At 49.9% G+C, this 274,915-nt stretch overlaps 5 protein-coding genes across 7 annotated transcripts; 4 read left to right on the forward strand and 1 right to left on the reverse strand.

Annotated features, from left to right (window-relative positions):
• Nucleotides 1-12,160: 12,160 nt before the first annotated feature.
• Lamc3 (laminin subunit gamma 3) lies at nt 12,161-65,856 on the forward strand. The gene is made up of 28 exons (XM_038337198.2): nt 12,161-12,578; nt 23,410-23,714; nt 25,669-25,799; nt 28,686-28,852; nt 30,754-30,942; nt 31,020-31,137; nt 33,530-33,628; nt 35,987-36,123; nt 37,155-37,265; nt 38,508-38,700; nt 38,852-38,970; nt 40,101-40,325; nt 42,479-42,667; nt 44,685-44,930; nt 45,789-45,942; nt 46,573-46,715; nt 47,197-47,375; nt 48,395-48,536; nt 49,408-49,613; nt 49,996-50,072; nt 50,633-50,767; nt 53,010-53,157; nt 54,596-54,739; nt 56,221-56,323; nt 58,116-58,315; nt 60,034-60,180; nt 60,691-60,790; nt 65,612-65,856. Exons 1-28 carry the CDS (start codon nt 12,161-12,163, stop codon nt 65,854-65,856), a joined length of 4,770 nt encoding a protein of 1,589 aa, XP_038193126.1.
• Nucleotides 65,857-70,593: 4,737 nt separating this feature from the next.
• Aif1l (allograft inflammatory factor 1 like) lies at nt 70,594-93,699 on the forward strand. The gene is made up of 6 exons (XM_038338022.1): nt 70,594-70,624; nt 70,772-70,833; nt 83,342-83,408; nt 86,310-86,351; nt 91,463-91,625; nt 93,612-93,699. The coding sequence occupies exons 1-6, from the start codon at nt 70,594-70,596 to the stop codon at nt 93,697-93,699; spliced, it is 453 nt and encodes a 150-aa protein (XP_038193950.1).
• Nucleotides 93,700-97,944: 4,245 nt separating this feature from the next.
• Nup214 (nucleoporin 214) lies at nt 97,945-181,566 on the forward strand. 3 transcript variants are annotated; one of them, XM_038336347.2, is made up of 36 exons: nt 97,945-98,077; nt 99,745-99,940; nt 100,682-100,833; nt 102,289-102,487; nt 103,019-103,089; nt 105,528-105,591; nt 105,999-106,102; nt 109,004-109,110; nt 109,989-110,055; nt 111,679-111,805; nt 113,185-113,346; nt 116,149-116,602; nt 117,806-117,978; nt 120,037-120,131; nt 125,364-125,450; nt 125,625-125,774; nt 126,903-127,061; nt 129,618-129,721; nt 131,730-131,912; nt 132,546-132,619; nt 132,715-132,798; nt 136,895-137,158; nt 137,476-137,637; nt 139,151-139,250; nt 146,964-147,039; nt 148,014-148,092; nt 151,277-151,367; nt 153,105-153,166; nt 156,201-157,973; nt 161,108-161,178; nt 167,547-167,703; nt 172,256-172,408; nt 176,652-176,823; nt 180,194-180,333; nt 180,944-180,968; nt 181,300-181,566. In XM_038336347.2, exons 1-36 carry the CDS (start codon nt 98,033-98,035, stop codon nt 181,331-181,333), a joined length of 6,216 nt encoding a protein of 2,071 aa, XP_038192275.1. In that variant the 5' UTR covers nt 97,945-98,032; the 3' UTR covers nt 181,334-181,566. The 3 variants fall into 3 exon arrangements, with proteins under 3 accessions (XP_038192275.1, XP_038192276.1, XP_038192277.1); XM_038336348.2 differs by having other exon boundaries at nt 167,550-167,703; XM_038336349.2 differs by lacking the exons at nt 97,945-98,077; nt 99,745-99,940; nt 100,682-100,833; nt 102,289-102,487; nt 103,019-103,089 and having other exon boundaries at nt 105,536-105,591; nt 105,982-106,102.
• Nucleotides 181,567-198,301: 16,735 nt separating this feature from the next.
• On the reverse strand, nt 198,302-212,260 carry Fam78a (family with sequence similarity 78 member A). Its single transcript, XM_038337723.1, has 2 exons — nt 211,251-212,260; nt 198,302-198,992 (listed from the first exon to the last, which is right to left on the reverse strand). The coding sequence occupies exons 1-2, from the start codon at nt 211,571-211,573 to the stop codon at nt 198,464-198,466; spliced, it is 852 nt and encodes a 283-aa protein (XP_038193651.1). The 5' UTR covers nt 211,574-212,260; the 3' UTR covers nt 198,302-198,463.
• A 12,346-nt stretch (nt 212,261-224,606) lies between these two features.
• Plpp7 (phospholipid phosphatase 7 (inactive)) lies at nt 224,607-239,053 on the forward strand. Its single transcript, XM_038337081.1, has 2 exons — nt 224,607-225,314; nt 237,879-239,053. Exons 1-2 carry the CDS (start codon nt 224,864-224,866, stop codon nt 238,241-238,243), a joined length of 816 nt encoding a protein of 271 aa, XP_038193009.1. The 5' UTR covers nt 224,607-224,863; the 3' UTR covers nt 238,244-239,053.
• The last annotated feature ends 35,862 nt before the right edge of the window (nt 239,054-274,915 follow it).

The following is a 274,915-nucleotide window of genomic DNA, read 5'->3' on the forward strand; positions in this document are numbered from 1 at the left end:
TGGGCACCCAGCATGGGTGGGAACCCTGTCAGCCAACCTGCTCTCACGGGTGGCTCGTTTCACTTTAGTGTGGGGGGGGGGCGTGTGTGGCGCAGGGTACAGGCACCCACGTATGTGGGTGAGTGCACGTGGGGAGGCCGAGATCACCATCCATGCACTTTTCCAGGCACTGTCTTCCTTATTTCTTTTCTTTTTTACTACTGTTTCTCGAGACAGGGTTTCTCTGTAGCTTTGGAGCCTGTCCTGGAACTAGCTCTGTAGACCAGGCTGGCCTCGAACTCACAGAGATCCACCAAGTGCTGGAATTAAAGGTGTGCACCACCACTGCCCAGCTTCTTCTTTTCTTTTTTAAAGATGTACTTTTTGTTATGGTGCTTCTCTCTTGTGTATTTCTCTCTCTCTCTCTCTCTCTCTCTCTCTCTCTGTGTGTGTGTGTGTGTGTGTGTGTGTGTACCACCTGTGTGTCTGGTGCCTGTAGAGGCCAGAAAAGGACACCAGATCCCTTAGAACTGGAGTTACAGACAGCTGTGAGCTGCCGTATGGGTGCTGGGAATTGAACACAGATCCTCCGGTCGAAGAGCAGCCATCTCCCCAGCCCCTGCCCCTGCCCCTGGTTTCTTGAGACACAGTCTCTCTGTCCATAAGAGGGTTCATCAGGTAGAGGCACTTGCCACCAGCCCTGAAATCCTGCTTTTGCTGCCCAGGATCCACTGGGTAGAAGAGAAAACTTCTACAAGTGGTTCTCTGACCATCAGATGTAAACTGTGTATTTGCAAGGCCACGCCCACAAATTTGCATAGCCACACCCATGAATAAATATATTGAAACAATTTTAAACACTTTTAGTTGGGCTGACTGGCCAGGGAGTCCCTCCTGTCTGTCTCTCCAGGGCTGGATCCTGGCTTTTTGTTTTTATGTGGGTTCTAGGAATCAAAGGCAGGTTCTTGTGCTTTTGTGACAGGCACTTTGTGAACCAGCGTATCTCTCCAGCCCTGGTGGCAATTCTGATGTCACCTGTAATGCTGTAGGAAGACTTGCAGAGTTACAAGCCTAGGATTGGAAGGGAGGGGAGACTCAGAGTGGTTCATGTCTAGAGATGCCCCCTACTATCCCAGCACTCAGGAGGCACAGGGCTGCATGATCTCCATAAACCTAAAGCCACTCTGCAGAGCTGGAGAGATGACTCAGTTAAGAGCACTGACTGCTCTTCCAGAGGACTGGGGTTCAATTCCTAGGATCTACATGGCAACTTTCAGTAACTTCAGTCACAGGGGATCCAACAGCCTTATTCATACATGCAGGCAAACCACCAATGCACATTTAAAAAAGAAATCATTAAAATAAATAAATATAGCCAGCCTGGAGGCCAATCTGAGCCTCAGAATGAGGCCCTGTCTCAAAAAGAAAAAAAAAAAGAGGGCTGGCTCTGTCTCAGGGGTAGAATGCTGGCCTAGTGTGTGCGAGGTTCTGGGGTCACTCTCCCAAGGCATTAAACACAGAGAGAACTAAGATCATATGAGAGGAGACAAAGTCTTGGCAAGATGGCCACCACGGGAAGCAGCCGACAGGGTTGCACAGCTGTGTGCGAGAGAAACGCCCACAGCTGTTCTCTAGAGAATGTCTGGTTTCACATTCTGCAAATTTCGCTTTCACGCGGCGCTAAGGGGGCTCCTATCAGTTGCCTGCCGGGTTTATCTCACTGTTGATTGAGCCTCTGGCAATTGGCAGACCCTGTCACCCTGAGTCTGTGGGGAGGCAGTCTGTTGTGGGAGGAGGAGAGCGTGGTGGGGTGAACCCTGGCCTGCTCATAGCCTCCTCTCTCCTGTGAGCCTGGATGTCACTGTAACTACCAGCAAAGTGACATCACATAGAGACCAGAGAGGCTGAAGTGGTGGGTAGGAAAGAAAGGCAGGCTGAGTCAGGTTGGGATGGGGATGGAGACAGCAAGCAGATGGATGAGGGGAGAAGAGAATCAGGAAGGCATTGTGGGGAGGCCAGAGTCCAGTCCTCAGTCACTGGGGGTGGGAGAGTGGGGAGTGAGGGGTGGAGGGGATAGCAAGGTCCTTCTAGAGGGCTGATGGAACAGGGCAAAGTGTAGGGGACTGTCACAGGGGCAGGGGAAGCAGCCTGAACAGTCAGGATTAGTAGTGATATTGCAAAGCACAGCCACGGATGTCCCCGTGCACAGCAGGCACTGCTGACTGCTGAAGACAGTGGGACGCCTCGAATTCTCACGAGTTGCTGTAGGGGATGAAATGTCACAGTCACTTTGAAGAACAAGGCATCGATGACCAATGATATTCACAAAAGGTCTCACTTAAAGGTTCATAGCTGCTTTCTTCATGATAGCCTCAGATCTGGAATGATGCAGTGTCCACCCAGGACAGCAGATGAACGAAAGTACCTTCCCACGGTGGACTACCGCACAGCAATTATCAATGACACGGGTGTGACACATGCATATTCATGAGGGAAACAAGTCAGCGATACAAGAGCCCAGGCTATGTGATTCCCTTCACCTGAATCTTCTGGCTATCGAGTAAGTTCCCGGCCACATGGACAGGTTATGCTCTACCCCCCATTGCCACACCCACCCTTGCCATGGTGTGCCGCCTATCACAGGCCAAAAGTTACAATGCTGGCCAGGATTACAAAGGTGGGAACCAAAGCAAACCTTTCTTTGTTATAAGGTTGTCATTTCTGTTGTGGCATATTGTTATAGCAATGGCAGGGAACCCAAGGTCCCATACAGAGTGGTTCTGAGGACGTGGTGTTTCATCTCTGGGTCTGTAGCACTGTGAATGGCCACTAGGCGACGGAGTCCCTGGGGATACTCTCTACCAACACCAAGCTTTGTGCATTCGGACCTAGGCAGCCTGTCACAACAGCCACCTCCTGTCCTTTCTCTTGGTGGGGGGAGGAGGGGCAGACAGATGCCTGCCTCAAAGGGGGCAGGTGGTCTGAGCAAATTTTTATGTATTTTGGGGATCCAGCCTGTTTGTCCTATGGGGAGGGGCTGGCAGTGAGCGTCAAGGGGGACCAGATTCTGATTATAACTTTGTAACAGGCGCTGGCTACTCGCGAGGCGCTGATATTTATGGAATAAATACGGTGCAATTTATGGCCGTATCTCCCTCTGATGTCCTATCTGATATGCAATTCAATTTCTTTTATTGTTTTTGGATTTTTGCCACCGAGGAGAACCCATAAATAAATAAATATATGGGCGAATGGCAGCCGGCAGGCCAGGCCAGGGCTGCCAGCCCGGCGTCTCCAGTCCCATATTAGGCCCATCGATCACACGTTATGAAGCCAGAGCCTGTCCCCTGGCTGGGATGAGCTGCAGAAGGGCTGGTCAGTCGGTTATTTAGGGGCCTCAGTTGGCAGCCTGCCCTGCCTGTCCTCTGCCTGGCTACCTCCATTCGAGGCTAAGGAGAGGGTGTCCCTGCTCCCGCGTGGGCAGAAAGCACCTCGGGCAGTTGACATTTGTCACCTCTCGGGCTCTCCTGGATGCATGCCAGGCAGCCTGACAGGAAGCTGTGCTCCAGGGATGACCTGCTTCTGGGAGAGCCCATACCCTAGGCTCACGTCCTCCGAGAAGGGGTGCTAGCCCCTTGGGTTCTCTTTGCAGATGAGAAGAGCCCAGGCACACGAGGCACAAACACATAGGCACTCACAGGACAAAGCACTGATCCCCTTTTGATGGTGACAAAAGCTCCAATAGCTGACCCCAGGACTGTCCCTACTAGAGATAGGATCCTAGAGTGTAATAAGACCAAGCAGGAGCCCTGGGGTGACTTTGGTGCATGGATACATGCACAGCACATGTGTGTCATGTATCCCAGAGCCTCATGCACATGTTCACACACCAGATACACACCGACACATCACAAGCATGTACACCTACATGCCATACCACATGTACATACATGTACATACCATCCATGTTACATTCTATGTGCTTACATACATCACACCCTTCCACAGCATACACAAACATATACAGGCACACATATCATGTTTCTGTACATACATACATGTACATACATACATACCATGCCATACTCCACCCACTTAAATGTTCTTCCAAATACATGTGCACGCACACACCATGCACACCACCTTCAAAACACATCATGCCTGCATACACAGATACAAGATATCCACACAAACACAGATCCCACTTACCATGTGTCCCCAACCTTGTCTCTGCCCCCAGGTCCACTGGAAAGTCCCACAGTCCTTAACTCTCCTTTAAGACAAGTCACCTGGGAAAAGCAGGTTGCAAATAAGGGGGCAATCTAGAAAGGCAGCAACCTCAGCTGAGACCCCACCACGAGGACCGGGGTGGCTTTGGGTGCTATGTGCTCACCATGCCCCAAAGCCCAGCAGCAGCTCCCAATACAGACCCGAGGATGCTGGGCCACGGTGGGTCTCCACCCTTTGGGAAGCAAACAACTCTTTCACAGGGCCACATATCACATTGTCCATCACAGGCCACATATCACATTGTCCATCACAGGCCACATATCACATTGTCCATCACAGGCCACATGTCACATGTCCATCACAGGCCACATGTCACATGTCCATCACAGGCCATATGTCACATGTCCATCACAGGCCACATATCACATGTCCATCACAGGGCCACATGTCACATGGTCCATCACAGGCCACATATCACATGTCCATCACAGGCCACATATCACATGTCCATCACAGGCCACATATCACATGTCCATCACAGGCCACATGTCACATTGTCCATTTATATCATTTACACTACGATTCATAACGGTAGCACAATTACAGTTATGAAGTAGCAATAAAAATTTTATAGTTGAGGTCGCCACAGCATGGGGAATGGTATTAAAGGGTCGCAGCAGTAGGAAGGTTGAGAATGGGAGTCCTGGGAGGGCTGGAGAAAGCCTCGCTTCCTGCCTGGCTTTCTAGGTGACTTACTTGGCCTCTCTGAGCCTCAAGGGATTAAAGTGCTCCCCAACAGCATCCCGAGGGGGAATCCCGTGACCATGAGGGGCAGGGGAGGGACCTCTAACGTCACCACCCCTACCTACCTACCTCTCCTGCTGCCCACCCTCTCTCTCTCTCTCTCTCTCTCTCTCTCTCTCTCTCTCTCTGCTCGCCGCCTGCGGGGTGGGGGGGGGACGACTCAGACCTGGCATCCACACTGTTATTTTCTCCTGTCCCCTGGCCTTAGCTTTCAGCAGGGGCCCCAGCAGGCGGGACATAAATTTCCCACCACACCGAAGAGCCCCATTAGCAAAGCCATGCAAATGCTAAGCGGTTCCCAGAGCAGTCCCAGACGGGGAACTCGCCTTCCTCTGACATTTGTAAAGTTCACGTTTTCAAAATAAAGGCACGTGAAAGCAGAGGAGGTACTGTATCACTTCCGTCAAGGGCTTGCCAACTCCTTCCCTGCCCTTGGCCTTCACTTCCCCTCTGAAGGGCCCAGGGCCTCTGCAGGGAAAATCCACAGTGGGAGGTGAGAGCCACCCTTTCTCCAGGCCTGCTGCCTGCTCCCTCCTGTCTCCTGCTCCCTCCTTCATGTGTTCTTCGTCCCATCAGGTTAATTGGGCACCGAGTGTACACCCTTCCTAGGATGTGTCAAACCCATAGCATTTTCTAGAAGAGCACCAGCCCCAAGGAGGGCCACCGGGTGCCAGAGAAAGTGAGAACAGCCAGGTCCCAGGCGGGGGTGCCTCAGGGTAAAAGGGCAGCCTGGATCCCAGAAGAGGTGTAGAAAGGCCAAGCTGTTCCTAATACAGCCTCAGAGGCTGCCCTTCAGCTTATAGCTAGGAGTTCTGGGGTCCAGAGAGGGAGACAGTCTTGCCCAAGGAAACACAGAGCGGCTTCTAGAGGCTTCTCTCAAATGGTCTTTGGTATTTACACTTTAAAATAGGAGCTGTCTTCTCCAGGCCATATTCCTTGGTCCTAACCGGATCTTCAGTGCCAGGGCCACAGCCTCACCTGGGCAAGCAGTTGGGGGACCCACCCCCACTTCCCTTCCTGCCACAGACACTCTCCCTACTACATGCCTGAGCCACATGGCTCCTTTAGACCCACCTGCCTCTGCTGTGCCACCACTCTCCACTAGGTCCCCATCCCACACCTATGCTTCCATCCCAGCCTGGGGAGGGAGGGTGGGTCGGGGATCATACAAGCCCATTCACACCATTGGTGTGGGCCTTCCACACAGCCTGGCTTCCTGAGCCTTCGGGAAGGCAGATCCTCAGTCCCATGTTCCTTGCTTTCCTTTGGGCATCTACACAGTGCCCACCTTCCCCTTCATTCCCCACCTGCCTCTTGTCAAACTCCCCTTCAATCTTCTCTTTCCTCTGAGCCTCTCACATGCTGTTCCCTTTGCCCAGATGCTCTTTCCCCATCCTCCCACCTTCTCCAGGTCTCAGTGGAGACCTTGCCTCCAGGAAGCCCTCCTTGGCCTCTCCAGACAGGCCAGACACCTCCTCCTCCTCCTCCTCCTCCTCCTCCTCCTCCTCCTCCTCCTCCTCCTCCTCCTCCTCCTCCTCCTCCTCCTCCTCCTCCTCCTCCTCCTCTTCTTCTTCTTCTTCTTCTTCTTCTTCTTCTTCTTCTTCTTCTTCTTCTTCTTCTTCTTCTTCCTTTTTTGAGAGAGGGTTTCTCTGTAGCTTTGGTGCCTGCCCTGGAACTAGCTCTGTAGACCAGGCTGGCCTTGAACTCACAGAGATCCGCCTGCCTCTGCCCCCCAAATGCTGGGAGGTGTGCGCCACCACCGCCCAGCTTAGACACCTCTTTTTTATCCTCACTGATGGAACTAACACACAACTCCTAGTTAAATTACTGTGCTGTTTTCCAGGTCCCCCAGTGCAAGGACAGCTCTAACATCACTCCTCCCTTGGACCCCTACATCCTGCTCCGGCCACTGCACCTCCAGGAGTATTTTCCTCATCTCTCTGGGCCCATAGCTGACTCATCCCACCTTGAGGGTGGGAGGCTATCATGGCTGGGAGCAGCTGAGGAGCTAAGACAGTGCTGGGCTGAGTGGTGACATGCCCCCAGGACAACCCTGTCTCTCTGCCTGTCTGATGGTGTTACCTCCTTGAGATACGATGCTCCCAGAGTTGACAGCTGAAGGACCCTGTCCACTCCAATCTGTCTGACCCCTGCCACTCCATGTTCCCCGGTCCTATGTGACAGGACTCTGCCAGACTGCCACCTCCTCTAGGAAGCCTTCCCAATTGCCCTACACTTGTGCCTCCCCCTGGGAGCTCCTCCAGGCTCCTCAGCAGACACAGAAGCATTGAACTTTTCTGCTTTCATCCTGGATCCCTGATTTTTCAGGGAAGTTGGTGGCATTACTGACAGCCCATGCACCTTGCTCCCCTGTGGCTCCGGTGCTTGGGTGAGCACAGAACAGGCAGCCCTGGAGGAGCGAATGAGTGAGTGGGTGGGCACACTCAGAGCAAAGCAGAAAGACCACAGCATGGGCACCTGTCAGGGTCCCCCACATTCATCCCCACAGCAGACCCCAGTTCTTTCCCCATGCTCTTGGAGCTGGATTTCGAGCAAAATTTCCACTAAACATGGGAAAATTGAGGTGCAGGCATGTGGGTGGATGCATTCATTGTGCAGGTAGGGAAACTGAGGCGTGCTCTGCCCAAGATATCTCAGTGTGTCAGTCAGTGTGTCGGACCCCAGTCCTGGATTCCTTCCAGGCATCCAGGACAGGACCCTGGGCTGGGCTGTGGAGCACTTTTCCCCTCTGGGGTGCTGGACTCTGAGCCCCAACAGGCTGCGCTGCACCGAGCTGTCAGGAGGGATCAGCAGCCCCAGCATCTCCCCAGATTTAATTAACGAGTCTTTCATCTCGGTCCGGGAGGAGTCAGCTATCTTCTGTCTCCTTAATTAACGTTCATTAAGCAAATCAGAACAACGGAGGCTTCGCTCCCTCCTCCTTGCCTGGAAGGTTTTAACCCTTGGTAGGTGGGCTTTGGGAGGGGAGCTGGGACAGCACTGGGCGCTGGGCACCTAAGCGCCCCCGCCCCCCCCACGCCCACAGGTAGGGATGAACCCACCCGCCAGCACCTCCAGCCCTACCCAGCTTCCTTTGGGACAGTATAGGCATGCTGTCACTTCAGAACCGCACACAGCTCCCTGTTGCTGCCCTTGCCTACCTGTCTCAGTCAGTCTCTTCACCGGCCCAGCCTCACCTCCCTTGTTCCCTGCACCTCCACACGGTGTCCCTTCCCACCCCTGCTCTTTAAGGCATGGAAGGAAGCCCTGTCCACACAGTCCCTTTCCCGCCCAGGTTGCTGCTCCCAGAGAGAGACCAGACAAAACTCTCCTGGAGAACAGGGTTCAAAGTTAGCACGCCCTGTGACCGTGAAGCCAGAAACTGGTGCCTGCACGCCCTTGCAGGGGCACGTGGTCTTGGGATGGGGGTTGGGGCTTTCACTCTTCAACAGAACTCAGGGGCTGTCACACAGGGCTTAGAGACTGGGCCTCACAGTTCTAGGCTAGAGGGAGATAAGCCACGTGGCCTGAAACATCTGCAAGTTTAGAATGACACTGGGGGTTTGGGGTCCTGGCTTTGGGGTCAGACCCTGACCCATCCCAGAGGCTCCTCTTGGGGACCCTGGGCCTTGTATATGCTAGGCATGAGCTCTGCTACTGAGCCGCCCTGCAGCCCTTCCAAACCTCATCTTTACAGAATGGCACAGGGGAGACCCCCCTGCCAGAGGAGTGAATGTGTAAGCTGGCACAGAGTAGACTTCCCACCCCCCCACACCAAGGGTTGAGTGTGGGGGTTGGCACAGGGTAGACCCCCACTCCCCAAGGGGTGAACGTGTAGGTTAGCGCAGGGCAGACCACCTTCCAGAGGAGTGAATGTGGGAGTTGGAACAGGGTAGGCCACGTTGCAGAGGAGTGAACATGAGAGTTGGCACAGGGAAGACCCTCAGCCTCCCCAAGGGGTGAACGTGTGAGTGAATCCTGAACACACTGCAATGGTAGCGGCACAGGCTCCTTGATGGACATGTGGCCATGCCCTCTCATGGTCCAGCACTGCACACGGGCCGTCCCTAACTGTCCTGCTTAGCCCTTTCCAGCTGTTACAGGTAAATTCATTGCCATTGTCACCCATATCTTGAGAGTCCTAAGTCTTCAAGGGTGCACAGATCCCCTGTGCTTTGGAGGCACATTGGGCTGTGCCCATCCCAAACCCTCTCCTAAGAAGAGCCAACCACATGGAAGGGAGGAACTTGGCTTCTTACTGTCCTGACATGCCACTTCCCCACGAAAGGCCCCAGTCCTTGCTTGGTATAGCCAGACCCAGGTCTCAGAGATTTTACAGGGATCCCAAGACTCTGGGAGTTGGGTGACAGCCACAAAGCCCTCACATGAGGGAGAAATGGAAGCCATCCGGTGCACCTCCCCTCACCCAGCCTCATCCCCACTGAGCCTGAAATGTGGCACCCACCCATCTGCCTCTGCCTGGACAGAGACTCCCCAAAGTTTGTGGTGAGTGTGGGAGCGTCTGTCCAGGATAGTGGGGTGAATAGGGCTGAAGGCCCACAGGTGGTTGGAGCCCTGGCTCTGCCCCATCCTGCTGTGTGTTCCTGAGAGTCACTCCTGTCTCCGAGGCCCTCTGGAGCCGTTTGCCCAGTTACAGGACGGTCCCAGGCTGTACATAGCTGCCACGTGGGCCCTCTGTGGCAAGGGACAGGTCTGGGGGGCGAATGAGGCAGGCAACCTTCCCTGGACTTCATTCCCTTCTCAGTTCTGATTGGCTTATTACTGGTCAACTCCACACAGCCATGCAACCCTGGGATACCATGTTTTAGGCCTCTAGGGGGCCAGAGAGGCCTGTCCCTGTACTACAGCCAATGTCGCCACCTGGTGGTTCACACTGTACAGCTTGGGGACTCGGGAGAAAGGAAAGTAGGGACTCTTGGGTGCTTCTAAGGATCTCCACTGAGGTCATCAGCCAGGGCAGGGATGCTGGCCCAGTTGGTGATCATCCAGTTGGCCCTGAAAGGGGCCATCACCTCTAGCCCAGGTTCCCAAGCCAGCCTGGAATTTTGTACATTCCTCAAACACGCCTTGGATGCGCCGGGTACAGGCATCCTCTCTGATGGTCTTTCCCTGCTCACACAGTCAGGGTCGGGGCTGGGGGAGGGGGGTACGGCTAACAAGCAACCCAGCCTTCTGGGATGGAGAGCAGGTCTTGGTGATGGGACCAGGCTGAAGCAGGTGCCGTGGTATCAGTCCCATACCATGCCATGAACTTGTCTTTGTCCTATACAGGGACTGCAGGCTGGATGCATTCAAGAGGCACGAGTCAAGTGTGCCTCACCCTGCTGTCTCCAAGGCCTGCACAGTGAAGGTGGACAGAGGGTGGACTGCGCGAGCCCAGTCTAGCCAGCCTTCCAGGGCCATGGAGCTCTCTCTTAGCGACTTGTGTGTAGAGTAGGATCTTGGCTTCACTGTAAGGATCTTTGTCAATGATCTGGGCTCTGAGCTGCACAGATTGCTCCAATGTTTAGGTATTTCTGATGGAGCCTTATTTATGTGCTCAGGGAAAGGTTGGAGGGACCAGAGAGGCTGCCACATAGAACATTGCTCCCAGGGAAGCTGCCGTCGTAACAGTGCAAGCATTTCTGCTGGCTCTGATTGAAACATCCCCCTCCCTGGTGCTGGGCATCTGGAAGCTAGGGCTATGGCTACCACATAGGGGCCTCGATACAGGCTGTAGAGCTGAAACAGATAAGGCAAACCCGCCCTTCTCTGGGACCTCCTGTGTACCAGAACATTCTGTCAGAAGGGCAGAAGACAGCCCCAGGGATGCTGGCTGCAAAGGCAGCTGGGCAGAGAAGATTTGGGGGCAGTCTTAGTGGGGCAGAGGCTGTGGGCTCTGCCACAGCCACATGGGTGGTACAGAAAGGACGCAAATGCCAAGTGGCTAATGGCTTCTGTGTCATGCAGCGTGGATCCCTCGCCTACTCAGTCTCTCAAGCAAATCAGCAAAAGCTCCATAGGTTGAACTGAGAGAGTAACTAATAATCTCACCCAAGTCAAGTCCTTGACTGAGAGTTACTAGGTGTGTGTGTGGGGGGGGGTCCGCTCTGCTCTGCAGCCAGGGGGCAAAGGGCACAGGCCTCCTTAGTGTGCCATTTCTACAACACTGCCCCCAGATCACCCCTTCCTGTGGGTCCAGCCCACACAAGCCATCTGAGTGTTACTCAGAGGGGCAGATCTGGTCCGTCGTCTTCCTATAATTATGTACCGACTCTACATGCTCGTGAACCAGCTTGGCTTTTTCCGTTCCACCAGCTGTTCCCCCTGTGACCTCCATATCCATCTGAGCGAGGAAGGAAGCCCCAGAGGCAGGCAGCACAAGGTCCTTGCCACAGGTTCACACCCATGCCTGACCCCAAGAGAACCACTTCCCTATCCCCGACCCTTACATCCATGCAGGGCTGGAGGCTTGCTGGGTCTCTCCACCCCTAGGCCTGATGCGTCCAGCTCAGGGGGTGTCCCTATCATGGGGTCATTTTGTTTCACTGTCTATAAGGGCCCTTAGCAGCCTTGGTAAGGACATTCGCTTGGTGGAGAGAAGGGGAGCCTCTGTTGATGAGAGGGAGCCTCTTGAAAAGTCCCAGTTGGATAAATAAATATATCAGTTTTGGGAGAAGAGAAGCCAGGTGAGGCAGCCACTTTTGAAGGAGAAATGCGGACATGTTTGGAGGGAAAATCCCAGAGGTCATGCTGCCAGGTGAAGAAGACCTGTGCTTGCCTTGCCCTTCAGCTCAGGAGTGTTCACACGTGCAAGGCTTCCATAGAAAGGTCCCACTAGCAGAATGAAGCCGTGTCTCTGCCAAACCCATTTCGCAGAGAGAACCGCGGGCCAGGCTTACAGTATGGTCAGCAGGTCAGCAGCAGCCAAAACAAGCAGGCACTCCCGGGCACGTCCAGCAGGTGGGGGTGAGCCCGAAGGGACTGAGGTCGGACAGTGGGGTGTCGCCTGCGTGGGCCCCGCCCTCAGATGCCGTCGGGTCCCGCCTGCAAGGGAGGGCTACTGGGCCAGTGGAGCAAAGGGGCCGAGCGTCGCCGAACGCAGCGCAGAGTGGACCGCGGCACAGCCCGGAGCCAGGCGCGGGCCATGGCTGTGTCCGGGGTACTGCCCCGCCTGGCAACGGTGGCGTCGGTGGCGCTGGTGTCCCTGGTGACGCTGGTGATGCTAGAGGCGCATTGGGCAGCGGGTGCGGGCATGGGCTCTTGCTACGACGACGCCGGGCGCGCACAGCGCTGTCTGCCTGAGTTCGAGAATGCGGCTTTCGGCCGACGGGTCGAGGCCTCGCACACGTGCGGACAGCCCCCGGAGAACTTCTGCCCGCACGTTGGAGTGCCAGGAGCGGGACCACAGTGCCAGCGCTGCGATGATGCCGACCCCCAGCTCCGCCACGACGCCTCCTACCTCACAGACTTCCATAGCCCCGATGACAGCACCTGGTGGCAGAGCCCATCCATGGCCTTCGGGGTGCAGTACCCCACCTCAGTTAACCTTACCCTGCGCCTAGGTAAGCATGTGTCCCGTGTCACCTTGTCTCCATTCCATGGAGGCCCAGGCAGAGGAGGAGGGATGTGCAGCCGGGGCAGGCTGCAGGAGAAAAGCCGGAGGGGCGCCCCTAAGGGCAGGAGAAAGCCTCCCTCAGCTTTGGCAGAGCTGTGGAACTGGGTGCAGCAGCAATTCCCAGGAAGAATGGTTAGGGAAGTGGAGGGGGTGACACCTCCATGAATGACCTGGTTCAGGCAGGGACTCCCAATCTGGTCAGCTTCAAAGACCCTGTGAACCTCCAAGGTTGTGAGCACTCTGGGGCAGCTGCCACCACACCCAGGGCAGGACAAACAGTTTCTTCCTGCCACTAGATAGCCATCTGGGGCATTTGGTGTGGCCCCTCTGACTTGCCCATGCTTTGTCCCACCCAGCCTAAGCCAAGGTGTAGTAGCATTAGGCCCCTGGAGGTGCGAACCCAGGGCCCCACTTCCACCCTGAAGCTGGAATATTCTCTGACCACTCCAAGCTCAGAGGAGTCCAATGTCCTTCTTGGGTTCCTTGCTATGTCCTGCACACTGTACAAATCTTCTGAAGTTTTGTTAACTTGGATTTGGTATTTTCATAACTCACCTTGGCACTAAACCTGACCAGAGGCTTTATAGACTTTGTGTATCCCGGTAAGAGCCAATGTTCATACATTTTGCTGCTGAACTCTCATTTGAGTACGGCCAACAGCCCCAGAATGAAGCCCGTTAGAAAAGCGCTTCATCCCTTAGCTATGTGCATCCTCAGAATAATACTTCGGAGAAGTCCTGAATTCCAAAACACACCTGGAGTCGAGTTTGGATACCAGATGGTGAACTGTGTCCCCATGAAAACCTGGAAGCTCAGAAAGGTTAAGTGTTTTGTGCACAGACACACAACTGCTAAGTGACAGTCAGGACACAAATGTTCCTGTGCCACGGAGGTCAGAATATAAACTTGGCATGTGCTGGACCTCTCATGACTAAGCTGGTCCTCCCTAGACATGAGTGGCAAAGCCCTGGCAAGGGCTAAGAAACGGCCTCGTCCTTGGAAAAGAGTGGTGGGAAGGATATTTCACCCCTTCAGCAGCGCAGGCAGGCACATTCCTCTTGTACCCCAATCCCGTTTCCAAGGGGTGACAACATGGTCTCTCTGGTGGAACTTGGATGAGGTGGGGTCTGCCCAGACAGGAAGCAGGAAGTTAGGGAGTTGGTTGATGAGGCTGGCAAGACCCCAAGGCCATGAGAGGAATCTGGGGCAGGGTGGGGGACTGTGAGGGAGACACATTGTTCCCTAACAAAGGCTGTCACATGTGCCCATGAAATCCAGATGCCAAGGAGAGGGCTCAAGCCTCAGACATGGGGGCGGGGGACAGAGTGGGAAATCCTGCGTTTGCCTTAAGGGGCAGCCCCGCTCACAGCGGTGCTTGTGCTATGCCTGATAAATGCTCGTGCAACCTTTAAATGCTTCAGCCAGCAGCCTCCGGGCATCTCAGATCCTGGGCTGTGAAAGCGAGCAAAGATGCCACGTGCTCACACATGGTACAAGGCATGTGAATCTGGTGGGTCCTCCCCTAGGACAGCATTCCTCCCATTCTGCTGGACAGCACCAAGCTCATAGGTGGAAGGCCAAAAGAGTTTGTACCATGAATGAATGAAGGAACAAAAGAATGAATGAATGACAGTATCACACTGCATGCTGGCTCCGAAAGGGGGACAGGGTAATAACCATGCAATGGGACTTTGGAATCAGGCAAAGAACAGCCACTACTGGGAAGCTGGGACTCGGTGTTGTACCTCAGTTTCCCTGCCTGTACTGCGGGGACAAGAGGAGGGCTGGGGTAGTGAATCAGTTGGTGGCGTGTTTGCCTAGCATGTACAGGCCCTGGGTTTGATCCCCAGTACTAAATGATACTGATGGCACTCAGGAGGTAGAGGCAGGAGAATTAAGGAGGAGGCTAGCCTTGCCCTGTCTCAAAAAGAAGTTGCTGCCTCTGAGGCCAGTACTGCAGTGACAGGTGTTCAGGTTGGAGCCCTCACGGCAAGCAGGAAGCCCTGGTGGGGGCTGAGGCCTGTGGGTGTGCTCTGTATCAGGGAATAAGTACTCACCTTGTCCCACAAGACATCCAGACCCAAGGCCTGATTATGATGGCCCAGTTGGAGGCTAGGTGTCTTAATTTTGCTGCAGCTAACTCATGGACTCATGATATCCAGGGATCAAAAGTCCCCTGGCCATTGGCTGAGGTGGGCTGGTGACATGCCATCGGTCTGCTGCCTCTGTCTGATAGGTCTCCTTCCCTTTCATCAAGGCCCCTGGGAGGGGCAAGCAGAAGGCAGCTCTGGTCAGGGTCTCCTGGAGGGGGTGAGGGTGAGGAGTGGGAGAAGAGGAGGCGGAGGTCAGCTAGGGATGGAGGTCACAGTGTTCCCAGCTCCCTGCAGCTCCTGACATCTGGTCCAGATCCTATCCCGCAGTTGCTGCTGAGCCGGGCCTTCCTGCCTGGGATGAAAGGCCACAGTGGGGATGGTGAGGATGGCTGCTTCCCTGAGGCCTGGAGAAGACAGCAAGGCTGGGGTGAGGGGTGGATGGGGAGAGGAGGAAATACAGGGACACGGGGTGACAGACTGTTCAAGGACCAATTGGTGACTATGCCTGCACCAAGGACACTCTGGCCAGCACTTCAGCCGGGCGGAATTTATTCTTCACATATGGGGAAACTGAGGCTCTGAGGATAAGGTCGGCTTTTCAGGGTCACACAGGGCGAAGAATGGCTCCACTCTGAGCTCCGCGGTTTGCCCTAAGACAGAGTGGGAGGGCAGGCTGGCCCTGAGCTTTCTTTGCCTCCATCCCCCCCCCCAAAAAAAAACCCGGTGTAGTGGCTCTTGATGTCCTCTTGTCTTAGATTGAAATGACTCTCCCATAGAAAGATGCAGCTGGGTCCCAAACCCCCAGATGGAGGGGGAAGTAGCCAAATAGGCCACTGACACCCACCTGCCCAGTAATTCCCTTGGCTCTTGGCCATAAGAATACAGCTATACCCATGACTGTGGATCAGCCATAAGACACCGTGGGAAGATTCAGAGCTCTGAGAACACACATGAGGTATAGAAGCCTTGGTTGGGGCAGGGGGTCAGCACCAGCCTTTCAAGACCCGAAGGTGCTAAGGGTTGAGAGAAGCCAGAACACTCCAGATCTGAGGGAGCAGACAGAGGCAGCTCCGTAGATCTGGACTCTCCAAGCCTAGGTGGCCCTAGAGGAGGGGAGAAGAGGGAGGAGATTAAGCAATCACAGTGAAGTGTCTGGCTCAGAATGGGTGCAGGGACCCCCCCAGAAGCCTCAAGACTTCGGAGTCTCCTGAATTTCAGCTCAGTTTGGCCTCCTACGGAGTGGGTGGTATGTTTGCCTTGGCTAGGACTGGAGCCTGGGGACAGAGTCCTCAATCCACCTCCTTAGGGGATTTGACTGGAATGCTAGGCCCCAGGCAGGTCAAGAGTCAAGGCAGTGGTCTTGGATGGCCTCCCTCCACCCACAGAAGTGGCCCTGGGCCCAGCTGGCCTTGCCCTCACTCCTCAGGCCCTCCAACTCCTCAGGCCCCTCCCACTCCTCCGGCCCCTCCCACTCCTCCGGCCCCTCCCACTCCTCAGGCCCTCCCACAACTATTCAGGAGCTGCAAAGGTGGAATATCTTGCGGGGAGAGGGGGTAAGTGGCTTCCGGGTCTCCCAGGATCCCTTTCCACCTTATCTGTTCTGACAATGACCGTGGCTCCCTCCAGGCCACAAAAAGGCCACAAGTCTGCTTTTTCTTCCTGCGGGCCTTGCTGTAAACACCCTCATATCTTTTTAATTTCTGGTAACCAAGACTAGTTCATTAGCCAGTGGACACCCACTAACTAGATGCCAGATCCCAAGCCCTGGGGATGTGGCAGAGAGCCTGTCTGTCCACTCAGTTTAGGGTGCCCTCCTTCAGGAACTTCCTGCAGGGCCTGCACTCACCTGCCTTCCTGCCTTGGCCCTGTTTGCCACCATCCCCAGCTCTGAGCTGCTGCGGAGAGGAGGAGCACCCTTGTTTGAACAGCTTCACCTCATACCCAGCGCCAGGCCCCCTGCTCAGGCCCCCTGGTCAGTGTTAGTCGTGAGTACCCAGGACGCCCCAACAGTGGGTGAAGTTCACTCGCGAGCCTGCTGCTCAAGAGCCTCACAGACTTCCGATTGCTTCGCCCTCAAATTGTTATGCTCATTTTGCAGACAGGGAAACTGAGGCACAACACTGAGGAGTCAGGCATTTGATCGGTGAACCTCCAGTGCCCTGTGTTCTCTGCCGGAGTAGGGGAGGGTGGTAGTGGAGAAATATTGCACGAAGGTCGGCCCTTCTAGAGGCATTGCTAAAGTCTTCCAAAACACGGCCTCCTCCCTGCCTGGCCCTGGCCCTTCTGAGGCCAGCCAGCCCCTACCCAACCTAATGCCTGAATCAAGATCTAGAATCAAGATCACCCTCTGAGATGACCCTCCCTCTCCCAAAGTCAGCACTCACCTTGGTCCAGCTCCCCCACCCCCAAGCCCTAGACTGGATCATTTAAATAGCTTCCTTGGATCTCATGAGTAGGCCCAGGAGCAAAGGCCCCTGCAGCGCTCCCTCCCAATGGTCAGGCTTAGCGCAGCTCAGCTGCATGAGGACCATCTCCACAGTGCAGGATTACACAGCCCAGAAATGAAGCAGAGAGATGTGTGCTTCTACAGGAGCAAACACTGAGGCTATGTGCTAGTCACAGGCGACACATACGTCATGATTCTACTTCTAGAAGGTTCCTGGAGCTGTCGGATTCATAGAGGCAGAAAGTAGAATGGGGCTCTGAGGGGTTGGGGAGGAAAAGGAAAGCACGTGTTTAAGTGGACAGTGTTGGTGACTGAATAGCTGCATGAAACCAGTTAATACTGTGGACTGCACGCTCAGAAACCATGGGCTGCACACGTGGACTGCACGCTCAGAAACCGTGGACTGAACGCTCAGAAACCGTGGACTGCACACTAAGAAACCGTGGACTGTACCCTCGGAAACTGTGGACTGCACACTAAGAAACCGTGGACTGCACACTCAGAAACCATGAACTGTACACTAAGAAACCGTGGACTGCACACTAAGAAATTGCTGGGAGCATATGCTTTGTTTTATGTACTTTTTTAAAAGAAAAGCGCCACCCGCCACTCCCCATGTACTTAGGCAAGTATTTTCAAGTCAACACCCTCGTCAGCCCCAAGACTTACTGTTTCCCAAAGTGTTCAGTCCCTCTGGATTCCTCATTAGCCCTTCTCTCCACCAGTCCCTCTGCCCTTCCTCTGTTTATTGCGTATGTTTATTTATGTCCGGCTGTGGTTTGGATGTCCATCCCCTTCTTGTAAACTTGTATTCTGTAGACGCCAGCGATCACAGCTGGGACCGGACTTCAGAATGTTTCTTGACACAAAGCCTTATGCAATCACCAATTAGAGAAAACCTGTTTCCTCTCCAAGCTAGACAACAGACTTGTCAATCTCGATGTGTGTTAGGTGTGGTGCAGAGGTGGGAGGGCCGGTGTGAGGCCAGGCCTGGTTCAATCTGTGGCCTGTGGATTGTGATCTCAGAGGTACCCCAGTTCCTCACGGAGATCCCAATTGCCCAGGGCTGCTAAAAGCTGGCTTGAGAAATGAAGTACTTGACAGTGGACGTCAGGACCTGCGGCTCAGGCCTGGGATTGCTCTCCCCCTAGAAGTGACTCCCAGTGGTAGGTATCAGCCTGGCCTGCCCATGTGTTTCAGCTCAAATCTTGCTGCCCCCTCTGGCGCCACCCCACTCTCCCTCCCGGATTCCCAGATGGCTGTAATTAAAGTTTGCTTTGCTTCCATCTTCTCAAAATAAGCCTGGCCTACCCACCAGGTCAGTACCGGATGCAGACTAGCTTGGTTTATGGCAGTCCCGTGTCTCGACAGGCTTAATGTCCCAGCTGGTGGGGTAGATGTGCCTTAGCACCTGGTACTTGGCTCAGGTGCTGCCAGCCGCTACATCTTCAGGTGCCAAATCCTGGGAGGCAAATTTCTGCATCTCCATGAGCATCTATATCCCTTTTCTGGAAACCCTGTCTCCTGGGCACCCAGGGAGCCCGGGGGAAGGGTAGCTGGCTCTGCATAGTCTTTTTGAGGACCCAAGGACCAAGAGAGATCTGACTGTTTTCTGTGTGGAGACGGCCCTCTCTCTCTGAGCTGTAGGCTTCTCATTAGTGGAGTGCATACCAGAGTGGGACCGGAGCGTCAGATAGTAGGCAGGTGTGCTTGGCCAGCACATGGTAGGTGCTGAGTACAGTCAGCTGAGCTGGGAAGCTTGAGAGGTTGTTGATTGTAATGAAATAGTCCCACACTAGCTTAGAATGTTAATAGAAATGGGTTAAGTTAAGATGTAAGGGTTAGTTAATAAGAAGCCTAAACTAATAGGCCAAGCAGTGTTTTAATTAATACAGTTTCTGTGTGATTATTTTGGGCCTGGGTTTCTGGGAAAGCAATGAGTGGTCTCCGCCTACAGAAGGTAGTGAGGGACTTGGAGAAAACAACATGTTTTTTTTTTCTTTCTGAGACAGGGTTTCTCTGTAGCTTTGGAGCCTGTCCTGGAGCTAGCTCTTGTAGACCAGGCTGGCCTCGAACTCACAGAGATCCGCCTGCCTCTGCCTCCCGAGTGCTGGGATTAAAGGTGTATGCCACCACCGCCCAGCCAGGAAAACAACATTTGAGTTGGCCTAGAGCTAAGGTGCAAAACCATCACCCTGGAATGACTCTGGGTGGCCGTGGGTTTAATGCCTGTCAACCGTATCTTGGTGCCATTTCCTTTCCCAGCCTTTCAGGCTGCCTTCCTCACAGAGCAGGCTGGAGTTGCTCTTCTAATTAACTCTCCAACAAACCATCCCGTTGGGCCCTCTGATGTTGCCTCAGTACCTCTCACCTCCCTGCTTGGCAAAGAAGGAGCCAAGTTCTCCAGCGCAGACACCACGCTTGCTCGCATGCAATGCCAGTGACCCCTCCCCGCCAGGGCAGCCTTCCTGACAGCCACCTTTAAAGTGTTTTCTGGCCCCCTCCTGGGAAGCGTCTGACTGCTTTTTGTTTACCGGGTCTGCAGCACCTGTGTCCACCCTGGTGGGTGCACATCTGGGCTGGTGTCCCAGATGGAGAGCCAGCCAGGCGCCACCTGACCTTGCCTAGGCCCCTGCCCACCCTCCTATGAAGGGCTCAGAAGCCCGATGCCAACTGCACTGCCACGGAAATTTAGAAAACATCTTAAAACGGAACCTGGCAAGGCGGTTGCTTTTTAAAAAGTTTCGTAAAGCTGGGTTCTCTCCAATTTTAAATTAGAACAAGCTTCAGGAAAGAAAATTGGGGAAAACAGAGGGAAACTGAAGGAGGAACAGTTGTGCTGAGTTCCGAGGACAAACATGCTCGCCAATTAGACGGCTGTCTTTGGGGCCCGTGCCTTTTGTTTGGCTTTTCCGAGACAGTCCCAGGCAGCCCAGCCGGCCTTGAACTCCCTGTATAGCCAAGGACGGCTTTGAACTCACAACTCTCCTGCCTCCACCTCCCAAGTGCTGAGGTGACAGGCACACACCACCGCAACTGACTGGGACCTAGTCTTTTAATTTTTTTTTCAAATTATTTCTGTATGTGGTTTCTGTGTGTGCGCACACAAGGTCCGCTTGGGGTGTTGTTCCTCAGTGGCCGTACAGGAGTTGAGGCTCAAGGATTCAAGTAGGCTGGCTGGCCAGTGAGCCCCAGGATTATCCTGTGCCCACCCCGACATCTGGCTACAGGCATGCATCCCAGCACCCAGTTCTTTATGCTAAGGATTTGAACTCAGGCCCTGGAGCTATCCGTCAGGGTCTCCTTTATGACCGTGCACAGTGCCTTGGGTCTTCTTTACCATTCTGACCCTAACGTTCCTGGTGTCTTCCACCCTGCTGACGATCACTGGCTTTGGTCACAGTGAGAACTGCTGTCCTGGAGGTCCCTTTAGCCATTTCTTCAGATCTTCAGTTTTCCCAAGTCTATAAAATGCCTTGATGATTGGTCTGCACTTTTAAGCCATGACTCCCCCCACCCACCCACGAAGGCCTTTTTTGTCAGTTGCTGGGAATATTCCTGCGGCTCCTCATCCCTGTCACCAAACTACTTCCAAAGGGACAGTATATTCACTCTAAATTTTCCTTTTGTTGTGGGGAAATACGCATAGCTTAGGAGTGGATCCACTTTTAAGTGTGTGCAGTTTGGGGTCACAAACACATTCCCCTTGCTCTGAAGCTGTACCCAGGGCTTTCAACTTAAGAAACAGAGTAAGGGCCCTCCTCCCAGTCTCTGCAACCCCTTTATAAAATGTATATTTTTTTAAAAAAAATATTTGTTTTACTGTTTAATTATGTATATGAGTGCATATGTCTGTGTGTGGATGTACACAGGAGCGAAGGTGCCGAGGAGGCCAGGGAGGGTATCGGGTCCCTTAGCACTAGAGTTACGGGCAGTTATGAGCGGCCCAGTGCTGGGAACTCTAGTACTCTGTGAGAGCCGAATACCAGGCTCTGTGTGTGTGTGTGTGTGTGTGTGTGTGTGTGTTGCGTGTGGGAGGTGTGGTGTGTGGGGTGCGTGTGTGGGGTGTGTGTATGTGGTGTGTATGTGGGTGTGTGGTATGTGGGTGTGTGTGGTGCATGTGTACACATGGAAGTCAGAGCAGGTCAACAAGTGTCTTCCTTTATCATTTTCCTCGTCCTTGCCTTTCAACAGGGCCCCTCCCTGAACCGAAAGCTTGCTGTTAGGCTAGGCTGGCTGGCACTAAGTGCTTGGGGTCTGCCTGTCTTTACCCTCCCCGGCTCCGGTCCACTCCATTCTGGGGTTACAGGTACTTGCAGCCCTGCTTGACTTTACATGGGTGATGAGATTTGAACTTGGGTCTTCACGCTTGATGAGCGGGTGCTGCTATCTACTGAGCCGCCCTCCAGCCCCTCCCAGCACTGTCTCTGTGTGTGCGATGCCAGGCATGTTGGCAGTGTTGATCTGACTTGACATGCTCTTTCCGTCTAGCACCGTACCCTCGGGGCTTGACTGTACTTTAGCCCAGGGGTCAAGTTGTCCCACTTCTCCAAGCTGAACAGCTGTCCCTCTCGTGGCTGGGCCATCTGTGTGACATGTGCTTGGCTGTCCTCAACAGTGGGTGCTGTGAACACAGATGCACATGTGTCTTCCTTGATGCCTGCCTCGGCTTTTTTAGGATATGTCACGCTGAGCTTGCCAGGCTGTCGGGTAAGGCTGGCTTCCGCTTTTCTAGTGACCTGCTCCTGTTAGCCACAGCGGTGGCATTTGTTAAAACTAACCACCATCAGTGCACAGAATGGCCTCTAGGTTGTCACCAACACTTGCTATTACCTGGTGTGAGTGGGGTGTGTGTGTGTGTATGGGGTATTGCGGTGTGTGTGTGGTGTGTGTGTGGTGTGTGTGGTGTGTGTGGTGTGTGTATGTGGTATGTGTGGTATGCGTGTGTGGTGTGTGTGATGTGTGTATGGGGTGTGTGCGGTGTGTGTGTGGTGTGTGCATGTGGTATGTGTGTGTTTGTGTGTATGGTGTATGTGGTGTGGTGTGTGCGTGTGGTGTGTGTGGTATGTGTATGTGGTATGTGTGGTATGCGTGTGTGGTGTGTGTGATGTGTGTGTATGGGGTGTGTGCGGTGTGTGTGTGGTGTGTGCATGTGGTATGTGTGTGTTTGTGTGTATGGTGTATGTGGTGTGGTGTGTGCGTGTGTGGTGTGTGTGGTGTGTGTATGTGGTATGCGTGTGTGGTGTGTGTGATGTGTGTATATGGGGTGTGTGTGGTGTGTGTGGTGTGTGCATGTGGTATGTGTGTGTTTGTGTGTATGGTGTATGTGGTGTGGTGTGTGTGGTGTGTGCGTGTGGTGTGTGTGGTGTGTGTGGTGTGTGTATGTGGTGTGTGTGTGGTGTGTGTGTGGTGTATGTGTGTGGTGTGTGGTGTGTGGTGTGTGTGGTGTTGTGTGTGTGGTGTGTGTGGTGTTTACATGTGCGTGTACAGTGTGTGTGGTATTGTGTGTGGTGTGTGCATGTGCCTGTACCCGTGTGCATGAGAATGCGAAGGGCGCAGCCCAGTGGTACAGAGCTTGCTTGGCTGATGTGAAGTGCTGACTTTGCCTCCCCTCACTTGAAAGGAAAAGCAAACAGGTTCACGTGCCCACCATGTTTCCTTCAGGCCCCACCCCCAAATCCAGCTCCCCTTAGCAATCATTTCACTTATTCACAGTTTCACCCTGACACGCAAACACTGCTAACCTATTTCCTGTCTGCAGCTTGGCTGTTTCTGGATGCTCAGCGTAAGTGAGGTCGGGCATCAGGACCTTCTGTTCTAGAGGCTTCGGCATCACCTCTCCCGTGGCCACTACTGAGTGGCGCATCGAGTCCCTGTTGCCTACTCGCCAGTTATCAGGGCCTTACTTACCACACACCCACCATGGTACTTAGTGCTAGTCTTTAATTACTTCATTAATTAACTAAGTATTTGATTTACTTACTGAGCAAAGCACTCTACACTGCTAGTCAGGGTATAATGGCTCAGATCCTCATACAAAGGGGTGAGTGGAGCTGGATAAAAGATGCACAAGAAGCCTGTGGTGCCGCCCTCCCCATGTTCCGCTGATTGTTGAGCAATCGATGGTGGCGCTCCTGCCCACAGCTCCAGGGAGTGTCTGCTCCCCACCCCGCACCCCCTCATTCCAGGGCTGTGTACCCATTCCCTCTATAAGAGGGTCTGCATCTGCCTGGCTACAGGGAAGGCCTACGAGATCACCTACGTGAGACTGAGGTTTCACACCAGTCGGCCCGAGAGCTTTGCCATCTACAAGCGCACGCGCACCGGTGGACCCTGGGAGCCCTACCAGTACTACAGTGCCTCCTGCCAGAAAACCTATGGCCGTCCTGAGGGTCACTCGCTGTGGCCGGGTGAGGATGAGAGGGTGGCCTTCTGCACCTCTGAGTTCAGCGACATCTCCCCCTTGAACGGGGGCAACATTGCCTTCTCCACCCTGGAGGGCCGTCCCAGTGCCTACAACTTTGAGGAGAGCCCTGTGCTGCAGGTCAGTGGGCAACAGGGCCTGGGGAATCATGGGGAGATGGGCAGGCCTAGGATGGGAGACAGCAGGCCAGCCAGAAGAGCTAGGACCTGAGAAGCCCTTGGGACCTTGTGGCTGTCAGACCTCAAACCCCAAAATCGTTTTGTGGGTGCCTGGTTCTCACTTTCACTTTTTTATTTTTTATTTTGTTTTGTCTTGTTTTTCAAGGCAGGGGTTCTCTATGTAACCATGATTGTCCTGAACTCACTCTGTAGACCAGGCTGGCCTTGAACTCAAGAGATTTGCCTGCCTCTGCCTCCTGAATGCTAGGATGAAAGATGTGAGCCATTACTACCCCCTGCTATTTATTTATTTATTTATTTATTTATTTATTTATTTATTTATTTATTTATTTATTTGTATTTTAATGGAAGAGAGCCAGTGTGGCAACTTATTCTTGGGATCTCGGCACCTGATAGGCTGGAGCAGGAAGATCACGAGTGGCAGGCCCACCTGCAGCCCACCTGTTTCCCCGAGCCGTGTGAGGCTGCCTCAGGGATAACGTGTTCTACTTGGTGGCATAGTCATGGGACTTCCACTGGTGATTCATTTTGTGTCCCCACCCAGGCCTTGGCTCCCTGGTCCTCAGAGGCCTCCACATCTCCCAGGGGTCTTTCTGAGAACACAGAACCCCAGGCTACAGTGTGGCTTGGAGATTGCATGCTTGCCCAGCATACACAGGGCCCTGAATTTGACACCAGTACCATAAACGAGAGGAAATGCAGGGGTCCCAATCTGCACAGCTCAGTGGATAGAGCATTTGCCTAGCACGATGGAAGCCCTGGGGTCCCTCCCCAGCCGCATATAATCTGGGTATGGTGGTGCACACCTGTATAATCCTAGCTCTTGGGAAGTGGAGTTCTGGCCATCTTGGGCTACACGCAAGGCCAGTCTGGGATGAATGCAACCCCAACAGAAGAGGAACAAAAGGGAGAGGGAGGGAGAAGAAGAAAGGATGGAGGGGAGGGAAAGGTGGACTTCAGCCTCGCCCCGACCTCACAGCCAGACCTGCCTTCAACAGACCCCTGAAAGCACAGTGACCTTTGCAAATCCCAGCCGCAGGTGACTTGGAGAGTGACAGGGACCCGCAGCCTCAACGCTGTACAGACGTCTCAGGACTGAGTCCTGCTGGGGTGAGGAGCGACTGTGCCAGGAGCTCATTTTCCATCCTGACGGCCTGATTGCTAAGCCAGGGGCTCCTGGGCTGAATTAAAATGTTGATTAATATTCAGCCGGAGCCGCCTCTGATTATAACAGCAGGCGGATGGAAATGTCACTCTCCACGTGCATCCCCCACTTCCTCACCACGCGCTTCCACGGGGAAGCTGCTCATCCAGCCCGTGATCAGCAAGTATTTATCAAGTGTCTGCTATGTGCCAGGCGGAGCCCAGGGGCTCTGACTTGTGGGACTCATGTTCTGGGGTGTCAGTTGTCTGCATATGAGGAATTACGGGGGGAAGGTAGGCAGCCTGCATACAAGGGTCTCAGATGGACTGCCTTAGCCACTGTCCACACACGCACACACACACACAAGCATGCACGTACACACACACACACATGCATGCACCCACACACGCGCACACACATACACACATGCATACCACTTCTGTGCAGATGCCAGGTCCCACACCACGTGGTTGACATTGCCACTGTCCTCTTTACACCCTCAGGGAGCTTCTAATCTGCTGCATTTTACAGATGGGGACAGAGGCACAAAGGCATTGGGGCTTCTTACCAGAGCCATACAGCCCCAAGACTGACCCAGGCTTCCTGATTCCTGGCCTCCCCTCAGGATTTCTCAGCGGGGCCTGTCCCTGTGCCCCAGGCCCACCTCCACGTCCCGGGGACCAGGGAGCAGGATTTCCCAGTGGAGCAGGCCAGGAGCACTTGCTGATGGTGTCCCTGTCCCTTTCCCCAGGAGTGGGTCACCAGCACTGAGATCCTGATCTCTCTGGACCGACTCAACACATTTGGAGATGACATCTTCAAGGACCCCAGGGTGCTCCAGTCTTACTACTACGCTGTGTCTGACTTCTCTGTGGGCGGCAGGTAAGGCTGCAAGCGGGCCCAGAACCCGGGGGAGGCTGAGGGACCAGGCCCCATCCTTCTGAGAGCCACAGAGTTGGTAAGGTGCCTAGTGTGACCCGGATGAGAAGGGGTGAGCAGCACCCAGCCTCCTGCCTGCATTGGAGGCCTTGCTGCCGGCTCCATTCTGCCTCCACAGACCATCCCAACAGGTCCCCACATCACCTAGCCCTCACTGGGAAATGAGAAGAGACAGTAAGTTCCTACCCCAAGCCTGTGGTGTGGAGGACATGAATCCAGTGGCTCTCAATAAATACATCAGTGTATACCAGAAGAAAAGCCCAGGGTGGCCTCAGCGTCAGCTCTGCAGAACAAATGATGGGGGGACACAAGGCAGTCCAGGCAGAAGCCTCCGTGATGGGAAAGCTGAGCCTGAGGACAGGGAAGACTGTGAGGCTGGCGTGAGGGCAGGGCTGTGGGCAGAGTTCATTTCCATCCCTTCTGTCACTAGGGAGTCATCGAAGGCCTCAGAATGTCAAAACACTCAACCCCCGGTTGTTCGTTGAGTTCCCCCACCGCTGTGACAAAATGCTTGACAAAGACAGCTCAGGGGAGGGGAGACTGACTTTGGCCCACCAGAGCAGTTTGGAGTCCAGTCCATCAGGATGGGATGGCCCAGTAGCAGGAAGTGAAGCAGGGAGGCACGAAGGCTGTCTCAGTTGACTTCCTACCGTTATCCACTCTGGGACCCTAACCCGGGGATGGTGCTGCTCACATTCAGCTGGGTGGTTCCTGCTCAGTTAGCCCCCATCTAGAAACTCTAGAGGCACACCCAGAAGGTGACCTAGGTCCTGTCAAATTGACAATATGAGCCACTGCACCTTGGTAGAGCAGTATAGGAAAGGGTGAGAAGATGAAGGGTGGAGACGGGGTGCTGGGACCAGGCAGGCACGGCCAGGGCCAGGAGCCTGGGATGACAGCTAACTAAGACGAGAAAGTAGCTCCAAGTGTGAGTGAGAGGCTGTGGCTGTGGGGAACAGTGAGGATGGCCCCCAGAAGCTGGGTTACCATGATTCAGGGGTGCTTGGGTGATGTTAAAGACAGGGAAGTCAGGGAAGAGCCTGTGCCTGTGCCCAATGGTTGGCGCTTTGAGATGCCTGCTTCATGGAAGACCAGGTGTGAAGGAACCTGAGTGGACTCTGTTGAGGAACTTCAGATGAATTCTCTGACGTGCGAGTTGGGTCAAACCTCCCAGCAAGACTCCAAAGACGGTGGCCATGACCTCCATCTGCTATGCCTGTTGTCAGGGCCCGCAAGCCAGAACACATCTGGAACCCAGCTGTGGGACCCAGACCACCCTTGGCTCCACGGCTGTCTGTGAAGGCTGCCTTCAGGAAGGAACAGCACCTTCCGTTGGGTCAGAAGGATTCATGGAGGAGTGGGGAGCTTGCAGTACCCTCTCAGGGATGGAGATGTCACTTGCAGTTCCCATGACCTCGATCTTCCAAAATACCTCCTGGTCACAGTGGGATGTTGCTGCATGAACAAACAGTACCATACTCCCGTGTCCCCAAACTAGAGATGGCACAAGGGGCCCTGGAAGTGACCAATCATCCATCACTACCCTCTGAGGACAAGGGAGGGTGGTACTTGTCTTTGGAGAACCAGGATGGGCTATGGATTATAGCTTTGCCCCTTGGGTCTTCCACTGTTGTGTCCTGAGCTGCTTCACCATCTGGGAAGCTGGGGTATAGAGTCCTTCTTACCTCCAAAGACTCGAGCAAAGTATGGAACTGTTTGCTCTGTCTGGGACCATCTCGGTGCAAGCCAGGAGCAGGCCATGGTGAGCTCTGCTCCACTGAGGAAGTTGGCCACAGAAGGTCACTCTCCACTCAGTTCCCCACATTTTGCCCACCCCGCAAAATGCTTCTTGGTTCTTGCTGAATTCACCCATCTTTTGACCTTGTGGGTGTCATGAGAACATAAACCCAGGCCTGCCTACCACAGCTCAGACGCTGGGGACTTCTTGAGAGCTGACCCCGGCACAGGGCACCTCTTTCTTGCCCTTTTAGACACAATTGCAGAATTACCTGTCATAACCTCAGTCCCTAAGAACTGACCCTGTGACCACTTGTCCACCCCCACCAGGGGACTGAATTGGCTTCTCCCTGGGTCCCAAGACCCCTGAGCTGGGACTCCACCCAGGCAGAGACCTTCTGTGACAGCCACTTACTAGTTGGCAGCCACGGATGGACAGACTTCCAGGACCCAGTTTCCCAGTCTGCTCAAAGGAGACAGCAGGAGGTTGGTGACGACAGGTGTGCTCATTGGTTAGTAGTTTGTCAACACAACACAGACTGCAGTCATTTGGGAAGAGGGACCCTCAACTGAGAAAACAGCTCCCTCAGACTGTCCTGTAGAGACATCTCTGAGACATTTTCTTGATTTGATTGATGTGGGGGATCCAGCTACTCTGAGTGGCGCCACCTCTGAGCAGGGGGTCCTGTGCTGTAAGAGAAAGCAGGTTGGGCAAGTCATGGGGAGCAAGTCTGTAGGCAGCCCTCCTTCATGGCCTTCCTTCAGTTCCTGCCCCCAGGTTCCTGCACTGACTTCCCTTTATACTGGACTGTGATGGGGATGTGTAAGGTGAAATAAACCCTCTCCTTCCCAAGCTGCTTTTGGCTGTGGTGTTTATCACAGCAGCAGGAAGCAAACTGGGCAGCAGGGTTCATTCCATGAAGCATTTGGGAACCCCAGTGCTCTCTTTATCATGATCCCCAGGTATGTAGTTGGGGCTTAGGAATCCCCACACTTGCACCGCACTCAAGGGGTGCCTGACAGTGACACCCTCACTTCTCCCAACGTCTGTGGCAACTGTCTCCAGGTCCCCCCTCCTGGTGCTTTCCTCAGGTGCAAATGCAATGGTCACGCCAGTGAGTGCGGCCCCAACGAGGCTGGTCAGCTGGCATGCCACTGCCAGCACAACACCACAGGTGTGGACTGCGAGCGTTGTCTGCCCTTCTACCAGGACCGTCCGTGGGCCCGTGGCACCGCAGAAGACGCCAATGAGTGTCTACGTGAGTGTCCCTCGGGCACAGGCTAGTGGTGCTGGCTGGGAAACAATCCCCCAAAACCTCACAGCGGGGGCCTGCTCCTGGGTGGGCCTGGCAGGCAGTGTGGAGTCCTCAGCTCTGAAGGAGAGCTAAGGGAGGCTGAGGGGAGCACCAATCCTCCCTCACAAGCCGTTCCTCCAGGACAAGTCCACCCAGGGAGGCGCCTGTGGTCGGAGGGCAGGAAGGTCCCCCAACCAGACTTAACCCTTTGTTTTAACTGTTAACCCTGCCAGCTAATGAAATCCAGTCCCACCGCCCCCACCCACAGGGCCCTGACCCGCCTACCCCAGCCTTTCCCACAGTCTCCCACAGTCCCCAGAACTCCTTTGATGTTCCAGCTGTGTGTGGTGTGGCTCTGCCTGCCTAACCTCAAAGAGACACTGGTAAGGGGAGGAAGGGGCCCTGAAACCTTCTACAGGGATGGTGGGAAGGGAGGAGCCTTCCCAGGGGGTGTACCGCTGCATCCCACTTTCCCTTGTCCGGCCTCCTCTCTCTTCACAGTCCTCTGTTCTGCCTCGGGCTTCATGCGTGCAGTGCCTGGAGGCAGACACAGAAGCCCACATATAGCCTCCTGGGCCTGGGCCCTGGTCTGTCTGGGGGCCATGGGAAGAAATCAGCTTTGTCCTCGGGACAGACAGCTTTTCTCTATCTGCAGTAGTTGCCCCAGGGGGCGAATGCAGTGCTAAATTTCTCTTGGCTTGCTGGCCTGCCTCCCCGAGGGAAGCTGCGCTGGCTCTCTACTTGGGCCAACACCATGCCTGTTTCTATGGTGGGGGTGTTACATGCCAGACGGCCCCCCTGCCATGTCTAATTTCTGTTTTCATAGTCACGAGTCTGGATTTTCACGCCTGACCTTTCACCTCTAACTCCTAGCCCAGGCAACCTCTGAGCCCCAAATTCTTTTTCTCTCGCATCTCCTGAATCCATTCCTCCTGTCTCTGGGCATGTCACTCTTCTCATTGCTATCTCTAGCCTCCAGCCTCCTCCACCTTCAGAGAATGGCCTTCAAAGAGTGACCTCCCCTCATTACACCCCGCCCCCTCCCTGAATATCCGGGCTCCCAGCCTCCTGGTACTGCTGTTTCCAAACCTCCTTGGCATCACATGCCACTCGCCTTGCGGTATGCTCGTCCGCTGCCCATCACATGCATGGCCTGCTGTCCACAACCAGCCTCACACACACACACACACCCCGAGCAGACAATGCTTCTCTGATCCAGATGTTCTTCTCCTGGCCAGCATGGGCTTCCTGCTCCATCATCTTCCCCTATTCTAACACATTTCCGACTCCATCTAGGAAGACACCATTTTGGAATATTTATTATAGGGACCACCTAGTTCTTACAGAGTATCCTGTTTGGGAATATTAGATACCTGCGCCCAGTGGACTTGGTCACACTGAGCCTGCAGGCCATCCTGGACTCTGGCCCTTGGAGTTAGCCACTTTCCGTTGCTTTGACAAAATGCCTGACACAATAGGATAAGGAAGGAAAGCCTTGTTTAGGCTACAGACTGAAGGTGCCGACCTCTCGTGATGGTGGCAGGATTGTGAGGCACTGGTCACATCACTTGTGCAGTAAGGAAGCAGAGACTGGTCGATGTTGGTGATCAGCTTGCTTCCAAGCTCCTCTTTTGGTCCAGGACCCCAACCCAGGGCATGGTGTCACCCATATTTAAGTTGGGTTTTGCCATTTCAGCCTAATATAGAAACCGCTGAGAGGTTTGTGTCCTCTGTGATTCCTGGTCTTGTCAGGTTGACAAGATTAACCAAGCACAGCCATCTCTGAGATGCCTGCTCCAGAGAGCAGAGCCCCTACTCCCACGCAGAGCCTGTCACTCATGCACACGACCCTCCATCTCTCACAGCCTGCAACTGCAGTGGACACTCCGAGGAGTGCACGTTTGACAGGGAGCTCTTCCGGAGCACTGGCCACGGTGGGCACTGCCATCACTGTCGTGACCACACAGCCGGGCCACACTGTGAGCGCTGTGAGAGGGACTATTACAGATGGGGCCCGAGGACGCCATGCCAACCCTGTGACTGCCACCCAGCAGGTGAGTGGCCCCAGCATCCCCTTTTCCCATCTCCCATCATCCTCTTGCCTCCACTGCCCTGTGTCCCTCCTCCCCAGGCTCCCTGAGTCTCCATTGTGACGACTTGGGCACCTGCACCTGCAAGCCCACAGTGACAGGTTGGAAGTGTGACCGCTGCCGGCCTGGGTTCCACTCCCTCAGCGAGGGCGGCTGCAGGTGAGGATGTGGGGATGGGTGGCCTGTGTTGACCATGCTGTGTGTTTGTGCTAAATCAGACACAGAAGGAAAGGATGCTAGCTGTTCCCACTCTACACCTTCGCCTCACGTGTTCTCATCCGTAGCTATGGGATCCCAGACTTACAAGAAATAGAGCTGAAGACTTGGGAAGAACTAACCTGCGTCATGAGGGTGGGGGCGGGGCGTGACCTGGGAGACCCAGTGCGGGGAGAGGGACAGAGTCCCAGGTTGAACCTGAGAGTGAGGCCTGGTGAGTGAGGGACACCAAGACACTCCAAGTGGGGAGTACAGCCAAGGCGGAGGCAAGCTTCAGGTCAGGCTCAGGTCTGGAAGAAGAAAGCCTGGTGCAGAGGGGGCTTTGGGGGGCTGAGGGCTGTTGTGAGCAGGGAGCCAAGGCAAGTGGCTGTGCCAGAGGATACCGGAGGCTTCGGCAGGAGTGGGGCTGGCTCAGAAGAGGGGGAGGAAGCAGGCAGTTTCCAGAGTCCCAGTCTGTGGTGACAGAGACGGAGGAGGAGGGAAGGATGGAGGCTGGTCCTTGTGGCAGAGGGCCAGGTGGAAGCTGGGCAGGGAGCCAGGCATTATATACATATTTAGGGTGTATGGTGCCTGGCCATAAGGAGGGAGACCAGCGAGGGACCAGCAATCTGCCACAGGCTGGATCTTAGGAGAGGGGCCAGACGCTCACGGTGGAACCCACAGTGAGCAATACTGCAGACTCAGAAGGACTTTGTGGGTGTAGGCTTACAGAGTATAGGCTGGCCCCGAAACCACTCCAGCCAGCAATGGCCTCCTGTCAGAGTTAGAAATGGACAGCTTTATGTGGTGCTAGGGAGTGAACTCGGGGCTTCGCGCACTCTAGACAAGTACTCTACTGTCCCCGAGAAGCACGTTTAAATGGACTTGCCAGGGCTGAGGAGATGGCTCAGTTGGTAAGGTGCTGCTGCGTATGTATGAGGATGTGAGTTCAATCCCCAGCCCCCAGGTAAACCCACAAAATCTGAGTATAACAGTGCACATCTGTAAGCCCAGTGCCAAAGGCTAGAAGGCCGACAAAGGCAAGCGGATTGCAGGAGGTGGCTGGCCAACCAGTCTTGCCAAACTGGTGAGCCCCAGGTTCAGTGAGAGACCCTGTCTCAAAAAAAAAAAAAAAAATAAGGTGGAACACAAGAAGCCTAACTTCAGCCTACGACCTCCATATATACATGCACACACTTCCATGCTCACGTGTACACACACAGGAAAGAAAAAAACAAAATAAATGAACTTGGCTCTAGTGAATAATGAACACTATCCCCATACTTTTGAAAGACAGCAGAAGTGTGTTGGGTAGACATGGTGAACAGAAATGTCCAATGAAGCCAGGACCAGGTCTCAGTGGTGGAGTAAGTGCCTGCCCAACATGCAGAAGGTTCTGGATTCCATTCCCCAAACAACAAAAAAACAAAAATTCTGGAACTGACTGACCCTGGCTGCTTCTCAGGTCTTGGTCCTGGGACCTTTGCTCATATTAGTCCCCTCCCCTAGAGCATTTCCTTTGCCCAGCCCCGCCTCCTTGGCCTGTGTCACCCACCACTAGCCACTCTCCAGTCCTCAGCTAAGGCACTGCTCCCTGCCCTGCTCCCTCCCACTCTGCAAGGCTGGACCAGACGCACCTCCCTAGTCTGTCTCCTTCACACCACATAGTGCGGGGCAGGGGCTGCCTGTTGGTGTGTTCTCATTGGATCCTGGGGTCCGTGAGAACGGGAACCCTGTCTTAGCAGACGATGTGTGGGTGGGTGAATGATGGAGGTGGAGAGAATGACGGGTGGGAAGCTAAGGGATCGAAGGATGAGTAAACAGGTGGATGGATGGATGCACTAATGGAGGGGCAAGTGGGTAGATGCCAAGAGCATGGGTGATGGGTGGATGGACAGATGGACCAGTGGAGGGGTGAATAGATAGGTGGACAGTGGGCAGATGGTGATAACATGAATGGATGGATGGGTAGGTGGATGGATGGACAGACAGATAGGCAGACGGGCAGGCAGGCGGGAGGGCGGACAGATAGACGGGTAAATGGATGGACGGATGGATGGATGGATGGATGGATGGGTATATGGGTGGATGGATAGGTGGATGGGTGGACAGATGGACGGATGGACGGATGGGTAAGTGGATGCACCAGTGGGAGGGGTAGATAGTGGGTGGGGCATCATTGCATGGGTAAACGAGGCACTTCCTGGTAAAGAAGGAAGGATGACACCAAGCACAGTCTCTTGGTCAGGTCTATCCCTGTTTCTTCCAGAGCAGGGAAGGGCATGGAGAGTTCTGAGGGCGGACAGTCCACTATGGAGTTGCTCAATAGAGTGTGTTTTCTCTGCTTCTTTGGCAGACCCTGTACCTGCAATGTTGCTGGAAGCTTGGGAACCTGTGACCCCCACAGTGGGAGCTGCCCATGCAAAGAGAATGTCGAAGGCAGCCTGTGTGACAGGTGGGGTGCGATCTACAAAGAGCTACCAGAAGTGATTGTGGGGTCTCTGGGGAGGCACCCAAGCTGTGTCACTATCAGAATCCTGGAAACAAACTCTAACAGATAGGAAGAGCGTGCCTAATCCAGACAGCAAATATCTGGTGTCATATTTCAGCTCTTTTGCCTCACATACATGGTAGATGTCACAGCTGTGACAGTCCCCCATCTCACACCAGTGGCAGACATCACTAATGGAGAGCAGTCACAGCCCTCCCATCTCACACCAGTGACAGACATCACTAATGGATAGTGGTCACAGCCCTCCCATCTCACACCAGTAGCAGACATCACTAATAGAGAGCTGTCATAGCCCTCCCATCTCACACCAGTGGCAGACATTACTAATGGAGAGCTGTTGCAGTCCTCCCATCTCACACCAATGCAGACATTATTACTGGAACGCAACAATGTTAACCTTAGATCCTTCTCAATGCCTTGCTCCAAGAAGCCCCTACCAACTAAGCTAAGACAAGAGTCATCCTGAAGTCTCAAAGCAGGAACTATTTGAATAACAAAATTAATAAAGATGCGATTGCATTATAAGCCTAAGAATGGGGCAGATATTTTTAATGCCAGTCCATGATTGGCTAAATAAACAGATGACAGTGGGCAAATCTTCCTTCAGAACTGTAGATGACAGAGAGGGTGGAGTGGGGAATCAGGCTGGAAGTGGCACGCCCCAGTGACTGCCCTGCCAACAGCAGCAATGGATGCTGGCCTTAATGGGAACAGGCATCTGCATAGCCTCAAGATTCAGCTCTGGGAATAGTTACTAATTACAATGGTGGCTTCAAGCCGGTTGCAAGCAAGTTCTTTGATGTTTTCCCTCCTGGAAGGTTTTTTAAAAATTGTTTTGTGCGGTTTTGTGTTTTGTTTTTGAGACAGGTTTTCTCTGAGCAGTCTAGGCTGGCCCCACACTATTAGAGATCTACCTGCCTCTGTCTGCCGCCTGGGTGCTGGGATTAATTGTTGTGCTTCTCTCCACCCTCGATTTTTTTCTTTTTTGAGACAGTGTCTCAGGAGGCCAGGCTAGCCTTGAACTTGCTGTGTAGCTGAAAATGACCTTGAACCCCTCCCTGGTCCTCCCTGCCTTCACCTTCCGAGAGCTGGGGTTACTGGTGTGTACCCCACTTCTAAAGACTAAACTGCAGCAACTGTTTAGACAAGAAACCTGGTGGGCACTCGGTAGCCGGGAGAGGATGATCCGAGGCTGAGACAGGAGGACTGTCAAGAGCACAAGGCCAGACCAGAGTATAAAATAAGACCCTATTTCAAAACCCAAGGGGGCTGGAAGGACGGCTCCGCAGTTAAGAGCACTGGCTGCCTTTTTAGAGCACCTACATGGAAGCTCTCAGCCATCTGAAACTCCAGTTCCAGAGGATTCAACACCCTCTTTCTGGGATCCACAGGCACCAAACATGCACATAGACACAGTACACAGACATGCCTGCAAACAAGACACTCACAGGACAGTTTCAATTAGAATTTTTTTTTCTTTTTGTTTTTCGAGACAGGGTTTCTCTGTAGCTCTGGAGCCTGTCCTGGAACTAGCTCTTGTAGACCAAGCTGGCCTCGAACTCACAGAGATCTGCCTGTCTCTGCCTCCTGAGTGCTGGGATTAAAGGTGTGCACCACCACCGCCTGGTTAAAATTTCTTTTTTGGTTTTTCAAGGCAGGGTTTCCCTGTAGTTTCTAGAGCCTGTCCTGGAACTAGCTCTTGTAGACCAGGCTGGCCTCGAACTCAAAATTTCTTTTAAAAACCAAAACAAACAACAACAACAACAAAACCCAAAGTCTGTTGGCACCTTTAGTGCCAGCCCTCGGGAGGCAGAGGCAGGAGGATCCCTGTGAGTTCAAGGCCTGCCTGGTCTACATAGTGGGTTCCAGGCCAAGCAGGGCTGCAGAGTGAAACCCTGTCTCAAGCAAAGAACAAACACCCCACAGAAACAAAAGTGTCAAGATCACAGGAGAGGAAGAGGAGATGTTAGCAAATCAAAGGCGACGAGGGCATGGCTAAATGCGGTGTCAGATCCTGGAGCAGGGGAGCGCTAGTGAGAAAGAAGAGAAACCCTGACACAGCCTGGAGTTCCTTAAAGTCAGGTGATGCTGATCTCTTGGCTTCGAGGCTGTGTATCAGCAGCAGAGACACTGACCCAGCAGGCACGGGACTGTCTGTCCTGTCCTTGTAATTCTTGTGGTTCTAAAAGGATAATAAAAATTGAAATGTTTTCTTAAATTTCCCCAGGATTCCGAACAGTGTAGTTGGATCCCAGTCCTATCCCAACCTGGCTCAGAGATGTGACCCCGCCTCTCTTACAGATGCCGCCCGGGAACATTTAACCTGCAGCCCCACAACCCGGCAGGCTGCAGTAGCTGCTTCTGCTATGGCCACTCCAAGGTGTGTGCCCCCGCTGCCGGTTTCCAGGCCCACCACATCATCTCAGACTTCCGCCATGGTGAGCAGGTGCACAGGAGCTGCCTTGGGGCGGGGGTGTCCTCCCCTGGCTGGGCATCTCCCTTTGGAAGCTAGGATGGGGACAGCCCTTCCACCAAGGATCCTTTGGAGAGATGTCCTAGACCACAGAGCCTAGGCTGGTAGTGTGAAAGGTGTCTTCCAGGACCTGCCTGCTACCCCTTGGCTCCTTCCCCAACCTCCGCTTTTCCAGCCTCCAGGGCTCTATCCTCAGGGTGGTACTGGAAGATGGCGTGTGTCCGCAGGCACCCTGAGTCCTGTGGACAGCCTCCATTCACCCCCAGGAAAGTTAGTCTCCCTTAGCAAATCTGAGTTCCAGCTTAGAGTCTTGGCCTCCATGTATTAAGCACCTGCTATATGCCAGGCCCTGCTGAGCTCTGCAGTCCAGGGAATCTCAGCATTGCTGTAGGCAGGTGTTCTCAATCCCATTTTACAGACTAGATCCGGGCCTGCCTGAGATTGGTTCTGGCAGCCATGGTTGTGTGTTTGGAGCAAGGGGAATGGAACTCGAAGCCCTGCAATCCATCAGAGCTAGTGTGCCCAGCCATGCTCCTTGGACCATTCCCCTACACCTGAGAGTATAGTCTGGGGACTGGTCCTTGGGCCTCCAGAAACAGGGGCAGTGCGCCCTCTGCTGGACACCATGCAGAAAGCAGGACAGCTCGTGGCAGTGGCTGGCCGGAATCTAGAATAGCGCATAGTCTCTATAGTCTCATAGGGCTTGTCTTCGGAACCCTAAGATATCATGAGAGGACTTGCGATGTGGTTGAGTTGGCGGAGTTCTTGCTGAGCTTATGCAAAGTTCTTTCAGGATGTGGAACCTCTGTCCTACCTCGGGCCCAGCCTAGTCTTCAGAGAGCATCTTCCCCCCACCGTTCCTCTCTGAGATGGGGTCTCATCTAACCCAGACTGGCTTCAAACTCCCTCCCACTTTAGAGCCCTGCGGGACTTGTCACTGGAGACCGGCCTTTGGGGTCTTGCGGTTGGGGCAAATAGTTTGTCTTTGATGTTCAGGAGCTGACGGTTGGCAGGCCAGAAGCACAGGGTCGTCAGAGTGTCCTCTGCAATGGAACCGGAACGGGATCCTCCTGAGCCTGCAAGGAGAGGAGGGACTCTCAGCACCAGGTAGGTAGCAGTCCCTACTGATCTCACCACCCAGGCTCCTGCCAGCTGCTCATAATACAGCCTTAGAGTGGATGAGGTCTAAAAAACAGGTTGACTTCAGCTCACTTCCTGTACGTCTTGTGGCAGGCTTCCTGTAGACAGAATCCTGAGGCAGCACAGGGCACCTTGTTCCTGTTCCTATGAAGTCCCCCATGGGGACCCCACCCCAGCCACTTCGTCTCATCCTAGCCGTCTCCCAGAGACCACTATCCCGACAGTGCGGCCCGACTAAATTTTCACTTCTCAACAGCTTACGAGAGGGGTTCAATTTCGGCGTGTGTTTAGGGGTACCTGCCACAACAGGGGCTGCCAAGTGGCAGTGGTCTCCATGGCTGAGAACACACACGTTTATTCTCTCGGTGTCACAGGCTGTGTTCCTTCAGGCCGCCCAGAGCAGAGACCATGTCTCCCTTGCAGCACTTCCCCGACCTTCAGAGCAGCGGCTTACATTCACAGCTGACCGCCCTCCTGGGGATAATCCTACAGACCTCCCCTATGCCGCTAACACCCCCCCAGCTCCGTTTACAGCCTTAATCCTTTTTGCCTGGCCAAATCCCCTCTGTGCAGACCTATCTCTCAGGGTTTAGGGTTGGGAACACCTTTGGGTACTGTGATTCTTCAATCAGACAACACCATATGTGAACTCACCGAAATACCATGTGTGTGTGCACGCACGTGTGTGTGTGCGTGGGTGTGCACGTGTGTGTGAGGGTGTGTGTGTGTGTGTGTGCATGTGTAGAACGTGTGTGTGCATGTGTGGGGTGTGTGTGTGGGTATGTGTGTGCGTGCGTGTGTATGGCACAGTTGTGTGTACGGGTGCAGGTGCATGAGGAGGCCAGAAGTTGATGTCAGGCACCATCTTCCACCCCTCTTCACCTTGTCCACTGAGGCAGGTGTCTCAATCAAGCCCAGAGCTCGCTGATATGACTAGTCTCAGGCCAGCCAGCTTTGCTCTGGAGATCTCCTATCTCCACTCTCTAAGGCTGGAATTACAGTGGGCCACCATGCTCACGCGACAGTTACATGGGTTCTGGGAATGCAAACTCTGGTCCTCTCACTTTGTGTCTGCGCTGTCTCCAAGCGCTGACCTTGGATTTTTCCACCCACCACGACACACACTGTTTGGATGGTTATCATTGCGGTCGATACAGATGCTAGAATCAAGCATGTGGCGCTATCAAAGCCTTTCCTTCCTGCCTTTAGAGAAGTTCCTGGGAGACCAGAGACTCAGCTATGGACAGCCAGTCATACTGACCCTCCAAGTACCGCCTGGGGGCTCCCCACCCGCTGTGCACTTGAGACTGGAGGGGGCAGGCTTGGCTCTGGCTCTGAGGCCCTCCAGTCCACCCAGGCCTCAGGACTCCAGGCAGCCAGGACAGGTTCAGCTCTGGTTCCTGTAAGTGCCTCCCTGTCCTGAGATGGGAGTGGGATGGGTAGGCAGGGTGATCTCCGAGGGCTAGGCACGCTGGAGGCTCCTGAGGATTCCAGGCTCTTGGCACCAACGGTGCCTACATCAGGCTGTCCCACTGACTTCCTGCCCCTTCCAGCCTGCAGGAGACCTCTGAGGAGGCAGACTTCCCTCTGCCGGCCTTCCACTTCCAGCGGCTACTTGCCAATCTGACTGCCCTGGGCATCTGGACCAGGGGCCAAGGCCTGGGCCATTCTGGTCAGTATGATGATAATTTACCCCTAAGAACTCGGGTCCTGCACTGCTGGTGGAGGTTCTTACAGCATGGATTCTGAGACTGAGACATCAGGACACTTACACAGGCAGAAGTGTGTCTGAGGATAGAGGCTGGACTGTGGGGAACTGGGAGGCAGGGTGGGGGGATTACTCTAAGGAATACAGTCCCTGATGGAATCCAGCGCAGCCCCATCCCGCCATAGCATCTTTTTGTGGGCACTGTCCCCTCTGCTGGGAAATAATGGCATTGCATCTCGGCCACACCATAGGCTAATATGGGTGAGACTAAGCTCACTCGACTGCTTTTAAGACAGGGTCTCACTGGTCTTGAACTCTTCATCTTCCTACTTCTGACTCCCACGTGCCGGGATTGCAGGAGTCTCACTATGGAGCCCTGTCTGGTCTGGAACTTGTTATGTGGATCAGGCTAGCTTTGAAACTCAGAGGATTAAAGTTACCACCATGCCCGACAAATTTTTTTATTTACTTGTATGTATATATATACATACAAGTATATATACTTGTATACATATATATGTATATATATACACATGTATATATATATATATATAAATAATTTATGGGCACACATCCATGTGTGTGCCACACGCGTGAGGGGCAGAGGACGGCTTGTGGGATCCTGCAAATTGAACATGCGTCCTCAGGTTTAGTAACTTGGGTTCTTAACCTGCTGAGTCATCTTGCTGGCCCTAAGCATGCACATCTTGCAGTCTGGTCCCTCTCTGCCCCACCCACCTGGATTAATCAAGATCTAACAATGCTAGCCTTGTGCATTGTGGCACTGAGCTGGCCCAAGCGCCATCATCTGGCGCTGGGTCTAAACTCATCTGCTCCCGTTGCTCCCGATTCTTTTGCCTGTCGTTTTAAAAGCTACACTTAAAACCTGGCATAGTAGCCGTGCCTGCAATCCCAGCACTTTAGAGGGTCAGGCAAGAGATAGCAGTCTGAAGGCGGCTGCACCGCAAGACTGTGTCTCAAAACACAAGCGAAAATAACAGCTGACTCCCAGGCCGCCTTTGTATGCGTGGGCCTGTCTCACAGGTGCCAGGGAGACATGCATGGAGGTCTCCCCTTCTCTTCCCATTCTACAGGAGCAGTGGCCCTGTGTGAAGTCCAGCTCACCTCGGCCCGGGCCCAGCGAGGGCTTGCCCCTCCGGCCTCTTGGGTGGAGTCTTGCTCGTGTCCCCAGGGATACACAGGCCAGTTCTGTGAATTCTGTGCTCTGGGATACAAAAGAGAGATACCTCGTGGGGGTCCCTACACCAGCTGCATCCCCTGCACCTGCAACCAGCATGGCACCTGTGATCCCAGCACAGGTGAGTCCCGGAATCCCACCCAAGGCCCCCTTGGCTGTACATCCAGCACAGTGTGATGAGACCTGGCCTTCACAGGTGGCTCTGGGGGGACATAGGCTCTGGTCTGTCCTTGCCGTGCTACCTGGGCTTCTCCTGAGCGGAACACAAGTGCCAGAGGCTTCGACCATCTGCAAAGGCCTGCCGTCAGCCTCCCTGCAGGGGTCTGTCTACAGCAGTGGGCAGGCCTGGGAGGGGCTCCTCAGGGCCTTACTACTTGGCAGGTGCTATGAGCAATGGTAGAGGGATTATCAGCACAGATGGTGACGAAGGAAGATGTTCAGAGGGTCATGCAGGTGACAGCAACTGTTGGGTGTCAACCCCGAGCCACAAGCCTACCATCCTCCTCGTCGTGGCTGTGGCCTTGGGAAAGTCACTCCCTGGGCACCCCATTGGTACAGTTCAGATGGTGATAGTATGCACACAGCCCAGGCTGTGCACAAAAGGCCACGTGAAGGTCAGTGAGTCAGGAATTGTCCAGACTTCAAAAATCAGCCCTGCTTTGCACCAAAGCTCAGGGGTAGTTGACCAGGTGAGCTGAGGAGTCTTTTCCTGGGAGAGGCAGATATGGGAAGCCATTCCCTTCCTCCCTGGGGTCGGCACTACATCTTTGACTCCTGCAGACATCGGAGTGGTATGTTCTCCATTACTGTCCCATTCTCTAAGACAAGGACCTCATAACTGGTAGGTGGCAGAGACACACTTCCCACCAAACTGAGGTGAGGGTGTCATTCAATAGAGCTATTCCCCACACCTGGAGAGGAGCAGAAGCCTCACCGGGGGTCACGTGACCAGGGGCTCTTAGGGGACAGACACAGGCTTCTCCACCTCTGTACCACAGGCCTTCACCCTGCTGTCTCCACAGAACAGATGGGGTCTCTGTCACTCTTGATACACAGAGCATCATCTACCCATCCTGCGCCGGGCAGACATCACCTATCGAGCCTAGATGAGGCCTCCTAATCCTTTCCCACTTAATGCTCCCTGCAGCTGCTATTGAGGAAACAGAATCTTCTCATGAGATAGAACTGGAACTAATTTTTCACCCCCACTGAGCCCTTGACTCCGCCGCAACTTTCCATTCCATATAAGCAAGCCTTCATTTGTAAAATAGGTGGAGAAGCTGGTTGGAGAAACAAGCCTGAGGGTGTAGGACTGAGGCAGGAGCCCTCCCCTGAGCTACTTATCCAGGGAATGAAGATCCCTTTTTCCTTCCAAACCTGGCCAGACACTGCTGGTTGCCTCCTGTAGGGGGCAGTCTTGCATTCCTTTCTGTCCCCATGGCCCGTTGTCCCCTCTAAGATGCCAGGCACTGAGCAGACACTAGGGGCTGCTGTACTGGAGAAGGGGTCTGTGATGTCCTGTCCAGGCATCTGCAGGCAGAACAGAGTTGTCATACTGACAATCGGTGTGTACTCATGGTCACTGCACAGATGAGCCCTCCCGAGGCTGGAAGCCTGGGCCAGAGCCTCCTTAGGTGGGTCCTTCGGGATGAAGAGGACACAAGAGCAGAGATGATGTCCCTTCCACTGCTCTGAGATACAAACAAGTAATGCGACAGTACCCAAGCTTCCTCCCTGGCTCTAGTACTCCGTCCTTGACTCCTACAGACATACCTGTTGTGTGGCCTTTCCATCCTCTAAGACAGGGATTTGAGGTGCAGGGTGGCCACACGGCCAATAGGTGGCAGAGCTGCACCTTCTACTATGGCTTAGATTGTTTTCCCAGGTCACGCAGGCATGGTGGACACGAACCCAGGCAGTCCGGTTCACCTGGACCCTTCATCCCCAGACCCTGCTGCCTCCGGTTCTTACTAGTCTACCAGGATGTGCCCCATGGCTCCTCCACCAGGATACTCACTGTTGTCCAGGCTAGTGGCTCTCAACGTGTGGGTCACAACCCCTTTGGCAAACCTCTATCTCAAAAAAAAATTTACATTACGTTTCATAACAGTAGCAAAATTACAGTTATGATGTAGCGGCAAAAATAATCTATGGCTGGGGTCAGCACAACGTGAGCAACTGTATTAAAGGGCCGCAGCGTTAGGAAGGTTGAGAACCGCTGCTCTGGGGAGTTCTGGGCCAAGGTGACTGACCGGTATTTGTCTTGCTCTGTAGGGATATGCCTGTGTGGCCACCATACCGAGGGTCCTTCCTGTGAGCGCTGCATGCCAGGTTTCTACGGCAACGCCTTCTCAGGCCATGCTGATGACTGCCAGCCCTGTCCGTGCCCTGGCCAATCAGCCTGCACAGTCATCCCAGAGAGTGGGGAGGTGGTGTGCACACACTGCCCCCCTGGCCAGAGAGGTGAGTGGCCTGTGCTCTATTTCCCAGGGAGATCAAACTGGATGCTCCAATCCTGCCCCAGCTCTAGCTGAGCAGTCTGGGGTTGGGTGTGATGGGGGAGAAAGAGCCTGATCTTAGGTGTGGCAAGCATGACTACTGGGAACAGTGCAGACCTACCTGGGCCTTGGCCGTACAGAACTGACCCTTGAAAGACCCTTATATGGGCCTTAGAGCTTGGCTCATGGCTTAGGATGAAGCCAGGGGACCCGGGATCCTCACTGGGAAGATGGGAAACCTCAAGGCAAACCTCTCATGTGTCAAAGGAAGGCTCAGCTCGAAGGTGCTTGCTGAACAAGAAGGGTGGCCCTACTCAGACTCAGAACCCATGTAGAAAAAGGCCGAGAGCTGCGGCACATGTCTATCCTCTCAGCACTGGGGAAGCAGAGGCAGGCGATCTCTGTGAGTTCGAGGCCAGTCTGGTCCTCAGAGCGAGTTCCAGGATAGGCTCCAGAGCTACACAGAGAAACCCTATCTCAAAAAAGAAAAAAGAAAGATTGATTGAGGGTGATCCCCAACATCTACTTTTGGTCTTCATACACACACACATATGTATACACACACAAACATACAGGCGCATGCATACACACACACATACACACACGGACAAGTGTACACACACATGCACACAGACACATGTATACACACACGCAGGCACCTGTTCACACACACATACAGACAGACACGTGTACACACATACACGGATTTTCAGTGTTAGTTTTTAGGAAAGTCTATGGGTAACATAAGGGAAACAGAGCCTTCCCACACCCAGGCTCCATGCTCCTGCACCCCCGCTCCCTGCTGCAGAGCTGATGCTATCCCCAGAGGTACACTTAATGGCATTTGAAATGTCTACATGCCCCACAAAGTCACCCACTTAAAGTGGACAATTAAATGGCTATTGGTATATTACATCATTAATTTTTATCATAATAAAACCTATATCATAAAACTGTCCTCCTTAGCCATCATTTTAAGCACGTGATTCATTGGCCTCAGGGGCCTTGGCATTGTACGCTGTCCCCTGTCACCGTGCAGTCCCGTGAGCTCTGTGCCTGCTGAACTGTTGTTTGACCCCCCCACCCCACTCCTCTCCACTATTTGACTATGCCTCTGAATTTGACTGTTTAGAGTCTTGTCTAAGCAGAAGCGTGCGTTGTCCTTCTGTGTTACTTGGCATCTGGCTTTGTGTGGGATTGGTGTCTGCCCGAGTGGCCTTGTGGAGTGTTCTGCTCATGGGAGCTTCTTCTGAAAGCAGCTTCCTGTCCTGCAGTCGCCCGAAGGTTGGCTGGATGGACTCTCAGGGAACACCGAGCCTGGCGTGTGTGGGAGAGTCCCACAGTTGGACTCTACCCCACGGGCATCACGCTTGCCCTGCGTCTCTACCCATGTTTGACCCCGGTGTGGCTCCCAGAGCCTTCAGAAGTGAATGAAGCTCTGACGGTGAGGGCAAGAGGCTGGCATGGTGGTCAGGACACTCCTGAGAGGGCACATCAGGGAGCAGCTGCTACCGCCAGAAGGAACCATCCTGGGAGGGCCTAGGGTGACTTACAGATCAGGGACTTCTGCCAGCCTCCAATTCCACATCACCTCCCAGGGCCCTTCCTTGGGAGAGAGTAGCATGCAGCTTGTCCGGTCATCTGAGCTGAGCCTGAGTGACATCCTTGTGACGCTGTGGAAGCTGCTGGTGAAGGGGAAGGATAAGGGTGGACACGTGGGTACCTGCTGCTGCTGAGCGCTTAGCGTCGAGTGCTTTGCACAGGTAACCGTGTCGAAGCCTCTCAGCAGGGCGCCTAGAGAGTTGTCCTCACTAGGCAAGGAGCACTGTGGCTTGCCCGGGGCCACACCACCAGGGGGTGGTACTCTAGGACCTGGCTGCAGGCCAGCTTGAGTCAGAGACTCTGCTCACCTTCCCAGAAAAATGACAGATTTACTGCACCCTTGTGAGCCAGAGCTCCAAACCTGCCCCTTCCACACACAGGACGGCGTTGTGAGAGCTGCGAAGATGGCTTTTTTGGGGATCCTCTGGGACTTTCTGGAGCCCCCCAGCCCTGCCGCCAGTGCCAGTGCAGCGGGAATGTGGATCTCAATGCGGTCGGCAACTGTGATCCTCGTTCCGGCCGCTGCTTGCGCTGCTTGTACAACACCACAGGCGCCCACTGCGAGCGCTGTCAGGACGGTTTCTATGGGAGCGCTTTGGCCACCAGGCCTGAGGACAAGTGTGCACGTGAGTACCCACTTCCCAGACCCGTGGGGTAAGGCACGGGAGCCACTGTCCTCAGCCCTCGTTCAGGACCCACACAAAATGCTGAGAGCGCTACTTAGGCAGGCCTTTTGCCTTCTCTGTTCTCTAGAAAACATCAGGGTTTGTTCTTCCCCAAGGCCTCTTCAGTGCTGGCAACTCATAAGCTCTGATCCTACAGTGTCGTCCCCCCCCTCCACCCACCCCCGTACTGCTCATTCAGCACCATCTTGCATCTGCCCTTAGCACATAAGGCTGATGCAAGAATGGGGAGGCCATGCCTCGTCTCATGTGCCCCCTTCCCTGCCTGGGTTGCCCTCCACCTTATGCGTGTCAGAGGGTCACAGCCTACATTTGAATTGGATTCCTGGAAGTTCTGCATCAGAGCAACTCAGCTTTCCCCCATCCATGTCCTCAGAGCCCTTTCACACAGGGCCGGCCACACCTCACTGTGGCTGTAGGAGTCCCTCCAGGGAACCCCATTCTGGCATCGAGAAGGATGCCGTACTATGGTTCCCGGGAGAGAAGTGTGTGGCTCCAGATGGGGCTGCCAGGCTCTTCCTGCGTTCGGCAACCACATCGCTGGCCCTCTCTCCAGCCTGCAGGCTTGAGACGGACTTGGGGAAGGGCGGTCTACACCCCCTCTTCTGGGCTGGCTCACCAAGGACCTGGCAAAAGAGCTGAGACCCAAGCTTGATAAGGGATCCTCAAGCCTTTTCCAGGAGGGTCTCAGGAACATGGCCTGTGTGACCATCATCTCTGGGGCTCCCTTGGCTTCTTGGCTTCTGCCTGTACCCCTAAAGTTTAAGCAAATGATTCCAACATCCTTTTTTTGAAACCTAGCCTGCAGCTGTGAGCTGAGGGGCTCAGTCAGTGAGGAGATAACCTGCAACCCAGTGACCGGCCAGTGTGCCTGCCTGCCTCATGTCACCGGGAGGGACTGCAGCCGCTGCAGTCCTGGCTTCTACGATCTCAAGTCTGGGAGGGGCTGCCAGAGGTAGGGGTGAGACTGAGAGTGCCCTGGGATGGGGTTGTCAGGGGTAGGGGTGAGGCTGTGAGTACCCTGGGAGGGGCTGCCAGAGGTAGGGGTGAGGCTGTGAGTGCCCTGGGAGGGGCTCTCAGAGGTAGGAGTGAGGCTGTGAGTTTACTGGGTGTTTTGGCTCAGGGAAGAGGGCACCATGGAGCCTCAGAGAAGGGCCTGGTCTGGAATGTGTTGTCCCAGGCCCTTTTTCACATCCACGGTGCCCTCCACCAAAGGGCATGAAAGCTTAGTCTCTGGGTATCAGATTCCTGGCTCTGCCAACCCTAGAGGCAGGTCAAGAACAGCCCAAGGGCTCGGCAGGTGGGCAGGCGGCTGGTTTGGTCTGATTCTCTGTCTCAGTGACAGGGATCACTGGGTGGCCTTTTGACCACAGCTCCTGAGACAATGTGTCAGCCTCAAAAGAAGACTCTGGGGAGGCTGAAGTAGTGGTGACTGTACTTGTGTGGCTCCTTGGCGCCCTTAGTGTGGATTTCAGTGACTTTCCAGACCCGTGCCAGTGACTTGTGCTCCCCTGGACACAGGCAACCGTCAGAGGCTGGGTTAAGGGGTGGCAGCATCAACCTTCATACTTGCTTCTTGTTACAGCTGTAACTGCCACCCACTCGGCTCCTTGGAAAACAAGTGTCACCCCAAGACTGGCCAGTGCCCCTGCCGACCCGGCGTCACAGGCCAATCCTGTGACAGATGCCAGCTGGGTTTCTTTGGCTTCTCCATCAAGGGCTGCCGAGGTGAGCAAGCCGTATCCCGCTGGGCCGTGGGAGGGAGGACTCAGGTCTCCTGCTGGAGATGACCACAAGAAGCAGGGATGGTGGGGGAGATGATGGGTAGCCGCTGGCTGGTTGCCTGAGCCTGGCCCTAAGAACATGGGGCGTATGAGTGCGAGAAAGTCGGTGTTGTAGGTCACATCTGTGACCACCGAACTCTTGTGTGTCATCAGGCACCATGCCACATGTGAGCCACTGTTTCCTCACTGTACAGCTAGTACCTTGGCAGTTCTGGGGCTCTGGGAATATTGCAATAAGTAAGCCTTAAGGCTAGGTTGCCGGCTCTAGCCTTCTAACCTTCTAATCAGTCTGTGGCATGGAGCCCTGGAGTCTGCATTTGAGGACACACGGGGGTTGTGGGAATTTCCAGGTGGGGTTTGAGGATTCGGGGTCGGAGGTAGGAGATGAGTCTGAGCAGTCCCCAGAGCTGGCTTCTGTCCCCCAGACTGTAGGTGTTCCCCGCTGGGTGCTGCTTCACCTCAGTGCCACGAGAACAGCACATGTGTGTGCAGGCCAGGCTTTGTGGGCTACAAGTGTGACCGCTGCCAGGACAATTTCTTCCTCGTGGATGGTGACACAGGGTGCCAGGAGTGTCCCACCTGCTATGGTCTGGTGAAGGAGGAGGTAAATTGCTATGCCTAGACTTCCCCACCTCCAGAGAGCACCAACTCCATGCTGTGGACCAGAAGCTGTCTGCTCATTCACAGACCTAGAGCCTTTTATTCTTGCTGGCCACCTTCTCCTGAGTTCCCCCAGCCTCCTCATTCCAATTCCCCTGACCTTCATCTGGTCCTCCTGTCCTGGATGGGGCTCTGAAAACATGCGGTGCTGCGGGAGAAAGCCGCATGTCCTGAGCTCTAGCTACGAGCGCAGAGAACAAGCAGGCCAGGCCCGTAAGCAAAGCTATTTCCAGTTCTGCAGGACAGTGTGCATACTGCACCGCTGGGTAAATCAAGCTACCACATGGCTTCCTGCTGCCTGGAACAGTTTTTCTTCCAGACGAGGTCACCATCCACTTGTCATTAAGAAAGGCATAGAGGCTAGGTGGTGGTGGCGCAGACCTTTAATCCCAGCACTCAGGAGGCAAGAGGCAGGCGGATCTCTGTGAGTCCGATGCCAGCCTGGTTTACAAAGCGAGTTCCAGGACAGCTGTTATACAGAGAAATCCTGCCTTGAAAAACGAAATCCCAAACCAGAAATACAAAACAAACAAAAAATAGCAAAGAGGGTGGTATCTAAACAGGAACCACTTCCAAGGTTGACCTCTGACCTCCAACACATGCACCTCCCCAGGCAAACATATATGCATATGTGCACATACAAGCACATATACACGCAGGTACTTACACACCAACCTTCCCGAGGCTCCTTTTCTCACCTTCTGTCCCTTCCTCAGTAGCACAGGGGTGTGGCTGTCAGGGTGGCAGCAGGTGCTAGGCTGAGAAGGGAAGTAGTTGGTGAAATTGGTGAAGTTGGGCAGACAAGACAGGCCCTAGGGGCTAGCGAGTCCTTAGCTCCGAGACACACACAGGATTGGAAGGGGAGGAACCATGGAAGGGGTGGACTAGGCAGAGGCCAGGGACAACTCCCAGCACCTAGAGATCCCAGCCTCATTCAGTTTTTCTCCCCATTTGTCCCGGCAGGCAGCCAAGCTGAAGGCCAGGCTGATGCTGATGGAGGGGTGGCTGCAGGGGTCTGACTGTGGCAGCCCCTGGGGACCACCAGACGTTCTTCAGGGAGAAGCACCTCGGGGGGATGTCTACCAAAGTCACCACCTACTTCAAGGTACAGGGAACAGGAGAATGGGAGGTGAGGGTGCTGGTGGGGCCCCGGGCTGGCTGGACGCTTCGGGAGCTCTTAGGACAGTCATGACACCATAGGCCTATCCTCCCATGTTCCTAGCACATCTGGGACGATATTGACATGGGTCTCAGTCCCCTGCCTCATGGGTATGAGTCTTCTGCCCCCTGCCCTGCACTGATTTTAAACTCAAGGCAAACCCGGGCTGGGTTCATTCATTTTAACCATTTAACCACACCTTCGCCTGGGGCGCTGTTCCAGGTGCTGAACCGGTAGAGTCCTGGTGGGGGGCGGGGGTGGCTTTTGGCCTGTTTGCTCCACGGCCGAGTCTCTGGGCTGTGTTTGGAATGTCTCAAAAATGATTAGCAACTAAGAAAAGCAGACCTGTCATTAAACCAGGTGAAATGTGGCCTTGGGGCACAGGAAACTTCCCGAACGTTGAGACTGGGTTGCTCCCTTTGTACAGCTGTGTTTGCAAATAGCTGTGCTTCAGCTGCTGGCTAAAGGTGAGGCAAGTGCCTGTGCACTGTCAAATGAGGGAGCAGTCAATTGTGAACCTCAGTGAAGAGTCACAGCACTGAATTAGTTGGGGGTCCACTGCCAGCCCAGATTCTGGAGCTACTCACTGTGGTTTCACAGAGCCTGCTTCCAAGTCTCTGTATGTGACTGGCTGGCTAGCCTTCCCTGGGCCTCAGCCTTGGCAGCTGTCAAATGGGCAAGTTTCTCCTTTGGAGTACTGGAGGCAGGGGCAGAGTGGCACTGGGGGTCCAGCTGTGCCTCAGACGAAAGCCTAGTGAAGGGTCTTTTGTGTAGAACCTCAACCAGCGATGATCACTGATTCACTCGCTCTCCACAGAGGCCCGGGAAGCCTTCCTGCAGCAGGTGGTGGACCTGGAAGGTGCCATGAAGGCCACGTGGAAGCAGTTGCAGGTGCTGAGAGGAAGCGTCCACTGTGACCAGCCTGGAGCTCAGAAGACCTGCGCCCAGCTGACGGAGCTGGGGGAGGCATTGCGGTCCTCAGAGGAGGGGGTCCTGCGTGCAGCCTCAGCTCTTCCGTTTCTGGTACCGTGGTCTCCCCTGAACCCTGTTTCTGTTTCCCCTGGAGCCTGTATAGGACTCTGCCCTAGTCCTGCCCTTAATCATTTGCCCATGGTGTGGTATATGCCTTAAAGGATGCTTGGTGTCACACTGGGTCTCATCTACTGAGAGAGAAAGGCACTGTTTGCAAAAGTCAAATGTATTTCCAGTAGACAGTGAACGCATAGTGGCAGGCCGTGTCACTGGGCTTTTTGTGCAGCCATGCTGATAACCAAGTGCTGGTGTCATGGTTAGCTTTGTGCATTTTATAAAGTTATTGACACCATCCTATTCTACCCAGTCAGTTAGCCAGCTGTGACCCTTGACCTTCCAGGACGAGCCTCAGTTTCTTCCTCTGTTCTTTAAGGTGAGTCTTCAGGAAGGATCCAGCCCACCCACCAATTGGAGCCATCTGGCGTCAGAGGCCCACATCCTTGCTAGGAGGTGAGCCCTGAGGTTCCAGGATGTGGGGAACTGTGCCCATACTGTTGACATGGGGGCCAGGCCTTCTTGGACAGGCTCCAGAGTCAGAGTTGGTCTCTAGGAGCTAGGACCAGAGGTGCCTAAGAGCCCCTCATTGGGGAGTAAATATTACCAGTATGGGAAGGGGTTTGGTGGTGTGGAGATGGAGGTGCAGACATGATGGGGAAAAGCTTGCTCAGTGGAATGCATCTCAGTGTCTGGTGGCTTTTTAAAAAAAAATCCACAAGTTTATTGAGATGCAGTTCACGTGGGCCTGGGAAGACTGGACTGGCCTTGAACTCAGAGATTTGCCTGCCTCCTGAGTGCTGGGATTAAAGGCGTTCGCCACCATGCCCAGAATATTTTCCTCTTTTTTTTAAAAAAAAAAAAGATTTATTTTGGGGGCCGGAGTGATGGCTCAATGGTTAAGAGCATCCCTGCTGATGCCGCAGTGGCAGGTGGACAGAACAGAGTCTGTCCAGCAGGAATCTGGACACCATCTCTGCGTGTGCTCTTAGTGATTGTCGTGTCAATTCACGCAGCCACCAGGACACAGCCACCAAGATTGAAGCTGCTGCACGGAGGGCCCTGCTCACCGCCAACACCAGCCATGAGCACCTGTGGGATCTGCTGAGAGGGAAGGAGGCCTTGGCGGCTCGGTGGGAACTGGAGGACAGGTAAGGCCTCCACAGCTGTGTGGAGAACCTTGGGCTTAGCTTCCAGGAGCCACAGAACCAGCCAGAGGTCAGTGCCTCCAGAAGCAGCTCCTCTGAGCCTGAGCCCTTTAGGGTGTCTTGGGACTACACTCTTGTAGAAATGAGGCTCTGACAGAAGGGGTGGACAAGGTGGCTAATCTCTGCCCCACAACATGTCCTGAGGGCATCCCGTCAGCTGCAGGGTGGCGTCTGTCCTGACTCTCTTGTTGCTGCTCCCTGCCACAAGCTTCCTTCCCTGCCTCTGGAGGCCAGACATCTGGGCATCTCTGTTCAGCCTTGAGCTAGGCAGCATGGCAGGGTGAAGTTGTGTGACCCACCTCCAGAGCTGGCTGCTATGGAGTGGTCGCTCAGCTAGAGGCCTCACCATTAATCAGTGGAGAGTAACACACAGTATTAATTATACAAAACGATTTAAAGGTGGACAGGTTTATTCTGCTCACAGTTCATGGGAGTTCTTCCTCCATGGTGGGGGAGACATTGTTCCTGGGATTGGGGTTACAGCCTGTGCCCCGACAAGCCAAGTTCAGTCACCCATCCTTGATAAGCCAATTAAGAGGCCTCATTAATAATGAAAAGCAGAAAAAGGAGCTTTATCGATGTGGGTGCATTGGAAGGAGGGGCAAAGATATCCAGGGGAACTCGTTAGAACCCCTTTGGGTCCTGAGGAGAGGTTACTGTCTAAGCTGTCCTGGTCAAGGTGTGGCCCTGTCCACTGAAGACCCATTATTCTTCTGGCTCCTTTTCCTTTGATCTTCTGGGGGAAAAGATCTTTTCCCTCTGCATGGTTCACACTGTAGGCTTTCCTCTCTGCATGGTTCGCACTGTAGTCTTTCCCCTCAGGCTGGTTTCGATTGTATGTTTTCCCCTCTGCATGGTTCAGACTGTAGACTTTCCCCTCTGGATATTTGGCCCGTAGGCTTTCTCCTCTCCAAGCATTGGACTCCCGAGGGAATTCTAACCCTTGGGGTCCACAGTTCCAGTAATCTGTAACAAAGTGAGGGATATGAGGGATTCAGAATACGTTCATCTCTGTTCGACCAGTTACAACACAGCTCCATGTGGGCATGGGGCAGGAACAGGAGGTAGGCTGGTCACATTGCACCTATAGTCAAGAAGCAGAGAATAAACAGGAAGTGGGTCAGGGTATAAAATCTCAAGGCCCTCCCCCGAGTGACCCACTTCCCCTAGCAAGGCTCCATTTATTAGAGGTCCCACAAATTTCCCAATGCCACCAACTGGCGACTAAGTGATCAAACAGATGAGCTTCTAGGGGTTATTTCACATCTAAAGGTCGGCAGCAGGGCACGGGCAATCAAGATCGCAGCGTAGGCCACAGTCCTTCCATCCCAGGTAGATTCCCCTGCAGCCTTCCAAGAGGCTCCAAGGGTCTGCAGAATGTGTCATCCTTGGGTGCACTGGAACCTGGAGCCTGGGCAGTGTGGCATGCTCTGACTGAATAAGGAGGTAATGAGTCTGCTCACTTGAAAGCTTCAGAGATTGGAGAGATAACTCAGCTATGAAGAGAACTTGTAGAGAAGCTAAGTTCAGTGTCCAGCATCCACGTTAGTTTCCTTACAACTACCTGGAACTCCAGCTCCAGGGGATCCAATAATTATCACCTCTCTGGATATCTGCACTCACAGGCAGGCAAACACACACATACACACACACACACACAAAATCACACACACACACAAAATCACAAACACCCACCCACACACCCACATACCCACACCTGAAGATCACAGCTAACTTGTCGGTTCCCTGAACATCTGCACTCACAGGCACGCAAACAAACACACACACAATCACACACACACACACAAAATCACACACACATACAAAATCACAAACACCCACCTACATACCCACACACCCACACCCTGAAAGCGGAAGATCACAGCTAACTTGTCGGTTCTCTGGACATCGGCACTCACAGGCAGACAAACACACACACAATCACACACACACAATCACACACATACACACCATCATAAACACACACACCCTGAAAACTGTAGATCACAGCCATTTTCCCAGGCCAACTGCTGGGTCCTGACTTGCACAGGGTTTATTCTGTCAGGAGGTAGGAGAGGGCTTTACAGGTTAACAGCTCCAGCCAGCGGCTCTGATAGAGATAGAGAGGGGTGTCCTACACCCTGTTCAGTGGCTCATTCCAACATCTTGACCTCTTTCCTCCCAGGTACCAGGAGGTGCAGGCAGCCCAGACTGCCCTGGGCACAGCTGAGGCAGAAGTGCTGCCCAAAGCTGAGAAGGCACTGACCACTGTGAAGCAAGTCATTGGTGATGCTGCCCCACATCTGGGCTTGCTGGTCACCCCTGGAGCAATGGTCAGTTCAGCGTCCCTGGAGATCCTTGTGGGGTGGCAGTGAAGGTTCTAGATCATGGAGAAGCCAGAGGGTCATGCAGAGGTGGTCAGGGATTCTTGTTAACTGGGAAGTGGCCTACTCAGACAGGCAGGGCTCAGCTAGTCTTCCACACCAAGGCTGGAACTGTGACGTGAACAAGGACATCAGAGAGGTGGGGATGATACACTCCCAGTTCCCACACCAGCAGTGACCTTGGCCAAGGATTCCCTTCCCCGAGTCTCAGCCACCAGGGACCCTCTGTCCTGTGGACTCAGGCTCCCTTAGCTTAGTTTTGGAGGTGGGAGCTGGAGGGGGTCCAGTCAGTCCTTCATTCAGCATTCATCACGTCTCTACACCCTGCCAAGCTTGTCTGTCGGGTAATCCTGAGATCTCCAGCCTCAGAAACCCGGCTTTAACAGGGCACTAAGCCGGCTCATTGTGCAGCTCACGGGGAAAATGTGTGCCCGGCATGCTCAAGGACCTGGGTTCCACCCCCAACACCAAGGAAATCAAAACCAGAAAATGATCCAAACACAGTTGGGACACAGGCTACTGCCTCATGGCTTCCCCTGCTCTTCTCACGTGCAGCAACCTGGATGACCCGGACACTGCCGGGGGCTTGGGATCACACACACCTCTGCCTTTCTAACAGCTGGAACACCCTGCACTCTGGAGCACTTGGTCAAGGTTCAGGAGGAGGAAGAACTGCGGGCTTGAGGAGGGAAGTTCACCTTGGGAGGAAGAAAGGCAGTCCTACCCGAGGGTCAGAACAATTAGCTGCAGTGTCCCAGGGCTACATAGCTAGAAATTGGTAGGGCTGGGGTCTGAGCCTCCAGTGACAGGTTCTCCCAGTCTGACTTCTCTGCACACCCCTTTGTTCTGCCACTACCCTGCCCCTGGGGTATCTCAGGTGCCTGGGACAGCAGGAAGTACTCTGGGGCCAGGGTTAAAGCTCCAGTTCTGGACTAGTAGCCACAGGCTGGCCCTCAGCACAGCTGGGCACAGGCTGGCCCTCAGCACAGCAGGACACAAGCTGGCACCTCAGCACAGCAGGGCACAGGCTGGCCCTCAGCACATCTGGGTACAGGCTGGCCCTCAGCACAGCAGGACACAGACTGGACCTCAGCACAGCTGGGCACAGGCTGGCCCTCAGTGCAGCAGGGCACAGGCTGGCCCCTCAACACAGCTGGGCACAGGCTGGCCCTCAGCACATCTGGGCAAGGCTGACCCTCAGTACAGTTGGGTACAGGCTGGCCCTCAGCACAGCAGGGCACAGGATGGCCCTCAGCACAACAGGGCACAGGATGGCCCTCAGCACAACAGGGCACAGGATGGCCCTCAGCACAGCAGGGCACTTTTCCCTGAACAGAAGATCTGGTTCTCAGCCCTACCTGAACCCACAATCTCCCTGCAGCCTCAGAACTCCCAAGCCAGGCGTCTGGACTGGAAAGTGAAGGCCCTGGAACAGAAGCTGGCTCAGAGGGAGCGCCAGGCCGTCCAGGCTGAAGAAGCCCTGCAGGTGGAGGCTGGGGCAGCCCTAAAGAAGATGGAGCCCTTCATGCAGGTCAGTTTTGGATCTGAGGCCTGAAAAAGGGAGGGGATGCCCCCAAGGGAACCTGGGGTGGGGTGGGGTGCAAAAGATGGAAAATAGCACTTGCAAGTCTCTGCTGCCTCCCTCAAAATGCCTGAGCGTTTTAAAGGTGGCCAAACCAAGGGAGGAAGGGCTGCTTGCTGAGGTGGGAGAGGGGATGGACAGACAAACAGGCAGACAGGTGGATGGTAGAAGCCATATCCATGTACCCTCTCAGGGTCAGTCACAACTGGATGGCTCTTGTGTCTCTTCTCCCTTCTACCCTTAGATACCCCATGTTCAGAGGCACCCACTCTGAGCAGCCCATGGGACTCAGTGTTAAGTCACATAGCCTGGTGTTCAGCCCAGAGAGATGGTACTAGATCAGGAGGTTCTAGAATGGTGGTTTAACCAGGACCAGCATGCTAACATATACAAGACTTATTCAAAAATAATTGTGCTAGAGCATTTTTCTTGGAAGATAATTTCAGGCTTATGGGAAGGTTCTAGGGACAGCACCCAAATTTCTCATACCCTTCCCGAAGGGCCATTTGATGTTGGTGTTTTAGCCAGCCACAGGGCAGGTGCCAAACTCAGGAGAGCAGCATGACACCACCCAGGATTCTAGACTACTGGCCTGACTCAGAACCCCCACAATGACAGTCATGGCTTCCCCAGAGGTCCCTCAGCTTCCCTACAAACCCAGGAGACAAGGAAATACCTTTGAGGAGAAAGGATGTACCCGAGGGTTGGACCCAGGGCCTGGCACATACCCGGTCGAGCCTTGCTGTGTTGAGGACCCCACATAGTGTCCTCTGACCTGACCTCCACTCCCATCTAGGGTGAGGAAGCCAGGAAGGGAGGCAGCCTCCACAGCCCTTCTGGGGAGCTGAGTACCATAGCAGGGTCTACACTACTGAAGAAAATGTCTCCTTCCTATATTAATCATTAGCTAAGTGTAAGTCCACAGGGAGCAGCTGAACCCTGTGACACTGCCCCCATAACAGAAAACTGGTATTGAGGGCCCTAACTATATGCAGTCATGGCCACTGTGAGTTCAAAAATTCAAAGTTCATGCCATGCCCTGAAGTCAGCTTCCTGTGACTCTTACATTCTTTGTGTCTTCTCTTGCACAATCGATCCTAAATTCTTTACCAGGTGGTCTCATCTGGTGGCCATGGGGAAGTGATGGCTATTCTGTGAGGAGAAACTGTGTAATAGCTACGGGCTGACATCACATTAGGGACTGGAGTATGTGGTTGTCTTTGGCTCTAGTTTTCCCATCATTCTCCAGGCTTCTGAAGATGGGGTCTTCTTGGGATTGATTTGGGGCTTGGTATCCATCTAATCAGATCAGGGATCCTAGAATCAGGACGATCTCCAGTCAGAGCCATCTGAGGTTTGGGACCTAGCCTGTCCATCTGGGGCCCCTTGACATGTCTCCAGGCAGCCCCTGTTTTTTCTCCTCCTTGCAGCTACGCAACAAGACCACAGCTGCTCTGATGCAGGCTTCCTCAGCTGTCCAAGCTGCCACGCTGACTGTCATAGGAGCCAAGACTCTGCTAGCTGACCTCGAGGGTATGTGTGTCCTGTTGAGTCCTGGGTTCTATACAAGGCCCTGACAGCCAACTTACCTCAGCCAGGGGTGCCTGGCTACAGGGAACAGCAGCATCAGGTGGACCAGTCCCTTCGCCTCTCAGGACTTCCATGCCGTCGTCTCTTCCTGTCACACATGCCACTACTGTATTCTGGCCCCCGTGGCCACCCTAATTAGCTCCCAGCATTATCAGACCAAGCCCAGAGTTACTCAGGATCCAGGGGAAGAGAATCTGTTGTCGCCGGCAGGGGTGTGGCTCAGGAGGAGCGAGCTGTCTAAAGTATGCAAGGTTCCAAGTCCCATCTTCAGTAGAGGTAAAAAGCAAAACCAGGGCCTGAGGGTGTGGCTCAGTTGGTAGGGTGCTTGCTGAACGTGCAGAAGGCCCCAGTGTTAGATTCCCCAGTCCCAAATAAGCCAGTTGGGCTTATTACACCTGTAATACACCTGTAATCTCTGCACTTGAGAGGATCAGGAGTTCAAATTCACTCTCGGCTACATAGTTTCAGATTCATGATACACGAGACCCTGTCCAAAAAAAAAAAAAACCTCCCCCTCCCAAATTGCTGGATGGTGGATCACACCTGTCCTTCCAGCACTCAATAAGCTGAGTGTCTCAAGTGTGAGGGTGGCCGGGGTTTCCATAGTAAGTTCTAAAGCTGTTTAAGCTATTGAATGAAACCCTGTATCAAAATGCCCCAGACAAAGCAAAACTATGTGTTATATAGTGTTTCAGTTTAGAGGGAGCTCTGCTTTGATGGCAGCCCAAACTCTTCTGGAACTTTAAGAAGAAGAAGTTATACCCAGCATGGTGGCACAGGCCTTTAATTCAGAGAGAGAGAGAGAGAGAGAGAGAGAGAGAGAGAGAGAGAGAGAGAGAGAGAGAGAGAGAGAGAGAGAGCCCACGCCCAAGTGGCCTGTAGACAGAGAAAATCAATCGCTCATCCACCCTTGAATCAGAGCTGCGCACTCTATCTCTCTACCTCAAGGCCCACTGTGTGACTGACTCTTCAATACCGGCTTCAAGTCAGAGAGAAGCCTTTGTGACTCTTTGTCCACTCCACCTAGCACCTTCCCTCCAGCCCTGCCCTGTTGCAGACTGGAGATGAACTAGCCCAGTGGTGTGGGGGCCCAGTGGTGTGGGGGCAGGGCATGTTTTCTAGTTTCCTTGGGACCTGGAGTCCTGATCGCTCATTGGGGCCTCCTATGAAAAGGGCACAGCTGTGAGCACGCTTATATAACCAGAGTCACATTTAGGGAAATGTAAATCTGTACTATGAGATGTTGTATGTTCTTGCAGGGGCATCAGAACTATGGAGGGTTGTGAGACGCCATTGTATGTCCCTGCCTCACTGCCCTCAGCCTCCTTCTCTCCACATTGAGGTGCACATGACCTCCCAGGTGTCACCTTCTCCTTGTTAAGAACAGGACTTTGGTTGTGCTGAGTGGAAAATTGTCCCTCTGATTCTGCCCCATAACCCAACAGATTAACTTCCCACCTCAAGCTCAGGCCCTTTTGCCCTCTCCCAGCACAGCCCAGAGGCTGTAACTACTGTGGGATGAGGCTTTAACAGAGAGATCACAATACAAACACCATCATAGCACACGGGTCTTTGCATTTGCTGAGTGCAATGTTATTCTGGTTGGGGAGGCATGAGAAAGGGACATACAGATTTCCTGTGTCTCCAACCTCTGCTCCTGGGGCTGGTCATGAATTGGCAGGCTCTCCAGGATGAGAGTCTGTTCCTCCTGCCTCAGCCTTGGCCGGTTTTGCAGGAGTGAAGCTGAGGTTTCCTCTGCCCAAGGAGCAGGCAGCGCTGAAGAGGAGAGCAGTCAGCATCCAGGCCAGGCTCCTGGAGGAGTCAAAGAGGAAGACCAGGCAGGCAGAGAGGATGCTGGGAAATGCTGCAGCTCTCTCCTCTAGCACCAAGAAGAAAAGCAAAGAAGCAGAACTGATGGCCAAGGAGAACGCCAAGGTCAGGCTCAGGACAGCAGCCTTGTTGACAACAGCTTTCTTGCCCTCCATGTTGACGGCTGTGGGTCCTGGCTCTCAGCTCAGGAGCTCGTGGGGTGACCTTACCCGTGGGCCATGAGAATGTGAGGACTAGGCGGAGCCAATTTCAAGCTTAAGTCATAGGACCAGGACTCACACCTGGTCCAGTGGGATGTTGTTTAGATTTCTAGGTTTTTCTTTGCTGTTGTTACTGTTTTAATTTCATCTTATTTACTTTCTATACAATTTTTAAGATGTTCTATTTTGTGTGTACAATGTTTTACCTGCATATATGTATGTGCACTATGTACAAGCAGAAGCCAGAAGGGTCCCCTAGCTGTGAGCCTCTATGTGGGTGCTAGGACCTGAATCCAGGTCCACCACAAGAGCAACAACTGCTCTTAACTGGGGAGCAATCTCTCCATGCCCTACTTTTTAATTTTTGACAGTCTCATGTTTTTAATCCTAGGCTAGCCCTGAAATCACTGTCTAACTGAGGATGACCTTGAACTTTTAATTCTTCTGCCTCTACTTCTGCCACCACCCCCAGTTTATCCTGTACTAAAGACTGAACTCAGGGCCTTGTGCATTTGAGGCAAACATGTGTCTATTCCTTAGGCTTTCTTTAACTGGGGCCAAATTCTATGTCTCTCTCTCTCTCTCTTTCTCTGTATGTGTGTGTATGTGTGTGTGGTGTGTGTATGTGGGTGGGGGTATATGTGTGTATGTGTGTATATGTGTGTGTGTGTTCCTCAGATCCAGTGCTCACACTCAAGTGAACTCTTTTCTTGGGTACCTAAATTTCTGAAGGACTGGCCTGAAACTAGGAATTCTAGGTGCAGTTTCTTTTCTTTTCTTTTTTTATTATCAAGTCTAATTTATTTCCATGATTCAAGAATGTATTATTACATGCTAATTAATGACCATACAGCAATTGATAAAAATGAAGGAGAAAATATTGGACACGTTCTTCTCTCTAACAATACAGAAAAGCATTTGACAAATTTACCATCAGTTGCTGATAAGATTACTAATAAGTAGGAAAAATACATATCCCAGTGTAGTAAATCCATATATTTCAAGCCCACAGCTAACATACTCTTCAGGGATAAGTGTGGTTTTTCATCTAGGATCAGGAACTAACCCAGGATGCCTTTCCTAGCTACTGAGTTAATACTGGATATTCTTGCCAAATCCAGGTGCAGTTTCTTGGCCCATTGTTCAGACTTTGGGCAGCTCCTCCTCCCCCTCCCTGGACCTCTGTTTCCCCATACATAAAAGACAGGTGGAATTTCTCCACTAGGAGAAATGAGTAGTTTGCAGGAATTTGTATTGAAAACACATCCTGTGTCAAGCACATGCCTATTGATTGTGGGAATAAATGAGTTCTAGGTTATGGGGTAGACTGCTTGGTATCATGTCATAAGAACTCTTGTCCAAGCCAGACCTGGTGGGACAAGCCTCTATCCCAGCTACTCTGCAGGCTGAGGCAGGAGGATCACAAATCCAAGGCTATCCTGGGTAATTTAGTAAACCTCGATTTCAAAATATGAATTGGCCATAGCATGTGGGTTAGTCGTAGAGTGCTTACCTAACTTGTATGAGACTCAGGTTCCAACTTCAATCTGGAAAAAGAAAACCAAAGAACAAAACCCCTCTTCCCCCAGGGGCTTATTCTTCCTTCCTGTTGCTGTCCTATAGCTTGCCAAAGCTTTGCTGAGGGAGGGGAAGCAGAGGCAACGTCGTGCCAGCCGACTGGCCAGCCAGACCCAGGCCACACTCCGCCAGGCCTCTCGGCTAGTACTCACATCAGAAGTGTGCAAGCAGGAGCTGGAGGAGGCTAAGCAGGTGGGTGTGCCCAGCCCTTACACCGCCTCCTCAGCCCAGTGTCTTAGGGTTGCCGTGGAGCACCAAATCATTGCTGTGATGAAATGCCATGACCAAAAGCAACCAGGGAAAGAAAGGATTTATTCCACTTATATTTCCAGATAACAGTCCATCACTGACAGAAGTCAGGGTAGGAACTCAAACAGGGCAGGAACACGGAGGTAGGGGCCAATGCAGAGGCCATGGAGGGGTGCTGCTTACTGGCTTTCTCCTCATGGCTTGCTCAGCCTGCTTTCTTATAGCAACCAAGACCAGCATCCCAGGGGTGTCACCAGCCCACCATGCCCTCCCCCATCAATCACTAATTAAGAATATGGCCTACAGTCTAGCCAACAGCCCTGTCTTATGAAGGCATCATCTCTGTTAAGGTTTCCTCCTCTCAGGTGACTTAAGCTTGTTTTAAGTTGACATGAAACTAGCCAGCCCTCCCAATCACCCCAAGGAGCCACTAAGATGTTCTTTCTGGCCAAGGTGGCCTCTGGGCTGAGCACCGTGGAGCACCAAATCCAAGAATCTCGAGGGTCTTTGGTGAAGGACATCCAGGTCCTGTCAGAGCTGCTCGCCAAGCTGGGTAAGGAGACCCCACAGCAAGTCCCTGGGGTGGGGTGGGCAGTCGTAGGATACATTTCTCCTTGTCCTAAAATCCAGGGCTCCCACTTCTACCATGTCACCTACCGTAGGCTTTGTAGCCATGCAAGCCCTGTATAGGGCAGGGTGGGTGTCTGGAATTGAATTCACTGTGCCTCCAGGGCCTGAGAGAGACATTGGCTTCCTCTACTCTGGTGAGTCTGGTGTGGGCTGGAGGAAACGAAAACCCACTCACTTTGTTAAGGAGTTCTTGGTTCCCAGTGGGTGAGGTAGCAGTTAGAGCCTAGAAAGAATGGCAGAAAAGCAAGGGCCACGTTGGGAATAGAACTTGATTCTGACTCTATCCCTTCCTGGATGGTGGCACTTTGGGTAGATCATCAGCCCCCTGAGCTGGCTTGCCCACCTATGAAGGAGGAGTGAACGTGGACGACTTAGGAAGTGCGTATGTCGGGAGAAGTCAGCTGACACGGGTTCACAAGTGGGAAGGAAAATTCCACGTGAAGCCAGGTGGGATAGCGCAGAGCCATAAGCATAGCCCTTAAGAGGCTGAGGCAGAAGGATGGATCCAAGTTCTAGGCTAGCCTTGGGTACAAGTGAGACCATGCCTCAAAAAAGAAAGAATGTGGGAAGAAGAGGTGGCTCAGCTGTTAAATCCCACCGGCTTCCTACGCTTCTAGAGGACCCAAGTTCAGTCCCAGCACCCAGGTCAGTGGCTCACAGCAACCTGTATCTCCAGCTCCAGGGGATCCAATACCTGATTCTGGCCTCCGTGGGCACCCTCAATAAAGTCAAAAAGGCACACTTCCATAAAAATAAACCTTAAATTAGGAAGAAAAGGAAAAGAAAACTCTGGACAGGTTGTAGCAAAGAGAACTTCTATATGAACGGCCAGGGCCTCCAGATGAAGAGCTGGTAGCCTCAGACTTGGATGTCCAGGCAATGATTAGAGGTTGGGCTGACATGAACAGCATATATTTTTAAAAGCTGTGCTAAGATATACATAACATAAAATGTACTTTGTGAACATGTGTAAGTACACTTTTTTTTCGACATAGGGTTTCTTTGTGTAGCCCTAGCTGTCCTGAACTCACTCTGTAGACCAGGCTGGCCTCGAACTCACAGAGATCCACCTGTCCCTTCCTCCCGCGTGCTCGGATCAAAGGCATGGGCCACCACTGACAGGCTAAGTGCACATTTTGGTGACTGTGTTAGTCAGTTGTTTTGTTAAGCTCCCCGAGACAATCAATTTAAGAGGAGGAAAGATTTGGGGTAGGAATGTGGCCCAGTGGTAGAGTGCCCCTCTAGCAGGCACAAAGTCCTGGGGTCCATCCTTGGCACCACAAGAGAGGGTGCAGGGAGAGGAAGAGGTGAAGGCCTACTTTGGCTCTGGATTTGAGTCCATTGGCCCTGTTGCTTTGAGACTTTGGCTGCGAAGTGTTCCTAATAGCGCACTGTGGGAGGCCTGGTCATGTGACACAGAGGTGGCCTGGTCACATGACCAGCAGTCAGGATGGAGCAGAAGTGCTAATATCCCAGTCAGGGCACATTCCTGGTGACCAAACTTCCTTCCACCAAGCCACCTCCTCCTCATGCCACAGGCTTTCTGTCATGTGGAGACACATACATCTCCAGAACTTTCATGGCTGTCCAAAGAGAAACAGCCTTTTAAACACTGGCTCCCCTCACCTTCCCTGCACCTGCCACCCTTCTATGGCCTTGAGTTCTCTAGGGGGCTCAACTAAGTGGACTCACACCACATTTCCCCTTTAAAAGTTTTAGGAAGTATTTATCTGTGTATGGGGGTGGAGCTTGTGTACTTGAGTGTGGAGACCCGAGTTGACTTCGGATATCTTCTCTATCACTCTCCACATTATGTATTTATTTTTATTTTTTGAGACAGGGTTTCATTATGTAACTCTGTCTGTCCTGGAACTCACTCTGTAGACAAAGCTATCCTGGAATTCACAGAGATCTGCCTGCCTCTGCTGGGATTAAAGGCGTGTGTCACTGTGTTAGGCTATTTATTTATTTTTAAAGTTTTTATTTTAGTTTGAGACAAGGGCTCAAAACTCACCATGCAGATTAGGCTGGCCTCCAGTTCACAGAGATCAGCCTATCTCTAGATCTCAGGTACTAGATTCAAAGCATGGATCACTGAGCCTAGCTTATATTTATTTCTTATTTATTTTGTAATTTGTATATGTGTTTGCCACAGAATGCAGATAGAGGTAAGGGGATAATTTATAAGAGTCATTTCCTACCTTTCACCATGTGGGGTTGAACTCAATGCATTAGCCTTGGTGGCAAGCATCCTTTCTCCCTGAATGACCCTCTGCTTCATATTTTGAGATGGGGTCTCACTGAACCCGGAACTCATGATTTGGCTAGGCTAGACTGACTGACCTGGAGAGAGAGAGTGAGAGAGAGAGAGAGAGAGAGAGAAAGAGAGAGAGAGAGAGAGAGAGAGAGAGAGAATAAATATAATTTTTTAAAAAATTAAAGGATGCAGTCCCTAAGGGCTGCCACCTCAGGAAGTTAGGATTTATCAGTGGTTAAATCCACCGATAAGGGTTTACATGTTCCAATCTCCTCTTGATGATGGGATCCATCAACTGGGGACCAACTTTTCAACCCACGAACATTTTAGGAGGTGCTTTGTATCCATATAACAGCCCACCTCTGCCTCTTTTTGCCCTCTGAGCCAGTGTTCCTTGCCTGGGACGTTCAGAAGGACCTGGAAGGATTAGAAACCACTTGAGGCTGGTGGTACATGCCCTTAATCCCAGCACTCGAGAGGCAGAAGCAGGCAGATCTCTGTAAATTCAAGGTCAGCCTGGTCTACAGACTGAGTTCCAGGACAGCCAACGCTACACAGAGAAACATTGTCTCAAAAAGCCAAAAACCAAGAAAGAAAGAAAAAACAAAACAAAACTTCGGGCTGGCTTCTACCCTGTCACCCTCCCACCCAGTTGAGCTCCATTTTTCTGATGAACATCACACTTGACAAGGTGACAAGGTTGCTGCCACCACACTGCATTCCTGTGTGCGCACCTGGTTCCACTCTTTGTCTCTTGGAGAAGCTCAATCCTACTAAGTGGAAGGAATTCATGAGGGGCCAGGGTGAGAAACCCACTGCCTGCCCCTGGGCCTACAGCCCTTCCTGCCTCATGGCACCCTGGGGCCTGTCTGAACACCTGGACACCCGCAGTTTACTCCGTGAACCTACCCGACCAGCTCATGGTGGTCCCTGCCGCATCCATCCTGGGACCGCCCTCCCACAGTTTTGTAAATGAGGATGCTGGTTTCATTGAGGCTTTTATTATTTTATTTTATTTTATTTTATTTTATTTTATTTTATTTTTTTAACTGGGCTGGGAAGTGGCTCAATGGGTGAAGACACCTATTGCCAAGCCTGAGTGGCTGAGCTCCAGCCCAGGCCCCATTATGGAGGGGAAAACAGACTTCCACTCAAGCCCCCAACAAGAAATAAGTAAATATAAGTAATTATTAAAAATAAAAAAACCCCACCAAGGGTGGTGATGCATGGCTTTAATTCCAGCACTTGAAGGCAGAGGCAGATTAAACTCTTTATAAAATAGAGGCCAGCCTGGTGTACAGAGTGAGTTCCAGGACAGCCAAGGTTACACAGAGAAACCCTGTCTTGAAACACCTCCCCCCCCAAAAAATAATTAAAAAATAAAAAAACCGACCAGGTGTGGTGGCACATGCCTTTAATCCCAGCATTCAGGGGGCAGAGGCAGGAAGACCTCTGTGAGTTTGAAGTCAGCCTGGTTACAAGAGAATTAAAAAATTAAATCCCTGAGACCTTGTTTAAGGGGTTTTTGTTTTACTTTACTGGGGAGCGTTTTGCCTGTGTGTGAGTGCACCATGTCCATGCAGTGCCCACAGAGGCCAGAAGAGGGTGTGAGATGCCCCAGCACTAGAATTATAGAGGGTTGTAAGCTACCATGTGGGTACTGGGAACGGAACCTGGGTCCTCTGCAAGGGTAACGCCTACTCTTAACTGATGAGCCATCTTTCCAGCCCCAGTTCTTTTTATTCCCATGATATTTATTGAGCTCTATATTTTTCTCTGCTCCCCTCCCTGCCTTTCCCCTCTCCCTTCAATCCTCCCCCAAGGTCCCCATGCTCCCAATTTACTCAGGCGATCTTGTCTTTTTATACTTTCTACTTTCCATGTAGATTAGATCTATGTAAGTCTCTTTTAGTGTCTGCATTGTTGTCTAAGTCCTTTGGGATTGTGGTTTGTAGGCTGGCTTTCTTTGCTTTATGTTTAAAAACCACCTATGAGTGAGTACATGTGATAATTGTCTTTCTGGGTCTGGGTTACCTCACTCAAAATAATGTTTTCTAGCTCCATCCATTTTCCTGCAAAATTCAAGCTGTCATTATTTTTTTCTGCTGTGTAGGACTCCATTGTGTAAATGTACCATATTTTTTTAACCCATTCTTCGATCAAGGGGCATTCAGGTTGTTTCCAGGTTCTGGCTATGACAAACAAAGCTGCTATGAACATAGTTGAGCACATGTCCTTGTGGCACGATTGAGCATCCTTTGGATATACACCCAGAAGTGGTATTATTGCCAGCCCCAGTTCTTAACTCTGCATGTGAGCTCCATGGGGCGCACACCCAGGCCTTTACCCCCTTCCTGCAGTCCTTCTCAGTCTGTTTTACCCAGGAGGTGGTAGACAGACCAGGTTCTGGGTGTCTGACCTGGGTCATGGGTTCCCAAGGCCTGCAAGCAGCTGGCCTCCCCTGACGCTGCCTGTGCTCCTTTACAGGGTCCCTGGATGCCCACCGAGCTCCTGCTCAGACCCTGAATGAGACCCAGAGGGCACTGGAAAGCTTGAGGCTGCAGCTGGGCTCACAGGGAGCCCTGCATCGCAAGCTGAGACAGCTGGAGCAAGAGTCTGCTCGGCAGGAGATGCAGATCGAGAGCTTTGAGAGTGACCTTGCTGAGATCCGCGCTGACAAGCACAACTTGGAGACCATTCTGAGCAGCCTACCAGAGCATTGCGCCAGCTAAACCCTGGCACCCCCTCCCCACCTTACTGTTTCCTGTCCACTCCCCATAGGTGTCCCAGGTCTGCCTGCTGTGTGTGCATGTGAATGACCACACTCCCTTGCTGGTATGTCCAGATCCTCTTCAGTGTGAGTGGAGGGAGTGAGTACATGCTCATGACTCCACAGGTGGCCCTGTGTGCAGCCCTCAGTGTGTGCTCCCTGCACACACATCATCACACTCCTAGTATCAGTAAGAGGCATGTCTGCATTCGTTCATGTGTGTGTGATGCACTTGTGTGTTCAGAACCATCTGTGCATAAACACACATGACAGTCTGGAGCTGTCAAGAGGCAGCTATGAACTTGGATGCATCCTGGGTGAGTTGTTATGAGAAATTCTATGACATATCTGCAGCCCTCCATCCAGAGAGTAGAACTCAAACAGCAGTGGCACCTCCAAGGCTGAGAAGTTATCCACAGAGACCCATACCCATGGTCCCAGAGCTGGCCCTGGGCCTACTGTGCTCCAATATTGCCCGCTGGTCACGGTCACCAGCAACTCTGAGAACTGAGGTGCCAGGCAGATCAAGAAAGGCCAGGATTCTAACAGGATCCTCAGAAATGTCATCCAAAGCCATGGTGTGGCTTAGGAGGCCTACAGGGCAAGGCACAGATGTTATTGTCTGTTGTGGACTCGTTCCCCCAGGGATCTGGATCTGCAGCAGTCTAATTGAGGGAAGTGCCAACCCGGACCCATCCTCCTCAGTCCCCTGATCTACCTGAAAAACCAGGTTCTTCAGGGTCTGGGTCATGAGGCCTAAATAGGCACTAGGAATGGCCCTTGGTGCCCTGTTGACCTGGTTAGCCTTTGATTGACTCTTTTCAAACCAGTCTTGTGGCCCCACCTGCCATGAAGGATGCTACAGGGGTGTGGAAGCCTGGTTATCATTCTAGGCCTGTTGCCCATGGCTGCCTCTACCCAGGAATCCCTGGCATTTCTTCCTGATGTTCCCCGTCTTTTTCTGGGCCCTCTCTTAGTACACAGCAGGGCCTAGGCAGTGGGATAATATGCCAGCTCTGCCCCTTCCCCAGGTCCCAGAGGGACTGACGGTGATGTGAACCAACTCTGATTATGAGAAAATAAAGGATCCTTTTCTGAGCCGGGTGTTGTGTCTGATCCTCCAGTGCTGGTGGGCAGCCAGGGCCTCCTGTGGGTATGTGACTGGTGCTGCAAGTAGGTAGAGCCTACACTTGTAATCTCCAGATGTGGGAAGGAAGTTGGCAGAACTGGGCCCATGCCATGCCAAGGTTTGTCATGGCAGGATTTGCAGGGGCCATATGATGGCCCCATTTCCTCTCATATTCGGGGGCTTTCAAACAAAGGCTAGAGGCAAAGAGGTCTTCAACTGATTTCTGACTCAGGATGAGATGCTGAGGCAGGAACCTGAACTTAAAACTGTCCAGTAGCACTGCAAGGAGCAAGGAAGAATACCATCATGTGGGAGGAAGGCTTGGGTCTGGGCCTAGAAGGGTGGAGGACAAAGGAGAGAATATCCCAGATAAGAGGATGAGCAGCAGCCAGGGCTGCAGGGCAGAGGCCTGGCCAGCCTAGGTCACTGTAAACCTAGGTTAAGGTTAAGGCAGGTTGTAAAGCACACTCTAGTCTACCAAGGCTTTTAGCCACAAAGCCAAACCAATTCCCAAATTAGCTTCAACAGAAAAGTGGAGGTCATCAGAAGGGTGATTTGGAATCTTGACTAGGAAAAGCTGCCAGGCTACAGAGAAGCCTGGAGATCCGAGCTCGGGGCTGCTGTGGTGGGCAGTTTCTTCCTTCTGCCTCCTTTCTTGGTCCCAGCTCTGCTCCCTCTGCTTGCTTAGGTCTTGCTTCTGCAAACCAGCTTTCCTTTCTTTTCCTTTAGTTTTTTTCTTTTTTTCTTTTTTTTCTTTCTTCTTTCCTTCCTTCCTTTCTTTTTTCCTTTCATTTTCTTTTTGTTTTTTGAGACAGGGTTTCTCTGTGTAGTCTGTCCAGGAACTCCCTCTGTAGACAAGGCTGGTCTCAAACTCAGAGATCCTCCTGCCTCTGCCTCCCGAGTGCTGGGATTAAAGGTGTGCGCCACCACTGCAGGTACGCAACAGTCTTTCTTGAACCTGATGGATGATGATAATGTACATCCCCTCGCCAAAGCCCTGGGCTTGCCTATCATCAGGTTATTATTTTTATTTTGATATTTTATTAATTATTTTATATGTATTGTGTTTTGCCTGCAAACGTGTCTGGGAACCATATTATGTTCTTAAGATCCTCTAGAACTGAAGTTATAGACTGCCATGCAATTATTGGGACCCAAACCCAAGTAGACAAATAGACAATTCTTTTAACTGCTGAGCCATTACTCCAGCCCTAGGTCAAATGTTTGAGCAGTCAGGTCCCCAGCATGGTCAAAACAACAGGGACCCCTGGTCCAAGGCTTTGTGATGGGGCATGACCTACACCTCCCTCCTGGAGTTATGGGGGAGGTGGGGCCAGTGTTCAAAGGAGAGGCACATTCCTCCAGCGAGAACATTAAAATCAGGGTTAAGGTGAGGTTGGGTGGTAGGTGTTTTAAGCTGAGTGGGACTGACTTGGTGGGTTTGCCAGGATCAGGGTAGAAAGGCTGAAGATGGGTACATAGTTCTGGTGCATGTGGTGCCAAGGAAATGGGGGACTCAAACAAACCCCAGGACAGGATCTGACCTTCCTAACTCCATTTCTCCACTGATAGATATTCAACCCCTATCCACTTGAGCCATGATGCACAGCAGTACCCAGTCCCAGCATCCCCAGTGGGCAGAGACTTCCTCTCCATTCCTGAGTGACAACTCTCAGGCCTGACATGTGACTCATGCAGCATGGTCATGCCTGGTGTATGCAGAGCCACTCGAAAGCCCAGAGGTGGGGCTGCTCATAACTGGGTGGAATGTAGCAGCAGTTGAACATCTGGCTAACACGCAACCAGACGAGCGGAGAACTCGGGGTGGCCGCTGGCCTATTCCACGGCACAGCCAGGAACAGCTGGTGTACATGTACGTCTCCTCTGAGGTTAAGGCATCCCATTCTGCCGGGGAGCTCCAAAAGCAAGGAACTAAACAACCGAAAACAATAGCTTCAAGAACTCCCTGAAACTGACCAGACTCGCTAGGCCCCTTTCTGCCAGGGTAAGCAGACCCCACTGCAAAGAAGATTCTCAAACAAAAAGAGTTGCCTGGAAAAGGTTAGACCAACTCAGGTACCTGGAAAGGGCACTCTCCCTGCAACCTTACTGAGCCATCTGCAGCTGGCAGTGTTCTCCAGGTTCCCGGCTTTGTGAGCTGTCACCCATGCTGCAGTGGGCTTTGGTGACACCGCTGTCTGTGAGTCATTTTTGCTCCTGTCATAACCCTTCACTTATATTCCTGTAAGTAGCCCCAATAAAACTCATTGGCTCACCAAGTTGGACTTTGGTGGTATCCATTCTTCAGTCTGTCTGGGGTTCCCTGAATAGGTGTGTTAGGAACTTGTGTTGTGTCTCCCCCAAGAAAAGTTTTGGAACACAACAGTCAAGCCAACTAGCTGGGGCGATAGGCAGTCTGAGACTAGACCAGTGAGTGCCCCATTCTGAGTCCAGTTCCTGCCTGAGCTTTCAGAGGGAGCACTACCATGTAGGCTTTGACTTCCCACTTTACACTCCACAGTCCCCGCTTCTGTTTCCCATATTCTCCTCCACAGGGAGCTTGAGATGAATGAGCGGGCAGAGGGGAGTAACCAACGAGCAGGGATCCCTGCCCTCTGAACATCTTTGCTCCCGTTAGCCCCATCTCATTCTGTCTGGCCCCTCCCTGTGTGAACCTGACCATGTTTATGCCTAAAAAGGGATAGTCATCTGGTCCCAGGATCCCAATCTAAGGAGTCCAGACCTGAGACAGTCTGGGGAAGGGGAATTCCTGGACCAATCCCCAGAGACATACTGGAGAGGTGGTGGTGTCTCCTTCCCCTGGACGGGACAATCCTGATTATGTGCCTGTGTCCACAATTGAACAATTCGACCCTTTCTCTAGAAGAGCATTCGGATTGGACACCGGAATGCATGGTCTTTTTCTTTATAAGTCTGCAGTTCTTGCATCCCTAGCCTGGCTTCATCTGGCTGCTTTCTTCACCACTCAAAGGACTGTGTCCCAAGCTTCAGCTTCCAGACTACTTTTCTTTCAAATTAGGCATACCTGTCCTATTTCGTATGTTGGGGGATGGAAAGACACAGAGCCAAGTGTCAGGTAACCGTGAGCGCCCAACAAAGTCTTTATTAACAACGTACATATTTATCTAATTGATTTAATTGGTGTCATAGTGGCACTACCCGGCAAAGACGACAGTAAGGTGACGACAGCCTTTATTGACACTTGATCTTCACAATCAGCTCTGCGTACTTCTCACTGAGTTGTGACATTGTCTCTTCTGGTGACGAGGACCGGGAGAGAGGGCGGTCCCGGTCCCGCTGTGCATTTTCTGCGTCCTCCAGTAGAGGGGCGGCGGCGGGCTAGGCGTCCAGCAAAACAGCCGCTTTGATGCCCTGGGCGCGCGCGGCAGCGGGGAGGGGCGCGGGAGGCGGGTCGCCAGCGGGGCGGGGTGTGTCCGGCCTCGCGGTCCCTCCGCCCCTGGGTCCCGTCGCCACACGCCGCTGAAACTCTGGACCAGGCGCGCTTTCCTCCCCGTCGTCCCTCGCCGTAACCGGAGTAGGGCGCACACCATGTCGGTCGCGGTCAGCAACAGGTTCCAAGGTAGGCGCCTGCTGTCCCATCGCTGTTCCGCCCCCGGCGTCCCCGAGTCGTCACCTGTGCGCTCGGCGCGGCACGCTCGGTAACTCGGAGGGGTCGCGTGGCCCGGGAGGTCGCCTCGCTTCCCCGCCGCCTCTTTGTCTCCCGCAGGAGGGAAGGCTTTCGGCTTGCTCAAAGCCCGGCAGGAGAGGCGGCTGGCGGAGATCAACCGGGTAAGCCGCGCCACTGCGGTGGGACAGCGTACGGGATCCTTGTGCCCCACTGTGCCACCCCATCCCCCAGACAAAATCATCCCCTTCTTCCCCCATCCCTGGCCTTCCCCAAATGCATCTCTAGCCCCTGCCGTGTGGCCTCCGACTCCAGGTAAGTCCATTCCACCCCTTAGCTTTCTGCCTGGCGGTCTCCGGTTGCAAGTTGTAACTCTCTGACCAGGGAGGTGGGGCTGGTGAAGGAGCCCGGTGCAGGCGGGCAGGGGCTTCTCGGGAGCTCACTGCGGACCACCTAAGGGTTTTGGCGCCAGAAGGGACACCCTGGGCCAGTGCTGTCTCCGTGGACGAACCACAGAACTTAACACTGGGGGTTGGCTGGCAAATGCTGGCATTTCCCAGTCGCCTCCCACCTCCAACCCCAACACACAGCTCTTTTTCAACAGCTTTTAGAAAAGTTGCCCGAGGGACTGCTTTTTTTTTTTTTAACCGGTCCGGGGAAGTTCTAGAAAGAAATCCTTCCGCTGCTGCCAGACACACAATAGCAGCTCCTTACGTTTGCTACTGAGCGTGTAGATCCCAGAAGATAAAGAAAGGTGTCAGGGCCTCCTCGATTGGCAAAGCCCCGGAGGTGGCACAGCCTGTGGCTTTATGGTTCTCAGGATCCGGGTTCAGACATGACTAGTGTCTTCAGTAAGGGTTTCTCACCTCCTGCAGGGTCGCTTTGTGGGCTCAGTAAGGCAGGGAGCTGGCGTGCTCTGGGGTCTAGCTTTAGGGAGATATCTCTTAAGTGTATTAGAGATTTCTCTTTTTCTTTTTTGCTGTACTGCAGACTGAATCCAGGACCTTCTCCATGCTAGGCAAGCACTCTACCATTGAGCTATTAATACATGGGGGGCAGAGGTAGCCCACTGCCATAAGGCCCTTATCTGCCCCTTCGGTCTCTGGATACCCAGGGGGACAAGCTCCAGGTCCCTGGTGGGGAGCTGGGTCAGCACACTGGAGATCGGTGCTGTGATGCCACTGAAGTATTTCCTCCTGATTCCTTTCTCTATCCCCACGCACTGCCTAGACCTAGGTAGGCATCTCTCCTACCCACCAACTCCAGGATCCCCTGGAGGGCTCTGGGCCCTCTTACACTGTTCCTCCGTTGCTTGCCTCTCGTGCTTGTCTTAAAGCATGGCTTCATGGGCTGTGTACATCTGGCTGGGCTTGGGGCTGGCCTGCTGGACTTCTGGAAGGTCCCCCGGCACTACCCCGCCTTGGCTGCTTTTGTTTTCTGGACAGGAACCTGGGACCATGACCACATACAACCCCTTCCTCCCCAACTTCGTTAGGCAGGTTCTAAACTAGCTGACTCCACCCATAGCCAACAAGACCCTAACCAGAGTCAGCTGGAGATGGGCACTAGGTGACCTTAGTTAGAGGAGTGAAGGAACTGAGACCTTGGGATTATCTGCGCTGACCCCACCCTTGAGGATACAGGCTTGGAATGGGGTAGAACAGGACAGGTGACTCAAAAAGGGGAGGGCCTGTTGCTGCCAGGGGGTGAATTTTTGACTGTACTGGCACTGCAGACGATGGGCTAGTGGGAACTGTGATCTAACCACTTCAGGATATCAGATACCCAGAGAGGGCAAATATCTGAGCCATTCCATTCCATTCCACAGCTCACAACCTAGGGTCTTTCTGCTGCAGGGTATCGTTTTGAGATCATCCACATGAGCTTGGGCGCTATAGGGTTTAGCGTAATCCAGAGTGTGGGTCCCTGGAGGTTTATACTAGATGGTTGAGCTGTTCCCGTGTTACAGAGGTCAAGGTGACTACAGAATAGGTAGAGCCAGGAGGCAGGCTGCCAAGCATTGGCTCTGTGAGTTTCAGGAAACTGCTTCCCCTCTCTGAGCCTCCTGGGCCACAAGAGATAATAGTGATTTTCCCCAGTCAGATGTTGTTTGTGAAATGCACCGAGTTGGCTGCTGTGAGCATCATCATTGGTTTGTGTGACGTCTCCAGGTATAGGGAGTGGGCATGGAGGTATGCCAGGGACATACCAGCTGCTCGCTCTTCCCTGCAGTGGGAACAGGGGGCCCACCCCTTTTGGACCCCTGTAACAGTCAATGGAGAAGGATCGACTCAAGAATTTTGGGTGGCTCTGCTTGAGAATCCCAGTCTGGTTGACCCTTGGCCGTGGCTGTAATAAAGTGTCTTCAGAATGCAATGTTCTAGAGAGCTGTGTTGGCAGTGAGTTGTCTTCCTTGGAGAACACTTTCACTGCCCTGGTGGAGTGGGGATTCTGGGGCACTGAGCTGGGCTGTGCTGTGCAGTGCCTGTTGGCTTCATATAAGCCGGAAACCATACAGGCATGACTTCATGACTCATGACATGGGAGTTGTGTGACCAGCTGTTGTGCCCATGAGCATGGGCACCCCCAGCTGCTGTCTGGGGCAGAGCCCAGCCCTAGGGAGACTTTCTGGACCAACACTCCAGTTTCCGTTAGGGCTTTCCCCCTTCCCTGGCGTGGCTGTTTGCACACGGCAAAGGTTGCTCAGTCTTAGCAACTGTTATCGTCAGTGAGTCAAAGTCTAACACTGATGGGGCTGGAGGACAGCGAGGGGCAGAGGAGGCAGGGAGTGGCGCATAATACAGCTGTTTAGGGGTTCACTTTAGTTTCTTCAAAATTTATTTTTGCTACGTGGTGGTGGCACATGCCTTTAATCCCAGAACTTAGGAGGCAGAGGCAGGTGGATCACCTGGTCTGCAGAGTGAGTTTCAGGACAGCCAGGGATTTCCTGTCAAATAAAAATAACAATAACCAAAAATATTTTTTAAATTCCATTAACGTATTAGTGTATATGTAAGTGTGTGCAGCATGCACACCACAAGCTGAGTGTATGTTAAAGTGTGTGCAGCGTACACACCACAGGCTGAGTGTATGTGGAAGTGTGTGCAGCGTACACACCACAGGCTGAGTCTGGAGGCCAAAGGATAACTTGAAGGAGTCAGTTTTCCCGTTCTACCACGCGGGTCCCAGGGACTGAACTTAGGTCATCAGGCTTAGCAGCAAACAACTTTACACACTGAGCCATCTCAAGACCCCCGTTTTGATTTCTACGATTATTTTCCTGGCTCCTTGGGGTGTGCTGGCACTGCAGCGGGCATGCGGAACACCCTCTCCTAACTGTGTGGTGTAGACACTGTCATTCCCATTAAGACTACCAGGCTCAGAGAAGTTGTGTTAATTGCTTAAGATGAATCAGCCACAATTTAGCCAGAGGTGGTGGTGTGTGCCTGTCATCAGAGTAGGGAGCTGGAGCAGGAAGGAGGCTTGAGTGCCAGGCCTGGGTTACAGAGGGAGACCCTGTATCAAAACAAAACAAACGAAAAACCAGCCACAGCGGGACTCAGACCGCATACATTTGCTTCAGCTCTGTGCTTCAGTGACCCCTTCTGTGGACACCCAGCCCCCTTCCACACTGTGTGTGTGTGTGCGTGTGTGTGTGTGTGTGTGTGTGTGTGTGTGTGTGTGTGTGAGCACTACTGAAGCAAGCTGGACCAGGCAAGTGCCTCCTACTCCCTCCACATAGCTGGCATTCCCCACGCCCTGATGGCATGGTAGGTGACCCCAGGCCAGCCAGGCCCAGCCTTATATGGCAATGGGAGAAATTTCCTCTGTCTTCCCATAGGAACCTAAAGAAACCAAAGGGCTGGGCTGGCTACCCCTTGGAGTGCCTGAGCACTGGAGATGATCTGGAGTAGCTGGGGGTTGGGGGGTGCTACCGTTTGAGGTTGTGATTGGCCAGGATCTTTGAGGATGTGAGTATGTCAGTGTTCTATGCCTGTCATTCACCATGCATCAGCTCGCAGGTCGGCCACAGTGGACCGCTCTGTCTCGTATGTGTCGGGTATGCAGAGAGAACCCTGAACATTCCTCTGGAGCAAGGATGATAATACCCACCTTAGAGATGAGGGATTACAGGGCCCAGCCAAGCTAAATCACCTGCCCAGATCACTTAGCCAAGGAAGGGCTCGGATGAGGTCTGTCTTAACTCCGGACATCATCCATGGCCTTCTCTGGCCCCAGTCCACCAGAGGCTGCAGCTTTGTGGTAGCCCAGGCCTCTCTTGCCTATGTAGGATAAGGATCTCTGGCTACTGTCTCCTTGTCTCAGCCTTCCTGGGTCAAATGAAGGACACTTTGTGTTCCCTGTCCCTTAGGAGCCCACTGGTTGTCTCAGTGGTCCTTTGCCACCTGGGAAGGAAGCTGGGAGGGTGCAGGATGGGGCGCAAGGAGATCTCAGATGTTCAGGGTGACTATGTCTCCCACCCGCTCTCCTAGCCACGTGGGGCCTCTGAGACTTGACCCAGGGGACGATGCAGGTGTGCCTTTTCCTGTGTCCCTGGCAGTACCACTCTGTCCTTGCTGGTTGGCATTTAGGGCATTCGTCTCTCTTGCTCGTCCCTTAATATATTATAAAGGAGATGGTGATAAGGGGTCATGTGAGCCTCTGGGGATTCAGTGTCCCCTGCAGGTCTGGCCAGTTGTGACCTTGCTGTGGCGTGTCACAGGCAGCTGGAGATGGAATTTCTGTGAGGTCTGCTTTATGTGTGTGGTCACTGGGGTGTTTTTCTTTAGCTGCCCAGCTATTGGCGAGGACACTGTGTCCGGATAAGGCTCCAGGAGTGCCCTGGGGAATGTGAGCCTGCCGTCTTTGTGGGTACCTGTTACAGGTTCCTGCTGCTCACCAGGTGCCAGACTGGGCATTTGTGGCCTGGCCCTGGCCCTATGAGAGCCTGTGGGCTGTGTCAGAGGCACAGGATCACAGCGTGGTGCTGCTTGTCCTTGGCACCTGCAGTTCATCAGCCGCTAGTTAGTCTGTTGGCTGGCTTCTTGGAGGGTGATATCTACTCAGCTTTCTCTCTCTCTCTCTCTCTCTCTCTCTCTCTCTCTCTCTCTCTCTCTCTCTCTCTCTCTCTCTCTCTCTCTCTCTCTCTCTTCCTTCTTTCTTTTTGAGACAGGATTTTCTCTGTGTAGTCCTGGCTGTCCTAAAACTCATTCTGTATCTAGACCAGGCAGGCCTTGAACTCACAGATAATCCACCTGCCTCCGTCTCCCAAGCCTCCGCTTCCCAAGTACTGGGATTAAAGGCGTGAACCACCACCTCCCGGCTTCACCTTTTCTTTTTAAAGTGGTGCTGGGGATCGAATCCAGAGCCTCAAGCATTCAAGACGACACTTTTCCTATGTTCTCAGCCCTCATGCAACTGATGTGTAAAGACAAGTCGGGAGGGCCAGGAACGAGGGGCTTCGAACAGGCTAACTGTTTGGGAAAGGGGTTGGATCAGTTGTGGCCAGCGGCTGATCATGGACTTGCCAGCCTTCCGTGCTTTTGAGTTTTTTGTTGTTTTGTTTCTGTTCTAATTTTGAGACAAGGTCTTTGTTACCCAGGATAGCCTCAGACTCACTTTGTAACCGAGGATAGACTTGAGTTTCTGACCATCCCGTCTCTGTCTCCTAAGTACTGAGGTTCCAGTGCGCCCTACCATACCCAGCTGGCAGTAAATTCTTGCTCATGGAACTAACCCCTCCCGTCTCTGAGCCTTTGGGATGGGGCTGGGGTGGAGGGAGAGAGCTTTCTTGTTTATCTCGGGTGTTGACCAAAGACAGCCGGGAGCCAGAGTGGCTGTCAGAGATGAGAGCGCAGCTCTGTACCAGGTGGATAGCTGTCTCAGTCGCAGAAGCCAGGAGTTTGAGGACTAAGAGAAGCTTGCCTTTGTGGGGGGTGGTAACCAGAGGATCCAGCCTCCTCTGGAGGTCTTCACAGATGAGTGGGCCCCCTTTCTGCCTTCTGGGTGTGGCTAGGGGGGTTGGGTGGTGGTGACTGACACAGGACAGTAAGGCCAGCTTTGTATATGCCATCTTCAGCCAGATGGAGTTTCTTTTATCCTTCCAGCAGACCTGTCGGGCTGTCACTAGGACCTCATTTTATAAAGGAGGAAACTGAGGCCCCATGTGGGAAAGTAAGTTAGGGCCGCAGTGAGTCAGAGCACTGCTAGATGGGGTACCTGGAGTAGCCCCCAGGCAACTTGACTCACCCCACCCTCCTTGTCTTAGCTCTTGTCCTGTACTTGGAGTCCGTCCATTATGACTTTAGAGGCTGGGTTCCTCGGGGGCCTCAGATTCCCCAGTTAGTGACCAAGGAGCACAATCCAGATGCTCAAGTCCCTTTTGGGTTCTGATGCTAGATGGATGCTTCAATCTGTCACCTGCCCAAGCCTCCCCCGGAGGCTGAGAAGCCACTCTAGTGTTTCCTCTTTGTCACCTCATATGTTGGCTTCTTGTGTTTCCTGCAAAACTTAACTTTGGAGCCATGGGTTGGGTTGGGAAAGAAGATGGGGGTAGCATCAAATATTGGGACAGGACCCCCTGACTCCCCAGAGCTTTGGAGGCACCTTTCTTGTTGCCTCAGGAAAGGTGACACCCACCCACTACGCACCCCCCCAGTCTTTCTTTTCCCTGAAATTTGTGGCCTGGCCACCACCTGCTTATTTGGGGCAAGGAGGAAGCTGGGATGGCCTAGGGACATAGACCAGGAGGGAGGTGCAATCTTTTGTAACCCTGAACTAGTTCAATGGCCCCGCCCAGTTTCTCATCCCGTCTGTGGCAGACGGGCCTTGAGAAATCTGCAGCCCCCAGTCAGGCAAGGTTGGTGATGATTCTCCAGAATCTGGTTAATAATGGATGGTTAATAGCACTGGAGTGTGAGTGACAAGCTGACAATTAGACACAGAATGTGTAAGTTCCTAAAAGCATTCAGTACTGTCTGGTGTCAGGCAGTCAGGCAGTCACTGCTTCTCCCTAGCTCTCAAGACAAGCCTAGGAGACAGCTGGGGTCGTCTTGCTTCTGTGAGGAGGAGACCAAGGCACAGACAAAAATACAAATTTTCACACCGCGACTAAGTCAGTGAGATTCAGGCATTCTGACCCAGTTCATCCCTTGATGATTATTTCACTTTTCTTCCAAATATCAAGGCTGACTGTTATCTCTCTCCATGGCCTGGATTCAAGGTCCTGCTCAAGGGTACCTGCCTCTGAGGAAAAACTTCCTCCAGAGGCTGAGCCGGGATGTGGGGGAGGAGGGCTCAGGGAAGGGACCTGTGCTCCGCTTGAGCAAGAACCAAAAATCTAAAGCCTGGGTGGGCATGGTGGAAGCTGGCACCTTGGCCTCTGTGTCCCCGCCCTGCCTCCTGCACACCTGTCTCCTCTGTCCCCAGCCAAGGACACAGCTGTCCCAATCCAAGGCTACCTACCCACATGGCTCAGCTGTGTTTCCCACCATGGTCATTCTGGTGGCTGGAGCATTTGTCACTGTTGGCTCCAAAGGAAGCTGTGACTCCATTCCTGGAGTCCACTCCAGTGTCTGTCACACACAGGCACAGTTTTGAGAAACTGCTTATTTCCCAGAGAAGTCTGGAGGAAACGGTGGGGACAAATGGCATGTTTCTGTGTTGAGTTCCTGCTCTAGGCTGACCGGGGCATCTGTATGTTACTTTTCTCATGAAGGGGACAAAATATCTGACAAAAAGCAACTGAAGGAAGGAAGGACTCAAGGTTTTAAGGGACATCCACCCTAGCGGGAAGGTGACATCCGCCCGTGAAGTGGCTGGACACATTGCATTTGCAGGCAGGAACAGGCACTGGTGCTCAGCTTGCTGCCTCCTCTCCTATTTTATTTACTCTAGGACTCCAGGTTCCCCTTGGGGATTGCTCCCATTCAGGGTGGGGTCTTCCTTTCTCTGCTGTACCTCTCAGTCAGGAAACACCTTCACAGACAGACATTCCTTCTCAGAGGTGTGTTTCCATGGCGATTCCTGGTCTAGTGAAGGTGGAAGGCAGCCAGCATTAGAGGGCACAAACTGACACACGTGTCCCGGGACCTACCTCCCCACACCTACTGCCCAGGACGGCTTCTGCTCTTTAGCTGTGGACGATCACAAAGGCCAAGTTGCTTGGCCTCGGAGCTCATCCCCAGCTCAGCCATTTGCTATTCACTTCCCTGGGTCTCCGTTCACCCACTCCTTCCTAAACCCTTAACTGAGGACCTGCTCTACAGACCCTGCATCCTCCCAAGGGCAGCCGGGCGATGGGCAGTATCTGAAGAAAGCCGTGTCCATGGAAAGTGTGTCAGGGACCGTTCGTTTCCTGGGGCAGAAGACCCAGAGCAGGGTCAGGTGGATTAGAAGTGAAGGCTGACTGATGGGACAGGCTGTGTTGTTTTAAAGTAGGGGCTTAGGGGAGAACCTCCATGATCAGAGTCTCGAAGTGAGGGGGAGAATCTTGCTGATGTGTGGAGGAACTTTACTCTGGAAGGGGACAGAGCTGAAACAAAGGTCCTGGGATGGGAGTGAGGAGTTTTCCACACCAGCGGGAGGTGGTGTGGAAAACTGGCCCGAATGGTGGAGGAGCAGGAGACAGGAGATGGGAGGAGGGCAATTAACTGAATGATATGTAAGATGGCAATATGTGCTTCCTCTGGCGGGGAGGGGGTGGTGGCACACGCCTTTAATCCCAGCACTCAGGGGCAGAGGCAGCTGGATCTCTGTGAGTTCAAGGCCAGCCTGGTCTACAAGAGCTAGCTCCAGGACAGGCTTCAAAGCAACAGAGAAACCCTTTCTCAAAAAACAATAATAATAATAATAGTAATAATAATAATGCTTTTTCTGCATAAAGGAGGTCATCCAAACACATCCCTACTGCTCACCCCCACTCACCCCCACTCACCTCTGCTGTCTTCTGAGAGCACAGGCTGGAAGTCCAGTGAGAGGGAGCCATTATTAGCCACTCCTGCCGTGTGTTCCCAGCCCTGCCTGTCTGAGGAGGTGGAGGGAGGATAGTACTTACAGACAGGGTGTGGTGGGGCAGAACTTTCTGTCCAGCCACATAGCATGGGAGCAGGGCAGGCCCTCTGGATCTCTCCCCTGAAGTGCCACATGCTGGTTGTATGTGCGTGTGAGTGCACATGTATGCATATGGGGGCCAGAGGAGGATATTGAGTGTCTTCCTTAACCACTCTCTACCTTATTTATTTATTTGTTTGTTTGTTTGAGACAAGATCTTGCTGTGTAGCTCTGTCAGGCCTGGAACTACGTAGACTAGGCTGGCCTTGAACTCACAGAGGCCCACTTGCCTCCCAAGTGCTAGGATTAAAGATGTGCACCATCATGCCTGGCTTCCACCTTATTTTTTGAGACAGGGTCTCTCGCTGTACCCGGAGCGCCTCAGTTTGGTCAGATAAGCCCTCTGGCTGGTGAGTTCCAGGGATCCTCCTGTGTCTACCTCCCCGGCTCTGATGTGGCTACACCTGGGTTTTACCCAGCGCTGGGGATTGAACTCGGGCCCTTGGGCTTATGTGACAAGCACTTTACTGAAATGTCGCTTCAGCCTTTGCTTATGCTTTCGTGTACACTCCACTGCATAAGGCTTTCCAGGCACTGGTGATGCCAACCAGACATGGAGACACAGAGAGTTAGAAGCGGGCTAAATAGATGCTGTGTTAAAATTCAGAACTGATTGACTTCTGGTAGCTGTCCATGGTCATTGTTTAAAGAGCCTTTACTTGGCAAAGGAGACACTTGGCAGACCTAATTAGGGGCCCTCCCCTTTTAATGCCCCTCGTCTTCATTGCCCCAATGTCTAAAAGCCACTGACTTAACCTTTCCCTAAATGAACAGATGAGGGATCAGGACCCTGGGAGGTTCTGATTTGGTTTGCTGGGGCCACCAACAAGAGTGAATTGTCCTGCTTTTGGTATCGTAATGGGAGAGCTTAACAAAGAGCTATGAGAGGGAGCCTCTCTCCACAGAGTCAGCTGGAAGGGGACAGCCCTGGCTTCTTAGGGAGAAGGATCCATCTCCAGCTAGGTGGGAGCTGGGGGTGGGGGACAGCAGGGTCCTAGGGCTGGGCCTAGAATCCCTCCCTGTATTTCCTCAGTGGTGTGTAGACTAGACACCTTCTGTAACCTCTCTGCTTGAGTTCCAGACCATTGACTCAGAATGTGAGGGCCTGGGGGATTTAATAAGATAACACAATACTGGCCACAGTCGGTGCTTAGCCACATGGTGCCTTCTGAATACAGGGTGGGGAGCCGTGTGCAGGTGGTTTTCCCCTTCTGTCAGAGGACACCGAGGTAAGCAGAGGACTCTGAGCTGAAGAAGGGTAAGACAGAGGTCACTTAGATTCTTGTCATCTCTCTCTGTTGGGTTCCCAATAGGCTGGAGAGGAAGGGAGCCTCCTATGCAAGATGTGTGCGTACAGGTTCCCAATAGGCTGGAAAGGAAGGGAGCCTCCTATGCAAGATATGCGCGTACAGGCTGGCATCATTTAGTGGGAAATGGCATCAGGAATTTAGGAACAGACTGATTGGCCCGTTTGATCTGAGTGTTATTACGTGTGTGTGTGTGTGTGTGCATGTGTATGTACATGTATGCACATGTGTGAAGAGGCCAGAGGTCAACCTTGCCCTTTTTTTTGAAATATTTATTTATTTATTATGTATACAATATTCTATCTGTATGCCTGCAGGCCAGAAGAGGGCACCAGACCCCGTTACAGATGGTTGTGAGCCACCATGTGGTTGCTGGGAATTGAACTCAGGACCTTTGGAAGAGCAGGCAATGCTCTTAACCTCCGAGCCATCTCTCCAGCCCTCAACCTTGCTCTTGAGTTGCTCCTCAGGAGCTGTCTACTTGGCTTGTTTGATACCTGGGGCTCAGCGAATTGGCAACGCTGGCTGGTCAGCAAGCTGTAGAGACTCTCCTTCCTCTACTTCAGAAGTGCTGGGAATTATAGGCACATGCTGTCTGGCCTGGTTTTGGACTTGGTACTGGGGCTGTAACTCCGGTCTTCATGCTTGTGTAGCTCCATCTCCCTAGCCCCCCTACTGTGTGGGTGCCTAAGTGAAGCACAGTCTAAATGCATTCAGGCTGTAGTTCCTTGGGAAATGCCCAGTGAATGAATGGATGGATGGATGGATGGATGGATGGATAAATGGAGATGTGGTCCATGAGAAACGGCTTAGCGGAATCTAAACAGCTGAATGGGAGCATGCCTGCTGTGTCCAGATACCTAGCCTGCTACGAGCTGAGCAAAGGTGTACTTAAAATACCTTGGTACTGCCCCGTCCTGTCAGCTACAAGCACTCATAGATAGCATAGGGGTTTTGTTTATTTGTCTTTGTTTTTGTTTTTTGAGACAGGGTTTCACTGTTTAGCCCTGACTGTCCTGGAACTCACTCTGTGGACCAGAATGGCCTCAAACTCACAGAGATCCGCCTGCCTCTGCCTCCTGAGTGCTGGAATTAAAGGCATGCACCACCACTGCCCAGCTGATAGCATAGTTTTTGATTTTTTAAAAGATTTTTTTAATGTGTATGAATGTTTGTCCACATGTATGTCTGTGCACCACTTGCATGCAGTGCCCATGGAGGCCAGAAAAGGGCATCAGGTTGACTAGAACTGGAGCCGCCATGTGGGTGCTGGGAACGGAACCCCAGGTCCTCTGCAAGGGCAGCCAGTGCTCCCAGGTGTGGAGCATCTCCCCAGCCCCTTTTGTTGTTACTTTAAGTCAAACTCTTGATACACAGCCCAGGTTGGTCTTGAACTTGCCACCCTCTTGCCTCAGCCACCCAAGTGCTGGGATAGCTATTTGTTTTAAAATGAGAGCCCAGATTTGGACACCTGCACTCTGCATCAATTAGTGCTGTGGCTTAAATATGGTGAGCTCGGTAGGGTTCCTTAACTGCGTGCATATCGGTTTCCCCAGAGATAGGCGTGGGAATGGCGGCTGCCTCCTGAGGTGTTGGGATATCTGAAAAGAGCCAGTGTGCCTGAGCGCCCCTGAAGGCGGCTGTTACCTTCCGGTCCTCCCTGGAGCTGCCCACAGTACCCATCTGCTTCTGAAAGGACTCAATATTTGTCTCTGGTAGCTGCTGAAGGGAGGCGCACCAGGGATTGAATCTCATTTTACAGGGGAGGGTGGAGGTGGGGGGGGAGGCGGTCTCATAAGGTAACGTTCAGCGTTCAGCCATTTTCAGGCCAGAGGGGGGTAATAACTCAAGCCATTCATTGTTGGCATCCCTGCAAACTCAAGGAGTAGTTCAGCCTTGATGCTCACCTGGTGGGGAAGGTAATGGTCCAGTGAGCACGCAGGGTCATTTGCTGAGGACCGCATACCTAAGAATTACAGACTAGGGGGCTGTCTCTGGAGCTCACAGCTTCCCAGATCCTGGGAGCTTGGTGTTCTGGGGACAGCACAGGGCACATCCCTGAAGGTGTTGAGTCCCCTAGAGTAGATCCTCTGGTAAGCCCTGTCCCCAAGCTGCAGAGAACACTTCCTGCTAGCAGGGTGTCTGTGGCTCTGCCTTGAGGATTCACAGGAAAATGGGGTGAGCCCCGCATGGGTTGCCTATAGGTGACCTTTGCCCCCAGCCCTAACTCAGTACTGTGGTCTCACCTCCGTAGGAGTTCCTCTGTGACCAGAAGTACAGCGATGAAGAGAACCTGCCGGAAAAGCTCGCAGCCTTCAAAGGTGAGCCAGGGCTGCCTGCCCAACTGCCCCCGGAAGCTCTGGCTGCTCCCTCAGCCCATGGCACACAGGACTCCTCGGCTGCACAGGACTGGGCTGCAGCTCTGATTTATCTAGAATGCCCCATTTCCCATCAGGCTTTGAGACGGGGTCCCCCAGAGGTAGAAGCAGACCCTTTCTCCTTCCTCCACCACTATGGACCCCTGACTGCAGGCCCGATCTGGCCTTGCCCTCTGTCCCATGCTGTTTGGTGTGGCTCAGGTTGGCTCCTGTCCTCCCCGTCCAGCCCTGTGCACTCTCAGGGCCCCAGCACACAATCTGGCCTTTGTGAACAGCCCTTGCATCTCCCCCTCCCTGGCGGAGCCGCTCAGGAGCCCCTGTGGAGAATAGACATTTGTGTCGCTACAGTGGGGCAGGGGGGCAGAGTTTCTGCCCATTGAATCCCAACAGCACGGGATGAAAAGAAAACAGGACTCAGGAGCCTGTGCGGGGAGAGGGGCAGTATAAAGGTTCCTCTGTTCGGGGCCCTGGTGCTTGGTCCTCCGCCAGTGACTGAAAGAGAGGAGCCTGGGCATACAAGGAGTGGGCAGACCCACCTTTCCTGCCTCTGGGGTGCATTTGGGGGATGGGAACCCTGAGCTCTACAGAGGTTATCCCGGAGGTCTCGTCCCTCTCCCAAGGGTTTGCAGTTTGGGCATTCTTCCCCTTCCAAGACCAAGTACCTGCTGGTGTGCCTCGCCTGCCTCAGCTGGCTCTCAGCATAGCTGTCTTGGCCAAGACTTAGATGGCAGTAATGTTAATGATGACCTGCAGTTGCTGAGTGTCAGTCCAGGGAAAGCCCTGTTCGATAACGGCCAGCGCGCGCTGCCGACCCTGCTTCCCCACGCATCAGGAGGCAGGTGGTGAAATTGTTCATTTTCAGACCAACAAACTCAGGCTTGGGGAGGTAGGGTTATTGACAGAGGGGTCACATAGCTTATTAAGGGCAGAGTTGGGACTTAAACCCTTGTCAGTCTCTAGAGCCCCGGGTCTCAATCTAGGTATATGATGTCACGGAGTGGGGAGCAGGAAAGGCCTTTAGGAGAGATACACAAAGGGCACAGGGGTCCAGTCCTTATGGAGTCACGGTTCTGGGGAGGAAAACAGGGTCTTGGACTCTGAAGTCACATCTTCATTGGGAGGTGAGGTTGCTTCTGTCAAACAGGGAGTCTTAGTTCGAAAGGGAGAGACCCAAAGGTCCTCAAGCCGCTCATTCCTCTGTAATCCAGATGGGTGCTCACTGGGCGCCAGCCCTGTTGCAGGACCGGTGCTAGCAGAAGTTAAAGTCCTGAGGAGGGGCCTGGGCACATCTGGGAGGACACTCCAGGCTGAGAGACCAGCTGGGAGCATGGAGAGGAACAGGGTTCCTGTCATTCTGGTTGCCCTGTGGTACAGAATAGACCCCAAGGGCTTGCAGTGCTAAGGTAGGGGTGACATGTCCAAAGCCACACAAGAACTTGCTGACACACTGCCCTGGGCAGAAGATGTCAAGCTGGGGCTGCTCCTACTACCTTCCCTGGCTGGTCTCCCTAGGCCTTTTGGCTTAGGAGGTGTTATCTCACGGTCTGCAGGCTTTGGGGAAGGTCCCACACACACATCTCTGAACAAGGGAGGGCCCTGGGTTCTTCTCTCAGTTTTAGAGCCAGGCTTTCCATACCAGCTACCCATCAGCACCTCCTGGGATACTTGGAGGCACTCCAGGGCGTGCCCCACCACCTTCCCTACAAGGGCATAATTTGTTTGACTTTGCAGCCTACTCTGAGGAAGCTGCCTTCTTCCCGTCAGGGTCAGCGTGGCCCCTTGCCGCCTTTTTCCTCTTAGGGTGCCTGTAAGACAGCGGTGCAAGCAGGAATAGTGTGGATAGTGGTTCTTTTAGAAAGAATTCAGTTCAGTTATGGCGAGATGGCTCAGCAGACAAAAGCACTGATCACAAAACCCCTCAATGACTTGAGTTCAATCCTCTGAACCCATGGAAAGACAGAAGGAGAGAACTGATGTCTCAAAGTGGTCCCATGGCCTCCACACGCATGCATGCCCAGCCGCACACATCATACATATGCAAACACACACATTCTCACACACACATAAATAATTCAGTCAAGAGATGTGGACAGTTTAAGCAGAAGTTGACTTGTCCAAGCGAAGCAAAGCAAACATTCCAAAGAGAGTGGAGTGGGCTTTTGCTTTGTAGATGACAAAGAAGTTTTTATGAATATTTATGAGGTGCATAGTATATTCATGGGGGAAGGTGATCCAAATCATGTAGAACAGATTTTCCTGTTAGGGTATTTCTTCCCATGAGCCTCTCAGAAATTCCACAAGGGAGGTTAGCATCAACACAATGATGCAGTAATAGTATAATAATGTTTGGGTTTTTTATTGTATTTATTTTTCTCTTATGTGCATTCATGTTTTGCAATGGGTGTCAGGTCTCTTGGAACTAAAGTCACAGACAGTCGTTTGGTCTTTTGAGGATGTAGACCCTATGTTTGTGTGTGTGTGTGTGTGTGTGTGTGTGTGTGTGTGTGTGTGTGTGTGTGTGCGCGCGCGCGCGCGCGCACGCGCGCGCATGCACATACCCTTGTATAGTAGGAACAACCAAACTGGAGTCTCTAGCATATTTAGCCACATGGGAACACTGACCATCAGGAGACATGGCTACCAACATGCGCTATAGTTTCCTCATAGCTGATTCTCACCTACCTGGTATCAGGAAAAGCTTTTGGCTCTCCCAGAGACAACAGCTATCATGACAGGATTCCTGGGGTGGGGAGGGTGTCAAGGGCCCCCAAGGGTCTAGTCAGCTCTTTCCACAGGGAGAGCTGTGGTTTCCGAGCTAATGGCAGCTTTTCTTGTGATTTCCAGAGAAATACATGGAGTTTGACCTGAACAATGAAGGCGAGATTGGTGAGTGAGGCCCTGGTGGCAGAGGTGGAGGGTGGGTAGAAGGTTTGGGGTCCAAAGAGCCTTACTGGTCTGGTGAGGGGCACTGGATGAGGCTGAAGAACTCTCTGATATTTCCCTATTGGGACTGATGACCCAGCTACCCTGTCACCAGCAGCAGGGGACACAGGGAAATATTGAATTCTTTTCAGATACTTCCACTCGGTGGGGACACTGGGATCTTAATTAACACAGCATAAAAAGAATTTCAGGAGCCGGGCGGTGGTGGCGCACGCCTTTAATCCCAGCACTCGGGAGGCAGAGGCAGGCGGATCTCTGTGAGTTCGAGACCAGCCTGGTCTACAAGAGCTAGTTCCAGGACAGGCTCCAAAGCCACAGAGAAACCTTGTCTCGAAAAACCAAAAAAAAAAAAAAAAGAATTTCAGGGCTGGAGAGATGGCTCAGAGGTTAAGAGCACTGACTGCTCTTCCAGAGGTCCTGAGTTCAATTCCCAGCAACCACATGGTGGCTCACAACCATCTATAATGAGATCTGGTGCCCTCTTCTGGCATGCAAGCATACAGGGAAGGAATGTTGTATACATAATATATAAATAAATCTTTAAAAAAAAATAAATAAAAAGAATTTCAGAATGAGTTTTTATTACCTATTTATGTATACATATGGTGTGTGTGTGTGTGTGTGTGTGTGTAATGGGGGAGAGAGAAAGGGGAGGACATACCTTACAGGAGTCTGTCCTTTTCTACCATGTAAATTCTGGGTTTGGGATCAAGCAGGTTGTCAGGCAGGTGGCAGACTTTTCCACTCCTCGGCCGTCATGCCAGCCATGGCCCTTTTCCTTTCTTTTTTTCTTTTTTCTTTTTTTTTAAAAATATTTATTTATTTATTATGTATACAGTATTCTTAGTACTCTGCCTGCAGGCCAGAAGAGGGCACCAGACCTCATTACAGATGGCTGTGAGCCACCATGTGGTTGCTGGGAATTGAACTCAGGACCTTTGGAAGAGAAGGCAATGCTCTTAACCACTGAGCCATCTCTCCAGCCCCCTCTTTTTTTCTTTTCCCTGTATTTTGAGACAAGGTTTTGCTATATGGTCATGGCTGACCTGAAATCACAGAGATCAGCCTGCCTATAGAAGAATTTTCCACCATACCCGGTGCCACCCCCTGCTCTTAATGTCCATGTTTGAATCCACCTTAAAATCTCTTTGTAAACTCCAGATTCATTTCACTGAAAAATAACAGGGACTGGAGGGATGGCTTAGTGATTAAGGGCGCTGGCTGCTCTTGCAGACAACCAAGGTTCATTTTCTAGCGTTCACATGATGGCTCAAAATCCCCAGTAACTCTAGTCCCAAATGGTTTACTGTCCTCTTCTGGCCTCTGAGAGCACAGCACACACAGTGCACATTAAAAAAAAAAAATCATACACATAAAATAAGTATGTCTTTAAAAATTGAAAATACAAAGAAAGGGCTGAAGAGATGGCTCAGCAGTTCAAGGTGTATACTGCTCTTGCAGAGGACCTGATTTTGGTTCTCAGCACCCACGTGAAGGGCTTTATAAATAACTCTTACTCCTGCTCCTGGGATCTGGCACCCTCTGGTGGCCTCTGTGGGCACTGCGGTTACGTGCACACACACATATACACATGATTTTTTTTTTTTTTTTTTTTTTTTTTTTTTTTTTTTTTTTTTGGTTTTTCGAGACAGGGTTTCCCTGTAGTTTCTAGAGCCTGTCCTGGAACTAGCTCTTGTAGCCCAGGCTGGCCTCGAACTCAGAGATCCGCCTGCCTCTGCCTCCCGAGTGCTGGGATTAAAGGCGTGCGCCACCACCGCCCGGCTTATACACATGATTTTTAAAAGTACAGTAAAAAATAGGAAGGAAGGAGGAGAGTAGTGGAAGTAGTGTAGTTTTCTCAAGAGAGAGTCGCTCGCACAAAACAAGCAGAAGCTGCCAAGAAAGGAGCAGCCCGGCTTAACAATAGCTAGCTATATGATTTTGGTGACTTTTGACATTACTTTATTCAAAGGGTATAATCAATTTCTAAGTTGGAAAGATTAAGTAAAAAATGTTTTTGCATACTTATCAGAAGAATTTGTCATTTCATAAGTGAGATTTTACAGGGTTTCATGAGTGTACTGTTACAGACTTAACGGGCTAAAAAGATAAAGTTGTAGGTCACCAAGGTCAATGGAATTCTTACCATCCTCAGGTCACTAGGAGGTCAAGACATGTTCCGACTATAAACAGGGCTTGTGATCTTGTCTGGGAGATTTTTCTCAGGACAGACAACAGGGTGTGCTGGTAAAGCTAACTTCAGCGGTCACACACGTTCTGTCTGCGTGCACGGCTGGCCGACTGTTCTGTAGGTCTTGTTAGGAGTCTCTCGGGGACTGGAATACTTTCTCTAAGCAGGCAATCTTCACAGCACTTTTTTTTTCTGTCATTTAGGTTGAAATTCTTGACTCTTTGCCAGTGTGTGACTTAAGGCATATCCTCAGGGCCAAGGGGCTCCTCCTTCCTCAAACCCCTTCATCTTCTATCATTCTATCCTGCCTTGGGCAAAGCCTGCCCCGGTTCCTTCCACGCTCGGCCTGGCTTCACTGCCTGGGAACCTTCCTGCTGTGCTTCCCTGCTAGATTCCACATCTTCCCACTCTCGAGCCTAGCGCTCCATCCTGCCCAGGCCTGCAGAGGTTGCTTGTCTCCTGGACCCAGGGGCTGCTGCTTCGTTCTCTCCAAGTCTGCCTTGTTGTCCCTTGTCCTGCAGTTGACAAGGGGTGTAGACACTGCCTCTCACCTCCAGCAGAACTTCCTGCTGTCGAGGTGCTGGGGTGACAGAGACACAAAAGTCCCAGGGCATCTACATCCCGGCAGGAAACGGTAACTTGATCTTCACCAGCAGGGCTGGGCCATAGTCCAGGCTGCTCAGTCACCCTCAGGTTGTGGGTGGGAAACCAAGGCTCAGAAGTGAAAGGATTTCATGGGTCCTCGATGTTGGGCATGGGCTCAGTCCCTGTGTTTGCTTCTGAGCAGGTTCCCTGTTGCTCTGTCTTTCCCAGGATATTCCATTGCGTGAATGGATCCAAAGGCGTCCAGCCAACACTTGAAAAGCCACCATTTAGCATTTTAGACTGTAGATGGTTTCATGTTTTTCTCTTGAGATAGGTCTCATGGTAGCCCAGGCTGGCCTGGAACTCAGTATGTAGCCGAGGATGACCCCAGTGTGGGGATTACAGGCATGCACCACCGTGTTCCCTTTGTACGGGGCAAGGGACGGAATCCAGAGCTGCATGCGTGTGGTGCGCTCTGCCAGCTGAGCTGCATCTCCGGTTGGGTTTCTTAGGTTGTTTTTTAGTTTTTCTTTTTCCAGCCAAGGTTGACCTAGAATTCACTATTTAGCTCAGGTTGGCCTCAAGCAGTCCCCCTTCCCCAGCTGTCCCAGTGCTGGATCTACAGGCATGCACTACCATATTTGGGTTACTATTTCTGAGTTTTAAAAAATTTAAACCACATTTATTATTTATTTGTTTACGTGGAGGGGCTGGACCTCTATGCCATGTATTTGGCGGTCAGAGGACAACTTGGGAGTCAGGTCTCTTCTACCATGTGGGTTCCAGGGATTAAACTATCTCAGGCGAGGCGGCAGCAGGCACCTTTACCCATCTTGCTGAGCTGTCCTGCCAGCCTACTATTTTCTATTTTAACGGCTGTTGATCAGCTCACAGCAACCATCTCTCTAGATGGATCTGGTCCTCTTCATTGGTTGTCTGTAGGGTAAATCTCGCCAGTGAGGGAGACACAGTGGGTCAGGTGTTCAGCAGCCCCATGCCCCGTGTCTCCAGGAGAAGTTTTGCCAGTTTGAAGGTGGACAGCGTGTGTGCCCTGAGCTCTTTTCCACAGAAGAGCCTGGAAAGCCTAGCAGCTTTGGGCCATGCATAAGTGCTGCCCACCTCAGCCCTGCTCACAGCACTGAGATCTGGCCCTGCCCGCCCCTCCCCCCCCCATTTGCCAATCCATTGTTCGTGGTGAACTGTTCTGAGGAAATAGCCTCAGATGTTGGTGGGAGCCAGAGATCAGGCGGAGGCTCTGGGGTGGAAGGACTTTTTGGTGCCTCCCTTGTTTTTCTTCTATTTGTCCTTTTGTTGCTTTTCCTGCTCTGAGGGGTTTTTTTGGCTCCCCGTCCCTTCTAGCCTTGAAGAGTCCTACAGCAGCAGAATGGAAGCAGCAGGTGGCGATTGTCTCTGTGTCCTGTGCCAGAGAAAGTTTGACTTTCAATGCCCGGAGTCAGGCTAACTCCCAGGCACCTTGGCTCACCCTAACTCAGAGGCCCCTTTGGGAGAGAATCGCGTATATCATATCCGCATAAGCCTAATTACCATTTCTTCTGTTTTCTTTTTCCTTGAAACTGATTGTGTGTATGTGCCTGCGTGTGTGTGGGCACACATATACATGTGCACCTGTGTGTGCCTGGGTGTAGAAGAGGGGGTTGGCATCAGGGTCTTCTAAATGGCTTTCCTATTTATTTATTTATTTTGGGGCCTGGGGCTTATTGACTTGGCTAGACTGGGTGACCAGTATGTCTCTGGGATCCTCTTGTCTCTGACTCCCCATCCCCGAGATCATAAGCTTGTGCCAGGGTGCCCGAGTATTTATTTGGGCTGTGGGGCTTTGAACTCAGTTCTCGTGCTTGCACAACTTACTGATTGAGCCATCTCCCTAGGCCTTCTTCAATATGTAGCCCAGGTTGGTCTCAAACTTGCAGTGATCCTTCTGTCCCAGCCTTTCAGCTCCTGGGGTTGGAGACTTGTGTCACCTCTCATCCCAGAGAGGTGACGCAGTCTTCCCCAGGTCCCCCAGCCAAGAAAAGTGACATCCCAGATCAAATCTGACTGTAGAAGCCCAGGTAGCTACCTGCTGGCCTTTACTGCCTCTGAAGAGAGCAGGGAGGGCTCATGCCTACCTCCCCAGGAGAATCATTACCGACTGCAGCCTGCAGGGAGAGGCGGCCACTGGTACTTGTGCGGTGCAGGAAAAACAGGGCATCTCTGGCTCCCTGCAGGCCCGCAGTGTCTTGTCTCCACTCAGCAGATCTGCTTTTCCTCCTGGCAGATCTAATGTCTTTAAAGAGGATGATGGAGAAGCTGGGGGTCCCCAAGACCCATCTGGAGATGAAGAAGATGATCTCGGAGGTGACAGGTGGAGTCAGTGACACCATCTCCTACCGAGACTTTGTGAACATGATGCTGGGCAAGCGTTCAGCTGTCCTCAAACTGTGAGTATCTCCGCACCTCGTGAGGTCTCAGAGGCAAGGATATCCCGTGGGGAGAGGCCCCGGGCTGAGGACACCTTGGCCATCCCCTAGTGGTGGACAATTCATTGTGCTACCTGTCGAGAGAAGATGTGGAATTTTCTAAGCCTGTTTTCCTTACTAGAGAGATTAACTTATATTGGGGTGCATGGTAAACCCCAAGGGAGGCTTCATGAATGACAAAAATGATGGCGGCGCTGTCTTGTTTTTTTGCTTGGTTTTGGTTTTTTTCATATGTTGTTTCTCTATGTAACTTTGGCTGTTCTGGAACTCACTATGTAAAACAGGGTGGTCTCAAACTCCCAGAGATCCGCCTGCTTCTACCTCCCGAGTGCTGAGGTAATAGGTGTGAGCCGCCACCACTGCCTGGCTTTTTTTTTTTTTTTTAAGTTTTTTGAGACAGGGTTTTCAGAGTCTTAACTGAGTTCCCCATGTAACCCTGGTTGGTCTGTTACTCACTGTGTAGCCCAAGCTCTCCTCAAAAGTCATCAATTCTCCTGCCTCAGCTTCCCAAGTACTAAGATGATTATAGGCATGTTATACCATATCAGACCTGACTATGAATACTCCCTCCCTTCCCTTTCTTTCCTCTTCCCTCCCTCTCTCCTCCCTCCCTCCTTTTCTTCCTCCCTCCCTTCCCTTTGTATGAGATGCTTATAATCAAACCCAGGGCCTCATACATGGTAGGAAAATGCTCCAACCATTTTGCTGCACCCCTACCCGCCTGTCAACATGTTCTGACCTGTTTCCTCCCTGAGGTTGTTGTGAGTTGTTGGAGTCTGTAATCACTTCTAGCTGGGCATCTGGTAGGGCACTAAGGCAGTAGATGCAGGAAGGATAGGAGTTTCAAGGCTATCCCCAGCTACCTAGCAAATTTAAGGCTAGCCTGGACTACTTGAGACCTAGCTCAAATCCCTTTCACCTCTTCCCTTCCTGAAAAAGTCAATTCAAGTTTGCATCCTGGCACTGTTGCTTGTTCCCTGGTGACTCTAAGCAGGTTATCTTTGGTCCTTGGACTTCGGTTCCTTTTTTCCCTGTGTGTATACCTCTGTGTTTGTGTCCACATGTGTGTGTGTGTGTGTGTGTCTGTTTCTGTGTCCCCATATGTGTGGTAAATGTGTCCGTTGTGTGGTGGTTGTTTTTTGTTTCTTGGGACAGGGTTTCTCTATGTATCTCTGGCTGTCCTGGAACTAGCTCTGCAAACCAGGCTGGACTTGAACTCACAGAGATCTGCATGCCTCTTCCTCCCTGAGTGCTGGGATTAAAGGCGTGCGCCACTGTGACTGACCAGTCGTTGGTTAGATTTTTTGGTTGCTTGTTTATTTTATTTATTTATTTTTTAAAGATCTGATGGGATTCTTGAGCAGAGCTCTGGCCCAACCCACTCTTTTTCAGACAGTTTAGATGGTAAGACTAGACCTGGAAGCCAGAGGCCTAGAGGGTTGTCCCTTCTTCCACCTCGGACTGCCTGAGCAGTTGGGGAATTCCACTGCCACTTTGTGCCCCAGTTTTTTTTCTCTTCCACACAGCTGACAGTGTAATCTTTCTCTTTCTTTCTTTCTTCCTTCCTTCCTTCCTTCCTTCCTTCCTTCCTTCCTTCCTTCCTTCCTTTCTTTCTTTCTTTCTTTCTTTCTTTCTTTCTTTCTTTCTTTTATTTTGAGACAGGGTTTCTCTGTGGGCCTGGCTGTCCTGGAACTCCCTCTGTAGACCAGGCTGGCCTCAAACTCACAGAGATCCGCCTGCCTCTGCCTCCCAAGTGCTGGGATTAAAGGCAGGTGCCACCACTGCCTCTGCCGCCACCACCTGGCAAGTGTGATCTCTCACACAGCTCTTCCCAGAATAGCCTTGGGGCTGTTCTGTTGAGGACCAGCAGAGTGAAGGCAGGGGAGATCTCTGCCTGAGGGGAGGAGTCCTAACCCTTTTGTTTTGTTTTCTTCGTCTCTAAACCAGGGTCATGATGTTTGAAGGAAAAGCCAATGAGAGCAGCCCCAAGCCAGCTGGCCCCCCTCCCGAGAGAGACATCGCCAGCCTGCCCTGAGGACCAGCCTGGACCCTCCAGGCCGCCGTCCGCACTTGGCTCTCTGCTTTCTCCACTCCTTGTCGTCTGTCTTCTGTGTTTTGTCCTAATGGACTCATTTCTTTTTTATTTCCGTTTCTTTATGGACGCACACGTTACCTGCCTTAACGAGACTGGGGAACCCTAAGCCTCAGGGCCCCTGCTCTCTGCTTCTGCTGCCCTGCCCTCCCTACACAGAAGGGCTGACATCAAAACTGGAGAGGGTGTGGAGGCCGCACACCTGAGTTCCCATGTTTGAAGTGGGTCTTGCCCATCAATTCATCTTTCCAGGTTTCTCGAGACAGTGTTTCTTTGTGTGACAGTCCTGGCTGTCCTGGAACTCACTCTGCAGACCAGGCTGACCTTAAATGCACAGAGATCCACCTCTCTCTGCCTCCCAAGTGCTGGGATTAAAGGCATGCACCACCACTGCCCGGCCTCTTTCTAGGTTTCTAAGCTAAATTTAGGCCGCAGGTTTGACCCTATTACCCCTCCCCTCTCCCCACTCTCAAATGATCCTGAGCAGGCACAAAGCTCAAGGGTGTTACTGGGTGCCTCCCAGACGCAGCTGATTCCCCTTGGTTCTTGCCACTCTCGGTCCTCAGTGATGTGACACAAGGTGGGGGGAATGGAAGAATTGGAGTCCTTCAAAGGAACCAGAAGGAACTTCCAGCTTTGCTTCTTGTGACCACACCTTTACAGACAGCTCAGAGGGACAGTGCAGTTCTGCTGTCCCTTGTTGGGCAGGAAAGGGTCTCAGAGGCAGAGGTAAAGATAGTGGCTTTGGGGAGCTCCACTTCTAGGGAGGATGCTGAGGGTGCCAAGCAGAAGAGGAGTCAGGTGATCATGATGGACCTCAAATGGAGAAACAAACTGATTGTAAGATGCCCTGAGTCCAGCTATTTCTGGACTTCCTCCACTCACCCAGCCCTCAGCAGTTCTTTGCTGAGTACCTATTACAAGCTTTAAGTCCTCCTGCTCTGTCTTGATGTGTGCTATGTCCACCTCCTAGCTCCCTTCTCCAGTCACTCAAGACCTGGAGCCTGGGGATGAGACCAAGGTCACCGGCAGATTTTAGCCGGGTCAGTCCTCTCATTTCACTGTGTGCCCTGCAGGGATTAAGGACCTTGCTGGAAGGTCAGGGGGTTAATCTAGGGAGAGTGTGGACTGGCGCCCAGGTGGTCAGGTGCATTGGTCAAAGGGAAGGGTGACCATCTCCCAGCCTGATACTTGAGGAAGGTGTCATCCCCTCTGAAGACCTTGGGTCAGGACTCACCCTCCAGACTGGCTGTGGGTTCGGGTAAGGGCCAAGCCTGCCTTGGCAGTCTGTCTTCCCTTCAGCGTCTTGACTGATCCTCAGAGACCATTTCCAAGAATTACTGCAGTGCGTATCAAACTTGACCCATCTTACCCGAGTGGGGACCTCAGCCTGACCCTGCCCGTGTTCTGGAAACTTTTGCCCTGGCCACTCAGGACAAGACACAGTCATTCAGCAAACAAATTTATCAAGCACCCACTATATGCGCTGAGTCCAGAACCCACCAGTGAAATGGGCTGACACATGAAACGTGGGTCTCCTGGGAAATCACACCCAGCCAAGGACAATGTGATGTTAGGAAATGGGGAGGGGCAGCGGTGGCAAGAGGTCAGAAACCTGTAGTCCCAGGAATTCCAGCTGACTCGTGACTTGGAAAGACTGTTAGAAGAGCCTAAACCCTAAGTGGGAAAAGACTGGAAACTGTTGAGCTAGTGTGGTTTCCTGGGGCTCCTAGTGTCCCACAGCAGCTTGAGACTGAAGCAAATGGCATAAAATGACTGGCCCCGGTTATCCTCTGGTCTCAACCAGTCCAGTTCAGCACAGACCGTTTAGCTATGCTTCAAATGCAGTCTAGTTGATATTTAAACCCCAGCGTTCCTCCCTGTAACAGAAAATCCTGTCTACCCTCACCCCATCTGTTGACTTTTTTTTTTTTTAAAGATTAGCATCTCTCCCCATTCCTTCTGCCTCGTTCAATGGTTGGATTGGGACCTTGGACTGTATTCAGCGGGTCCAATTCTCTGTGACAGAGGAAGGTAGAACTAGTCAGGCTCAGTGGGTCCACAACTCATGGGATTATATAGCACCCCCATAAAGGACAGCAAAGGAGTGTGCCTCTGACCTCTGCAAGGTACAGGAAGGGACCCTGCGAGCCCCTTCAGTGGTCTGTATATCAACCCCTGGGAAGAGACTTAAGAATAAGCCTTAGAGGGAGGAGTTTGCATATATTTCAAACTGTATCTGTCTTTTGGCTCCAGAGTTCTTAACCTCTCTAGTTAGGGGCTTAGCTTTCTTGGGACATCAGCTGTCTTTACTTCTGAAAAAGACCAAATCTAACTGGTGTCACCAGACACATGGGGACTGCCAAGCCAAGTATGGCTTTGCCCTGTGATTCAACAGACTTGTCAGGTAGATATGGGTGAATGAGGTGTGTGCATGTGTATGTATGGGTGGGGCACCATCAGCAGATTGGAATAAACTAGACAAATTCACCAGTGTCTTTGTGTTTTTTGGGGGACAGTTCTGGCTCAGTAAATTCGGAAAAGCTAGCTGGCAAAGGTACCAGTTGAATGAGTCCCAGACAGACGATTGACTTCATCTAAGCCCAAGACCTACTTCTGCTTGACTCTCTGTAGCCCTAGCTGTGCTGGAACTCGCTTTGTGGACCAGGCTGGCCTCAAACTCAGAGATCTGCCTGCCTCTGCCTATGCACCACACATTGTTGTAACAACAACAACGCTGGGAGGAGGGGAAGGAGTGGGAATTTGGAAAATCTAGCCAGGCTGTGGTGGTGCACGCCTTTAATCCCAGCACTAGGGAGGCAGAGGCAGGCGGATCTTTGAGTTTGAGGCCAGCCTGGTCTACAAGGCAAGTTCCAGGACAGGCTCCAAAGCTACAGAGAAACCCTGTCTCGACACCCTTCCCAAAAAAAACTAATGAATTAAAATAAAAAAATTAAAAAAACCCACCACCACCACCACAACAACAAAAAATGTTGTGAGAAAGATGCCATGCTACAGAGCTCATGTGGAGGGGTTTTTTATTGCAGGAAAGGGAATGGGAAAGAGGTGAGGGAAGAGACCAGCCTCTGGGGACAGGAATGGCAGAAGAGAAAAAAAGAGAGGGAGAGAGAGACAGGAGGTGGAAAGGGAACCCAACTAACATGCAACACGTAGTGGCTGCAGCTGAGGAAGCAATCTGTCAGGACCCTAAGGGAAAAGCCAGTACAGAGGCCTGAATACTAACCACGCCCGGCTCCTCTTCTACTTTTATCATTATTTTACAATGAGAAGAGGCGTGGGACACATAACTCGTTGAAAACAGCACATGACAGAATGTGCTCTCTGGACCGGTCACACCAGCTCGAAGTTAGGAACCTCTACATTTATTTTTCCAGAAAGTTCAACATCAGTTAGTACATCTAGATCTTAACCCTTCTTGGTTGAGAGCCACTGGTTAATTTGTTAACCGCTTTGTGTGGAATACCCTTATTTCATTAAACAGTTTTTTTCAGACCGGGCCTCGTGTAAACCAGGATAGCTAAGGATTGCCAAGTAGCCGAGGATGGCCCGGAGTTCCTGATCCTCAGACCTCCACCTCCCAAGAGGTGCTATTGGCAGGCACACACCACCATAACTGGGTTTCTATTAAGTCACCAAACCCCTACTGGAAGGTTAAAGCCGACCCTGTGAATATGGCTTTTGCTCTGAAATGATTGTCAAAACATATCTTTACTCCTTTTCAGCTTCGTTTTCAGTTTGGGGCTAAAGAGTTCAACAACGGGACACGCCAGTCCACCTACTATCTGAATCTCTTTGCCCGCTCTTCCTACCTAACCCCTCAAAGCTGTCCCTTGGACACAGTTTCAAGTTTCTAACTTCTCTGAGTCGGAAGCTACTACAGCCCTGCAGATAGGAGCTGCGGGTAATTTTCCAGTCTTTGACAAAAGCGTGCGCCGCTCAACGAAACCTTCCGAAAACGGGTGTGCGCGCGCGGATCTGGAAGGGAGGGCGTCGGCGCGCGCCTCGTGGCCACTCCCCGGAAAACGGGCCAATGGGGCTGGTGGACAGGCAAGCAGGCAACTTCGGATGAGCCCGCGACTGACTCGGGCCACCCCGCAAACCGGCGTGGTTGACGTCAGCTATGCGCGCCGGAAGCGCGTGTCTCTCGCGCGCCGCTGGCACCAGCGAGAGGAAGTCGGGGCCCGAGTGGCCTGGGCTGTGTAGGAAAGGCTGCGGGCGGCAGCGGCAGCTTCTTGGACGCCCCAAAGGCGGCACGATGGGAGACGATATGGATGCCGTAGTCCCTGAGCGGGAGATGAAGGTAGATATTGGCTGGGTCCTCCCTGCCTGCGGTAGCCCTGGAGTTGCCCTGGAACGCCCCCCACCCCCTCCTGCTTCCAACAGTTTGCCAGGTTCAGAGCGCCGGCCTCACAGCGTCCGCAGTCCCCCCAAGGGCGGGCCACTTGCCCTTAGGTGGGCTTGGCCACGCCTCTTAAGTTACTCTTGCTACTCTCACGTGCTGGTCGCCATAGGAGTAACAACGGCTTTTTTGTTTATTGCGTGCGAGGTGCTGTGGCTATCGTCACCATAGCCCCTACAACTAGCTCTTAAAGAGAGCAAATTGAAGTTCTGGAAGTAAATTATCCAAAGTTACGTGGCCGAAGCCTTAAGTCTTATTTTGTTTAAGACAGGTTCTCTTGTAGTCCAACTAAGTTGGCTTCTGTCTGCTTGAGGCTGGTCTTGCACTCTTGATGCCCCTGCCTCCACCTCCCGAGGGCTGGGATTATTGGTGTGCATCACCACAGTTGGTGTAGCCCCTCGCTTAGCTTGAAGGTGGTCCAGACTACCCGAGGTGGAACCAAGAAACACTTCTGCCTTCCAAAATCCCTAGTTAATTGGAATAGAAAGACAGTTTGGCCCTGGAAGTCAGCTCGAAGGTAGGAAATTAAAGGGAAGGCACTTGGCTGTGATGATAAGAGGGATGCCCCTCCCCCCACGTGTGGATACTGTATTGATAGTTGATTTATATAATCTGGCAGAATAAAAGCACAGAACCATAGACAGCTGGAAATGAGTGAGTTGCAGAAAGGAGTTAGCCATTTGTGTGAACAGCGAATTGCTAGAATCGCTAAAATGCAGATACGGGAGAGTGGCCCATATCATGCTTAGAAATAGTGGCATCAGCGCCTGTGCTGAGCCCCCTGATGGGCATGGGTCATGCTCCTCAGCTATGCTGGGGTGGAGAGGCCTTAGAACCACAGGATGAAAAGCAGTGTCGCTGCCAGCACCAGAAATGAGAGCTTTTTTGTATTGCTTCATCACACTGGCCCTCCACACAAAGGCCATCAAGACCCAGTAATATAGTCATGACTATTAGGATGATAATCACAAAGATGTGGGGAAAGTTGTTTGAACCTTTGCCCACTATATTCAACTAGATTTGAGAATATTTCCATCTACCTTTGAGTAAATATGCATTAAACATGCACTACAAGGAAAATAGTATGCGTGGTTGTGCTAGACACTGTTTATGAAACATACCATATGGCTCAATAGAAACAAATTTTCTCCTGGAGCTGTCACATTCTTTTCACTAAAACCCTGACCTAAAGATGGGTTTATTGGGTGGGGTGGGGCAGAAATGCAGCTTAGCAAAGTGATTACAGACTAATCCCCAGGAACTGGAGTTACGGTTGTGAGCTGCTATTTGGATGCTGGGAAGTGAACCCAGATCTTTTGGGATAGCGGCTAGTGATCTTAACCACTGAGCCCTCTCTCCAGCCCTCGGTATTTCATTCAACAAATGTTAATGAATATTCAGCCATGCATCACCAAAAGTATAGAGAGTCTTAAAACAGAAAATTGTTGGCCTCTGGGTAATAGTGTATTTTGTTATTTTGAAATTGTGTTTATGGACTATAATAGTAAACATAATCTAATTTAACTTCTTCCTTCCTGGAAATTGATCTTGTTTCACCCCCCAAACAGGACTTTCAGTTTAGAGCATTGAAGAAAGTGAGGCTCTTTGACTCTCCTGAGGAGTTGCCCAAGGAGCGCTCGAGTGTGCTTGCCATATCCAATAAGTATGGTATGCTCTTTGCTGGTGGGACCAATGGCTTGTGTGTTTTTCCTACCAAAAGCCTTCTTATCCAGAACAAACCTGGAGATGATCCCAATAAAATTGGTAAGCACTTTGACATATTGTATAGCAGAGGTGGCCTGTGGTGGCATGCTAATCGACTTGTTTCCTTTCTGAGACACAATTTTAGTGTGAAAGTTAAAATTGCTTATATGCTTAAGATTGCCTTGCAGAGTAGGGTGCCAAGAGCCCTGCCTTTCTGAGTTTTCTCTTTAACCCTCTGTGCTTTCGTTTCTGTGACCTGTTCTTTAAGATCAGGGAAGAAGAAATCACTGTTGTGCTGTGCTTTTCTTTTGCTCAGTTGAACTTGAACTCTGGCTGTCCAGGAGAAGGCATGACAGAACCAACCCAGCAGATGGAAATGTGTATTTGGGGCATTGTAGCAAAAGCCTCTTCAGCAAGGGCAATAGGAAGTCTTGGAATATTTAATGCATCATTACCTCCTTATAGGAAAGTTAAGCTGGACAGTAGTGACCCATGCCTTTTATCCTAGCCCCAACCCCAGAGGCAGAGGCAGGTGGATCTCTATGAGTTCAAGGCCAGCCTAGTCTACAGAGTGAGTTCCGGGACAGCCAGGGATACAAAGAGAAACCCTGTCTGGGGAAAAAGAGAGAGAGAGAGAAAAAACCAGTTAGCAGGAAAGTTAAAATTAGTTCCTATAACTAAGGATCCAAAGGTATAATGTTTATATAGATAGCAAAATGTTTCATATTGACTTGGATAAAGGATTGTGGCTGTGTGCCTAGAACATGCTGTTTTTTGCTTTGTTTCTTGTGTTTTTTGTAGTTGAGACAGTCCAGGGCTTGAATGTCCCTCTGAAATTCCCCGTACATCACCTGGCACTGAGCTGTGACAACCTCACGCTCTCTGCATGCATGGTGTCCAGTGAATATGGCTCTCTTATAGCTTTTTTTGATGTCCGCACGTTTTCAAATCAGGTAAGCTACCGTAACTGTAAACTGTATTTCCAACACGGAGCAAAGAGGCTTCCTCATAGACAGTCTAACCTGGGAGCTGTGTGAACTGATGGCAGGGCTGCTCCGTGGTATGGCAGGGGCGTTTCTGTTGGAGATGGAGGGAGTGAAGAGTCCAGAGCGTAGAGAGAAGGAAATAGACTGAACATGGCCTGCAGACAGGATGTGGCGAGAGAGTAGAGTAAACAGTGAGTGTAGAGGGGAGAGAGCAGATTGGGAATAGCAGACTTATAAGGAGACTGGGTAGCTTGGGGGTGGGGGAGTCCGTGAGCGCTAGGGAATTTAGGATAGGGGAAGAGGTTAGGTGCTAGCATGGGCTTTGAAATGTGTAACAGATATTTATGATACTGAAGGAACTGGAGGCCAGCACGAGCTCTGATATGCTAATAGGCACCTTAGGTGACATGGACCTCTTTGGAGGTAAGGGAAATGACTCCTTTTGGCAGATGGGAACCAGTTTCAGAAGTTCCTGAGGAATGCTGGCTCTTAATCTAACCATCAGAAATCCTCCTATTGTCCTGGTTGAGCCCATTTCTGGATATTTGCAGTTTGGGGAATTGGAGTAGTTTCCTTTTGACTGACAGATGCATCTCAGGTTGACATGTGAAGTCTTTCTGGATTAAAATATAGGTCACAAAATATTCCTTAAATATAGACTTGTCTTTGAAACAGAAAGCATTTTAGCAAAATATTTTATACTAAGCCCTGTATCAAGGTAACATTTCTTGTTTACATGCAAGAATGCTACTTGAGGAAGCTTAGGGATTTGCCCTGTGACAGATATGGAGCTAATGGAGAAGGCTGGTGTCAGTGTTGTTTGATCTGGGCTCTCCTGATGCAGTGTCTCTCCTGAGGCAGGCTTTTCAGTAGCAGTGTAGAATGCTGGCTATATGTTTGGGATTAGGTGTTTGTATGGCTTGTCTTTTTTCATGCTTCTTGTAGTAGGTACACTGTCTTCATTTTACAGATGGAAAGACAGATTTCAGAGAGTTTAACACTGGCCAAGCATGCTAGCACACATCTGTAGTCCCTAGACTGCAGAAGGCAGATAGTGAGTTTGAGACCAGGCCAGGCTAAAGAACCTGTCTCAGAAAGTAGAACAAATAAAACTCACGCCCACCAAAAGCCAAAGAAAGAAATCTAAAAGCCTAGCCAGGGTCACTAAGCAGATCCGAGACTCCTGCTTTGCGTATCCCGACCAGCAGTCCCTCTGAGTGTAGTGAAGTAACTGACGGCCTTTCTAAGTTCCATTGAATTGTCTGTGACTAATAGATCGCTATGCAGGCCCTTCTTTTTCCCCTTGGTTATGAAGAACTAGAGTTTGATTTAAGAAAGGATGCATATTCAATCATTTCCTCTGAATCCTAAGTGCCTTTGTGATTATTAATTTATTTTGCATTTGTACCCTTATTGTAACAGGCAAAGCCACTGAAACGGCCATTTGCCTATCATAAGCTTTCCAAGGATGCAGACGGGATGGTGACTGATATGAAGTGGAACCCCACTGTCCCTTCCATGGTGGCAGTTTGTCTGGCTGATGGCAGTATTGCTGTCCTGCAAGTTACAGATGTGGTGAAAGTGTGTTCCACTCTTCCTCCCTCGGCAGCAGTTACATGTGGTGGGTAATAAAGGCTTCCCGCCCATAAAGTACAATAATGACAAGCTATTTAAAAATTAATTTCTGGATGGCCTTCTTTGTTTTGTGTGGATTGCTGGGGATGGGGAGAGGGTGGAAATTGAGAATATCCTTTATTTTTATAGTTAATGGTCTTGAAACCAAACAGCATATATGAATTAATTTGAATGTGCTTGTGCTATTGAGAGAAAGAAATATTTGAGCACAGCTCACTTAAAATTGGATTTTTGAAAATAATAGTTGCTGAGTGGCCATCTGGAAGTCATTTGTACCTCTATGAAAAGCACTAGAAGTAACAAATAGAAACATCAGGGTGATTCCTGATCATTTAAACACCTTCATTCTTGTCTTGCAAAATTCCACTGGTAAGTAGTCATTGGCTTGTATTGTAAACTGGTTGTACTTTTCTCCACTCTGCTTGGGACGATCTCTTTTGGAGTGATTGTTGCTGTCTAGATCTTGGGGTCTGCTTTCTTTTCACTGGGTTTTTAATTGGTGGCATTCTCTTCATAGTGTGCTGGAGCCCCAAAGGAAAGCAGCTGGCCGTAGGAAAGCGGAATGGAACCGTGGTCCAGTACCTTCCTGTGAGTTCCTGCTTTGCATCTGAGAAATTACCATTGTTGGGGGTGGTTTGGGAACATCTTTGTGGCTTTTTTTCATTTTTGCTATGAATAAAGCCATTTGTGATTGGGAACATCTTAGTGTTAGAGTGCTTGGCTAGCATGAGGCCTTGGGTTCCGTCCTTAGCACTACAAAATAAACAAAAAGGAATATTCATTGTAATCAATCTCTCCATAAATGCAGAAAAGATTTGCCCTCTTTGCTGTGTCCCCCAGCCCTTCCTCTCGCTTACGTCTGTTCATACAAACTGCTGGTATGGAAAGCGCTGTTCTTGTTCTCCCTTTGAAGAAGAATGTGCTCCTGCGCTGTGCGCTATTTCCCCGAGCTTCGTATTTCCAGTTTTCCTTTTTTTTTTTTTTTTTTTTTTTTTTTGAGACAGGATTTCTCTGTAGTTTTGGGGCTTGTCCTGGAACTAGCTCTTATAGACCAGTCTTGCATCAAACTCACAGAGATCCGCCTGCCTCTGCCTCCCGAGTGCTGGGATTAAAGGCGTGCGCCATCATCGCCTGGCTCCAGTTTTCCTTGATCAGTCTGTTTGCTCAACTTAAAAAGAAATAATTTTCAATCCTGTCATTCAGAAACAATGATATTTTAATAGGAAAAATTTCCAAATTATATTCCTTCCCTTTCTGTCATTTTGAGACATGATCTCAGTATGTTGTTCAGTTGGTCTTCAAACTCTTCCTCCTCCTGCTCTAACTCCTAAGTGCTGGCTCATTGGCATGCACCGTGGCTTCTTAAAATATACCAGGAAATGTTGGAATAAAACAGAAGGAGGCATTTCTACTCATAACCATTCTTTGTTACTTGGCTTCATTGGAGACCTTTGATGTGTGTGAATGAAATCTGTTTAGCAACTTGCATAGAGGGGCAATTCGACATAAACAGCTTGAAAAGAAACAGGGTTGAGAAGCTGATACTGTAACAGAGTCACTCTGTTAAAGGACAGTCTTTATTTCCAACCCTCTTAAATGTGTGGTGTCTCTGGTTGTGGACATCAAACAAAGCAGATGCTCTTGTTGCATTTTTTCCTCTTCTCCTTAGGGGGAGTTTTTTTGAGTTATTTATTTTATATGCATTGGTGTTGTGCCTGCATGGGTGTCTGAGTGAAGGTGTCAGAACTCCTTGAACCAGAGCTAAGACAGCTGTGAGCGGCCGTGTGGGTGCTGGGAATCGAACCCAGGTCCTCTGGAAGAGCAGCCAGTGCTCTTAACCATTGAGCTGTCTCTCCAGCCCCTGGTTTTTTTTTTGTTGTTGTTGTTGTTTTTTGTTGTTTTTTTATGACAGGGTCTCACTTTGTAGACTGTACTGGGCTTGAGCTCAGATATCCACCTGCCTCTGCCTCAGGAGTGTTGGGATCAAAGAAGTGTGTCATCACACCCATCAAAAAAATTTTGATTTATTTATGGTTCTGAGTGTTTTGCCTGCAAGTGTGTATATGTACCACATGCATGCATTGTACCTTTGGAGGGCAGAAGAGAGCTATCAGATCTGGAACTCCAGTTAGAATGGTTGGAAGCTAACATGTGGGTACTAGGAATTAAACTCAGGTCCTCTGTAAGAGCAGCCAGAGCACTGACCACTGAGCAATCTCTTTAGTAACTGGAAGTACAGGCAATCACCTTTGTTTGTTGTCGAACATCATGTGAGATTGGGTGCATAGTCTTTTGGGAGGCATCAGCCTCTAAAATGAGAATGCGGTTTATTGACTTGTATTGCTTGTTTGTTTGCTTGCTTTTGAGGCAAGGTCTGTCTATGTAATCCTGACTGACTATCCTGGAACTCTGCTATGTAGACCAGGCTGACTTCAAACTTACAGAGATCTGCATGCGTCTGTCTCTGGGGGTGGGACTGGGTTTAAAGGCATATGCCACCACTTCAGAGCTACTTTTTTTTTGGGGGGGGGGGGGAGTTGGTTTTTTCAAGACAGGATTTCTCTGTAGCTTTGGAGCCTGTCCTGGAACTAGCTCTTATAGACCAGATTGGCCTTGAACTCACAAGGCCTGCCTCTGCCTTGTGCTTGGATTAAAGGCGTGCGCCACCACTGCCCAGCTTACTTTTTTATTTTTATGAGGTTTTCTTTCCAGTTCTATGCAGGCAGCTTACAATCTCTTCGGAGGCTCTCTGGTAGTCTACTGCGTAGACGGACTCAGTGATCTTCTTGATGGGCATGTGCATCAGTACTAATAGTTGTGCATTGTGAGTGCTACTGCATTGAGCATCTCACCAGCTCCAGCGGAAGGGGCTCATGTGAGCATTTCCCAGGGTAGGGTGTGCTAGGAGTAGATGGTGCTCTCTTTGTTTGGGGTTATGGAGGGGAGTTAGAACATCAGTTTCTAGGTGATCTGAGTTACATTAATTTAAGCATTGTTTCATTTGACATTTTTCAAATCTCTTTCAGACTTTGCAGGAAAAAAAGGTCATTCCATGTCCTCCATTTTATGAGTCAGATCATCCTGTGAGAGGTAACAACTGCTTTGCTTATTTTCTGGGCTCTATTGCAGCCATTCTAGCCATGTGAGATCCTCTGTCCCTGCTCAGGAGAGTGTAGAAGCCAGTTTCACAATGTCATGAGTTACTATATAATAGCTTGAAATAGATCTCGCATTTTTACAAGAATTCTCCCTTCACCCTAATAATAATCGTGTAGAAAACCCACTATTTTTAAGAAACTGTGCTAATTGATGCATTTGTATCTGTGAATTATCCTTATTCAGTGGAGTATGGACCTTTGCTAAAAGCCTTAGTACTTTTCTTTCTTTGTCTAAGTTAACTCTTGTAGCATGTGGTGACTATTCCAAACATAGATGCATTTAGCTGTATCTTCCTGCTGAGATTGGTGACCTAGGAATCAGAGGTGTGTGTTTTTCAGTTCTGGATGTGCTGTGGATTGGTACCTATGTCTTCATGATAGTCTATGCTGGTGCAGACGGGGCCTTGGAAACCTGTCCAGATGTGGTGATGGCTTTACTCCCGGTAAGCATGTGAAAAGAGCACCTTTGTTTTCTGAGAGTCACAGAAGTCGTCTAATAAGCTAACTCAGAATTAAATCCCTTTCCTTATTGGCTGTGATTGTAGAGTCAGGTGTAAGGTTTCAATGTTATACTGTGGGCCTGGGACCAAAATGATGGTGTCCATTTAGAGCACTGACTTTGTTACTGTTCTCTTGCTATGAAAAGGCACCATGACCAGGGAAATTCTTACAAAAGAAAGCAATCATTTGGGGTCTTGCTTATAGTTTTCAAGGTTAGTCCATGATCATGATGGCAGGAGGCAGACAGGCATGGCACTACAGAGGTAGCCAGAAAGAGAGACTCTTGGACTAGGGTGGGCTTTTGAAACCCTAAAGCCTGCTCTCCAGTGACAAACTCCTTGCAACAAGGCCACACCTCTGAATCTTTCTCAAAGTTCCACTAACTGGGGATCAAGCATTCAGGCATATGTACCCATGAGGGTAAGTCTCCTTCAGACCACCAAAGGCTTGGGGTGTGTGTGTGTGTGTGTGTGTGTGTGTGTGTGTGTATTTTGAGGCCTGTGTAGCCCTGGCTGTCCTGGAACTTGCTCTGCTGGGCTGGCCTCGAACTCATGAACATTCCCTTGCCTCTGTCTCCCTAGTGCTGGGGTTAAAGGCGTGCACCACTACCGCCTGGCCCTATTATGAGGTACAGGTAGTTTGGGCACTGCTTTAAAGCTGAGCATGCAGGGGACCAGGTCAGAGTCCTTGCTTTTAAGGATCCCATGCGCTGATGAATGGGGGAGTTAATAATCTGTAGTCAGAGTCATGGAGAGAAGAAAGTGGGATCCACAAGATTACTTAGAAATATTAGAGAAAGACACCTAAAAAGGCCATCTTGAAAAACAAACAAACAACATTATTTAGTGTTCCTCCTTTAGAACTTCTACTATTGGGAGTTTTTTCCAGTTCTTCCTTAATAAGCCTGTTTGCTCTGCTTAAGAAAGAATTTTAATCCTACCATCAAAAAACAACTTGATATTTTTATATATAGATTTCCAGTTCATCACTCTGTTTTCTATCTTGGAGACAGGGGCTCATGGTATAGTCCAGTTGGTCCTCAGACTTTTTTTAAAAATAATTTATTAAGCTTTTTTTCTAATGTGCATTAGCGTGAAGATAGCAGATCCCAAAAAACTGGAGTTACAGACAGTTGTGAGCTGCTGTGTTGTTTTTGGAGGCCGCTCGTTTGTTCCTGGCCACTTAGTCCTGAAATAATCACTCAGAAACTATATTATTTGAATCATTGCTTGGCCAATAGCTTAAGAGTATTTCTAGCTAACTCTTATATCTTAAAATAACCCATTTCTATTAATCTGTGTATTGCCACATGGCTATGGCTTACTGGCAAGGTTCTAGTGTGACTGTCTCCTATGGATGGCTACATGGCTTCTGTGACTCCGCCTTCTTTCTCCCAGCATTCAGTTTAGTTTTCCCCACCTAGCTCTAATCTACCCTATCAGAGGCCAAAGCAGCCTTTTTATTCATTAACCAGTATACAGAGGGACTTTCCACACCACCATTTGTGTGCTGGAATTAAACTTGGGTCCTCTGGAAGAGCAGCCAGTGCACTTAACCGCTGAGCCATCTCTCCAGCTCTAGTCCTCAAACTGTTAATCCTCCTGCTCTTCTCTTAAGTGCCGGGTCAGGAAATGTCAAAATCAAACAGAAGGGGCTTTCTAGTCCTGGCTTTATTGGGAGCCTCTCATGTCCATTAGTGACGTCTGTAAGAACAGTGTAGAATGGATTTGGTTCTTTCTGTGCTGCTCCATGTCCCTGTTTCCAAGAGACCATTTTCTGTCTATGCTGGGTGGTGATTCTGTGTATTTTTAATATACATATTGAGAAACGAAATCTCTAGGTGAGGATAGCTGCCTTTTTTTTTCCTTGTAGGGGTTTTGTTGCTTGTTTTTTGATGTTAAGGATTTAATCTGTTCCACACTCACACAAGCCAGCGTTCCATTACTGGATTATGTCTCTAGCCCTTGGTTTTCTTGCTAAAGAGTTCAGTTTGGCCATGAACTCAATTCTTTTGCCTCTGCCTCCCAACTGCTGGAATTATATGCACATTCCATTGTGCCCAGTTGATGTGTGCCCCTGATGAGCTTTAGAAAGCATGCCCGTCTCAGGAGAGTTGTACCAGTTATGTCTTACCACTACCGCGGCTCCCTGCACGGGGTTAGTGTGAGGTGGGTCCACATTTTAGTCCTTGCCAGTGTGGGAAAAGGTGTCTTCGTGAATTTTTTTCTTTTCTTATTTTTTTCTTTTTGAGACAGGATCATTTACACTGTAGCCCAGGGTGAACTGGAACTCACTCTGTATCCCAGGATGGCCTGAAGTTTTCAACAGTCCTGCTTTAGCCTTCCAAATGCTAGGCTTATAAGGGTGAGCCACTCTACCAGGTTGTTGTAGTAACTCTTGGATGTCTGCTGAGGTTCAGTTTAAAATCACGTTCATTGAGATGTTTTTGACAATCTTAGTAACTCCCTTCCTTGGGAGTAGCATGGACACCACTGCTGGCCAAGTGCTGGTGCTTCCTGCAGTAGACTGAGAGGGCTTGATGAAGCTGTCTTCATAGCACTCGGGACCTAAGGAAGTTTGTGGCTCTGCCTTGCAAGTGAGAAGACCAGGTAGCACAAAGGCTGTCCTGCGGCAGGTTCTAGCGGAACACAAGTTCCTTCGACTTGCCTGGTGATGGGGTTCCTATTCCTATGAGTGCCCTTCAGAGTTCATCCATATGTTTGTGCACAGAAATTGCAACAAGTTTCTGATTACGCTTAAGTGATTTTGTTTTGAGATTGTGAGCTGGGTAGGCGTCCAGAAAATTTGCACGTAAGATTTCTCTCCCTTCCTCTTGTTTATAGAAAAAGGAAGAGAAGCACCCAGAGATATTTGTGAACTTCATGGAGCCCTGCTACAGCAGCTGCGCAGAGCGGCAGCACCATTACTACCTCAGTTACATCGAGGAGTGGTGAGCGAGAGCCGCTGCCGCGGTCAGAACACACACCAGTCTCTGAGTTCCTGTAGGGAGCTGTGCAGTAAGAGAGCAAAGCACAGGCTGATAGCCCTCGGTGTATTGTCAGCTGATGGGTAACAATGTCCTCATGGCTATGATGTCTGCTTTCCAATCCGGATTTATTTATATTCAGTGTGTATTAATTTGCAAAGTCAATAAATGTGCACCCACCCCTCCCCACCCGTTTGTTTTTTGAAGCAAGGTCTCACTGTTAGTCCTGGCTGTCCTGGACTCACCGTATAGACCAGGCCAGCCTCAGACTCAGGTCTGCCTGCCTCTGCCTCCAGGGTTGGGGCTAGGATTAAAGGCGTGCGCCATGACACCCAGCATCACGAAGTCCAGTTTTCTCAACGGCAGTGAGTGCCAACAGTGACAGTACTGATTGTTTGTTTTGAAAAAGAGTCATTTGTAGCTCAGGTTACCCTTAAATTTACAGTGCTCCTCCTGCCTCAGCCCTCTGAGTGCTGGGATTGCAGGCATCAGCTGTCACCTGGGTTAAACATGCTGATACTTAGGAACCCATTCAGGGTTTCTCCAAGAGCAGCTTACCTTTGAGAGTCCATTGGAGCTTTTTCTTGAGCTGGACTTCCTTGCTGTGGGGCAGGATTCTTGTGAGCCCAGACTTGGTTCTGTGTGTCCCCTTGTCCTTATGTGGATAGGAGTGGGTAGGTTTTCCAGGGATTTTTGGAACTAAAAAGCCAAGCACTACATCAAGTACCTTCCGTCTTCTCTTCGGCCTGCTAGGAAACTTTGCCCTGTGCTGCACTGTAGACCCCGTCAGACTCGAGCTGTTGGTAGACTTGAATTAATGGCTTCTTGGTTTTGTTCTTAAGGGATTTAGTGCTGGCAGCATCTGCAGCCTCAACAGAAGTTAGCATCCTTGCTCGACAAAGTGATCAGGTAAATTTCTGCTTTTTTGTCACTTTTGTGTTGAATGACACTATTTTGAGAGAGGTCGCGTGGAGGTGGCTGGTTAAGACTGTAATGCATGTCCCTTTCACGGAGCTTTTAGTGCAAAGGCTAAAGGATAAAATGCCTCGAGCAATAGCTTCTCTTTAGTGATGAAGTGATCAGGCCTGCTTTTTGTCCCGCCCAGCCTCCGAACAGCTAGCTTTACACCCGAAATAACAACACACAAATTGTATTCATTTAAACACTGCCTGGCCCATTAGTTCTAGCCTCTTACTGGCTAACTGTCACATCTTGATTAACCAATTTCTAATAATCTGTGTAGCACCACGAGGTGGTGGCTTACCGGCATGAGTCTAACCACCCTCCGTCTTGGGTAGGAGAAGCATGGCGTTTTCCTGACTCTGCTTTCTTTCTCCCAGCATTCTGTTTGGTCTACTCCACCTATCTAAATTCTGCCCTATCAAAAAGCCAAGGCAGTTTCTTTTTTTGTTTGTTTGGTTTTTTTTGTTTTTTTTTTTTTTTTGTTTTTCGAGACAGGGTTTCCCTGTAGTTTCTAGAGCCTGTCCTGGAACTAGCTCTTGTAGACCAGGCTGGCCTCGAACTCAGAGATCCACCTGCCTCTGCCTCCCGAGTGCTGGGATTAAAGGCGTGCACCACCACCGCCCGGCAGCAGTTTCTTTATTAACCAATGAAAGTAACACATAGACAGATGACCCTCCTACTCCACTTCTCCCTTTCTTCCCCTCCCCTCTTACACATGGCTTTACAGTGTTGGAGATTGGACCCAGAGCTTTGTGCATGCACACCAAGCTGCACCCCAACCTTGGTGTCTTTTCTCGTCCCACTCAGCCCATTTTCATAGTGTCTTTTCAGCTGTTCTCGCCAGCTTCTGTTGGCAATCCCTGCACTGCTACTGTCTGCATGCTGGCCTGTAATGTTTTCAGATCCCTTTTGGTTTGCTTGGAGGCTTACTTAAGAGTTAGAGTCAGCTTGGTTTGCAGCCTTGTGACTGTACCTTGAACACTCCTGTCCATGAATATAGCCGTGTAGTATGAGTGTGTGCTCTTCCGGGCCTGAACAGCTTGTTTTCCTAGCTTCATTACTTGTCTCCTGTTTCCTCTGACTCATGCTGCCCAGTTGGCCACAACAAAAATCTAAACAGAATGTTAATGAATCATAAGACTCAGGAGTCATTTGTTGAATAGAATGGAGCCCAGCTACGAAAACAGGAGCAAGAGGGATGTGACTGGGAAGATGTAGAAGTTTCTCGAGGAGTGTAAGCAGCAGAACTGGCCAGTGGGAGACAAGAAGACAGGCTCAGTTGCCTTCTGTCTCAGCGACTAATGACATAGGCACCTGCATGTTTAGAAACTGCCAAATTGTGGCAGATACACCGGAAGCAGGTGGAGAAGTCAGCTCACTTAGCTGCTCAGATGCTGGGGTGCTCTTGACTGACAGATGTTGTTCCAGGCCAGGGGTCAGAGTCCCCCTTCAGCACAGGAAGCTGACCCATGCCAGGTGTTCTCTGGAGCATTGCCGAGAAGACGCAGTGCAAAATGCTACACAACACACCTCTTCCTGTTTGTCCTTTTTTCTTTGCTTTCTTTTCAGACTAATTGGGAATCTTGGCTACTGGAGGACTCTAGTCGAGCGGAGCTGCCGGTGACAGACAAGAGTGATGACTCCTTGCCCATGGGCGTTGCCATAGATTACACCAATGAAGTGGAAGTCGCCATCAGTGAGTGTTGTCTAGTGATCGCTGTAGATATAGCTGTCCTCTAATGGTTGGTACTGAGAAGACATTGACACAATTATACCTGCTGAGTGGTGGAGGGTGCATCATGGCAATGTGAAGCGGCCCAAAGATGGCTACTCACTAATGAAACCACAGCCAGACACAGTTCAGGTGTCTCCCTAGATTGAATAGGTAATATCTGCTTCCCTAGTGACCTTACAAGGAGTGTTACTGTCAGTTGGCAGTGCACCCGGTACTCAGTTAAGGGAAGGATGAGGGAGTAGAGCTTCAAGCTCATGTTTTCCACATGGGGCTTGAGCATGTTCTCTGAAGATTCCTCCTCCCTGTGGAGGTCAGCAGTGACTGGGATGTGAGGCCCTGAAGAGTGTAGGCCTGAACTTGACCCGAGTCCTTGTCCTTCCCCTGGTTTGGTAGGCACATTTGGTCTGATGGTCTTGCACTCTGATACTCTTGTGTACTTAAAATTAAACTGTGAATGAGTATAAAGTAGCTTAACTCACTATGTGTGTGTGTGTCCACCATCTTTTCAGTTTAGTCCCCAAACCAGCATCAACCAGAGACTCGTACTTTTTGGGGGGGGGGGAGGGGGACGGCGGTTTGAGACAGGGTTTCTCTGTGTAACAGCCCTAGTTGTCCTGGAACTAGCTCTTGTAGACCAGGCTGGCCTCGAACTCACAGAGATCTGCCTGCCTCTGCCACCTTAGTGCTGGGATTAATGATGTGCGCCACCACCGCCCGGGCAGAGACTCCTATCTTGTTGAGGTAGTGATATTTTTTTGTTCTGACAAATGAAGCTTGTCTAGAGATCAGAGGGTAGAGCTAGTCACTAGTTAACCATAGAGGCCAGGCAGTAGTGATACCTTTAATCCCAGCACTTGGGAGGAAACAGGAATATCAGGAGTTTGGGGTCACACTGGGCTGTACAAGATTGAACTAGTCTAAAAATAGAGAAACAGAGCCATGCAGTGGTGGTGCATGCTTTTAATCTTAGCACTAGGGAGGTGGAGACTGGATCTAGCACCCATTTGGTCTTTAGGGCTCATGGAGACAGGAGGACCCCTGTTGGGTCATAGAGGTGAAGTCTCTGCTTCTCAGTTCTTTGTGCTTTCACCCTCGATAACTGACTCTGGGTTTTAGAATTACGCTTTAGGGTTGTGCTGAGCCCTACTTACTGAATGGAGGGAGACTGGAGGAGAGTGACGGGAGCTCTTGCTGTAGCTGCTGCATGGAAGGCTGTTCACATTTGGTCAGCTGCTGTTGAACGGAGCCCTCAAGACCTTAATAAGCAGGGCAGCTGCCCTTCTAGGCCTCGATCTGAAAATGAACCTGGCCCTTTAAACCTTTGTTTTCTCTTTTGACAGATGATGAAAAGACTCTTCCTGCTGCTCCGGTTCTCCTGTTACTTTCAACAGATGGTGTGCTGTGTCCGTTTTATATGATCAATCAAAATCCTGGGGCTCGGTCCCTAATCAAGACCTTAGAGCTGGTCTCAATAGAAGGAGAGCGACTGCCCAAGTCATCAGGTGTGTGCCTCTGTCTGCATGTGGTCATCCCCATGGGGGCGGTGTCTGCCGTAGGAAGGTTTGGCCTGATGTCCAGAACAGTGTGCACATCTTTGCTTCCTTTCTCCAGCCCTTACTAGACTTGACAGAGACAGGTCAGCCATGTTGAGATCTGAGTTTTAAAGGCCTGTTTAATCATCAGGATTGGTCTAATGGGTAATGGACGCTGAAAAAATGTGACTGAGAGAAGTTTGTTGAGAGCAGAGAGGTAGTGAAGAGCCACTGTGCGCTGTGCTGCACTAACACTGGAAAGGGCTGTTAAACTCGAGTGCCCACTTCTGGCTAATATGGGTATGGAGACCTAGTGTCTCTGGCTCACATTTCCATTTTTTCCTTCTTTTTGAAAACATTGTTAGGTAATAATATATGTGTTGCAGAAAAATTAGAAAACCCAAGAATAGATTCCATAGACCGTCAAGGAGGAGCATAGTAAGCATTTTGGGGTGGCATCTTCATGCATACGGAGGTGCTAACGTGTATTATCAGTGTCTTTTTATTCTAACAGCATTATATCATTTGTGAGGAAAAAAGTGTCAAACTTGTTAGAAGTGCTTTTGCCCCGTATATTGAAATTTTTTTCTTGAGTTCTGTGAAAAAATACTGATACTTTTCTTCTTGTGTATAACGGGGTGATGGACTTTGAATACTCAGGAGGAGTGTGTACAATTTTTTTTAGGATGTTCTGGTGTAATCCTTACGGGCATTGAATTGATTTATGTCCGCGTGTTTTTTTGAAAGTGTTTCTTCCTGGTTCCGTAACCATTGTGTAAAAGAGGTATTCAAGTAGCCTACTGAGAGTAGTGTTAGATACTCTTCTGGAAGTGACAGTTCACATCAAAGGGTGGCGTTTTCTTTTGCTCTTGTATCCTCTCAATGCTCTTAGTATCTCTCGTGAACACAAATCGCCATGTTAGCCTAACAGCCAAGGCCAACTATTGTAAATTGTAAGTGTATTTTTTTAAAGTATTTAATATGTAGTTGAATTGACAATTGCCTTACAAAAAGTTGGGGAAGTAGAACAAATTCTAAACCAGCCATTTTGGGGAGCTGCTTCCCAGTGTTTCTGCGTGACAGCTTAATAGTACAGTTAAAATGTGGACATCATTGGAATGCTGATTTTATTTTTATTTATACGTTTTGATATTGCTTTATTGCTAATGTGATCTTACTGTGTAGTCCTGTTTGGTCTGGAACTCACAGAGATCAGCTGCCTCTGCTTCCTGAGTGCTGAGATCAAAGATTGCTGTCCCCAGCATAGCATACTGATTTTAAATTTAAGCTGTAAACTTTTCTTATGTTCTTAGCTAATGGTTATTCAAAAGAATAAACCATTCTGTTGTGTTGTTGACTTTTAAAAAAAAAATTGGGATTGTATTTACTTGCTGGATGGGGAGTGCAGATAAAGGCCGGCTTTATCTTCAGAGTGAGTTCCAGGGCAGCCAGGGCTACACAAAGAAACCCCCTGCCTTGAAAATCAAAAAAAAAGAAAGAAAGATTATATTCTTCTCATTCTTTAAATTATTTTTATAGGATTTATTCTTAAGCAAGGGATCACTGGGGCCATTTTTATGGTTTTGAGACATGTTGCAAAATGTTTTCTAAAAGTCCTGCTTAGTGTATTTGATCCCTGGCACCTGGCAAAGGCCTCAGGTTGGCTTTACCTGCTCTCAAGGACAACATGTTTTAATTGTGATATTTTAAAGGGAAGTCAAAACTTAAACTTTAAATTTACATATCTTTTTTGGTTTTGTTTCTTTTTTTGTTGTTGTTTGTTTTTTGTTGTTGTTGTTGTTGTTCTGTTCTGTTTTTGAGGCATGGTCTCACAGTGTAGCCCTGGCTGGCCTGGAACTCTGTGCAGACCAGGGTGACCTCAACTCAGATCTGCCTGCCTCTACTGGGAGGGGAGTACTGGGATTTAATGCAAGGAAGCCTGACTAAATTTACTTTTTTTTTTTTTTTTTTTTTTTTGGTTAAAGAGATTGGATAGTTGTTTCTTTTTGTGAATTAGGCTCTCTGCTTAAATTTGTTAACCTTAAAAATTAAATATAATTGACAGCTTTTTTAGGAGTTAAAACTTAGTTCGTTTCCCTCAGTTATTTTATTATGGAATACTTTGACTGTGCCAGTTCACTGTTTGCCTAATGCATTTGTAATTGCTTTTAAGTAGCGTTCTGAGGCAGAGACCTGAATGAAACTAGGGTTATGTCCTGGTTAATGAAGTAATGTGAATGAGGCTGACACCCCACTCTTAGTTTGCAGTAGCAAATTTGTTTTTTCTGCCCATGAATTCCTGTTAGCCTACTGCTCTTCCCCATCTTGGCCTTCTTCAAAATTTCACTTCCCTCCTTTTCTGTTGGTTTTGTTTTTTGAGAAAAGGTTTCTCTGTGTAGCCCTGACTGTCCTGGAACTTATTATAGACAAGGTTGGCCTGGAACTCACAGAGATCCAGCTGCCTCTGTCTCCTTCCTTAGTGCTGGCATTAAAGGCGTGCGCCACCACTTCCTGGCAAAGTTTCACACATCTTACCCTGTGGAATCCTAGGAGAAACCAACTGTCCCACCTTTTGTTTTTTGAGACAAGAGTTTCTGTGTAGCTCTGGCTGTCCTGGAACTGGTTCTGTAGAGACCTGCCTGACTACACCTTCTGTGTTCTTAACAGGCACTGTTTCCAACTTTATCAGACCTCAGCCCTCTCTCCCTTGCCTCTGTCATGCGACCACCAATTTAACTTTGTTCTTTTGTTTCTCCCTGGTTTTCGTTGCAGGAAGTTTTCCCACCACTCCAACCTCTCCTCAAGCCCCACAGAGTCTTGATGCCCCAGCAGCAGCCTCTTCGTCTCTTGCACCTGTGTCCGCTGCTGCTCCTACCACCGCCTTCCCTTTGCCGTCTGCTGGGGGAACTCCTCCTTTGTTCTCCTTTGGCCCTTCATCCTTAAAGTCATCTGCTTCTGTCACCGGGGAGCCCCCTCCGTATCCCACGGGCTCCGACAGTTCCCGAGCCCCTGTGGGCTCTGGCACCTCCACCTTCTCTTTTGCCCCTCCTTCCAAAGGCTCCCTAGCAGCGTCCCCCATGACTGCACCTGCTGCCCCCTTCACTTTTGGATCATCAAGTTTTAAGCCCACCATGGAAAGCACACCTATGTCCAGTGCCCCACACACAGGGATGAAACCTTCGTTCCCACCCTCCACCTGCTCTGTGAAAGCCAACCTGAGTGAAAAGTAAGTTAGATTCTCTGGTAGGATGGTCAGAACTACTGCACGGTGGCCACTGGACTCCGTCACTGGAGTACTGAGCCGTCTCTGTGAAGGAGGGCTTAGCAGTGGCCCTGCAGCCAGGGGAACAGTCTCTGTGAAGGAGGGCTTAGCAGTGGCCCTGCAGCCCAGCATGTCTTTCGAAGGGGGTTTTATTATTCTGTTAGAAGTTTGCACTCAAGCTGTTGCGTTGCTTTTTCAGACTCTAAAGGTAAGTGCTCCTTATTTTAAAAAGGGAGCCGCCCCGAGCATGCACCCCGGAAACGAATGGGTCTTTTGTAGTTTTCTCTCCTCGTATCCACCCTGTCTCTCAGCTGTTTTCTGTGCAGCCACCAAGGTGACTTGTGCAGTTAGGGACACATGTGATAACTCTCATGCTTGACAGTCCTCAAAGGTTTCTTGTTGCTCTCCTGTACAGTTCAAACCTTTTAGCATGGTATCTGGTTTCCCCCAGATCTAGTTCCAGCCAGCTTGCTCATACCTTATTTATTTACCTCTTTATCTGTTTTTTTTTTTTTTTTTTTTTTTTCTGTTCTCTCCACTAAACTGAGCATCTGAAAAGGATGCTCCCTTGTATTGTTCAACCTTGCAGTTGCAGTGAGTAATAAACCATCAGTTTTTGGTTCTTCTTGCGTATTGCTGGGACATGCTGCTGCAGCCACTCATGTCCATTGAACACCCTACTCTGGCCTACTCGTTCTCTAACTAAGCAGTCATCTATTGTCGGAACACTATATTGTCTGCAGACCTTTCTTGACGTATGGAGTTGACTTGACGTTCTTACTGGGCCATGGTGTCCCAAAGATGCTTGCTTCTCTGGTGTTTTTGATACCCTGGAGGTGATTATCTCGGAACAAGTTCTCATAATTGGTTGCACCACCTCCTTAAAAACAATCCAAATGCTTAGCTTGACAGGCTAGAAGATAAGTATTTCCTATCATGGAGAATTTGGCCTTTACTACATGCTTTGGTGGGGCTGTAGCTGATGCTACATTGAGCATCCTAAATGAGCAGGTGGAAACCGTGCCCTCGTATGAGTAAGCAGCGAGTGCGTAGTTTGTTGTGACTCAGTGGAGATGAGTAGTCAGTTATTCTTGGTTCGCTGCTAATGATGAGTGTGGAAGGACCCTCCAGCAGGCTGCTGTGATAGAGCTTCATTTCCACTCTCAGGTTCACCGCGGTGGCCTCTGCGCCTGCTCATAGCTCCACGAGCACACCCTCCGTGTTGCCGTTCTCCTCCTCCCCCAAGCCAGCTGCCTCTGGACCACTCAGCCATCCCACGCCTCTTCCAGCGTCATCCAGCTCCGTGCCTTTGAAGTCTGCAGTTTCTCCCTCACCATCAGGTATTCTCTGGAGCCAGCGGCTCTGTCTTCAGCTGTTTTCAGAGGAATAATATTCAACAATTTAAGAATCTTTGGTAATATATAGTGAGGCAAGGTTTTTTATGTTTTTTCTTTTTTTCATTTATTTATATTTTTTGTATGAGTGCTGTGTGTGTATACCTGCAGGCCAGAAGAGTGCATCCCCTACCATTGTATATGGTTGTGAGCCACCATGTGATTGCTGGGAATTGAACTCAGGATCTCTGAAAGAGCAACCAGTGCTCTAAACTGCTGAGCTATCTCTCCAGTCCTGTTTTGTTTTCCAAGACAGGGTTTCTCTGTAGCTCTAGATGTCCTGGAACTCACTCTGTAGACCAAGCTGACCTAAAACTCGCAGAGATCCCCTGATTCTGTCCTCAGTGTTGGGATTAAAGGCGTGAGCCACCATCCTTGTTTGTTTGTTTTGTCTTTACTTGCTTTACTGTTTTAATATGCTGTGATTGTTGTGCTCAGAATCGGGAGACTCACAGTGGTTTTAGTTCTCTTAGTCTTCCTTTAGCTGCTCGTGGATGTTCAAAGACGGCATCTTATGGCGGGGTGCTCGTCCTTACACACAGCTGCTATAATGGAAGGACAGTTATTGAACTGCCCTTCGCCATGGCAGGAGCAGCCCTCAGTGACTCCCGTGCTTACTGCTCTTGAGAGTCTAAGAACATTTTCGCCATCAGCCACTCTAAGCAAGTGATGAAATACAAATAATTCAGACAGGATTTAAGACTCCAGAGGGCAAGTGCATCTACCCTACCTTTCTCCCTTCCTGTCCTGTGTACAAGGTTGCAAAAACTATAAATACTGTGGTCTTCACCAAGGTTCAGGGCTTCCTATCATTTTGGGGGGTTGCTTATTTCTTTGTTCCTTTTATGTAAAAATTTTAAAACATGTCAGGGTTAATTGCAGACATTGTGAAACAGTTGACCTCTAGATATGTGAGATCCTGCCTTCTAAAAGGAAGAGCCAAGGAAGGCTCTTACAGCTCAGGGAATTACAGCAGTCACATCTAGAGTCCATTCAGATTTACCCCGGTCCCAAGTAAAGTTCATTCCCTGAATTCTCTGCGTAGTCTCAGTTCATTTCTTTAGCATTTATGAGAAAGCCAGCTCAGTGGTTTGGGCACCGTCCCTGTGAATTTGGTTGTTTGCACACGAGAGGACTCAGACTGCAGATCTGGCGAGCGTCAGTGATGTGCATCTGCAGGCACGCTTCCGTTCAGGCTGACTGCAGCGCATGTTTCAGTTGGGCTTGGTGGGGGTGCTTGCTGGGTGCGTGCCTGTGATTGCAGTTACTCGCAGGCCAGAGGTGTCCGACACCTGAAGTTGTTCCAGGCAGTTGTAAACCACCTGAAGTGGACGCTGGGAACCAAAGTTGGGTTCTCTGCAACTCACTCTTAATTACTGAGCCATCTCCCTGGCTCCCAATGCAGTTTTTCAGTTGGTTATTTGGGTAGCCACTTAATTGGATTTTTGTTTTGTTTAGAAGGCAGGGTTTCACTATGTAGTTCTGGCTGGTTTTGAACTCACAGATCTGTTTGGCCTGCCTCTGTCTCCTGAGTGTTGGGATTCAAGGCTGGACCACACCTGGCCTTGGGTAGCCATTTAGATTTGAATGTCTGGAATATTATTTTGGCAAATCCTGAATAGGTAATGAATGAGGAAATTTCTGAATTCTTTGAGTAAGAGAAGTTTCTTTCCTTTTGAAGTTTGCTGAAGTCACCTCACTAAACCATCTTGTCGGCCATCTTTGTGTTTTTGAGACAGGTCTCAAATGTGACCTAACCTTGCCTATACTTTATCTGTAGTTCAAGTAGTTTATCTGAGTTCAAGTACCCTTGAACTCAGAATCGTCCCTTGCTGAGCCTCCCGAGGCTGAGATTATGGGCATGCACCAGAGGACCCAGTCAGCTCTTTGTTCTCTAACACAGATTGTAAAAGGGACAATGTGTAACTCCTTTCCTTAGATTTGGGGACAGACGTTTGTGGTGACGGAAGTCTGTTCTGACTTCTCTGGTCGTTTGTTTATCAGGCCGATCGACTCCAAGTTGTCCAAGTCCAGTGCCATCCATGGTGCAGAAGTCACCCCGGATAAACCCTCCCGTGCCAAAGGCGGGCTCTCCTCAGGTATATTACATTCTCTTACTACACCTGCCTTTTACAAAGTTGGCCTTTGCTTTAGAATTTAGACGTGGGAGCAGTGATTAGGACTGCACAGGAGATGCCAGAGTATGTGCTTTAAGTTTCTTGTCACAAAAGCAATTATCTATTTACTTTCTTTTGTTGTTTGTTTTGTTTAGTTTTTGTTTTAGACTTGGTCTCCCTATGGTAACCTGGCTGACTTGGAGCTCACTCTGCAGTCCAGGAGGCTGGCCTTGAACTTATAGAGATCCCCTCTGTCTCCTGAGTGCTAGGATTAAAGGCCTGTGCCATCATGCCCAGTTTTTTAATTGAAGTAATTTATGTAGAAAAAAGTCCATATGGTATGTGTACACCTCAATAATTGTCATCAGCTAAACAAACTTTGATAACCAACAAACAAGCTGATAAGAAGGCATTACCGGAATCTCCGGGCTCTTCTTCATATGGCCTTTATCCTTGCCAAGAGTCACCCACTCTCTTGATGTCTAACAATCTGTGGATTGATTTTTCCTGTTTATTGACTTCTATCCAGTAGAGACCCACAGCATATAGATAGTCTTACTGTGCTCATGATGTCATCCATCGCTGTTGCTGTTTTAGCACAGCTGCTCCTTTCATCTCGCAGAGTAGTGCTGACCTCAACAATGCACTTCATTTCCTCTGAACATATGTACACATTGGGGTTTAAACTTGATTGTGGGCCACATACCACCCACGGTAGACACGTCCCTGTTCTTGACAGGCTTGGTATTTTTCATCTTACATTGTATTTGGCTTATTTTTTTGTCTTTTGTTTGTATTTGGTTTTTGTTTTTATTTAACTCAGTTTCCTAGTGATTCTCAAAGTTGTGCTTTATTTCATATCAATTTTAGCCATCTGGATATTATCTTGTATGTAGTCTCTTAATGTTCTTAATCTTTTTCGTTGGATGGTGTCCTAGTTTGATTTCTGCTGCTGTGATAAAACACTCACCAAAAGTACCAGCTGGTGGTGGTGCACGCCTTTAATCCCAGCACTTGGGAGGCAGAGGCAGGCGGATCTCTGTGAGTTCGAGGCCAGCCTGGTCTACAAGAGCTAGTTCCAGGACAGGTTCTAAAGCTACAGAGAAACCCTGTCTCGAAAAACTATAACAAAAAAGCAAAACAACAACAAACTACTATCATAGGGGAGGAATGGGTTTATTATGCTTCCCCCTCAAGGTCAGTCCATTGTTGAGGGAATCAAGGTAGGCACACTTACTGTTCCACATAGCAGGTGGTGCCTCTGACCAAGGAACTCACTTCACAGACAGAAAAAGAACAGTAGGAAACATGGAGGCTACTACTTGTTGACTGGCTCTCACCCTGGCTTGACTCAGTTTTCTTACACAATTCATAACTACCTGCATATGACTACTACTGCCCATAGGAGGCTGGGCCCTCCTGCACCCGACAATCCCCACAGACATGTTCACAGGGCAGCCTGATGTAGAGAGTTCTGCAGTCAGGGCTTCCCTCTCAGGTGACTCCTAGTCTGTCATGACAGTTGACGCTAACTAGGATGGATGGTCTGTCTTAGCTGATGGATCGTGTGCGTGGGATTGACTCTAGGGCCTTGTGCATGCTCAGCATGCATCTTATGATCTGTATCGTACTTAGTTTGGAAAGACAGAAACACACAGCAAAGCAGCTACAGTATATCCTCTTTTGTATCACCTATGGATACAAGATCTTTAGTATAACAGAACATGTTTTTATTTTTTCCTTTATTTCACAGCCCTGGGGATTGAACTAGCTAGGCATACTACCATTGTGCTCTAACACACCCTAGTTCTTATGTGCTTTTCAAACTCACATTTATTAGGGGTGTGTAGTGTATGTGCACATGAGTGTGAGGAGGCCAGGAAAACCTTGTGTCCTGCTCTATCACTTGCTACCTTATTTCCCTGCTCCAGGGTCTGTCACTGAACCTGAACCTAGGTGGACAGCCAGGATGCCCCCTCTTCTGTGGGGCTATATGTACCTTTGGTCACACCCAGTTTTTATAAGGGTTTCTCATGCTTACCTGCTGAGCCATCTCCCCAGGCTCTCATGTCTTGTTTTAGGAATCATTTCCTGTTTCTTATTCAGAAAGGTTTTCCTATGCTGTTTACAGCTCTGATACTTGTATTTAAGTCAGTGGCCATCACTTGAGCTTGCTTGTGTGGCTCTAACATCTGTCAGTTTCCCACTTGAGTATTCCAGGAGCAACAGTCATGCCTTCTGCTGTGCCTACCATCCTCACACACACCTGCACTGCACTAGCTTGTAGTACAGTGCCCTGCACGTGGGTGTTGGTGGCTGTTTGCTGACTGCTTGTGCAGTCTGAAGCAGTGTCAGGGCACAGCAGATTTTAGCAGTTCTTGTCCAGCCCTTGCTCCTTCTGAGAAGCTTTTCCACCTCCATTAGCAGCACTGACAAAGCAGGGCTTTGCACAAGCACAGAAGCGAAAGCGCTCGGGTCTCCTTTCTTCATTGGTAGTGCTTCTTCCCCTTCTAGGTCAGCTTCTGTGGCATATATCCTCGTATGTCATACACATCTTGGGTTAGGCTTTGGCTGTCTCTTGCCTGTTGCTGTCCTGACTGCTGTACCCTTTTTGGCTTTTTTCTCTTGCTGTCATTCCTGTCCTTTGAGTAGCAAGATGGTTGTTTTAAAATGATAAATTTCATTCAAACACTTCTTAAACACCAGTAGTAGCTTACCAACATGCCTACAGTAGAATCTGAACTCATTGGTGTGTCCTTAGACACTTGTACTACTTGCTGCTCTGATTCTATCTCTATTCTTCCTTTCTGCCCTGCTCATCAGCACCTAGCTGTGTCTTCTTCCTTCCTGCCGCGCACTGCGGCCCTGTGTTTGCATTCCATGAGCTTTTACCCAGTTACCGAGCTTCAGGCAAGGGGCAGGAGGTTAAAATACACAGACACACACAGACAGAGACACGGGTCATCCTTGAATTCCCCAAGAATACCCCCTTTATTGTGTTCAGGGGCAGATTATATAGAGCTAGCCACGCCCCAGCCAAACCCACCAGAAACCACTCTCCTGTCATCAGGAACTCCTGAAGGTCTCGTGCTCAGAGCAGCTGTAGGCACTCAGATCAGGGGATTACAAGAAATACAGGATCTGGGGTCTCACTGCTCCCATCATCTCCCCCCTAAATTTTTTATAAAACAGTGTCTGATCCTAAGTATTCGGGGCAGGGGAAGATGAGGGGTCAGTATCTCCAGGTAACATGTACTTCGGGCACTGCTGTAGCATCCGCCAGGCTAGGTACCGAGTGAGCTGAGGCAATGTGCCTTCCACCACAGCCACCTAGCAAAGCTCTGCTCCAGCTGCCTTCTAGCCCCAGCTGCATTCGTTCTGGGTCCAAGCTGGTGCATGAAGTGGAGCAGAACTCAAGGAAGCAGGCTTGCTGCTCTGCAACCACTGAAGGGGCCCCACTTAGGGAATTTGGGCGTTGTCAATCCGTCTGGCTACTTCCTGCTGAGTTGGGACGCTGCATTCTTGGGGGTATTTACTGCAATTCACTGCCATTTTCCAGTTGCGCTTAGACGTGGGTCGTGGTCGTCCTGCGCTTCTGCGCCCTGAGGCCCACACTGGAAGCGGGCCTAGCGTGGGCCTAGTGTTCTTGCCTCATTGGTCCTCGAGGCAGGTCCCGGGGTTTGCACGCGTCGCAGCCCCTCGGCACTGGCCGCCTGGAGCCGCTGCTGCTCACACTCCACTGCAATATTTCAGGAGGTCTGGGCATTCAAACCACATGAATATCAAATAAATCCTTAGGCTCTCATCGTCTGTGGAGACAAAAACAGAACCTCCTTTCCAAAACATCAAATTCTTAAGCCCATATTTTAAAGTCAAGATACCTTTCTTAGCAGTTCCTAGAATCAAATGTCTTTCTCCAGTCCAGAACACAAAAGACAACACAATCAACATATCATACATCTGTACACATTTTATCTTTTTAAGCTATATACATTCTTTCTATCTTTCCCCAATACATAGTCCCCTCCGACCCGGGACAACCCTGTTCGTTTACCCCTCTTTTGCAGTTGGACTTTGCTTTGCTGCCAAACCGAGCAAAGGACGTCAGGATTAACCATATACCCCAATCCACCCTCACCTTCTGAGGGCCACCTCTCAGCGTTCCCAATATCTTGGCTGGCACCTCCAATTGCCGGGATCTCGGTGGAGACTTCCAATTGCCGCGCACCGTGCCCCCGTGTCTGCATTTGATGCGCTTTTACCCAGTTCGCGAGTTTCGGGCAAGGTGCTTGAGGTTAAAATATACAGACACATGCAGACAGAGACACGGGTCATCCTTAAATTCCCCAAGAATGCCCCCTTTATTGTGTTCAGGGGCAGATTATATAGAGATAGCCACGCCCCAGCCAAACCCACCAGAATCCACTCTCCTGTCATCAGGAACTCCTGAAGGTCTCGTGCTCAGAGCAGCTGTAGGCACTCAGATCAGGGGATTACAAGAAATTCAGGATCTGGGGGTCTCACTGCTCCTAACACTTCCTCCCTCCCTCCCTCCCTCCCTTTTTTTTTTTTTTTTTTTTTTTTTGTTGTTGTTGTTAGTTGGTTTGGTTTGGTTTTGGGTTTTGTTTTTTTGAGACAGGGCTTCTTTGTGTAACCCTGGATGTCCTGGAACTCTGTGTAGCTCTGACTGGCCTCGAACCCGGATACCTGCATGCCACGTGCTGTGAGTAAAGGTGTGCAAGACCACTACCCAGCTCCGCTTAGCTTCTTGAAGCCCACATGACTCTCGCACCTGGATATACCAGAGTCTTTCCTCCATTAGTTCCGTGTGCTTGCTCTGCTGCCTGGAAGGTGTTTATGAGCTCTGTCTATAGCCTTCTCTCTCACACCATGTTCCCGGTCAGATGGCAGCCCTGCAGGAGAACTGTTTGGCTATCTCACTGCCTCATTCTCTTCAGGTTTCCCTGTTACTCAGCAGCAGAAGTGGTTAGCAGGTTTACTTACTGTCCATCTCGTTCCTGAGCAAGTTCCCTGAGTGATGTTATCATAATTGGCTCACGATTTTCCCCATAGAGAATATGTCCAGACAAAACGGAGGTTCAAGAGCAGTGAGCCGAGGTGTAGGATGCTCACCGTGGCAGCCCGATGGGACTGTTGCTAGAAGCTAGAGCTCCAGTGTGGAGCCTGTCTCGAAGCCTTTTCCTTCTATTGCAGGCCAAGTCCCTCCAGCCTCCTGTCACAGAGAAGCAGGGTCATCAGTGGAAAGATTCAGACCCTGTGATGGCTGGAATCGGAGAGGAGGTAAGCTTGTTGCTTGTGTTATTTTCTTGAGTAGCTCTGACAGTGAGACTGTAGTGGCCTTAAGTGCAGTCAGCTGCATGGCCATTCTTCTAACATCAGGGCCTGGTGTGGCCCCTGTAGAGGTTTGTTTTGAAATCACAGAACAGGTTGTCTCTTTGCTCATGGTTCTCGCAGATTGCACACTTCCAGAAAGAGCTAGAGGAACTAAAGGCCCGGACCTCCAAAGCTTGCTTCCAGGTTGGCACCCCAGAGGAGATGAAGATGCTGCGGACAGAGTCAGATGACTTGCATGCCTTCCTCTTTGAGATTAGAGAGGCCACAGAGGTTTGTATCAATGGATGTCTTTCCTGAGTACAAAGGGGCTTTTAGAAATTGTTGGTCCAGAACACTAGTATGAACCAGTGTTCTCTGAGGACCATCATTACTGCTGGTGGCGTTTTACCTGCAAAACCCTGAATTCAGGACTGTCAGAACTGAGGCTTAAAGCTATCCTAGCTGTCTGTCAGTGTCCTGTGTAAAATGAGATCATAGTTTCTACCTCCTAGCTCATACTAGGCACTCCACTAAAGTTGGTTGTAGCTGTTTAAGTACACATTCAAGTGTTTCTTTTCTGGCATTGAGTTAAGACTTTTTGGAGCATGTACAGTACAAATGTCAAAGATTTGCTGCTTAAAGCACTGTTTCCTGTTACTCTGGTCACTGCATGATGGGGAAAACCAACTGCATGCTCCGTCAGGCACTGTGCTATACCAAGACCATCTCATGAACTCCTCGCAGCTTTAATGCTGGGGCCATATTGTGACCCTCTCCATAAGAGGCTTAAAAAGGCAAGTGAGTTTCTGACAGCCCCTGTTTAGTAAATGATATTGTCAGACCATTTTCATGTTCTCCAGTCTTCTGCTCTTCTTAGTTTCCACATTGTCAGTTACTAGAAACTGTTCTTTTAAAAACAGGAGAAGGATAATTCAAAAACAAAAACATTAGGACCTAAAGAAATAGCTCCGTAGGTGAGGCTTGGCTGCTCCTCCAGAGGACCTGAGTTCGATTCCCAACACCCACATGGTAACTCCAGTCTTAGAGCATCTGACACCTCTTCTGACCTCTTTGGGCACCAGGCACTGAATGTGGCACACAAAGCAAATGCTTGTACATACAAAATTTAAAAATTAAAAAAAAAATTTAAATGACTACCTTTCTAAGCAATGATTTTTTTTCAGAGTTTAGGATTTTTAGTGTGTCCTATAGTCACTGAAGCAAGAAACATGATATAACATTTTTTACACCCCCCCAGACAAAACAAACAAAAAGAAGCTGTAGGAAAAAATTTGTTTTGTGCATGGAAAACAAACTTTTTAAGGTAGCTAAAATAGTGAGAGCCTCCGCCCTCTGGGCCTCCACAATTTTGCTTTTGGCACCACGGCAGTTGACTCCATGCATCTCTGCCTTTTCTAGTCTCTGCACGGAGACATAAGCACCCTGAAAACAACTCTACTAGAGGGCTTCGCTGGCGTCGAGGAAGCCAGAGAGCAGAACGGAAGAAACCATGATTCTGGGTATCTGCACCTGCTCTATAAAAGACCGCTGGATCCCAAGAGTGAAGCTCAGCTCCAGGTAGGCGATGCCCTTACAGCTACTGAGAAAAGGACCAGCAGCAGGGCACTTGGTACCGTGGCTGCTTCTGAGGTGTGGGTGATGTCTCTTTAGCAAGCTGCTCATTTTCTGCTCATAACTTTCTGTGCTTTTCGAGACACTTACTTGTGTTTGTTTTGGTTTTGCAAAACAGGTTTCTCTGTGTAGCCCTGGCTGGCCTCGAACTCAAAGAGATCCGCCTGCCTCTGCCTCCCGAGTGCTGGGATTAAAGAACTGTGCCACCACTGCCACCTTGCCATAAACTTACTTGTAGTAAAGGAAATGGTACATTTTTATTTTTAATTTTAATTTATCTTTCACAATTTAACTTTAAGATAAACTTCTGTAAGTCTTGAACTTTAAAGTCAATATAGGAATACATAAATCAAATCATGTATAATATTCAGTGGCAGTCTATAAGGTGGTCTGGTGGGTATTTTTTAGATATCATTTCCAGTCTACAGAACCAGCTGGTTACCCTGTATAGTGGCATTTATCTCACACTCAGGGGACAGAAGAAGGAGGATGGTGAGTTTTAGGCCAACCTGGGCTACTAAACAAAGACCTTCTCAAAGACACAGAAAGCACACACAGGCTGCAGTTGCTCTCAATATGAGGGCTGTGCCCTGAGCTCATGCTGGCTAGGGAGATAGCCCTTTGGGGCTCTGTCATCTGCTGTGCTCTAGCAGAGGTACATTTCTTGTTCAATCTTAGCCTTCGTCTTTGCTTTAGCTGGTTGGATTTTGTTTGCTTCAGTGTCTTGGGTCATCTTTCCCTCCCACTCACAGAATCCCAGAGGGACAGTGTGGTTGGCCCTGATCCTTCTCCCCTTAGACGTTGGTCTGTGAATGTGTTGAGTCCTCTTGTACAAGGACTGAAGCCTCAGGCCTCTGGCCCTAGTGGTTTTCAAGACAAGGTTTCTCTGTTTATCTTTGGTTGTCCTGGAACTCTCTCTAGTCCAGGCTGGACTCGAACTCACAGAGATCCACCTGCCCCTGCCTCCTGAGTGCTGGGATTAAAGGTGTGAACCACCAGCACCTGGCTCCTTTTCATAGTTTCTGTCCCATGCCTGGAGACCTCCTATACCTGGCAGGTGAGAGAATGGCTTCTTATCAAGGTGACTTCCTGGGGTCAGGGCAGGGTGTTCCTGCAGGACTGTTGTCAGGCTGCAGCCCCAGTGTAGGCGCTCCCCCTCCGGTCCTCACACAAGCCTTTCACCTCTGCCCCAGTTGCCTGGCCAAGTGGAAAGCATTCAGCTTTCACACAGAGAAAGAAAAAATTCTCTTCTTTCATTGCACTGAATAGATAATGGCAGGACACTGAACTACATACAAAGCAAGGGTGTGCAGCTTTGCTGCGACTATCAGGCTTTATAACTAGTAAAGCTTACGCCCATGCTCTCAGCCACTGTGCTACTGCATGTAGTTCCTGAAGCTGGGTAAGGGACAGTCAGGAAGATGGACATAGAATTTCTTTTTTTTTTTTTTTTTTTTTTTTTGTTTTTCGAGACAGGGTTTCTCTGTGGCTTTAGAGCCTGTCCTGGAACTAGCTCTTGTAGACCAGGCTGGTCTCGAACTCACAGAGATCCGCCTGCCTCTGCCTCCCGAGTGCTGGGATTAAAGGCGTGCGCCACCACTGCCCGGCTTTGGACATAGAATTTTCATGTGTTGTATGTTGCCATGGGGCCACAGGTGAGAGAGCAGGGAAGCCACCGAGAAGTGTTTGCAGCAGGCCTTGAAAGTGTTGAGTTTTGTAGCTCCACCTAGGTGGAGGAGAGGGCATCGGCTAGTATGGACCTGAGGTCAGGGCTGAGCCGGGTAACGGAAAGCCTCCTGTAGTCATCAGGTGCCTTTGGGACTCCTGTGGCCTCCCTGGCTCTTTCTAGATGACATTCTCTGTTTGCAGTTGAGACATAATGCTTATATCCAAGAACATGTGTGAAATGCATTTCAGCAAATTCAGGTCTGCTGGGAGCTGCTCAGTGTCTGTACACTTACTCGATTGAATGCTTCGGCTCTGTTTTAATTTTTGTGTCGGATTATGTAGCCGTGAAGGTTAACTGTCCCATCCAGCTGGTACGACACGCTGGTGCTGGTGGAGACACGCCCCTCCAGCGTGAGGTGGTCCATGTGCTCTGTGCTGTGAATGTCTAGTCTAGGGTCCGTTCTTTTCAGCACCAGTTGTCAGGTCATCTGTCTGTTTACAGTTCATTTCATAATGGGAAAGGACTAAACGGGCGCCCAGTGAGGAGTGCACAGGGCATCCCATCCTGCCCCACCCTTCCCAGGGCCTGCGGCTGCCACACCCGTTCTCTTTCCCTTTCTCTTCCTTCTCTCTTATGCTACTGTAGAAATGGAATTTCCATTTTTCATTTTGTTAAATGGCTTGTAGTTAATGGCTATAGTAAAACCTAGTGCTTTCCTTGTTCATACAGTTCTCAATATAGAAATATTTCATAATTATTTTTATTACTTTAATACAGCTTTCTTTCCAGCTACCAGAAAAATGAGTCATTAATTTTTAATTTTTTTCTTGTAGGAAATTCGCCGCCTTCATCAGTATGTGAAATTTGCTGTCCAGGATGTGAATGATGTTCTAGATTTAGAGTGGGATCGGCATCTGGAACAGAAGAAGAGACAGAGGTCAGTGAGATGTGCCGCTGCCCTGCTGTTTGTAGGAGCACAGGCGAGAGCTCGCGGATGTGCTTCCTCTCCCTTACTCATCTCACTTCTGAAAGTTTGATTACAAAACTGCAAAATGATGGCGGTGGTGATTTATGTAAACCAGTGACGTCACATCATAATTCAGAATGATAAGGATTTGAATTTCATTAGGGCTGAGGATGTAGCTCAGTAATAAAGAAGTTGACTTGAATGTTTGTATACAGTATGTTCAGTCCCAAGCATCACAGAAAAACTCAAGCATCAAGAAGGTGTAAAATACTGTGTAGTCATGGGCACAAGCCCACGCATTTAATTCCACCACTGGGGAGGCAGAGGCAAGTGGATGTCTGAGTTCAAGGCCAGCCTGGTCTACAGAATGAGTTCCAAAAACAGACAAAGAAATGAAAATACTGTGTAGTCACTGAATAACATGTTCTCAAGAAATTATATTAAATGGCCAGGTGGTGGTGGCACATGTCTTTAATCCCAGCACTTGGGAGGCAGAGGCAGGCGGATCTCTGTGAATTGGAGGTTGTCTAGTCTACAGAGCGAGTTCCAAAGCTACACAGAGAAACTCTGTCTTGGAAAAAAAAAAGAACAAGAAGAAAAGAAATTGCATTAAATGCTTTTAATCTTGTATCAAATGTATAAAATAATTAAAAACATTTCAGATGATTTCAGTAGGAAGCACAAGTGTAGGGAAGAAGGAGCAGATCTGTGGGTGGACTCCCACTCACTCTCGCAGCCTTTGATTAAGAGAACGCCCCTTAGGGCTGGAGAGGATGGTGCAGTGGCTAGGAGTGCCGGCTGCTCCTCTGGAGGACCTGAGTTCAGTTTCCAGCACCTACACTGGGTACCGTATAGCAGCCTGTAACTCCAGTTTCAGGGAGTCTGACCTCCTTCCTTTCACTAGCTCTCTGTGTCCATGGCGCTCATAAATACATTCTGGTCCTGACACACACAAACACACGTGCCTTTGAGGAAAAGCATTCTAATCAGTGTGACTAGTTAGAAGGATTTGGCAAGGGGGCTGGAGAGATGGCTCAGGGGTTAAGAGCACTCAGGAAGCAGAGGCAGGTAGAGGTCTGAATTCTAGAACAAACATGAAACCACAGCAAAAGTAGGCTTTCCAGAACTGCACACACTAACAGAAGCCAGCTCTCTTTACCCGTGCAGTGCCTACTTACTGCACTGCTCAGTTCCCTTTCTGCAGAGTTCAGGTTCTGGCCATGGTTTCTATTTCTTGGCACGTCTCTGTTTTCAGCCCTTCTCTAAATCTTACCTTATACCAACTAGAAAGTCCTGGAAAATTGTGTTCCATCACTCACTCGGCTGCCTTGTACTTCTTAGTGGTTTTGAGAAAAGGAACTGAAGCCAGCTGGAAGTTTCTGCATCAGTAGCTTTCATTTTGTAGTCAGTTATGTGGTGATAGCCAGCCAGACAGGCAATATCAAAGAAACCAGGACCACCATTTATTTTTTAATCAAGTCAGTAGAAACATTTTTACTAATGCTTAAAGAATCTAGACCTGTGTCTCTCTGACCTTAGACCTGCTACCCAGCAGTAACCATCCATTCTCTGGGGAAATGATCTCTCAGCTGCCAGTACCTGTACTGTCTCCATCAGCAGTCTAAACGACACTTGCTGTGAACCTTGTTTATTTCCTTATTGAGTGTAATTTATGTACAGAAAACCTCGGGTCCAAATGGACAGCTACAGGGGTTTGCCCGTGCTGTTGGTTTCTGTTTCCCTTCCACTGTGTTTTTTCCCCATACCTTCAGCTTTGCCCAGTTTGTACTGCGTCCTGCAATGGCCCCCTCATTCCCTCCCTCATGAGATTCTTGTGCCCTTTTCTTCATATTTCTTGATGTTTCTTGTCTGCTGGTTGTTCTCCATTTTATTATTTTCCCTGTTAGAATTGTAGCCTCATGTGTTGTGGTATAGAAGGGAGCCATTTGTATCTAATTCTTTTCCTTATTGCCACCAGGCGCCTGCTTGTGCCAGAGCGAGAGACGCTTTTCAACACGCTAGCCAACAACCGGGAAATCATCAACCAGCAGAGGAAGAGGTTGAATCACCTGGTGGACAGTCTGCAGCAGCTCCGTCTCTATAACCACACGTCTCCATGGAACCTGCCCTCAACGCTTTCCACGCAGAGCAGCACTCACAGGTGTGCCGGGCGAGCTGCTCAGAGGGCTCACGAGCGTGTGAAGCATGCATTGGAAACAGTTGCAGTCTGTTGGCCGTGGTCCTAGTCGTGTGAGGCATGCATTGGAAACAGTTGCAGTCTGTTGGCCGTGGTCCTAGTCGGGTTCTACAACCCCTTTGACCTCTCATTTCTTTGCGTGAAAGTAGAGGTGACAGTGCCTGCCTCCAGGGTGTGGGCTTAAGTTGGTAACGCATGGAGTGCTCACCAGGCCACAGCTAATTCCATAGTAACACTGGGGCAGTTTGATGGCCAAGAGCTAATATTTTATTTCTCACTCCCTTCAGAAGTCCAGGTTTGCTGCTCTGCTGTAATGTGGAGCTGTGTGGATCCTTGCAGCTAGCCAGTTTGTCCCAAACTTACCCTGACAGTGTTGTTTCTGCTTTAGGCCTATGAAATTTTTGCTAAGGCACCAGTTTTAGGCTCAGTGTGGGAGAATGTGGTGCTGAGGTTGTTAGCTTTCCTCCTGTGTGTTGTTGGGCAGCTGTTTCTCTAGTGAATATTCTCTAATCTCTTGGGTTAGATTCTGAGAAGAGTGTATACCACATAGCCTCGGCTTCTTGTGCTTAGTTTGGGTGTAACACTGCCCTGTTTCAGTTTTGACAGTGATCTTGAAAGCCTCCTAAAAACTACCATTGAATCTCACACCAAGCCCTCTGCCAGAGTGCCAGGTAAATGCTCCCTTCCAGCCTCCCAGCTTAGTCTGTGATCTGACCTGGCTTTTAAAGCTAAATCTTAGCATTTATGGGTTGATAATTTCTTACAGCTAAACTGTCCCCTGCGAAACAGGCCCAACTGAGGAACTTCTTGGCCAAAAGGAAGACCCCACCAGTGAGGTCCACTGCTCCAGGTAAGGAGAACAGGTCCTGAAGCTGTCAGGGTTAGCTGTGGAGTGCGAGGGCAGGCTGACTAGAAGATCAGGAAAATGTTCCCAGAATTGACTGTCAGGCTAAATACTGGACTAAGAAGAAGTTCAGATATTTTGGATAAAACAACTCGGTGATTCTTTGGACTTTGATATAGTCAGTCCCCAGGTGATATGATAATGATTCAGAATGACATGGGGTGGGCTGAGTTGGAGCCTCACCTTATATAGGTTTTTAGGAACATTACACTTGAGAAAAGTCTTAAGGAAAATCTATAGGGTAGGCAGTAATGATTTAAATACTTGCTAAGGGACTGGGGAGTGGCCCAGTGAGTAAAGGCTTATGATTTCTGCCAGGCCTGGAGACCTGAGTTCAGTCTCTAGGACTCACAGAGACAGGAGAAAACTGACCTCTTCATGCGCATTGTGACACACACACACATATACACACACCACAGTAAATAAATAATAGATTTCTTAAAAACTTGCTGAAAAGCAACAATATAAGAGATGAAGGGTTCTTTTAATTTTTTATCTAAAATTCCTTAATTTTTTTGAATCTAGCACATGGCAGGGATCTCTACTAAAACTGTGGAACTACATCCTATGCCTTAATGTTTTTTCCTTTTTCTTTTCTTTCCTTCTTCTTCCTTCTTTTTTCTTCTTCCTCTCCTCCTTTTTCTTCTTTCTCCTCCTCCTTTTTTTAAATAGGGTCTCATGTAGCTTAGACTAGCCTGAAACTCAAATTGTTTAGTTTTCCAAAGCTGAGATTCCATTGTGCCATTGCCATGGTGATTTTGAGCACTGTGTATGGCCTCCAGCACAATGTGTTCTCCAAACTGTGTTTCAGTCATTTCTCTTGGAGCTGCTGCTTCTCCCCCATCCCTACCCCCTTACCTTAGATAGTTTTTCTATATAACAGCCCAGGCTGGCCTCAGACTCACAGAGATCTGCCTGTCTCTGCCTCCCAGTGCTGGAATTAAAAGGCGTGCACCACCACACCCACCTTGGAGCTGCTTCTTAAGTCTTCTGCCTACAGAAGATTCCACCAGACACTTTTTTTTGGTCACATGTGCTCAGGCTGTTTTTTGTGGGGAAGAAAAATGTAAGCACATGTCATGCACTCAGAATGCCGTGCGAGCGCAGTCGGAGGGTGTCGGTGTTCTTCTCTGTCGCTCTCTCTCACTCCCTTGAGATATGGGGGTCTCTGAACTGGAGTTAGGCAACTCCATTGATCCTTCTGTCTTTGCCTCCCTTCTAGTGACAGGGTTTTAGGTCACCACAGCCATGCCTGCTTTTTAGATAGGTGCAGGGGATTTTAATTTAGGACCTCTTGTTTACACAGCATGTACTGTTGGCCACTGGTCCATCTCCCTAGCTCTGTTAGGCCACCATTTCTGTTGCTGCTCCTCACATTCTAAGACTTTGCCAAACTATTCCACTTGTACCTTCTGGGTCTGTGGTACTGTCTTAGTTAGAATTTATATTTCTGTGGAAAAAAAGCACCACAACCAAAGTCAACTTAGGAAAGGGTTTATTTCATCTTGTGTCATCTTGTGGTCTATCATGTGGGGAAGTCAGGACACAGGGACTCAAGGTAGGACTCTGGAGGCAGGAACTGATGCAGAGGCCATGGAGGCTTGGTGCAGCCTGGCTTGCTCCTTGTGTCTTGTTCAGTCTGCTTTCTTAGAGCACTCAGTACTGTCAGCAGGTGGGTGGCAGCAGTCAGTTGGGCCCTCCTGTGTCAATCATCCACCAAGCAAATGTCCCACAGACTTGCCTGCGGGCCAATCCTTTCTCAGTTTTCTCAATTGAGAGTCCTTCTTCACTTAGAATTCTTGCTTATGTCAAGTTGACAGAAGAAGAAGAAAAAAAAAAAACAAAAGCAGCCAGGACAGGCACCAATGCCTGTTATCTGTAGCTAGCGTCACCATAATCAAACTTCTTGGCAACTTTTTCCTCTTTGTGCTCTGCACATGTGGCTGATGCTGACTGCAGTGCACACCTTGTATTAGAAAGCATCACACCTGTATTCAATCTTGGTAGTCCCGTCTGTCGTCAAAGCACCTTTACTCTTAAATCTGATTGGGTCCTTAGACGTGAGGTTTATGTAACTGTTTAGCAAATGTTTCTAGATAGTGATAAGATAGTGATGAAATGTTTCTAGATAGTGATAAATGTTTCTAGATAGCAAGGTCTGACCACTCATGGTGTGAATAAGGAGCATAAACATTACTGCAGCTGCACAGTATACTTGTTTAGTAATAACGCACATGCTGGGGAGGATAACTCAGGACATGGGGGCTTTGTTTGTTTTAGACATAAGGTCTCATGCAGTCCAGACTGGCTTTCAACTCTGCAGTGGAGGGTGGCAATCTGAACAGTGTTCCTTATGAATAGTGGCTGAACGCTTCTCTCTCTCCTGAATGCTAGGGTTCCAGGCATTGCCACCACCCACAGTTTACATAAACTTTTTTGTTTTGTTTTGTTTTGTTTTGAGATAGGGTTTCTCTGTGTAGCCCTGCTGTCCTAGAAACTAGCTTTGTAGACCAGGCTGGCCTCAGACTCTCCAATCCAAGTGCTGAAATTAAAGATGTACACTACCACCATCCAGTTACTTAGATTTTTTTTAAAAAATTTTTAAATTGTAATACACAAAAAATATACAAAATAAAAAGAAATGTCTAACCTCTGCTGAAGTTAAGAAACAGCATGGGGGCTGGAGAGATGACTCAGCAGTTAAGAGCATTGACTCAGCCAGCTCCTCTGCTTGGACAGAGGCTGGACTCACAGCCTTGGCTGGTGCTCTGTGGGAATTGTGAAGATATACTTCCAAGCATTTTGAGGTCACAGTTCCTTGGAGCTGCAGGATGAGGTACTTGTTCCTCTGTTGGTGTTCCTCAGATTTTAAGAATAAGCTTTAATTTCTTGGTCACTTTTGATTATATAAATATATATCTTGACAAGGTAACACTGTTAAATGTAACAAAGACCATGAAAATAACAGCTCTGCCATATTTCACAGATACATTAATTCAGTTGGCTTCCCCAGAGCCCCACTGGACAACTTTTGGTCAGAGATAAATTCTTGACATTAAAAAATAACGATACCAAGTCGTTGTAGAAAATAAACTTAGACATTTCAGATTTTGACATCATATGCTCAGATGGAGTTTGTGAGTGGCCTCCACAACACACTTAATGACGGCATGAGCCAGCTTAGAGTCTGTTGCCCATGGAGACCTTAGAAGTGTAACCTTGAAATGTGCATCTGAGAAACAGAACTTTCTGTTTCTTTACACTTGATTAATTAATTATATATTTACTTGAGACTGAGTCTACATAGTTCTGGCTGACCTAGAACTATGTAGGCCAAATTGTCCTTGATCTCACAGAGATCCACCTGCCTCTACCTCCCAAGTGCTACAATTAAAGGCGTGCCCCACCAAACACAGCTGTACTTAACTTCCTTAAACAGCCCCAGTGGCTAGTGGGCAGCAGCGCCCTGGCGTGTGGCCCGGTTTCTACTTGCATCTGTGTTGTCACACGTATGCTGAGACATTAAGATCTTGTAGCATGGTCTGCCTACGAGACAGACAAGCAGTGGCGGAAGAATGCTGCTTTAATACCTTGGGAAGGAACGGGGCTGTGTTTTGTTTTTCCAGTGTACAGTGCTAGCACACATTCAGAAGTTCAAGGTAGACGTATAAAGAAGTATAAAGAAGGAGGAGCAGAGAAGACCATGGTTAAGTTCCATGTTGAAATCACCAGGCTCATTTCAGTGTGTTTGAGACACTCAGACTGAGCCATTCCCACTCCGACAGCCTGTTGCGGTGTTGTGAGGTTACTGTTGGGCAGCAGTGGTGACACCGTTTTCTGCTGGGAGAGCTCAGTCTCTGGCTCTTCCACCAGCGCTGATTTGTTTTCAGTCTTTTGTCTGGCAGGCTGTCCCTGACTTAGGCTTAGCTTACAAAGACCGCAGAACATCTTCTTTACAAGTTGAGTGTGTCTTTCTTGGCAGTGAATGACAACTTTTGGGTTCGCTTTGTCTCACGTTCTTTCTGGGGTGGGGATTCTGCAGCCAGCCTGTCTCGGTCAGCCTTCCTGTCTCAGAGGTACTATGAAGACTTAGATGAAGCCAGCTCCACGTCATCCATCTCTCAGCCTCTGGAGGGAGAAGATGTCCGGTCACCTTGCAAAGAGGAGGAAGCTGTGGTCCAGGTCCATCGGCATGCCCCTGTGGTCCGCACACCTTCTATACAACCCAGTCTGCTGCCCCAGGCAGTGCCTTTTGCTAAGCCTCCCCTGATTCATAGCTCCTCACCTGCTGCGATGAGCTCCCCAAGTAAGTCGGCGGTTAAAACTGTGACCATGAGCTACATATCCGTGTTGTGGTTACTCCCTGAGGCCGTCTGTCTCGTGTGCTCACTGCTGCAGGGCTGTGTCAGGGCTTTGTGTCATGGTGACCTCTAGCAGAGACACAGTACTGGAACAAATCTGCTTTACAAGAAACCAAGCTCTTTATTGCTCTAAATACTCTCTTGTACTTAAGAATTTTTAATTTTAGCATTTTCCCTACAGCCTAACAGAATTTACCATTTTAACTTTTCTGTGTTCCCTTTGCTGACCACATTTTTCTGATAAATTTTCTCTTCCCCTCAGTCTCTACATCAGCCAACAAAGTTATTCCCCAGGGAGCTGATAGCACAATGCTGGCAACCAAAACGGTTAAGCATGGTGCACCAGGTCCTTCCCACACCGTTGCAGCGTCCCAGGCAGCAGCTGCTGCAGCCCTGAGACGGCAGATGACCAATCCGGCGCCAGGTAAAGACTGCAGCACCGCTCCTAGGAGAGTAGCTGAGCTGCCCAGGTAACAGGTGTGGGCCTTGGAGTGAGAGACGGCTGCTCCTCAGAATAGAAGGATAACCTGGTGGCCTTGATACCTGTGAGGAGAGCTCAGGTTTGTTTGCTCTGAAGGGAAGGTATTGGATAGGTGACAGGTTAGTTTTTTGGGAAGTTGATGGGTTTTGATGCTGATAAGTACTACTTTTGATTGGTGTTCTCTACTTTAGCCCTAACTTGAACAATATTTTAAAGATCACAGCCACCGGGAGGGTGGCTGTCGTGTGCTTACTTGTGTTCTAATGGGAGAGAGTCAGCCAAACCGCACATACCAGACTCAGCCTTTGCAGATGTGCTGTGCTAGGCTGGTGTCATCACTGGTCTCCAGTTAGGGCTTACCTTGTCGGGATTTAGCAGTCTAGGGCTGGGCTCAGGGCTAGTTGTCACTCTTGTCAGCTTGGCCAGCCTTTGGTTCTCAGTAAGAGGCTGTTCCTCCTGCCACCGGGCCCATACAGTTGGCACCAGAGCTGCCTGGAGATGGTAAGGAAGAACCTTAAAACACAAAGACCCCCCCACAAGGAAAGGTTGCCTAGTCCCAGAGTGAGGAGTGCCACCTTTGAAAACTGTTAGTGCCAAATATTTCACTTAAGGAGACTCAAAGAGACATGGTGGATTCATACAGGTAAAAAAGAATTATGAGCCAGATAGTGGCTCATACTTGTAATCCTGGCACTCAGGGGCTGAAGTAGACAGATTGTCACAGGTTCACGGCCAGTCTGGGCTGTATAGTGAATGTGATCTGCATGGACAGAGTGAAACCCTGTCTCAAAAACGTAAAGCAGGGCTGGAGAGATGGCTCAGCAGCTGAGCCCTGGCTGCTCTTCCAGAGGTCCCAGTTTCAATTCCCAGCACCACATGTCATCTCACAACTGTCTGTAACTCCAAGATCTGACACCTTCACACAAACATACATACAGGCAAAATACCAGTGAACATATAATAAAAATAAGTAATTTTTTTTAAAAAAGTAAATCGCTAAACAGCAATAAATCAGGTTTAAATATTTCTCTGTGTAGCACTGGAGCCTGTCCTGGAACTCTCTCTGTAGATAAGGCTAGTCTCGAACTCACAGAGATCTGACTCCCAAGTGCCAGGATTAAATATAACCTTAAGATACCTAAAATAAATCATGATAGCTCTTTAAGGTACATTTAGTCTTTCAGTAGCCCTGAACTGACATGTTGCCATCCCTGTCAAGATGAGCCAACTGTGGCAGATATCTGGGTTTTGCTGCAGAAAACTGGCCAGGGAATTGTCCCTCTATGCCAGTATGTTTTATTAGGTGGCATTGATGTCCATTCCTTGGCCTTTGGTAATTCGAGTCATCCAGGTGTTCTATTGACTGCACTACTGAGTTGATTGCCTTCATAGAGAGATAGACTTTTTGATCCTTTACAAGAATTAATGTGGTTCTCTTTCTTCCCTGTTTACATAGCTGTGAGCACTCTGACCGAGTCAACTTTGAAGAATGTCCCTCAAGTGGTAAACGTACAGGAACTGAAGAGTAATCCTTCAGCCCCTTCTGTGGCCATGGGGTACGTCACAGCTCTTCTGTGTGTTTATCCCACAGCGTGCTATCCTTTCCACCTTGCCATGAATCGGCTGCAGCTCACAGCCTATGATCTATGAATACTTTGCTGGGGGCAAAGTTGCATGGGCGTACACTAAGCTATAAGTCAGGTGTGAAGTTTGATATATCCGTTTGTTTTAATGTTCTCAGGGTTCCAGAACCGACATTTCAGTTCCTAGTGAGCACTGTGTGATGATGGTGATATAGAGATTGACAGTACCCTCCCTGACGTCCTCTCTCCAGCATTTGAATTTTTTAAATTAAACTTGTCTTTTTCAAGAAGGAACAGGATTTGAGAAGCAAAGCAACTGTGCCTGCAGAACTTCTGCTTCTCCATGCTGCTTTAGGCAAGATCCTTGCCAGAGCTCACTTGGCTTTAGTCTTCTCCAGGGCTCAGGGTATGTGGTGCCTGCCAATCCCATGCCCCAGCCCAGCAGTGTGTGCTCTGTGTGTGTGTGTGTGTGTGTGTGTGTGTGTGTGTGTGTGTGTGTGTGTGTTGCACACCACTTACCCTCTATTCTCTGCACTTCCCTCTAAAGCAACTAGCCTCCCTGTGCTGTCTGGAAATCCTTTGTCTTGAGTGGAGGGACCAGTGTCTTTAGATGATCCAGTGTCTGGTGCCCATGGCTAGTCAGTGGCAAGGGGAGCCACTACAGGCCCTGTTTTTTTACACCACGCTCCTGCCCTCTATTGCCACTATGGAACAGACCTAGCTACCCAAGGCTCCATTTTCATTTGGAGTGGCCTTGCCTCGATGTCTGCTGGACTTCAGTTGTTTGCATATTGGTCTATTTACCAACACTGCCTGATGTAAAGATTTATAATTATTTCAGGGTCAAAGTAATAGCCAAGAAACCAAATTTGCCTTCTTTGCTGTCTTGGAATGGCTCAAGGCTGGTGTTTGTGGTTGCTGTGAACTCCTCAGAGAACTGTGCCCTGGAGTGTGGGGACTGGAGCAGATTCCATCTAGAGAAGGCAAGAGTGCTGTGTTAAACACGGCATACAGGCACTGACCACTAACCGAGGAAGAGAAGCGCCTTTGCCAGCTCTCAGCTAGTCTCCCTTTCCTAGCTCCTGCTCCTGCTCTCTGATGGCTGGGTCTAACTCTGCTCTCCTCCAACAAAAATACCACGGTGTTGGAGGATTTTAAAGATCTGTTCTTTGAGAAACCCTGTCTCGAAAAACCAAAAAAAAAAAGATCTGTTCTTTATTTCTTTCTCTGTGTGTGTGTCTGTATCAGCTGATGTGCACTATGTTAATGCAGGAGTCTGGAGACCAGAGAGAGTGTCAGACCCCTCCTGGAATTGTGAGCCACCCTGCATGGGTGCTGACTACTGAACCCAGGCCCTCTGCTGGAGCAATAATTGTTCCTAATGCGAGGCCATTGGAGCTGAACTCTGATACAGTTATTGAAGTTGTATACCCAGTGCCTAAAACATATTCTTTATTTTCATTTTTAGCTTTAAACTGGTTTTCAGTTAGGTTCATGTTCCTGTGTGTCAGAAGGCAACTTGTGGGAGCTGTTTCTCCTTCCATCCTGTGGCTTCCAGTGGTCAAACCCAGGTCAACAGGCTTGACCTCTCACTGGCCCTTTTAAATAGGCTGTTACTTGTCCAATAATTGTTAACCTTAAAAGCAGCTCTTAAATTGAAAATAATATTTACCACCTTCCCCCTGGGGGAAGTTAGTAGTGAAATGACTGATTTTCAGGATCTTGTAAGAAGCTGTCTCTGAATTATATTAATGTTGCGCTTACCTGCTCTCCAGTGATCTCCTTCCACTATATTGTATAGTTGTAAGGCTGTTCTCCTGTCTATTTATCTGAAGCACTCCGTAGCTGTCCACACTCTATAGTGTTAGTCACGTGCTTCTGCAGCTTCCTGCAGAGCATCTGTTGTGAGCGTGGCTGCCCTGCCAGGGGTTAGGGGCAGGAGGCAGTAAAGACGTTTATCTTCAACGCAAGGAGGTCATCAAACAACCAACTATATAGTTTTGTTCCAGTGTCATGTGCTGGTTGCGAGAGAGGTTCCAGGTGCTAGGAAGGCACAAAGCAAGACGCTCAGGCAGATCTGGGCTTGGGGAAGAGTTAAGAAAGAAGATATTGTAACCACAGTTTGAAGAATGTCCAGAAGGTGCTAGACAGAGCAGGCAGTGAGAATTCATGCTGCAGTGTGTGAAAATCAACCTTGGCAAGGGCAAAGCATATTCGGGTCACAGTTGAAAGGCCAGAATAGCTAGCTAGAGTCTTGGCAGGAAGTGGAGTGAAATGGGCACCAACGGTTGGTAGGATTTTTTTGTTTGTTTGTTTGGTTTTGCTTTTTGTAGCAGGGTTTCTCTGTGTAGCCCTGGCTGTCATGCACCTTCATCAATGGACCAGGCTAGCCTGGAACTCAGAGGGATCCTCCTGCCTCTTCTCCCAAGTGCTAGGATTAAAGGCATGCACTACCACCACCCAGCAAGTGATAGGATTTTTATTTATTTGTTGTTAGCCAAAACACACCAGACCCATCATTGTAAACATGGTGGCTGGGGAAGACCTCCCCAGGAAGGTAGCTTAGGAGTGAAAACTGAACAGTCAAAGAGCAGGTATTGTGAACAACAGGATGCCAGTCATGGGCGTCTGTTGTAGGATTGTGTCTGGCATGTTCCTGAGGCGCCAAGTCTCAGGTAGCTAGAATAAGGGGAGACAGAGAGCAAAAGGGGCCACTGGGAGGATCAGCTCAAAAAGCCACACTGGTAGATAATATCTTGATTAGTACTTTTTAATGTGCTTGTGGTATATTTGGAGGCCAGAGGACAACCTCAGGTGTCATCCTCAGGATGTCATCCACCTCCCTTGAGACAGAATGCCTAATCACGGGTCATAAAATGTAACTCTTATGTCATCTTATTACAAAAATTGGTGGGTTTTTTTTTTTTCGAGACAGGGTTTCTCTGTAGCTTTGAAGCCTGTCCTGGAAATAGCTCTTGTAGACCAGGCTAGCCTCGAACTCACAGAGATCTGCCTGCCTCTGCCTCCTGAGCGCTGGGATTAAAGGTGTGCGCCACCACCACCCAGCCCAAAAATTGGTTCTTATACATAGACAAATGGACTTAAGATTCACGTACTTACTTTATTTTTAGCTTGACCTTGTAGTAAGTCTTCACATCACTGATTTGGGCTGTTGCATAAGGAGGTCATCGCCCCCTTGCCTGGGTGCTTTAAGAGCCAAACTCATCAGTGAACGTCTCTAATCTTCCCTTTAGGGGAAGCACCTAGGCTTGCACCTAGTTCTAATACTGCCTCCTGTTTTGTCATTTTGGGTTCACACCTTCCTCTGTAGAGCCCACCACTGAAGACAGATTTTGGTAGGCTTTAGGAAACTGTTTCCATTTTAGGTTCTGTGTACTTCCTAGCTTGTAAAATGTAATGGCCTGCAGACCCTGCAGCAGCAATAGTCAGTCCTCCTCCTACCGCTGTACTGGCCATGACTGTTCCATGACCCAGCAACAAGTGCTCATTGCAGCCCCAGCTCAGTGCCCCTGCATGTCATTGACACATCTAATCCTTTGAGGGTCTTAAGGTTTAGCATATATGTTTTAGATTTCAAACCTTTTTTGAGTGTACTTCTGTAGTGGTGTGAGGTATGGCCGCTTCACTCTGCTTATTGCCACACCATTGACCGATCGCCCTTTAAGTACATGATTCTAATCAGTTTGCTGACATTTTAAGAATTCCTGCATCTATCTTAATGAATAATATTAATCTAGGAGCTGGAGAGATGGCTCACAACTGCCTGTGATCTGACAACCTCTTCTGACCTCAGAAGGTACCTGCACAGATACATACATATAAGTAAAAATAATCTTCTGAAAATTTTAAAAAATAGTAATCTGCAGTTTACCTTTTTTTATTGTGTCAGGATAATCATTCGTTCGTCCGTCCATCCCTCTGTCCGTGTCTTCGTCCCTGTCCCGGTCCCCATGCTCCCCTCTCTCATAAGTCTCATGGTCCAAGTTGACCTTGAACTCAGAATGTTGCTGAACCCTGAATTTCTGACACTCCTGTTGTCTTTGTTCACGGAAATAAATGGCTGGATCAGTCTTGTGCATTGATTGGTTTCTTTTGAGACAGACTCTCATCTTGTGTGGCATAGACTTAGCTTGAACTGCAGTGCTGCTCCCGTCTGGACTCAGGACTGGTTTATATTTGTTCTTGTGATTTCCTGACTTGAAGAGGTTACTGGTTTTGAAGCTTCTTTTTCTAAATTCACAGCAAAGAAAGACTTGTTTATGGCAACTCCTAATAGCCTCTCACATTCTTTACTGGAGTATTTGTGTACTGGTTAGTCTTTTTTGTTGGCTCATTGATGATAACTCCATTCGGCTGTAGAGGATACAGTCTTCCTCAGCGTAGTCTGTCAAGTGATCGTGTTTAGCGCACACCTAGCACAGAGATCCGTTTCTCCTCTCCTGTCTGTTTCTGCCCAGCTCACACCCTGTGGTGCGTTGTTGTAAAGAGGTTACAAATGTATTTCTTATTTACTCTTGAAAATCTGTTTGGTTTTTGAGACAGGGTCTCACTGTGGCCCTAACTAGTCTTGAGCTCAAAGAGATCTACCTTGTTTGTCTCTGTCTTGGGACACACCTATCAGCTAATGTCCTGAAGAAAAAGCACTGTCCAAACAAAAGTCTCTTCAATGGAACTGCAGTTTCTTCTGAGACAGAGACAAAGTTTCAGAAATGCCTCAATAGGTTTGGATTCTTAAATCCAAGGTTGCTTCTCAACCTTCCTAATGCTGTGACCCCCTTAATACAGTTCCTTGTGTTGTGGTGACCCCAGCCATAAAATTAATTTTCTTGCTACTTTATAACTAATTTTATTACTGTAATGAATCGTAATGTAAATATTTTCTGATGGTTGTAGGCTACCCCTGTAAAAGCTTCATTCAACCTGCAGAGTCATGACCCCAGATTGAGAGTAGCTAGGCATGGTGGTTCACACTTAGTCCCAGCCCTTGGGAGGCAGAGGCGGGCCAATCTCAGAATTTGAGGCCAGCCTGGTCTACTGAATGAGTTCTAGGACAGCCAGGACTACACAGAGAAACCCTGCTTCTAAAAAGCCCAATAAATATACAAAGTAATTTTTATTAGTTTCTCTTTTTCCCTGTAGGTTGGTTGTCATTTCTTATTTTTTTGATAAGCTGTCCTCTCTACTTACTTGCTTCACTTACGAATGGATGCCAAAGATTTCAGTATTCATTACATAATTCAGTAGTATCTAGTTTGGTTCTGCCCCATCAAATATGAGTATTTATTAAAAGATATGCTAATAATTAAAATTCTCTAAAAGAAAACATGTGTTTCTGTTTTAGGCCATTTAAGCTGTTAAAATGGGTGAAAGAATGATTCCTTTTAAATATAACTTTATGTGTATTGGCATGAAGATGTCGATCCCAGGGAACTGGAGTCACAGATAGTGTGAGCTGCCATGTGGGTTCTGGGAATTGAACCTGGCTCCCCTGAAAGAACAGCCGGTGCTCTTAACTGTTGAGCCATCTCTCCAACCCCATGAAGAATTGAGTTATTTTTGACCCCTTCCCAGCAGTGGACAGAACACTTACCACTAAGAAAGGGCCTGCAAGACACTGGAATGCCTCACAACTCTGGTTCTCACTGTTTTGTTTTCTGCTATGGTCCTGTGATAGTGGCTTCCTTTTTTAGATCGTGTGTGTGTGTGTGTGTGTGTGTGTGTGTGTGTGGTGTTTGCATGCATGTTATATGTGTACGTCATGAGTGTGCCTGGTTCCAGTATAGGCCAGAAGAAGGCACTGTATTGCCAGGGATTGGCTGCGGGCGACCGTGAACTGCTTGTGCTCGTAGCCTCTCTAGCCCGGTTTTTCCTTTTGAGAACAGAGTGTACAAGTGATGTCAGATCTATTTCAGGGTCCTCTTGCTGGACAGCAGAGTATGTTAATTCTGCACCTGAGTTTCCCACATATTCTCATGAACATTTCTCGTTGCTGACATCTTTCACTTGGTCTTTGTTTGTACACATTCTTTGAGTGTATTTGTTGGAGAGTGTACTGTTCTTTGCTGTAACTCTTTGTTGTGGTAGAGATTTCTTGAAGCTGGCTTATGGGTAGGTTTATTGTCTACTCGTGCCAAACAGTGTTTCTCTACAGAGGTGTCACATGGCATAGTGTGCTAGTGCTGTGCCTCCTGCTCTGTGTTTGGGGACTCGGGATGCCCAGGAGACGTGTGTCATAGTCACAAGGAAATAGAACAGTAACTGCATGCAACTAAGCTGTCATGATTTATCATGTTGTCACTAAATTTTGGGTATAAATATTTTCCAGGATTTGGATAAATTGCTGTTTTCAATCTTCATTTCTGTTTTCACATAAGAGAGGTTCATTTCCCTTGTGGGTCCCTGAGTTCAAACTGTTTCTGTCAGCATGTGGACTGAATCCACCTGGGGATCTTGGGACCCAGCAGTCTTCCCAGCACAGTGCTTCTCTCTGTTGGAGATAAGCAGAGCCGCTGGTATGCACGGCACCTGAGGACCTCTGTGGTGGAACGCCTTGGACACTGTTTGTTCTGACAGAATTATCATGGGGGTTCTGTTTCGCTGAAAATGAGTCTGTTTTTCTTCCCCAGTCTAATCAAGTCAGGGAAGCATCTCTCTTACTCCCAGAGAGAATCCAGGCGGACTGTAAAGACAAAGCTATTTGCTGATGTTCATTGATGAGCTGTGAGCTTATCTTCCCTTTTTAAATTCCTTTTTCTTTTTCTCTCCCCAAGATAAGGTTTCTGTGTCCCAGAACTCTCTGTAGACCAGGCTGGCCTTGAACTTATTGGTCCTTCTGCTTCTGCCTCCCAAGTGCTGGGATTAAAGATGTGTGCCACCACCTGGTATCACATTAATTTTTGATGGAAAGTTATTACTCCTCCCTCAAATCTGAAAAGTGTTCTAGAAAACAGATCCCACAACTGCAAAACTGCTGCTATACATTCCAGTTAAGTAGCTTTAGGTTGAGGACAATGACATTGAAAAGCTTCCCCTAAATGCTGAGGACTTCCGTCTGCGATTGCACTGTGTGGGTTCTTCATATGCTCTCACTAGCTGGGAGGGAAGCAGTGGTCCCTGAGTACAGTGTTTAGAGCTGGCGAGAGGTGTCTGGAAATTGCGTGTATGTTCATAGAGTAGCCAAGATGCATGGTGGAAGTGGAGCAGCAGTGCTGTGGAATCTGCCTCCGGCTCTGCAAGCATCCAGTCTCCGGCAGCACCCTTGTGTGTGCGATTGGTCGTTTGTTCCCCACAGAGTCTGTTGAACATCTTTTCTCAGACTTTGAAAAAGAGAATCGGGACTTCCCCATATGGTCTAAAACTAGGGAAGCAGGAACAAAGAGTGCCAGTTGTCCCAGTAAGAACAGCATCTGTTTGGAAATGATTGCAAATTGTTTCATGGAATTGTAGAAAGGAAAAAGCTAACAAGAGCATTGTTTTGAATTTTATACAATTGAAAACCAGATTTCCTTTTAAAAGCTAATTATTTCTTTAACAAATTGAGTTTGGTTGGGGTCTCAGACGTCTGTATTCTGCCTCAAAGTTTGCATCTGTTGAACAGGGACCTGGCTCGAGGATGAGCGTGTTGTCCCCAGCCCTGTCTCTGAGCAAATGCTTTCTGTCTTTCAGTCCTTCGGTGCCGCACTCAACAGCCAAAACACCGCATGCAGTGTTAGCCCCGGTGGCCTCCAGCCAAGCTAAGCAGGTATCTGACTGCTGTGTCCCTTAGCAGCTATGCGCACTGTCTCTGTAGCCGAAGATCATTTTATGGCTTGACTTCATTTCAGTGAATGTGAATCTCAGAAAGACTGTTACTTCTTTTCCATAATTCATGCCAGCCTTGACATGGTTAACAAGAGTAATAAGTTAAGGCCAGATACTGTCTTCATGGACCATTGACTTTCTGCTTGTCTCCATAGACCATATGTAGTTTGCAGGGATTTTTTTGTTTTGTGTTTAGTTTTGGGTTTTTTGTTTGTTTGTTTGACAGTATTATCTCACTTCATGCAACTGACTTGTACAACAGGTGTTTAGATATGTCCTTTTTGAGGCAGCTGAGGTCAGGGGACTTAGTGGGGCTCACCCAGTCAGTAGCTGCCGGTTCTCTGCCCTTGACTTCTCCCACTGCACCGTTGAGCGTCAGTGCTGGGTGTGGGTTGTCTTAGCCTGCAGCTCTGGTTTCTCTCATGTCTGCCTTAGAGACAGCAGCTTTAGATTGCCCTTGAAACAAGAGTTGGAGGCTGTGTCTTCATAGCTGCCCATTGGGAGTTCCCAGCACCACCCTGTTCCTCCCTTTGCCTCTGTTCTTCTGGAGGGTGTGTTGTTAAGTCATACACCGTGACCGGTGAGGACGGAAGTGCTGCCTTCCTGCTCGCTCTGTTGGAGTTCACTAGTTGCAAGGACCGCCCCTCCTTTGCCCACTCACTCCTCTACCAAGTATCCAAATGCCGCGTTTGTGCTGGTCACTGTCCTAGGCGCTGAGAAGCCATCTTTGTGCCGCACAGGTGTCTCCAGTATGATGTCAGAGGTTAAAACATTGGTTGTTTCTCCCTTTTTTGGGGTAATTAAGCTGAACTCAAGTTTTTGTGCTTGCTTAGTTTATGGCTTTGTGGTTCCATTTTACGTGTCCATTTAACGATGGTTAGCGGTTTAACGTAAACATTTTTGTGTTCTGTGCAGGGGTCTCTGATAAATTGCTTCAAGCCATCGGGACCCACAGCAGCATCCGGTCAGTTGTCCGCTGGCGATAAAGCAGCAGGTGAGTCTGTAAGTTTGTTGATGAGAATGAAGCTGAAAGATGCTCCTGATAGTTCTCTGTGCAGACCACAGAGCCAGCAGGCAGGCACACAAGATGCCGTGTTCCGAAGGCCTCAGCTTTGAGGAATTGCAAGGCTGTTGATAAGCCCTTTACGAATTTCTGAAATTTGGAGTTGAATTTGAAAGAATTTAGACTCAGCATAGAGAAAACTTTTGATATTTTTTTTTCTTTTTTCTTTTTGGTTTTTCAAGACAGGATTTCTCTGTAGCTTTGGAGCCTGTCCTGGAACTTGCTTTTGTAGACCAGGCTGGCCTCAAACTCACAGAGATCCGTCTGCCTCTGCCTCCCGAGTACTGGGATTAAATGCATGCACCACCACTGCACAGCTTTGATGTTCTTTTTCTAAAAGAAGCAATAGCAATGTCTTCATGCCTCGCTGCATGGTCATTGTTAGAAGCATATTAGACAGTTGATCACTGTTCCCTCTTCTTAAAGGGAAAAGATTCTCATGCCTTATAGCACCCTTACAGATTATAAATTACTCTCCCCTCCCCTGCCCCTACCCTGTCTCTTTCCCTACCCTGTCCCTTACCTTGCCCTCCCTCTCTTCGTTTCCTTTCTTGTCCACTAGGGGGTCTCATATAGCTCAGGCATGACAAAGTACTGTAGCCTAGGATGATTTTAACCTCTGGTTCCCCAGTGCTGAGATTCTCTGCTTGTGCCACCGTGCCTGGTTTTTACAGTGCAGGGCTTTCTGCATGCTTGGGAAGCACTCTTCCACTGAGCTACATTCCCAGCCCCCTTGCAATGACTATTCAAAAGCTGTTAAAATAGATAAAATAAAACAGATTTGTTACGGTGTAAGATCTCATTAGGTAAGCTAATAATACAAGGTTTTGTAGCTTCACAGACTTGCCAATTAACTTAAGCATAGGTGTTTGTAATTAAGTTACTTTTTACAGAAGCTGGAATTATTTATAGGTGTTTGTAATTAAGTTACTTTTTACAGAAGCTGGAAGTATTTTCTCCTTAGTATACATTGCCTAAGTGCCAAGACTTGCACGGCTTCAGGGAATGGCCTGACTAGGCTGACAAGGGAATGAGAAAAGACAAACACACAGGCTCACAGAAAAGCAGGGATTAGGTGGACTACCCACAGCATCCTGGAAACTCAGCATGCTTATTCTGTATAGTTGAACATGGAGGCAGGGTTATCACATATAGATAAATAGGGAAGTAGGGTTTTAGACATACAGCTAAATAAGGAGGCGCATTTGGCTAATGTTGATAGGAGCAGTGTCAGTAGGGAGCAGTTTTCAGGCTGTGAATAGGGGTGTTGGAAAAGGCTTCAGTGGGCATTTTCTGCACACACTATCAACGTTCACACTTAGACCAGGAAAGAAAGCTTTGCTGTTTCCTTCTGAAAGAGTTGAGCCATTGGTCCTTGACATGGCCAGGACCCTGTCAAGCATTACACGTTCCCTCGGGACTTCATTGGCTCTCCACAGTCACTGGAGCTTTCTCTGTGTCTGCAGTTGATCTCCTGTTGCCACTCTTGGGCACCCCGGCTTCCATTTGATCAGCCTTGCTGACCTGGTTCTGCATATCACCCGCCACTCTGCGTCTCTCAAGCAGTTCTGTCAGAGACTGAACATCACATAGCAGCTGTTCTCAGAATGGCCACCAGTCACCCAGTCACTTCCTTCTCTGTCGTCCAGAGCCTTCTGATCTGACACACAAGCAAACTACTGTGACATAGACCAGCATAAGTTTAGTGGGTTCAGCAAAGACTTGATTCATTTAGAATTCAAACAGATGTGTCTCTTTCTGGTTAATATTTCTGAAAAAGTTCCAGAAGAGCGTTTATCTTAGTTCTTTAAATGACTTCATTGCAGACCCCTTTGTTGCAGTTAAAATTAAGACTCAAGGAGACAAAGGCCTCTAAAGCAGCATCTCAGGCAGCAGTGTGGCTTGTGTTGGCGCTCAGCCGCTTGCTCTCCTCTGCTGTCTTCACCTGCAGGGTGGTTAAGGCTTAGAGAAGAACTTTTCTCTTTTAGGCTGAAACCCTGCATGCCTTTGCAGAAACCTTTTCTTTTTTACTTGAGGTAGATTCCTACATGGTAGCTCAGGCTAACCTATAACTCACTATATATAGCACACTATGCTGTAGCTCAGGCTAGCCTTGTCCATGAGCTTATAGCAATCTTCCTGCTCAACTTCACAAGTGCCACCTTTTGTTTATTGTTTTTTAGCATTGTTGCATTTCTGTAGCAGAAGGGTATGCATACCATTGCTCATGTGGGTGTCAGGACAACTGCAGAAGTCACTCTCCTTCCACCATGTGGGTCCCAGGAATCCAGCTCTGTCTTTCAGTCTTGACAGCAAGTACCTTTACCCGCTGGGCCATCTCACCAGCTCACGTTATTGTTTAAACATGAACAGACGTTTCCCGTGTGCTGTTGTAGCTGTGTTCCTACTCCAGCCCTGTTAGAGTGAACATCCTGTTCTCTTCCTGGCAGATTCGCCTTAGGCATCTTAATGGCCTCAGCATCTCAGCAGCACTTCTGACAACACAGACGCTTCTGTTTCACAGTTGTGGACAAGGCTGCACTGAGCATGTGTCTATGAACCACATTGCATTTCAGTATGGAGTCAAGCTTAACATGGGGCTGATGGCCACTGGCCTTAGTGTCTGCACTTCTATTTTCTAGAGTAATTATATGTAGCAAGTGTCCATTACCTCTGTAGCTAAGAAAAAAGAAAGTTGGTATTTGCTGAATTAAAAAAAAAAAAAAGCAACCATCCTTTTATGAAAAGGGCAAAAATGGGTAGATAAGTAGATCTAAGTTGCCCTGAAAGATTACTCAGAAACACTAGCTATATCCTCCTGCTTCTCTTCGGGTTTTCTCCCTGCAGTGTAACTTAAGTTCAAGTAATTATAAAACTACATTATGTGAAAGGCAGTTTGCCATCCTTGATTTAGGCTGCAGAGATTCTTTTCTGGGAAGGAGAGTGTGGCATGCCTTGATTTGACATCAGCATTGACAGAGCCAAAGAACAAGACTGAGAGACCCCCAGCACACGGCAGGCTCTGGGCAATAACACACGGTCTGAGCTGTAGGGATTACAGACTAGAACAGCACTCTGGATGACTTGCAAAATGTCCTTATTTTCTCCATTTCAGGTCCAGGGACAGCCAAGACAGAATCTGCGGTGACCTTGACTCCATCTGCTGTGGGGCAGCTCAACAAGCCTTTCTCCTTTGCTCCATCAGGGTCAGTGGTGAACTTAAGTTCTTTCCTCAGTTATTATCAACCACATCCACACGAACCCTGAGCTCTCATATCTGTGCCAGTGAATCTACAGACAGTGGCAGTGTTGAACCTTGTAATGTGAATCTATTTTCCCTTTTCAATTCAGGGTTATTATCGTATTTACTCTTTTTTAAGCCTAAACCTCATTTTTTTTTTCTGGCAGAGAACATTTGTCCACTTCTGTAGGTCGGCCAGTGTGTCTGGTGTTTGTATTCTGACCCTGCTGAGTGGTAGTCAGCATGGCTGTGGGATGGGTGGTCCTAACTGCACTGAGTCGGAGCTCATGACCTGCACAGAGAATGCCGTGAAAGACAGTAACCATTCCGAAATTCTGATCTTTGAGTAGGGAATGGGGGGCTCAACAGAGAGACTCGTGTACCTCAGGCTGATCCCAAATTTGCTGTGTGGCCAAGGATGGCCTTAAGCTCCTGAACCTCCTGCCCCAACCCACTGTGTTCAGTAAGGGGCCTCTGGTTTCAGGAAACAGTGACATGGTATAGATTTGTGAGTCAGGTTGATGAAACAAATCAGACTTTTCTAAATTTTATTCTTTATTCCCTGTGGACAGTGCCCATTTTCTGGGTACTGTCGTAAAAGCCAGGCAAGGTGCTGAAGCTGGCGCTTCCTGGTTTTGCTGGAGTCAGACTGTGACTTTTAGTTACCACTGAAAGGCTGTGTACTCATTTCTTTTAGAGAAGCTCCTAATGCTTTCACTGTCTGCCTCTGTACCTGATCCCCACTACTTCACTCCCTTTCCTCTGAGCCAAGTGTTCCTGAGCATCCTCCAACGCAGCAGGATAAAAGGGCACTGAAATCAATTGGAAGTTGTACGTGTTCTCCATTTTTGTAGATCATTACATCCATACCTTCCAGGCATAATTGGAGCAGATTTTAAAGAGTAGGTCAGGGCCAGGATTACTGTATTCTTTACAGTAATAAATAATAAATCATAATTAGTCTTCATGTCTTTGAAATGACAGTACACTTCCAATTTGTAAAGAAAGCTGGGGGGTAAAAAAAAAAAGAGCTGGAAAGGTTTGGGTCAGGAAGCCAGTGGCCTATTTGATTTTTTTTTTGGGGGGCGGGGGAGTGCTGAGGTTGAGGCAAGCTAATTGAAAAGAAAAAAATGTTTTTGCTTTTTAATATGGTAAAAAATGTGCAGCATATCCTTAGAAGGTCTTTGTCGATTTGAGGATGGCAACAACAGATGAGAAAACCTGGATCTTGGCATTATTGACTGTATTTAGCAGGCTTTGTTTTGGAGTTACTCAGTTGAAAATGTGTGCTCTTGCTGCAGTCTGCAGTGTGTTGCTTCACACCCCTGCTGCACTCTCGGCGCAGCAGGTCTCCTGAGGTGGGTGCCCGGAGGCTGTCCTGTCCTCCCTTCCCCTCACTAGGCGAGCGTCTGCTCCAATGTCTTCCCATGCTCATTCTTAGTCCGTTTCACTGCTGCAGCTGTGCTTTCTCACATCAGCCTCTGCCCAGCCACAGCCGTCCTGCTGCCGTTCCTCCTCTGCTGGTATGTGCTGACGTGGCTTTACCGCCTCTGAGATACGTATTTGAACTCTGCTGTTGCTTATCACTGGGAGTAAATTCTTCAAAGGCAGATTGTGTGAATGAATTATAAGGAGGACTATTACTGGCTGATGTTCCGTCTTAAGTTTGTTCCTTTCTGACTTCTCCTTTTCCACTCGTCAGGACTGCCTTCACTTTTGGGACAATCACACCAGCTCCGTCTTCTGGTCTCACTGCCGCTCCAGGTACAGTCCCCATGTTGCACAGTGTTCTTTTGTGTTTCCTTAAGGAGTGGTCGTATATGCATGTGTAGTGACTTTCTGACTCCCTGGGTCTTGTTCACAGTTCCTGCAGTCAGGTTGACAATGGTGATATGCATTAGAGGCATGTCAAAGGGCTAGGAGTAGCTCAGCACACAGATGGCACTGGCTTTCATTTGTAAAAGTCGAGCAGCAGCAGAATCTTGGATCTAGAGCCTGCTATGGCGCTGGTGAGAGGGCTGAGCACATGGTGGAAGGAGAGAGCTGACTCCTGACTGCTGTCCTGCCTGTCGCACACGCATACACAGAAAATAAAGGATGTTAATATAGATGGGTTTGGTGGAGGGTTGTTGGTGTTTTGTTTTGGTTTTTTTTTTTTTTTTTTTTTTGGTTGGTTGGTTTTGTTTGTTTGTTTGTTTGTTTTGTTTTTATGGGTTTTTTGTTTTGAATCAGGATTTCTCTGTGTAACCTGACTGTTTGTAGAACAAGCTGGCCTCAAACTGAGAGATCCTCCTGCCTCTACCTCTAAGTGCTGGTAATGTAATATTTTATAAACAACTTGTTGTGAGGAAAATCAATCTGTTTGCATAATTATGAGCAGGGGAAAGACTTGCTTCTCAAAGTTGTTTGCTGTAACATCTAATATTATATTAACATTTGAATTTGGGCCCAAAATAAGGTAGACACAGTACAATGGAAGAAAAGATCAAACCTGGTCCTAGTCTGTGTGTGCTAGGAATCCGTAACCTCAAGTTGTATTCTGGACCCACCCAAAAAAGAACATTTTGTCAAGGTCCTCCAAGCTCTGCCTGAGTAGTTAAGTATATTTTATTTCATTTAAAAGGAAGCCTTAGCCGGGCGGTGGTGGCGCATGCCTTTAATCCCAGCACTCGGGAGGCAGAGGCAGGCGGATCTCTGTGAGTTCGAGGCCAGCCTGGTCTACAAGAGCTAGTTCCAGGACAGGCTCTAAAAAAGCTGCAGAGAAACCCTGTCTCGAAAAACCAAAAAAAAAAGAAAAAAAAAAAAAAAAGGAAGCCTTTACTATGAAGCGAAGTGTTTTTATTAGGAAGTATGAAATATCAACTGCTTGGTGGAGTTTAGTGTAACACGTGAACCTCCATAGCAGGCTACCTGCATTGGGTCAAATTTCCTTTGCAGAGTTTGCCTTCAGCTAGTTTTCCTCTAACCCAGTGTCTTCTGTCACCTTTGTGGGTCTGGTGACACAGGCTTATAATCACAGCGACTTGGGAATCTGAGGTAGGAGAATCACAAGTTAAAGTGTGTCTAGGCTACAGAGGTAGTCGAGGCCAGCCTAGGCAATGTAGCACTGCACTGTCTCTAAGTTAGTTAGAAAAGGGGGGGGGGGGGGGCTGGAGAGATGGCTCAGTGGTTAAGAGCACTGCTTGCTCTTCCAAAGGTCCTGAGTTCAATTCCCAGCAACCACATGGTGGCTCACAACCATCTGTAATGGGGTCTGGTGCCCTCTTCTGGCCTGCAGACATACACACAGACAGAATACTGAGAATACTGTATACATAATTAATAAATCTTTAAAAAAAAAAAAAAAGAGGCCTGGGAGGTGGAACACGGCGCTGAAACGCATGCGAGGCATAAACGAGAGGGCACCTTCAGTCCTGAGCCATGCTTTAATGGTCTGCCTACTTCATTCAGGGTTCTGGGCTGTGCATGGGATAAATAGTCTTCAGTTTTTCACTCCACCGCACACCTCCCCCGCTTTTGTGTTGGGAATAGAACCTAATACTTCGTATTTAACAAATCTTTTTTAAAATTTTATTATGAAACATGGTGTTACTGTTGCTTAGTCTGGCCTCACGCTCCTGGAAATGAGTGATCTTTCCTACCTTACCCTCCTCTGAGTACCTGAGACCATATACCACTGTGCCCAACTAACAGATTGCCCTGTGCTTTCTGTGTGGCACTCAAGCACTGGAGTTTCCTAGTCAGAAGGATATCTCCTAATATCCAGATGGGGCCAGGGCATTGAAGGTACAGCAAACACTCTAATTCTGGTCTGGGTGTGGCTCTAACATTTTCAAGCTTTGCCTGCTTTGATGTAGCTCACCTTTTCCCACCCCACCCCCGTGTGTTCATGTGTGTGAAGCAAGCATGCATGTGTAGAGGTCAGAGGATGACCTGAGGTCTCAGTTCTGCCTTCCACCTTGTTTGCCATTCCATATGACCTGCCAGCTAACCCATGTTCCACGGATTAGCCTGTCTCCAATTTCCCTCTTGTTTTAGGGGACCCTGGGTGAATGCTATCTTTCTGGCTTTATGTGGGTATTGGGAAGTCTGGCTTGGGTCCTCATACTGTGGCTCAGGCATGCCCACCCAGCCTTCTCCCCAGTCCTGCCCACTCTCACTTGCTAGAGTAAAAGTCAGCTCAGAGGTATGAAAGCTTGGAGAACAAAGCCGTTGTCCAGATCATAGGAAATGAAAGTCTGGACAAGATGTGATTGTGACCCTGTATCAACTCTGAATCAGTACCATGGTAGATAACAATACAAAGCCATAAGCAACGTCACCAGTAGTAAAATGCCTGTCTCAGCAAAACCCCAGTAAAAAAACGTAATTGTAGTAAAAATTATCATTCTTTGTCCTTAAACAGTGACGAGCTTCCAGTTCGGGTCTGTCATTGACTGTCATGATTATCCATAGATAGCTGATGTGCAGGGTGGGAGGGAAGCCATTACCTGACACACTTTTGAGAGTACATAGATAGCTGCTTCTCTGCTCCTCTGGGGATAATTTGTTCACTTTGTATATCCTAGGTGCCATATGTTTGTTGGGATTTAGTGGTCAGAAAAGACTCTTCATTCCCTCTCATCTAGAGCTGTCTCAGTCAGGGCTAATGCTCCTATAGAGAGTAGTCCTTCCATGCTTTCCAGGGAACTCTGCCGTCAGAGCCGGGAGAGATTGCCGTAGAAGTGCAATCAGTGGAGATCTGATAAGTCACATTTTGCTAAATCCAACCCTTTTCCTGGTTTCTTTTTCTTTCTAGGGGCAGCACCCCCAACTAAAGACTCAAATCAGTTTGAGGCATTCTCATTTGGCGGGGGAAGCAAACCTTTCTGTGAGACCATTCCTGGAAGCTCACCCCCTCCTGCAGGAGCCACACTGTCACCCAGCACCTATGTGACGGCTGCCTCCCTGGGAGATTCTGCTCCGCCCAGCAGCAGACCTGCAGCTCCTGCTGCAATTACTGTGTCCACTGCCCCTAGCAAATTGGAAACTCCAGCGTCCAAGCTGGGAGAGCTCCTGTTCCCCAGCTCCCTAGCTGGAGAGACACTAGGGAGCTTTTCAGGACTGCGTGTTGGCCAAGCTGAGGACTCTGCAAAGCCGGTCAGTAAGGCCTCATCCGTGAGCCTCGCTGGAGTCCCGCCAGCCAAGCCCTCGGGGTTTAGCTTTCCCAGCACCTCAGTGTTAGGGAAGCCTGTGGAGGCCTCTGTGACGTCCTCTGTGACTCCTGCCCCAGCAGCACCAGCCTCGTCTCTGAGCGCAAGCACTAGCAGTTCCTCGTCAGCAGTCTTTGGTGCTCTGCCTCTCACCAGTGCCGGACCTTCTGGCCTCATCAGTTTTGGTGGGGCATCTCTGGCTGGTAGCAAAACCAGTTTCTCATTTGGAAACCAGCAGACTAGTACAGCGCCATCAGCTGCCCCCACATTGACCTCAGTTGCCTCAGTTCCAGCATCTTTCCCCACCTTGTCATTCGGTGGCCTCCTGAGTTCAACATCAGCTTCTTCCCCGCCTGTATCCTCTGGTAAGAACACAGAGGAGGCCATACCATCCGCTGTGACCGAGAAGTCAGGCCACAGTGAAGTCTCAGCATCAACACCCTCCCTTCCAGTTCAGCCACAGTCAATCCAGCCTCCCCAGGCTTCTCTGCAAACGCCTGACCCTGTCAAAAAAGAACCTGTTCTTGTGCAGACCACAGACAGCAGCTCCACCCCGCCAGCATCTGCCAGTCTTGTGGCATCTACAGAGGCCAGTCCAGTAGCCCCAGGGGGCCCTGACAGCAAGACAGAGGCTGTGTCTCCTGCTTCCACCTTTGCAGGGCCTGGGCAGGCTGCTATTGTAGCAACTGCTCTCACAGAGGCAGGCTCAGCAGTCATTGAAGCCTCGGGTACTCCTGCCACCTCCAGCACAGCCTCCACAGCCTCCAGCAGTGCCCCAGCTTCTGCCACGGAGACAGCTGTCTTTGGGACTGCCACTTCTGGCTCCTCGGTCTTCACACAGCCAGCTGCTGCCAGTTCTAGCTCAGCATTCAGCCAGCTCTCCAGTAACACAGCCACTGCTCCCTCTGCCACCCCCGTGTTTGGGCAGGTGCCAGCCAGCAGCACAGCCACTGCCACACCCCAGGCCAGCAGCTCAGGATTTGGCAGCCCTGCGTTTGGTGCTGCAGCTCCTGCAGTCTTTGGACAGACAACATTTGGGCAGGCCCCAGCCTTTGGGCAAGCAACAAGCAGCCCTGCGAGTGGCTTCTCTTTCAGCCAGCCTGGGTTCAGCTCTGTACCTGTTTTTGGCCAGTCTGTCTCCTCTACTCCCACATCCACCAGTGCAAATGTCTTTGGAGCCGCTTCGAGTGCCAGCAGCCCTGGGTCCTTCTCATTTGGACAGGCTTCCACCAACACAGGAGGGACACTGTTTGGCCAAAACAACCCTCCTGCTTTTGGTCAGAGCCCTAGCTTTGGGCAGGGAGTCTCTGTGTTTGGTGGCACCTCAGCCACAACCTCTGCAGCAGCACCTTCAGGGTTTAGCTTTTGTCAAGCCTCAGGTAAGAATATCGCAGAACATTCTCACTTTGTCCTCTTCTGTGCTGTTTTACATTTAAAACAAGCCTCCACTATTTTTGTGATTAAAGTTGAGGAGCTGGGTGTTGAGAGCATGCCTATAATCCCAACTCTTAGAGGGCAGAAGCAGAAGGATCCAGAGTTCAAGGTCAGCCTTGGCCACGTAGTACATCCAGAGCCATCCCAGGCTACATGAAATCGTGAAATCCTGCGTCAGAAACACAAGAGCAAATAAAACATGTAAAAGGAAGAAAGAGCAAAGAAACAAAAACTGATATCCAAGTGAAGGAGAACACTTAGTGTTCTGGTCGCCAGGACTTGCTTTGTCCTGATTGGCTGTCCCTGTGGCACAGGGCTGCTCAGCTCTTGTTCCTCATCAAGCTCTCCTTTGCCGGCTGTAACCAACTGCGCAGGTTAAAAAAGTACATCTCTTTGTTTAAGACCACAGCGAATAATTAAAACTTGGAGGGCACTTTAGAGGCCCAGCCTTGTCATACTCGGGCAGCCTGGCCTCACTGTAGAGGCGCTGGAGAGTAGGGAGGGACCTTCCGTGTAGGCCGCTGTTCTGTGGGTAATTGTCTGGTTATTTTTGTTTTTTTGAGACAGCCCTAACTGTCCTGGAATTCACTCTGTAGGCCGAGCTGGCCTCTACCTTTTGCCTTCTGAGTGCTGAAATTAAAGGCCTGCACCATCACTGCCCAGCTTCTGTGGGTAATTTTAATTTCTTTTGATGCCATCTTTCTTATGGGAAGTGGACATACTGCCGTTTGTGTAGCGGTTAAACACGCAGAGACACACATTTTATACCGTTTTTGAAGAGAAAACTGGATTCTTCACTCTGCTGTATCCAGTCTTAGTGTCTGATTTCACTTCTAAAAGTAGCCAGTATACGTCATAATGTGGAGATCTGTTCCAAGTTTGGCTTTCTGGTGGTCCTCTTATGAAAGATAATTTTAATGGGCAGTGGTGCATGCCTTTAATCCTGGTACTCAGGAGGCAGAGGCAAGAGGATCTCTGAGTTTGGGGGGAGGGGAGAAGAAGCAATTATTTAGCAATTAGACTTCAGTAGAAACAACAGATCAATGATTTCTTGATAGGCAAAACGCAAATAATTTCGATTCATTTGGTGATAATTTATTTGAAATGACTTGTAACTTGTTAAAAGGAAATTTTTCCTTCTTTCGATGAGTATTAAATTCTTATTTTAAAACAAACTCTAAAGACACAGTGGAAAGAAAAGCACAGCTCTAAGCCCCCAGATGCCCTGAGTCTATGCAAAACAAGTGCCACATCTGGGTGATAAATATGTGATGGCTTAGACCCAAGAATGGGCAGGGAGAAGGCCTAAGGAGAGCAAAATTCTAATGCTGCCTGTGCTGAGCAGCAAAGACAGGACTCAAAAGTCTGTGCGAGCCTCGGCAAACCCGCTCACCAAATTTGGACCCTCCACAGGGTCTCGTTGAAACATCGAGTGCTGGATGCAAAGTCCCTGGAGCTGCCACCTCCTCTCCCTGTGACAGCCCCGCCTCGCTCGAGATAATCTGTGGACATGTGGGGGGGGGGGTATTCCCAGTGTTAGGCTAGTCACAGCACGTCCTTTTTTTTTTTTTTTTTTTGTTTTTTTGTTTTTTTGTTTTTTCGAGACAGGGTTTCTCTGCGGCTTTAGAGCCTTCCTGGAGCTAGCTCTTGTAGACCAGGCTGGTCTCGAACTCAGCTGGTCTCGAACTCACAGAGATCCGCCTGCCTCTGCCTCCCGAGTGCTGGGATTAAAGGCGTGCGCCACCACCGCCCGGCAGATATTTATTTATTTATTTATTTATTTATTTATTTATTTATTTATTTATTTATTTATTTATTTGGTATGCAATATTCTCTGTCTGTGTGTATGCCTGCATGCCAGAAGAGGGCACCAGACCCCATTAGAGATGGTTGTGAGCCACCATGTGGTTGCTGGGAATCGAACTCAGGACCTTTGGAAGAGCAGGCAATGCTCTTAACCTCTGAGCCATCTCTCCAGCCCCACAGCACGTCCTGAAGGAGACTGGTGCAGCCTCAGATTTTTGTATCTGAGGGTATCCTCAAGGATCTAGAACTGACCCCATATGAATACCGATTAACTACTGTATTTACATAGACTTTTCTCCATTTCCTCAGTGGGAAAACAATTTTTAAAATAATCATTATATATTCATTCACATTTTCATGGGTGTGTGTATAATGCATTTTGATCAGAATCACGCACACCCATCCCCTGTTTTATCTGCTCCTGCTCCCTTCTTCTCAATACACCCCTCTGCTTTCCTTTCTTTCTTTCTTTTTTTTGAATGACTGACAAGTTTGATGGTCTGATTATTGTGCTTTCATGACATGGTCATAACAGCTTGCCCATAGCCACCCTTCTAAAGAAAGATAACTCCCCTCACAGTAGCCATTAACCACCAGCAGCTCTTCAGCTAGGAGTAGTCTTCCGTGTCCCCCTCCTTCCTGGAGTGCTGATGCTGCGAAGCCATGGGCAGAATAGCTTTAGCATGTCAGACAACAACTTCACCGCGTTCCTTCCTGTCGCTCTGCTCTTCAGTCCGTCTCCCCCCACGGTGTTCTCAGGGAGAGCCCTTAGTCCAGTTTAGAGTTGAGCTCTCAGCCGTCGCTTAGTCTCACATAGTTATGATTTGCAGAGAGCTTCTCTGCCCAACACTGAGAGCAGCACAAACCTGTGGGTGTAAGTGCGAACATTTGGAGGGCAAACCCGTCGTGTCCGCTTAGCTTCCCGCCTCCTGCCGCTCCCTTCTCAGCCTGGGCTTCTGACCGACTGTGGACTGTCCGCAGTGCCAGAATGAGCACCCTCATGCTGAGTGTGCCTCAAATCCAAGAGAGAAGTTACTGGTTACTCCCATAACAGTCAGCCACTGTTGCAGAAATAGGCACATCCTTTCTGGCCGGCCAGTATTGTCACATGCAGGGAAAGAGCACCGCCGGAGCAGACCAGTGATAGCCTCAATCCCCAGCAGCATCCATAAACTTCTGAAGGCCCTGCATGTTTTGTTTTTTGTTTTGGGTTTCATTTTTATGTTAAAAAAAAGTTTTATCCAAATTAAACTTTTGGCTTTATGTCTTACAGGCTTTGGGTCTAGTAATACTGGTTCTGTGTTTGGTCAAGCAGCCAGTACTGGTGGATCAGTCTTTGGCCAGGTAAGTGTGTGTGGTTGTTCTGTTTGTATCAGGATCTATCCAGTCTCCCTCAACATGATAGATTCAATTCACTCTCATGGTCCAGGCTAGCAAAGAACCACATAGAGTTCTCTCTCTTTTTTTAACCCCCATTCTTTCCATACAAGACTTCTCTGTGTAGCCCCAGCTGTCCTGGAACTCACTCTGTACTATAGGCCAAGCTGGCCTTGAACTCAGCTCCGCCTGCCTTTGCCTCCCAAATGATGGGATTAGAGGTGTGCACTACCACACCTGGCTCCACATCTAGTTTTTTTTTTTTTTTTTTTTTTTAAAAAAAAAAAAGATTTATTTATTTACTATGTATACAGTATTCTGCCCGCACATCTGCCTACAGGCCAGAAGAGGGCACCAGATCTCATTACAGATGGTTGTGAGCCACCACGTGGGTGCTGGGAATAGAACCTTTGGAAGAGCAGACTCTTAACTACTGAACCATCTCTCCAGCCCCCACACTAGTTTTAAACTCAGTTCTTTGGTGCCTTTAGGGTGCAGAAGACCCCACTGCAGATGAAAGAGAATCACCAGTATCTGTTAGGTCTGCTACCTGTTCTCTTAGGTCACGGTTGACTAAAGCCAACTGTTGACCTTGCTTTGTTTATAGTTATTAAGCTAAGGATGGTTTTACTTCTTTATTTATTCATTTATTTTTATAGAGACAGAGTATAGGACCTCGCTCATGTTAGACAAGTATTCTACCACTGAGCTACATCTCCATTCCCCTGTCCCCCCACCTTTTTAATTTAGTTTTTATTGTGAAATCAGGTCTAAGTTGCCCAACTTGCCATTCTTCTGCCTCAGCTTACTAAGTAGCTAGAAATTGAGGTCTGTGCCACCAAATCTGGCATTTTGTTCTCATGGTTGTTTTTGGTTGTTGAATGGTTGTTTAGGAAGCAGACTGTAGCAGAGACCACAGTGTGTGACCCTGTGTGAGCTGTCTGCGCTCCTAAGCCTCCTGTGGGCCTGAGCTATGTATGGCACTTGAGCCGTGCACAGTTTGGGGTTCTTTTTTGAAATAATTCATATAATCAGGTTGACTACTCCGTAGTTAAAGGCTGTTTCTGTCCCCATTTAAAGGGACAGTGGGGCCTAGAGAGACTAAGTAAGTGTACTGTTAGCCCCACAGCTGCTCCCACAGCAGCCTGCCCAGGGCCTTCAGACAGAGTGGGCAGTGCTGGGTGTGGTGGGTGTCTTCTCATCCTCAGGAGCTTTGTGGACTATCTTTTTGCCCTTGGGAGATGCTCCTCCCTCGTTAGTGGTCTGCTTAGAAGAGAGAAGTGCTCTCTGCTAATAAAACCTAGCAAACACAGTGGGAAGTACTTTATAAAATATGGAAAACGTATTTTTAATGGTTTGTTTCTTTTTATTTTATCTGCATTGGTGTTTTGCCTGGATGTGTGCCTGGAACTGGAGTTACAGGCTGTTGTGAGCTGCCATGTGGGCACTGGGAATTGAACCCAGTTCCTCTGGAAGAGCAGCCATTGCTCTTAAGCTCTGAGCCATCTTGCCAGCCCTTGAAAGCTCTGTCTTTAAAAGCACTACCAAAAGCCAAGGTGGGAAGGTGAGGTCCTAGAAAAGGCAGATGGAACTCAGAAGCCAGGCACCATGAGCACATTCATTGAGAAACCAGGGTGTTTGTAGTCAGTAGCACCAGCACCCATGGTAAATGATGAGAAGCCAGTGGCCAGAAAGCAAGGTGTGTTTACAGAGTGGAGAGTTAGAAGGGACCTGCCCCAGACCCAGGGGCTTGGCCTGTGCGAGTGGCCTGATGTTCCAGTGTGGCAAGAAGAGCACAGCTAGTGTAGCTCACTGTGTGCCTCAAGTTATTCCTGCGGACATAGCCCACAGCCAGATCAGTTACAAGGAAGCCAGGGGCTCTGAACAAGAGCAGAATATCAGAAGTACATTTACAGACACTTCTAGACTGTTAGACAACTGTGTTTTACATGTTTAGAAATGTAAAGGAGAAACTTGAAAATTCCAGTGTAGATGGAACAGCGGGCTGTGTCCTGCCACCCAGCTCCTGGCTAGTTTACACCAGAAATAACAACACACAAACTGTATTCATTTAAATACTGCTTGGCCCATTAGCTTCAGCCTCTTATTGGTTAATCCTCACATCTTGATTAACCCATTTCTATTAATGTGTGTAGCACCACAAGGTGGTAGCTTACCAGAAAAAATCTTAACCTGCATTCTTCTCGGAGAGGACTGCCTCATTGCCTTCCTCCCAGCATTCTGTTCTGTTTACTCCGCCTACCTAATTTTCTGTCCTATCAAAGGGCCAAGGCAGTTTCTTTATTAACCAGTAAAAGTAACACATAGACAGATGGCCCTCCTCCATCATTCCAGTAAAGAATGGGAAATTATAAGAAGTGTTGTAGCAACTTTACAAGAACCAAATAGAGTTCCTATTAAAAAAATGTACTAATCGACACCTGAGGGTGGGTGTATTCAACAGGAAAGCAGCAGTATGTAGGGTGCTCAGAGCTTTGCAACCACTCTGCTCTCCCGCACCAGCACCAAAGCAGCTGTGAGCAATCTGAAGAGATAGCAAGCTATGGGCTGGAGAGGCTGCTTCACATTTAGGAGCACTGGCTGCTCTTGCAGAGGACCTAAATTTGGTTCCCAGAACAAAAACAGTAAGTGGGGCTTAACTTCTGAGCTGTTTAATTGGCTGACCCTTGAACTAGAAATTAGGGAACAGTTGGAGATCAAAAGCATAGAAAAGAGCTGGCTGGTGGTGGCACACTCCTTTAATCCCAGCTCTCAGGAAGCACAGGCAGGCAGGTCTTTGTGAGTTCAAGACCAGCCTGATCTACAGAGTGAGTTCAGGGCAGTCAGGACTATACAGAGAGACTGTCTCAATAAAATTAAAACAGAAAAATGATGGAAGGCCCTGGAAATAGTGATCCTCTAAGGGAAACCTAACACATTCGTGCACTGAGAGACACTGAGGGAAGAGAATGTATTGGCAATGTTTAAAACGACAGAAATTTTCAAGCCCAGTAAACAAAAGTAACCCAAAGAATAAACTATCCAGCTGATGCCTAGCTAAGAGCGTGAGAGGTGAACACAGAGCAAGCACAGTCAAGATGAAGAGCTGCAGGGAAAGGACCCTTTGGTCTGCGGATGGGGGTTGACTGGAGGGTGAGGGCTGCCAGAAGAGGGCGTGCGTCTCCCTGCACGCTCCTGGTCCAGCTAGAGCCTAGGGATGAATGAACCAAGAGCTTTGGAAGTCAATGAAAATGCTGAGCAATTTCACATCCAGCAGATCTGAAGGAAACACAAGGGATATTTTTCAAGAAGAAAAAATTGACCTTAACAAAATACAGCTTTAATCTTACGGTAAAACATGTCATGAGGTGGGGAGATTGTAGTCTGTGTAACCTGTGGAGTGACTGTATTCAGATGTGTAAAGAATGCCTACAAAGACCAAGATGGCTGTCAGAGGCCTGCTCCCAAGTACCAGGTGAGGGCTCAGAGAAGCTGCAGGCTCATGCTTGGCCAGTAGTTCTTATAGCCTTGGGAAGCCATCTGGTTTTAATAGAGCTGAAAAGGTACAGCCTCTGATGGCCCTGCAGGTCTGCTGAGTGTGTAACCAAGAGAAATAAGTGAGGCCCATTGTCCAGCTCATAGCCATGCATCTGGAATAGGAAGCAGCCCAGCTCTCAGAAGATGAATGGACAAGTTAGTGCCATGCCCTTTAGCAGAAAGAGACAGTAGCAAAATATAATGTGCTGCTCCTAACACAAAGTGGCGGGCTACAGAGAACTGGGGGCTCCAGGCAAGTACTGTGGGTCAGGAGTACATGAAAGAGGGGACTTGCCGAAGACTGAGGAGTAGCTGCTGGTGGTGGCATAAATGGCCAGCGAACATGAGGAAAGACAAAATGTACATTAAACGTTGGGGAAATTGAAGTCCAGCAGTCGGGCAGCACTGCTACGTTCAGACTAAGACGTTGTGGAGAACATGGAGAGATGCAGGCCTTTGTACACTGCTGCTGGTTCTGTGTGTTGTACAGCTATTGTGAAATGTAGCTTAGGCCTCCCCTAAAAACTAGCAGTGCTTCTGTCGCATGACCCAGCAGTTTTGACTCCAGGGATACAACCAAAGGAATTGACTAAAGGAACTCAAGCAGGTGCGTATGCCAGTGTTGGTTGTGGACGAAGCACCCGTGTATTTGTCCATCACTGGACAGATGAACAGAGAAAGGATGTGGAACGTGCATCAGTGGGATGTTATTCAGCTGCACAAAGAAATGAAGTTATGATTCTTGCTGCACATGAACAGCATGGGCAAAGCAAAACAAGCCAGCTGCGGTAGGATGATTCTAGACGGCTCTACTTGTAGTAAATGCCTTCAGTGTGTGAACTCATCAAACCAGGTTGAAACTGACAAGGGCTAGAGCTGTGCTTCTCAGCCTTCCTATGCTGCGACCCTTTAATACGGTTCCTCATGGTATGATGATCCCAACCATAAAATCATTTTGTTGCTACTTAATAATTGCAATTGTGTTACTGTTATGAATTGTAAACGTCTGTGTTTTCCGGTGGTCTTAAGCGACCCCTGTGAAAGGATTGTTTGACTCCCAGGTTGAGGACCAGTGAGGTAGAGGGAGACAGAATGGGAAGCTGTGGTTTAACAGAGTTTCAGCAACAGATGCTGAGTTCAGGGGATACTAGCGACGGTGGTTGTGCTACTCTGGGTTTGATTACTCAGCCCCTCTAGGGCTCCGTCACTGTTGGCCTTCTAGTGTGAGGTTCAGTACACAAGGAAAAGTGCCAGGTGAGCTGTACCCAGCACTGGGAGGTGAGGCAGCCTGGGCTACACAGAGAGAAGAAAAACATGCACACGTGAGAGAAAGACACAAAGCAGTGTGAGCAGACCCTACAACCATGTATAATGCAGCGAGTCAGCCAATGAGGCTCTAGGTACGGAACTGGAGACAGACTTTATCCGCATGCCCCAGAGTTCGTGGGATAATACTGACAACAGTGGCATGGAATCTCAGCAGGGGCACGATTGTTTAACAAGCAGTCATGGTCGGCCCGAGGCAGAGCTTGGCCGTGGACTTTAATTACACTTGCTTCTGTTAGGGACAGTTGCCCACTCATTCTGTGGGTGGCCAGCTCAGGTGTGCTGAGAATACTGGATTGTCCAGGGCAGAATGTCCATATATAACGGTTTCTGTGGTTTCTGTGTTCCAGCCTGATAATGTGGCAGTTAGGGACACCCCATGCACCGGACCCTGAGTTGTCATGGTCCTGTCCTTGCAGAGGCCGTCACTGGCTATCCACTATTACATTTTTAAAGAAGCTTAAGTGTAGGGATGGTCCAGTAACTGAGTGTGGGTCTGTGTGGGGCTACAGGGGGGAGCGCTTGGAGGCTAGCCGGGGGCCAGACCCCTTCGTGTGTAGCAGAGTGAAGGGTGAGCCCACGCTGTGCAGAGACCTCTGGTGCTCAGGAGGTGCTGGGGAGCCATTTCTGAGTGGGGCTTGTGTTTCAGGTACAATTCTTTAAAAAAAAAAGGGGGGGGGTGGGAACCACTTCACAAATGTGTGTGCCATTCTTAAACAGGGGTCACGCTAGTCTCGGCATGTGGCCCTATCCTTCCTCTGTACGGCTGCCCTTCCCTGGCCTGTCTTATCATTATTGGCCAAGGAGATCAGCTTTACTAACTGAGCAGCCGCAAGCCGGTCTCCCTAAAAGGGTCAGTTTATGCACAGAAATTGAGTGCCTGGTGCTTGGTGCCGCTCTGGGTCAGCATGCCCCGAGGTGGCAGAGTCCTCCTGAGTGCCTGGATGGAGTTGAGCGGTGGTCATCATCTCAGCTGTGCGGCTAATTTAGGTTTCTCTGCAGCACCGGGCAAGTCGTGGTGAATTAAAAGTACACAAATGGATAGAAATGCCTGTGAGTCACTTTACCACTGCTGATGACTTCAGCTAACACTGGAGGAATCTGAACACATGCTGGCTTCCCTCCCCTCCCCTCCCCTACCCCCTCCCCTCTCAAACCTGGTATTTGGTAGATCTGTGGTGCTTGATCTTCCTGCCCCCAGTGTTGAGTCAGACAGTGCAGGCTGCATGGCAGACAGTGTTGAGCACCGAGTTCCTCTAAATACAGTAACCCAGGAATGTCAGCTCTGCAGGATGTCTTCCGGAATCAGCCTCTCTGGGGGCTCTTGGAGAGTCCCTCCCAGACCTGATGAGAGTGCTCTTGCTTTTCTGCCTGCACCAGCTGTGTGCTCCCCTGCCAGGATGTGGCGTGCACTTTTACCATGATCTCTCATCTTTTCTTGCTTCCCGTCCCCCTCCCCATGTGTTTCTTAGCAGTCATCCACTTCCAGTGGTAGTGTGTTTGGGTCTGGAAATGCCGCGAGAGGGGGCGGTTTCTTCAGTGGCCTTGGAGGAAAACCCAGCCAGGACGCTGCCAACAAGAACCCGTTCAGCTCGGCCAGTGGGGGTTTTGGATCCACAGCCACCCCAAGTAAGTTGAGTTTTCCCAGTCCCTCGGTCCTCTGATGCCATTGTCATCCTGTGGTATCATCAAAGCTACAGGAACAAATACAAAAGGGGACAAAGCTAGAGAGGGGCTTTGAACTCTGCCCACATTGCTCAGCCTTGGTTTTTAGATTTACTTTAGTGAGGCGTTCTCTGCAGTCGTGAAAAGACAGCAGAGATGCAGAGGGAGACGAGTGTGATGGGCTGCTTCTCCCTTCTCCCAAGGCACCGCTTGCTCTGTCTCATAGTACTGAGACAGTGTAAAGCAGTGTGGGCAGACAGTAGCCACGAGCAGCCCCACACTGGCAGTGCTTCTGCTTGCCTGGCTCTCTGACTCTGACGGGCACTGGCAGTTGGCTTGAGCCTGCCTCTACCTAGCACTGTCTTCTCTGTGAGGTCTTCACATTCTGCATTGATCTGCCTGTCCTAGTTGGAAGTTGGGGTGGTGTGTGCTGCTGCTGCTGCTGTGGCTAGGCCTGCAAGTTGGGTTCCTGCCATCCTCTCCTTAACTGCTTCCCTTTAATGTGCTGTGTTGAGCTGTACAAGACAGTAACAAATCTTGCACTCTGTATCCTCTGGCTGTTTTCATAATACTAAGTAAGGCCTGTGGAATTATGAGCAATGTTTTCTGCCTCAGTTTTGCTCTCTGACTGTATAGATCAAGGACTGATTATTCTGATGTCTCCGGTTTGGTAACATGGCAGGATTGCTGTCAAGGTGTTCCCTCCTAAGTCACCAAGCTACCCCTGGAGGGATTTAGAGCATTGAGTGGAGGGATCTCAGTCCTATTCTCAAAAACTGTTTTGCAGACGGACAACAGAATCCTGAAAAGCAAAACAAAAATAGGTGTGTGCCACGGCAGGGACTGCGAATCCTGGTGTAATGGAAATGTTTGACTAGCTGTCCCCCAGGGCTGAAGGGCTCTGTGGACCAATGCTGTCCCAATGTGGTCCTTTCAGATCAGAGCGAGGAAGAGCAGAAGTGGAGCTCGGCTCAGATACATGGAACATGTCAGACACCACACTTGCACATAGTCACTTGGTGTGCTGGTCAGAAACTGGGCTGCTTCCCAAATGGAGGTCAGCTGTGAGGCCCGAGTTACCAGCCGGTTTTGTTAATGGCTTAGATGTGCCATGTCCCTGTAAAAAATTCCTCTGCCAGCTAATTCATTCTGACACGCTAGCTTTAGCTTGTCAGCTGGCCTTCCCCAGAGGTCAGTCCAAGCTGGTGTGCACACCCCTCCGCACACCCATATTCATGCCTGAAGTCAGCCGGAGGGAGTGTGGACCCAGTAGGAATGGCAGCGAGCGCACTCCGGGACCCTTCTCTGTGGCTGGCTGTTAGATTCACCGTCTTCCATGCCAGACACTAGGGTCTTAATGATTTTTTTATGACAGGAGTGCTTGGATGCTAAACCCTGTGACCGGGTAAATGCAGGCTAAGGAGAGGCAGGGGCAGTGCAGGAGCTGGGCTGTGTTCATGCCCTTCTTTCTGTGGCCTCCAGTGACTGCCTCTCTCCACACTGACTCTAGCAGCCGATGCTTGCGAGCACTGTTGCTTTTCTGGACTGAATCCTGCCCGCTTCTCACATAGGACCTTCTCTGCTGCCTTGTTTCCATTGCTGTGAGCTGTGTGTGTCTGTCCCCGGTCATCTGGTTTGTGGAAGGAGTCTGCACACGATCTTCTCCTACCTCTATTCCTTTTTGCCATAGTCAGGAAATCTACCACAAATCAAATATATTTAAGCTACTTTTATTTTGCCACAGTTCCTTTTACAGTCTCCCAACAACTGGAGGACAAAATCCAAGTTTATTTCAGCCTGGATGAGGCTGCGTGAAAGACAATCTGAGAACACTAGCCGGAAGCCAATGAGTTCCCTTATTGACTCCACCAAATAGGCTGTTGGACTCTGGGGTCATTTGAAACTCAGCACCCTGTATGCGCACTGTCACCCAGAAAGGCCTGCTGCCTCCCAGTCTCGTGCTGACAAGAGTTAGCATTGTTCTCCACACGCTTTTCTCTTCGGGACCTACAGAGTATTTATGTGAGAAGGGGGTGGGGCCGTGTGTTTGAAGCCTGTAAAGGGCTCCACCATGGCTGTTCCTCTGGACGCCGTCCTGGAGTGGAGCCCGGGTGAGGCTCTAGGACCTGTGTTCTGTGACCTCAGTCCTTCAGAAAGCTGACACCTGACCTCTCTAACAATCTTTAGGTCAGATTTGATTTGGAATGGGTCAGCCTTGATGTTGGATATTGTTGGTGATTTTGCCAACAGAATTAAGGGGACCTATATGAGGCCTGCAGGGTGGTAGCCCTGAGCCGGTGCCAGCTTTACCTGTCTTTGTTATCCCAGATTAGTCCTTGGCTAGATCCACAGAGAGTATTTTCTGATTGACCGTTTCCTTTACAATGAAACACACTCCATCCGCCAAGATGTTTAGTTAGCATGTTATTAAAAACTGGGCCAACAACCAGTTGTGTTGGCTCATACCTTTAATCCCAAAGACAAGTGAATCTTTGCGTTCAAAGCTAGCCTGGTCTAAAAACAAGTTCTAAGCTGTCAGAGCCATACAGGGAGACCCTCTCTCTAAAATAAAATAAAGTCTAGGTCAGTGAGATGGCATTGAGAGTAAGGCATGTGCCACCAGGGCCAACATTCTCAGTTGGTCCCCAGCGCCCACGTGGTGCGAAGAATGAAGTGACTGCTTTGTCCGCGCTGTGGCTCACACTGCCTACCGCCACGCGCATACACAGAAAGTCAGTACATTGCTGTGGCTTTTTTTTAAGCTACAGACTATTAGTGTGGAGCCATTTGGAGAGAACCAAGAAACATTGTTGGCCATAGAAATGGGAGGCACAAACAGTCCGGTGCCACATTTCAGAGCAACTGAGCTGCATGGTAGATCCGCAGTGGCGGTGTCATCCCTGCCTCCTGAGCACCTACCTGCTCTGCGCCGACTCTGAGAGGCCGCAGGGACTGGGGGTGAAGGAGGCTTTTCAGTCTTCCAGAGCCTGTGTAGTAGAATTGTCCTGGGTGGTGTCGGGGACTGTGAACTAGGGTAGCTGAGTCCTTGCGTGAGGTCACAGCTATCCAGTAGTTACCCCTAGGCCTGACTGCAAACCTCAGTTTGTCCCATTGTAATGAAGGACAAAGGGATCTTTATTTTTAACTAATTATGTGAAAGTGTACATACTGATGGGGTATATATATATATATATATATATATATATATATATATACTGATGGGTCTATATATGTGTAACGTGTGTGTGTGTATATGTGTCTATATGTGTCTTCATATCAGCTCACATTCTAAACATTTACTATTTAATAGAGGAAATGTTTTTTAAAAAAGAAACTGAACACCATTACCCATAGCCCCCTGCTGTTCAGTAGAACCCAGAGCAACCTTCTGTGTGTTTGCTTCTTTACTTCATCTATTACTTTATTGGGGGGGGGGGGGGGCTTGCACACGCAGCAGCCCGAGAGTGCAGGCCAGAGGACAGTTTTCAAGAGTTGATTCTTCTACCATGTGGGTCCTAAGGATCAAATTCAGGTTGTAAGGCTTGGCAGCAAGTACCTTGACCCACTGAGCCATCTTCCTGGCCCTTACTAATTGGCATTTCCCTATCCCTGCTTCCCCAGACTCTGGTAGCCATCATTCTACCCTCAGCTTGTTTAGATTCCACAAATAAGTGAGGTCATGAGGTACTTGGCTTTCTCTGCTGCGTCCTAACTGGGTCTCCATATTCATCAACTGGATTTTATCTTTTTCTTGTGGCTAAATGGAATATATACTGTGAGACTGGATTCATCTGACAAAAGGATCCTTAAAGAGAGAAAGGGATGGAAGTTTCTAAGTGTCTGCTAACTTTATCCCATTAAAGTCTTTGTGTTTCCCTTTTCATGTGGTCACACCACAGTCCACTGAGAGGAGAGCCCACCCCTAATCTTGTCCTTGAAATTGCCGCCTGAAGTTTCTGTTGCTAGGACTCAGGTCGGGAGAATAAAGCTGGAGTGAGACTCCTGGAATAACAAGCATGGGTGCTCCACTTCTGAGGAGGAGCAGAGCGAGCAGAGCGCTCAGAGCACAGCCTCCTGGGGTGCCCTCAGGATCAGACGTGCTTGACCTCGTGGCCGTGTCTTCAGGGCAGTGGCTGTGCTTTGGCAGTGCCTAGAAATTGGCTATGACCATGTGCTTAGAAAGAGACCACTCCCTCCGCTCAGCTCGGGAGCTCTGCAGAGAGTGGGTGGGGTGATGGCTGTTCTGCTGGAACTGTTCACAGCCATGACAAGACGGGAAACTGCCTTGAGATGGGGAATGGAGTGTTGCCACAAGATACCAGCTTCAATTCCCGCCAAAATGCAAACATGTACACATCCAGGCTGTGTTCCTGGTGTAGGAGACTCAGGGAGGTGGGCTACACCGTGGCTCCTGTCTTCCAGACACTCAGCTGGCGCGTCCCCTTCTGTCCTCTGAGAAGGAAATGACATTGCCCTCCTCTTCAAACTCCCTCATACCTGTCCTTTGTCCCTTTAGATACCTCTAACCTATTTGGAAACAGTGGCGCTAAGACATTTGGAGGGTTTGGCAGCTCATCCTTCGGGGAACAGAAGCCTGCTGGTACTTTCAGCTCTGGTGGTGGAAGCGTGGCATCCCAAGGCTTTGGATTTTCCACTCCAAATAAAACAGGTACCCCACAAGTATGACTCGTGTGTGTGTGTGTGTGTGTGTGTGTGTGTGTGTGTGTGCATGCATGCGTTTGAGAGCTTATGTAAGGTAGACCTCTGAGAGGCAGTGTCCTTGGGTGCTTATATCAAGGGAGGGGATTTCAGTAAGGAGGAAGTTACTTTGTTCTCCAGTTTATTTTTGTATTTATTGAGTGTCTTCTGCATTTCTAACACATAAGACATACTTTTAAAAAAAGAGGAGCCAATGGTGGTGGCACATGCTTTTAATCCCAGCACCCGGGAGGCAGAAGCAGGCATATCTCTGAGTTCGAGGCCAACCTGGTCTACATAGTGAGTTCTAGGCCAGCCAATGCTACGTAGCAAGACCCCCGTCTGCAATAAAACAAAACAAAAATTTTTCTTTTGCAAAGAGGATATACACACTTAAAAGAATTTAATCTTGGGCTGGAGAGATGGCTCAGCAGTTAAGAGCATTGCCTGCTCTTCCAAAGGTCCTGAGTTCAATTCCCAGCAACCACATGGTGGCTCTCAACCATCTGTAATGAGGTCTGGTGCCCTCTTCTGGCCTTCAGGCATACATGCAGAGAGAATATTGTATACATAATAAATAAATAAATATTTTAAAAAAAGAATTTAATCTTCTCAAGCAAAACTATCAAAATATTTAATAATTGTGGAAAAACCAATTAAACATGGCAGTACATGCCTATAACCCTAGCATCTGGGCCACCCTTTTTTTTTAACTTTTACTTGAAATATATATCTATAACCAGTTGGTAGTGATGCCTGCCTTTAACCCAGCACTCAGGAGGCAAAGGCAGGTGAGTTCAAGGCCAGCCTGGTTTGGTTTACAGAGTGAGTTCCAGTACATCCAGGACTACACAGAGAAGCCCTTTTTGAAGTCTCAAAAAGCAAACAAAAGAAGTAATACACCTCTATAAACTTTTTAAAATAATTTTTTACACATTTTAAAAGAACAGTATACATTAATATGACATGCTATTAATGTTTATTTATGTATGTGATTTTTGCCTTCTGTGTGTCTGTGCACCGTGTACATTGTGGTGCTCTTGGAGGTCAGAAGATGGTCTTGGATCCCCTGGAACCGGGTTGTAAGCTCCTACGTGGGTGCTGAGAGCCAAACCCAGGTCCTAGAAGAGCAGCCACTGCTCCTAACTACTGAGCCATTTCTTCTGCCCCATAAGACATGTTGCTAATTTCTCTCACCTGCCTGTCTGCGGTCTGTAGCTACCTGCAGTGCTGTGCTGTTGGTGGGAGATGGTTGTGTTGCTGCTGAGAAGCCTATCTAGAGCAGCCTGCCTGGGGGCCTGGGGGGGAGCAGGGTTGAGTGTCTGGCCCCAGCCCCTGTCTGAGGAAGTGACGGACACAGCTCAGAAGGTGGCCCTGAAGTGCAATGGCTTCCAGACACGTGCTGTGTCGAAGACCATGGCTTGGCAGCTTGGTCCTAGGTGGCCGATTTTTAGTATCTTTCCCTAGGAAATCAAGCTTTGCAGCTTTGTTTGGGATATACACATACTGAATAATTTCAAAATGAAAAGGCCACAAAATTTTTAGCTCTAGTTTAAAAAGTATGGGGCTGGTGCTACCCATACCTCAGAGTCAGCATGGTCCCCTTGCTGACTTTTCTCAAAAACCAAGGTGGGCGGCTCCCGAGCAGTGGCCTCCCAACACAGCTGTAGAGCATACACATGAAGATCTGAGAAGTGTTGCTGGTGACCATTGAGCCTTTTCCATCTCTTTAGGCACCCGGTGTTTCCTTACTCCTGTTGTCTGGTGTGTGGTTCTGTGCTCCGAGTTGTGTCCCAGCAGATTTGGATTGATCCTGACATTTTGTGTCTTCTGTCTTAGAGAAAATATATCTTCCACCCTGAAAATTAGTTTCCCCATTCTGGATTTTCTATTTGCTGAGGGCTCCAACAGGGAGTTTACTGTTAGACACGTGGGTGCCTTCTAAGTGTGCTTTCCCTTCAGGAGAACTGCATCAGAACTACTGCTGGAGGCTACCAAGGAAGGGACCATGGCCTCGCTGCCAGCCAGCCCTGGGTCCGCGCCTGTCCGTCCCCAGTTATTAAGAGTGTGACAGAGCAAAGTGGGACACGGTGGGGCACGAGAGGACGAGAGGTCTGGTCCCGCTCTGCCGCCCACCCATGCTGAAGTCAGATGAGAGCATTCTGAGAGCTCAGTGTCCCACTGCAGGGAGGGCCGGGCTGTCGAGGAAGGAACGGGAGCTCCTGGGAAGCAGCTGCCACCACACCTGAAGCTCAGAGACCTTAGTGTGCACCAGTAAATCTGCTTCTTGGTGGCAAGTTCAGCCTTGCCGGCCGTCTGCTGCTGAACCCCCTCCTGTTTGGAATGAGCTGTCTGTCCCAGAGCTAAGAGGGCACCGTTCTGTTTCATTCAGTAGTCCCAGTGGGGGAGGGGAGGGGGGGGAGAGCATGCGTGTTTGCCTCCCTCCCTCCCTCTGTTTATTCTGTCTGCTCCTTCCTGGGTTACTTTCTGTATCATTATAAACTCTCACCTTTCGCTCACATTCCATCAGGAAGTCTAAACATTGAGTACAAGGTGTTAGATGAAACCGTGAATGTCTAGGAAGAAAGTGAATTAGACCCACGATCAGTTTTAATAATTAAAGTACAGTGGGTTTTCCTAGCACTTTCTTTCCATTCTGTTCATGTTTGTAGTCTACCAGTCTCCGTAGCACAGCTCAGAATTTCACTCAAGGTTTTTTTTTTTTTTTTTTTTTGATTTTTCGAGACAGGGTTTCCCTGTAGTTTCTAGAGCCTGTCCTGGACCTAGCTCTTGTAGACCAGGCTGGTCTCGAACTCACAGAGATCCGCCTGCCTCTGCCTCCCGAGTGCTGGGATTAAAGGCCTGCGCCACCACCGCCCGGCTCAAGGTTTTAAAATACAGAATGGCAACCCAAACACAAGCCGTGGCAGAACGTATCTCCTCAGCTGTGCAGCCCCTCTGAAAGATAGAAACTGTACTCGCCTGACCGCTCACCTGACCGCGCCCGTGCCCTTTGTCTGATCTCTCCTGACCCTGTGACAGAAGCAGTAGAGTGACCGTAGTAAGCCAGATCCACCTCATGAACACTACACTGCTTTCAGTGACAGTGACCCTGCTCCTTAGTCTCGTCACATCCTTGGTGGTCCGGGGTCCGCATTACTCCCTTTAGCACATAGTTCAAAGCCAACAAGTGTTTGAGCTGACTGAGGAAGAAACCGCTGTGCTCCCCCCACACCCCCCCAGTAAAGACCCTAGCATCTCCAGCCAACTCCACATGTCCTCCTTGCCTTTCTCCTCTAAACCTGAGATCTAGAGCAGTATTTTGAAGGTCTGGGGACACCTCACAGCAGATGGTCGTCTCCAGCAGTCAGAGGAGGCTGTCTAGTGCTAACCTGGCCCTGTTCTGCACCGCATGCCTCACGTCTCCACCCTGCCTCTTAGGACCTGGAATCATAGTGTGGACTCCTGACCTCGGTACTCAAACCATCCTCACAGCTGACTAGCCAGGTGCCAGCCTGGTTCAGTTTACCTAAAGCCTTCCTCAGAATGGAGGGTCAGTATGCTTTATAGTGGGGGCTGCAGAGAGAAAGCGCTTGAAAAAGCTCCTCTGTACCTCAAGTCAGGAACACCACAATAGGCACACGGCCACCTGGCTGTAAATAAGTAAAATGCATATGGCTGAGTGCCAGCAGCATCGCCTTGCTTCTGCTGTGGCCCCATTTGTGGGTTCTGCCACAAACCTGGAGCCTCCAGTTTTATTAGTTGGGTTTCCCTGAAGCCAGGAGCCTGCTTGCTCTGTGTGGTGATAAATAATAAATCCTATGCTAGACTGCTATGTTGAGACACAAACTCTGGGGATGGAGTTTCCTTGAGGCGTCCCAGACATCGTGGGGTTGGAAAGAAACCCGGATGGACCTGCAGAGCTCTAGAGCTCGGGCCGATTCGCTCTCACAGGACTTCATGTAAGCTCCATCTGCTTCAGGAGGCACCAGGCGCTCAGCTCTTGGAGCTGCGGTCCCCTCCCCTGGTGGGAGAGGCAGTCTACTGAGGGATTGAGGTTGGGGGTGTTGTGCTTTTTTTTGGGTTCTTGTGTTGGATTTACTGACGGCTTATCTCCCTTTCTCCTCTTTTGATTTGGTTTCTGGCCGCTTGATGCCTTCTCTTCCTGTCTCCTTTTCTTTCTCCCTGTTTCTGTTTGCCTCTGTTTTGCTCAGGTGGCTTCGGTGCTGCTCCAGTGTTTGGCAGCCCTCCTACTTTTGGGGGATCCCCTGGGTTTGGAGGGGTGCCAGCATTCGGTTCAGCCCCAGCCTTTACAAGCCCTCTGGGCTCGACGGGAGGCAAAGTGTTCGGAGAGGGTACTGCGGCTGCCAGCGCAGGAGGATTCGGGTAAGCTGCAGGTGGGACCTGGGGAAACCACCAACTTGTGGCAGCCCAAAGCACCGGGGCCTGGAATTCTTACATTCTCCAAACCAGACAGTGACCTGAAGGCCTTGCATTGAAGTGGGCAAAAGCTCTGCTAGGAGATTCCTTTTTTTTCTCTAAGACAAGGCTCAGTGTAAGTAGGTTCTTAACCGTGGTTGGATGTTGGCCACATTGCTGGCTGCCAGTGCGTAGCATATAGGTCATTGATACCTTGTTCTCTGAACCAGGTGTAGCTGCAGCCAGGCCTATGCCTCAGGTAGTCCTTATATTAAAGTCCTGAAGAAAGCTCTCAGCGCGTCTTCCTCTAGGATTGTTCTCTTGAGACGCCTGTTAGCCTTTACAGACACCTCTACTGTCCCATCCCAGCCTGACCCAGAGTGGGGTGCCCTCCACACTGCTGCTGTCCTCCTGGCTGCCAACCAGCTCCTCATGGCCTGCGCACATCAGAAAATGCCAGGCAGGAATTGGCTTCTAGGCCCTAGAATTTGAGTCTGGTTGCCAAAACCCCGAGGAAAGAAATAGCCTTTGCTATACCATAAGTTTCAACTTAACGTATGTGCTGACGGCTACAGAATCCCTCATTTCAAGGAGATGCTGATGCCTAAGACGCGCCTGGACAGGGTCTCACTCTTGGTGCTCGGCTCAGAACAGAACTGAAGGTTAGGAGTAATGGGTGTTTACCCTAAAAATAAAACATGCTCTTACCAAGCTTGGCTCCACAGAGGGGTGCTAGAGTGCTCAAGGGGAGTGTGCAAGTGGTGGCATTTCTTAGATTTCTGTGGAGGCTAAGGGACCTTGGACACTTCTCCTCAGGAAACTGTAAGAACACAGTTAAAGGGACCTTTCAAAACAGAGTTCAAAGCCGGGCCTTTAATCCCAGCACTCGGGAGGCAGAGTCAGGAGGAGCTCTTTGAGTTTGAAGCCAGCCTGGTCTACAGAGTGAGTTCCAGGACAGCCTACAAAACTACACAGAGGGGCTGGAGAGATGGCTCAGAGGTTAAGAGCACTGCCTGCTCTACCAAAGGTCCTGAGTTCAATTCCCAGCAACCACATGGTGGCTCACAACCATCTGTGATGGGGTCTGGTGCCCTTTTCTCGCCTGCAGGCATGCACACAGACGGAATATTGTATATATAATAAATAAATAAATATTTTTAAAAAACTACACAGAGAAACCCTGTCTTGGGGGGGGGGGGTTCAGACCCTCCCAAAGCCTGTGTTTTCCACAGATCTGGTGGACTCCCATCTGATAACGCTGGGAGTCTTGAGGCTCTGCGCATTTATTTGAAAGGAGCTATTAGCTTTACTAGTAGAGACGTCTCCTCAGAGGGTTGGAAGTGTAGCTCAGTGGTAGAGATTTGCTGAGCATGCTCACAGTCATAAATGACATCCCCAGCACTACCTTCAGAAAGCTAGCTTTTTTCCTGTATTGGTAGCAGATGCCTGTTCAGGAGACTGAGGAAGGAGGATTGTGGAATCTGAGGCCAGCATCCCAAAAATAGTAATAATAAAAACAGACTGGGGAGATAGCTCAGTCAGTAAGTACTTGCCACAAAAGCACAGAGACCTGAGTTCAGTCCCCACCAACATAAAGAGCCGAGCATGCTGGCACATGCTTTGTGATTCCTGCACTGAGGAGGTCCATTTCTGGGGCTTGCCAACACACTGAATCTCAGCCCCAGGTCCCAGGGAAATCCTGTCTCGAAAAACAAGGTGGCTAGCTCCCAAAGGATGACGATTGGGGCTAATCCACACACCAGGAAGCTGGAGAGTGTCTGGAATATCTTAGGAATCATGACTGACTGGCACGTTTCCTGGAGCCAGTAAGTACCAATGTAGACATTAAATCCTTGGAAAGAAACCACTAATCTGCAAGGTCCCTGGTGCCATCCTAACTCTGACCCTGACAAAGAGCTGAGGTCACCCCTTCAGAACTGGGAACTGCTGGCTGCCCTTTGAGATAACATTTACCCAGGTCCTGGCTCTTCTGTCAAGGCACCCTAACTCATCCCTGCCCACCTTCTGCAGGAGGCCCCCACTGAACTCCTCAATGATTTTAGTTATATCCTCAACCCCATTTGCTGGACCAAACATGGAGGGAAAACCCATAGGTGAGGTAGCAGAGGAGAGAAAACAATGTCTTTTTTTTTTACATTGTTTTGTGTATTTATTGATCTTGATGAAACAAACAAGATTCTCAGTGAAATAACTTGGAAATGGTTGTACATGCGCGTGTGCGCACACACACGCACACACAGTGAGCAGATGGCTACTTTTGTGTACACAATGCCCTTTACTCATTCAGTAAAAAGAAATAGGCCGGTGATAGTGCTTAGTGAGTAAAAGCACTTGCGTGAGAGCTGATGCTTCCGTGATAAAACCCTTGATAAAAGGAAAGAGTCTACTCTCGAAAGTTGTGCCTGACCGACATCCACGCACAACACATCACACATACACTACACAAATTCTTTTTAAAAGGCAAGTAGAGGACTGGGCTTGTAATCAGTGTAGAGCACTTGCAGAGCTCAGGAAGCCTTGGCTGGGCTCGTGCTCCCACACCTTATAAACCGGGGGTGATAATGTCCCAGTACCGAGAGATGGAGATAAGAGGGTCACAGGGCATGGTGGCACAAGCCTTTAATCCCAGAGGCAGGAGAATCTCTCTGAATACAAAGCCAGTCTGGTCTACCTAGCAAATTCCAGACCGATGAGAGTTGCATAAAGAGACCCTGTGTCAAAAAAAAAAAAATCAAGTTCACAAAGTCCTCCTTGGCAACATGGCAGGTTCAAGGCCAGCATGGGATTCATGAGAACCTGTCTCAGGAAAATAAAGAACAGTAAAATGAATAGAATCACCAGACTCCATGGCATTAGCTTGTGAAACCAGCCCTCAGTAGACTGAGGAGTGTTTGAGGCCAACCTAGGCAGCATAGCAGAATCCAAAAAGAAGCCATAACAGAGTCGAGGCCAAGGAGGACCTGGGCAGGTGAATGGGCAGAGCAGGTGGTGATAAACGGCAGCTTAAATGGATGGCCTGAAAGTGGGGGCTGGAGGGGAAGGAGCGTGCTGTGTTTGGAATTACTGTCAGTGGCTAAGGACTCCTGCCCAGACTGGGGCAGATCTCACACTGCATTCCTGATGCCCTTTCTTCCCAGAGCCAAGGTAAAGGCTTTCTCTGGGCTGGAGCCCATTTTCCCTGAGTCTTTAGCTCAGTACAAGCCTGTCACCGTGAGTCATATGTGGTGCGTGTAAGCTAGTGACGGTGAATGAGGTGTGCGGGTGGCACAGGGACAAAGGGCCGCACTAACCCTGTCTGTTTCTCGCTGGAACACAGGTTCGGGAGCAGCAGCAACACTGCGTCCTTTGGTACCCTTGCCAGTCAGAACGCCCCCACCTTTGGGTCCTTGTCCCAGCAGACCCCAGGCTTCGGGACCCAGAATAGTGGATTCTCTGGTTTTGGATCAGGCACAGGAGGTAAATGGCTATGTTCCTTTCCCCCTCAAAGAACAGGTGTTCTGGACACTCAGCTCAGTGTCTTAAAAACTGAAGTGGTTGAAAAATACAAAGTTCTTTAGTTAGACTGGCAACATTGTGCCATTCATTACTGAGTTCGTTTTCTCTCAGGATTTGAGAACTCCAGATAATGACAGCCTTACAATTACAAGGCTTTGGATTCAAAGACGGGCATGGGAGCCTCCATGTCTTGTGTGTATGTGCAGTGCTCTGCGTCTTCAGAGAGCAGAGGTCTATGCCCTGGGTTGTCCTTGCACGGACAGAAGAGGCGCACGCAGAGCTCAGCAGAGTTAAGGTGGCTGCAGGGCTAACAGCATAAAAGGAAAGGAAAGGAGACAGATGGATATCAATAACAAATGACACAGCGCGCCTGTACACACACACACACACCCCGCAGCCAGAGCTAGGGACCCTAAAACAGTGAGACAGCTCTTCTCCCAGGAAAGCTCAAGAGGCCGAGCTGAGTGTCCCCTCAGCCACTGTTTAGACAGGGTCGGGGAGGGCTTATCGGAGGACCAAACAGCTGCCCGACCTAGCTCGGTGTTGTAACCTCCTCCTCTCTGTTTTCCAGCGTTCACCTTCGGATCATCTAACTCGTAAGTAGTTGTCTCCTGTGCTGAGTCTGAACCTGACTCCTGCTGGGCTTGTGTGCTCTGCTGTTTGCTGTTTTCAGAGCTAGGCTGGAATGCCAGGTTGAGCAGCAGGTGTCGGGTTTGGGGCTGGTGGCTGGCTGGGGGTCATGAAAGATGGGTGACCTGGGAAGTGGAGCAGGGAAAGGCTTTCAGTTTCCCTGGTGGTGTCCCCAGGGCGGCCCACTGCCTCAGGCTCCAGGCCCGAACACAGGCTTGTCTGTTGGTCTGTCTGCACTTCCTTCAAGCAGAGCGAGTGCAGCTGGAGCAGGGGTTGACTCTGGTGTACTTCCTGCAGGTCTGTCCAGGGCTTTGGTGGCTGGAGAAGCTGAACTGGTGCCAGCATCCCTCCTGGATCCTGTGACCCTCTGTGCGCATCCCTCCCTCTGCAGAGCACACAGGAACAGGCTGTCAAATGAACTTTCTCATGAAAACGCACACCCAGGAAGAAACATTAGAGACCAAAGTGCATCAATCCCTAACTGCCTGTTCGCTCCTTTCAAATTTTACGTCGGGTTTATTTTTTCCTCTGCTATTAAAGTGTTTGGACTGGTTCTGTACAGAATGTCTGTGTGTTTATTTAGGTCACAGAGAAGCCAAGCCAGTGCTGTCCTGGGTGAGCCCTGCACATGGGAAAGGCAACGTGTGGCCGACACCTTTCAGAGGCTCCACCTTAGTGTCTATGCCACACGTCCTTTTGCTTCTATGTCAGGTTCCTCTGAGGGCCACTGTGCCCTTGGGAAGAGGCTTAGAGACACCTCCACGGCAGTCGCAGTCCTGGAAGCAGAAGTGACGCCCGCCCTCTTGTCACAGCCCCTCTGCCCTGAGCCTGGCTGGCCTCAAACTCACAGTGCTAGAGTCGCAGGCTTCCTGGTTTGGGTGGGGAAAGCTCACTGGGTGATGAGAGTCAGGAGCCAGTTTGTCGGCTAAGAAGGAAGACCATGCCTGTGCCACGAATTAAAAGTGGAAGTCAGAGTCGATGAACCGAGAAAAATCAACTGAGAGGTAGCCTCAGAGGTGCCACGGTCCTCTCTTAAGCATTGAGTTGTTATACAGGACTGAGCGGCAGGACAGAGAACGGGTGGCAGAGGCTGCTTCAGGCAGGATCAGGTTCTGCAGGCACTTCCTGCTGTTGGGCTTCACAGAGAGCTAAGGTGGAGCAGCTCGGCCACTTGTATGATCAGATTTGGTTTTGTTTTGTTTTTTGTTTGTTTTGTTTTGTTTTCCCCGAGACAGTTTCTCTGTGTAGCTTTGGCTGTCCTAGAACTCACTGTGTAGACCAGGCTGGCCTCGAATTCACAGAGATCCGCCTGCCTCTGCTCCGAGTGCTGAAATTAAAGGCATGGGTCACCACCGCACAACAAATTTTTGGTTTTTTTTTTTTTTTTTTTTTTAAGCAGGTACACAGAGAAAGCTTAATCTTAAACTCGTCTCTTGCTGAAAATTCCAGACAAATGCCATGAATTCACCAAGCAGCCACAGCAAGGGAGTTCGGCTGTCTTCCAGGCTCCTCTTGTGGGTAGCTGTTGCGGGCCGGCAGCCACACCCTGCCTGTTGAAGGCAGGCCGGTGGGCCCACAGTGGCTCTGCCACATCAGAGCCTCAGCTTGGAACAGTTTTGGATACAGACCATGCTGCATTAACAATGCCCATCGTCAAGCCCCTGCATGCTTGTTGGGGGTGCTGTTGATCAAGGGGCAGAGGTCATTACTTGCCCCCCCTAAACTGAGCATCTGTGGAACCAAACTCGAAGTCACACAAGATCCTGTCCACAGGAATGGCAGACACTTTCACTGAGTTCTGGCTCTGTGCAAGTGCCCTCAGGTACCATTGCTTGGCCCAGCTGTCTGCTAGGGGGGCTCAGGACTGAGTTGTCTGCAATCGTCCACATCCTTCCTGCAATACTGGAGACCTGACCTAGAAACGTCTGTGGAGGCGCAGAAGCAACAGCCGAGCCCTGGAACACACAGGGAAGGTCAGGGTAATGCTAAAGGGACTACAGGCCCAGCCGTTCACTCGTGCAGAAAAGAAGCCGCTAGCTTTATGGGAGTCTCCCTGAGAAACCAACACCTGACTTCTACCCCTAAGTAGCCAACTTCAGTACTAACTTTATTTCACAACTGGTAAAGCAAAACCGAACAGGACTGGAGCTTAGGAGACCCACACACTGCCTCCTTTTAAATCAAGCTCCATGAAGCACAGCTGTGTGAGAGACACCGACGTCCTCCAGGGCCCAGGTGGCAGCCGTGGTCCATTACGAGGGCGAGAGAGGGGGGAGGGAAGGTATTGTTCCTGCACTGTCTTCCAAACCAGGCAAGAACCACTGCACTCCCAGCCTGGCATCCTGGGCCTCAGGACACATGCGATGTTGAGTGGCTGATTTGACCCTGTTACCTACCACTGTAATCCACCCCAAAAAAGGAGCTCAGAGGGGCTCAGCCCCCAGCGGCACAATCCTCCTGTGCCCCTGCACGGCAGTGAGTGGTGGGGTGTTATCTGCCCAAATACAGCTGATACGGCCGTATGGCGGGATGTCGCATGCCAACTCAATGGAGGATTAATGTGGAGAATTTGAGGTCAAGGGTTTAGACTGAACTGGCTTCTATTTATAAAAAGGAGCCCGCAGGGGAACAGACGGGCAGATGAATGGCTTGCGCGGCTGGGGGTCAACGGGATGACGTGCCAGAGCAGAACAGGATGAGTCTCAGTGACAGGGCCGCTGCTGTGAGCTCTCCCCTTGGTCTTGAGAGACTGGTGGGCACAGTAAGAAGCGTGTGGAGAGATAGCCTGCCTCAGGGCAGAGGGCCCCAGCCATGACTGGCTCTTCAATTCCCAAAGGACCAAAAGGCCCCAGCTCCTCACAAGAGGCAGAGCCCCTACTTGGCGAAGCATGCACACAGTCTGTGGTCATAGACCGTGGAAAGCGGGTAGCAGTCCCCATGGGCACTGTACCTAGTCCTAGGTTGTGGCTCTGATGCCTGCTGGTTAGGAAAGGGTTGTTAGAACCCGGGAGGGGACACTGAGGCAGGTTCTTCTGGAGAGGATAGGAAGCCACTGAGCACACTAGCGGGGTCCATCCTTTATGTCCTCCTACTGAGGACAGAGGCTCAAAGAACTCCCCATTCGAGGCCAAGGCTGAGACGGGAAGGGGACACACACCAGTAGGACCAGAGTCACGCTGGCCACACAGTGACATCAGGGTATTACCAAACACCATATTTCCAATGTGTCAAACCCCAGACCACAGTTCTTCCCCTCTGCCCTTGACCCAGGGCAAAGCACTGCCATGCGGTGGCCTGACAGAGGGCAGGCTTTGGTGGCGCCTGTCAAGGAGTTAACAGCCCACGGAGCAGAAGAAGCCAGGCCCTCAAAGGTAGTAGTGCACCCGCAGGAAGAAGCGTGCCACTAACATGGAGTCAATCGTACAGACAAGGAAGGCCACCTGGCAAGCTTGTCAAGCCTACACCACCCCAAGGTCAGGCCTGTCTGCTTAAACAGGCACAGGCTTGCTATGCATAGAACCCAGTAGAAGCAGCTGGCTCCCTAGCCTCAGCTGTCAAGCCCACCCTTCCTGTGCTGTCTCTGGCTTTGGTCTGGACCTTTCAGGGCTCCATGAAGGTCGATCCACAGACCGTTTGGGCTGCAGCTGCCACTTCATCCCCTTCCCACTTATAAATAGAAGCCGTCCACACTGAAGCCTGGGCCGGAGATGCTCAGCATTCTGTGCTAGGGGTGGGGACTGGAAGGCAGGAGCCCAGCTCCATCTCAGGTCTGCTCCTGTCCTGCTCCACCTTGTGGCCCTTCTGGTCTTAAGAGTCCAGGAACACAGAGGCAGCCTGCAGCCTGCCCTCTTCATGTGTTAGCCTTCCGTCTAGTTTGAAGGGACCCTGGACGTCCATGGCCCTCTTTCCAGGCCCTGTGGTCTAGCTCTCCCTTCCCTGTCCCTCCTCTTGCCTCATCCTGGGTGGCTCCAAAGGCTAGTTGACATTGTCTGTCCCTCTCCCATCTCAGGCCCGCTCCATCAGGCGCTGCTGATGCCCCACACCCGATAGGTCTCAGTAGGAGCTTCCAGCCTCTCCCAAAAGCCCACCACTGCCTGGCCTCTGTGGTTAGCTAGTGGCTAGCTCCACCCTCTTTTCTCCAGAACACAAAATAACATACAACAGATATGGGCAGGTCATTGAAGCTTCCTGAATCCCAGTTTCGCCACTAATCAGAGGTGACCCAGGTATACCTAAAAGAAATGAAGAGAGGGTGTGTAGTGCAGATATTGTCACTAATAATGGCAGCATGTGCTGCCAGCCTGAGAGCAGGGCAGATCCCCACTCCGATGCATTGCTATTCCTGTGTAGGCTGACGCCTGGACTCAGCATGTGCTATAGTCAAGTCATTGTGAGATCTGAGTCACGGAACTGCAGAGCAGCCAGTCAGCCACCCAGAGATAGTCTCACAGGGACCGTGCTTCAGCAGGGCTCTGTGGTCCATCCCTGGAGAACGAGGGGAAGCAAGAACACGTGGTCCATCTTGATTCTTTTTTTTTTTTCAAGACAGGGTTTCTCCGTAGCTTTGGAGCCTGTCCTGGAACTAGACCAGATTGGCCTCGAACTCACAGAGATCCGCCTGCCTCTGCCTCCCGAGTGCTGGGATTAAAGGCGTCCACCCCTGCCCGGCTGGTCCATCTTGATCCAAAAGGGCTGGGGGCGTGGCTCCATTGAGAGGACCTTCCTAGCATGTATGAAGCCTGGGTTCCACACGCAGCACGATGTACCAGGTCTTACCGCACAAACACAAAGCAGGAGGACCAGAAATACAAGATTATCCTTGGCCATACAGCAGCTTGAGGCTAGCCTGGGACACGTCAGACCCTGTCCTTACTGTGGAGCTCAGCCCTGTTGAATGGTGCCCTCTGCATGAAGGCACCTCCCTGACAGCTCCACTTGCTTATGAAGGGTGGCTGGTACCCCAGTGACCATCTGGAAGGAGAAAGGGCCCCAGGTCCACCTAACGGGTAGCTCAGGGCAGGAGAGTAACTTGCCCTCGTAATGAAAGCTAAAAGTTTACTTAGTTTCCAATTGGATTCTTTTTTATTAATAATTTACTTTTGTTTTATATGCATTGGTATTTTCCATGGATGTCTGCTGTGAGCTGGCATGTAGGTGCTGGAATTGAACCCGGGTCCTCTGGAAGAGCAGCTAGTGCTCTTAACCACTGAGCCATCTCTCCAGTCCTCCAATTGGATTCTTAGAAGTGTTTGTTTTATCTTACTGCTGTAGTGTCAAAAACAAGTAGAACATTCTAAATACAGAGGCTCAGCTGCCTGGGAACAGGAGGCAGGACTTGGGGACCGTCACTAAGTTATGGATGCTAGAACACCAGCACCTGGCTTTTCCCCAGGACTAGCCTTGAGAAGTAAGAGGGAGTGAAGAGCTCAATGACAGAGCAGCCCCTGTCTGCTCATCCTTACAGTGCTGCTTGCAGTGGGCCTTGAACCCAGGGCCTCTGCCACTGAGCTACACCCCTGGTCACTGTGGCCACACCTCAGCTATGAGTGGGGACCAAGCTTTCACCGGAGCCCCCAGATCTGAAGACGCAGGCCCTGTGACTAAACCCAGCTCCACACAGCCCTTCACAATCCGGGAATGCTCAGGCAGAGCAGGTTGCTCACGGGAAATGTCTGTGGAAAACTCTAGATTCCTGTGGCGACGCGAGGCTGTTGTACAACTTCTGGCAACACGCAGGCGTCTAGGGCAAGAGGGCACCTGGAGAGGGTTGTGCCTCTGCAATCTGGGGATGTCCGAGTGTTGGCAGTGGCCATCAATCAGCATGGCCTTGAGCCCAGTCTTCAGGGCCTTGTGGATGCGTTGCTATGCCTAACATGAGGGTTAGTGGTTCCTGTGGCGTCCCATCGCATCCTTGGGCAAGTGTACAATGCTGTGTCTTTTTTTTTTTTTCAATTCAAGTTTTTCCCCTAAGCCCTGGTTATTTGAGTTTTTTTCCTCAATGTTTAGAAACCATCTCTTTCTTATTGGGTGCCTGGCCTTGACCTCAGACCCTCAACCTTTCAAGTGCTGGGGTGACGGGTACGGTTTTTTGAGACAGGACTTCTCCATGTAGCCCTGGCTGTCCTGGAACTCTGCAGACCAGGCTGGCTGAGAATTCAGAGATCCACCTGACTCTGTTTTCTAAGTGCTGGGATTAAAAAAGCATACACCACCATCACCCAGCTACCTAGGTTATTTCTAATTTGGCTTTCCTCTGGAAAACCTGTGAGATACTGAGCCATAAACTTCTTAGTTGAGCTGAGCAGCGTTCACCCTTTTCCAGCAAGATGGATTGATGGGAGGCTGGTCTGCCCTCTCACCTGAGAAAACCAAAATCTACTCCTTTGTTAGAATAGTTGACCTCAGACATCAAAGGAAGGTGGTCCTGGGACCCAAGAGGGAAAGGGGGTGACCTTGGGACCAAAGAGGGAAAGGGGGTGACCCTGGGACCCAAGAGGGGAAGGGGGTGACCTTGGGACCCAAGAGGGAAAGGGGGTGACCTTGGGACCCAAGAGGAAAAGAGGGTGACCCTGGGACCCAAGAGGGAAAGGAGGTGGCCCTGGGATCCAAGAAGAAAAGAGGTGGCCCTGGGATCCAAGAGGGAATGGAGGTGACCTTGGGACCCAAGAGGGAAAGAGGGTGGCCCTGGGACCCAAGAAGAAAAGGGGGTGACCCTGGAACCCAAGAAGAAAAGGAAGGGAGCCCTGCAGTTGCCGAGGTTACAGCTCTGGAGAAGGTTCCAGACCACAGTTCTGGGAAGGGAACTGGTGGAGCCAAGCAGGCTGGCTGGGGGCATTAGCAGAGTCCTGAAGAGGACAGAGTCACACAGAACACGCTATCTGCAGAGCCCCACACATGTGCAGCTAAGCGCAGATCAGCGCACGCGGGGGAGGTTGGAAAAGTGATTAACAGCTCTTCAGCTCTAGGGCAAGAACCGTGCAGCCTCCAACCAGAGCGGGAGAGCTCGTAACTCCCTCCCACCGAGTTCAGACTCAGTTTGCCCTAGTGGCCGCACAAGGGCAGTCTACACAGCGTGCTACTCAATCTCAAAGGAGCTTCAAAGCAAGACACAAGTGAGTCAAATATTTCCATGTGAGGGCCCAGAACTGGGCTGGAAGCATGGTTTGATGGAGTGCCTGCCTGGTGGACCAAGACCTAGGTTCAGTCCCCAGCACCACGTAAACTTGGCATGATTGCACGCCTGTAATCCCAGCACTCAGGGATGGAAATGGCTAAGGTCAGACTCAGCCACGTAGTGAGAGAGTTCAAGGTCAGCCCGAGCAACAGGAGACCCTGTGCAAAAAAGAAAGAAGAAAGAAAGAAACTAAAAAAAATAAAGCAAATGAAAATGTCCAGAACTAAATTTAAGAATGCTATGGGAATACACAAAGTAAATTTTACAATGTCTAGTTTCTGACCAGAAATTATACAGTGTGCAAAACAGCAGAGAAATATTCTCTAAGGAGAAAACCAGAATAATTATTACAGCTAAAATTCTGTGTTTGCAGGAATTGTTGAATCCAGCTTTTCCTTCAGGCCTGACATGAGAACAAAATTGCCATAATAGCCCACAGTACAGCTTCCTCCACAGTGGCTGGGCAGGTGCCAAAGGGGAGGCTTATAGCCAGCCCCACAGAGCTCTCTTAGAAGTTAGAAGGGGAGGCTGGATGTGGTGGCATGTGCCTATAGTCCCAGCTATTGTGGAGGCTGATGTAGAAGGGTCCAGGTTTGACGTCAGCCTGGATTATGTACCAAGCTTGAGGCTAGCCTGGGCTTAATGAGACCTTGTCTTAAAATAAAACCTGGTGGGTTAGTGAGGGGCTGGGGTATGCACGACTCAGTATTAGAGCGCCTAAAGTACACGGGGTGCCAGCTTCCATCCCCAGGACTACCAAAGAAGAAAGAAGGAGAGGGGGAGGGAGAGAGGGAGGGAGGGAGGGAGGGAGGGAAGGAAGGAAGGAAGGAAGGAAAGAAAGAAAGAAAGAAAAAAGGAAGAAGAAAGGAAGGGAAGGAAAAAATGAAAGCCATAATAGGCAGAAATAAGAGCAGAATTTGATAAGCCAGAAAAGAACACAAGACAAAAGAGAATAACAATCAAAAGCCTGAAACCTAGATCCACGAGAGAAGCAGCTGATAAACTCTAGCCACACTGGAGAAATGGACAAGGCAATGTGACTTATGAATTTCCTTAAGGCAGAAATCCAGAAACTTAATAAAAAAACACTTGAGTTCATAAAAAATACACAAACGAGAACTATTCCCTCAAGAGCTAAATCCTCAGTCACCTTAGACCTGCGAAGGAAATCGAATTTATCACCAAAAACTCCCAGACAGAAAGGTCCAAGCCCAAATGGCTTCCCTGGCAGATTTAGCCAGATGTTAAGGAAGAAATAAAGCCAATTATAGACTCTTCCAGAAGACCAAAGACTCCACACAAGTGTTCAAGGCCAAAGTGAAAGTTCTTCAGAAAATATTAGAAGTTGCTGGGCATGGAGGCACACTCCTAATCCCACTTGGAAAACCCAATATCAAAAGACTTCAATTCCTGCCAAATTGGCCTACAGATTCTGGGAAATCCTAACAAGATTTTTTTTGGAACGGTCTCTGTACCCCTGGCTAGCCTAGAAGTCTCTATTCACTTCAAGACTGGCCTTGAACTCCCAGAGCTCTACCTGCCTCTGCCTCCCAAGTGAGCCCCCACAGCCCTATCAAGGTATTAAAAAAAGATTCTAGAATTGCTACAGAAATGCAAGGGACCTAAGACAGAGAAAAGTAATTTGAGGGGAAAAAATTGAAGGCCTTGCTCTACTTGATTTGGAGACTTTCTGGTACAACACCCCAGGACCGAGTGTGTGGCTTTGGTGTCCAACAAAGATGGACACCAGACAGATGGACAGAGAATAGTGATCCTCACAGACAGCCCAGCGTGGTGGCGCATCCCCTTAATCCTAGCACTCAGGAGGCATAAGCAGGTGGATCTCTGTGAGTTCAAGACCAGCCTGGTCTGGAGTTCAAGACCAGCCTGGTCTACAAAGCAAGTTCCAGGAGGCGGGACTGTTACACAGAGAAACCTTTTTTTTTCTCGCGAGACAGGGTTTCTCTGTAGCTTTAGAGCCTGTCCTGGAACTAGCTCTGCAGACCAGGCTGGCCTCGAACTCACAGAGATCCGCCTGCCTCTGCCTCCCGAGTGCTGGGATTAAAGGCGTGCGCCACCACCGCCCGGCTAGAAACTTATTCTTGAAAAACCAAAAATAGAGCTGGAAGAAAGGATTTTGAATGTTTTTACCAGAAATAAATGACCCATATTGAAGGGCATGTATTTGTTCCACCTGACTTAAACATGCTGTGAACATGAGTATCGGGCTCCATGTGGTCCATGTGAGGTTAACAGTGATCACACTGTGGCCGCATGTATGAGGCTCCATGTGGTCCCTGTGATGTTAACCGTGACCACCAACTTGACAGACTCTAGAACCACACACGAGTTCACAACTGGGCGGGTAGGTGAGGGATTGTCTTGATTGGGCTAATGAAAGTGAGGAGAACTCACTGTGTTATCTCAATGGTTAGCAAGGAGTCTTTGTAGTGGCTTATCTGAAACAGCCTCAGAATGAACCAAGCCTCACTGCCCACCCAAGGGGCTGGAGAGATGGCGCGGTGGTGAGGAGCACTTGTTCTTGCAGATTGCCAGGGTTTGGTTACCAGCACCACAAGGTGGCCTACAACCATCCGTAACTAGTTCAGGAGATCCAAATGAGCCCTCTTCTGACCTCCATGGGCACACTAGGAACACACGTAGTGCACAGACATACGTGCACAAACACATAAAAATTTTGAATCTTAAAAATTATAAGTGAGCAAACAGTGATTGTGGCATAGTCTGGCGGTGAGGGATGATGTATACAGGCTTGTCAACAGGGACAGCATCATGTAGTGACTCAAAGGAGAGAAGTCAGCCCAAAATAGTGCATGCCATTGGGTTCATCCATATAAAACCCTAGAAAAGACAATCACACTGTAGCAGCGAGGCAGGGATGCAGGTGCTGAGGGATGGTAGAGGCAGAGAAGGGCAGGAGGGAGGGCTGATGGCTAAAAGTGTGTGTGTGTGTGTGTGTGTGTGTGTGTGCATGTGTGTGCATGTGTGTGTACAAGAGTGCAGTGCCCACAGAGGCCAGAAGATGGCGTTAGAGCCCTTGGAGTTACAGGTGGCTGTGAGTCACCCAACATGGGTGCTGGGAACAAAACTCTGATCCTCTACAAGAATCACAGCACTCAACCACTGGGCCTTCTCTCCGGCCTCTGAGAAGCTGTTTTTTAAAAAGACCAACATAGCCTCCCTGCTACTCCAAGCAACTCTAATAAGATTAGTGAGATTCTAGATGGTTAGGCCATGTCTGCCATTCCAGGTGGACCAGTGAGTCTGTCCATCTTTCTTTCTTCATGCAGCCCTGTGTGCCTGGGGTTCAGCATGGCAGGGTGAGGTGGTCCCCCAATGTGTTCTCTGGACCCTTGAGCCTGGACCTTATGGGCCTCTGTCCAACTAACAGGGGGATAAGCCTTCTCTTTGGGAACGTGTTCCCTCCATGGATGGTAAGGCATCTCAAAGGCAGGATTAGCATTTCTGGGTTCTCGGGCCATGAGACCATCAGCCTCACAGCCACAGCTCCTGTGGGACCCAGGTCTCATGAGGAAGGCTGGCATGCTGAGTAGCTCTCAGGTGTTAGGCAGGACTGCCGAGGGGCTTGGCAGAGTCACTTACAGGAACCAGGCAACTGCTCTGCCTCACCTTCACAGGAAGTGGCAGGTTGTTTACAGGAAATCCCTCAGCCTACACCAAAGCCCTGGCCGCAAGGCTTAGGCATGCTGTCACCAGGCTGATAACCTCCGCCCAATACAGAATTCCCCAGTGACAGACACCTGGTCTCCCCCAATGGGACCCTTTTTCAACTCTAACAGCCACATTAGGGCCAGTGTCCTGCCACTCGGGGAGCACCCTTCCATGGCCTGCTGGGTCTCCATTTTCCTACTGCATCTTGGTGATGAGCTAGATCCGATCAAAAGAGTCAGGGAGGCTGGGCGGTGGTGGTGCATGCCTTTAATCCCAGCACTCGGGAGGCAGAGGCAGGTGGATCTTTGTGAATTCGAGGCCAGCCTGGTCTACAAGAGCTAGTTCTAGGACAGGATCCAAAAAGCTACAGAGAAACCCTGTCTCAAAAAAAAAAAAAAAAAAAAAAAAAAAAAAAAAAAAAAGAGTCAGGGACCCCGGGTTTACAGCTGTAAACACCCCAAAGTTATCATGAAAGACCTCAAAGGTACAGTGAAGTCCAGGTCACCATGGCACCCAGCAGATGCTCCTCCCCCCATCCCCCTCCCTGCCCTTAGCATCCTGCCTGTGCTCAGAAATAGCTTCATCCCAGATGAACACAGCATCTCTGGTCTCTGGATAACTTTAGCTTTTAGGACAGATAGTCCAAGCAAGAGCCCTGTCAATGACGCCTGGCCCAGTGGGGAAGGCTGGCCAGATGTGCATACCTCCTGCTTGAGGAGACCAGACAAGCGTGATCGCCTCACCAAACCTCACTCAACAAGACAGGGGGCAGCCAGGAATAGTCCTGGACATCTAGCTGCTCTCCCCAGAGAGCCACCCTTCACCAGTCTGGTTTGAAGTGTCACCTGATAAACTACAAACCAAAGCCAGAACGGGAGTGGAGATAATCCTGTCTCTGCATTCCCAGCCGGCACGTCTGGGGACCAAGTGGACAGGGCTGTGCCCAGACAGCAAATGGGTTGACTTTTGGCAGGGCCCAGCATGATCAGAAGTCTGTGCTGCTGGACACAGCCCAGAAGCGGAGTTCGTGCACACACCTGCTCTTTCTGGGTACAGTGGCACACACATACCGTCTCGGCACTCAGGACTGAGGCAGGAGGATTGCTGTAAGTTCAAGGCCAGTCTGTGATGTATATTGAATTCCAGGCCAATCGGGAGTTCAGGGAGAGACCCCATTTCAAGGGACAGAAGTTCCCAGTGTCAAGAGGACTGGTGAGCGTATAAGCAGCGTGTTCAGCCTTGCACGGCACACTGAGCAAATGGGGCAGTCGAGAGGCCAGGGCTGCAGCAGGGAGGCCGAAGGAGGTTGGAGACCTTCTCAGGGCCACTTTCTTCCCGAGAACGTGGAAGAACTCCTACGATCCACAGGCAGGAAAGGGTGTGAAGACCGTGCAAGGCTGTAGGCTGTGGGGGTTTCCCTGTGGCTACTTGTGTTATGACTTGGCAAACCCATGTATGTGCGCGAGCATGTATCCTCATTCTTGCATGGCAAGCACATCAGCAACTGTCTCTCATAGCCCCTTAATGGAGAATTTAGGGGTAGTGTATGTGCTGTGACCAGTTGCCACCTCGGGTGCCTGGACCCCAACCAGGTCGGAGCCAGTGTCCGTGGAGGACCCAGGGGGCACTGAGGATGACATAAAGCCACAGGAAGCACTGCAACTTCTAGAAATTTCCTCTGCAGGCCTGGGAGTTCCACTGCAGCCCATAGTAAGTCACCCACTGGGACCCTGCTGCGTTTCCTTTGTGGCCTCACAGCTGATTCTACAATGAGTTTCTGGCTCTTCTGGGAGAGTGGCCAGAGCAGAGGCTGCACAGAGCCGGAGCCACAGCTGTCACAGCAGTGGGCAGGCAAGGGGCCATGAGCACCTGCTTCCTGGAAGTTCTCGGCGGTGGGCTTGCTCGTTCCAGACACTTGGGCCCAGGCCTGGGGTCCTGGAGGGGACCCTGCCCCTGCTTGTCTAGGCCTGGCATCTCCATCTCTCAGCCTCGCCTGGACTTCTGAATTTAATTTGCCACCAGCTAAAGCAGGGAGAGGGCTGTCACCAAGCCATCAGATGTCACTTGTGAGCCACTTGACTCCTGCACATTCCAGTCCCCAAACTCAGGCAGCCACATCCCACTTATGCAGCTGCATGTTGCAGCCAAGATGGCTTCCTAAGGTCCTTGGGTCTGGCCTGTGTGATCTGACTGAATTTCTCTTTTGATGGACACATGTATGTGCGCAGGCACACACACACACAGCCACAAAACCACGGATCTTTGTGCACAATACTTAGGAGCTGATTCCACAATCACAAACAAAACTCTGACATAAACACCACCCATGAGCCATCCGGGTGGAGAGCACCAGAGAAACTCATGATGCAATTTCCTGCGTTGGAGCGGCAATGTAAAGAACCCAGAGCAGCCACGCCTGAGACCCTGGTGGGTGAAGGGTCTTTCCTGCCCCTCACAGCACTACAGAGAGGTCATGCCCACTCTGGGGAGCCAGCCCGCAGGTGAAGAAAGCCCCTCTTCAAAGCTTGCTTTTCTGTGGACCGCACATAACTAAATGCTCAGACTTCTAGGAAGTGCTGTAGGGAGAAAGGTGTTTTCTGCCTGAGGACCCTGAATGGAGGGTGTGCTGCAAGCTAAGGGCTTTCTTAATAACCAACAATTATTTGGCACCAAATGTATGCCCATAGTCATCTGGTCTGGTCGAATGTGCAGTGCCCAGGTCAGTGAGTTGAATCTTGGCTGCCTCTTCTAAGACATGAGGTCTGACAATTCTTGTATGCGCGCGCGCGCGCGCGCGCGCACACACACACACACACACACACACACACACACACACACACACACACACACACACACCCTGCTTCCTTGTCCATAAGATGGGGAGGCCCCAGGGACCATCATGGTGAGTTCGTCAAAGCCCAACTTATTCATCCACACTAGCCAGCAGGCAGTGCCCGAGAGCCCCTTTCCACAAGGTCTGGATTTCAGCCAAGTCCACGCAAATGGCCTTGTGCCAGAGTCACCATCAGGACACAGAGTCACTCCAGCAACCTTGGGTCCCCAACCTTCCATACAGATGCTCCAGTGAGGAGACAGCGTCCTCCTGGTATACCTGACCCTCTTGACTCTTGTCAGCTAGTGAGGGACAGGTACACAGCTGTGTGCCCGACCTTGTGTGAGATCTGCAAATGACCCATGGGTGACTCAAATAAGGACCTGATCTAAATGCCTGCCACCTTTGATACGCAGTTCTATTTATCTTAAAAGAAAAAAATCTAAGTTTGAAGACTAGGTTTGGTGAGGAACACCTTTAATCCCAGCACTCAGGAGGCAGAGACAGGCAGATCTCCATAAGTTCAAGGCCAACCTGGTCTACAAGAGTTCCAGGTCAGCCAGAGCTAAACTATAAAAACCTGTCTCAAAAAAAAGAAAGGAAAGAAGGAAGGAAAAAAGAAAGAAGGGAGGAAGGGTGGAAGGAAGGAAGGAAGGAAGGAGGAAGAAGGGAGGAAGGGTGGAAGGAAGGAAGAAAAGAAAGAAAAGGGAAAAATCCTGTGGCTAGGGAGAGGGGCTCAGTCAGCTGCACAAGCAGAGGGACCAGAGGTTGATCCCCAGAACCCGGGTAAAAGCCAGACATAATGGGGTCACTAGAGTTTTCTGGACAACCAATCTAACCTGGAACTTGAATTTCAGGTTCACAAAGAGACTGTCTCTGTCTCAAAAAATAAGGTAGAGAGTCCTAGAAAACATAACCTCTGGTCTCCAAACAGAAACATGTGCGCACACATGTGTGCACACACAGAGAGAAAGAGAGAAACAGGAACAAAAAACTCGGGAGGCAGAGGCAGGCGGATCTCTGTGAGTTCGAGGCCAGCCTGGTCTACAAGAGCTAGTTCCAGGACAGGCTCTAAAAAAAGCTGCAGAGAAACCCTGTCTCGAAAAACCAAAAAAAGACAAAAGAAAAAAAACCCAGAGCAATCCCCACGTCTACTCCTGCCCTGGGACACCTGTCAGAAATATTTCTGCAGTCTAAGAGCCCGTTCCAATGGAGATAGGGCCATGAGACAGAGCAGATGTACAGAGTGACAGGCCAGAGTTCGTGTCTCTCAGCATGGGAACCACAGCCACAGAATCTTCCCAAACATGCTCACCCTGGCCAGCCATAGTGAGCGTGAGACCCTACGTAATCACCACCAGAGCCAGGGGTGCTTTAAAATTAATTTTATTTCTTTATATCTTTTATTTTAAACTTTAAAAAAAAAGGTTCGTTTGACATTGTCTTCAAGAGTCTCGCGCCTGCTGGTAAGTGCACGCATGGACTGTGTTCACAGCATCTCCATGACCAAGTACAGCTGGTGTTTATTGCTGGAAAAAGTCAGTGTCCACGCCTGGGGAGGCATGGGCTTGAGGGACAGCGGTAGAGGGATCAGGACCCTAGAAAGCCTGGGGTCTGTCAACAACATGAGGCAATGGGCTGAGGAAACCAGCCCAAGAGAAGCTGGGTGTTCTCGGCCAAACCCACACAGCCTCTCTGGAGTCTCCCCAGCCCTGTTTTGGGTCAGGCAGGAGGGTAGAGAGGAAGGAGAGCCAGAGAAGCCAGCTGGGCAAAGCCAGGCATGCAGCAGGGAGGGATCTCAAGAAACGTGGGTTTGGGAATCCCCAAGTCCAGGAAGACACCCTTAGCTCAGGACAAGGGCTCGCCTCCACCCTCAGCAGGGCCCATCTTCTTTCTTGAGGGCAAGGAGTCCTGAAAGCAGAAGGAGCCTTTCCAGCCAACGGCCAGTCTTGTCCTAGAGCAGGGCGGGGACCCCATGCTCTCCCAGCTAAGGCGACAGCCTCCACACACGCAAAGGGAAGGTCCCAGGGGAGGTGCTCACTGGACTCCAGGTGACTGCAGCCCCCAGCTCTAGTGGCCTGAGAAGGATGGGACATTAAGCACCCCTAAAGGAAATACGTCACAAGTGTAGGAACAGAGCTGGGATCTAGCCATGCCCTCCCACGCTGTCACCAAGACCCCTCTACCAGTGGCTCAGCAGCAGCAAAACCATTGTTTTTCTTGTGTGATGGTTTTCTGTGCTTATTATTGGTTGGTATCCAGTGATGCAGCTGTCAGCACGCTTAAAGGAAATGTCCCTCAAGCAGCTCAAAGCAGACATTTCTAGAAACCCTGGCATCACTCAAGGTCTAGTTCTAGGGCTCCAGAAGGTAGACACCAAGACTGGCCAATGTGTCAAACCAGTTACACAGTGACCTGACATTGCCCAAGCATGGGATTCTCCAGCCTTGGGCTGGGGCTTCCTTCTTCAGACAAGAAACAGGGAGTCAGCCGACTGCTCCCCAGACCTCCCCACCCCAGGAGCACCTATGATGGGGAGGGGAGGGGACCCAAGCACCCTCCAGCTGGTGCTTAGAGTCTATCTACAGCCCACCCCCAGAGAGTCTGGGAGCTGCTTCCCCTGAGAATGAGCCAGAAGCCATGCCACTGGCTTCTTTACAGTGTGCTAGCAGATGGGCAGCCTGGGGCGCCGGGACCCCAGATTCAAGTGTGACAATGCAGGTCAGGATGGGAGGGTACACCTTCTTTCCCTTAGAACAGCTCAGACTATCAGGATTCGGGGGCAATGCCCCCACCCCAGCCCACCCTGCCAGGCATTTGGGACCAAGGTAAATGGAAGAGGAAAAGCCACACACCTAGGGGCAGGTTCTAGAGTCAGCAAAGGTGAAAGTTTCCTAGCCCTGACCTAACACTTTGGGACCTGTCCCTTCCTTCTCCCAGAATATCCCACCAGGCAAGTTAAGGCTACTGAGGAGAGAGCAGGGGTCAAGGACCTGTGCCCAGCTGGCACCCCTGGCAGGTACTAGGGAGAGGTTCTACCGGGGCAGAGTAGGGGGCTCCAGGCAGAGTCTGTAGTTTTGATTCTTGCCAAGACAATGTAATAAAACAGCTGGCTTTACACCTGAGCCCCCACTCTTGCCCCTCAGCCAGATACCCAGGAAGAGTGGGCTCAGGGGGGCCTCCCTCTAGTCCCGCCTCTCTTTCCAACTCTGGCAGAAGAAGGCAGGCCCTGCAGGGAAGAGACCGGGACCTTTCCTTTCCTCTTCTTTAAATTCAGCTTAAGGCAAAAGTTTGGCAAAGCAAGTCTACATAAGGCCGCATGGCAGAAGACAGACAGAGGGGAGGTGGGAGGGGCAGGCTGGGTCCCCTCGCCATCAGCCTCCTCCCCTGCCCCTGAATCCGAGAGAGAGAGAGAGAGAGAGAGAGAGAGAGAGAGAGAGAGAGAGAGGGGGGGGGGGGGGGGGGGGGGAAGCAGTGTTTCAGAGAGTCGGCTGCAATGAACAACTGAATGGGAATGGGAGGGGAGGAGAGATGATCAGAGATGATCAGAGGTGACGGGAGGGGGGGTTGGGGGGGACACCTGTGTGTCCTGCGGGGAAGCAGGTGGGAGAGCCAGGAGGCCAGCCGGGATTAGCACAGTGAGATCCGCCCCTGGAGAAGGTAGAATGGTTGTATTTTTCTGAATGACCGGAGAGGGCATCTGGGTTTCCTTCTGAGTAGTAATATTGTTCCGTGAGTCTCACCTCGCAGCGGCCTGGCTGTTACCGGTGCTTGGGTGGGATCACCACCAGCGGCTGCCCGTACTTGGGCCGCCACATAAGGACCTGAGCGTCGTTGGCATTGGGCTTGACCAGGGCGCTGGGTGGGATGGGCTCATTCTTGCTCAGGATTTTCGGCTGGTCCTGGGCAATGGGCTCCCGCAGCCGGGCGCGCTGGCCCAGGGGCCGGTTGGGATTCACCTCGATGCTCAGCTGCATACGCCAGTGCAGCGTCTGTAGGATGATCATGTCATTGGTCGAGGTGTTGGTGGCCACCAGCCACGTGGTGAAGCTCTGGTCCCGGTAGATGTTGGTCAGTTTGGCCACGTTGCTCTCGCTGACGGGCACGGCCCACGTGACGCTGGGGTAAAAGTTATCGTTCATGCTGATGATGAACTTGGAGTCTCTCTTGGTGGGGCCCACGATTGTGCAGGTCTCGGTGGTATTGCCATACCACGGGTAGTTCACTCCATCCGAGTCACTGATGGCTTCAATTTTGCCCTCCTGGAGATCAGGGAGCTCCCAGCTAGACCTGGGGGTGGGGAGGAAAAAGGCCAGGTTATTTTCTCAGTACTGGGTAAGGCTTTCCTGCATTCTCATGGTGGGTCAGGGGCTATCCTGGACCCTGGGAACAGAAGGTGCTCAGCAGACCCAGCCCCCTTTGCTCATGGGGCTGATGTGGGGCACAGAAGACAATAAATGGGGCATCCAATATCAGGTAATGTGAGTCCAGTCCCAGCCAGCTTTAATACCACAACACTGGGCTGCAGAGGTGGGACATTGCTCATATACTACTCTTACAGAGCTGCCAAATCAGCAGCTTACAAAAACCTATTAACTCCAACTCCAGGAGATCTGGTGCTCCTTTCTGGTCTCTGTGGGCACTTGGACCCATGTACCGATACACACACACACGTTAAAAACAAAATATTTGGGGGGGGGGGGGGACAGGAGAGATGGTTCAGCGTTTAAGAGCATTGGCTGCAGTCGGCGAGTGGTGGTGCACACCTGTAATCTCGGCACCTGACGGAGGCAGAGACTGGGGGAATCTCTGTGAGTTCGAGTACAGCCTGGTCTAAAAAGCAAGTTCCAAGACAGCCAAAATTGTTTCAGAGAAACCCTGTCTCGAAAAATAAAAAACAAAACAAAACAAAAAAGCCCTGGTGGCTCTTCCAGAGATCCCGAGAGTTCAATTCCCAGCACCTATGTGGTGGCTCACAATCGTCTATAACTGTAGTCCCCTGAGACCCAATGCCCTCTTCTGGCAATGCAGATGTGCATGCAGACAAAACACCCATATACATAAAATACATAAATAAAAAATTTAAAATATGTATGTATGATATTTTTTAAAGACCCAGACTGTTCCGTTCAGTACCATCCCAAACCAGACTATCCCTTCATGAGAGCCAAGATTCTTAAACTAGTACTAGATGCCAGCTAGGATCTGGAAAAACCCTATTTGTCTCTTGACAGGAACTTGTCACTGTGAGTCTATAATATGGACAAACAATGGCAAAAATGGGTCTTCCCAGACATCAGCGGGATAAACACATGAAGTCACACAGTTCTATGATCTTAGGGTGGCGACTATGGCCTCTTAGAGGCTAGGGGCTCTCCTGAACTACACAGCACTTGAATACAGACCAGGATGAGACTACAGCTCAGTAGACCTTCCACCTGCCACACTTGTGAGTTATTCTTCTGCATAGTCAAATGGCTACGGGGTCAGCTGACCTGGGGATGACACTTGGCCCCTCCCCTGGCTACCATGTGACCTTAGGCAGCAAATGTCTGCTGTCTCTGGGCTTCCACGTCCTCTCCCTCCTGTCAACAACTCCTCTTCCTTCCATGCTGTCTCCACCATACCCAGCAGGAACCAGCAGCAGGCAAGCCTGCAATGCCCCTACTCTCTTGCTACCTGACTCTTCACTGTTATCCTGGAAGACTGTCTTCCATGTGGCCGCCACTGAACCAAAGCAAGCCTGGCCAAACCTCTTCTAAAAGGCCCAGGAAAGAAAGAGGTCAAAGAGCCTGCTGCCGCCGCCAGGCCTGGATACACTCCCTGTATCCCCGGGGAGTGGTGTGCCCTTTCACCACATGCTCAGCCTGACACACTTTACCTGCTGGGGCCGTGGTGGGTGTCTAGCTTGAACATGGGAATCCCACGTACAGGCTTTAGTCTCGGCTCCCTCCGTGGAGTGGGAAGCCAGGCAAGGTCCTCCCCATCCTGGGACCTCAGATCTATCATACCTGGGCTAGGCGGACTGCAAGAACTGCACAGCAGGGGCTGGAGAGATGGCTCAGTGGTTAAGAGCACTGACTGCTCTTCCAGAGGTCCTGAGTTCAATTTCCAGCAACCACATAGTGGCTCACAGCCATCTATAATGAGACCTGGCGCCCCCTTCTGGCTTGCGGGCATACATGGAAGGAATGCTCTACACATAATAAACAAACAAACAAACAAACAAACAAATAAATAAATAAATATTTTTTTTAAAAAAAAAAAAAACAGCTGCACAGCAACTTGTCAGCCCAAGACACATGCACAGCAAAGGCCTGCAGTAGACACTGCCAGGACTGGTGTGGACACTCAGATAGGAAAGGACCCACCAGCCCAGCTGGGTTACCCCAGAGTTCCCAAGCTCCTAGGGACACAGCTACACAACAAGTTCAAGGTTAGCCTGAACTACCTAAGGCTTCTCTCAGAAACAGCAAGAGTGCCTTTCTGTCTGCGGCTCACATCACTTATGGGAGCCAAAGAGAGAAAGCTGCCAAGTGTCCGTGGTGGCTGAATGGGTATAGAAAACACAGTTCCTATGTACAACGGAAAAGTCTTGAAAGGAAAGAAAATTCTGATGCACATTACAACACGGGGCAGCCCAGGGACATTATGCTAACTGAAAGAAGCCACCACAAAAAGTGAATTATGTCAGGACAGCTCTTACATGTGGTGCCCAGAGCACCTGAATCCTGAGACAGAAAGTGGAGTGGGGGCCGCCAGGGGCAGGAAATGAGGATGCTGATTATTGGGGCAGCGTTTTGGTTAGCAACGGCAAATAGCTCCAGAGGCGCATGGTGGGTTGTTTGTGAGTAGCCCTACTGCCACAACTGTGGCAATCATGCCACCTCAGTCTCTCTGCTGGGAGGTCGCCAAAACTGTAGCCACTACAGGAGGATGGGCAGGGACAGAATTTTTATTTTTTTTTTCTTGGTGCATGTTTACGTCGTGTGTGTGTGCATTTGTGTGTGGGAGCACATGTGTGCAGGTGTGTGTGCACTCAGGCCTGGGAGAGCCCAGGGTTGACACTGGTCTCTTCCTTCATCTCTCTCTACCTGATTCAATAAGCCAGAGTCTCTCCATGTTAGTCCGGCTGGCCAGCTTACTCTGGGAATTCCCATCTCTGTCTCCTGAAAGCTGGAATTACAAGCAGGTCACCAAACCCTGCCAGCTTTTACCTACACTCTAGGGATCTAAACACTGGTCCCCACACCTGCGTGCAAGCACTTCACAAGTTGGGGCCGCCTCCTCGGCCCCAGGCTCTGCTAAATTTTCTGTTCCTCTCACTGCTAAGTTCAGTCATGTGTGACAGGCTAGGTCTTGAGCATAGCCAGACACAACGAACCTGTCTCTCCACCCCCAGCAATTCCTCCAGCCCAGGTCCACAAGCACTTCCGCATGTGGTTGCTGATTCCCCAGAAGGATTCAGACCAGAGAGGACCCCAGCCCTGCCCTGAAGCTCTCAAGAGCTGCCTGCCTCTGTCTAACGCCCCTGGGTTCCAGCCCCCGCTTTCGGTCTCTCTGGAAGTCTTTTTAGTGCCCTGTCTGATTTGCCCTACTGGGAAGGAAACCCAGGGCCCCAGAAAAGCTAAACAGTTCTCTAACCATTCAGCCACACACTCTGAGCCTGGAAAAATGCTACTGTTCCTTTTGGTGTGTGGGTTTTGTTGGGGAGGGGCTTACAAGGTCTCAACCTATCCCAGTCTCCTCAGGCTGGCCTTAAACTTGAGGGTGATCCTCTTGCCTCAGCCTCCATCATGAGCTACCACGACCGGTTGAAAGGTGTTCGAGAACAAGGGCCAGTCACATGGCCCATCAGCGAAAGCTGAGGGGCATCCCTGAGACCCACACAGAGGAAGGAGAGAAGCAATTTCTGTAAGTTGCCCTCTGACCTCCACAAGCTCACAGCAGCACCATCCTTCCAAATACATATACAAATGTGAAAGGAAGGGAACAAGCTTGGAAAAACCACCGCCCCTTTGAGCTTCCAAATTACAACAGATGCACACACGCATGAGCGTGGTGGGGATTGTTTCACATTAGTGTGGGTGGCCTGGCTCTTGACCCCACCCTAAAATCCTAAGCGCTGGTCCAGTCACAGACAGGTGACAGCCTTCATGAGCTGGCAGCCAGCAGAGTCTCACGAGAGACATTACTCAGACAGATGCAAGGCAGAGCCAACTGCATTGTGGGGGAGTTGCTGGGGGAGATGGGAAGAGCCAGGGGCCGACCAGGGACATAGTGTGAGGGGCACAGCAACCTGGAATGGAAACTGAGGCAGACATTAGATCTCTGACAGTCACAAGTGCTCTGCTGCTCATCAACAGCCCACGGCTAACTGCATGCATGCCCATGCCAGGCTTCCTCCGTGAGACCATGTGCTAATCCACACCTGCCGCAACTGTGGTCAGAAATCTAGGGAGACCCTCAAAAAGAGGCTTCAGCAAAGGTAGGTGCAGCTCTTGGCTTGGACCTGGCCTCCCTCATCTGACCTGAAGCCTTTCTAGACCTCACTTCTATTTTCATATTATACACACATTTTTGTTGCTGTTGTTTTGAAGACAGGGTTTCTCTGGATAGCCTGATCTGTCCTGGAACTCACTGTGCAGACTAGGCTGGCCTCGAACTCACAGAGATCCACCTGCCTCTGCCTCCCGAGTGCTGGGGTTAAAGGTGTGTGCCACCACCGCTTGTCAACACTCAGCCTTCCTGACTTGTGTAGGACGATACGCTATGGCCTGAAGTCCTAGCACTCAGGGAGGGGAGGCAAAGGGGACCAGTTCAGGTCAGGGAGCTAGGGACTTAAACTAATGAGATGCCTCTCACAAACAAAACAAAACAAAACAAAACAAAAACCACCCAGAACTTGAGCCCTCATGCAGAATGAGAAGACAAGGGTCGTTCCAAAATTAAGAACTTTGACATGGTGACAGCAACCGTGGAACATACTCGCGCCCTTCTCAGCCAGGGCTGGTGCAGAGGCACCTGCTGCCTAGGCCACCTGCCATGTTCTGTCCTTGTCCTCTGGGGTGTGGGGTGCCAAAGAATAGCAGGCAAGTCCAGACTTGGACCTGGACCTCAAATGCTTCCAGAGCCCCTAGCGTGTCTGAGATGGTGTCCCGAGATCCTCCCACCATCCTAATCCTGCTGCAGATGGCATGGTCACCAACTCAACAAATACCTGCAGAGGTCTGCCTGGACGCCAGAAAAAGGGCCTCAGCACCATCCTGACTCCAGCCCCTGGCACCCCTGGCAAAGACCCTGCTTTCCTGCCTGGTCTCCAAGGTGCCTCTGATTCTTTAAAACACAAATCTGGTCACATTGCTCCAGCTTTGCTAAGCCGGTCCCTGCTCTCCGCTGACGTAAACCTAGATGCAGTGGGAGGACCAGAGGCCCCACATGCAGTCACATGCGGACAGGCCCTGCTCTTCCCATCCTAGGCTGTAGGCTGGGGCTCTCTTCAGGTCCTCCTGCTCCTGTCCTGGTCAGGGGGGACCATCTGCTAAGCTCTAGACACCACGCCAGGCAAACTACTCTGACCCCTTACACAAGCCAGGTGCCCCTGGCCGGTGTCCAGTACCACTGGGACGCTGTAACTGTCTCCTGGCACATGCCCCAGGGCAATCAAACAGCAGTGTGGCCATTTGCGGGCAGTCTTTTTCCCAGATAAACCACAAAGGCCAAGAGGACAGAGCCACACCTGCCTTGAACCTTACCACACATCCAGGACTCATCAGAGTACCAGGCCTGAACTTGGGCCCCAGAAAGCTTGTAGCCCGGCTCCCTGACGCCCAACAGCATGCTGGGTCACATGAGAAGCATTGAGCACCCAGAGTTGCCCGGGTCTCGGATCACCTTGCCAAGCTGTAGGTGGAACAGGCACTATTAGGATCCACTGTCACCAAAGCAATGAGGGTGACAGTCAGCACCACCTACATAGGCTAAGAGCTACCCCTCACACATACATGTACACACAGACACATGAAATGTAGATATGTGCGCATGCAAATTCAGTCTACATGACACACATATATGCATACAGGCACATTTAAGCACCTACATACTTACACAAATCCATATGCACACACATGTGCACACACATACAAGCATGTGTGTGCTTACAAAAATACATGTACACGCACACAGAGGTTTTACGCAGCATGTATGACTTGGAGCAGCATGTATAAGGGTGAATGGGTTGTAGGCTTTTTCCTCAGCATGGGCAGCAGATACACTCCCCACAGGCCCCCATTTCTCTCTTGTTCATTCTCAGGGTCTTGGGCTCGTTGACCACAAATCCTCAATCCTGGGTTCTAGATCCAGCAGACAAAGGTGGACCTGTCACGGGGCCAAGTTCCCAAGCAGCATATGCTTCTGTCCACTTTTTTATTTATTTATTTATTTATTTATTTATTTATTTATTTATTTATTTATTTTGTTTTTTCGAAACAGGGTTTCCCTGTAGTTTCTAGAGCCTGTCCTGGAACTAGCTCTTATAGACCAGGCTGGACTCGAACTCAGAGATCCGCCTGCCTCTGCCTCCCGAGTGCTAGGATTAAAGATGTGGGCCACCACTGCCCGGTTTTCTGTCCACTTTATTCATTTAATTTAGTCACTTTAAAAAAATGCAACTGGGACCAGACATGGTAGCTCGCACCTTTAATCTCCATATTCAAAAGGCAGAGGCAGGAAGATCTCTCTGAGCTAGAGGCCAGTTCGGTCTACATACAAAATTCCAGGCCAGCCAGGACTACACTGGGAGGTGCTATCGCAAAAAGTAAATAATTTTTTTGTAAAGCAAATGAATCAGTCATTTGCAAGAAGCACTTCTGTACAGGCAGACCCTCCACAGGCAGACCCAAAGCTGGATCTAGATATGTTTCCTCCTATGCGTTACCTATCTTGCTTTAATATGAGATTTGGGGGCTGGTAAGATGACTTGGTGGGTAAAGACACTGGTCACTCAAGTCTAATGACCTCAGTTCAATACCCAGAACCCACCGAGAACAAACTCACTCCCTAAAATTGTGCCCTGACCTCTATACATGTGTGCTGGCATGCACACACACATACGCGCGCACACACACACACTAATAACAGGCTTTTTTTGTTAATTTAAAATGAAATTTAGCTTTGAACCTAATGATGTCACCCACACACCTTACCACCTCCCTCATGATACATGACACTTTAAGAACACGTCTAAGGAATAGACAGGCTCTGGGCTGGATTCGCCCAGCACTTACGGCTGCTCTGCCCAGCCCTGGTCCTACACTCAGCTACACAACTTGGAAAGTCAGAAGCAAGCTCCCCCGGACAGCAATGAACAGATTCACAAACAGAGCTCACTCTGGAAAGTTGTGTGTTGCAGAAAGCAAGGCCTAGGAGAGTTCTTTCTACACAGGGCTGGGATGCCCCTGGATGGGGCCCTCCGTGGCCTATCCCCAGGTCCTGCCTCCACAGCACCCAGCACCTGCCCATGGCTCAAGCAAGGGATGTGTGCTGCCTCTTCCCACAGTCCCATTTCTGATGCCTTCCCCCTCCAGACTCAGGCCCCAGCCCTGACCTAACCTGAGGAGGAAGGACCCAACAGTGCCTGCTAAACTTTAGCTCCAAGGCCAAATATTGTGGTCAGAACTGCCCAGCACTGGCCTTTGCTAGAGCATCCAATAAACTATTCTTGCTTTAAACTTTTTTATTATTTTCTAGTAATGTGCTTGCTTAAAAAAGCAAGCCATTAAGAAATAAATAAAGCAAAAACTGAAGGCATTTCTCCTCTGCCCCTCCTCCTGGACGGTACTCATGACAGCGCACTTCGGTAAACATCCTTCTAGACATCTCTGCGTGTCCACACAGGATGTACCCCGTTTACCATCTTCCCCACCGCGAACCATCCCGATTCCGTTCTTGCCCGCTTTGTTGGGTTTTGTGGTGTTGGGGATGGAAACCAAGGCCTCTCACACACAAGGCAAGAACTCTGCCATTGAGCAGAACCCTAGACTCATCTTCCAGCGTGCGTTATTTTAATGTGACAGTGTTTCCATGGAAACCGGGTTGTTTGTAACAGCAGTACCCTGCACAGTGGACAGATCTTAATTCTCTCTCCTGACTGCAAGATGCCTGGGGTATTTGCAGCTCCCTGCTGCCATAGTCCCAGGGCAAGATATTCACAGAGTGGCATGCAGCCATGACTCATTTCTCCACATGTATGTACTTTCCCCCTGCTCACTAGGCTGGTCACCTATGGTGTCTCTAGAAGTCAGGCCCAGACTAGGGTAAAGTGTTCTGTAAGCCAGACCCTGAAAGCAGACACCCTGGACAAAAGGTGCAGCAAGCAACAGCCAGGCTCAGCAGACAGCAGCTAGTGGCTGCCTAGACTGGAGTTTTCTCTCTCCACTCTCTGCTGATCTACGGTGTGGGCTCCCAGCATTTCCTTCGCATTGCCCTGAACTCCCTGGCTGCTCGCGTCCGTCCCTGAGTCCCCAGAACAGGCCACTTGCTTCCCACTCTTAGAAGGCAGATTCAGGTTTGGAGCCATCACTTGGTTACAGTTAGCCCAGGGGGAGTTCTCCCAGGCTGGGCCACCCCCACCACTTCCCTCCCACCCTGAAGCTCGGAAGCAAGGACTTCCCTCTCCCACTCACCCCGCCCTGGCCTCCACCATTGCCCAGCAGATGGGGGAAGCCGCCTTCCGCCCCAAGACAGGAAGCTTAGTCTTCAATTGTTCTGTGAGGAGCTCAGGCCCTGGCTCCTGGAAGAGGCCACATGGCCAGCCAGGACATTCCTCCTGAGGCTATCCCCCAGATCTCAGGTGCTGAGCAAACACCCTTGGGCAAGTGGCTTTGGGGTTTGTAGTCTCATCCTCAAATTAGGGCCTCTGAGGTCCTGGGGTGCACCCTAGAGATAGCAGGGTAGAAGAAAGGACAAGCTCCAATGTTACCCCACGTCTCTCTGAGCCCTGTAGAGATGTGCCTGACAGCACACATGTGGGTCAGAAGAGCTCACAAGGCCTCAGGAGCCAAGGCTGCCCTGTTGTGGAAAGGGACCCGGGGAGGTGGGGGAGCAACCCGCCACACATGGGTTTTGGTTTAGCACTTGGTCACACAGTATTGAACAATAATCCAATACTCAGGATTTGTAACACCAATATCTAGGGAGACGGTGCAGGGAGAGCTCCAGGGTGCTGGCTTAGTGCCAAGCACCCAGCACCTTACTCATCCACTCAGCCCACCAGGACAAGGAAGCAGGGAGGAACTAGCATTCCCATTCCAAAGGTGGGCACCACAAAATCCGACCTACTTTCCCCCAGCCCACATCAGCTCATCCTGAGCTACACCACTCCTGGCTTTGGCCTTGGCCTCGCTGTGGGCCAGGTCCCCAGAAAATGCCAAAGAAGGGCAAAGTAGGGACAGCACGCACAGTGTCTCCTACACAGGCAAGAAACTCTGACTTGTCACTTAGAAGTCTACACCAGCTGACAGGTGGCAGTTGAGGAATTGCGGGGGACAGCTGAGGAGGCAGGTGTCTCCGACAGTTTGGAGTGGGGGTTGACTTTGAAAGTACTGTGGGTTGGACGCTCTCATGTGGGCATGAAAGAGCCGCCACCTTCCAGCATTGCCCTGCACAGCTGGGCTGTGACTGAGGTGGTGGCTCTCGGGATGGCAATGCCCCATCCCCAATAACTTCAAGTCCAGAATGCCATCCACCAAGTCGCCCTCGCTCGGAGACTAACCTCAAGCAGGGATAATGCTGGAGGTTATTACGGATTTCAGATAGGCAGTCAGAATTAATATTTCTAATACAAGCCCATTTGTAAAGAATACAAATCCTAATCCAGCCTGGGCCACCTGGCTGTGTCCTCCCAAGGCCCAGAGCCTAGAGATCACTTTAGAGCCCCAACTAGTATGGGTTGAGTCTAAGAGTAATTCCACACCCCTTCCAGGGGTCATGGGATCCTGTTTGGAGATATCTGTGGTTGTTACAAGTTGGGGTCGAGTAGTATACTCAAAGAGGTGGAGCCAAGCGTCCTCTGTAATGCCCCCCCCCCCCCCCCGCCAGCCCTGTTGCCAATGAGAACTATCTGACCAGAGCACAGGCGAAGGTAGAGACAATCACCCACTCACGTGGGGTTTAAGAGCTCGGAGACCGCAGTTAGTACAGCCAGGCGCCGTTTTGTTTTGTTTTTGGAAACAAGGTCTCGTGATGCAGCCCCGACTGTCCTGTAACTCACAATGTAGACCAGGCTGGCCTCCAATTCAGAGAGATCTGCCTGCCTCTGCTTTCAGGGTGCTGGAATTAAAAGGTATGCGCCAGAGTGTCCAGCCTGGAAGGTTCTTTTAATAACCCCGTCTAAAGGTTTCTGCTTACAGTCTGGAGCTATGCAGAGCCGAGTCTAGAGTTCCTGCAGAGCAGCCCTTGGTATCCATGGGACAGGATGGAGCAGCGCCACGTGCAGTGGGACCGCTCAACAGGACCGAGATTCGCGCTGTTCTGCTGACCAGTCGGAAACAGACAAGCGACTCCATCCAAGGCATTTTCTCCAAAGCACGGCCACCTGCCCCGTCCCCACACTGCAGCTGGCCCTGCACCACCTGGGACTCAAAAGTCTGGTGATCTGGGAAAAAGAGCCGAGTCAGGCACTAATCAAGAGAGAGCAAAGATAGTGGCCTCGGCCTGACTGAAGCTATTTTTTTACAATTTTAAAAGTTAAGAGTGTAGGGCCCAGGCTGGGGAGAAAACTCATTACAAGGGGTAGCCAGCATCTTTTCTAGTTCAGTGGCTTCAGCCACTAGGCCCGACTTCACATATTTCTGTCTGGGAGACCTGAAACTGAAATCATATCGAGGCGGCCGGCCACCTGCTTGCAGGATTCTCATCAACTTGGCCTAGTCTGACTGTAGGGGCAAAGGTTGTCTGAGTAACTCTCTCAATAAACCACACAGAAGGAACTATGATCAGCCTGTTTGAGTCAACTGAGGCTCACAGTGGCTACGGCTCTTGCCCAGGGTCACACCCTGAGAAGTTCATCTAACTAGGGACCCAGTACTGGCAATAGTGAAGCACAGTCACCCCGAGGCTCTTGACCCCTGGAGGCGGCTGAGTGGGTATCACAGAAGCCATTAGATTCACCCTGAGAAAAGCCTGTATGTCTCAGCAACTCTGATGATGCTTTGCAAAGCCAGAAAGAGGTGTGGGACTGGCTGAAGGCTGCTTGGGAAGAACCTCCCTGAATACCCCTCTCGGAGTAGCTGTGGCTGCAACAGTCTTAAAAGGGGAAGGACTCTAAGGTCGACCTGTAGGGAGCCCAATGACCCATGTGCCCCAATGGTTTTAGGCCAGCAGGGTGACGACCCAGTTTCAAGTCATATCCCCTCTTCCTGTTTCCTTTAGAGCTTAGGAGTCGCCAAATGGAGAAGGCACATTTGTTGGCCCGTGTCGGGCCACCCTCAGCCCTGGTGAACCAGGTTATCCCGGACATCTGTCAAAGGTAAGCTCCCACTCTCCAAGAAACTCCTCTTCCCCATGTGCACAGCTGAGAAGTGAGGCCACACAGAGTGGACACCAACGACCATGAGACAGTCCATGAGCCATCAGAGGTCAAGCCAGGGACTGTCCGCCGGGGAACCACTGGGTCCTAACAGCTTTCACGACTGTTTCTGTGAGCAGGATTTCCACGTGGGGGATGGCCCTCTTTGGGGCCAGAGAACATGCAGAACATGACCTGGGGGCTTCAGGGTCCCTTTGGAGATCTATGACATCTTAGGTGACCAAACCATGGAGATGAAGCCAGTGCTCTCCTCCAGCTGTTCCTACTTAGGGCCCCATTGGAGAAACACCGGATGCTAACCCTTAACCTCTATTGGGAGACAAAGCTGCACACCGCAGAGTAGATTTCTGAATTCCCTCTCTCTCTCTCTCTCCCTCCCTCTCCCTCTCCCTCTCCCTCTCTCTCTCTCTCTCTCTCTCTCACACACACACACACACACCACACACACACACACACGCTGCCACCAGCCACCGCCACCGCCAATGGCAAAGCTGTCCTCTGTTGTTGGAACCTCTGTGGTTCCAAACCCCCATCCCATGCGCCAGACAAGTCCAAGCCCCTCCACAAAGTCTTCTACAAAGGTGCGTGGAAGCTTCAGAGGCCTCCGCCACTCCTGCCCGCCTCAGGGGTTCCTTGAAACCTGAGCCTGGGTTAGGGTAGTGCCTTCTCTGGTCACCCCCGGTAGCCCTGGCACTTGCTTTACCAAAGAAGCACAGGTTCCTGTTTTCTCAGCATCGTGCCAGGAAGGACAGACCAACTCTGAGCACCAGGGACAATAGTATTGGTAGGTCTAACTGAGCTAAGACCCTAATCAACAAGTAAAGGCTCCAGAGAGTTGGAGTAGGCTTGGAGATAGTTCTGCCTCTGCCTAAAGACCCCTGTGTTCCCAAAACTCCTGCTCCAGCACCCCCCACCGTACCCTGCAGCTTCCCCCACCCCCAGTCTTTCCCCCCAGTACTCACATGCCCTGCTCCCCATACTGGTTGTAAAACTCCATATGGCTGCATGCCTGAATCCAGCCAACGATCCAGGTCTCCTTCTTGGGGATGGGCGGCATGACCACCTGGGCTGAAGCCCGGAAATGGGGTGTCCGGTAGCGCAGTACCACGCTGGAGGACTCATCAATGCTGGTGGGGATGGGGTCGATGGAGGCTTTCACATCAATCACCGTGATTCCTTCCCGGAAGACTCTGGCTTTGCCTCCGATGCTCTGAATACAGCCCATGGCACACAGGACCGCTCTAATCTCCAGGAAAGGCCAGCAGTCCCAAAAATAACAGGGCATTGAAAGGATGGAGGTTGCAGGACCCAGCGTAGAGCGCGCAATCTAATCTCAAAGCTCAAAAGCGAGATCCATAGGATAGAGAACTTACTGAGTGGAGGGGGCTTGCATAGCACTATCAGACCTGATTATAAATACGGATTCTGCTGCATCTCAAGAGCCCTGGGCTCCCTCTTCTAACAGTGGGCAAAAGCCACCGATATTCTTTGGGTTTAAAAAAAGAAAAGTTTGCAGTTTAATGGATAAGCATGTTGTTCTGACATTCAGCCCTGCGTCCTCACACTTGGGGATGGTAGCTCGGACAGTCTCCCTGAAGTCTTCGGAGGAAGCAGACGAGCGCTGGCAGGCACATAAATAAGGAAGGCTCGGTCCCCGCGCGGTCGCGCCACCCTCGCTGCAGAACGCCGACTTCCTGCCCTTCTGCCTTCCGCACCCGCTCCCTGGGACACACGCGCCCTCCCGGCGGGGCCCAATCAATTGCAGTGTGAGCTCTCGTTCAATCCGCAGAGGTCTGGCGCCCTGCGTGGCCGGCACCCACGCGCGGTTCCAAAAGGCGCGCTCAGGGCTAGGCGCTCTCCGGGTCCCCTCCGGCGCCCACTCGCGCGCTCCTTTGCTACTGTCGCTGTCGCCGCCGATCGCCGCGTGGGGCCCCGGGGCTCCGCTTGTGTGTCCGCCGCCGCCTGCTTCGCCGCGGCCGCTGAGGACCTGCAGAGAGGTGGAAGGGACAGGGCGTCAAAGTTGAGCCGAACTTTACTGCGGGGGACGTGAGGGCGCGGCGATGCGTGTGCGCCTGGCGCGGGCTGCGGAGCTGACGGCGCAGCTCTGGGCGGTCTCCCCGGAGGTGGCGCCCCCCCCTCCGCTCGCCCCGTCAGTGGCCGCCGCACGACTGCGCGCACCAGCGAATAATCGCCTCCCGTGACATCTTCGCTGACACCCCTCTAGCCCGGGGGCGGGGTAAGGGGATCGGTCAGACTGCCACCGCAGTGGGTCACTAGGACCTCCTCGTGCTGTGTTTTACCACCAAGCCACAAGCTTGGAACGCCCCTTCTCTCTTGGCTCTCTCGGTCCTCCGGGGTCGCAGTGCCATCCCCAGGCCGGTCCTTTCTGCCGTGAGGCCCTTAGCCGACTGAGGTGGCTCGACCCCAAGAGGGCGCGCTGTCCCCTGTTCCCCCACCCCCGCACGTCTTGCCTCGGTTTCCCCTCGGCAGCCGCTAGCCGCAGCGGAGCACAGCGTCGGGGTGCGCGCCTCTGCCCGGGAACTTTGGCACTCACCTCCCCACCCAGGGGGCGTCACGAACTCACCTGCCCCTAGGGCCGCTCCGGGTGCCTGGGTCACTGCCCTCCGGACGCCCCGACCCCTCCGCCCATACGTTCTCGGGGCGCCCCCCTCCCCTGGGTAGTCCACCGCTCTATTAGGGTCTGGGGATGGCGTGGGCGCCTCGGGTCCTCAAGCCCCTCCTGACTCCTGGGCTGCTGTGGGGATGGCCGGGGGCGGAGAGCTGAGGCTCGGGGCTCTCTTGCCCCCACCCCGAGCGCCTCCTTATTTTATGATCATTGTGAGCGTTCTGTCGCCGCTCTGCCCCGCCGCCGCGCCGCAGCCGCCTGGCGCGCCCAGCACCGCCTTGCTCTGCTGCAGCATCGGAAAGGCAACCAGGTCAAACTTTGCAGAAACTCGGCCCCTGCGCCTGCCTGGCCCCCGCGTTCGTCTGCAGCCGAGCGACAGCGCGCACCGGCGCACGCAGGACCGCCGATCGCTCGTGCGCCTCGCGGGATGCAGGTCCGCAGGCGGCGGCCGGCGGGCGGGCGCCGCCTCCTCCTCCGGCCCGCCCGGCTCTCCACCCTCGCTACCGCACTCAGAGTGCCCTCCCCTCCCCTGGTTATCCCTCTCTCCCTCTTTCCCCCCCCTCTCTGCAGCTGCTGGGGGAGTTGAGCCTCTTCTTGCATAAACGACATTTCCTTTTTTGCTAACCCTAGGAATTCTGGGTAGTGTAGTCCTGCGTCTCACGCCAGTCCTGGGTGGGGGGTGCTCCTACTGCCCTTTGACTTCGGATGTCAGGGGGGTTTCCAGTTCAGAAGACCTAGGGCACTGCCCTGGAACTCATGTCTGCCTGGGTTGGCGGTTGGATGGAGACTGTGGAAGCTTTGGGAGGCCCCAAGGTTTGGTGGGTGGGAGAATTTAGTTCCCCAGTGTTGGTCCTTTGCGTCTGTAGGATGGTCAGACAGTAGTTGTCCCCAAGTGTGTGAGAAATTTTCATTCATCAGACATTCTGAGTGGGAAGGCTCTTTATGTACATCTCACAGAGAAGGAAAAAAATCCAGAATGGGAAGACTGAAAAGATTGGCCTACCACCCCAACCTGGCAGGGCTCCCTGCTGAGACCCTCTGGTGACCTCAGAGATAAGGTTCAAAAGGAGTTTATCCCCAGATGGCAGTGAGACAGCGAGAACCTAAGTAGCCTCAAGCCTTAGCTCCACCCCTACCCTGCAGTTACCTTCTAGATAAAGGAGAGTTTGTGACATCAGAAAACCTGGCAAAGACACCAAAGGCACGCCCCACCGCTGCCGCCACAGCCTCTTAAGCCTGACTTTCAAGACTGTCCATAATAGACACAGGCTGGGTGTTTGTAGTTAGTCCCAAGGCTAGAGTCTGCTGAGCAGATGACAGGGGGCATTTCTGAAACTTTGGGAGGGTCCCTATGGGGAATCCACCGCAGGAAATGGCCAGTTACGGTGGCTACTGCCTGTTCCCACCCACACTCTCAGCCTGACAATTGCTGCTGTCCTGTGTCCCCAGCTAGTGGAGCGATGTCCTTTTCCCATCCAACTTTTAGGCACCTGGTATACCCAGTCCTGCCTCATGTAAAACCGCAGAAGCATGTGGTCTCCTAAGGGCCTTGTGTAAACTTTGCAGTCCTGTTCTTCTGGGAGCCCCTACAGCCTGCAGCACCTCACGCCATTAGAGAACTACTATGCCACGCCATTTTTACAGGAGGACGCCATGAAATTTAGGGAGGCTCAGCTCATTTTCCATCACCCCAAATGCCTGGAACCTATTAGGTCCCAGTTGCCACGGTGCTTCCATGAAAGCACAGGCGCTCGCTCAAAAACAAGACACCATGTTCCAGACTGCTCTGCGTGCATGTGTGGAGCCTGTATTTCTTAGGGGAAAGAGGCTACAGGCTACATTGCCCAGCTGCACTGGGAAGACCCTGGAGGTGGTTTCTTGGGGGAGGGATTCCCCTGAAACACGCTGGAAAGGGCAGTACTTTTGAGCTCTATAGCACACAAGTATCACACACGTTCAGGTATTCCAGCCTGAGCACGGGATGGTGGAAGGGCACCACTGTGTGTCACACCGACACGGGCATCATCCAGGTTCACGTGGGCCCTGGGAGATGATAATAGGAAACCAGGAGACACTGAAATCTGGATCCTGGCCCCAATCTCACCACCCTCAAGGCCCACATACTTGCCTACAAAGACTGGTTCCTCTGAACTAAGACAGATTGGCCACCAGAGCAAGCCACAGGTACTTGAATGTCCACAGATAAGGGTTTGTGTGGGAGAATAAAACCTCCCTTCATTTGCTCCCCCATCACATCGCCACTGTGAAGAACTTCACTTTGACCTGCAGAGGGTCGGCCCAGAGTTGGAAGTTGCCAGGCTTATGGTTAAGGGGTAGCTCCTGCAGGAGCAGCCAGGACTTGGCTCACTTAAAAATTCCCTGCCCCACCCCAACTCCTGCTCTGCTTGCTTGCATACCCTTTGGCCCTCCTGCCTCCCCCACCTCCCCACACAGATCCACCGGCCCATTTCCTGATCCACCTACTTGTGCACTCTTGGGCCCCCTGGTTCTCCCACCTCCCCACACAGCCCTTCTACTTGCATGGCTTTCTTGGGAGGTTTGTAAGTGTTGGGCACAAACCTATATCAGCTTCAGCATATGTGGAAGGTCAGGATGTGGCGGTCTGTGGATCAGAGAAAAAGGACCTCAGTTAGAGATATATTCTACATCAGTGGACTCACACTGTCCCCATCCCCTCCCCTTTGCCATACGTAGGTCAGGGTTGCACAGCCCTGGTGCATTAGACTAGGGAGATCATGCAAACCCAAAGATATACAAGTGAGAGACAAAAAATAGCACGCAGCCCTGAACAAGCCCCCAGAGACCCAAGACATGGCCCAGTACAGCACCTCTCTGCTGAGTAAACTACGAGCTAGGGCTTCTGCATGCACTGTCTTCACAGCCTTGGCAATGACCCCCAAAGCCAGCCCTTGTCATCCCACCACTCAGATGATACGGTGCCTGGGGTGGGGGTGAGTGAGGTGGCAGTTGAACCCAGAAGCTGGGTGATTGCGATGGAAGGGGCCCTCTCACCAGCAGTCCTGTGATCAGTGCAACCATGTTCAGTGGCTACCACAGGTCATGACAAGGTTCACTGACTCTGAGGAACCACCTGCTTTTAGGGCTCCAGAAGATTCACCAGGAGCTCACTACTTCCAAAGGCAAGATCCTTGTATATCCAGAAAGGCCATTTTAAAGAAAGTCCTCAAACTGTGGAGGGAAATGTGAAGCCCAGGGATTCTGTTGCCCTGGGAAGCAGGGTTCTTGCCCCAACTGTTTAGAATCAGACAGAAAGCCAATGGGGAGGCTTGGAATGACGACCAAGGTCAGGTAGGTGGAGCCACAATCCTCGCAGGCTGGTCAGCATGACTCTGGCTGGAGGGGTTAGCATCAAAAGACAAGGAGTCAGACCTAGGCAAAGGTGGGTGGGCCTGAAAGTAGCAGACCTGAAAGGTGGCCAGGTGAGAGAGGGCTGGTACCACAGGGAAGTCATCCAGAGACTCTCTATGACTAAATCTCAAGTCTCCTGACCCCAGCACAGTGATAACATCGCTCTCTACTGAGGGAGGGTGGCCAGGCATAGGGCACGGCAGGGAAGCAACAGCAAGTGCGTAAAATCCATTGAGCCAGCGCGCCTTTAATCCCAGCACTGGGAGACAGACGCAGGTGTGAGTTCTAGGCCAGCCTGATCTACAAAATGAATTCCAGGACAGCCAGGACTGTTTCACAGAGAAACCGTGCCTCAAACAAAACAAAACAAACAAACAAACAAAACCACATTGTCTGGTCTGGTTGTGAACCTGGGAATTTAGACCATCGCAGCCAAATGCTCCGGACCACATTCTCCCAGGGCACTGCTGGCTTGGGACTTCTCCACCAGCCTTTTGCCACTGTTCACTGAACGCCTCTCAAGCCTCCTCAGACGGTCAAAGCACTTACATCCCTGTGCGACAGAAGAATGATGAGGGATAACTCCAGGAATGATGAATGAAAGCATGAATTAGCCTAAATAATGAATAGGTATGATTTGAAGCTCGTAGTGGTTACAAGAATCAATCTCCATCAATCAGAAAATCAGTTGTTTTGATGTGCGGTTCGGTATTGAACTGGGAGTGGAAGGGAAAATGAATTCGTCAATTGGGGAGTGAGCTGGTGTATGTGGAAACGTGCCCACACGTCTGTCTGTGCCTGTGCTTTAATGTGTAATGGTTTGTATGAGTCCCTGGTAGTATGATGAGTGACAGTGTATGACAATGTGAGAACATGTGCCCATAGCAGCTATGTGTAATGTGTGCCAGTGTTTGTTTTAGCTGTGTGTCTGAGCGTGTTTGTCTGTGGAAGAGTGTCGTGTGCATGCACCCATGTGAGCTGCTGTGGGTGTACCTGTGGGCGTGGTTGTGATGGAGGAGTGTGTATGAGAGAGTGAGAGAGTGCGTGTGTTTGCGTGGGGTGTGTCGCCTGTCAATGTGGGACTGGCTGTTGAGCGGAGGCTGAGCGGGCGATCACTGCTGGCTTGCTGCCAAGTGCGCTCATATCCCCGCACCCACTGGGTCCTCAAGGCTGGCGCTTTCTTTTAGCTGCCGCCTTTCCCCGGGACCCCGGGATCGGGTCTCCACCGCCCTCCTGTCCCCGCCCTGCGTGTACGGAGCGACGGCCTTGGGACCCACTTTGGACCCAGCCCGGGAGCGGGGTGACCGCTGTGCGGCGCCTCTAGGGGAAGACAGAGGGGGGCGACAGCAGGTTGGGCGCGGCCTCGGATCCGGTGCGGCACTGAGAGTTCTCCAAGGTGCTAAAATAAACCCAACGCGAAGGATCAGGTTTCCCGACCAAAATAACCCAGCAGCAGCCTTAGAAATGCGAAACGGGAAAATGATCCCGGGCGCGCGCCAGCGTTGGAGGCGGTGATGAAAGCTGCTTCCCGCGGTGTCAGGGGTGGGAGCCTTGCTGGCCGGAGCGGTCACCTCTCCAGGCTCTTTCTCTTCTAGGGTCATTGCTTCTGAGAGCAGCAGCCTTCTGTTGGCCTTTGGCCTGTGACGGCCAGGTCTGCAATTTTTTAAAGCCAGACTCTGAGCTCAGTCTTTCTGTCAGTGTTTCCTGGGTGCCTAGTGTGTGCCAGAGCCTGTCTAGTGCATGTCAACAGGCAACAACTGCAGCACCTAGGGGCTGTCACTTTGCTAAGAAAGCAGTAAGGAGTAAGTACACAGGGTGTTAGGAACTAACATAGATTTCAATAAACAACGACATAACAAACAAACAAAAAACCTAAAGGCTGTCTATCAGAGACAGGGAGAGGTTTGAATACCAGGACACCCTAATGTCTGACTCATTTAATGGCTTGGGTAGAGGTCCTTTGCTTCTGAACTTCGATTTTCTCCTTGATCTGACTGAGTCAAAGTGTATGTCTGTGCAGGCAACATAAGGACCGGCAGATTCACTCATACATACAAGTGTCCAGTACATGCTTATAGTAAACATGGCTTCACCCTAAACATCCAAGACAGCAAACTGTACCGGCTGCCAGAAACTCCTGCTTCTGAGAGAGAGTAGTATGGTAAAGGTCAGAGATGGTGTTGTGTCCCCTCCAAAATGGAAATACCCCATAGCACAGGGAAGTGCCTTAAACAGGAAAATAACTCAAAACAGCTTCAGGAAGTCCCTGAAACTGACCAGGTTCACTAGCCCCCTCCCTGCCAGAGTGAGCAATAAAGCAAAAAAAAAAAAAAAAAAAAAAAAATCTGAGCCCAGAGCAGCTGCCTGAAGAAGAAACCAGCTGAGCCATCTGAAAGAGTCACTTCCAGAGTCACTTGGGAAGGACACACTCCAACCTACTGAGAGCCTCCAGGCTGTGCAGTGTGCTCCAGGTTCCCAGCTTTGACAGGAGCTGTCACTCCTGCTGGGGTGGGTCTTGGTGATACGGCTGTCTTTGAGTCACTTCTGCCCCTGTAAGTTACTCCTCATCCATATTCCTGTAAGTAACCCCAATAAAACTCATGGTTCAGTAAGTTGGAGTTTGGTGGTATCTGTATGTTGATGTGTTGTAGGCTCCCTGTCTAGAGTGGTAGATGTGTGTGTTGTGTCTCCCCAGGAAAAGCTTTGTTATATACACAACAACCGAGGCCTGGGCCTGACAAACTTAGCTTCAACTCTTCACAGTTCGTGGTGCATGCAGCACAGCTTGGGGACATGCCAGGGAGGCAGTGACTCGGGGGAGCAAGGTTGTCTGTGGCATATTCCCCTTTGTACTCTCTGTGGAGCCTTGCACATGGTAGGACTCAGGAAGTGAGATGTGAGACCACACAGGCGGGACGGAGATGCTATAAGGTACATGTAGCCAGAAACACATCTCTGTCACCAAGAGTGCGTGAGACCAGCAGCTTAAGTCTCAGCTCTGGCCCTGGTACCTGTGGCCTCGAGATGATGTCACCACTCAGAACGCTTTGTCCTTTAAAGTGGAAAGAGGGTGGCTGTCCTCATACTCCCTGTGCCTAGACACAGCGGCCGCTCAGGCTAGCCCAGCAAACCCTACAGGAAAGCCACCCCAGCATCTTGTTTGCCTTATGCTTGTTTACATCCTGTTCCTGAGCTCATGGACGTGGGTGCGAGCATGCTCACCCCACAGTAGTTCCTGAACACAGGGACGTGTGTGAGAGTATGCTCACCCCACAGTAGTTCCTGAACACAGGGACGTGTGTGAGAGTATGCTCACCCCACAGTAGTTCCTGAACGCAGGGACGTATGTGCGAGTATGCTCACTCCACAGTAGTTTTGAAGACTGTAATTACAAAACAAAAGCAGGAATGATGGAAAGGCTTTTAAGTAGGTGATGGCCTCTCTATGTGACAAAACGACAGTTATTAAGAAATAATAAGAGGCTGGAGAGATGGCTCAGTGGTTAAGAGCTCTAACTGCTCTTCCAGAGGACCTGGGTTCAGTTCCCAGCACCCACATGGCCACTCATGACTGTCTGTAACTCCTGTTCCAGGGGATCTAGCACCCTCTTTTGGCCTCTGCAAGGACCAGGCACATATGTGGTGCACAGACATGCATGCAGGCAAAACATTCATACATATAAAAAAAGAAAAAAGAGGGGCTGGAGAGATGGCTCAGAGGTTAAGAGCACCACCTGCTCTTCCAACGATCCTGAGTTCAATTCCCAGCAATTACATGGTGGCTCACAACCATCTGAAATGGGGTCTGGTGCCCTCTTCTGGCCTGCAGACATACACACAGACATAATAAACAAACAAACAAATAAATAAATAAAAGAAAAGGGATGAGATTGATGGCCATGGAAACATGGTCAAATTTATTTTATTAAGTGAAAAAGATAAGTCATATTCTAAACTGTAATTATATTTTAAACGTATATTTATATGCAAATAGATACAATATACATGAATAGCATTTGCTTTTTACTTTCTGTTTATTAAAACAGAAATGTTGCAATAATTGGAAATGAAACAAGTATTCCTTCTAAGATTACCACCTATGTTAATGTATTAGTTTTCAAGTGATAGAATTATAACTGTTATCCGTAATAATAATTAAGCTTATTGTAGCAAAAAGTAACATTTTGCCAGGCAGTAATGGCACACTCCTTTAACCCTAGTACTCCAGAGGCCCAAGAAGGTGAGTCTCTCTGAGTTTGAGGCCAGCCTGGCCTACAGAGAGAATTCTAGGACAGCCAGGACGACACAGAGAAATCCTGTCTCAAAAAATCAAATCAAATGAACTTCTGATGGCAAAAGCAATATTTATTGGTGATATTTTACTGTCTTTTAAGTAGTTCATCATTTCAAGGATGTGTGCCCTGTCTCCTCAGCTAATCTGCAGGAAGAGATCAATGAAAGCATTGTCTGAATAACTGAAGGAATGCCAAGACTGTTGAGAAACTGGACTGTGTCCTGCAGTGGGTGCTGGTGAAGGTTTATGAATTGAGACATGGTACTTGCTTCTCAGCCGTCTGTGAAAATACCCAGTGCTCTCGCAGCAGACAGAGGAGTACTGGGTCCTGGTCACACGGGAAGACAGCATCGCCTGTGCTGAGTGAGGTCTTTACAGGGTTCTGATGGGTAGGATGGTTTGCTTGTGGCCACCCAGCTGATAGTGGCTAAGCCTAAGCCAGGGATTGAACCTAGGACAGTTGCTCTCCATGGCCTGTCTTAACCACTGACAGGCTAAACTGGACCCCGTGGCCTCCACAGAACTTACTAGCCACTCCAGCCAGAAGAAAACGCTGACACAGCCTTAGGCATTAATAGTCCTAGCTGTCTGGGCTCCTCAGCCCCTGATAAAGCCAGCCCAGGTCATGGCCCCACCCTGGAGGGTAAGGTGACTTTCCTGGCAGAGAATTGATCAAACATTTCCAGTCCCTGTGGACTGAAGAATCTGAGCCAAAAGGCTTCAGTGTCCCCATCCCGGGGACTGCTTAGGAGTCTGGGTCTTGCTTTTTTTCAGTTCTAGACTGGATGCCTTCACCTCTCTGAGCCTCAACTTCCGTATCTGTACAGTGGGGTCATCATGACTGCTTCTAGGTTGAATGATGTCAGTCAGTTGAAGTATACTTCCCAGTGTCCACACACTTGGGCACCCACCTTCAGGACATAGGGTCCTCCTGTGTAATGCTCATTATATAGGTACACTTTCATATTGTTCTAGTTCCCTGAGGCTGACTTTGGAAGTAGGGCCTCCCCACCTTGTTTCAAACCTAAGTATGTTTCTTTCAAAATTTCCTCCAAGACTCCTTGTTTGGGGATGGGTGGCCCTCAAACCCTGAGACAGGAAAGGAAGAAAACAGCAAAACAGCTGACAGATAGAAACACGATCCGGGTAGGCTTCCACACACCGCTAATCCCCTGTGCTTGGAGGCAGAGGCAGATGGATTTCTGTGAGTTCAAGACCAGCATGGTCTGTATAGGGAGACTCTGTCTCAGATGGAAAATAAAAGCAGGTTCTTGAGTACAGCTGAAAGGTGAACTGTTACCAACAGATGTTACTACTGTTTACCCAGAGATGTCAAAGTGTCTGTAATGGGAAAGACATCACCCACGGAGAGAGAACTCAGCAGGAACTCCAGCTGCCTCAGCTTCCCGGGCGGTTCCTGCTAGATGTTGTCAGTGCCCACTTTGATGATGTCATCTCTGTCTGTGTTTGTTCTCTTACTTGGAAGCCTCGCCCACAGGGTCACTCTTCTCTGTCCAGAACCCACTCTGTCAGGGACACCAACTGACTGCCCCAAAGGTGTTTTCCCACTCAATTTCTGCGGGATGCTTTAAGTATCCAACATGATGATGTTTTGTCATCTGTCTGCCTGCCTGTCATCCATCCTTCCATCCTTCCTTCCTTCCTTCCATCCATCCTTCCTTCCTTCCATCTATTCATCCTTTCTTCTATCCTTCCTTCCTTCTTTCCATCCATCCTTCCACCCATCTGCCCATCCTTCCATCCACCCATCTTTCCATCCATCCTTTCTTCCATCCACCCATCATCCATTCATCATCCGTCCATCCTTCCTTCCATCCATCCATCCACCCATCTTCCTATCTATTGCAGTCACTTTCCTGTTGCTGTGATAAAGCGCCATGACCAAGGTGACTTACACAAGAGTTTATTTCAGCTTATGGTTCCAGAGGATCAGGGTGGAGCAAAGGCAAGTTGGCAGCAGCAACAAGCTGAGGGCTCACATCTTGGACCACAAGCACAAAAAGAGAGTGAACTCAAAATGGCATGGGTCTTTAAACACATCCAATAAGGCCACTTAAGCCTCCTTAACTGTGTCTGATGCTTCAAGATCACCAAGTATTCAGATGTCTGAGACTATGAGGGACACTTCCTTCAAACCACTATCCCTCTTTCTCTGTTATTTGCTATTTATTCTTTTTCTTTGACTTGCTTTGTACTTAATAAACTCACTTATTCAAAACCAAACATATGTTATTGATCATTTGCCAGACCAGACAGAACAACTTGCCTGGAGTCTAAGCTGAGGGAGCTCACGTCTTGTTGCCACACCCGGGAGGACACCTGTGATGGCTCTCTCACCCCATGCTCAGTTTGAAATGAACATTCTAGAAGAGGAGGAATAGGTACCTAGTCTAGCCAAGCAGTATGTGACTGGATTTTGCAAGGAACCCCACTCTAAGGCTGGATACTTGCCTCACCCCAGCCAAGGATGGAACAGAGTCAGGCCATGATCTGGGTCCTTCTGAAGGAAGAGGAGACTTCGCTCCATGTAACATCTTCTATTTGAGTGCCTTCCACAATCCTACAGGTAGGCACGATGATGCCTGTCACAGGTAGAAGCAATAAGGCTCAGAGAAGTGGTTGAGCAGGCTGAGCGAGACCTTGCCACTGGTGTGAGATGGATCCCTGTGTTTCTGCCTCTAGAATCTGGGCTGGTCTGCTGAGACTAGAGCCAACAGGACCTGAGTTGGTTTGTTGTCCTTGAGAGTTTCTCCGGTAGTTCTGGGCCTTCATGCAAAGGCTCTGTTTTGAGCTGAACTTGGCAGAAGACAAACCATAATCCCAATGTGATGAGCCCCAAGTGGTTACTTCTCACTGTTTAGCCAACCACACTGAGTATCTCCCATCAGCAGCCTAGGGCCCGGCCACCTCAGAGGGCTGCGGGCATCAGAGTTTTTGCCGCTACCCGGGAGCTGCAGGAGGCCCCCCTCAAGCCCTATATGCTCATCAGGGCCTCTCTGGGGTACCCTCTGGGATGCACCCCCTTTTTCTCTCCTTTCCCATGTACCAGCAACTGATGCTTCATCCTTCCTACCCCTCAGCTTCTCACATGTGTGCTTCCTTCATCAGCCAGCCCCTCCAGGCCTGGATCCTGCAGGGCCTTCCTACAGTTGTGGTCATTTATGTCTCATCTGATTAATCTGTAGGGAACCTTGATCTTCCTGATCATTGGGGAAAGGCCAGCTTCACTCTGTAGTGTGCCCAGCCCTAGCACAGAGCCTGGATCTCAGTGGCTATGTATGGGTACCTAAACCCTTCATACAGTTCCAAGTACTAGAGGCAACCTCTAAGAGGCAGATCTTTTCCCATTTAATTATCCATCTCTCTAATGGAAAGCCAGACTCACAAACAGCAGTGTGACTGCACCGTGATTCTTTACAGCAAACTTAACCCCAGATTAAAAAAAAAAAAAAGGAGGAGGAGAGAAAGAAGGGAGGGAGGGAGAGAGAGGGGAAGGAAGGACGGAAGAAGGAAGAATAAGTACAAAGAGAATGAAGGAAGAAACAAGTAAAGAAGTAAGGAAAGTCACTCCACCCTCTACCATCTCACGCCCGAAGCACATCAACATCCCGCACTCCCTACGAACTCCCTCCACGCAATAAAGAAAAGAAAGAAAGAAAGAAAGAAAGAAAGAAAGAAAGAAAGAAAGAAAGAGAAGTTCTTACTACAAGGGTAGTTGTGAGATCAAGAACTCCCTCCAGCCCCTGGGACTAGGTTTCCACTACCCAGCCAAGGGAATAGGAGGGCCTGGCTACTAAGGGTCTGGACTGATCAAGATTATAACTGAAAAAATCAGGTTAATTTGGGTCCATCTCTGCCAGGGCCAGAGTCCAGAGGGGAGGCCGCTGCTGAAGCAAAAAAAAAAAAAAAAAAATGGACTACATTTCCCAGAGTCCTTCAGAGCCCAAGGACCAGCCATTGGCAGATTTAAATAGCCAGGCCCAAGGCAGCCAGGCCTCAGCTGTGGACTCATCCGCCTCTCGGGTGGCTCTATTGGCTCTGGCCCCGCAAGGGTGGGCTCCATTGGCTGCCCAGCTGGCACTGACGTCCCCTCGGAGCCGGGTGGCAGTCGGAGGTAAATAGCCATGTGCTATCCTCCTCTCTATATTTAACAGCTGCTACAGAGAAGGTGGCGGCTCTTGTCTTTTGGGAGAAGGCCCTTAGAACTGGGCTGGGACTGGCCTTCTCAGAGTGAGTGAGGTCACCATGCCAGCTTCCCAGAGCCGGGCCCGTGCCAGAGACCGCAACAATGTTCTCAACCGGGCTGAGTTCCTGTCCCTGAACCAGCCCCCCAAGGGGACCCAGGAGCCCAGAAGCTCAGGTAGGAAGGCCTCAGGGCCCTCGACACAGCCCCCACCCTCCAGCGACGGGGCCCGGGAGCGTCGCCAGTCGCAGCAGCTGCCGGAGGAGGACTGCATGCAGCTGAACCCCTCATTCAAGGGCATCGCCTTCAACTCCCTCCTGGCCATTGACATCTGCATGTCCAAGCGACTGGGGGTGTGTGCCGGCCGGGCTGCATCCTGGGCCAGTGCCCGCTCCATGGTCAAGCTCATTGGCATCACAGGCCATGGCATCCCTTGGATCGGGGGCACCATTCTCTGCCTGGTGAGAAGCAGCACCCTGGCAGGCCAGGAGGTGCTCATGAACCTGCTACTAGGTGAGTGTGCCTGCTGGCCACCTGTCACCTGGTCTTGCCAGGCCTTTGGGGAGGACGCAGCCCCACCCCTTCCAGGATCAGCAGGTTCCCTGAGAAACTAAGGAACTCATCTAATGAGGTTAGGCAGGAAGGGTGCCCCAGAAACAGACAAGCCTCTAGTGTGGTGAGGAAGGGCCCCCTGCAAACTGGGGGGCCTTGAGCATACAGAGTCTTGCATGCAACCCTGGGGGCCAGTTCCCTGCACCCTGCTGCTGCCCAGGCAGAGTACAAAGAAGCCGAAACTATGGGGTGAGATTGAGGGCTCTTCAGAGTGACCTAGAGGGATGTCACTGTCAAGTCGTTGTTCTGACCACTTACAGACAGTACTGAGCTGCCCCCCATTGTCCCCTCCTCCACGCTCAGTTCAGAGACCCTACAAATTGCCCAGGATTTTTCTAGAGTCTGAAGGTTCAAGGGACCCAGCTACTTATGCACGCTGACCCTCCTGGAGTACTAGCTTGGTCCTTCTCACGGATGTCTCTGGAGGAGGGAGTCTGATGGTCAGTTTCCTTTGCTAAAGTCTTGGCCTCTACCCTCCAGGTTGGCACGGCCATGTGCCAGTTGCCTTGTGGAAGCCATGTGGAAAGCAAACCATCCCTTCTACCTGGAGGTGATTCCCAGCCCCCGCCCAACTCATCCTCCTGACACCTCTGGGTCCCTAGGGTGCTCTGTGAGTCTTTGCTCCCACCCTGTGAGTCAGGTCCAGGAAAAGGTGGCTCCTCTAATTCTGGAAGGAGTTTCAGTGAAAACCCAGCTGCCCCAGAAATGGACAAGCCTCTAATGTGGTAGAGCAAGCCCCCCCACCAGGAATGGCTTTGAACATGCAGGAGCCAGCACACACCTCTGGGGCCACTGCCCCTACATGGAGTGTGGTCTCCAGCATCTTAGCCTAGTGGAAGAAAAACATGACAGATAACAAGGCGGGCAGCTGGGGCTCAACCGGTAGAGTGCTTACCTAGCATGCACAAAGCCGTGGGTCCCATGCTCAGGACACATCAAACCCGCCATGGTGGCATGTTCCCAAATCCTAGTACTCAGGACGAAGAGGCAAGAAGATCACATGTTCAAAGCCATTCTTGGCTACATAGTTTGAGGCCAACCTAAGCTACATGAGACTGTCTCAAAACACTGACAGCAATCTGGGCATGGTAGTGCATGCTTTTAATCCCAAAACTTGGGAGGCAGAGGCGGGCCAGCCTGGTCTACAAAGCAAGTTCCAGGCTAACCAAGAAAAAAAAATAGCCAGGTGGGTCTTGGCCCCCCACAGTTCAGAGCTCACCTGCCAGGAGGGACCCCAGTTACCTCCCCCATGCAGGGATAGCCATCCTCCACTGAGGAGTGGGCCTGTCACTTAGCCTTCTGATCCCCTGGGGTACTGTCACCCCTGGAGCCCAGGCCTTGGTCAGGCTGAACTCTATTTGCCTCCCCTCCCATTACTGTGGACACAGTCTTGATAAAGTTGCTTCTTACCGCTATGTCTCAGTTTCCCCATCCATGCCCTAGACAACCGGTCTGGGGTGGGGATTTGAAGGGAGCTGGGGAAGCACAATGCCTGGTGTCACCATTACTAGAACTGCAGAGCCTGGAGGCATCTGTCCAGCTCAGCCCTCACTCAGAGCACAGGGCATGTGGTCAGTGCCCAGGAAATCTCTGGGCTGAGGGCGAAGTCTCATGCCTACAGCCAGGACCCCGAGGGGCAGATTGGACATGGTAGAAAACAGGAACTCAAGAAGGTCCCACATGTTGATGGTCCTCCCAGCCCCCGGCCCTAGTCCAGAAGACCTAGCTGGAGCCGCTGAAGACTGTGGCCACAGGCAAGTGCCTACACCTCTTGGAGCCTCAGTTCCCTCGTCTGTCAAATGGGTTGTTAGGGTGTTTGAAGGCAGTATCAGCATAAGGGCTTCACATGTGCTAAGGCTAGGGGTACTTAGGTGAGCATGGCGATCCTCATGGTGGCATTGTCACCGTCACTAGGTCAGCCTCCCACAAGGTCCCTCTGTGGCCTGGATGCTAATGCAGTGACCCCCATCACCTTCACTGTCCCTCCCCTAAGCACCAGGCTGGCGCTCCCTACAGGGAGCCAGGTGATGGTCCCAGGCGGAAAGTGGCTTGTGCCTTCTTACCATGGTCCAAATTCTTTTAAAAAAAATGATTTATTTATTTACTTTTAGTTTTCAAGACAGGGTTTCTGTGTGCAGCCTTGACTGTCCTAGAACTTGCTCTGTAGACCCAGCTGGCCTCAAACTCACAGAGATCCACTTGCCTCTGCCTCTGCCTCTGGAGTGCTGGGGTTAAAGGTGTGCTCCATCACTACCAGCTGATTTTATTTATTTTTACTTTATGTGCAATGGTGATTTGCCTGCCTGTATGTCTGTATGAGTGGGCTAGAGAGATAGCTCTTCCAGGGGTCCTGAGTTCAATTCCCAGCAATAACATGGTGGCTCACAACCATCTGTAATGAGGTCTGGTGCCCTCTTGAGGAAGAGACCTGGTCAATCGTCCTCATCAGCTTAGACCATGAAACCCAATATGGACAAGTTCAACAGAACCGTCCATATGGGGCTGCCCATGCATGCTTCAGCATTGCCAGGGCATAATTTTCATTTTTCAATTTCATGTCTGTGTGAGGGAGTCAGATCCCCTGGAACTGGAGTTAGAGACAGTTGTGAGCTCCCATATGGGTGCTGGAAATTGAACCCAGGTCCTCAGGAAGAGCAGCCAATGTTCTTAACTGCTGAGCCATCTCTCCAACCAAGTCCTTTAGTGACTTTCCTATGAACATGGCATGGTGTGTGCGGGCTGTCTGAGCCAGTGTTCTATTGCTGTGAAGAGACACTATAACCACAGCAGCTCTTATAAAAAGAGATTTAAACTGGGCGGTGGTGGCGCACGCCTTTAATCCCAGCACTCGGGAGGCAGAGGCAGGTGGATCTCTGTGAGTTCGAGGCCAGCCTGGTCTACAAGAGCTAGTTCCAGGACAGGCTCCAAAGCCACAGAGAAACCCTGTCTCGGAAAATCAAAAAAAAAAAAAAAAGAGAGATTTAATGGGGGTTTGCTTATAGTTTCAGACATCTAGTCCATTGTCCTCGTGGTAGGACATAGCAGCACACAGGCAGGAATAGTAGTGAGAGTACTCCATTCAGACATTCAGGCAGCAGAGAGACCCTGGGCCTGACTGGGCTTTTTAAACCTCAAAGCCCACCCCCAGTGATACACTTTCCCAGCAAGGCCACAGCTCCTAACCCTTTCAAATAGTGCCACTCCCTGAGCATTCAAATCTGTGAACCTGTGGGAGCATGAGTCAGCCCTCTCCCCTTCCTCCTCATTCTTTAAGACAGGATCTCTCCCTAGCCTGAAGCTCACAAGTAGGCCAGACTGGCTGGCCAGTGAGCTCAGTGAGCCACCTGCCTCTGCCACCCCGGTGTAGAGATTTCAGAGCCTCTGAATTCATGGCCTCCTGTTGGCATGCCAAGAACATTACTGACTGAGCCATCTCCCCAACCCCAAACTGAAATTTAAAAATCTATTTATTGGTTTGTTTGTTTGTTTTTTTTTTTTGTTTTTTTTTTGTTTTTTTTTTTTTTTTTTTTGGTTTTTCGAGACAGGGTTTCTCTGTAGCTTTGGAGGCTGTCCTGGAACTAGCTCTTGTAGACCAGGCTGGTCTCAAACTCACAGAGATCCGCCTGCCTCTGCCTCCCGAGTGCTGGGATTAAAGGCGTGCGCCACCGCCGCCCGGCTGTTTGTTTGTTTTTTAAGACAAGTTTCTCTGTGTAGCCCTGGCTATCCTGAAACTCACTATGTAGGCCAGGCTGGCCTCAAACTCACAGAGATCCAGCTGCCTCTGCTTTCCAAGTGCTGGAATTAAAAGCATGCGCCACCAACACCCAGCCAACATTTAAAATTTTTATTGCATTTGTTTATTTAATCTGTGTGTGGGAGATATTTTAGTGTGTTGTGAATGTACAGTTCGGTGTCTTAACTACATCTTCAGTGTTGTGAAGTCACCACTGTTGTCCTGCCCACGGGATATTTTCATCTGCCCCTGATGAAGCTCCACCTCCACACACATACACACACAAAAAAAACAAAAAAACAAAAAAACAAAAACAAAAAAACCCACATCCCCCATCCCCCTCTCCGTTACACACAGCTCCTAATCCACCCAGCCCAGCCCTTGGCGGCAACCGGCCCTTTTCTGTCTGAATATAACCACAGAGACAGAGGCTTCCTATGCATGGATTTATCTGGCATTTGTCTTTCTGTGACCAACTTACTTCACTTAGCTTGAAACCCTCAGGGTTTGTCCTGAGTATGTAGCAGTGTGTGGAGCCCAGTTGTGTATGGTCAGAGGACAGCCTGTGGTAGCCTGTTCTTCCTTTCTGTCACAGGGTCCTGGGGATGGAACTTGGGTCATCAGGCTTTACCCACTGAACATCTCACCAGCCTGACTTCCTTTTCACGGCTGGATAATATTACACGGTGCAAATGGACCCCATTGCGTTTGTCCAGGGATAAGAGGATCCACTTCCTGGTGCCTACGAATGCTGTTGCTGTGACAGGGATGGGGTGCTGAGGGGGTGGGGTGTTTGTAGGGGTGCATCTCAAGTCCCCACTCCTGGCTCTTTTGGCTGCTCAGAAGTAGATTGTTGGGTCACCTAGTAACTCTATTTAATGGTTTGGAGAATTTCACGTTTTCCACAGTGAGTGTACGGATCACCTTCTCCTGGCTGTGCACAGCATTTCAGTCTCTCCACAACCTCACCAAAACTTATTATTATTATTATCATTACTATTATTACTATTATTATTATTATTATTTTACTTTTATTTTTTTAGGTTAGCATACAAATGAGTTTTTTTTGTTTTTTTTTTTTTTTTTTTTTTTTTTTTTTTTGGTTTTTCGAGACAGGGTTTCTCTGCAGCTTTTTTAGAGCCTGTCCTGGAACTAGCTCTTGTAGACCAGGCTGGCCTCGAACTCACAGAGATCCGCCTGCCTCTGCCTCCCGAGTGCTGGGATTAAAGGCGTGCGCCACCACCGCCCGGCCATACAAATGAGTTTTACCACAACTAATGCTTAGTTACTATTTGTTGGGTTGTTTTTATTCATTGGATTTGTTTGAAACTTTTGAGACGGGATCTTTTGTTTTATTTTGTTTTTCAAGACAGAGTTTCTCTGTGTAGCTTTGGAGTCTGTCCTGGAACTCGCTCCTCGGTTGGCCTCAAACTCACAGAGATCCACCTGCCTCTGCCTCTGCCTCCTGAGTGCTGGGATTAAAGGCACACACCACCACCGTCCTGAGAAACAGGATCTTATGTAGCCGAGGGTGGCCTCAAACTCACTATGTAGCTGAAGCTGGCCTTGAGTCCTTGAACCTTCTGATCCCAAGTGCTCGGATTACAGTTCTGGGCCTCCATGACCTACCCTTGTTTGTTTTTTGAGACAGGATCACTCTCTCTCTCTCTCTCTCTCTCTCTCTCTCTCTCTCTCTCTCTCTCTCTCTCTCTCTCTCTCTCTCTCTCTCTCTCTCTCTCTCACACACACACACACACACACACACACACACACACATGCGCATGCACAATAGCCCAGGCTAGCCTCAAGCTAATCATCCTGTCTCCCCTCCCAAATGCTGGGATTACAGGTATGAGTTCAGCTCAGGGAACTGGTGATGTGTATGCATGTTTTGTAGGTGTGCATGTACAGGTGTGTGCTGTGTGTAGAGGTCACAGGTCTCTCTGGTATCATCCTCAACTGCCTGGTAGCCTATTGTTTTGAATAAGGCCCTTGATTTGGCTAGTCTGGCAGGCCAGTGAGCTCCCAGGATCCACCTGTCTCCAGCAACAGTGTTAGTCTGAGGGTGAGCAGGTGCTTGCTGGGCAGATGTCCCGGGGAAGTACTTTGGGGCAAAGGCTATGGTGGCCTTGATGCCAGCTTCCAGTCCACAGAAGATAGGTCACAAAGAAAGTGGGCCTGTCCTTTAGTCCCTCCCAGTGGCACCACGCCTGTGGCCCTCTCCCTGCACCAACACACAGCAAGTGTCCCTGTTGTGTTTGACTGGCATGGCTCTGCTCTCACGGACCTGCAATCCTGTCTCATCCCCATGTCACTTTTGCCATGAATAGAGGACAAAGCCTCTTCAGTCTTGAGCTTCCCACTCTGTAGGGGATATGTCTGTCACCTCTCCTATCCTCTGTCCACCAGCTCTTGCTCTTGGGGACATGTGCCTTACCCCTGACTAAGGACATCTAGGCTGATCTCAAATCTTCAGTTTGATATACTTCTACCTCTACAGGGTATGATGCGACAGCCGGCCTCCTGGGGGTCTTCTGCCACCCAGTCCTGGTGAGGGTTCTGACAGGTGATAGAAAGGAATTCACTCTACAGGGCAGAGCGGGTCTGCCCAGTGCATTTGCACAACCACTCAGCTGAGACGGTACCCTGGTGACAGCCTTCATGGAGCCGGCTTCTGATACGGATTCCTCCGTTGAGAAAGCATAGGCTCTGTGACAGTCCATTGGGAAGAGTGCTTGGTTCAGGAGAGTAGGAGGCAGACCAGGACCCACCTGAGGGCGGCCTAGCATGGCACAGGGGTGACAGGGACTCCCAGGAAATAGAGATAGTAACTGCGTGTGTACAGACCTACACACATGCACACACTCCTCAAGACAAAGCAGGGAACTCTATGCCAGAGGCCAGGCCCACCCAGCCTTCCTTCCTTCTCCCAACCTGTCCGCTTCATAAATGCTCCCCAGGGAGACCATGTATTTTAGAATGTTGCTTTGATATTTTAAAAATAATTTTAGCAAATGTGGTTACATATATATGTGTATATATATACATATATGTCATCAAAATGTCATTTGAACCTTTCTAAGCACACAGTTCACTGGCATTAAACATTGCTGTGCGGCTACAGATGCCGCAGCACATATCCCCAGAAGTTCACCATCTTACAAAACTGGAAGTCTGCCCCATGAAAAATCCTAGCTCTCCACTGCACTCACCCGCAACCCCACACACCCTGTTCTGCTTTCCTGTCTGGGAACTCAAGCTCCAGGTCCCTCATGGCAGGAATTCTATGGTATGTCCTATCCTGTAAAAGTAACTAGGGGTGGGAGTAGGGTCTCATGGAGCCCAGGCTGGCCTTAGGCTCAGTACGGAGCCAGGGATGACCTTGACCTCCTGACCCCCTGCCGGGCACCACCACACCCGTCTTAAGCAGTGCAGCGGATTGAACCCAGGACTTCATGAGCGCTGGGCAACCATCTGCTAATCTACATCCCCAGTCAAGAATAACTTAAAGACCATGTCTACAGAATGCACATTCATGGCCAAGAAATGAGTGCAGAGAGACAGTTTAAAACCTTCCATCTCAAGCCGGGCGATGGTGGCGCACGCCTTTAATCCCAGCACTCGGGAGGCAGAGGCAGGTGGATCTCTGTGAGTTCGAGACCAGCCTGGTCTACAGAGCTAGTTCCAGGACAGGCTCCAAAGCCACAGAGAAACCCTGTCTCGAAAAACCAAAAATAAAAAAAAATAAAAAAAAAAAAAAAAAACCTCCCATCTCAGCCGGGCAGTGGTGGCACACGCCTTTAATCCCAGCACTCGGGAGGCAGAGGCAGGCGGATCTCTGAGTTCGAGGCCAGCCTGGTCTACAAGAGCTAGTTTCAGGACAGGCTCTAGAAACTACAGGGAAACCCTGTCTCGAAAAACCAAAAAAAAAAAAACTCCCATCTCCGGACATCCCACCCCTCCAGCCCTGCTCAGAGAAGCCCTGATACCAGGCAGGCCCGTACCTCGCAGGCCTCTCTGCATCCAGACACAGGCTTGCATCATTCCTTTGATGGCATAACTGTAAATCCTGTCTTGGTAGTTGGCCGTTTCCACTTAGCACAGCCGCCCCATCGCTCTCCCTGGGTAGCTATAAATACCCGGAGGCCTTGTCGTTTGCAGTGGCGCTGGGCATTCATTGTCTAGACTCAGCTGTGGTGTGTTGTCTCTGTCTGGCCTTGAAGGGCACCCGGTTGCTGCACAGCATTCAGGGTCCTGAGTTACACAGCAGTGGCCACCCTTAACCAGGAGCCAGATGCACACCGCTGATCACTTCTCAAGGAGGCAGCCCTAAAAAGCAGAAGTCTGGGACCCAGGTGGGTATGGCGGTCCTACACCAGCCGCCCATATAATACAGACCTATTGCCATTCACTTCCTGGAGGCTGTGGAGCCCTAGCTTCAGCTTCCCAGCACCAGGATGGAGTCAGAGGCAGGGGCCACCTCCAGGCTGGAAGCACCAGGGACTTTAACATGCAGACCTGTCCCTGTCATGTTAGGACATATCTCTGCTCCTTGCTGGCCAACAGCCACATCCCCCACTCTCTCCTTCTTGTCTTCTTCCTAGCATGCAGAGGGGTGAGCTGACTATGGTAGTCTTCAAGGGAATAACAGCCCAAACCTGAAAGGGGCCGCGTGAGATCCTCCCTCTACGTGTGGTCTACATAGCGATGGACCTGGCTCTGCTTTATCCAGGGTTTTCTGGTGCTCTAGTTTCCTGGCCACCACAGGCTCAGAGGGGTGCTGAGCTGGAGGAAGGAGGCAGGCAACTCATCACTCCCTAAAGCCGAGAGGGAGGCCTTCAGGACAGCCAGGCTCAGGAATGCTCAGACACCGGCCCCTGCTTCCCTGTGGGAAAGGTGAACGCTGCTGGCTCAGAGGGAGACACAGCACAGCTTCTCTCTGGTCCTTTGCTGGGGTCCTAGGTGCTGCTCATTACTGCTGCCTGAGGGGACTCTCAAAGAGGGCTTCATGTTTATCCCTATGGAATCAGCAAGGGCTGGGAACAGGGAGAGATTGGCTTGCAAAGTTCATGTAGTCTGTAAGTGGTAACTTTGAATCTGGTCTCTCATCCTGGATCCTAAGTGCCCAGCCACTGCCCTGCTGGATATCAGTAAGTGGAGGCCCAAGGAGTAAAGTGACTTTTCCCGCAACACAGCAGATCAAAAGCAGGCGGCTTTCATCCTGAGCCCCCTCCCGACTGGGAGGCACTTTACCCCACTCGAGATGAGCGAGGTGTAGGTTAGCAAATCCAAGACAGGCAGAGTTCTCAGAGCCGAGGATGGCAATGTTTGCTTCTATTTCTGGCTCCAGATTATGCGACAGTCCCAACCACACCCAGGGCTGGCCACACTGGAGGAAGGGAGGGAGAGTTGTCTTGTCCTGTGCATTGAGAGGACAGCCCACAGCCACTCTGTCCTTAGCCCTTGACACCCAGACAGCTGCAGCCTACCAAGGCGCTTGTACACGGGCCCCACCTCTCCGGTAACACTGCTCTGTGCAACCATTTGGTGACTGTCTGTCTGCCCCCTGGGCCCTTAGGAGCTCTGCAGCCTGACTGACTGCCCCAGGCCTGGCACACACCTGTTCATCTCAAGAGCCAACCAGACCCAAGAATTTGGGTGTGGAAGCCCAATAGCTGCTCCAACTTGTTTGCTGTGTCTTGTGAGGCAAGGTCTCGTTATGTAGCCCAGGTTGGACTACAATTCATTATCCTCCTGCCTCAGCCTACCAAGTGCTGAGACAACAGGCATGCATTACTATTACTTGGCCCATCATCCGCCCCCCCCCCTCTCTCTCTCTCTCTCTCTCTCTCTCTCTCTCTCTCTTTCTCTCTCTCTCTCACACACACACACGCTGGGGATGGAAGCCAGGTACCTGTGCAGGGTAAACCCATTCTCTGCCACTGTCCTTTCCCGTGGCCATGAAAGTACTGGCTGAGTCAGCCATTGAGACCGAATCCTGGCCAGGTATTCTCCAGTAATGGTCACCACTCACCCAACCCTCTGATGGGCCAGGCTTTTGAGGCTGGGCCAAATGACACCTAGATACTGGGACTTCCCTGCTTTGGCACTTCCTAAATCCCTTGCATGGAACCACCAGTCACCCTTGCAGGCACATACTGTCCCCTTCAGAGAGATACTATCTGTGATCTATACCTCACAGGTAGGGATAGCTAGGTGACACCCCGAGCCACGCAGTCACAGTGGCTCTACCACACTGCTGGTCTGTCTGCAGCTGTCACTAGAGAGGGACTTACATGTGCTGGGACCTCACTGGTATCTCATGAGGAGTAGAGGGGAGACTCCCTGAGACTCGACTCCTGACCTGGCCATGTGACTGGGCCTTCTGACACCAGCCCTGGCTCCAGAGCAGAAAGATGTAAGCTCCAGGTCTTCATTTTGGCCAGGAAGGGTTTATCTCTACCCCACACCTGCAGCCTAGGAGCCACTGTGACTAGGCAGTGTAACTGGGCATAGTGTCATCATCCGATGGCCCAAAGAGGTGGAGTAACCCAGCACAACCACACAGTGGCCAGTGATTCAGCTAACATTTGGAGATTTGCTGCTCTCTGTGGGGCCAGGTGACAGACCCATGGCAAGACAGGCTCAGCCTCACCTTCATGAGGCAAAGTTCTGAAGTGGCCACTACACAGATGTGGAAGAGAGCACACAGCCTATGTCTACTCTGTCCGTGAGACCAGGATGAGCCAAGAGGCCTAAAGGGGACAAAGGAGACAAAGTCAGTAGGTTGGGAAAGAGCAGAACATTCCAGAAAGGAGAAATAGATGAGAATATTCCATACCCCATGACTTTGTAGTCTTCTGTGAGGTGGGGTAATATGTGCAGCCTGGCCTCTGTGAAGTGCAGTTTAGGGGTGCCTCATGATGCTACACAGAAGAGCCAGGTGTGTGGTACATGCCTGTAATCCCAGCACCTGGCAGGCAAGCCAGGAGCTCTGTGAATTCAGGGCTAGCCTTGCCTCCTGGGGGCACAGTGCTGAGGCTGCACAAATGCCACCGTCTGTGTTCTGACAGTGCTGAGTACGTGTTCCTGGAGTCAGATTTCAACTTCACAACTCTGCCCTGGGGACTGGGAGAGCTCTGCTAACTTTGAGAGGAATTCTGTTCATAGCTCAGACCCCGCATCTCATCCCTGGAACCCTGCAGGTACCTGTAGCTGCTTGTGACACCCGTCACTAGTGGTGAGGTGGGGAGCAGATAAGAGTGAAATAACAAAATGTCAGAGGACGAAGAGGACAAAAAATTTTTAATAAGTAGAAAATCAGATGGGTAAATGCCTTTAATCCCAGCACTCGGGAGGCAGAAGCAGGCGGATCTCTGTGAGTTAGAGAACACCCTGATCTACAAAGTGAGTTCCAGGACAACCAGGGCTGTTACACAGAGAGACCCTGTCTTGAAAAACAAAAACAAAGCAAAAACTAAACAAACTAAAAAAACAAAAAACCAGGCCTTTAATCCCAGCACTCGGGAGGCAGAGGCAGGCGGATCTCTGTGAGTTCGAGACCAGCCTGGTCTACAAGAGCTAGTTCCAGGACAGGCTCCAAAGCCACAGAGAAACCCTGTCTGGAAAAAAAAAAAAAAAAGCAGAGCGTGAGGACAGACTGCAGAGATGGCTCAGCAGAGAAGAGCACCGGAGTTCAAATCCACAGCACCCACATAAAAAACTGGGCATGCCCATGTACACATGCCTATAGCCACAGCATGTCCGTGTACACATGCCCATAGCCCCAGCATGCCCACATACACATGCCTATAGCCCCAGCATGCCCATGTTCTCAGGCCTATATCCCCAGCATGCCCGTGCACACATGCCTATAGCCCCAACATGTCCGTGTACACATGCCCATAGCCCCAGCATGCCCACATACACATGCCTATAGCCCCAACGTGTCTGTGTACACATGCCCATAGCCCCAGCATGCTGTGCACACATGCCCATAGCCCTTAGCATGCCCGTGCACACATGCCTATAGCCCCAGCATGCCCGTGTACACATGCCTATAGCCCCAGCATGCCCGCATACACATGCCTGTAGCCCCAGCATGCTGTGCACACATGCCTATAGCCCCAGCATGCTGTGCACACATGCCTGTAGCCCCAGCATGCCGTGTACACATGCCTATAGCCCCAGCATGCTGTGCACACATGCCTATAGCCCCAGCATGCCATGTACACATGCCTATAGCCCCAGCTCTGTATAGGGCAGAGACAGGAAAACGTTAAGGCTTACTGATTGTCAGCCTGATTGCAGGTTCAGTGAGAGACTTTGCCTCAAAAACTAAGGTGGACAGCAACCGAAGAAAATATTCATTAACTGCTGGCCTCTGTACGCAAACATGTACACACACACACACACACACACACACACACACAAGGTGGGTAGGAAGGAAGAAAAAACACGTCAAATGTCCAGGTGGTGAGAAAAAGGAAGCAAGGAGAGGGAACTGGGGCTAGAGCTTCTACAAACGGCACCAGGGTGGCTCCTCTGCTGAAGGAAGTGGATACCCAGAGAAGGGAAGTCCAGGTAACAGTAATGGCCAGTGCAAAGGCCCTGGAGTGTGAATGTTCCCTGAGGTCACTGAGGCCGACAGAAATGATGGGAGGGGGAGGGATGGGGGTTGGAGCTTGGCCAGCCGGTGGTGCTGACACCCAGGCCCTGTGTCCTGTCCACAGCCCTGCTCTTGGACATCATGACGGTGGCTGGGGTGCAGAAGCTCATCAAGCGCCGTGGCCCATATGAGACGAGCCCTGGACTGCTGGACTACCTCACTATGGACATCTACGCCTTCCCTGCTGGCCATGCTAGCCGTGCTGCCATGGTCTCCAAGTTCTTCCTGAGTCACCTGGTACTGGCGGTGCCCCTGCGCGTGCTGCTGGTGCTCTGGGCCTTCTGCGTGGGCCTGTCGCGGGTGATGATCGGACGCCACCATATCACAGATGTCATCTCGGGCTTCATCATCGGCTACTTCCAGTTCCGCCTGGTAGAGCTCATGTGGCTGTCCTCCAACACCTGCCAGATGCTCATCTCTGCCTGGTGAACCTGCACCCACCACCCACCCAGGCTCTGGGCAGAGCTGGTCCCAGAGAGGTGGCTAGAAGTGTCTCACTGGGGATGGACTGACTCTACTTCCCCATCCTGGTTGGAGGCTGGCTTGTTAGTCCTGTGGACTTCCTGTCTCTGTCACTTGGACTCTGAGGCAAGCAGGATGACTTACATGGACTGTCATGCCCAGCCTCCAGTCTTTGTCTGAAGAACAAAATGGCCATAGAAGAGGCAGAGCTTGTCCCCTCGTCACGGTGACAGCAGTTGTACTGTGCTGCCAGTGAAGCAGCCTCAGCTCTGACCCAGCAGAGGTGCCAGTCCATCAGTGGTCACAGCTCAGGGCCTGAGGGCCCAGCCTGCAAGATCTTTCTTGGGGAAAGGCTCTTGTGGTCCAGTGCATTTTGGGAAGTACTGCAAACATAGATTCTTTGTAAAGGCACTGATGTGTCCTATAGAAAACCCAGCTGTTGAGGTGTTTGGCTCAGTGGTTCCTAAGCACATTTGACCATAGGAACCCTTTCTTCAGGAATAGCTATTGACCCGCCGGGAACCTCGTGAGTTTGAGAAGCTGCTGCCCAGGAGCCAGAAGGCCCGGCCATGAGCTGGTCTCAGAGCACACAGCTCTGAAGCCTGAGAAAAGCAGGTGCCTGTGCCAAGGCCTGCAGAAGGCTCTTGCACAGTCTCTGGGCACTGGCACAGCTTTGGCCCCCAGGGGCCGGGCCCTGTGTGACCTAGTAGGTCGTTTCCAAGTCAGCCACTTATGGACTGCGCATTTCAGGTGACAATACAGTGATATGCAAAGGGACATTGTCCTGTGTGCTTTTTGATGTGTGGGACACAGTGGCATTCCCTGGTGGGAATGGTGGGTTTTCTCAGCCCAGACAGTGCCTGGAACATTTTGTCAGGGGACAAAGAGGGCAAAGGCTCCCCCCAAACAGGAAGCCTGACCTGCTCCTGGACTCTTCTAGCTGCATAGAGTCTCCTGCAGGCCGCCTGGGGGCTTGGTCCACCAGGACTGCCCTTTTGCCTGAGACAGGGTTGGGAAGCTCCTTTAGTGGTCAGAAGTCTGACACCCCTGCCTCCAGGTGAAGTCCTCCCAGGGCTCCTCCTTCAGCCCCAAAGGCTAGAATCCTGTCCCCTGGAAATGGACTGGTGACCTACTAGCTACTGTGAGGGAAGGTGGGGTGTCAGTCAGAGCAGGGTGCCAGGGTGAGGATCCCAGAATCTACACACAGGAGGGAATGTGAAAGTGAGCCAGGATGGAGGGGAGGAACATAAGGCGGGAGACACAGGCCCGCTCTGTGCTGGGGTGAGCCGGAGGCTCCATATTCCTGGAGCTAGCAGCGCGCAGTGCAGCACGCAAACCCCTGAAGCATGGTGAGCAGTGCTCTCTTCGCAGATGAGCGCCAGAGTCCCCAGTGGGCAGCACAGGGGGGGGGGGTGAAGAGCTGCTTCTAAGCATGTGGAGGTGACTGCCTATCCCTGATGCCCCTTGGCATCAACCACATCTCTCTGTGCCTCTGCCATCTCCCATGATCCTCTTCTGGGGCCTGTATGTGTTTTTGTCACCCCAGTTCGCTCATCTTAGAACAAAACATGTTGTCTCAGCCCCTCCTCCAGTGTGACCTCACCTAAATTTTTTTGCTTTTGAGACAGCCCTGGCTGTCCTGTCAACACTAGACCAGGCTGGCCTTGAACTCAGAGATCTGCCTGCCTCTGCCTCCTATGTACTAGGTTCAAAGGTATATGCTACCACAAACCCTAAATATTTGTGTGTGTGTATGTGTGACCAGGTATCCCAGGCTGAGTTCAAGGTCTTTGACTTTGAAGTTCTGATAGTCTTCCTCGTCCTCCCAAATTCTCGGATTAAAGGCATGAGCCACCACACCCAATGTACTCAGTGCTGGGGATGGGACCAGGGTTTTATGCATGCTAGGCAAGTTCTCTCCTAACCGGGCCACATTCCAGCTCTCTAAACATACGTATTTAGGGGATGGGAGAGATGGTTTAGCAGTTAAGAGTACTGACTACTCTGTCAGAAGACCCGGGTTTGATTCCCAGTACCTCACATGGGATCTCACAACCATCTAGAATTCCATTTCCAGGAGATAAAACACCCTCTTCTGTCCTCTGCAGGCACAAGGGACACACATGGTACAGAGACATAAATGCACGCAAGACACTCATACACATAATAAAATAAAAATAAAACATACATGTTAACCATACACACACACATGTACAACTTATTCAAGAAAGGGTTATAACCATAGGTGCAAGAGTAGGGACTTTAAAGCATCATTGGGGGAGGGGTGGTAAACCTATTATTCCCAGGATCCTTCAAGAGAGGGAAGGAGCTTCCTTTGTCCACCCCACATGGCGCTGGTGAGGATACAGTCCACTGCCATCTAGGAAACAGCTAGCGCAGAGGGACTGGAAGTGGGCACAGTGTCTGCCAGCTTGTCCTCCAGTAGGACACCATCTTCCATGTGGTGGCAGTATGCCTATGGCTTAAGGCCCCACCTGCCCTCCCAAGGTCCCCACCTGCCCATCTAAGGGTCCCTTTTCCATGCAAAGCCTCCATATCTCCAGCAGCACTGGGAGACAGAAGGTCTCTGACCTGCTCATCATGAAGAGGCAGGTACCAGCAGTACCATCATGGTGAAAAACCCTTATTCAACCTTGAATCCTGGCTGCTTTCGGCATCTTTAAAATACCTTCTGCACATTCTCACGGGTGCTGGAAGTGCCTGGCAGGGTGCTGAGCAGAAGGGTTGAGGGCGGCTTCCTCTCTCCTCACTCCCCCCTCCAGGACCACCGTCCACAGCAAAGCCCAAGGCAGGAATGGGCAGGGGATGGGCTTCCGCCTACCTACAGAGGGACCACATCTCCTGGAAGGACATGGCCCTGGAAAGCCACCTCTGAAGGGTCGTGGAGGTATGTCAGAGTTTTTAAAAGAGTGAAGACTTGCGTCAGGAGCACAAATGGGAGCCAAAGTGCCTGATGGGAATGAAGACGTCTGCAGAGGCGGATGAGAATGTTGCCAGCCACTGCCTGGAGCGACGTCCTGTGTGGTAGCAACAGCAGCTGGTGCTAACATCCCCACCTGAGCCCTGGTGTCATCATCTGTTGGAGAGTGATGACATTTGTCCCTTTGGGCTGCTGAGTAGTTCAGGAGTGCCCTCTACATGGGAGGTTGGCACAGTCTGGCTACAAAGACCACCACAGAGGCTAACCTGGCTGTTTCTAAACTTGGTCTCTTCTGCACTCTGGTCCCTGTGGAGGTGGCTGACCCAGTGGCTCCTGACCACAGAGGGCCAGGCTGTGGAGGAAATGACACCCTGGCACACAGGACAGAGTCTCAGGGGGACAGAGAAGAGGCTGTCGTTCCTTCTGGAACCACTCATTTACTGTGCTCCTGGGGAGAATCTGGGTGAGGTAGGCAAGGGGCAGGGGGTTGATGGCAGCTGCAGGCCCCTCTCTCAGGGACAGAGACAGCAAATGCGTGCACTCAGAATGGAGGAGTGTCCTGCCTTCTGATTTTGCGGAGTTAGGCACTGAACCAAGGCTTCCCACAGGCTAGACACACTCTCTACCACTGCGGCACATCCATTTCTACTTATTTAAGACAAGGTCTTGCAGAGTTGCCCAGGGTGGCCTAGAAATCTCCCTGTAGCCCAGGTTGGCCTTGTCCTTGCAATCCTGCTGCCTCGGTCTCCCAAGTGTTGCTGGAATGGCTGACACGTATCACTACATCTGGCTTTAGTAGTGGAAATCCCACTGCATCACAGTGTCCCCTGAGATCATCCCTGACCTGACCTCCTGGGTCCCATCCTGGCTGGACTCTGGGTATGCTGGCAACAAGGTTGAGCAGTCTCTTCACAGCTCCCAGAAGGCTCCATAAACATGGCAAATCCTCTCCCTTTTTTCATTCCCGCTCATGACCCTCCACCATGGTCCCGTGGACCCAGCAGTGACTCCACACAAAAGCTGTTCTCCCAGAGCTGGGGTTGGCCCTGAGTTTGCTATGGTCTCCTGCATCCCACTATCTTCTCTCCCATCCAAGCCAGCATCACCTGTCTGATACCCCTGCTGCCAGGCTGCAATGACTACATCACAAAACATAAAACAGGAGCCCGGAGTCCACCACCACGAAAGATGAGATAAGCACGTGACTTTCACATGCCATTCAGCTCCTGAGCAGAACTGTGAAGGTCTGATGAACCCTGACGACAAACAGGAAATAGGACTGGGCTGCAGCTCAGTGGGTAGAGGGCTTGCCTAGCACACACACAGCCTGGGTTCAATCCCAAGCACTGCTGAAAGTCACCAGCCCTAGCACTGGGGAGATGGAGGTTGAAAAGTCACAAGTGCAAGGGCATCCTGGAACACTCAGGCTATAACACACCCTAAGAACATTGATCCCTCTGGGCTTCACCAGGTCACCATTAAGACCTAGACAGAGCAGCTTGAGCCCAATCCCAAAAGTAGCAACAATCCCAGCATGGGGAAACGTGGCCTTGCTGTGCCCGGACTCTCCAGGCAGATGTCGGGCCTTTGTGCTATAATTCCAGGACATGGTGCTGTCCTCTCAGAATAACAACTCCCAGTGCCCACCACATCTTAATCCCAGAACCCATAATTACATTATGTGATATGGAACTATAGAAGGAGATTTTGTGTTCCCCACAATTTCATGTGTTAGAATCCCAGCCCCAGTGGGACAACATCAGTAGGACACGTCAGGAAAGTCATGATGTCATGAGGGCAGAACCCATATAAACAGACCCCTGGGCGATGCCCCCTTTCACCGAGTGCAGAAGCAGGAAGGCCGACATCTACAACCCTGCCCAGATCCTCCCTCATCAGCACCTGGCCACCGAACTCAGCTTCCAAATGTAGGAGGACCTTTCCGCTGTTTCTGAGCTCCTCTGCCTGGGGTGTTCTGCTGCAGGAAGGCAGACGGGATCCAAGCAGCAGGTGGCACAAGGTTGCCGAGCAGCTGGCTAGCGGAAGACATCTCTGGAAGCCCACAGATCACAGGGACCCTCAGTGGAAGAGGGCACACAGGAGAGGCTGGAGTGCTCGGCTGTAAGAGCTTTGGGGTGCAGGAGGGGCCACAAACTAGACCGTGAAGACGTCTCAGAGCTAGGAAAGAGTGTGGCTGACAGCCACCAGAAAGACTGATGTGGACGTCTGTCCCGCAGAGCGGCAGGGCAGATGTGTATCATTTTAAGCCACTAAGTTTGTGGCAATCTGTTATGTGGCCACAGGAAACAGATATGGGACACTTCAGGGCTCCTCCCTCCCCAAATGCAAAGAGGCCACCAGCTTCAACATCATTTTCCCCAAATAACCAATACCCAGCAAATCATGAAATCTCTAGAATCATGAAGGCTAGCGTTCCATTTCACAGACAGGTAAAGTTCCTGTTGAGGTCACCTCAAGCCACTCCAGCACCTATCCCTCCCTGCCATCCTCCTGGGCCATGAGATAACAAAAGGGCTGAGCTGCAGAGATGTGACCTGACCCCAGCTTTCCAACTGGAGCCAGGACTGAAGATGTCACCCTGAACTCCTAGCTCTGAGATAACATCTGATCTTCAGTAAAGTTCAAATCTGTCAGTGTGAAGGGCAGGAGAATCATGAAGTTCCAAGTCAGCCTGGGCCATACAGCACTCAAGAGGCAGAGGCAGGTGGATCTCTGTGAGTTCAAGGCCACTGTTCAACTCTGGTCTACAGAGAGAGTTCCAGGACACTTAGGGCTATACAGAGGAACACTGTTTTGTTTGAAACAAAACAAAAAAGCAGAACTGGAAGATAGTTCAAGGAATAAGGAGTTCGTAGGAGGCAGAGGCAGGCAGATCTTCATGAGTTCAAGGCCAGCCTGGCCTACAAGAGCTAGTTCCAGGACAGGCACCAAAAACTCCAGAGAAACCCTGTCTCGAAAATTTAAAAAAAAAAAAAAAAAAAAAGGAGTTTGCTATGCAAGCCTGAGGACTTACATTCTAGCCCCAGAACTCATAAAGATGACATCCAGGGGGTTGGAGATTTGTGGTAAAGAGCACTTACTCGTTCTTGGACCCAGGTTCAATTCCCAGCATCCATATGAAGGCTCCCCACCTCCTTGAGCACCAGGCATGCATGTGGTACACAGACACGCATGCAGGCAAAACACTCATACACACAAAATAATAAAATAAATAAAAAATAATATCTAGGCTTGGAAAGAGCTTTTGAATCCCAGAGTACTGGGGAAGCAAACACAAGCTATCTGATCCCTTTCTGGTCTAACTGGGGAGCCCCAGGTACCAGTGAGAGACCCTGACTTTAAAAAAAAGTGAACAGCCCTGAGGAACAACACAAGAGGTTGACCTCTGGCTTCTACAAACACACAAACACCTGCAACACATACATGTGCACACATACCTGCCCTCCACACACACACACATACACATGGATCCCTCTCACATACACATACACGTAAAAAGCAAAGGGAGCAGGTGTTACCCCGCAAGCTAAAGACTGAAGGAAGCCTCAGGAGGAACCAAGGCCAACACAAATGCCCTGGGAAGTAGAATGGAGGATTCAGAAGAGGCAAGGGCGGGGGCAGGGTGGGCAGCAGGAACTAGAAAACCCCATAATAGCAGGATTCACTACCATCTGGCTCAGCAAGGGCTGAACATCTGGCCACTGGCATTTATGTAACCTGTGTGTGCGTATGGCCCTCACTGGCCTGAACCAACCATCACTGGTTCTCCTCCATCTGACTCTTCCTGGCTTAGGAAAAAGATGTCACAGTCAGGGGTCAGTCATGGGGCCCAGCTGACGCCATGTTCCTGTCACTAACAGGTGAAAGCTCAGCGAGTCCTGCCTTCCCCGCGTCCCTGCCATCCCTGTGTCCCTGCCGTCCCCGGGTCCCTGCCATCCCCATGTCTCTGCCGTCCCCGCGTCCCCGCCATCCCCGTGTTCCTACCATCCCCGCGTCCCTGCCGTCCTTGTGTTCCCGCCGTCCCTGTGTCCCTGCTGTCCCTGTGTCCCTGCCGTCCTTGTGTTCCCGCCGTCCCTGCGTCCCTGCCATCCCCGTGTCCCCGCCGTCCCCGTGTCCCTGCCATCCCCGTGTCTCCCGCCGTCCCTGTGTCCCTGCCATCCCCATGTCCCTGCCATCCCCGTGTCCCCCGATGTCCCCGTGTCCCTGCCATCCCCATGTCCCTGCCGTCCCCGCATCCCTGCCCTCCTTGTGTTCCCACCGTCCCCATGTCCCTGCCGTCCCCGCGTCCCTGCCATCCCTGTGTCCCTGCCGTCCCTGTGTCCCTGCCGTCCCTGTGTCCCTGCTGTCCCTGTGTCCCTGCCGTCCTTGTGTTCCCGCCGTCCCTGCGTCCCCGCCATCCCCGTGTCCCCGCCGTCCCCGTGTCCCTGCCGTCCCCGACGTCTCTGTGTCCCTGACGTCCCCGTGTCCCCGCTGTCCTCGTGTTCCCACTGTCCCCGCCCATACCCAAGCACACACAACATGGCTGGCTGAGAGCCTTCTGTTTCTCTTATGTAAACTTACACGCAGGGATCCCAGTCCACGCATTCTGCACAGTGATCATTCTCCTGTGTCTAGTTCTTCACATGTACCCCTGTACACGTGTCTTTAAAGCCACACACATTTACACATTCACATGCTGTACTCGTGTGTACGTGCACATGCACACACGTGTTTGCAGGTACAGGTTCCCACGCCAGATTTAGCAATAAAAACCCAGCCTGTAAAATGGGGAGCATACATTCAACAATGATTTGCTTGCCAGGCGGTGGTCGCACCTGCCTTTAATCCCAGGCAGAGGCAGGCGGATCTCTGTGAGTTCAAGGGTAGCCTGGTCTATAGAGTGAGTTCCAGGACAGCCAGGGCTGTTACACAGAGAAACCCTGTCTCAAAAAATTTAAAAAAAAAAATGATTTGCCTATCTAAAGTTCAACTTCAACTCAGTGTCCTGCTTTTATTTAAGACAGAATCTCATGTAGCCCAGGCTGGCCTCTAGTTTCCTATAGCCAAAGCTGACCTTCCTATAGCCAACTTCTGATCCTCCTGCCTCTAGGTCTGAAGTGCGTGCAGGGGGGGATATGGGCGTGCGCTCCCCCTCTGGTTTATGTCATCCTAGGACTTGAACCCAGGGCCTCAGGGCCTCAGGCATGCCAGGCAAGGACTCTATCAATTGAGCTATGTCCTGAACTCAAGCATTCTGTACTTTATCTGACAAATCTTACATATGCATATCATACCCATCGCGAGTCCTAAAGCCGCTAGTGTGGCCAGGCTCCGCTGTTTTGCCAGGAGAATTTCAAAGTCTGGTCATTGGCTCACTACTGCTGTCTGGCCCACAACCCCAGGCACCCAACTGTAGTGCTTTTTTGTTTGTTTTTGTTTTGTTTTGTTTTGTTTTGTTTGAGACAGGCTTTCTCCTTATAGCCTTGGCTGTCCTGGAACTTGCACTGTAGACCATGCTGGCCGCAAACTCACAGAGATCCATCTGCCTCTGCTTCCCAAGTGCTGGAATTAAAGGTGTGCGCCACCACCATCTAGCCAATTATGGCTTTTAATAACCTGGCCCTAAAGCTGGCAGGATGTTTCAGTGGATAAAAGCACTTGCCATCAAGCCTGATGATCTGAGTTTGATCCTCAGGCCTCACATGGTAGAAGAACAGAGCCAACTCCTGCAAATTGTCCTCTGAACCCCACATTCATGCCATGGTATGTTCGAAATACCTGTACACTAATTATATAAATAGACAAACAAATAAAATTTTTCTAATTTTTAAGCAAAAAGAAAGATGGGCATGGTGGTACATGCCTTTAATCCAAGCACTGAGAAGCAGAAACAGAAAAATCTCTGAGTTCAAGACTAGCCTAGTCCACGTACATCAAGACTAGCCTGATCTACATGCATAGTGAGTTCCAGGCCAGTCAGAGCTTTGTGGTAAGACAGTCTGAGAGAGAAAGAGAGGGAGGGAGGGAGGGAGGGAGGGAGGGAGGCAGGGAGGGAGGGAGGGAGGGAGAGACGGAGGGAGGAAGTTTGCTGGTGGAAAAGGCTTCGTTTTCCAGGAGAAGCACTGTGGAGCTGTTGGGCCCAGAAAATGTCCCTTCCACCAGTAGCCCAGCTGTGCAGTCTGGCAGAGGCCTGGCCCTCCTCCCCCAAGGCTACCGAGGGACCAGGCCTGGAGAGTGGAGTCCATCTGGGATTCATGAGAAGCCACCTCAGCCTCTGCTCCTTCCAGCGTTGCTTCTGCTGTGGATGCGAGGACAGGGCATGTGGAATCTCTGCCACACAGCACTGACCTTCCATGCAGGAGGGGTAGCAGAGGTAGCTGTCAGAAGGGTCCTGGGGTACTCTGAGCTTAGAGTCAGGGAGTTCTGGTGGGAGGACTCTGGCCTGCCCCTCCAGAATGACCTGGGTCATCCCCTCGCTCTCTCCTAAAGGAAGGAATTCTATTAGCTCTGCGCCCTGGGCCTGCAGATGTGCAGTAGGTCTCTTGAGAGCCTCAGCAGGAACAGGGAGAGTTTCTTTAAGAAATGACTTGATCATTAAATTATTATTATGTGTTTTGGTTATGCACAAATTCTTTTTCACTATTAAAAACAAATAGAATCTACTCAGGAATACCAAAGGCAAAAAAATATTTTGGTCAGTCCTTTCCAATATTTTTTTCTCTGAATTTGTAAAAGAGTAGGCAATTTTTGAACAACAACAAAAACTGTAGTTTGGTGACCTATCTTTCTTTTCTAATATTCTGAACTGTTTCTTTCTTTTTTTTTTCTGAACTGTTTCTTTACCAACAACTAGACCCTATACTTTAATGTGTGGCAGCATGGCCGGGGTTTTGTCTAGGCATTTTGTGTGTGTGTGTGTGTGTGTGTGTGTGTGTGTGATTTTTGTTGTCATTTAAGATTTAGTGTGTGAATGTTTTACCTGAAAGTATTGGGTTTGGTTTGGTTTGATTTGGTTTGACTTGGTTTTTCAAACAGGGATTCTCTGTATTGTCCTGGCTGTTCTGGAACTCGCTCTGTAGACTAGGCTGGCCTTGAACTCACAGAGATCTGCCTGCTTCTGCCTCCCGAGTGCTGAGATTAAAGGCATGAGCGACTACCACCCTGTATGTTTTGTTGATTCCAAAGATGGGAAGAGAAAGGCTACCAACCCAAATCATCATGGTCATATTAATTAAAGCAAACAATTAATTAAAACAAGCTTTTTTATTTGTGCACATGGGCTGCCCCCCCAAAGTGGGGTGTGAGAGGTCAGCACTGGATGTGAGGAAGACAAGGTCTTTATAACTCTGGGGATTTCCAAATGAGGGATTTGCTGGGGCAAAACAGGCAGGATAACAGGAGCAGAGCATCAGAACAAGTTGGTCCTAATGACCTCCAGAAACAAAGACATGGTTGTAAAGTGGTCATAGCAAGGTAGCCTTAACAAAAGGCAGTCATAACAACCCTTTGATACAAAGGTAGGGCTGCAAGATGCTTATAACAACTTTTTGAAACAAAGACATGATTCCCATTCCTGGAACAGGTAGTACAGAATCATTTGTAGTTAAGGTTACAGGTGGGGTGTAGCCTAATCTTTGAGAACAGAGGTTTAATCACAAGAAGGAATGAACCTAGTTTTTAATTATTGTAAGATGGCTTTTAAGCCTAAGATGGAGGCAGACTGGTTCTTCATTCCCCACATGTCTTATATATCCCTGTCAAATCCTTCATAGGGTCTTAGCATTCTTTTTGGGGGGGAGAATAAAATTTGTAATGCATCAAAAGATGTATTGCTCCATAAATTATACTTGTTTGGTTAGCATGAATAGAACAAATACTTTAAGGCCATATACTCTTGATATGCCAATAGGTGCTATAGGTAGACATTTTGTCCCTTTGCCAGGAAGCTTCTTTGAACCTAATATTCTAGTCCTTTGTTAAGGACAAGGGATGCTGTACTCTCCTCTGTAATTGCTTCCTGCTGAAATTAAGAGACTATTGTCAGGGCCCAGGAAGGCTGGAACATTAGCCAAAGGCCAGGAGGGATAACAGCAATGGGCATTCATCAGAAGCATATGGTTCACTGACCCAGCTGAAGAGTCAGGGAGCTGTCATAGCTACTGGACTAGTCCACATCAGCTCTCGGGAAGTCCAGGCCTTTCTGGCTTTGCAGGACTACCTGGGGCTGGGATTGTGTAGACCTTTTTTGGAGCAGTCTGTGGTCAGAAGCTAATTTCTGGAGTGTCTGCCTGCTGAGTGGCTCTCTGCCAAGACAGAGACCAGGGACAGAAGTTAAAGAACATAAAGGAAACTTTTATACTTGAGCTTCACCTCAGGAATAGGCAACAGCTAGGGACACTTAGGCTATTGATTGACAGCAGTGCTTATTTGGGGACCCTTTGACCTGTGAGAGGTGAATTCAAGTCTTACGACCTTCTCGACGCCTGGAAACTTACATGATCACTGTTTATAATTTGTCTAACTTATTTAGGCTTTCTAGCCTCAGACATTCATAATTTAAATTGTTTTAGACCTTTGTAATTTATATAAACCTTAAAATTTTTATCCAATTATTTACCATTAGATACACATAAGTGGTTGATTACCAAGAGTAGTCTTTGCAAAGCAAGTTCCTTTAAATAGTAAAAAGTTTCATTTAAAGCCTGCTTACCCTTTAATATGAAGCCTGTAAGTAAGGCAAACCTGTGTGTGAGTTTACCTTTTTTTATCAGGTGGCATAATTGCTCTTGAAAAGTCAAGCCTGATTTTTTAAAATGTGAAATGCATTGACCAGGGGCTGGAGAGATGGCTCAGTGGTTAAAAGCATCGCCTGCTCATCTAAAGGTCCTGAGTTCAATTCCCAACAACCACATGGTGGCTCACAACCATCTGTAATGAGATCTGGTGCCCTCTTCTGGCCTGCAGGCACACATGCAGACAGAACACTGTATACACATAATAAATGAAAATCTTTAAAAAAAAATTCATTAACCATGCAGCTACTAAATTGAGGAAGCTCTAGCTAGTCGTCAACACTCAGAGATCTGAGAAGGATAAACTCTAGCAGGACACAATCCAAATGGTCTTTATGTCAGTTAAAATGGCCAAGACTTACCCTCTATCTGGACAGCCGCCCTAAGCTCCATGGTCACAAAGGCTGTACTGGAGGTAATGGTTGTTAAGTTTCAACTGCCAAACAGGGCAGCATTAGACCTTCAGCTACCAGACTCGGGTCTGAGAGGTTTTCCTGTGGAGGAGGCACCTGGGGAACTGACCTTACTGTGATGAGACAGAGAAGAGCAGTCAAGCCAAGAGTGTCCACAGTGTCCCTCCACCTGGTGGCAGGTGAGGGAGGCATACAAGAGTTTTTCCAGTGGTTAGTGTTACCACAACCCAGGTGGAGTGACCGGGCCCCATCTGTCTTCTTTGGAAACCCTAAGGGTTCCTGGTAGGAGCATGCCTGGTACCTGAAGAGGCCAGAGGTCTCAGATCTGGAACTGGAGCAGATGGTTATGAGCCACCATGCAGGTGCTGGGGATTGAGTCTGGTCCCAGTGCGGTCAGTGCTCTTAACTGCGGAGCCATCTCCCAGACCTTTAGGGGGTTTGTTTTGTTTCATTGTTTCTGTTACCTTAGGTGATGGCCTGGGAAGACAGCTCAGTGAACGAAGAGCTTGGGGCTTGAGCAAACAGACCTGAATTTGGATCTCCAGTCCCCTGTGAAACCAGGCTGCTGAAGGCGCTTGCAGCCCCAGTCCTGGGAAGTGAGGTGGAGAAACAAGGGTCCCTGAAACTCACTGACTAGCCAGCTGGTCTAGCCGATTGCTAAATTCAGGTTCACTGAGAGACCCTGTCTCAAAACAATCCCGGGAGTCAGAGAGACAGGGTTTCTCTGGCTCAAGGTTGCTCAGGCTTTTCTTTCTTTTTCTCTTTCTATCTTTTCTCTTTCTTTCTTCTCTCTCTCTCTTTCTTTCTTTCTTTCTTTCTTTCTTTCTTTCTTTCTTTCTATTTTCTACTAGTTCTGTCTTCTCTGCTTCTCTTTTCTCTTTCTCTTGGCCCTCTTTGAGTTGTTTCATTTCTTTTCCTCTCTCTACTGATGTGGATTTCCTACCTCTCTCCATTGTTATTGTCGAAGTACCGGTGTATGGACTGAAGTGCAGTGGGCAGAGCGCTTGCCTAATGTGCACACAGACCTCCGCCCCTTCCCCAGCACCTTATAAACCAGATGTGGTGGTGAACACCTGTAATCCCAACACTCAGGAGGCGTTGTCAGGGAGATCAGGATTTCAAGGTCACCCTTGACTTCCTTTGACTCCTAGGCTGAGACCTATCTCTAAAGGGAAAAAGGTTAATTAGTGAGTTTACAAGGTTGAAACACTACAACCGTCCTACAACCGTCAATTTCCTCCCCAACCATTTTAGCTTCCTGCCACCCACATCTGAAACCTAGAAGCTGTTCATCAACTGCTGTGTGTGTTAAATCACAACTGCTTTCCCATGCAGTGTGCGTTTAAAATTGGCATCATCTCTGAGTTACCCTTTGCTCTCAGGTCCTCGGCCCTCCTCAGTGCTCCTGGGGTCACATTCCCAACTGAAGTGTGTCTCCCTCCTGACTGCTGGGATTTAAGGTATGTGCCACCACCTCTAGCAGCTTTTGTTTGTTAATGTGTATATTTCTTTCTTTCTGTTGGAAGCAGTGCAGGCATGTCACAGTGCACGCTGTGGAGGCCAGAGGACAGCTTGCAGGACTCAGTTCTCTCCTTCTACCACGTGGGTCCCCGGAATGGAACTCAGGTCATGAGCCTCGGCGCCAATGCCTTTATCTACTCTTCTTAAGGGTTCTGTATGTTTTATTTTAAATGCATATTTTATTTTCAGAAGTTCCATTCACATTGGTGTTTCAATCATGTCTGGGGCTGGGAGGTGCTATGTAGTTTTAGGCTAGTCTCAAGCCATTAATCCTTTTACCTCAGCCTTTTTTAAAAAATATTTATTTATTTATTATGTATACAATATTCTGTCTGTGTGTATGTCTGCAGTCCAGAAGAGGGCACCAGACGTCATTTCGGATGCTTGTGAGCCACCATGTGGTTGCCGGGAATTGAACTCAGAACCTTTGAAAGAGCAAGCAATGCTCTTAACCACTGAGCCATCTCTCCAGCCAGCCTTTTTTGGTTGTTATTGTTTGTGGACCAGGCTGGCCTTGAACTCACAGACATTTGCCTACCTCTGCCTCCCAAGTGCTGGGATTAAAGGCGTGCACCACCACCTGACTTTACCTCAGTGCTGAGACTGTAACTGTGCATCAACGCACCCAGCATTCTGCCTCCCTCCCTCTCTCCTACTCCTCCTCCTTCTTCTCTCTCTCTCTGTGAAGAGACTTACAACAGTGCCTACTATGTTTTAGGTCTCTATCTCTATTTCTATCTCTATCTCTATCTCTATCTCTATCTCTCTGAGACAGGGTCTCATTATGTCTCCCTGGACATCCTGAACTTGTTTTGTAGACCAGCCTGACCACTAACTCACAGAGAGGCACACTTGCCTCTGCCTCCCACACCTGCTGGGATTAGAGGTGCGCCACCACATCCAGTCTAGATGCCAGGCTCTTTACTAAGCCCTTCAAGACATTGCTATCTAAGACATGAACTTTCATTGTTCATAACTTAAGTATAAGAAAATTGAAGCTGAGCATAGCAGTATACACCATTTATCCCAGTACTTGGGAGACAGAGGCAGATGCTTCTCTATAAGTTTGAGGCCAGCTTGGTTTACAGAGAAAGTTCCAGGACAGTAAGAGTAAGATATGTGAAACCCTATTTTTTAAAAAAAGATAAAATCGAGGCTCTAATCTCAGCCTCCTGATTCATGTCTCTGAATCTCCCACTCCCCACCCCCTGCAGGTGCCTAGCGATGGGGTTGCACTTGCCATAGATTACAAAACGTACACTAGGGACCTTTACCACAGGCTACTGTCTGAAGCAGCCCTCTCTCTATCTTCACTAGCAGAGCCGGCCCACACACCAGGTGCTGCCTGGGCTCCGGGACCAGTCAGACCACTGAGAAAGGTGTAAAGGGGCCTCGCCACCTCCTAGCTCCTGGGAACAGACACACAGCCTCCTGACCTCAGCCCCAGCAGGGTTCCTAAACCGGCCACCTTCTGTGCTGAAGGTGTTTTCTCAAGGTGGCTGAAGCAACAGCCCAGCAGTGTGACTTCCTGCTGAGATAACCTCTGTTTTCCCGTGCCCCTTCCCACTTGGCCGGAAGACGACAGGCTCTATCTTACCCCATGCAGGAGGACAGAGCATGGTTGGAATGTGTCTCCTGATAACGGGGTTTGTGTGGGGCTGGGATCAGGGTGGGCTGCCCGTCCCAGGCTCTCGGGGATGTGTGGAGCTGGACGATAAGGGCTCTGCAGGGGCCTCAGAGCTGAAGCCCTGCCATGTAGCTCTGGACCAGAGCTGAGAAAGAGGACCATACCCAGGTCACATTTGAGGGAGCTTAGCATGGCTGTGTTTTGTGTGTGGTGTAGAAGGTTGACAGAGGAAGGCAAGGTTCCCAGGGGGTCCCAGTGTGAGAGGCCAGGCTGTGAAAAGAGGAGCATGCCAGCTGTGACACTCACTTATACAACCACTAGCCCCCTGATCAAATCCTAGAGAGACCACATGGAATGTGGGAGTTACGGGGCGGGAGATCGGCTGGCCCTAGTGGCACAGACCTGGAACTACGTCACTTGGGTGGCAGAGGCAGAATGATCTCAAGTTTGAGACTATCCAGAAGTGTCCTGGGAAATCTAGCTAAAATAACAAATGAGGCCTCCAGCAGGGCTTGGCTGGCAGAGCGCTTATATGCATGAAGCCCTGGGTTTGATTCCCCGGCACCTCATAAAACAGCGCTCAGGAGCTGGAGGGTCGAAGTTCAGTCATGCCTGGCTGCATAGTGGATTTGAGGCCTGCCTGGAATACAATAATATTATTAATTAATAGTTAATAATTATTATTAGATAATGAATGGATTTGTGAGCATGAGTTCTGGAATCAGTCTAGGCTTGAGTTCGAAGCCCATCTCACCCCTTAGGAGCAGGTGTGTTCCCATCCCAAGGATAGGTAGGGGTTTTTGTGTCCCCCAAACAGCTTTCACAGCACAGTGTTGGAACTCCAAGGTCCAGGTGGCCGAGGAGTTTGCCCAGGTCTCTGCCACCTTCTTGACATGGCTGCCACAGACCTTCTCGTGGCCTTGTCTGTGGCAGCCATGCCAAGAAGGTGGTAGAGACCTGGGCAAACTCCTGGAGTCTGGAGCAGGAAAGGCTGCAAGGGCCAAGAAGCCAGAGATAAGAGCCTTTCCCTGAGGGATCCTGTCCTCCGTCCTTCCTTGTACCTGCTTTCTTCCCTGCTGACCCATCTGCTGTCACAGCTGACCCATGTGAATCCCTTGCCCCCATCAGCCAATGTCTGCCCAGAGTGACCAGAGTCCGCGGAACCTAATGCGATGTGCCCCCCATGACTTAAGCACAGGGCCCCCAGTAGAGCCCACTCATCTGGGTAGGCAGGTGGTGAGCTGAATCCTAGGATCCCTGGCTTCCTGGATAGGGATGGGCCCACAGCAGGCCCTCAACAAAGCAATTTCATGTAAGGACATTTTGTTTTAACAAATAACCTGAAGACCAGAGTGCAGTGCTAAGCCAATAGAGACCAAGCGGTGGTGGCGCACACCTTTAATCCCAGTGCTTGGGAGTCCCACACCTTAATCCCAGCACTAGGGAGGTGGAGACAGGAAAGGACATGGCTGGCTGGAGAGAGGACTATAAGGCAGGAGGAGACAGGAGCTCAGATGCAGTCTGGAGATGCAGTCTGAAGCCATCAGTCAGAGAATGCAGTTGGGGAGGCAGCGTGAGGACAAGATCACCCTTTTGGTCTGAGCATTGGTAGAGGTAAGATGTCTCTCTTGTGGCTGGCTGCGCTGCTTATCTGATCTTCAGGCAAGCTTTATCTGTTAAAATACAGACAAGATATCACTATATTTTCCAGAAGAATAATTCTTGTCCCTTAGCACCAGAGCTCTTAAGGACTATGTCTGGGGACAGCCCTGAGTGGGGTATTGGCCTCTACAGCCAGAGGTAGACACGCAGTGGGAGGGGCCAAGAGTGTCCCTGCTCCCCTGCGACTTCTGTGTCTTGTGATGCTGCAATTCAAGAGCCCCCTGACTCAGCGGGATATTAATAGCCTGGCGGGTTCCCAGGAGACCGACTCTGCCAGCAGCTAGTCAAAAGGACTTCCAGACAGGGCGTCCCTGTATCCACAGTTAGTCCACAGCCCCTGGCTGCTTCCTCATTTCCTCCTCCTGCAACCCCTGCTGCCCTAGAGCCCCTCCTCTTTAGAAGGAAGCATGGGGTAGACTCTCCTCCCCAGCTTTAAGCAGTCTTTCATAGACCTCAGGGGACATAGACCCACCCGGGAAGACCCAGGAGGGAAAACAGGCGTGGGCTGTAAAGTCAGAGCCAAGTTCAGCTTCAGCCTCTGGCTTCTGATGCAGCGACTCCAACCCGGCTTCGTTTCTCACGGTAAAGTGGGGATCTCACTGAGACTTATTGTTTCTGGTTTTGCTGTGAGGGCAAAATGAAGTAGTTGTCACAAAGGGCAAAGCTTGGGATTGACATCTTTTGTTTGTTTGCTTATTTTCCTAGACAGGGTTTCTCTGTGTGGCCCTGGCTGCCCTGGAACTCACTCTGTAGACCAGGCTGGCCTTGAACTCACAGAGATCCGCCTGCCTCTGCCTCCTGAGTGCTGGAATTAAAGGCGTGAGCCATCATGCTCGGCTTTTTTTTTGTGGGTCGGGGTGGGGAGCTGACATATTTTCATCCCTGGTACCATGTCTCTGGGTCTCCACACTGCTGGCTATCAGCACATTCTGGACTGGGTTTCTGTCATTCCACGCCCTCTAGTGTCCACCGGCTGTTATTGCAGCAGGACCTGCATATGTGGAATGTGGATTCAGCTTTTTTTTTTTTTTTTTTTGAGCAGGGCCTCCTGTAACCCAGACCTGCGATTCTCTATTTAGCCTATTAAGCTGTTTAGCTGCAGATGACCTTGAATTCCTGCTGCTCCTTCCACCTCCTCCCAGTTGCTAGGACCATAGGAAATGCAACCATGCCTTCTCCCAGTCCCTTTAGAGCTCAACAGCCTGGACAGAGCCATTTGGCCATCCTTGGGATGAGTCCTGGCTTAGTGGGTGCTAGGGGCAGAACCCTGAAGTTCCTGAATGCTAGGCCAGCCCTCTTCAACTGAGACCATCTTCAGCCCCGTGAGGTGTCCTTTCTGATCCAGGCCTCTGTTATAAATGCACAGCACAACAGACTGAAAATGGAGACAGGGCCTCCCCCCCGTCCTCCCCCCTCCCCGTCTTCCCTTTGGCAGCTCAAAAGACAAGGCAGTTCGGTTTGGCATCCATAAGATGAGCCCTGGGGTCTTGTGGTTGAACAAACTGCAAGGTCTCTGAACTCCTGAGTCTTTATCTTGGAAGAGGTTGTGCGACCTTGGGGGGAAGTGTTGGGGAGAGGGGCAGGAGGAGCCAGGAGGAGGCAGCCAGGGAGGCCACAGCTGATAGCTCAAGTAGAGGAGAGTCCTTGAAGGATCTGGGAAGCCACAAGCCCGTGTAGGTCAAGGTTTCAGGACTGGAGTGGGGCCAGGGATGGGAGGTCATGAGACACAGAGAGTTAAACATCTTGATTAGTGTGGTAGGGTGCATAGTGATGATCCCAGGGCTGTGTGGCTAAGGGGACCAGTGTCAGAAGCTCCCACAGCTCAGCTCAGACCCCGTTACCAAGCCTGAAGCTAACCTCAGTTTCCCCATCTGCAACATGAGGAAGTGGGCCTAGTCACAACTGTCTATCTAAAACCTGTCTCCTTTAGCCAGGGTTAGACCCAGGCTGTTTGGCTGCACAGGGACCTCCAGATAGCCCAGGCTTGGGGATCCTGACCCTCCAGCCCAGACATGTGCTGACCTCAGCCAGGGTGTGAGGCATAGATATGATGGGTGATGTTTTGCCCCATGATGTGATGCTGAGTTTGGGAGTTTAGCACTATGTCTGGTACTTTTTGCTTACAGACTGCTATTGGTCAAATTGTGCATCCCCTAAAGTAGATGTGTTGGGGTCCTAACCTGCAAATGTGACCTTATTTTGTCTTTACAGCTTCAATGAAGCTGCAACAAGGTCATAAGGGTGGCCCTAGCCTACTAAGATCACTGTATTTATTTATTTGTTTGTTTGTTTTAAAGGCAGGGACCAGTAGAAAACAGCCCAACAGGTAAGTGTTTGCCAGCAAGCCTGCCAACCTGAGTTCTTTCCCTAGGACTTACATGATGGAAGGAGTGAACCAATTCCCATCAAGTGTTCTCTGACCTGCACACAGGCATCGCGGCATGAACACATTCACGTGCAAATAACTAAACATGAAAGGGAACCAAGGAGACAGCTCTGAGGTTTACTAGTAAAAAACTCACACCCAGCCTAGGGTTTGAGCCCCAGGTCCAGCAAAATGAACAGGTAAAGTTAGGGCTGGGGGCAAAGAGCTTTACTGTGCACAAGTGAGGACCTGCGTTCAGACCCTGGGACCTGTGGAAAGCCAGGAGCGACGGTGTGTATCTTTGATCCCACTCTGGGGTCTCTAATCCCAGCACTCAGGCAGGTGGATCTGCGTGAGTTCCAGGACAGCCTGGTATACACGGAGAGACCCTGTCTCAAAAACTAATTAATGAATCAGTCAATTAAAATAAGGTGGCGAAAGATAGAGACAACTGAGACCTGGGGGCTGGTAGGGCACGGAGCAGAAAGTGTGCAGAAAGAGGGCATGGCGGGCAGGATGGGACCAGTCACAGGCAGGGACTGAAGGACTGCTGGGAGAGTCGGTCACAGTCCCCTTTGAAATGTTAAATAGGTAGCTCAGCCATTTGTCCCAGGTTTGAAGCCTAGCAGTCAGGTGTCATCCTGAACTGTTCTCAGTTTTTGAGACAGGATCTCCTTGTGGGTTCCAGAAGCCAGTGAAGTCCGGAGATTTGCTTGTCTCTGCCCCACCACCAGTGTGGAGGTTACAGACATACTAGGCAGCACCCGGCTATCATGTGGGTGTTTGGTCTTCACACTTATGTGGCAAGCAGTCTACCAGCTGCATCATCTCTTTGGCTCTTTTCTTCTCCTCCTCCTTCCTTTTCCTCCTCCTTCCTCTTCTTCTTTCCTCCCCCTTCTTCCTCCCCTCTTCTTTTAAATTTATGTATTTATTATATATACAGGGTTCTGTCTGCATGTGTGCCTGCAGGCCAGAAGAGAGCGCCAGATCTTATTATAGATGTTTGTGACCCACCATGTGGTTGCTGGGAATTGAACTCAGGACCTCTGGAAAAGCAGCCAGTACTCTAACTGCTGAGCCATTTCTCCAGCCCCTTTTCTTCTTCTCCTCCTCCTCCTCCTCCTACTGCTGCTGCTGCTGCTGCTCCTGGCTAGCCTTGAACTTGCTGTCCTGCTTTTGCCTCTGCAATGCTAGAGCCCCTCACACCCTGGAACCTTTTATTGTGAGACATTTTTGCTCTGTAGCCCAGGCTGACCTTAAACGTGCAGACCTTCTGCCTGTTCCTCCTATGTCTAGACCATACTCATTCCCTGAGGTCGCTGTACCCTGAGGTCGCTGTATCCTGAGATCACTGTACCCGGCTCTGTGTTCCAGCGGAGAACCTGACAAACGCCCCTGCCCATTCTTTAGAGCCCAGTGCGGACCACAGACGTCTGTAACTGGAACAAATACCGATCTTGTGGCACTCTCTGCTGGCTGGCCTCAGATATAGCATAGCAGTCGGCTTCCCAGAGCCCGAGGAAGGTGTTTGTTCGCTGGAGATTTATGATGGGCAGGTGAGGGCACTGCAGGACGCGTAGCTGAGAGTGGAGGTCTCTCACCTGACTAGAGAAGTAGCGGAAAGTCTCACAGAACCTGGATACCAAGAAAGCGTAAGATGCAAATACTGTGTATGGAAAGTTGGAATCTCCATTATAGGTGTGGTGAGTATTAAAGACAGGGCACCCAGCCATGCACCCTGACCCATGAAGGTCCTGGGGGGAAATGGCGTGTCTTCCAGAGCCTCAAATGGCAGCATTTCCAAGGGGGGGGCAGAAACAGGGAAGACACGCGGTGGGGGATAGATACCTGGGCATCCAGCTCATGCTAGTGAGACCAGAGTAGACTTGGGAGTGGATGAGGGGGTAGGTATCCCAGGTGTGGATACAAACCACAGCTCTCGCCTCAAAGGGAATGAGAAGAGATAGTTTTATTCTTGGACAAGGGAGATAACTCAGTGGATAAAGTATCTACCGGGAAAGTTGAGGACCAGAGTTCGGTGCGCCAGATCCCAGGTAAAACGCCAGAGGAGAACTGGGCGGTGGTGGCACACGCCTTTAATCCCAGCACTTGGGAGGCGGAAACAGGAGGATCTCAGTGAGTTTGAGGCCAGCCTAGTGTATGTGAGCGAGATCCAGGACAGCCATAGTAGCAGTTACACAGTAAAACCTTGTCTCGACAAACTGCTGAGAGACAGAGAGAGAGAGAGAGAGAGAGAGAGAGAGAGAGAGAGAGAGAGAGAGAGAGAGAGAGAGAGAGAGAGAGGCGCTAGCTGGCTAGACTAGCTAGAATTGGAGAGTTCCACATTACGTGAGAGACCCTGACTCAACGCATAAAGTGGAAGCTGATGGAGGAAGGTAGCCAACAACAACTTCAGGGATCCACACACATGTGTCTACATACATGCATACATGCATACGCTCAGAGGCTAGAATTGTAAGCCAAATAAGCTCCTTCTTACAGAAGTCATAGTGCTATCACAGCAATAGCCAAGACTCTGGTTAAGATGGTTCCTGAGAAGCCAGGCAGTGGTAGCGCACACCTTTACACCCAGCTCTCCAGATGCAGAGGCAGGCGGATCTCTGTGAGTCTAAGGCCAGCCTTGTCTGTAGCGTGAGTTCCAGGACAGCCGGGGCTATACAGAGAAATCCTATCTTGAAAAAACAATAACAAAAATGAAACAAAAGAATGAAAGAAAAATATATGATTCCTGGATGGTTTCGGTGTAGCCCAGGCTGACCTCAAACTTAATCCTCCTGCCTCCATCCTTCCAAGTATTAGAATTACAAGCAGGTTCACTGTATCTGGCTCTACCTTGTTATTGTAAATAAATAAATAAATGGTTGAAATGAGATTTTTTTTTTGAGACAGGGCCTTTTTGTTTTGTTTTGTTTTGTTTTCAAGACAGGGTCTCACTCTGTGGACCAGGATGGCCTCGAACTCACAGAGATCCGCCAGCCTCTGCCTCCCGAGTGCTGGGTGTAAAGGTGTGCACTACCAAACTCTTACAGGGTCTTTTTTTAATATGTATTTATTTATTATGTATACAATATTCTGTCTCTGTATATGCCTGAAGGCCAGAAGAGGGCACCAGACCTCATTACAGATCGTTGTGAGCCACCATGTGGTTGCTGGAATTGAACTCAGGACCTTTGGGAAGAGCAGGCAATGCTCTTAACCGCTGAGCCATCTCTTCAGCCCTCTTACAGGGTCTTATATAGAACAAGACAGTTTCAAACCCTCCATGGGGCTGACGCTGGCCTTGAACTCTTAATCCTTCAACCTCTGCCTCTTCAGTTTTAGGATTATGGGTTTGCACCCAGCTTGACATGGTCTTAGTACCTTGATCCATGAGTTCCCATTTCCTCTCTGCTTACCTTTCTGTCCTTTGAAACTTGTTAGAGAATTGTGGTTGTTTGCTCCAAACGTCACCCAAGCCTGACACCTGAGTTCTATGCACAAAACCTCCATGGTAGGAGAAAACTGCTATTCATAAGCTGCCTTCTGCCTCTACATACTCACCGTGGCACATGATACACACACACACACACACACACACACAAGTCAATAACTATGGGTGGTACCGAGCCCTACATACACAGCTCTTCACAATCTATACATATGTGTAAGAAAGTTAATTTATAATTAGATGCAGTGGGAGGTTAATGATGATAAATTAATAATAACAAAGAAGGCCTAAAACAAAATACAGTAATTAAAGTTGCTTAGACTTCTAGAGTTTATTGCTGAAAACTTCTGTGAAATATTTAGTTATTTTGAGACAGGGACTCATGGAGAACTCAGTGTCTTAGTCGGGGTGTCTATTGCTGTGACGGAACACCATGGCCGTAGACAACTCGGGGGAGAAAGGGCTGATTTCATGTCCACAGGACAGCTCAGCAAGGCAGGAACCTGGAGGCTGGAGCTGATGGGGAGGCTGTGGGGAAGTGCTGCTTACTGCCTTGATCCATTTGCTTTTTTTTGTCTACCCCAGGACCACTGCCCACGGGTGGTACCACCTACAATGGGATGGGCCCTCACACATCAATCATTGATTAAGAAAATGCCCTATAGAGGTGCCCAAGGACATTTCTCGATTAGAATTCCTTCTTCCCAGGTGTGGGAGGCCCCTCTGTGTGCTGTGATTACCATTAATGAATAGAGAAGCTGCCTTGGCCTGTTGATAGGGCAGGACTTAGGTAGACAGGGAGGATTGGACTGAATGCTGGGAGGAAAAAAAGGGTGGAGTCAGAGAGAGACACCATGGAGCCAGCTGCCAGAGTCAGACATGCCCAATCTTTGCCTGTAAGCCACTGCCACATGGCGATATACTGATTACTAGAAATGAGTTAAATTAAGATGTAAGAGTCAGCCAATAAGAAGCTAGAGCTAGCCGGGTGGTGGTGGCGCACGCCTTTAATCCCAGCACTCGGGAGGCAGAGGCAGGCGGATCTCTGAGTTCGAGGCCAGCCTGGTCTACAAGAGCTAGTTCCAGGACAGGCTCTAGAAACTACAGGGAAACCCTGTCTCGAAAAACCAAAAAAAAAAAAAAAAAAAAAAAAAAAAAAAAAAAAAAAAAAAAGAAGCTAGAGCTAATGGGCCAAGCAGTGTTTTCATTAGTTCTGTGTGGTTATTTTGGTTCTGGGCGGCCTGCTGCTACACTCCCCAGATCCTCCCTTATGTCACGTTGACATAAACTGGTGCGCACATCCAGGCTGGACTCAAACTTGCTGCGTAGCCGAGGACGGCCTTGGTATTCTAACTCCCCTGCCTTCACCTCTCAAGGGCTTGTACAACAGGCCAGTATCATCCTGTCTAGTCTATGCACGATGAGGATGGGACCCAGGGCTCAGTACATACTAGGCAGGCACCAAAGCAGCTGAGCCACACTCCCAGCCCCTCCATTTAGTATTTCCAGATGTGTTTGTTCAGTAACTGGATCTAAACAAAGCCCCAGACAAGAAGGTGGTAGCGACGGTAGCTAAAGTCATTGTTCTGTTACTATGAAGAGACACCATGACCATGGCAACTCTCCTAAAAGAAAGCGTTTAATTGGGGCTTGCTTAGAGTTTCAGAGGTTTAATCCACTATTATCATGTCAGAGAGCATAGAAGCACCAGGCAGCGATGGTGCTGGAGCAGCTGCTAAGAGTTCCAGATCATCAGCAGGAAGAGAGAACCACAGGGCCTGGTTTGGGCTTTTGAAAACCTCAGAGCCCACCCCTAGTGACAAGGCCGCACCTCCTAATTCTTCATAGTGCTACTTATTGGTGGCCAGGCATTCAAATCTATGAGCCCCTGGGGGCCATTCTAATCAAACCGCCACACCAAGGGTGTTTTCCTCCTCCCAGGACACTGTCTCCATTCACTTTATGCCATAGTTTGAAAGAAAATGACCCCCAAAGGGAGCGGCACTATTAGGAGGTGTGGCCTTGTTGGAAGAAGTGTGTCACTGTGGAGGTGGGCTTTGAGGTCTCATATAGGCTCAAGTCACACCCAATGAGACAGTTCACTTCCTGTTGCCTGTGCAAGGTGTAGAACTGTGTAGAACTTCCAGCTCCCTCTCCAGCACCACATCTGCCTGTGTGCCACCATGTCCCACCGTGATGGTAACAGACTAAACCTCTGATTGTGAGCCAGTCAATTAAATGTTTTCCTTCATAAAAGTTGCTATGGTCATGGCATCTCTTCACAGTAACAGAAACCCTAACTAAGACATCTTATCATAATCCAGTATCACCTGGTTCACCTTGGCTTTGGGGTATAACAAAACTTAAGAAAGCATACTTCGAGGGACTGGGCACTTAGCTCAGATGGGAGAGTGTTAACCTACCACACACAAAGCATGACCCAGTTCCCAGCACCACATAAGCCTGGCATGGTTGTGCACACCTGTAACACCAGCATTCAGGAGATGGAGGCAGAGGGATTGAAAACTTAATGTCTTTCTTAAATTCACATTGAGTTTGAGGCCAGCCTGAGCTACATGAGACCGGGGTGGCTAGCATGTTTAATCCCAATGCTCTCGAGGCTGAGGCAAGCCAGCCTGGGATACATAGTAAGACTCTGTTTCAAAATCAAAATAAATAAAATAATGTCTTGCTTTTGGTGATAAAAGCAGTCCATGCCTGGGTCCTCCGTAGCATCTGTGTGGTGCCCTTTCTGCTCTGGTAGAGGACTTGTGGCAGCCTGGCTCTATTGGCTTTCAACGTTTGATGATAAAGAAGGGAATTTCAGGTCCTTGACAGATTGTTGTTGTTGTTTTTATTTATGTTATACCTTTCTTGTTGTTGTTTTCTGTCTTTTTGTTTTGATTTTTACTACAAGTATGTTTTATCACAAAGAAAAACAAATCATCCTCATGGGTGCATCAGTTTCTGCTTTTCTATTATGAATATATCAAGGTCAAGTGGGCAGTGGTGGCTCTACCCTTTTATATTTCCAATAAAGCCTAGGGAGCCAGATGCTGGGGTAAAAACATGCTAGCTCAGAGAAACAGAGAAAGGCGCCAGGTGACCTTCCTCCTCAGCTGTTGTTCAGAAAGAGAGTTTCTCTCACACCGTCTGAAACAAAAACTCCTCAAACTAGATGTCCCGCCCTTTTACTTCCTGTGTGCCTCTCTCTCTCCTCCTGACTCCCTCTTACTCTCTATGATTTGTTCCTGTCAACTGGTTGCTTGTTCTGCCTCTCTACCTATGGATGATTTTATTTAATTAATGCAGTAGTGGGGTTCACAGTGTGATCAAATATCCCACAACATACAACAAAACCCAGTCTCAAAAAACAAAAACCAACAAACAAAAATAATATCGAGGCCAGCAGATGTCCCAGCAGGGAAAGTGCTTCTTGCTGAGACAGATGACCTGAGTTCTATCCCTGGAACCCACAGAGACTAATGCTCCCCTAAGAAGCCATAAGTTGCCAAATAAAAAGCCCAGTGCCAGGTGTGAGATGTCTCCCCTCAAGTTGTTGGTTGGGGCGATCTCAGAGACTCCCAAAACAGTAAGTAATCTTGCTTGTCACCAACTCCTGATGCTTAGATCCTGTTGTTGAAAACACCACACACCTTGGTCACAGGAAAGTTTCTTCCATTCTTACCAGACGTTATGGCACCAGAAGGTGCTGGGCAGACTTCTGGGGATGAAGTGGGGAGTCATCAATACTCCTACAGAACTGGAGACCCTGTTAGGTACATCAGTGACCATCAAGGCAAGAGACACTCATAGGTGCAGTAGTCGCACGAGTGCATGGGGGTAACCAGCCACTTCCTGCGTGGCTTTAAGGCCTGATCCACAGGAATCAGGTGCTGACTAAAATGCTTGGTTGGGAAGCTCATAAGATCTGGGAATGAACATACTACCATTATTTTGCTGAATAGATATAATATCAAACTGTCTTATAAATTCCTATCTCTAAACCGGGCGGTGGTGGCGCACGCCTTTAATCCCAGCACTCGGGAGGCAGAGGCAGGCGGATCTCTGAGTTCGAGGCCAGCCTGGTCTACAAGAGCTAGTTCCAGGACAGGCTCTAGAAACTACAGGGAAACTCTGTCTCGAAAACCAAAAAAAAAAAAAAAAATTCCTATCTCTAAAAAACTCAATTGTGGCTGGGTGGTGGTGGCGCATGCCTTTAATCCCAGCACTCAGGAGGTAGAGGCAGGCAGATCCTGTGAGTTTGAGACCAGCCTGGTCTACAAGAGCTAGTTCCAGGACAGGCTCCAAAGCTACAGAGAAACCCTGTCTCGAAAAAAACAAAACAAAACAAAACAAAACAACAACAAAAAATCTCAGTTGTGATGGTGCACGCCTTTAATTGCAGCACTGGAGAGGCAAAGTCAGGAGAATCCCTGCAAGTTCAAGGCCCACCTGGTCTATACAGAAAGTTCCAAGGATACATAGTGAGACCTTGTCTCAAAAATCAATAATAATAAATTCATTTCTCCACAATCATAGATTAGTGCAGCTGACCGCAACAGAAATGTTTCTTTGTGTAAAAGACAGTGGTTAACATCACAACTGGTCCAAGTGCAGAGACAGGTATATCTGTATAGCCCAACCTCCCCCAGGCTCAGGGTCCATGAGAAAGAAGGGGTGTGGGAAGTAAAAAACGACAAGATCTCATGAGTAAATTGGAAGCATGGGGACCGTGGGAGAAGGTTGAAGGGAAAGGGAGAGTCAGGGAGGGGAGCAGAGAAAAATGTAGAGCCCAATAAAAATCAAATAAAAAAGAAAGAAGGGGTGGGAAGATTATAAGATGCAGAATATTCCTTTACACTGTGTGAATATATGTCGCTGTGATTGGCATAATAAAGAAACTGACTGGCCAATGGCTGGACAGGTAGAGTAGAGGTGAGGTTGGATTTGATGACAAAAAGAAGAGAAGGAGTCTCAGAATCACGAGGAGACATAGAGAGAAGATCAAATTGTCATGTTGAAGAAAGTTACCACCACATGGCAGAGTGTAGATGAATAAGAACTAGTTAGTAACAAGTTGGAGCTATAAGCCAAGCATTTACAATTAATAATAAGTCTCTGTGTGGTTATTTGGAAACTGGCTGTGGGACAGAAGAGTCTGTCTACAAATGGTGCCCAAAGATTGAGCAACTACATCCACAGAAGACCTGAGAAAGCTTTAAAAAGATTCCAAACACACAAAAACAGTGGAGCCAAACATGGCTTCCTAGTCTCACGTCTCTCAAGTCAGCTACAGAGACACATCTCCCAGCTGCTGCCTGTGGGCTTGAGCTGCCAGCGTGAGCCCTGCCAGAGTGAGCCCCACTAGAGTGAGCCCCACCAGAGTGAGCCCCACCAGAGTAAGTCCCACTAGAGTGAGCCCCACCAAAGTGAACCCCACTAGAGTGAGCCCTGCTAGAGTGAGAGCCTCCAGAGTGAGCCCCACCAGAGTGAGCCCTGCCAGCGTGAGCACTGCTAGAGTGAACCCCGCTAGATTGAGCCCCACTAGAGTGAGCCTCACTAAAGTGAGCCCCACCAGAGTGAACCCCACTAGAGTGAGCCCCGCTAGAGTAAGCCCCTCCAGAGTGAGCCCCACCAGCATGCCATGAACTAAGTCACATGGCAGGTTTAAGTTTTGCTCATGCAGACAGAAAAGATTGCAGATACATAGTAAAGACAGATCCAGGGGGCTGGAGAGATGGCTCAGAGATTAAGAGCACTGGCTGCTTTTCCAGAGGTCCTGAGTTCAATTCCCAGCACCCACATGATGACTCACAGCCACCTGTAAAGAGATCTGGTACTTTCTTCTGGTGTGGAGACATACATGCAGACAGATCACTGTATACATAATAAATAAATAAAGGTTCAAAAAAGACAGATCCAGACTCTAAATGGGTCACAGCGTGTTTAAAAATGTACATAGGCTTGGTAGAAAAAAGAGAAATGGTATAGACAGTCATAGAAAAAAATAGTGCCAGGCAGCAATGGGACATGTCTTTAATTCCAGTACTTGGGAGGCAGAGGCAGGTGGCTCTCTGTGAGTTTGTACAGAGTGAGTTCCAGGACAGCCATAGCTGTTACACAGAGAAACCCTGCCTTGAAAAACATAATATAAAGTAAAAAATCATGCAAAGATATAAAATATACAGGACTCATGATCCTGTATGTTATTATGTTGTCTTTGAATTTTCTGATGGCTGATGAAGGAATGAATAACAGCTGGTATGACACACAGGATTATAGAAACTTCTGGATTAAACCAATCTCTATAGAATTAAAATCTCTTGACTTCATAATGGTACACAAAAGATATGTTACATTAGGGAAGAGGTTATGCTTTTATTTCTACCAGAAATGAGAGGTTGTGGATTCATTCCAGGTTGATATGGGTCAGGTTTGGTCAGGTTAGAGGCCCTGAAAATCCTGGCTACAGACATGAGGAAATAAACCTAGAAAAACTACAAACCATGCAACATATATGTTACCTGCTCAAACAAAACAAAAAAATCTTTGGCTGACTTATATACAACACATAGTCTATACTTGTATTAATACAGACATGTACATTACCTTAAAATGTATATATTTTCAGAACAGGGAACCAAACACCAATGAAAACAGATGACTCAGGTGATCCAGCATCTCAAAATACCTCTATTACAATTTCCTCAGAATTCTGCATCTGTAACAGCTTCAGGGCTACTGACTGAGACCACAGACTACTCCAGGCAAGACTTAAAAATTATCTTGATTTTCTCAAGGTTCCCCCAAAGATTCTAGCACCCTAAACAACAGGAAGCAGTCTAGAAAAAAGAAGGCCCACATTCCCAAAAGAATGGTATGGATGCTTGTTATCATTCAAGGAATTATGTGGGTTGCCCCTCTGTATGCTGTGAATATGGTTTATTACCATTGGTTAATAAAGAAGTTGCTTTGGCCTATAGCAGGGCAGAATGTAGCAAGGGAGGAAATCCAAGCAGAGATAGAGAGAGAAAGAAGGCAGAGTCAGGGAGACACCATGTAGCTGCTGAAGGAGAAGATGCCAGAACCTTACTGGTAAGCCACAGCCTCAAGCCAACACAAAGATTAATAGAAATGGGTTAATTTAAGTTGTAAGAGCTAGCTAGAAATATACCTGAGCCATCGGCCAAACAGTGATGTAATTAATACAGTTGTTTTGTGATTATTTGGAAGAACTGTCTCCATTTACAAATGGTGCCCAAATATTTAGCAATAATATCCACATAAAGCCTTTAAAAAGCAGCACTCGGGAGGCAGAGGCAGGCGGATCTCTGTGAGTTCGAGACCAGCCTGGTCTACAAGAGCTAGTTCCAGGACAGGCTCCAAAGCTACAGAGAAACCCTGTCTCGAAAAACCAAAAAAAAAAAAAAAAAAAAAAAAAAAAAAAAAAAAAAAAAAAAAGCTTTTTTTAGTTTTTTTAAATTATTTTTAATTAAAAATTTCCACCTCCTCCCCTCCTCCCTTTACCCTCCTCTTCCCCCCTCCTTCTCCCCCTCCCTCTCCAGTCCAAAGAGCAGTCAAGTTTCCCTGCCCTGTGGGAAGTCCAAGGTCCTACCCCCTCCATCCAGGTCTAGGAAGGTGATCATCCAAACAGACTAGGCTCCCACAAAGCCAGTACATGCAGTAGGATCAAAACCCAGTGCCATTGTCCTTGGCTTCTCAGTCAGCCCTCCTTGTCAGCCACGTTCAGAGATTTTGGTTTGATCACATGCTATATCAGTCCCAGTTTAGCTAGCTTTGGTGAGCTCCCAGTAGATCAGCCCCACCATCTCAGTGGATGGGTGCACCCCTCGTGGTCCTGACTTCCTTGCTCGTATGCGTTAGAGTACTACTCAGTGGTAAAAAACAATGACATCTTGAATTTTGCATGCAAATGAATGTAAATTGAAAACACTATCCTGAGTGAGGTAACCCAGACCCAAAAAAATAAATATGGTATGTACTCACTTATAAGTGGATTCTAGCCATAAATAAAGGACATTGAGCCTATAATTTGTGACCCTAGAGAAGCTAAATAAGAAGGTGAACCCAAGGAAAAACATATAGTTATCCTCCTGGATATTGGAAGGAGACAAGATTGCCAGGCAAAAATTAGAGACTGGGGGGTGGGGATGGGGTGGAGGTAAGGGGAGATGGGGAAAAAAGTGAGAAGGGGAGGATGGGGAGAGCTTGGGGAATGGGATGGTTGGGATGGAGGAAGGGTGGATATGGGAGCAGGGAAGTATATATCTTAATTAAGGGAGCCATTTTAGGGTTGACAAGAGTCTTGACTCTAGAGGTGTTCCCAGGTGTCCATGGAGATGTCCCCAGCTAGATCCTTGGGTAGCTGAGGAGAGGGAGCCTGAAATGGCCCTATCCTATAGCCACAATAATGAGTATCTTGCATATCACCATAGAACCTTCATCTGGCGATGGATGGCGATAGAGACAGAGCCCCACATTGGAGCACTGGACTGAGCTCCCAAGGTCCAAATGAGGAACAGAAGGAGGGAGAACTTAAAAAAGCTTTTAAAAAGTGCTTCTAGGGGGCTGGAGAGATGGCTCAGAGGTTAAGAGCACTGACTGCTCTTCCAGAGGTCCTGAGTTCAAATCCCAGCAACCACATGGTGGCTCACGGCCATCTATAATGAGATCTGGTGTCCTCTTCTGGCATACAAACATATATGGAAGGAATGTTGTATACATAATAAATAAATAAATATTTAAAGAAAAGTGCTTCTAGACCCACAAAAACAGGAATCAATTGGAGCTTTGTTGTTGTTGTTGTTTTTGTTTTGTTTTTGTTTTGTTTTGTTTTTTGAGACAGGGTTTCCCTGTGTTGTTGTCCTGGCTGTCCTAGAACTAGCTCTTGTAGACCATACTGGCCTCAAACACTCAGAGATTCACCTGCCTCTGCCTCACTAGTGCTGGGATTAAAGGCGTGCACCAGCCCTGTTCAGATTGGCTCTATTTACTGGTGGTGAGCAGAGGCATGCATCCTTTAAGAGAAAGCTTCGCGACTTAGCATTAGCAGCAAAAACTGCATGGCTCCTTTAAGAAACAGCTTCCTGGTTCATCCTGGTGGCACAAATGGCTTTGAGTCTTTTGGGAGGAACGGTTACAGAGCACTTGAATGGAGTTTATGGGCAGCATGCTGTAAGTTACTTGGTGGCAGCATGGGCCAGCTGCTTCCCAGAGTTGGGGTGGTAAACATGGCTCCTGGAGTTGGTGATAAATGGACTTTGGCCATATTGGAAAGCTGAGCAGGGTGGAACCAACAGCCTAAACAGGTGCTTTGATCCTAGCTATGCCTGCTTAACAGTTGACAACAGTGATTACAAAAGGATTACAGATACGCAATAAAGACAGATTCAGGGCCAGGTGGTGGGGGCACACGCCTTTAATCCCAGCGCGGAAGGCTCTCTCTGGGAGTACGAGGCCAGCCTGGTCTACAAGAGCGAGTTCTAGGACAGGCTCCAAAGCTACAGAGAAACCCTGTCTCAGAAAACCAAAGGAAAAAAAAAGACAGATTCAGGGCTGGAGAGATGACTCAGTGGTTAAGAGCACTGGTTGCTCTTCCAGAGGTCCTGAGTTAATTCCCAACAACCACATGGTGGCTCACAACCATCTGTAATGAGGTCTGGTGCCCTCTTCTGGCCCGCAGGCAAACATGCTGGCAGAACACTGTATATATAATAAATAAATAAAAAATCTTAAAAAATGTAACATATCGTTAATAAATACAGATTAATAAACATCTATAATAGTCAAACTTGTAGTCATATTAGCTAGGTTTTCTAAATATGCAGAGATATATTTCAGTTAGATAATCTTCAACACTTCAAAAACCTATGGATATGGCATTTAAAATATTTCAATAACAGATTTTAATTGACAGTGAGAATGTCTGCTTCTGGCAGCAACAATTCAGAGAGGTTGATGGGTATTGAAGAAACTTGTTATGAAATTTTCCTTCAATATGACAAGGCTAGGGCTGGAGAGATGGCTCAGAGGTTAAGAGCATTGCCTGCTCTTCCAAAGGTCCTGAGTTCATTCCCAGCAACCACATGGTGGCTCACAACCATCTGTAATGGGGTTTGGTGCCCTCTTCTGGCCTGCAGGCGTACACACAGACAGAATATTGTATACATAATAAATAAATAATTATTAAAAAATATGACAAGGCTAGACATTGGGGCAAGAAATTGCTATTGCCTAGACTGGTTTATGGTATGCTGTATGAACTGGACATGTAGGACCCACAGAAAAGTGACTGCTAAACTTTACAGTATATAGGATGGTCCTTCAGGGTTCCTGCTTCATGGAGGAAACTGCCAGACATTCTGCAGGACAAAGAAGAAAGCAACTGAGAAACTTTGCCAATACAAGGCAGAACAGATCTTCAAAATTCACTGAAAAGTCTTCCAGATACTATGGGTCTATAGGCTGAAGACAGATGCCCCAACATAACAGAAAAATGTTGTCTGTCCAGGCAGTGAGATGTCTCTGTCAATTCTAGAGTTTTGGAAGTTGCTTACAATGCACTTCCTGTTTATTTAATTAATATTATATCCTTCTGGGGTCTTTGATGGAGTTGAAGACAGTTATAGTTTTTCTTAGTTATGACAAAAAATTATATATGAAACTATAGATTCATAAATTAATATTTTAACTGTAATTCTTATTTAATACCTATTTTGTTATATGTAATTTTACTATGTTAAAGTTAAAACCTTCCTTATTATTTAGATAGAAAAGGGGAGATGATGTAGGATGCCCCTCTGTATGCTGTGAATATATTTTATTATCACTGATTAATAAAGAAGCTGCTTTGACCTATGGCAGGGCAGAATATACCAAGGCAAGAAATCCAAGCAAAGACAGAGGAGGAAAGAAAGAGTCAGGGAGATGCCATGTAGCTAGTAAAGGAGAAAGATGCCAAAAACTACTGGTAGTCCACAGCCTTGTGGCGACACACAGACTAATAGAAATGGGTTAATTTAATATATAAGAGCTAGCTAGGAATAAACCTGAGCCATTGGCCAAACAGTGTTGTACTTAATATAGTATTTGTGTGATTATTTGGGTCTAAGAAGCCGGGCAACAAAAGTGCAGTCTCTATTTACAAAGGGGGGGTTGGTTTTAAGTTGTTATTGGTCATAATCAGGGAAAAAAAACTAAAAGAGTTAAATTCAAAGGTCTCTTTTTTTAAAGATTTATTTATTATATATACAGTGTTCTGTATGTATGTATGCTTGTAGGTCAGAAGAGGGCATCAGATCTCATTATAGATGGCTGTGAACCACTATGTGGTTGCTGAGAATTGAACTCAGAACCTCTGGAAGAGTAGTCAGTGCTCTTAACCTCTGAGCCATCTCTCCAGCCCCCAAAGGTCACTTTCTAAAAGAAAATAGGGTGATATGATATAGGAGTGATAAGGAAAAAAATAGATTATAGAATCTACTTTAATCCCAAAAAACCTATTAATCTAAAAATATTTTACATTGGTATACATTTTGGTTTATTGATACAAATTTTAAGTTATTTTTGCTATATGTATGTTTCTATTCTTGTTTGGAGTATTGTGCTTATGCAACTCATTTAAAACTATAATGTTAATTTTAAAATACAGGTTCCTATTAGTCATCTATAATAATCAAACTTGTGTCATATTAGGTATGTTTTCAAGGTCATACACAGATATATCTAGATAGATAAATGGTCTTCAAAAACCTACAGAATATGGCATTTAATATGTTTAATAACTTAAGACTTTTCATAAAAGTGAGACATGTCTACTCCGACAGCACCAATTTAATTCAAAAGATGATGGACATCCAAGAACCTCCATATAGAGTTTGCTTTCTTTATGGCAAAAGCTAGCCATTTGGGCAGAGAAATTGACCTTTCCTCAGCTGCTGACAATATACCATCCAAACTAGACCAGCAGGATGCAAAAGTAAGTGACTGCCAAACTTTACCCAGAAAAGGTAGCACAATCCTTCAAAATTCCCTGCTTCATAAAAATGTCTATCAGATATACTAGGCATTTAGGCCAAATCTGGATGCCCAAACATTACAGAAAAACTTTGGGATACTCTTCATGCAGCAAGATGTCCCTGTCACTAGGTAACATTACACCCTCTGGGGTAATTGATGGAGTTAAAGACTAAATAATTAGACTTGAAGTTCTCATTAGTTATGATAAAAGGCAAATTAGATATAAAATTCACAAACTCACAAAGATAAGATAAATAATAGAGTATTTCCTCTAATTTTGTCAAACTCAAATGGACTAGATATTTTAACTGTAACTCTTACTTGATAACTGTTTTTATTGTATATAATTTTACTATGTTCCTTTTAATTAGACAAAAAGGGGGAAATGCTGTGGAATAATCCTTCTGTACACTGTGAAAATGTGTTGCTCTCATCATTAATAAAGAACTGATTGGCTGATAGCTAAGCAGGATTTTCAGGGCAGAGAGAATGTTGGTAAGAAGGAGCAGAGTCAGGTGAGTCACAAGCCAGACTCAGAAGCAACATGAGAAGTTCATAGATGAGGTAAACAAGCCTTGGGGCAGTACATAGGTAAATAGAAATGGGTTCATTTAAGTTGTAAGAGCTGGCTGGAGACAAGCCTGTGGTGATATTTTGTTTGTGTTATAACAATAAAAGCTTGCCTGAGGATCAGTGTGTGGAACTAGCCACTCATTAGCCAAAGAGGCCAGGCAATAGTGGCATTCACCTTTAATCCCAGCACTTGAGAGGCAGAGCAGATGGACCTCTGTGAGTTCAAGGCCACCTGAGGCTACACTAGATTGAGCCAGTCTCAAAGAGAAACAGAGCAGTGGTGATGACTCCCGGGCCTAATCCCAACACTAGGGAGGTGGAAACAGGAAAGAATATGGCTGGGTAGAGAGAGGTATAGAAGGAGGAAGGAGACAGAAACTCAAGGCATTCAGTCTGAGGATTTGTAGGGACAGGATCGCCTCCTTCGTCTGAGAATTCAGTAGAGTCAGACTAGTGGCTGGCTGTTCTGCTTCTCTAATCTTTCAGTATTAATCTCTATATTTGACTCCGGGTTTTTATAAAGACCAATTAGAAATTATTGGCTGAACTATTGGCTGAACATTTATAATTAAAAGTAAGTCTTGGCTGGGCGGTGGTGGCGCACACCTTTAATCCCAGCACTCGGGAGGCAGAGGCAAACGGATCTTTGTAAGTTTGAGGCCAACCTGGTCTGCAAGAGCTACTTCCAGGAGAGGCTCCAAAGCTACAGAGAAACCCTGTCTAGAAAAACCAAAATAAATAATAGATAGATAGATAGATAGATAGATAGATAAATAAATAAAATAAAAATATGTCTCTGTGTGGTTATTTGAGGAGCAGCTGGCGGGACAGAAAGATCACCTACAATAAGATACCAGCATGAAACAGTGTCTTCTAGACATAATAGAGATGCTATATAAAACGTGTACTTTCGCCGGGAGGTGGTGGCACACGCCTTTAATCCCAGAACTTGGGAGGCAGAGACAGGCGGATCTCTGAGTTCGAGGCCAGCCTAGTCTACAAGAGCTAGTTCCAGGACAGGCTCTAGAAACTACAGGGAAACCCTGTCTCAAAAAAAACAAAAAAAGTGTACTTTCAACAAATGTGGCTTTCTGCACAGAATCAAGCTAGTCAGTATTCCAGCACAGGGTGGAGAGACTGGTGACCTTTTACCCCTGACCAAGGGTTTGACAACCATGCTCCAGTGGATGGCACCATACCCAGGAGTATATGGGTAACCCAAATTAGAGTATGTGGGTTACCTAACCCACAAGTT

This window comes from Arvicola amphibius, chromosome 7 (genome assembly GCF_903992535.2).
Source record: "Arvicola amphibius chromosome 7, mArvAmp1.2, whole genome shotgun sequence".
In the NCBI taxonomy this organism is placed as follows: Eukaryota; Metazoa; Chordata; class Mammalia; order Rodentia; family Cricetidae; genus Arvicola; species Arvicola amphibius.

Bases quoted from the DNA above. Each gene is read 5' to 3' on its own strand.
- Lamc3 (XM_038337198.2), top strand. From the start codon at position 12,161: ATGGCTGTGTCCGGGGTACTGCCCCGCCTGGCAACGGTGGCGTCGGTG. The intron at 38,701-38,851 runs GTAAGTGCCTCC...TGCCCCTTCCAG, and splicing joins CAGGTTCAGCTCTGGTTCCT to CCTGCAGGAGACCTCTGAGG. The intron at 50,768-53,009 runs GTAAGGCCTCCA...CTTTCCTCCCAG, and splicing joins CGGTGGGAACTGGAGGACAG to GTACCAGGAGGTGCAGGCAG.
- Aif1l (XM_038338022.1), top strand. From the start codon at position 70,594: ATGTCGGTCGCGGTCAGCAACAGGTTCCAAG. The intron at 70,625-70,771 runs GTAGGCGCCTGC...TGTCTCCCGCAG, and splicing joins GGTCAGCAACAGGTTCCAAG to GAGGGAAGGCTTTCGGCTTG. The intron at 70,834-83,341 runs GTAAGCCGCGCC...TCACCTCCGTAG, and splicing joins GGCTGGCGGAGATCAACCGG to GAGTTCCTCTGTGACCAGAA.
- Nup214 (XM_038336347.2), top strand. From the start codon at position 98,033: ATGGGAGACGATATGGATGCCGTAGTCCCTGAGCGGGAGATGAAG. The intron at 110,056-111,678 runs GTAAATTTCTGC...CTTTCTTTTCAG, and splicing joins TTGCTCGACAAAGTGATCAG to ACTAATTGGGAATCTTGGCT. The intron at 161,179-167,546 runs GTAAGTGTGTGT...TGTGTTTCTTAG, and splicing joins GTGGATCAGTCTTTGGCCAG to CAGTCATCCACTTCCAGTGG.
- Fam78a (XM_038337723.1), bottom strand. From the start codon at position 211,573: ATGCCCTGTTATTTTTGGGACTGCTGGCCTTTCCTGGAGATTAGAGCG. The intron at 198,993-211,250 runs GTGAGTACTGGG...CCCCACCCCCAG, and splicing joins CAGTATGGGGAGCAGGGCAT to GTCTAGCTGGGAGCTCCCTG.
- Plpp7 (XM_038337081.1), top strand. From the start codon at position 224,864: ATGCCAGCTTCCCAGAGCCGGGCCCGTGCCAGAGACCGCAACAATGTT. The intron at 225,315-237,878 runs GTGAGTGTGCCT...TCCTGTCCACAG, and splicing joins GCTCATGAACCTGCTACTAG to CCCTGCTCTTGGACATCATG.